We start from the raw sequence: 288,358 nt of genomic DNA on the forward strand, positions 1-288,358 counted from the left end.
ATCTCCTACAAGTCCAGATTAAAAGCCTTAGTGCTAAACCTAGTTTAGTACACCTGGGGACTGTCTATTCTAGCCAATCCCCAACAGGCGCGGAGCTGCCTCGTCTCCTTATGAGTGCAGAGACATGTCATGTGAAGAAGATGAAACAAAGCTTCGGTTTCACTATGTTAGAACTGAGGAGTACAAGGAGTTTAAGGCAACAAACACTATACTGTGTATATAATATGCCTAGTCTATATGAACTGAATAAACCAGCCCCACAGCACGACTTATAAAAGTGTGTCTATTATAATCCATAATTTAGCAAAGCCTAAGCTCTATAGGCACACCGCACATTATAGTATGGATCATAATAACATCATAGGATGTGTCAAAGACTCGTTTCTTTAAAAAGAATTAGACAGAGAACAAGGCACTGTATCCTTCCCTGAGCTGGTTCTGAAAAAAAAAAAAAAAAAAAAACATGCACAAAGAAAAGAGACAGGCAGACCAGCCTGCACACACATATACACACGTAGTATACACACAATCATACGTCTGCAAATAATCATTTAAAAGAATTCAAACTGCAAATGATGCTGCAATTAAACTATAAAAAAAAGATAAAGCATGATTTGAATTGCAGGCTGCAGTAAAACAGTAAGACTTGAAGTATCTGATTGGTATCATAATATACAGCCTCTGTTGCTTTATCCACTAGAATCTGTTAAACTAAATTAAACTGTAGATATTTTGTCTGAATTAGAAGAAAAATAAGATGACGGGCTTGTAGCTAGGAGACATATGAAGGGTAAGTACAAGCAGCCAATGGTAGACACATGCATTTTAGAAAATGTCTATGCCATATGCTGTCACTCAGAGGGGGAAAAAAAGTCTGAGCAGACAGTCGCTGTGTCTAAATGAGATGGTAGGAGGAGGAGGAGGAGGAGGAGGAGGAGGGGAGAGGAGAGAAAGGGAGGATGTCAAGGATTCATGGTCCTTCATCTTTGCAGTAGAACAAACACATCCCTCAGTATACAACAGACAGCTGCCTCCACTTTCTAATGCAGTCCAACTTAGATCACTGCGAGAATTGTCAGTGTAGAGAAAAACACGCAAAGATAACATAGCAAGCTGCCATGAGGGAAACGACAGTGATGTGGATACAAGAGAGGGAGACAGGCAGAGAAAGAGAGAATGAGAGGGAGGAACACACAGAATACTTAGATGAAAGATTGGAATTTTCTGTCCCCTTTGCTTGTCTTTGAGTCCACTGGGGACTCCTGCACTTTTTATATGAAAAACAGGAAAGCCGCCACTTAACATATTTGCTTAAAGAGACAATCCAACACTAATCTCATACAATATAGTCAAGGGGCTAAATGGGATTTCTTGTACTTGCTGACAAATAAATCCATCTCTAAAGATGAACATTTACAACAGCCCTGCAGACATCCCAGGGGGTGTTTACACACACCCAACTCAAGGTATGCCAGGAGCTGGCTTTAATTGTCATCATTACTGCACATATATAAACTGTGAGTCCTGTTGTACTTCATTTCCCTATAGTCATGTTTTAAGTACTGCTGTCAATTTTAGCGATCGCTCATATTGTTACAGACTTTGGATTATGGACAGAACGTTAAAAGCAGCTAAACTGCTTCACACAGACACATGACACTGGTGAGTCAGGGATTAGCTATGTGTCTGAGATCTTGATTAAGCACCCTAATAATGAATCAGGGATATTATATGTGTTAATAGTAATAATAGAAAACACAAACACTTTCCATTTACGTGGTGCTGTTACTCCACACAAAATAAATCTAAGCGTCTAAAGCAGCATTTTTCCAGCAAAAAAAAAAAACATGAAATTAATGAATTACTTTGGAAAATATGTTTCATTTTTGTATCGCTCTGGCTGCACTGGCTGCACTGTGAAAGTGAGACCCTTTGCTTTGTCCATTGACAGTCTAACACAACTAAATATAACAAATATATTTCCATGTGCTAGTATCACTGGGAAATAAGTAAATGCAATGTACTTCGGTTTACTTCAAGCAACTTCTTTTTGTTATTTATAGTCACTCTTAGCATGAACATGTGTGACATTTTGTAAAGAGCATGATGAAAACAGGAAGGTCAGCATCTGTTGTCAAATTCAGCTCAGAGATTCGTGTCATACAGAGTGTTATCGTAAGTGCTATCCTATCAGACATAAACAGAGCTGTCAGCTTCTTTCCATGCACACTACAGGTGTCTGGGGTTAAATAAGGATCTGCAAGAATCACCAAACACACTGCAGGAGCTCAGACATGACCTTTCCAGCGCTTGAACTCTGATAAATATCCTCAGGTAATATACTAAATAACACTTAATAATTAGGATACTTAAATTGAAAGATTTTTAAAAATAGTTTGATAATTGTGAGATGGTTTGTTTGTGCGAGTATTGTAAGTTTTCAAGATAAATCCACTACTACACCGTTCATTTAGCCTTAATAACAGAAGAGAGCATGAAAATACACGCATCTTTGTTATTTATCCTCAATGGAATAATACAGTTACAAATATGAATTAGTATTTTTAAAGAGAGTGTACGGGGTAATTAAAATTTTGAGTATATGCAGGCTGTGAATAGAAGATTTAAAATTAATTTATTGCTCCAAACAATTTATCATCATGTTCAGTATCTGAACATGAGCTGCTTCAAATCAAAATTCTTTTGTAATAAAAATACCCACCACACATGCATGGGGGCGGGGGCTTAATATGAAAAACATAAAAATCTGACCAACACATTTAATACCCACTTTACAAAAACACATTACAACCAAACACTCAAACATAATGAACGTGGTAGTAATGTACATTTTTTTTTCTCTCCACGGAGTGACAAATGCTGCAATGCTGTTATTTTTTTGAAGAGGAATGAAAACATACTTCAGCTCACTGCTGATGATGTTAATTTCCTCTCAAAGCAAAACATGCAAATGAAATGTGTGAACACAATTAAGTAAATTGTTCCATGGAGGTGAAAAAGGTTCACTTAGGACAAAGTGTTTGCAAGAGAGAGACACCACACAACTTGTTACTTCTCCTGACTTTGTGTTCATGCTCTGATCCATTTACTGGCTTGTCACAAACCATTTCCACTGGAACATGAATAACTGCTATTTCTGACTTTGCCTTTGAACTAATTTGTGAGCAAATCTAATTTAGCTTCACCACTGAATTGCCAGAGTGTGGGATCTAAATAAAAAAAAGCCCATGAAAACTTTCTAAATTAAGCTTAAAACAAGCCCACAAGCATGTGTTTTCTTATTAAGTCACTCAATATTGTTCAGGGTGTTTGACAGACTGCCTGCACAATAACAATATTGTCAACACATACTGTTATAACACAGATATCTTTGTACTAATTACTGTCTAGTCATAGAGTATAGTATAAAGCTGTAGTTTATTTATGATGCAACTAAAATCTATTGCCCAGTTTTCAGAATCACTGGAATTTCACTAAAGCTAATCAGGTTTTAACATTTACAAGAAATCCTGCATTAGAGCCCCATTATATATTTTAAAGAAAATGAAATACAATTTTTAAATAAATTTTAAAGTTAAAGTATCATCCGTAAATTAGTTTAGGGGCAAATACTTTTATGGTTCTATTTATGGTTAAATTATGACATAAGGGTGGGCTCCACAGCAAACTGTTTAGAATAAGTGGATTTATAATTTTCAGCCATTCTGGGTAAATTCTCATCTATTGCCTATTAGGTAAAATTATACACATAAGAAATTATACATGCACAAATATGAAAGCAGTGCATTTGGAAAGTTAAAATGCACATATAGAGGAAATCAAACCAAACTGGGTCAAATTCTTTAACCTTCACAAGATACTTGAACCATGTTACTGACACTAGTGTGAAATTAATCAAAAATAGGTGCCCTTATCTCTGGACTATAGTCTTTAAATTGTAATAGCCTTAATTAAATAAACTTGAAGATGAACATGCAAGCACAAAGAAAAAAAACATTACTGCGATAACAGCCTCTTTTGAAATATGACAAATGTGAAATCATAATGTAATAACAGTAAAAAATTACAAAATGAACATACCATAAATACTGGTGCTAGTGATCATGTCTTCAATCCTAAAAACAAGAGGAGAGGGAAAACAGCAGAATCGGAATTTTCACGAGGAGGAATTCCAAAGGTTGCTTCTCATTACAGCCACTTTTCTCCTCAGCTATCGGGTTTCACAACTTTAAGACGCATGGTCCCTGGTGCTTTCCTCAGGTATTCATTTAGACCGTGTAATTAGGAACAACGCAAAACCAAAGACAACGGAACATGCGAAAATTACATTTAATAATAATAATGATAATAATAATAATAATATAATAATAATGATGATAATAAAAAAAAGCCCTGGACGGTAACGCGAAAGCCACACAGGCACTGCTGGAGCCTGTCACTTCTTGCGCGAGTTGAAACAGGAGAATAGGACGCATGTGGGAGACTGGATGACATAAAACACACATTCTTCATGCCGCCCATTAGAGGAAGAGGCTAAACCAGCGTGATGCCCCCCCTCCCCTCCCTCCCTCCCTCCCTTTACTTTTAAAATAGATTACTTGCCAGCAGTTGTCCCACTAAGAGCGCAATGACAACCCATCTATTAACCTCCCGCTTGCGGTTATCGCGACAAGTTTTATTCAGGCTGACATGCAAAAACTTCTCATTGTGGGAAAGTTATTTAAAAGACTGGCTCCAGCCGTGTATGTAACCTTCTCCTCAAACCGCGTAGAGTCGAGCGTTATATTTTCCAAAGTCTATTTCATCCCGAAACTTCATAGTTAGGATTATTTTGTCTTTTCTTAAGCCACGACGCATAATTTGGCGTTGGCAAATGCAGAATGACTGGACACAGACTGCGCTGCAGTTCTGTGATGCGCGACACAGTCTCTGAGCGAGCGTTTGCGCGTACAGGGCTGCTCCGTTTCTCTTTTTAATTGTTAACATCACTGCTAGACAGGATACGACTTACCTGTGTAGGTGACAGGGCAGCGTCAGGGTTTATAATACCATCGATCCGGGAGTACGCGGATGAATGGCTCTCTGGGCTTAAGCGCGGCTGCTCGCGATTTGAAACCATTCCAAGTTAGTGAGGGGAAGACTGACCACAGCCTCTGCCATGTTGGAATTCCAAACCCTGGACAGCTGCTCCTCTGACTGAAGGCAGCACGCCTCACACTGCGCATGTTCTCTGCGGCGGGAGCCAAATTCAAAGAGGATCGACCCTAATGAGCAGCAGTTCAGGAGGATCCTAGTCTATGATGTGAACGCTGCGCTATAGGCGATGTGATGTATGAGCAATCTTAATGCACCGACTGCGCGCATCACCGTGAACTGCCTTCTTCTGCCCTGCGCACTGTATATCTGTTGTGTCTGGCACTGTCTTAGCCTCTTGTTCCTTGTATCCGAGCCATGATGTGTTATTTCAAAGATGACAATCATCTGTGTAAACTGCATATTTCACAGTTTCTAAAATATGAGCTAATTTTCACTAATCTGCAGGATTTATTTTTTTCTGAGGTAGTAAAATGTATTGGAACTATAGTTTGACATGGCTACTGCCTGAAAACAGGTTTATTTGTTTATTTTTTTCACTAAATATGAAGCCACATTCCTTAGCTGGCAACTTTAGCTTAGCATAAAGCCTGTAAACCCAGGGAAACTGGAGTCTCCACTGCCTGCCTGCTAACACGAAGTCACTGCAACCAGCCAAGAAATAGTTTATCACATAAGCCCATGTAAAACATTTGTTTATAGACCTTGGCTTTGGTACAGATTAAACAAAGGAGACCCAGTGTGCTAATTAGTGATTTGTGGGTGTGATACTAGGCAGATTTACTAGATACGTTTGGATACTTTTACTATCTTATCTTTATTTTGCTGTTTCGACATGTAGGTTACTTTTGCACGTTGTTGTCTGGCCCCTCTCCATTTTCTGCACACGGCCTTGAAATAGAGAGCGGATGTCGTCTCCTTTAGGGAGGCGCTGCAGGAAGACCCTGGTCAGACACATGATATGAGGATTGGCACCAAAAGACCCATTATGCCCTCTCATATCCATGCCCAAGGCCCGAGGAGTGATGCATTGATTCAGCCTTCACTACTCCCTTGACTGCACCATGCTAATTCCAACAGCATGAGCTCTTAGGAGAAATCCTACCCATGAGGCAGGACATGGAGCTGCTGTGGACAGCGTTTAAGTTCGATACACTCCAGTGTCAGTCAGTGATATTGCGCAGTGCACCGTCCCTGTGAGCAGATTGTTCCTTTGTTCATATCTCAATAATACCTTTCATAACAGTGTGTACATTGCTGATTTGAAACAAAAACTGTGAACACTGCCTTAGAATAATAACATGGCATTAACACAAGTCACCAAAACTTAGAGGCAAAAGATTTAGCACATTAAAAAAAAAAAGTACCTGATATTTAAACATATGAACAATAAAATAAATATAATAATAGAATCTGTGTGAATTCATGATTTTAAGTGCTGGCTGTTTGATGGGTGCAGCACTCTTTGGATCATTTTCTAACCATAGTGGAATAATGTCCTGTTAATACTCAGCTGACTCGACCAAAAGTGAGTATCCATGCTCGTAGGAACAGCCTGTGAAAATGTCTGTGTGCTGTGGAGGTCACGATGAAAACAACAGCAGTGCATTTCCAGGTGTAGCCACGTCCATTGTCTCCTTCCTCGTATGGGCATGTTCAGTCTGTGCCTTTGTCCTTGTGTCAGCAGGCAGGACATTCTAAATTATTTTGCTCAGCTGCCTCCCTGAACTCTTGCTACAGCATGTCAATACACACATCATGCAGACCCCCGCACATACAGCTACAGGGATCACAGTTCATGTCCATCACAGACTTGAATCCTCCTTGACAGAGATCAAACCTTGAGGAAAAAAAAAAGTTAAGGGGTCTGCTATAATATTTTGTCTGACAATTTCAGATGAACGTTCAGATTTTGTTAATAAATCTCCAAAAAGGTTAATAAATGTAAAATTTTATTGAAAATCAGAATAAACAACATAATCACCTTAACTGAATGAAACATATCAGTGTATTTTATAAATGAATAGCAGGTTATATATCGCTTGCAATAAGAAAACACACGCTGATAGAATAAAAACCCAATTAATAGAATATATAATACCCCCTTTACTGCCATGCATATACAGCACACACACTGAGAAACTGTTTCCTCCAGAAATTAGGTTTTTAGGGCTTTACGTGGCACATGATACATGGCTGATTTTTGACCTTCTGCTTTCAGACTCTTATGTCATGTGTGATCACTTTGGCAGCGCTGTTGGGCATTTATTGTTCGTGCTATTAATACTGAACTTAGAGAGAGGATCTTGCTGCATGGTGTTTTCTCTTTCCTCACAGGAATGCATCTTTATATTACAAAGGCCTTTTATTCCCCTCAGTGATTTTTAGAATTATTGACTCATCTTTACAGCAATTGTTATTTAACATTGTGTAATGATAGCCACACCAAGCATCAATCTTTAAATGAAATATAAATATATATTTAGTAATTCCACTGGCACTGAAAAGTAATGTTTCGCTTTTTCAAGCTGTGTTTATATTTTCTGTCATTTAACAACTTAACCAAATCCGATTAGGGGCTTTTCATGGAGTGATATTGTAAACAACATAATATGCTGAGATGCTGTTCTGTATCTCTGGGCTATCACAGGCAGTGATTCTCATCAGGAATAGTGATCTTTGAGTTGAAATAATACACATGCTAAGTCGACTCTCAGCAATGAAACACTTTTACTGCAAAAGAGCAGCAGCTATTCTAGAGTGAAAGATGTGCAAGAAGTGAAATATTACAGGCCTGATTTTCCGCATTATTCGGAGATGTGTATCCAAGTCCCTGTGTAGACTAAAGCTAAAATCCTAATAGGGACAAGCTTGAAGTGAATAGAGCCCACAGAGGATAAGCTACTAAATCTTGCAATAAAAGCAATGTGATTTACAGTAAATTCCACAAGGCTGACAGTGCCACAGCTGAGGGCATAAACACTCCTTTCAATGCTGTGCCTCAGTTCTGTCTGCTGTGAACTACAATCACACAGGCATGCTGCTCAGCAACAGTGACTTTGATAAATTACCAGGAAGTCCCACTGTTGGCTAAAAACTAGAACTTGTTCAGTTGCAATTCTGCATTTGTCCCTCTTTAATGTGTATGGAAGTGGCTTTAGCAGTAATCTGTCAGTGATTGATTAGGTGTGGCCAAATCCCCTCTCCGTTCTCCTCTACTGGCTCACTGTTCAGCCACAGCTGTGTATTTACAGAAAGATGGCTGTGTTAGGGAGGAGGCTGCCTTATTTACCTGCTACATAAACATAGTTACTTCTTCCACTTGGGTGACTATACACTCAGGATGGCCAGCAGGAAAACAAGAAACAAGAAGTGACATGTTCTTGTTGGTACTGAACTCGAGCGCCGACGGATAAACAAACAGACTTACAAACCTATGACTGAGTTGTTCTGGGAAGAAAAAAAGTCCCATCTTAAGCTGTCACCCACACTTGTAACCACAGAAATACGCACTAATATCTTAATGCAAAACAAATCGTCTTTCATTGTGTCATGTAAAAACAGAAATGTAACAGACATATATAACTATTAACACAGATTTATTTTGTATGTGACACAAGAGGTTGAAAAAGCAATTTAGACAGGGTGCTGGATATTGATCACACTTACCAGCAGATCCATTTTAATTAAATATTAAATGAGAGCGTGTGCTCCATTGATAGCAACTGAGCAGCAACTGTTTCTTGCTTTTCTTTTTCCATCATTTAAAAAAACAAAAACGAAATCTACAAGCTAAAAAAGAAGACATGCTTTAATAACACTCATGTAATTATAGTTGAAGTATGAATGCAAGGCTGGATTATAGCAAATGCATTTTGTATTCAAAGAATATTTTTGTTATTTTTAAAAGAAGGTCTGAGTATGAACATCCATGCATGAATTTTAATGGTGATACTTAAATGGTAATTATTCCACTCAGGCTCAAACGTAGGTAACAAATGGAATTCAATCAGTGTCCGTGCATAATGATGGTCATTAGGAGAAAGAAAATAATAATGACATCCTATCTGCATTAAACCTGCAGACACTTTACACAATGATCCTGCAGCCATTATTGATCTCCATGGAGATAAGCAGTTGTCACTTTTCAGCATTGTGCCTGAATGTTAAATACAGCTCATTTTGTTTTTCTGCAAACTATTTCAGCCAGAACTGAATTTTCATTTAATTTATTTCACTACTTAGAATCCTTGTTCATGTTTCACATGATTGTAATTTTGATTCATTGTCACAGCTGCCTCTCGAGTTCCCACTATTTTCTTCTTCAATTCAAGGTTTTATAAGGCTTATGTAAAATGTGGCTGTGCTGATATTGCATGAGCTATTTTTGCCTGTGGTTGATATGTAAGTATGCTGTATCTAATGCAATCCAGCCATCAAGCAATCAATGCGCACTTCGTGAGAACTGCAGCTTCCTCCTTTCTAGCACTGCATTGTGTTTTATTCACTAACACTGAAGACAACATGCCTTATGGCTGAAGCAGAACTCACAAATTCATAAATTGGTATATAAAAGCTACACAGAGAGTGAATTGTTAAGTCTTTTACCAGACATTTCGTGCATAATCCAAAGACTCTTTAAACAACACAGTTTTTATCTTTGTACAACTCATTATTAGTTGAATATTGTAACAGTTGCTTACACATATTGTACAGTAGGCAGCATGTATTGAGTCTTCTCCAAGACGACCACTTGGTTGAATAATTAAATAAGATCTCCAATCAAATGATCCATGATTTGCATGCCTTCTGTTGCCAACTAGCTCCATCTGTTTGGTTTTGAGACTCTGACACAATGGCTCGTGTGAGTGAAACAGCAATAATGTAATTGTGGATGTGACAGATACACCAGATGATGCAGGGACTGTTTGAAAGTCTGGTCCAAGGCATACTGTACAGCACGGTGTCATATGGTCTGCAAGAAAGCATGACAAAAACAGTTTTATAAAGGCTCTCCACTGTCTCTTCATCATAATTAATTTAAAGAGCCTTTGCAGTGACTTGTTCATTCATTTAAATGCACGCTCCTAACACTGGAACTGTGTAAAGCCTCTCTTGAAGCACACATCACAAAGTTACTGTATCTTAATTGAATAGCAGGTTTCAGAGCTTGGAGGGTGAAGGACAATAGTAGCAGGGCCAGCTGGGCTGGGTGCCAGTGGACGATGCGGAGCAGGCCTCAGCTCTCAGCAGCAGGCTGAGCCCACGCTGGAGCCCACATCAGGAGAGACAGCCTCTGCTGCTTTGATGGATCTGTCATAGTATAGCAGTGTCTGCCCTCAGCTGGGGTTCAGGTATTAACCACCAATAACATCCCAGGTTATTAGCCCAGGTTAGCTTCTTAGTCTATTTTCTCCCTATTTTCCCTTCACCATTGAGTTTGAAGGACAATGCCTGTGGTTTCTTTATTTTAAGGTACCTTGTCAGTTAAAAAAAAATGTGTAGTAGTTGCCATTCTGTGTCTAAGAATAACCCATGTTCCTCTACAGTCTAAGACACTTGTGTGCTGTAAGTGAATTATGATCTCCTCTAACATCATTTAAGGTGTGGTTAAAGAGCAACACATTAAAACAGCCACTAAACACCATTTTCTCCAGCTTTATGCTTGGATATACTGAAGTAAATCCACTTATTATTAAAAAGTAATGCCGAGGTCAATCAATTAATTTCACTCCTTTTTACCAGTTTCAGTAGTTCAGTAGTTCAGTGCCGCTTTGCCCGTCATACTAAAGTCCTTTGGTGCCCTAGACTGAAACCCACTATGATCACCCAATGTATTTTTTATGCTAGTTAATGAAATTGCAAAGAATTCATGAATATAATATAATAATGACAACAAAATTGAAAATAAAAATAACATATTCAATATTTATTTTATACAAACTGTGCATTATTTTAATCAACAGAAAGTTGTTTAAAATCCAGTCTTACTCCTGGGGTGACCTTAAACTTTGCACATATTAGCAGAAACCTAAACATATATATCCCCTCCCGAAGTGACAGTCTTTTAAATGCATTTAATATCAGGTTGGCTGTGGCCTTTAATGCTGTTGCTTCAGTAAAGACTATAAAAACTGATAAAAAGAGCATGTCCTGGAAAAATCATGACACAATTACATTAAAGAAGGATTGTCGGATCACGGAGGGCAGACGGCACAAAATGCCATGAGCATAAAAAAATTTAGACAGAATAATTAAAAATTCATAATAAAGCATTCAAACTGGTGAGCAACTTTACCAACATAAGCACACGGTTGTGCTTGTTACACAATGTGATCACCTTGTCAAATTCTACTATATTCAGCTTGTTGCTCCTAAATGTGAAGTATTTGCGGATCACTTCCATCATTAGGTCTACAATCTGTCATAACAGTTACAGAATAATACTGTCCAGAGGTCATGCTGGACCTGGCAGAATCCAAAATAACCAGGAAAATACTGTTAAAACTGAAGTAAAAATCATTTTCATTCAGTGTCAGGGGAAGCCCTAACAATTATTAATCACTCTGTGCAGCTGGGTTTTCACTACAGCAGAGACTGCATTTGTTCAGCTTTTTTGGAAAAAGTAATGTAGATCCATCAGCACCCAATAGCTACAAACCTCTTCAACCCTGGATTTTGAAGTAAAATAGAGAGAAACTGGTATATACAAAATTAATCAGATTTCTTAATATCAAGGGTTAAAAATGTCTTTTGTGGTAGAACTCAGTTGATGATAAATGAATAAAAGATGATGTGAGTGAAGTAAATGATGAGAAGGATCATATTTTTTGCACAGTGATCAGTCAGATATTTCAGACGTTGAGCTGGAAAATAATGGTGAGGTCATAAGCTTAATAGTCAAACAGCAGATTGCTGCACAACAATTTTATAATGATCACAAGACAATAATTGGTGATTATGATTACTATGCTGACTTTTTATTTGTTTGGTTGTGTAGGCTATTAATACTAAAACATACCTTTATAAACATGAAAGAAATAGGTAGCATCATAATCTTTTGGAAAGTGAATATTTTCTCATCTGTAAATTATAGGGAAAATGATTTGCCGATTATTATTATAACTGTCTATAAGAGAGAAAATTGCACAAGCTGAAATACAGAAATGTATGTGCCATGAAAATGTTCTCAAAGTCAGTATTAATAACCACTAATACAAATGGGAAACATCACCATACAGTGAGCTTTATTCAACATGATTGTCTTTTATTCAACAGACAATTGAGAGAAGCAGAGGCTTGTGAAACACAGTGCCTGGAGTTGGATTCATTTTGCAAGGCAATGCTTTTCCAAACAGCTCCAAGACTTCCTGATCAGCTGTAATCCCCAGCTTTCACACATAAGTCATTGAGAGCGATGGAATCCCCTCTGTTTACTCACTCCAAACCAAATGATCTTTCACAAGTAGACCACTTCAGATGTGAAATGGAATTTGCCAGGGTGTTCTATCCCAAGTCTATTTCTCTGTACGCTTTACCAATTCCCAAATAGGGTTCAGTCGCTCACAAATAATGTCTGTGAGGATTGAGCCTCGCTCCTCTGCTGTCTTAATGGCCCACGGGAAAAGGTATTCGACGGAAGTAAAGAAGTACTCTTTAGCACATACACAGTACTGGGTATTATTTTGCTTTAGTTGCTGCCATGCATTTGTTGTTGTTGTTGTTGTTGTTGTTTTGTTTTGTTTTTTGGACATTAGGGAATGTTAATAACTGTGTGTAATTCTGTACTAAAATTCACACAACTCATCAAGTTAATAAGATGGAAAAAGAGGATGGATATTTATATCACAGTGGATGGTTTTAATGTAATTTAAAACATCTTTTTTTCACTAAAACAATAGATGCTTTCTCTGTCAAATACTTAGATGTTATAGAGAAGAGCATAGCTGATTGCTTTATCTTTTCTGCGGTTGACAGTGTTACTGCTTTGGTACGTAGTTATGATAAATGGTTGTTTTAGAAGGGCTGCATTTACTTTGTAGAGTCATTATGAGAATATTATGTATGAGAAAACAGTCATTAATATTCATTATAATTGCAAACTACTGAGCTGAATGCTGATGGAGTGTGTTCAGATGCTAACGCAGGCCTGCTTTATCTAAAGCATCTCTCATTGCAGCTGTAGAGCAATAAAAGTAGGTGTTTAGGAAGATGTCTGTAACATAATCTGACTTTTACTCATTTTTTCACTCAATCAGTTGCTCATGACACCCTTGTGGGATGTAGAAATGAACAGTCATAGCATGCTCTTACAGCTCAAACATCAGTGCTGTCATGGTAAGATATAAATTCAGAAATATGACTGATGACTGTGTATTTGATTTACTTCTTGTCTGCATATGTTGCCTTATGGTCTCCAAAGAATACAATGTTCCTATTTTAGATGATAAGGGCTCCAATTTTGTTTGTGTCTGGTAATTGGAGCAATGTTGAAGTGAGGAGCACTGATACATTTCCCAGTCTATGTGTGAATAAGGCTGGCTATGGAAAGGAAAGGTCAGGCCCTGGACTTGCATTTCTCCCCCAGGGCCCTGAGCAGTAGGGGCTGAAGAACACCACAAACAATTAAACATGTTGCTTCTCGGTGTAGAGCAGCTGGACTCCTGTTGGTTAGAGAAGTTTTTACCTTAGTGGGTTGCTGCTGGTCACTCTTCAGAGCAATAATCTGCAGGTCTGAGCAATCAATACAGCCACGACAGCTTCAGCTTCCATTAGCACAGACATCTCTGGAGTGCCTGTGCATGAGCAGAAGAGCACAGAATGTGCATCAACAAACATCCAACAAACACAGTGGCACGCATACACACATACACATACAAACAGATATATTCAAGCTCATGCACAGAATCACTCATTCACACTTGTACACATATTCACATACATGGGTACTGACACTTGTACTGTACGTATAAGGATAGCTAGTATTTTTTTTAGTAATTAGGAAACTTTTAAATGAACTTATCTGCCAGGTTGTAGCATGTTTATCTGCAAAACAAAAATGAAAGTACAGCATATTTTATTTGTTTTTCTACAATGCAATATCCACTCATAGAAACTAAAACACAATTAATACCCCGCGCTTTGTGCACCCTAAACCACTTTCCAGTGACTTCCATGCGTTACTGAAGGTAATGACTTTACTAGTTTACCACTCTACATGTTCCAAGCAATATATATATATATATAAATTCTATTTGTAGTACTATAAATGTAGTGTTTAAATGTAAATTATTGTTGTGTGTCTATTATTTTTTCATTTTCCCAAATATCATTCCAAAACTGACTGCTTTTAGGAAACGGGAAGAACACTGTCATCAGCTAAATGTCCTGGAAAGTTGCAGAATTGTAGCTGCAAATGCGCAAGAAGTCAAAAGTAGAATGACAGAATCACTTTTCAATAATGTAAGGATATTGAGCAATGCCTCGCTGAGAGCTATATGGTAGTCATCTGTTGTTCCTGAATAGCAGATAATAACAATGCAGCCCTCTGGGCCTCTGAGACAGAGCTGTGTGTGCTGGGCCTAGTCCATCTGTGTGCTCTTGGTCTAAGCACAGCAATAGACTCAACAAGTGAAACAGCACTGGCATATCTCCAACAAGACATAGCCCCAAGGAAGGCAATGCTACAGTAGCTTTATAATTACGCAAACAAAGAGATACCTCACTAAATGCTTCCTAGTGGAAAATAACAAAATAGAGTAAGCTTTTTTTTTTTCAATTATTCCTTGACTTGAAAAACACTAATTGGTTCCCTTGCCAATTGTTTGTCATTACCGAAGCACTAGAATTGCATGTGTCTTACCACTCAAAGTCCTAGGCTCGAACAAGGGAAAACCTTATTACCTACCCGAACATTTACATTTTGGAGTACTTCCTGCAGGAAAGTGGTGCAAAGTAATGAACATTTAGAAAAAGCCATGTGTAGTCATGTGTTCTATTATATTTTTATATTTTCGTTCTTTCAAGAAGTACTAAGGAAGATGTGGGTAATGATTTCTTTTTTCTGTCTTTTATAGATGCAATGAGGAGAGCACTGCACATCCATGCTATCAAACAACAAAATGAATTTGCTCCCGTTTGTGAAGTCATTGCAGTGATAGCAGGAAAAATACTCAAGGTTGGTTTAAAAGATGCTTGTTTTTCTTTTACATTCTTACCATCAATACCTTTATCACTGTACTGACAATAAGGTGCTGAATAGCCCTGTGGGAAGGTGATTCATGATCTGGATACACACCATAGAATTACATGCTTTAGTACTGCAGAGCAGATTATGATTAATAAAAGGTTCTGAGTAGTTTAATCCAAACCAGAAACACTTTCCACATCTATTGTGCAGAGAAGAGGTGTGACTATAGCTTCCTGAGAAGCCAGCTTTGTATTTTATGATAATATTGTGCACTTGTCTGTCCTTTCTTTAGACAGATTGCTAATGCTAGAATCTTACAGGAAGCATGTAATAGTGTAAACTGACAATACGGTATCAAAAAAGATAGAAAAGGAGAGAATTTAAATTTAGATTTTAGTGATTGTTGTCCCTGTAATTATCTTATCTTTTCTCCCCTTTTCATCCAATTTGCGAGATATACCGGTTTTCATTTCTTTTGCACGAGGGAAGTTAATGCATTCACATTCCCCCTGCAGGTTCAGTTTCTCTTAATTGTTCAGTGACCTTTCTATATACCCTTAGCAATTAGCTGATGAGTTTGTCTGTACTGTGGGTCAGTATCATTGGGGTGTAATCAACACAAATACAAGGAAGCTTTTCAGAAGAGGGACTAGCATGGTATTCAAGCACCCTTACCTTACTGCATTTTATTCATTAAAAAACAATAATCAAATTGTGTCTGATGAAGGGGAGGTCCATACCAAATGTCAACCTACATTCAGTAACCTAGAAGTACAGCAGAGTAATCAGAAGATTTTCATTCCTGCAATTATCTACCTGTAAAGCTGTGTGTCATCAAGAATGCTGCAATACAAAATAACACATGTTTATTACACTTCCCAGAATACAGTAGAATATTCTTTCTATTTAGAGTGAAAAAAGTTGTTAAGTATAAAAGTTGTCATGTATTGAGGCTTTTTCATTTTTGTCTTGAAGAATTAGATACAGGGGCAGGACACATATTCAAACAGAAAACCCAACACTTTATAAAACATGTTAACATAACAACAAACCAACCTTATTTCCTAGAATGTTGTTTATATACTATATTGCAGCATTATTTTCCCAAATACATTTGAAAGAAATTATAATTGTTATGTGGACTATGTTTACCTGAGAACCACTATGTTCCTGTACTTTACAGAAGCTAAAGGTAAGGTGAGGGTGGGGGTTATGCATGGCAGAGAACAGCACAAGTGTCCCATATGCAGTTAGCTTAAGATTCCTAAAACACATTTGTCAAGTTTAGGGAAAGAAAGTGATGTTGGCTAAACATTACTTAAGATCAATAGTCTAACATGATGCTATTTCATGCTGAAAATTCAGTGCTGGACCAACAAACCAACATTCCCATCCATAAAGCCATGTTGCTTGCAAAGCTAGTAATTAAACACATCCTAGCTTTGAGTCAGCATCATATTATCAATTTGTTGCCTCTTTTATGTGTTTTTTTAAATTTAGTCTTCTTTTTTTAGTGTGCTTTGTCCAGCATTGGTGTGTTTTACACCTTAAGGAACAATAGACTACAACAACAGACAACAGGCTACACCTATCATTGTCTATACCAGCAATTAGGTGGTTTTACAGTGATAGTGTTGGCCAGCTTTAAAATCAAGTGTTTGACTATAGAGTGCTACTAATAATGGATTCCAGATTTCCACTTTGTGGATCTGGATATTAGCACATACTGTACACATACTGTCACCAGGCATTAGCTTAGTCCTACTTTGAGGGCAGCGTTGGTGGGGGTGGCAGCACCAAAGAACTCTGTTGTGGTCTTGGTCAGCAAATTGGGCAGTCATTATTGCGTTACCATGGAAAAGATGTGTCATAAACACAGTTTTAATGAGGGTGTACAACTCTGTAAACTGTTGGCTGAACTACTGTAACTGGGCCAGATTGCAGCAATGCTCCATATTTAACAAATTCCTTGGAAACAAAATATCACTGCCTGTCTGCAATACGCAAAAAAGTGGTTAAATGTCTTCATTATGTCTTCATATAGAGGTGATTGGTAATTAGACGTAGAAAGATGTTTATCAACATGACATACTGTGATCAAGTACACCCACTGTTCTCCCACCACCTGAGTCTGATTCCTTTAAAGCTGCAATTATCAGAAGATTAACAAGTTCATGCGGCTATGACAGGATGCTGTGAGAATGAGTTTTCGTTCCAAGAGCATTTGGCTGTTTGCCATCGCTGAAGGTGACAGAAATCTTGCAGATCTTGCATGACAGTGAAGGGGGATGGACAGAGCTGGCTGGGTGGAGCTTATGAATTTGAAAGTCATTGCTGTTTGGGCTTCCACCCTGCCCTTACTGCCCCAGTCCACCAGATCAGCTTTACTCAGCAGATTCCTCTCCAGTGGGAAACAGCAGAGAAGCGGCAGGTGGCTGAAAGCAGCCTAACCAAGCATGTGGGTAGAGCCCCCACTGTCCTGTTGCTAATTATTGATCAGATGATTAAGGCAGATGAAGAGATTTTTTCGAAAGTGAGAGGTGTGATTGTGCATCTCTGAGATGTCTAGAGAGTCCTGCCAAAAGATCAATACTTTCAATCATGCCAGAGAGCTCTTCTGTCAGTCACGCTGAGTAAGGCGATTACAATTGAGTCTTAAGACAATGAAGAACTTCGCAGGGCTTCCTCAGGCACACTCAGCCTCATCACAGGGAGTCTAATGAACTCAGACCTGCTAAACAGGCCTCCAAACCACTTCAGCTAAAGATCCTAAGAGAATGGCCCTGCTGCCAAACACAGCAGCTCTGTGAACCTGTGAGCAGTTACAGTGTGCATGCATGTAGACACAAACACATGCACAGGCATGGAGCAGCAAAACTAAGACCTTTCTTAATAAAAGACAGAGAAACAGCACTGATGACCACTGAAACCTTGCATGGACCCCTTATACAAATCATTCTTTCCTCTGTGTGAAGTTTGGAAAGGGAAACATGTGCTGGCAGGAGGTTATATGGTCAGAAACAGCAGGGAAAGCTGACAGAATGATGGCTCTTCCTGCAGTATATTTGTATCCCAGTCAATACAACCACTGCTTTTTTTTCTTTCTTTCTGACAAATGAATAAGAAGACATGGTGTGTTTTATATATACCTTTTCCAATTCATGGCTGCTGTGTTTTTGATTGTGGATGGAGAGATGGATGTTTCCAATCAGTGTTGAACTGTTAAAAAAATATCTTTGAATAAATGAAGGCAATTTTTTCCCTCTAGACATAAATGAAATGATGATGCAAGATTGACATGTTAAAGATTAAAGCTGTTAAACTACTTTCTTTTTTACTCTTTTTCTTTTATACTGATGTCCACATGTCAGAGAACAAAAGGGAGAAACTCAACTGAAAATATCAGCTCTATTTTAAGCTCTTGAGTGAGAAAAAAATCCCTGAAAAAAACTATTCTCTTTATTCAGTGTAGCCATAAATACATAATATGGTTTACCAATGGCAGAATAAATCAAAAATCCTCAGCACTATTGCAGAATTCTCTAAAAGACAAGTAGTCACCCTATACCAAATATGTGTCGTCATGCTAAAGATCATTCTAAGCGTGATTCATAAACAAACTAAGATTCACTTATTGTCTCTGTCTTTAACAGGCAGCGTGTAGCAGTGTCCATCCCTCTGTAGCTGACACCAGCCTTTCAGGGAGCAGTTGACTTGTTAGTACTCTAAGCAACAACGGGAACAGATGTGTCCCTGACAGTGGATGGATGGTCAGGGTCCATCTGGTCAGTGCAGCCCTGGACAGGAATGATGAATACAGCTTCATCAGTGAATAGCTGTCATCAATCGCGTGGCGTGGCGATGGCCAGTGACAGCCACACGCCATCCCCAGGCCCCAGGTGTGGCGAGCAGAGAGCAGGCTGGCTCTGGAATGCAGGTCAATCAGGCAAGTCCAAGCCAATGTTATATATAGCAATGTAAAGTGCATGCATTACAAAGCAGATGAAGTGTATTGCTTAGACGGGCTGCGAAGAATTTGCAGGTTCTTTGATACAGGCGCAGACTGGGTCACAGATTTATTTCAACACTGAGCCATCAAGCTAAGGACGAGTATCAGGCGTCTAGACAAGTCATGGCTCTACATTGTCTTCCCCGGCGGTCCCAAATGAAATGTGCTGCATCCTTGTCTGCTTCAGTGCATAGACATGGAGAGGTACTAAAACACTGACCTTGCTCTGGACTATTCTGAATATGTTATGGCTCCCGGTTCCCTTGAACTGTCACAACTTTAAATCGACCACTTCTAATGGTTTCATACACTGTGTGGTGATCTTTATGCAGGACAGTTCAGCTGCTTTTAGTCCTGCTTTGAAAGAATATTAGAAATCACACCATACAGCTCACTAGATGTTTTTCTTATTTTTTGTTTTAAGAAAAACAAATGACTAATGACAGCTAAGCCTATCTGTCCAAATGTCAGGCATGCTATGGTGGGTGTGTTCTAGGACCTTGGTGTTGGTGTAAACAGGTCCCTTACGTCTGTAAAGTGAGAGCTTGATCATGCACATATTTCCTTACTGGTAACTTGGAGAAGAGATAAGTATACAGAATATATTATATACTTGGAAAATGTCTTCACCGAATATTTACATAACAATGTATTGGCATGCACAGTAGGTAATCTATAATTTGAAAAACGCAAAAAGTGAAAGAGAGAAGAAATACTTACAGATTGTAGTACATTAGGAAAAATATCATGTATATTAAAAAGCCTAGAACCATACCCATCATACCAGCAGCCTGAATTGATGTTGTTGTTATCAATTACAGATTAATAGCCAGCTTTGCACAGCTGTCAAGGATCTGCCCCATGATGTAAATAGACTGGCCATGTGGGACACACAGTCAAGGAGAACCACAAATGTACATATGACCTATGAGTAAGCAGCAAAACCTAATACATATTTATTGGCACATTTCACTTCCTCTTTCACTGATCACAAGCCTCAGTCATTTCTAATTCTTAAAAATGTACTGGTATTTAAAATCAAATCATGACTCACGGGGTCCAGGTGCTGGGGTGAGGAAACATAGTGGTTGTTTTATAAAGATGCACCACATTGTAGGATGTTCCCTTTGAAAATTACCGGTATATAGTGAGAACAGTGGCATGCATGCATTGATAGTAATTAATATAAATTATATGTTCTGTTTAAAATATACAAATATTTTATAATATAATGATTTATGGTTTATGATTTATGATTTATTTGCTATTAATGATATATAATATGCTGCATTTTTTTCTAAAACCATCACATTCTGTCCAAATGTAATACACTCATTTTAAACATTTTGTTACTGGAAATCTTTAGCAAAAAAAACAAACAAAAAAAAAACTAAAGGAGAAATTAATGCATAATCAAGTGTTGATGTATTTAAGCTCAATTTATTTGCATGACAGAGAACAGGAGTTCTTATTTACGCCTGTGGTTCGATTCAGGCATTTTTACAATGAGCAGAGAGAGGTGGTGTAAGCCAGCCGAAAGCTGGTTTTGTACATTTTTGCTGCCCTGTCGTTTTCCCAGCAGGATGTCTCTTGGGAAAATCAAGGGGAGGGGAAGGCCATGGGGGGAGGGTCTGGCAGAAAACACACACAGGCACAGCATCTCCAAAACACACCGAGGTGTCGGCTGTCTGATGCTGGTTACATGTGATTAAGCCTCTGCCTCTAAACATCCTTCGTCTGACCTGCTGGTGTGTATATCCAATGCGTTGTGGTGCTAGCTCTCTCCATCTCTCTCCCTACTGTTTTTCCCTCCCTTCTGACAGATGTTGCAGATGACCATCTCAACAAGACTCCCTCTCATGTTCAAAGCTACACTTTGCTTTGTGAGGCTCCCTGAAACTGACATTAATCCACTTTTTCTTCTATAGACTGACAAGAGTGTGGCATGGAGGTGTCACATTTGCAGACAGTGGAGGGGGCAGTTGGGCTCTGACAGCACTACTAAAGCGCTGCTGCTGCCTGTAACAGTCAGACCACTGTAAATGGGAAATCCAGAGGAGATCATCTGTAAAGAACACATCCACTGGTGGTGTAGGATGCAACCAAGTCAAGGAGGGGAAATGAGAAAAAGTCAGAAAGCAAACAGTCTGCTAGAGTATACAACGATAAAAAGCATTCCTGTCATTCTAGCAGAATACACCCAAGAAATTTCCAGAGCAAAAACACCAAACAGAGATGAATTCTGTTTGTAAGTTCCCCTTGAGACATTACCAAAAGAATGTAACACAGAACAGGTAATATATTGTGTCATGTGTGGCCATTCAGCTGCTTGTCAAGAGTGTGTGGTTCACATCTTTCTGATCTTCAAACAAAAACCCTCCATCTCTCTGACATCTGCTGGGAAGTTGAGTTTTACCAGGATTCCTGAGTATTTATTAGAACATGTGGGGCAAATTGCATTACCTAAAGGAATTTGACCAGGTCATATACAAAGATTAACTACATGTATTAAAGTAATTCTTTTCATAAGGAGCATATTGGCTTCCTAGCTGGAATATCTTGTTATGAGTTCATTCAATCACTAACCAATCTCTTGGGATTTCTGAGACATTACTTTATTCTCTTACTTAGTATACAGCTTGTAGAGTTGATGAAATGATGAAAATCATTGCTTGTTCATAGCTTGTAATCATTGGTCACATTTTAGATTTGTGACTGCCATGATGCATGCAAAGTGACATAAAAAAATCGTTTTCACCATGCCCCAAATATATCATGATTTAGGATATTTGAATCAGAAAAGGTGCGATGTACAATCACAGCGGCATCTGAATTACCAGGTTTTCCGCATGAACTAGACATAACAAAAATGTGATCTTTAGCTAAGTTACATGCACAAACACAATGAGCTTAAGCTAATAACACACCCATTAAACATTCACAGGGCTGATGGAAAATGTAAGTGGATTTAATCACTGGCCAAACTTCTTTTGGCAGCAGTAACCTGAGACAAGGTTCTCCAGTTGCTGTGGGTCATACCTGCCTAATGTTCAGGAGGAATTCTGGACCATTATTCTTAACAGAACTGCTTCAGCTCAGCCATGTCTGGTGTGAACGGCTCTCCTGAGGTCATTCCACAGCATCTTAAAGGCTAGCTTTTGACTGGGCCGCTCCAAAAGGTGGACTTTCTTTGTTTGAAGTCATTCTGTAGCAGATTTACTTTAGTGTTTAGGGTCACTGTCCTGCTGCATTGCTGAAGTCGTTTTCCTCTTGATGAAGGCAAGCTGCCCAGACCCAGAGGCAGCAAAGCAGCCCCAAATCATGATGCTCTTTCACCGCTGTGATGATGTTTTCACCCTTTTTATGCCATATGTAGTGCTGCCTGTTCTTTCTAGACACTTCATTCTCAGTTTCATCAGTCCACGAAGCATTTTTTTCCAGTGGTATTTAGGTATGTCTAGATGCTCTTTCATGACTCATGAACAGATATTTGAATGATTAATTCAGTGTGGACAAATGATTTGTGTGTTATTAAGTACTATAAGTGATGTGATTGCTCTTTCTAATATTTTCTATGAAGATCTGAACATTTTTCCAGCAAATTCGTACATAGAGGTACTTTTTCTTGTCAATGTACAGTTTAATATTTTCAATTAAAACTGATTTAAAAAATTATGACAGATTTTTTATTGTAACTTTATGGCAGGAGTGTACTCTGGTTTTTGTCTCCCTTGTTTTGTAGAACACCAGCTATAGTGACAGCTTTGCTGTGTGATCTAGGCTAAAATCTTTGCTGTTGGGTAGAATCAGTTGAGTCATTTGGATGCCTTGCTTATCTCATGGTTTGGTGATGGCAGAAGCCTTCAGCCTGCATTAAGGGAGACACCAGCATACAAGAGAGAGAGAGAGTGGCCTGGGAGAGAGGACTACAGTACAAACTAACAATGGCAGCTCCGTTTTTTTTATATTTATAGTGCCCAGCAGGTGTCAGCCACAGCAGTCTCGCTGCCCCCTTTGACACCCTATGGCTGCTGCGAGCCACCATATGAAAGAATAGCAAGGGGGAGGAGGGGTGTGTGCAACTGCCACCTGGGATTAGGTACCTGAATCCAATCTTGAGGAGCAGTGAGCTCCAGTGGCGTTAAAGTGTTTTCTGGAGAATTTCTCATGTTCCCCACTAGCTGATTATTTCCAGATTTTAGTTCTGCCTCAGCGGAGATGAGCTCCACACAGTTTTGCCAGTCGTGGTTAAGATGTGGCTTGACACTTACTGGCCACACTCAGATGAGTTGTATAATCTCATTTAGAGAAGCACATCACACAGGCAAATCATATTTCCTCAAACTGATATTAGCATTTGTCAACATGTTTGGATACATTAAATGTTAACGTTGCATTTGGACCTGGTATCTTGGTTTAAACCATCAGAAACAAAGACATTTCCATTTCACTATCTCTTTGCCTTTTTCTTTCACCAGTGTCAGCACTGCTCTTACTCTTCCTCATTAACCTTGCTTGTTCTTCCACTTCATAGCCCTGTTAATATGACCCCCTAATCAACTTTTAGAAGACCGAAATCCTTTAAATAACCAAAGGGAAGCAGGTAGTTATTGCAGTGTAACAGTGTAGTGATTGGCTCCAGTAGAAACGTGAGCTCAGAACAACATCAGCCAAAACCAGGTGCAATGAAACTGGATCCCTAATTTGTTTAGCTGTAACCTGTCACTATGGAGTGATGTGAATTCTTATACATTGATTTGGTCTGACTGAGACATCAATCTAATAACATAATGCTTCAAACATCTTTTTTCACATCAAACTAGAAAAAAGCACAAATATTAAGTCTACTAATAATGCAATATATCACTGTGGCAACTTGTTCAGCATTACCCATTCATTGTGTGCATCCTTGAAAGTATCTATGTTGAGTGCATCTTCTTGCTAATCAAATATTTTATCTTTTTTTTTAATTTTTTTTTTTAATTTTTTATTTTATTTTTACATTTTACATCTTTTTTGCAGCTTCTATTCTTTGCTGTGTCTTTGCACGACCACAAGCTACAATTTCTAACATAGATGAAACATTGTGACACCTACAGAGTCAAAGATTTCCCTGTACTAGCCACACCAAGTGATTCCTAAGAAAGTGCAAAAACATCAGTGCTTAATGTGTTGGTTGCCATAGCAACTGCACAAGCTTGACTTAGGTGCTGTCATTACAATTAACCCTTTTTGTCTTTTTACATTTAAACTATCTTGGGTTGTGTAATCAGATGCAATCTTTAAACCCAGTGCCGATTTGAATTTATCATTTTGTCCTGCACGTTTTGCTCTTAGTTTTACATCTGTATGTACTTGGGATTGTTGATGAGAAATGAGACTTTTGATTGTTGATACAACCGAACCTGTTTAGACTCTTAAAACAATACGCATTCGCTTAGTGTGAGTGAACACCCATTGACCAGTAAATGTTTTATACAGCTTTCATTATACACTGAACAGCAGCATAGCTGATAGTCTGTAAATTACAGTAGGTGTAACTATTAAAATGAATTTCCATAAAAATGTACAATCCTGAAGATACTGCTGAAATCAAAATCCAAACCTGACATAGTCATAGTCACAGGCTGCTCATTGTAGAATTCTTATTTTGACAGAAACTATTTAAACTTCATTGATTCGAACTTGAACCCAAGTTGAATTAAATTATAGTACAGTAACAAACATCTCTGTGTAGTTCAATATTAACGCAGAGCACAAGTGAAAAATAAGCATGTTTTTAAAAGAATTACATTATTCACCAAAACTCATTTTTCCCCTAGCAGCCAGAAAGACTCTTCATTGTATTGTATTGTTGCAATTATATGATCTTGCCTTTTATGATTTGGAAAGAATGCAAAATATAAACCATTCAAGCAACTAAAATGATTTCAATAAAAATAGAACACTGAGTAATGAACTGAATTTGATATCAAATTTGGTAGTCAAAAACAATTTACCTTTAACTGTTTCCAAGGATAAATGTGTGAGTTTTGGCTTAAGCGATGAACATAAGAAGCAGAATCCCAACTCTAAAGAACTCTATAGAAGTGATGGAGAAAAGCTTTCGGCAGTCACTCCTGACGAACAAATGCCCCATGGACATATAAACAAAGTGAATGACGTCTCTATTAAAAGATGTTACACATGTCTTAGTCCTAATTTCCCCTTGCGTGTTACAAGCGATAATATTTTCTCACCTTGATTGCTGGTTGGAACTCTGGACAAGTGCAAGTAAAAAAAGAGCTGGAAAAGCTATGCATAATAGAGCAGCATGACTAACACTTCACTGTTTACTACAGGGTAGTTTAGATCTTGCGTGGCTGAAGGTCAGGCAAAGGTATGATAAGATGTTGTGTCTTAATTTAACAAGTGCATATGTATATATAGCTTTAAAATAACCACGTTATCCTCATAAAAAATCACTGGAACTATTCATAAGTATCAAGCAAGACTTGTGAAATGTCACATTTATGCTACGTTAACCAAGCACCAATGCACTGAAAAGACTGTTATGTTTCGAGCCATAGCTCAGCAGAATAGTCTGCTATACTTCATATTGCATGAATCTAGTGACACGCCTTTAAAAAATTACTAAAGAGAATTTTTATAATAAGGCCTGCAAAATAAATATGGTATTCTTTTTCTAGGTGCAAAGAAATTAAGATTGTTTTACTGTCAATTGTTCCATTGAATTTTTAATGTTATATGTTTGGTTTTGCTCATATTTTATTGAGCTGACTGTAATGGTGATGTATTTATAATTAAAATAATAACTGATAGTTCAAGTTCAAAAAAGATAAGCTCACTGATCACAAGCAGGTCCTTGGCTGTATGTCTAACAATATATATGCTCTGCTCTAAATGGATTCAAACTGACAGGTGCACTGCTTCTGTGAGTTTACCATACCAATACCAATACCATAAAGAAAGGCTTTATGTAGGTGTCCATGGTTATTGTCTGATAAAACACATTTTATTCTTTGAGATGTAAAGTTAAGTGTTTTGAGTAGGTGACAGTACAAAAGAATGCGATTAGTAGGTGCACGTTTAGACCCTGGAGTCCAAACGACCATGATGTGTAGGATCCTCGTGCAAGCACGCTGAGGTTTTCACTGTGGTTCACTGTGCCATCGTCTTGCAATGCATAGTGACATCAAGGATCTTTATTTCTTGGCTTTCTTACTCTTGATGCTTAAGCAAGCCAAGAAATAGAGATCCTTGATGTCACTATGCATTGCAAGATGATGGCACATCCAACACAGTAAAAACCTCAGTGTGCTTGCTAATGATGACAGAGGAGGCCAATATGGCAGCAAGATCCAAGGGAATTCAACAAATGCTCATTAAAAGGTCTAATAATTAAAATATCGATTAATTAGTCTTACATTGATTTACAGTCACACTTTATCAAAGCGTGAGACTCTAATTACCGTGCCATTATGCCACAGGCTGACCTGCTCAGTTTTTGTCACATGTAATGAAAAAGAACATTTCTTTAACTGCCTTTTAAATTTTTGACCTGTAAAATTTTAATGGGGAGTACAGTGGGTGTCGAATCTGGATTGGCAGTAAAGTCATGGGTGGCTAATATCTGTGAGTCTGGTTAAGTGGCTGTACACACCAGGAGCTGAAACACCTCTCTAGAGGGATTGGTCAGGGTTACTCTGTTTAAACAAAATTGCATTTGCCAGTCTCTTCCAAAGGCACAATGAATAATTACACAAAACTTGACTTTTCTAAGTGTTTCAGTGGACTTTACTACAAAGTATTAAAACAGCTGTGAAATACCCCCCCCAAATGTTTTTAAGAAGCATGAAAATTCAGTTATCAAAGTTCTTTGATACAAGTACTTTTTGTGGTTGGCGTTTGGAGGTTAGTTAATGAAGAGGTGTTGAACAGGAATTGAATCCTATTTTCCACTCCAAAGAGTCAGAAAATGGTACTTTATACACTCAGGAATACCAATTTCCCTCCTGAAATTGGAACTGTGTAGACATGAGAGTGAGGTGCAAATCATCAACAAAGTTTTGGCTGACCAGTGGCAGAGTGCAGCGGATTTAACTATCCACATATCTCTGTTGGTCTGTTAGTGTGATACAAATTATGCCACATGCAGTAATTTTCTATATTTGTGTAGAAAATGAAAATGTCAGTGCAGCTCCAGCTGCTACTTCACCAATTTAGCATTGCACTCCTACTGTCGGACTCAAGAGGGACGTTTTAAATCAATGTAGCAGAACCAGAGATAGTGTTTTTTTTATTCCATGTATTATTCTTCCTTGTCAAATCTCTACAACTTGACCGCCAACAGCTCGCTTGAAGATTTGGGTGTGTTGTACCAGCAAGCCAGTGGCTTCGAACAGAGATGAAGAGCGAGCTACATAGATTTGATAAGCTTGCTTCTTTCTAACTACACAGCTCCAGATTTTTATTTTTTTTTTCCCATTTCCAACTTAAGGTAGTCTTCAGTCCCAATCAGCTCAAGTGATGTCAGACTTCATGCAGCTCCCTCTGGACCTACAAAGGACTTTATTTATTTATTTATTTATTTTCAGAAGTGCACAGTAAAACCTCCAAACAAACTTTGATGTGTAAATTCACCAGAGTTCCCCTTTATGCGATACTCATCTAATGTCACTGGTAACATCTTTTCTATGATTTTCTGCTCTTTCCCAAAAAATATGTTCTTCCAGCTCACAACAGCTTCTCTCATCCAAAGTACACAAAACATTCTGTCATTGACAACACACTGACCTACAGTGAAACACTCATGACTGTTAGCACAGAGATATAAATTACTATTATCTTTGAAGTACTTTTATTAACTTATTTACATTTACGTTTGTTGTGCTTCTTTACTGTATGACTATACTGTGTATTTCTATGTCTGAATAGAGTAATTTCTTATTTTGTCATTTCAAATAACCCTCTGAGCGAGTCTTTTTATACGTCTGATCCAGGTAGTCTTCTGCCAATATGTCCACATACCCAGTGTCCACAGCATCCAAGAGGGATAACTGATCATGTGGCTGATGGTCATAAACTTTTCACCACCATGAGGAAAAGAATTCCCATTTGAGGCTGAATACAGTAATAGTTTATCAGTAGTGTGTAACTATGACAACTCCTGTATACCATCAAAAACCAGACTGCAAACCAAACATTCATCAGCTCTGCAAAAAGAGGATCCCCACTCAAGTGAGATATTCACACCTTAAAGACTTCCCACTCTAGGGCTTCCTCACAGCAAAAAAAAAAACATTTCAAAGACAGTATTCATTTCCACTGTTGTAACTTCAGTATACATCTATAGAAATTTCACAAGTAATAATAGGTTAATGTAATGCATAACACATAATGGGGCACTTTTCATAAATTGCCTTCATACAATCACTTAAAGCCTCCCACCAACCTCCCACCCGATTTCAAATGCTTTGCAGTAGCATATTAATAAGATCTGCTATTTAAAATACAAAGTAGTGGTTTTCTCACTATTCTGTATCACAGTTATTTTATTATCTCATAGATAGATAGATAGATAGATAGATAGATAGATAGACAGACAGACAGACAGACAGACAGACAGACAGACAGACAGACAGACAGACAGACAGATAGATAGATAGATAGATAGATAGATAGATAGATAGATAGATAGAGACAGACAGACAGCTACAGACATAGATAGATAGACAGACAGACAGACAGAGATAAATAGACAGATAGATCAGACTAAGGTTGCTGATAATGGTTTTAAGCATAAAATATAACAACTTTCTGTGTTTGGACGAGGGAGTAAAAAAGTAAAAACTAAAAAAAAAAGGTATTATCATCACAAAACCTCAAAATCATAGCAAGCACATTAATAAAGGTTGAAGGAACATAGCTGATGTCTTTCATATTTTAATGAGGTATGAATAGTATTACACCTCCATGATTTTGCTGCATCAGAACCTATATACACCCCACCTTTGTTTGCACCCTGTATTTGCATTTCAAAGGGAACCCCTGGGAGGCCGCTTTGCATATTTACATTTGATTAACAACTTTAAATGAACATCAAAATCAGGAAATTGTTCATGACTGACATAGAAAGGAGCACAGTGATTCTGTACCATAAGATGTAATGGAACAAAATACTGAACACAAAATGTGATTAGAATGACATGATGCTGGTTTATACTTGTACATCCTTCATGGTTGCTGCGCATTAAAACATCTCATTAATTAGAGCTTTTTCTGGGGAAAAGAAATACTTTGGAGATTGTGGTGTACCCACACAGGAGCAAATGATCAGAAGGCAATATGAGGGGAGAATAATATATTGCTTTTTTCTGGCCACATTTTCTAAAGGACAAATTTAAACCAATAACTAAACTATTTCATGTTTGGAACGGGCTTAATTGGTCTAAAAATGGCTCCAAAGCAATCCTTCACTGATATAGGTATATGTATTATTTCATGGTGTATGCTTCCAAGATAGACTCATCCAAATTTCATGACCATCCCTTAGTGGTCCTATTACTATGTTTTTTTTTACACATCTGCCCTAAATAGTAAATTAAAAGGAGGGTGAAAGAATGGTCAAGTTACCATGTCATTAAAAAATCCCAAATTCTGATGTTGGGTAGAAAAGAAAACAGAAAGTTCACAATGTTAGGGTAAAGCTTGGTTATAGTTAGGAAAAAATGGATATAAATTTCTGATGAAAGCCTTGTTCTGCTGAGCTCTCTATAAGATATAAAATATGAACTAACGATGTGATTATTAATTGGGCCCATTGTAATTTGAGGATTCTGAGCTGCATATTGTTGGCAGCTCTCCACGGGGTCTGTCTGTGCAGGAACGTGTCGAGGGGGTACCAGCCAGGATGCCTCAGCCATTTAGAGAGCAGCTTGCCACTCGCACATCGGCATACCAATGAGTGGGGTTAAAAGGCACGGCTCCTCTCAGAGACAGCCCTCCTTCTCCTGCTCAGCTCCAAAGGGTCTCCACAGACTAATTTCCAAAACCACCTCTTAATGTGGGCTTGTGTCAATCACCTGAACAGACAGCTTCATCCCCTGATATGGAGTAGTCACAGAGTAGAGCCAAGCAGACCAAAGGAAATACAATAGTGCTTTACAGTAGCAGTCATATTGAAAATAATAATAAATAAGCTTTTTAATAACTTTAATAACTAATAACTTTTTTGTTCGCATTTTTCATTAAAGCCTGGAGCAAATGGTAAATTAATATTATATAGATAAGCCAAATGTTTTTCTTCTTCAAAGTCAGCTTCTAGTTTGTTTGTTTTTTTATTAAGACTTTTTAATTCAATTTTCTTTAAAATCTTGTTCCATACCATCATTTATATACAGAAACATGTAACAGTGTGACAACAATAGATTTCAAGTTTACGGGCACAACCCCATCAAAACAGGCACATAAATATGGATTTGTAATCACTTATGAATGAAATAGATATCAACAATAATATGAACTGTGTTAATTAAAAAACATCTCAGCACATATCTACATAAATATATGAAAGTGCCATGGTAACTACCAAGTAACGTTCTGAAACAGTAATAGTAAATATTTCAGTAGGTGTTTTGACCTATTATGTAGCATTGTAAAAGAATTAATTATAGTGTGATACGTACTGTACTTGATATAGAATTACTTATAGGCAGGGTTACTGCAAAACTTGGCTAAACATTATTAAACATTTTAGTAATACAACAGATCATTTTATAATTACTAGATAACAATAGGGCAAGGTGGTTCAGAGGTTAGTTGCCCTTCCATGTGGAGTTTGCATTGGGTTTTCTCCAGGTACTCCAGTTCCCGCCCACGGTCCAAAGACATGCAGTTTGGGTTTAGGTTAATTGGTGACTCTAAATTGCACATGGGTGTGAATGTGAGTGTGTTTGTCTCTATGTGTCAGAGGATAAAGGCCAAACAGAAAATATGTGGTTTACTGTAAAGTAGCTGTGTAGCTTTAATAGAGAGAGTCATTTCTGAACTACAGACTGCACATTCCACTTAACTCCTAAACACAACTTATCTCGCACTTCTTCTGAAACCCTTTCATGCTCTAGCTTCTCTGAACACTGAAGACCTGAAAAACCATCCCTCATACTGAGTTTTGCTTTTTGTGTTGCAATCCAAGATGACATACGACACGAGAAATGATGAGAAAACTGTGGGGAGGCTTCCAGTAGATTGATTCTCCCATCGCTTCATTCTTTTCTAGTTAGTCTTTTATTGGCTACAAAGGTAGAGTCGTTCTGAAGCCGAGTGAGAGAGGAGTGAACCAGCCTGCCCTGTTTAATCCACGGGGCATTGAAGGAGGGTGATCACTTCTTAAGAGCACAAGGGCCTACAAGGAAATCAGTTCAGTCTATGAGATCCCAAAGCTGATTTAAAGGAGAGATGTCCCTGCTCAGGCTCCGGGCCTTTAACAGGAACAGGGCCATCCTGTACAATAACAATCTGAGGCTCCAGAGAAAAGCGCCATTCATGGTCAAATAAGAAGGTCTCAGGTTAGAATAGAAATCCTGCATCCCTTATAGAAATAAAAACGGTTGCTCCTTACACAAAGAAAAAGTGCTATCTGAATTATTCACTCAATGCTTCAGTGACACTACATGCCCCAGTCACAGATTGTTGTAAATCTACTGATGAAATATAGTTAGATGATGTAGAACATAATACATTTGCTCTCATGGGCAATACAGAAAAGAAGTGAAGTCTTTTTTTCTCTTTCTCTTAGAGGCAGATCATGCTTCTTTATCCAAAACTGTAATCAAAGCAGAGACGCTTTGAAAAAAAAAACAACACAGAAGATAAGGATATTATTCATCTGACTATATGTTTTACTTGATAACAAAAATACAAAACCATCAGACGTAAAAAAAAAAAAAAAAGATTAGTGATACAACAGTTGGCTGCATGGCCAGTGGCAATTTGAGGAGATAATCAGTGTTCTGGCAGCTTTGTCATCTTTATTTCAAAGGCATTGATTGCACTTATGAGCTCTTATCTACCTGATGATGTGCATTCATTCACACAATGTTAGCATTATCCCAGGCTAGTAGTTAAAGTTTATATCATTTATTGAGAATAACGTGTGGACAGAACAAGCTTTGTTGCCAAGTACAGGCTGAGAACCAGACATTTTGCACTGCCGTTCTGATTTCTAAAGACTGAGTGTAAAATTAATGAAGGGGAACTCTGACTTTTAGTCAATGTAAAAATTTCATTAATGTTATTATTCAGTCACCTCAGTGGTCCTGAATTTATATCACAGAGACCTCATGTGTTGAATCCTGATTGCATGTATTTCCATTTCTTCAACATCAGGGGACCCTGAGAGCTGAGAGAGGGACACTTGGGATACTTGGTACTCTACCCATGTAAGTCATTTACATATAACGCTCCACTGTCCAATTTTTTTTTAATATTATATTTGTTCCTTTTTTGATTTGTAATTGAATGATTGATAAGCAGAAATTTCTGATGAATTAGAAGATTTTAAAGAATCAGACCAGTCAAAATTATAAAAGTACCACTGATCATGTATTTCTTCTCTCTTACATCACATTGAAGATTAAAATGTGTTTTAAAACAGGAAAATTTATTTTTGATTTTCATGCTACAGCCATTTGTTGGCTCAGACCTGCTAAGAGAATGTATTATAACCTGGGAACAAATAGAAGGAAAAGGTTGGAAAGGATTATGCAGTAGAGTAGCATTGTATATAATCTGTCTTTGAACTCCCAGTGACTCAGTGTAAGTGTCAGATCATTGGTGTTTTTCAAACAAATCATTAATCTTCCTCCAGTATGATCACGCACAGATAGTCAGGTCCAGGCAGTATTTTATTGACAGTGGTTTTCTCAGATGGCAACCACTTCTGTGTCAATATTACAGCACATCTTACCTTGCTATGAAATCAACTCAGAAAAGACCCTTGGCCTTCAGGTTTTTTTTTTTTTTAATCCTCTAGTGACACTGCTTCAGTTTTCGAATGTTTTAAGTGCACAGGATGTACGATACTGTCTTTCTGTTGCTATCGCTGGCCCCATTAGCGGTTTGTTAAACAGCCTTAACAGTCTTTCACAGTAACACTGAAGTGGAAGGGCTTACCATGTAAAACAGCCACATGTTGAATTAAAATCAAAATAAGGATTAAACCTGCATTACAGGGTGTAACAGATGTTTACCTATTCGAATATACAGTTCAGCATTGAAAGTAGTGCATGGCAGCTTGTTGATGGAATGAAATGTTAGCCTGTAATGTTGATGTTAGTGGGAGATCAATGAGGGTCAGAGTTGGAGTTTATTTGATGTTTTTTTTAATTTTTTTTTTTATTACCATCAGTCAATTATTTTGATACAGCTCATCAAAAATAAGGATTCCAAATTATCAGATGATAATTAAAAGGATTCAAATCAGCCAGATTTTACTGTATCTCCTAAAACTTTGAGTTCACTTAGGCTATAACTTCCCTTTGTATGTTTATTAAAGAACTAAAACAAGAAAGCACTGTGGAATATATTTAAGCCGTACATGTGTTTCTCACTGAATCAAACATACCCTACTTATTTCCAGTCTTAGCATAAGTGTGGAACAGCTGAAACCATTAGTAGCAACCTGCAACTACAGCTGTACAACATCTTTTACTCATCTGGCTCTGAATATAATAATGGAAACTGCTGGTCTCTGCCTTTATTAGGCACAGCCCTGCACAACTCTGCATTACCTGATTTGGACTCTGTAGTTTAAGTGGCCATATTATAGAGGTGTGCTTTTGTGCAAGGTACAGTAAATATTGATTCTTCATTTGTTCGGTTTATAAATAAACATGTTCTACAGTTAAGCATTTTGCTGTAATATAAAATACTGTGCAAAAGTTTCAGGTACTGAAAATACACAAGGGATGTTTTAATATAAATCACATAAACAGTTTTTCATGAATCAATTAACAAAGTGCAGTAAAGGGAAGAAAACCTAAATCTCATCAGTATTTGCAGCAGCAGTTCTCTGTGGTTTGACCTGCACACAGTTTCTCCTGGTACTTTGCAGCATCTTGGAGAAGCTGCTGCAGTTCTTCTGTAGATTCAGGCTGTCCCAGTGTTTCTGTCTCTTCATGTGATCCCAGACTGACTCCGTACTGCTGAGATCAGGGCTCTGTGGGGGTCAGACCATCTGCTGTAAGAATCCTGGTTCTTCTTGCCTCTAAAAAATAGTTCTTCATGGACACTAGTGGGTTCTTTATTGGCTTGTTGTCCTGCAAAATAAACCTGGAATCAATCAGACTCCATAGTGTTGTGTGTTGAGCCTAAATCTCCTGAGCATTATTTAATATTTCATGTAGAATTTTTAATAATTCTGTGTATCCATGTGTTTTGTACAGGAAACAGCTGACAATGAAAGTGGTTAGATTAAATTTGTATGATGGATACTTCATAGGTTCTCTGTCTTTTGCCAGTACCAAGATCATGTTGATGGTAAGTAGGTAACACACATTAGAAGAACTACAATTATGCAGTATTTGGAGACAACAGTTTAATGAATACCACATTTCTTATATTGATATCTAAAGCTTTAAGTCATTTTGTGCTATAACTAAGCAATTTTAATAAAGAAGGCCTAGATTTTTGAATGTCAAGAAGATACATGCCAAATTAAACATTTCACAGTTGAAAAATCAACTCGTCAGTGCTTTATGATGAACTAACTGTTCATCACGACACTGTTTCTAAATGACCTAAAACTTAGTTTGACGTTTCTGAGATGAACTGAATTTTTTGTTACTTAATGACTGACACATACCCCAGTATTGTTATCTGCAATGCATTGGGACCTATAGCTATAGTATAAATGGAACCCTTGTTCTGAAAGAAATGTCTTAACTTTTTTATATCAGAGGAATATATGTGGCTATAAGAGGCTCTCGAGGCACTTTCTTATAGGCTTCCAAAAACTCTGACATACATTGCAACCGACTGTAAGTCTACACTGCTCTTGGAGCAGAATCATGTGATCTCTCTATAATGATGCACCACTCAACTTGCTCTTCACGCTCCATGTGGACCCTCTATAGATCCTAGATCACAATCCACTGAATTATTTGAAAATATATATGTTAATTTGTGAACCCATGCATGACCAAAGCTGTACCTGTGCAGCCTCTAGACCTATACCACACTGATACTTCTCACTTCCACTGCTGCTCAAGTTCATCGTGGAAATTTCACAAACGAACTTTCTAAACCATAAAATGTTGTTGACGTATATGGTAAAAATATTGAAAAAGTAAATCTTACATTTATAAAGTTAATTATATTATTTTCTAAGTGTAGCAAATACACTTTAGCCATGAACGCAAAAGAACATGTCAATGTGAGGTAAATTATTGATTAAGAGTAATATGCCTCTTTTCATTTCTCAGCGACTCCTAAATATTGGTGAGCAGTACATATTATATTAGTTTATATTTTCAATTAGTCGAATAGACACCTACCGACAGTAACAATATTCAGAACTGCCAGAAAATTCTGCTTAACACACTGCAAGTGAAATTCATTTTTTTTTACTTTGAGGAAGTAGCGCTCTACCAATTGTGCTGTCCTTATCTTAAATACTCCTTCACAGATATGAGTAGTAGCCTGCTTTCTGAAAAAAAGTGCAATGTCAATTCTTTGCCATTTTCAATTTCCTGTGACATGGCTATCCAATTCATGGAAAAGATGGGGACCTTGTAGATGTGCCCATGCAGTACTTAGACTAAAGAGGAAGATTGTGCAAATTTGTTATGTCTTCAACAACATGCACAAAAGTGAGCAATAAGAGTAACAGATCTCAAAAGTAAGTGTAACACTTTTAACATAAACTGAGATTACAGACTATAACTCATCTTCAGTATCAAATCATATTGAAAATGATCTCAGCCATAAATTGGCCATGCACCATGCAAGATGAAAAATTGGTCTGTACAGCGACGCCTATGAAAGCAGATATAAAGTCAGCTCTGGTTTGAGCGTGTACAGTAGGATAAGAGCAATGGCAACATAAAGAGACAGCCAGCACAGAAGAAAGAGAACAGTTTATTTATAGTATGACCAGCACAATGACATTTTGTTCTCTATGCATTTTTGTCCACTCCACCAACAGGATGAGAGCTTTAATTTAGATTTCCAGCCTTGCAGTGATGAGGGAATTCATTGTTCATTTGAAGATGGGAATGAATGTTAGGGTTGACTTCAGGTAGGGAGATAAATGTACATTCATCACATTCTCATGTGACCAGGATATAAGTTTGAAGGTGCCAGATGAAAGGCAAACTTGGACATGACACAATCTACAGCAGTTTTTAGAGCAACTGTATGGTACACTGAGCACAGCAAAGCATCATGCAGTTTTTTTTTTTTTTTTGAAGGAAAGGGTGACTTACCAGACATTAGAGTCAAGGCTATATTCAGACACAGTAGGTTATGTATCAGATTACACAATTAAATTAGATGACCACATGCCTGGTCAGCTAAAATGCTTGGCTCCTGCACAGCCACCACAGGCCGTGTCCTGGCACTCACTGTGTGTCTGTCTGTCTGTCTGTAGAGCTGGCTTAGCAGAAGAAAGGTCTTCCCTGGGATGCCTTTTATGGGCCTTTTCCTGTACTTCCTTTCTTTCCTGATGTGATTTAAATGAGGTGGGCTGTAGTTGGTCTGCTTATGGTACTGTGGAAGTTAAATCAAGTTTGTCTGACATAGCTTCTCATCCATGGCACGGAAAATTTCATCCCATCATTTTTGCTAAATATGCTATTTATCAGACTTCATGACTATTAATTATTCTCAGGTTGACTACTGTAACCTTTTTTCTCTACTGACCCATTTTATTCCCCCTGAAATAAAATAGGTACAGCCCCCCAGGACTGTACGCATTATTATTCCATAAACAACCAGTGTTGTTTAATAATAATAGTAATGATAATAGTGATAATAATGATAATAATGATAATAATAGTAATAATGGAATAATAGTTTACACAGTAGTTTCACAATTTGGGAAATGCTTATTTGCATTCTTCTTGAGAGCTACATGACCTAAGCTCCCCCAGAGAGTGTTTGTTCTGTCCTGCACTTCTCCTCCCAGATCACAGGAGTCGCTGTTTTAAAAGTGAACTCCATTGTGATTAAGTTTTTTTTTTTTTGCTGCACCTGCAATTTTCAGAGAAAGTATAAGACTATCTCTGTTATTTTGAGCAAAGTCAAAACCAAGGCATGGGAAAGTTTATCTTATCTCTAACTTTGGATTTACAAAGAAGACCAAAGATGATGATACTTGCAAAATAAACAAGGACTTCCAAGAACAGGATGATCCATGGTCACTAATGTCAGCACTCAGCCTGATGTTTGTTGCTAACACTAACTTAGCCACATTTCCTGCTGTTGGTGGAATAACTAAACTTGAGGACTCATTGCCAGACCATCATCCTCAGACACCTGTGAACAGACGGGTCTGCTCTCTGGTTAAGGTAAGATGTTTTTCTTCGCCTTCTGTGTTTAATATGTGTAAAAATTGGGTTTACTTTGTTATTGCTTAAGCACTGTTCCACTAGATTCTGTGTGTACAGCTCCTCTGTGTCCTGATTTGTGCTGCTCACTTAAATGCCTCTAAAGCATATAACGTTATATAACATAACTAAACACCACAGTCACGTTGCCAGATGTGTTTTGTTGTATGATATTGGTGGGCTGATTTGGTGTTGTTTTGCTCCACTGTGCCTAATTATTGTGTTTATTTTGTGTCCTAACGATGTTGTTGGAGGGGCTGTGCAGTGTAAGAGGCAGAGTGTGTGTGTGTGTGAATTGGACACAACAGCTGCTGGCATACAAAGTGTGTGGAAAATGAATGAGGCAGCTGTCTATAAGTTTGTATGCCAGTGTGCTCATGGTGGGGAATGCATGAAGCTTTAAAGAATAGACATGTTTGAAGTCTATGCAGTGTATCCTCTATGTGTTTGTTTCAGAGAATAACTCATCCTATAGGCTGCAACACACCCACCCCCTGCAAGAAAAGTGACAATGTAATTTGAACCCTGCTGTAAGGGGGTTAATTTTAGGTAACTGTTGAGCTACTATTTGCATTATGTTCAGTATGCACATGTGCTGATGATGCACTGACTGAACAGCAAAAATAAACTACTGTCCACCTCCATCTTTTAAACGCAGGGACACACAAACGTGCACAAAGTGACTATAGCTAGCAAATTATTATTGCCATGTTTCAGTCGTCGGAGAAATATGACAGCAATTACTTTACCACCATGTGAGTTGACAGCCTCTGCAAACCATTACACATAAATATGCTGTGTTCCCTGTGTTCAACAGTCTGTTATGGACCAAGATCCTTTTCCTTTTAGTGTGCAGTCATGTCTGAGGTCATGGCCATTTTGTCCATATCCCATTTCTTGGTGTATCTTTAGCAAGCCCAGCAAACCGTGTGCTGTAGTCCAGACTGAAGTCTCTCTCTGTTGTTGGTTTGTGTGGGTCAAAGAGGAATCTTTTGAAAACAGGAAGATAGGAACTGCCCAGCACTAAATAAAAGGGGTTTACAAAACTGGAACTATTCTCTTAAATGTCTGACCAGAGCAAACTGATATTCAGTGAAAATACTTTAAGTGCAAATATTGCTACACCTGCTCCATCACTTTTGTACCTTTCTACACACAGTAGCATCTGGAAAGCAGTACTGCAGTGAGATTCAATTAACTTATGTTATAATAAGGGGCAAAGACTGGGAGTTAGCAGTACACAACTCAGGTCCAGAGGTATGATTGACGTTAGCCTCCATTCAACCTCAGGATAAAAGGAAGCGCTAAGTAAACAAATGGCATGCTCTCAAAAACATACTCTATGTATTAAATTGTTCAAAAACTCTCATATTTTTTTGTAACATGAAATGGTGTTTGCACACGATTATATGGTACCGTTGCTGTCCATTGGATCAGTGCTGGAATGTGTATGCATTGTGGCTTGTTGATGAATTGAATAAGTCTGAGCTGTGCTGTAAATCTCTGAGTTGAAGGACAAGCTGTATCTCATACTGGCCTCTATCTGAGGCAAGAGAAAGCCTCTGGGCAATAATAGAGAAGTAGAGGGGACAGTGAAGGGACAACTGGTAATTTCAACAGTATCTTATTTTCCATATTTTGTAGCAGAATCAAAACACTACTCTTGCTATCTTTGCTTATTTATATATTTATTGTTAAATTTTTAATTATTTATATGAGAAATGGCAACAAATACTGATTGATGATGGTGAGTCATTGCACTGTACTTGTGTTTCATAGCTCTTTTGCAGATAATATGCTTCGGTGACAAATGGGTTTTTATATGTGCTGAATGAATGACAGTGTCAGATCCTGTCTGGAACCTTTTATGTTTCACTTCACTGCACATTTCACAGTATTTCTCTTTCCTTACAACAGCCACAGAATACATTAAGCTTGTTGTTCTAGTGCTTAGTCATGTTTGGGAGACGTAGTTGACTGTAAACTAAACACACACACCTAATTAAAGAGGTAAACAATGCTGGTAAGAGGCATGCGATGTTCACAGCATAATGCAAACTTTTCTAACAGGGCGTCACCTCATGGTTGAAGTAATTTAAATTTTAATTACTACTGTCATGACAGTACTGCTGTGCCAGTAGTGTAGTGAGCCAGTGTAATGGAACCACTGAAACATATGATCCTCAAACTAAACATTTAAAACATATACTTTACATCCCCATACTCTTAGCTTTAACAGTAAGCCGGGCGGTGTGGTTTGTTGTGCTGGATGTGAGTAAAGTAATGGCTAATCATTAGGGTTGCACAGTTATATGTTTGTGTTACTTTCATCATCCCTTGGGCGAGCTCCACCTCAACAAGCATTGATCAACATTTGATGGCTGATTAGTCAGCAGAGTCTCAGCACTGCAGAGTACAACCGACTGTGAGGCCTTAGTTTTATACTTTTTACAATGATTTTTATATTTGATTTTTTTATACTTGTCAAATCATCTGTTTTTTTCTGTTTCTATGTCCTTAGCATTTCTAGCTAACAGAGAAGACTAAGAACTTAAAAATCTATTGTTTGTGTGATTGAGTTAAGCTTTGTTTGAAAAAAAAAACCAAAACACTTTGATTGTGTAGGATTGCTTACATTTTAGTATATTTCATTATATAATGTGTTTCTTTTTCTTGTTTATTTTCTGTTGTTAATCTTTCAATAATTTATAATGTTTGAGATACACACAGATGTGTGTTTGCCAACAGAAAGTGACTGTTGCCCATTTGTTCTGGGGAAAAAAAAAATCTTGGTCACATTCTGCAAAATACTGAAAGTGCCCTATCTCCAAAAGAACTAGATCTATAGTGTAAAAGTGGCAGGCATAATGATTTGTAAATTCATTAGATTGTGTTTGGATGCTTTCTGCCCTCTTGTGGTAGTGCTCTGTAGCATTAGGCACATGCTGCATAATTTAAACAGTAAGCAAAATTCAATGCAATAAGTACTGTGTATAGATAAATATTGACATATATATTGTAGGTTTATGAGAATAATTAAAGGAATTAAATAAATATAAATGATAAAAATTCATTTGGATCACATAATGTATAATGTGTTTCATCTATGCAAATTATTGTCCAGTGTATGTCAGTTTTAAATGTAATGTTCTTGGCTAAATCTGTGGTTAACCACAGATTGAATAAAGACATCAAAGAAAATGTAAAAGTGGAATAGATTAACATAACTTAGAATCGAGAACATGATGGAGTAACGCAGATCCTCCCTGACTCTAAGCCACATTAGAAGGAGAGTGAATCTGTTCACAAATGCCCAGCAAAAGGTCAGCATGGTATTGAATTTTTTCAGATATTTTTCAAAATACCTCCTGGCATTGCAAATATTTTTGACCACTGCGTAATACTTTGGGGAAGGATGAATCCCCACTCTTCCATGCCCCCATCTCTCACTCTCCTTCTCTCTTACACGTACACAGAGATACCACTACACAACGCCTGCCAATCTGCACAGAAAAACAACGCTCTGGGTTATTCATCGATTGACCATTCAAATCCCAACATATGCTGTTCTGCTTCTATTCCGCCGTGTTCTAAGAAATGGACCATTTCCTAATTCTTCCACAAGGCTTCCTACCCTGTTCAGGAGTCACTCGCACACCATGTAAATGAGAGGGAAAAAGTAGGCAGGAATGTAAATTGATCCAATACGTGTGGAAATGTGCTTGTGCGTATGTACACGTGTATCTGGGTGTGCCACTGTGAACATTTTGACCTATTTTGCAGAAAAATGCAAGGAAATTATAGCATCCGAAGATCTCCTCTGTAACTTTGCAGTAAAATTCACCATGATATATGTGTGTATATATATATATATATATATATATATATATATATATATATATAATGTGTATGTATGTTATTTTTGCACGGCTACATGTACATGTTGAGCCTTGATTTGATGGTGAACACAGGAGAGGGAGAGTGTGGGTCTACTTTTATGGAGTACAATAATATTCACCCCAAGTGCTGTGAAGTCAAACATCTCAGCTTTACTTTGCTTTTCATGTTTTTCTACCTTCAGTAGTGTTCAAAATGTTTCCCTCTTCAAGACCCCCTCCTGGTTTTACCCCTGTCGTTTTCCTTTTCTTATCCATCCTTTTGATCACCTAAAACATCAGTCCATCACCACCAGAAGCTGTAGTTTATGTCTCCCTGTTGTCCATAGCTCACTGTCTGCCTTCCAGTGAGAGCTCCTCCCCGCTGAGCTGCTGCCCGTTTGCCAAACTCAAGTCTTTGTGGGAGAAGTGAGCAGGTTTTACATGGAGGACTGCCTTAATGTTGTTCAGTTGGTGGGCAGCCACACAGGGAGCTGCACTTCAGATTCACTGTTTGTTCATCTGTGCAGGGCCAAACTCATTTCTCTCTCTCTCTCTCTCTCTCTCTCCCTCTCTCCCTCTCTCTGTCTCTCTCTCCTTGCCTCACTTCTGCTCCTGTGCACACACACACTCACACACACACACAAACATCATACACCATCAGTCACAAAGAAAACGCTTCCCCATTAAATAATCGGAATGAAATGAAACTTTTTATGTCTTATATCAGGATATCGACTGATACCATGTAAGCACTTGGCCTGCTGAGATGTTACCATTTTGTCTGAGCAGTAGAGGTATGCCTTTCAACTGGGGATTAGGAGGGGACGTGGCCTCTATAGGGCTCCCTCAGAGCAAAGCCAGTCCTCCCATGTTAATTTCTCAAGGTCAAGAAGAATCTCTGCAATGTTTCAGCTTTGAAGGTGGACTGAAAATACAATAACAGGAACCCCGCTGTATAGGATAAAAAAAAAAAATAGAACACACTCATACAACACCACCACTTCTACCTGTTTGCTAAGATCAAAGAAGCCAGTTACAGAGGTGTTTCAGGCCAAGCAACAAAAGACTGCTATGTCTGCTTAATGTGATCTCATACATGACTTCATGCAGTAACTCATAAAAAAAAAAACCAGGCTGATATGCAGTATTACTGTAACAGATCATCTCTCTGCTTTTGTCCTTGTTGTCTCAGTTCCTGCAGGAATAAGCATTAATATGACCACTCATCACTCACTGTCTTAAACAGTTATTTTATAAGCTGCACTTTCTAGGTCTAATTGAGCTACTTTACATTGTAATAAGGCAACAAAATGCACTGGGTTAAAGCGAATCCTGTTCCCTTATGTATTTAAAAATAGGGCTTTGGAAAGAGCTACATTGCGTGTCTCGCCTTTTGAGATTTAATGACTATCCTGTGACTCCACAGAGAATTACTGCCAGTAATTGATTATTAAAACTTGAAATTGCAAACCACATCCATTATTTGACAAGTGCATGTGTTATCCTTGTAATTAACAAAGCTTGGCAGTTACCGTTTGCCAGTTCCAAGACCCCAAGAAAAAATATATCAGAGGTTAGAAAGGCGACTGTCTGGGCAATTATCTGAGACATAATACATGACCAAAGATGCTCAATACACCAAGAAAATCCCCTCCACACCACAACATGACCACATTCTTGGAAAAATTCTCAAGTAGTGTGTAAAAATATATGAATTATCTGAGTTGAACTGTAGCAAAAGATTTCTGTTTAGAGTACATGTGTCTTTATTGAGGTTGCTGTTGTAAGACATTTTATACATTTTACAAAGTTCAAAGTATTATCTGCATAAAAATTAAAAATAAGGCATAGAAGATTTTCAGAACAGCATATGGCCAGGAGATTTCAACCCCTGAAAACCTTACTGAGTGCAAATCAGAAAATATATCCTGAATATCATGCTGTGTCCAACTGCTCAGACTTTTTATGCATCATAAAAACCCTGATATTTCTTTTTATTGTTTCATCATTTTATGCAACAAGTAGAGACTTTTGTGGTCTTTGGCCTCTAAAGTCTTTGGGAGAGTTTTGGATTGATTGGATATGTTTAATAACTTGTAACAATTACCCTTAATGCCTGTTTGCTGCAAATAGAAAATACAAATGTAGAAATTAAAATCTCTGGACTGAAAATATCTACTATCCTTTTTTACTCACAAGTAGATATTGTAATACAAATTACACATGAAAACATGTTCATTTTAATTTGCTCTAGGTGAAGCTGTACACAGGTATATAATTGGAGTGGAGGAAAAGCACTGTCTAATGTCACTCACATTAAAACCACAGTCCACTAACTACAGTACATAAGAACTTTACATAAGTAAAGTTTGTAAATATTTAATCCGTGTTAAGTTTTGTGTTAATTGTTCTTTATGCAATTAGGAAAAACTGCAAACACATGAAAATCTTTCACATATTTAATAATATTTTCAAATCAGCCTATGATTATCTCTGCTCCAGTCCACTGTGGCCACTGTAAAGAGCTGTTGGATTTGCTTCTGGGTTTAGATACTCCTGATGGGAGAGCCCTTTGCAGAGGAACAGTTAAAGCCGCTAACCTTAACCAAAGTGCATCCCCTAAACAAACGTACTTCATTTTCTCATAGACTCATAACCAAGTCAAGATAATGCCCTTTTGTGGAGCAAGAGCAGAGAAAACAGCAAGGTCTTCACTCCATTGGAGATAATCAGTAATTGGCCGAAAACAGCAAAGCCAGATAATTGAAAACAGATTAGTGGAATACAACAAGAGGGGCATTTAAGAAGAGAGTGAAGTTGACAGCTCTCAAGTACAAAACCTGAAGTTATTGGAGTAAGAGTGCAGGCAGGAGTAAATCTAGTGCAGTGGTGTGAAGTGTTACGAACAGTGGTGGTTGTCCATGAGGGCCAAGACTGAGTGGAGAGAGGCTTTCTTTACTGTGAGAAATGTTGTATCCACAGGCCGTTTGGGCTGGATGAATTCATTAAAGGAAGCGCAGTCTCTCCCAGCTGCCATCTCTCCCCCTGCAGCCAGACTCCGATCAATGGCAGGAATACATCCAAAACAACATTTAGCACAAGACCTCGGAAGCAGGGGTGCATTTAAGACTTATTTGTGTGCGCACATCTCCCCTGGATGTGAGCACTGTTTCAAAATGTGCTACTGAAGTAGAGCAGGGGAGGTATAGGGGCAATGTGTTTGTACAACAACAGAGAGGATTGTTTAACACACACACATTGTGAAGAGAACCACAATCTGGTACAGGGTTACTCATAGTGAACGGACATTTCTTTTTAAATTCGAACAGTACTGAAAGTCAGTTGTAAATAAAAATATGATTACCTCGCCTTCATTCATTTACCCATCAGGTAACATCAGGCACACACATGGTGTCAATGGAAAAAACACTCAATTTCCCATATTATGTATTAATATCATGTTTCTTGGTGTATAATCAGATACTTCTTTGCACATCAAATGCCAGACACCCAATACCAATGAACTCTTAGTTGCACAACTTTAAAGAAAGTTAATATTAACTCAACTTGCATCTTTGATACAGTTTATTCTGTATGTATTATGTAATTTAAATTACACTAACATAAACCTAAGCAAACGCAAAATGCCTCTAGTACCATCTAGTGGTTCTAAAAGTTATTTATGTGATGGAGCCATGGAGGACACATTAAGTATATAACTGCATACTGCCCACAGAATTCAGTAAATCATGCTAGACAATGTTGGGCTAATGTCTTCCATACAGAGGGTATATAGTGTGACTAAATTTAACTATGTGCTGGATCCCATTAAAAAACCATGACTCATTGGCTGAAAATATCTTTCTGAGCACAAGAGTAGCCTGCTGTGTGCTGATGAAATGGCTCAGGTAGACAACGCATTTACTGTTATATTTCATGTACAGTGTCATGGTATTTATTTGGTTACTGTGTTTGTCCTATTTACTGAGATATATATACTACACCGACTATAATGTATAATATATACAGTGTGTGTGTGTGTGTGTGTATATATATATATATATATATATATATATATATATATATATATATATATATGCATAATAGTCTAACTTTATGATCTATTGCCTTACCAATAGTTATCTATTAAAATTACAGCATGCATGAATAACACATGGCTGCCAATATATAAACATAACTGAAAGCTTCCGTAGTTAATATAGCTATAATTTTCTAATGGGAATATTACAATTTATATAGTTTTAGGAGGCAGAAAACACTAAATGTGACAATAAATCATACATTGTAAACAGGATTTTATGTGCAGGCTTTGAGATTCCTTGTTCAATGTGTGTTTGTCCAGCTGAAAAATAAAAAAGATGGTTACTTCAACCATGTCAGTGATTTAGAACACCTTCTTTTGAAAAGCTGATGTATTATTAGTTTTTATAAAAGAATATCTGACACTGTTTACCCACAGCAGTGTTATAATCCATCCATCCATTTTCTATACCCGCTTATTCCTTAACCAGGGTCACTGGGATCTGCTGGAGCCTATCCCAGCTCTCTTTCGGGTGGAAGGCAGGGGCAGTGGTATAATATATATCAAAATACAACCAACGCAGGTATTGCAAACTATTTACCTGAATATTTTGTTAAATATGAAACCTAAATTTGAGTATACAATGAATTCAGATGTAGTATGATTAAAATCAGTCATACAATATTTCTGATTTCCTTCTAAATGCCTTATGTCTAAAATTGGTGAAATATTTCACTGCCCTTACTCTAGAGCAAGCTGACAACAAATTTCATGTAAGAAAAACATTTCAATTAATCACATACATTTAAAATGAATTTACAGTGCAGGCTACTGAGGTTGTGTTCCAGCTGTCCACCTTTACCTCTCCACTTCTCTTTTTGTTTCTACAGCAGTCTCAGTCCAGCTTACGGAGTACACACAGTGACACTTCCTGAGAGGTCATTTTAGCTCCTAAATAGAAAACAACAATCATTTTCTTAAGAAATACCTGAATCCTTAGAGATGCCACGAAACGTACAATAGCTTAGTTAATTCAAATTTAACAGGACAGAGGTGTTGTTTACTATAATCCCTAGCATGTTGTGTTGTTGGCATTTAAACATCATTAGCTTTGACAGACTGTAACCAACAGATACATATATAATTACTGTGTACATATTGCAGTAGACATGCTGTTGAATTTTTTTTTTTTTTTTTAGTGATCATTTAAGTCACTTACAGTACCAGGAAAAACAAATTTCTTTCATTTGTGTCATGATGCTGTTAAGATCACAAGCTGTCAACAGTACACATTCAGCTTTACAATATACAGCACAAGAAGTCAGGTACTGTCAGGTTTTCCACAACGGATTTACTGCCGCATACAGGCACATTACAGGGTGAAAGAACAGTGTTCATCAGGCAAAATTCATCTTCAGCACTTGTAGCCAAAAATTACAGTCTAATTTGAAATTTCGCTTTTTCTGAAAAAGAAAAATAAAGAGCGAGTATGTACCACAGTATAAATGTGGATGGTTACAGTGGTTTCAGTCAGCATGGCTGTTCAGTTAGTGTGAATATCTCGTATAAGGCACGGGAACGCTGGGAGTGTTTGTCCAGGAAGGCCCAACAGTTGATACGCATGTTTGCTTTTGGGTCCCTTGCTCAGAGGGTGATCCGGGCACAGTGGTGCTTGAGCTTGCAGGGCAGCACTCCACGGTTTAGCTGGTAAAACTCCACCAACTGGATCAAGTCAGTGAACCGTGTGTGGTCATCATCCAGACTGTAGACTAACTCCCCTTCATCATCCACCTACATGTGCAGACATGTACAGGTTACTTATTTCAAATGAAGCTCACATTTAGAGGGCAGTTTTTGGTAGATGAATGAAAAAGGACGTTTCTATCCAAACAATGGATTGTACTCACAGGTAATATCTGAAAGTGTTTGATTTTCTGCATGTGACACAGTGACAGTACAAATGTCTTAGGGTTGCTTTGGCTATCCCTCAGAAGAAACAATCTGAAAACAAAGAGAAAACAATTTATTACAGACCATTAGAGAATATTACTTTATGTTCATTATTTTTTTATTTTTATGGAGATTTGCTTACAGTATGTTAACAGACTTACATATATCAAGATATGTTCAGATGTTAACACATTAACATAATGCATTTGTAATTCAGCTTTAATGTTTCTTACGGCTCCTTAAAAGACATGGCGTATATCACAATCATTATATTTGTTACAAACCCACCATATAAGTCCACTATGCAATGTCAACTGAAAATAGACCTGATTCCACCTGTGCAAAGAATTTTAATGTAACTCACATTACGCGTAGGGAACGAACTATCATGTTTGTCCTTCATAAAAGCAGGTATGAACAAAACCCTGTGTAAGGATCATATTCTAAATGATACACAACCACTAATCAGGCGTCTTTATTGACACATTATAAACAATGAAATGTACTGTATGCTGTAGCTACTTACCCGTCAGTAAGACCCTGTTGACTGATTAGACGCTGAGCCTCATCCCGAGACAGTTTGCCGTGAAACCACGGCTGAGCCAAGTGGAGAGCTGAAGCACAAAGAGAGACAATATGTTCCAGATTAATTATTTCATTGGTGTGCATATAGAAAATCAAAATAAATAAAACTGTGTCCCACAAACCTATGTTTGGCACTGAGCTCTGGGATGTGGAGGGACTCCCATGACCACTCAAACGATGGCAGCTTTTCCTCTGAGGGAGAAATGAGTTACAGCCGCAACAATAGTTGAATTAATTATAAAGCATGGTTAATTTATTGTTTCTCTTGTCTTGTTGTCCTAGCTCATTCATGATTCTTACAGCTGTTGACCTCAAGCTTTATTTTGTTGTGTTAACCTGCTGATTGTATAATTTATTTAGTAATTTATTTGACACGGACAATGGACAGTCCATGGCTGCCCCTGAATTAGCAACAACACTAAATTTCATCTGCATTCCCTGTATAAATATACTGTAAGTGGTCTAAAAACATTATATAAATTCTAATGGCTCTTGTTACACAGGACATTAATACACTTAAAGTACATATTTCCAGTTGTTGAAGTAACAGTAATGTCACTAGTGCAAAATAAAATATCATTTAGTGATCTCTGGTTTAATGATTTTTTTGTTTTAATTTCAGAGAATCTTAATTGAAATTTTGATTCAGAGGAAAAGACTGTTTTTGATTCCTGACTTACCCTCCATGACAGACCTTCCTCTACAGCCACAGACAGAACCTCAGATGGGTTCTCAATCACACGGGTCTTCTGGCCAGAAAAGTCCATGGCCACCAGTGCGTTCTCTGAGATACTTCTCTAAAATGATAGTTATTTTATTATTTAGGATTGACTGAATAGGTTTACATATCTTATTCTTTACTCTTTGCATTATACACTAAATATGCATTATACTCTATTTTTGTTTAAGTTGGAAAAGACATGAAGTGACTTTTACTCTTTTGTGGTGTTATATTGCCATCTAGTGTCTATCTAGTGACTCCATCTTTCATCAATTCTAGATGATTCCAGACAGAAAACACCATTGAAAAGGGATTAGATTGGCTTTGGCTAGAGTGACACATGGGCACATTTTGTCCTTTAAGCAGCAATACAGTGAATGGCCCTAAATATCTGCACACACTGAAGAAATCAGGATTAACAAGAAGCTTTTAAATGACTACATCCATTCCCCCTACCACCTACTTTGCTTGCAATTTAAACAAGCGCTTAAAGCAAAGTAAGAAGCGTGTACTGTGAGGATAGAAGAACCCCATTCCATCTTATGTCCCAGTCCCAATGATGTATCAGATACACTAACCTCTTACTGTAAGTGATATTATGTTTGTATCTTGGTTTGAACGGCTTTCGTTTATTTTTCACCTCTGAAGCTGTGTTCTCAGGCTGGCTTGCACTACTGAATCTGTCATGTAGGCCACGGAAGACTCAGCAGCCTGACCCTGCTTTTGCCCGATTTTGGTACTCTTATCTTTCTAGTTAATCCTCTTGGCGAGGCCGTTGGTCACGTATGACCCTCTGACAGCAGAGAAGAGGTGATGAGTTGTTAAATCTGAGAGCAGCTGATCGTTGTGTATTTTTAGAAGCAGCGAGTTCAAGAACATATCCAAATCCCTTAAATAGACTGTGTTTACTGCTGCAAAAATACTCACTATACTCAAAAATACTTAACACACTGAAGGCAACGTATTTGCCTTACTGTATCTAATTATAATGCTACACCTCTGTTTCTGTCCACCTAATGAAGTAGCCAAACCAGACATGGAGCAACATGAATATTAATTTAAATATACCATGATTAAGTTTCAAATGAGTTCTATTACAAAAACAAAACATCTTCAGCTTACCATCAGTGAGGGTTTTTGTTTCTGGTGTGGCTGAATGAAGTTTTGGTACAGTTGCATCCCATACTGAAACGCAGAAAAATGCCACCATATGAAATTCTAGTCCCTATAACAGTTTATCACATATTAACATTAAATTACTTTCAGTAGAGCACAGTCTAGTGATGAAAACATCACAGTCTCCTGTGCTCTATTGTACATTAATTTCAGACTAGCAGAAGTGTGAATAGTGCTCTAAACTGTGTCCAGCTAATATACAGCCAATGAACACATGCTGCTACTATCAAGAGAGGGAGCGCTAATGCACCCTCATTCAATAGTTTCCCTTGACCTCCACCCAAAGCTTAATCTGATTCTAGCACTGATGCAGCATTCTTCCTCTTAGATATCACCCAGAGTTAGTGATCAGCAAGCCAACCTTTAACAAACGCATGGCTGTGATCCAGCAGGTCCTGGCCTGCTCATCATCCGCACAAAGCAGCTTCAAGTCCCGGGCTGAACTCCCCTTTGTGGACTGAAAAGAATAGATAGATAATGCTGAGAGTTCAACATACTGGGAATTTATACTCTACTTCAGTTCTTTTTGTACAGTTTTACTATTTGTAGAACATGATAGTACCTTGACACAGAAGCCATAGTCTGTAGGTGCTCCATGTAGTTTTTTGGCTGACAAGTCTGTGTAGATATCACTGTCACTAAAGTCAGCAATGAACTGGAGATGCCTTGGTTCCTGTAAAACATCGAGAGGTCATAATAATAAGACATATTGTTTCATATAGGTGTAAACTTTCATGCAATATCAAATCACAGAGCTGGGTCTAATATTCACTTCCACAAAAGGTCTATTAATCTGTTGCATTGTCATGTCTGCTTCAATTTATTGTTATTTGTGTGAGGAACACATGAATTTAAAAAAAGCAAGAGTGCACAAGAAAGTAATTTAGACAATTTGGACATTAGAAATCAAGAACACATATAGTACTGCTGTTAGAAAACAGTATGATATCCAGTCACAAAACAGTGGATAAATACCATACTGTATGTTCACTAGCTAAGCCTGCAGTCCAGTATTTTGGGCAAAAGATGCTCACTTTGGACAGAGGCAGTGGCTAGAACATTTTAAAAATGTGTAATTATCTATAAATGTATAAAATTGTTATTTAGGGTGTGGTTAACCTATAAATCTATAAATGTTATGAAAGCAATAAGGACACATTTAAACAAATTGATAGGGGCTGAAGTGAAACATTATCAAGAGCCACATTGTGCCAAAGATAAATTTCTAAGAAAAAAAAATGCAGGTTTAATATTGTTTTGCTTTCATGTGACAAACTGATCCCACTTCCTCATTTAAAATAAAGCCACAGGCCTTTAGTGTCTGTGCCTGACTGACTAGCAATGTGTTTGACCAAGACTACAGATGAATGGTAAACCTGCTACAGTTAAAGTGGGTGCCATACCAAAGCCTCACTGTATGGACAACAAAAGGTCTACTGTTGTAGGAAGTGTAGGCAGTTGGGAAGTGTTGGCATGGCTGGTGCCTGGGTATAAGCTTTACTTGTCAGCAGCATTAAGAGTACTGTTTCTGCCTGGCTGCTAAGCCAGCTGACCTAAGGAAAATCAAGCTCAACCTGTTCCACTGCCCTCTCATGACATAAGTGAGATATATACAGAGGATGAACTGGTGAACTCATGGTGCATAAAAACAACTAGGATGTATCTTCATGGCACATAAGACAAGACTTTTAATTTTTCAACTGGTGCCCATGCAATTTTATCCCACATGTGTAGGGTGTAAAATAAGGACCATGTGCATATAATTCAAGTAAGGAAATGTAAGTCAATTATGTCATAAAATAGGACTGCATGTACTTGTACGCATTAAATAATGTGATTTGCCTAAAGTTCATACATTCTGTTGATGAGTTGTTGTATTTTACTGACCTTCGAAGTTCCCTTGTTGGAGAAATAAAGCCCAGACCGTCGCAGGACAAAATAAAACTTCTTCCAAGACTTTCTGCTTTGCTCTTTGGCATGGAGGTGTCCATGGATCTCTGGACAAGTGCTGGAGTTGAGAAAGGTCTGTGTTGGATAGAGTAATATTTGTCCATCGGTGGGTGTGTTCAATAGATTTTCAAGGTAGCGCAATGTATTTGGACAAGGTTGAGAAGCTTGCATTTGGCAAACAAGGGCAACGAGAGTGCACTGTACAGAAAGAACTTGATACCTCTATAAGCTGAGAGTGATCCACAATCCCATTGGTTTCACTGGATATGGAGACCATGTGATCTGGGAAAAAGTCCTACCAATATGAAAGCAGCATGAGTTATTACAGCACTCTCTTACAGTACCTTCTCAACACCGACACTGGTGGGGAAACAGGTAACTGCTTCAAAGAGAGGATACCAAATGCAGAATTATGCATATAAAGCCATCACCATACTGTATACATGTATATTGTACATTATAAGTTCACCACAAACTCACCAGGGGTTTCCTGAAGAATTCATATTTAGCAAAATTCTTCCTAAAATACAGCCTGCTGTCTGTATCCATTGCCCAGCCTGACAGCACTTCCATAACAGACTCATGATCTTCAATGATTCTTTCTAGTGAGACCAAGAGGAAAGAAAGAAATAACAGGTTAATGTGTTTTTGCTGCTCTGCGTCTACAAGTTGAAAACCCAATAGTTAAAGACACAACTTTAAGTATTTTTAAAAGCACAGTGCAGTAATGTCTGCAAAAGATTTTGTTATATTGCTTAACTTTAAGCCACAAGGTTTGATTATTAACCTTATATTAATGTGTAACCACTGGATGAGAACATGGCTGTCAAGCCGAGCAGTACAACATAAACATTAATTATTTCCTAGAACTAAAAATGCTTGTTGAATTAATGGCTTTCTTTTTTTTCAGTCATGTGAAGCAGTTTTGAACAATGAACTATTAACAACATTAGGGCAGAGAAGTCATTAGGCAACATCAAGATATATTCTAAAATCATATATGCACTGTACATATAAACTATATAACTATGAACTGTATAAGTATTGTACAAAAGAAACTCTACAACTTAAATACTGTGAAAACTATGTATTGCAAAAAATTGTCACAATTCAGTGAGTTTCTTAATTGTTACACTACCTCGGGAATAATTATGTCAACTCATTTAATCCATTCATTTATATGGAATAGTAAAATGACAAATACATAGATCTAGTCATGTTTTTCACTGGAAATCAAATGATATGTAGTTTTGATTTAAAAAAAAAAAAAAAAACACTGACTGGAACAGAACAGATGGATGAATTATGTAATGTATGCAGTAGTGTGAAAATGCAGCTGAGAAATCTCATTCGCCCAACAGATCAGTGTTAATAACGATTGACAAAAATGTATTTTATCTGTTTTTTAGGAACTACATTTGATGTAATTTACACTCTTTGTATGTAAACATAGGTAATGTCAATTTAATTTACAACTACCGATGTTGCAGTAAATGTTTACAGCTAACAACAAATTATTTGATGATATGCATTCATTCAAAATGTCATTCGAATATCTAAACTGAGACATTTCTCAGTTAAAATTGGTGGATTGTTTTTATGGAAATCCAGCTTGATGAATAGTTGGTGGTGCTTTACATTAAAATGCCAGGGAATGTAAACTTCCTAGCAACAAGACCAAAAGCAGACAACACATGAGAGGTTAAATTTATGCAAGTGAAAGAAAATCCATATATCATAATGTAAACAGTGATGTCTTCCCTGATTAACCTCTATACTAAGACAATTCCAATGGAGGGAGAGAAATAACATTCTATGCAAGGAAGATCTATACTAAGTTGTTGAGATCTGTACCTTCCCACCAAACTATGCCAATTATGCAGAAAGCAAAATCTTACCTATTCCGAGATGGGAGAGGTGTTCAAAAAGAGTCCAGCTGTGGTCATCAATGCAGTGGTTCTTCAAGATAAACAGCTGGCATATATCCCGGGCAGTGATGTCACTGGGAACCTCAACCGCTCTGCTGGTGTTATCTTCATTATAAACTTTGATTACCTGCAACAGAAGGATCTAATTAACAACAAGACAAACTAATCTGTTTGACCCTAGCTGTTAGGTAGCCCCTATTTTCTATTGCACTAACAAAATATTCAGAAAGTCAGACTCAATGAAAACCCAACAAAGTCAGGAACAATATGCAAAGCATGTTACAGGATGTAAAAATTTCAGCTTTACCGAAAGAAGAAAAGTGTGCAGTAATCTTGCAGACATCAAACACTTCAGTTAATCCATCTGAAAGTAGAACTTACCCCCCTGTCTGCAGCCAAGCAGAGGTCTGAGTTTGGGCAAGCTCTGTAGCCTATACATGGCTGAGTACACAGCATTGCAAAAGACAGCTTTTATAAGAAACATAAAAACATGCATCAGTCAGCACAGCGAGTGTCAGCTGGAAGGCAGTGAGTCTCCTGCACTGTCTCTCTCTCTGTTTCTCTCTCCCCCTCTTCCTCTGCGCTGCAGTGGAGCTGAAAGCAGGTAATTAGACAAAACTGCCTCTTAGCACAGCTCTTTCCTGACTCCACATATCTGTGTCGCTGGGCTCAATACCAAATCACCTGCTACCTTTCCCCACAACAGAGTCAAAAAGCTAGAGATCAATCTGCTCATTCACTAGGGGGTGGAGAGAGACAAAAAGTCACAAGGCTCCAACCCCCTCTCTATTCATATTCACACACCCATACGAAGCAGAGCTCCTAGCATAATGCCCTGCAAGAGCCCAGAGAGCAATTACAAAGGTCCTAATTAAATGTAATGTTTGTTGGGTCAACTCAGTCTAAAGTTGACAGAGACTGGTATGGAAAGAGGGAGGGCAGGGAAGGAGGCACAGTAAAGGCCAAATGACTTTTCAGTTCTATTAGTAGTTGACAAGCCTCACTCCTTTTGTGAAGCTAAAGGAGGTCAGAGCTCTCAGATAGGGCTGAGGTTTGAACCCTCGAGGAGCCATTGGCAAATGGGAGCCAGCTATGACATCACCTCTCAGTATAAACCAGTTAGTGTTCAATCAGCCTGCATGGAGCCATACAAGACAAATATTTTTGTAGACGTCTATCAAAGACATAGGCCTGTATTTAACCAGACTACTCCAGTAACTAATTATATTTAATATTGCAATTACATTTTCATTATAAAATCTTTTGAGAACCAAATCGAAAACAAAGATAACTGCTGAGAACTTGGCACAGCAATGCAAAATCATACTCAATTAAAAAAACATCAAAAAAGGCATATAATTGCTAGAAATGCAGCATTGCTGTCATGACTGCCTCTAAGTCTTGTATTTAATTAAGCTGTTTTAAGGAAGTGACTTGCTGAGAATCCAGAAGCCAAATCAAATCAACCAGGCGTCACATTTCGCCAGGAACAGAGTACAGTTTGTCAGAGGGTGAGGAAGCCTTTTTTAGTGAATTACCATTGCAGATTTACTTTCTGTATGCATTACTTATTATAGACCAACTAAAAATACTAGGTGAGTTGAGTTAATTTCATGCAAAGTTTAGTTGGGATGTCAAGAAGTCACAAAGACAGTTTATACCATCTGAAGATTTAATTTTATCATAACTTAAAATAATCCAGTCACACACTTGGACTATAATCTGTAAACCTTACAACATTTTGTATGACTACTGTACTACAGGTGTACTAGATCTGTTATTAAACAACAGACTTTTATGTAACTGTATATTGTGTTACTACTGTACGGTACATATTGAAGACCTACTCAGAGTGAGATCAAGAGCTGTCTTATGGGATATGATGTATAGAAACTTTTGCCAAGATACTTTACCAGTAACCACTTAACTAGTGGCATGTGGCAAAGGTCTGCTGAGGCCAAAATATAAACCTGGGTTGCCAAAACACACCAATCCTGTGCTGTGTGGTTGCATATCTGAAAGTGAAAGTTTTTGTCAAGTATGGTGACCCATACTCAAAATTGTACTCTGCATTTACCTCACTCGAAGTGCAGTGAACACACATAGCCATTGCTGCAGCAACCAGGCAGCAGTTAGGGGGTTCAGTGCCTCAGTCATGGTATTGAAAGTGGAGAGAGCACTGACTATTCACTCCTGCCAGTCGTGAGACTTGAACCCACAACTTTGGGATTACAAGTCCAACTCCCTATTCATTAGGCCACAACTGCCAGTCAGTTAGCTACTTTGGTCCAGACAGAATAATCAAGAATTATTGGATGGATTACTATGAAATATGGTAGCAACATTGATGGTCCCAGTAGGATTAATCTTATTGATGAACATGGCAAACAGTATCCCTGCTACACATCAGTCTGGTAGCATTTAGCTTAAATCATGGCTCTGCCAAGATGCAGCCTCGCTGAACTGCTTGCATAGCTGTAGGCTCTTTTTTTTATCATCATGTTACTGTTGCTGGAGCCACACAAGCAGACCAATTTTCTGTGAATACTGTCTCCATGGTTACCATGACAGCAATTTTTTTTCTTACATTTGCATAATTATCATTATTTATTTGATGTCAATTTGTGGGTGTTTGGCCTAAGGCACCAAAATGGTATTCACATGGTTTGCTATCAAAAGCTATTTAAGGAAGAGGCACGTCATTGAGGAGAAATAAATTTTGCTCTGTGGGTTGTTTTAGATTCACCAATTAACTTGACTGAGTAATGTAAAAAGTGCCAGATGTTGTTTCCAAACCTAAAAAGTAGTACATGGTGTATCACAAAGAAAGATGTATCAAATTTTAAGTAAGATATCCAGGATTTTCCAGATGATATAATGATGCAGTTGTGAAATCTTTAACTAAATTTGTAGAAAACTAATTTAAGCATCTGTTAGACCAAAATGCTTTTATGTCCACCTATGTCATGTTAGTCATGTACAATTTTTATTTATTACAACATGAAAATATAAAGAATATTATCTGAAGTGTTACCTCTCTGACAGATTGTTTTTCACATTAAAATTACAAAAAGTAAATTGGCTTTACTTGTTTAACTAAAATTATGAGCATCTTTAGTAAAGCTTAGAGTGCAGTCATGAAAAACGAGACAGCACTGTTGAAACCATAAATAAAATAAATTTACACAGTGATGATGTTGTATTAGCAGCACCATGTTTGTTGCATGTGCTACATATATATGCAAGTAGTCCTTCAGTTAAAGAATAGTCAATAATAATTTAAGGCAAACCGCTCCCATGCTCTTTACAACAGTATGAAACTGCAAGTCACATTCAGCACACACTGATGCTAGCTAGACTTTTGATTTGTAACACTGTATCACAGAGAAGATGGGTTAAAAAAAAAAACTGTAGTCAAGGCAGAATAAATCCAGATATGGAATTCAACAAGACTATATATAGTCTTGTTGAATTCCTCTATTAGACCTCCTTATCTCAAGGACAGGACGGTGTGAGCCATTTCACCAATTAGACTACTATGGTTTAACCTTGAACTGAACTCTTGCAGCTGTAGCTCTGTCACTAAATTGTGGACAGGGGGTGTCCTGCAGCCTTGTCTATTTAAGAAAACCACTGAGAAATGTCCTTCTCCTTCCTAAATGAGGAAGTGGGATCAGTTTGTCACACGAAAGCAAAACGCCTCACTGTAAAACACTCAAAAAAACACCTGAACAGTTGCACTGTCTAATGCATTATTAGTGAGTTACACTTGGCCGCTAAATATGAACTTAGTTACCACTGCTGACTGACCTGGAGCCCATGGAAATACGAAGTCATAGACAGAATACCATTTGCTTCACAGAGCATCTGCGATGAGGGGATGAATTACAACAGTAGACATATCATGCTGATAAGCTTGCTGGATAGCCAGTTGCTACTTTACATAGTGAAAATGATAGTTGAGCTGGATACTCTTAATAAGACTGGGGTTTGATTCTCACTTGCATTACTCACAGGGCATGGAAACGATGCTTGAGGTGGCTCGATAAACATGAAAACTGCATAAATTATAGCAGTAACAAGTGACTTTTATTGTTAGCACCATAGACAGGTGAAAAGCCTCTTGTCAAAGTAAAAGTAAGAACAAAACATAACACACAATTTCAAGAAGCAGTTACGCAGAAAAAACAGAACTTACATTATGCTGTTCTTAAAGAGATGAAATGATATTAAACGTGAACTCTTAGCCTGTTTTTTATGTTTAATATACTGACTTTCAAATTACAGCTTCCATCTGTGAGCCTAGTATGAAAAAGGAAAGTGTGCGTCAACATGAAATAATACAGACAAATTCTAGTGAACAGACTAGGAAGATAAAAACTTAGCACTCAGATACTGCTCATATGAGATTTGTTCAATCTCATCCGGTACAACCAGAAAAAAGGAGCTTGTATTTGTAGCGATCAGCAATCAGAAACAGAATGCACAATGTCACTAGAAGGAAACAGCATTAATGTTTAGGAGATAAATCGGAGGAAATCCTTGTAATATTCCTACCCGGTTCTGCAGACAAAGCGGTGTGATCGCAGGCAAGGTGACTCTTCTCGCATGGAAATTCATTCTTCTGTCTTAGGTGCACAATTAGTTAGGAAGAAAAAATCCATACATAGTAACTGAAAATAAAAATATGCAAATTATGTCTGTAATGGTAATAGTTATCAATATAGTATTTAATACACAATATTTCTTTTTTTTTCCTCTGTTGGGAGTAAAGAAATCTGGCTACGATGAGATCCTTCACAATTAAAGTGTGAGAAACTAAGTCATGTTGCTTCCCCACAACACAAACTCCTCCTTTGTCCTTGAGAATGTAAAAGCTTTTTCCTTTTCTCTCCTTTAAAAGAGGCACTTCCAAAAAAGCAAACGGAAAATGAAAAAAACCTTTTCTCATGGTGAACGGAGTCAAAATATACAATCCAAGGCTGGAGAAATCTAAAAAACTTGCAATCACAGTAACAAAACCTGCTGAGTGATAATGTAAAAACCACAGCAAAGGAGCTGAAAACTTCCCAGAAAGTACACACACTCAAGTCACTTTGTAGCCAGACACCACATGACTATTTTTAGTGTATGATCATTTTTGCATTGTTTTATACTTTGAATAATAATTATATTAATAATGATAATTGCTTATTTATCTTGCACATAGCAAAATCAGCAAATACAAAGGACATTCTCACAGATATCATTAAATCATATATAAATAAAATTTATAAATAAAGATTATAAGAAGGCCTTATGGTAAAAATATGCTCTCGGAAGAGAGGCTTCAGAAGTTTGCCAGTCTGAGATTCTCAGTAGGTCATTAATAATAGTGCACTGACAGAAAGAGCTCTGTCCCCTTTAGTTCTCAGCCTTGCAATAGGAACAGCCAGGAGGTGCCTGGGTGAGGACCTCACACTGTGCACAGGTTGGTAAGAGGAGAGTCATTCAGACATATAACCTGGGGCCAGGCCACACGGATGCTTTAAAGGATAAGGCCAGTGATTTTCAACCCCAGGAAATTTCAGATTAAAAGGATCTATGTTTAAAAATTCAGAAAATCTGTCAGATCAAGTGAATGTATGAACATTAAAATCAGCAGGTAAACTAATTTGGTAACAAGTACAATAGTATTGTCAATAGGTTGCATTAAACACTAATTAAAAATGACAACTGCTCCTCCACCTGTCTGCTAAATCTAGGTGACTACAACAACACTGGAAAGGCAGCTGAACATCACAGATTTAACACTTACCAACTGAAAGTAACTATCAAGCAACTATTGAGTGTCTGTTAAAAACATAATACCAAATTCTATTAAACAAGGATGTTGGCAAAAAGTGATTATTCAGTGATCTGCAGTTTCATAACTGATAATGGAAACAAGTTGTATTCTTGCAACCAAGACCTGTTCAAACTCCATCATGCCTCATTGTTTTTCATTTATTCCTGCATTGTAGTTTTTTTTTTTTTTTTAAGCTAATGTTGAAAGACTCACCCTACAGTTGTGGTGTGAAAACTGTCTGAATGTATCGTGACTGACTTGACTTCTGCGATCAATACAAAGCTCTGTACAGTTACTATAAAAACCAGCACACTGCATTTTAAAATATGTGTAGGTCTTCAATTCTATCTCATTTACTTACAGACCATGTACACTATACTGTATGTCATTATGTTCAACTTCACAGCCCTGAGTGTAAGTTCCACTTATTGAACTCATGAGAACAGACAGGAGATGAAGAACCTCCCACAACAGGCTTCATGTTTATCTGAAAACACAGTGCACTGCCTTGTGAGAGCGCAGACAAACAGACGCTGCTAGTTATCACACAGCTAAAATGAACTGGAATTAATGGAGCCAGAATGATAACGGAGTCTCCTCACCTCTCATAACAAAGGCAGCTCCCACTCCACATTGTCCTTGACCACAGTTTAAATCAAGAGCCCCTTGCAGACTCAGAGCAGTACATATATGCAGACATACCGTGTATACCCACTTCTGAACAGAATTCATTGTATAGCCATATCTAATGGCGGTTTAGATAGATGTACCATTAGGTAATGTGTTACAGTTCCACAGCACTGAAGTTGTTTGAATAACCAATTGGAAAAATAATATATAATAATTGAGGTGTGCTGCGTCATACACGGTTAACTAAGCCAGCGGCAACTTGGTTAGTGACAAATGGATTTTCATTGAAATCTTTGATAAAACTCAAGTAAGTGAGTTTTCAGGTGTATACACACAATATTTAAAGCTGTCTGGTTCTGAACGGATCATCAGAGGGTGATTACAGCTTTTTTGTTTTCGTGGTGTGTGTGTGTGTGTGTGTGTGTGTGTGTGTGTGTGTTCGTGGGAGAGAGCGAGGGAGAGATAGCGAGCAGGTTGATGAAGTACTTGTGTTTTACAAAGATGAACACAGAATACTACCACAGCCACAGAATACTACCACAGCCATAGAATAATGTATAATTGGTAAACTGAATTATAAATTTAGCAAAAGTGGCCACTTTTAAATGTGGTACTCCTCATGTCTCCTGTACAGTTAAGGTTAAGCCAGATGATATGCAGTCAGCCACTGAGACCAAGAAACATGACTTAATGTCAGATGACTTGTCGATAGGGAGCAAGAGAGAGAGAAATAAATTAGCTGCACATGTATCTGACACCAGATGACTTCCTATTTATAACAAATACTCTCTGTTAGGCACGTGGAATGAAAGCTATGTGCAGAGATTACAAAGGATAACTCCTCTGATTCCATTGTTTAACCACTGGAATAAGTGTGTTCAGTTTGTTATTAGAAGTCAGTGACAACAATAATAATAATTGTTACAAAAGTTTTTAAAAAACTGGTCTCTGCTGCCATTTTCTAAAAATCGTGGTTGTGACTTGCTGTATTCCTGACACGAGCACTCAGCAAATGTTGACTCAAAAGTGTAAAATACAAATCATTCATCAGCACAGCTCTGTTTTGCAAATTATGAAGCAGTTGAATAAAGAGAACAGGTATTGGTGGTGTATTTATGCTACATGTGACCCTGAGGTGCCTTTAATATCTGCTGTATAGGACAGGCTGAAACTCAGAGTGACGAACACTGACATGGTGCCTGTTGCATCTAAAATAACCTCTCTAAAGGGCCGGGCATTTCCTCTGAGTCATATGGCAGAACTGAACACTCGACACCATCTGGACACAGACAATCTCTGTGTTTCTGGTTTCTGGTAAGAGTCCAAGCATGACTACCCACTATATTCCTGGAGAGTGGAGGCTATGTCAGCTACTTGGATTTCCCCAAAAACTGTTTATTTTGCCATTGTCTTCTGAAGACATACTGGTTTCTCAATCGTACAAATATTTGCAGCACTGTCGTGTTATTTGTGTGTTTGTGCCTGCAATGATGTGGTCCTGTTGCTGAGCTGACAGTCTTTGAAGATGAACCCTGCATTTCTGCCAGTGGGCGTTTTTCTTGAGGTCAAACTGAAGAGTCGAGGAGGAGGAGTCAAGGATTGTCTCATGTCATATTTGTGTCTGAAACAGCTGACTCAGTAGAGAATTTAGACATTTGTCTGAAGGCTTTTGTACTGAGAGAAAATACACATATGTCTCCTTGACCTAATTTGGCCTTTATGACTTCTTGGTTTTATTATGGAAATGGACCATGACACACTGCAAACACAAAGATAACAGGGGGCTCAGATAAACCATTTTCTCATGATTAAGACAAAGTGATGTCAAGTAAGGATTCTTGCTATAATTCAACAAAGCCATTGACATCACCTCTAGGGAAATGAAAAACACCTATAGCTATACACTGAGTTGTTTGTAATATGCCTGCCAGAGATCAGTCCCATTTTCCTTGCCTGCTCATTGTATAATCTAAGCCTGTCAAGTAAAAGACTGTTATTTTCACATAATTGTAAAAGATGGAAAATGACCACCCTACTGGGAAGCTCAGTAGACAATTTTCCTTTATAGAAAAGATTGACGTGTAGGCGAGGGATAAATGCCGCGCAGTTCGAACAATGATGTCATTGGTTCCTTGAGTGCTACTGAAAAAAGGTCATGAAGTCATGAGGACTTGGACACAAAAACAGCTGTTCAGTCTGATATACTGCCTTTGTCTTGCCAATACCACCGCTGAAAAGGGTAAGTAAGAGGCGCATGCTTAGGCCTCATCCGTGAGATACATGAGGATCACTTTAAGATTTGCTAACAAGGAAACCACATTGTTGCAGAGTGAGGTCAACCTGGGTGTCATTTTGCTCCTTCACTGAGAAACTTGAGGATTATTCTCGCACGGATCAGAGAACATGCCAAATCCATGCAAATCCCTGACCCAACAGGCTGGGGACTGAACAAGAGAATTGGCAATCACTCTGTAATTCTCTGATGTGAAACCATGAGTCGAGTGAGGACAGAAGAGAGTAGAAGGGCTCATTTGAGATTTTGTGTATCAAGTGGTGACACTCCAGTGTTGGATAATCAAGCAACCTTAGCACAATGCAAACAGAAGAACAAATACCAGTTTGATTACACTCTTATGCAAATCACAGAAACTCTATGAAGTAGAACAGGAGCTTACAACTATCTGCATTTTTCATTCTCAGGCTGAAGGCAGCACATGAGTACAGAGAGGTCTAATACTGCTGATAGTTGTTGGGAACTGCTGAGCTCTGTAATTTCAAGCTTTCCCATGAGTCATTGCTTGAGCTGCCCCCTGCTGCTACATGCAGACACAAATACACATGCACACAGAGATACTGAAAAACCCCAAATCAACTCCAGTATACATTATAGGGATCCACATCCAAGAAATATCTAGTGGTTGACAAACCAGAGCAATTTAATAGCCCTTGAAAACGTATAGATAACCATGCACTTTTGAAGCAGGCCCATAATTGGTAGCTTTCCAAAGTAATGAATGTGCTCTCTTTTTAGAATTTGACAGTGAGTTCTGTATAAATGTACAAATCAACTACAGCTCACAGGGTCAAATTAAATAATTGTCTACTGTGCGAAGTAATACATTTTCTCCTCACTTGCACTCATTGGTTAAAAAAGAGTAATAAAGTTATCATGAGTCATGAGTCATGCCCAAGAGTCAAGGGCTTGTGTTACGTCTTTCAGAATTATGAAATTATAACTCTACAACACTGTGGCAGAGCTTTTGAATTCTGGATGGAAACAAAGAGCTATTGTTTTCAAACTTACTATAAATTTCAAATGGTAAATCTGGCATTGATATTGTTAACTGGATATGTGCCATGCTACAATAGAAATTCAAACATAGTTACTATAGTATCTATGAAGGCTAGTAAACAATCAACTGATGGTCTAACGGTGACCAAAGTGGTTTTTGTGTTTATGCCATGTAAACAAAACTCAAGGTTGGAGTGAAAGTTGGAGGGGGAATCACACAAATCACACATCCTGTGCTAAAACAAAGAGTGATTACAGGGGACTGGGACAGGTCATTTCTTGGTAATCCATGAAGTTGCACATTTGAAATATATCATCTACAGACAGTGTCACACATCTAGTGAATATTTCTGTTCTTATGCATAGTGTCTTCTGTACAATATGCAGTAATAACACTGTCTGACTATTCAGACACACATTAGACATGTGACTGTGTGAGCGTGCTGATACAACACTTTTATCTCCTCCCTGCAAATAATTTCCATACTCACATAACTGGTTCTGCTATCCATTGCCCTACAGTTTCAGACAAATCAACAGCCAAGCATCATGTAACTATTCATTTATTTAAATTTAAGTATGTCCTGCAGTTGTTTTTCTGGCACTTGTTCCAATTAGACCTTGCATGACTTCGCTGCCTGCGGTAGTATATGCAAGAGGTTACAACAGAGCTCTTATTTTTTCAAATAATATGCCTCTTTGTGTCACAAACACCCTCAAGTACTGTAAATGGAAAACTCACCTGAGTTGCACCACTTTTGGTCCACGGCAGTAAACATTCAGAGACGAGTGGGGAGAGGGTTGAGGGGATAAGCTCGGGAAAAGGGTTTGGAACAGGAGAAGAGAATGACTCCTCTCCTTTATTGCTCCTGATGGACCGAAAAAAAAAACAAACAGTTAGCGTAAGAAGCAGATGCTTCATTAATGAGCCAAGTGTTGTCCAGATCTTTGGGCGATACGTAGCAAACACCACACACATTTACAATTTATTGATCCTATGGTCATTTCCATAGTGTCTTGAGGTTGAATATCACTCACCAGAAGTTTGAAAAGTTTTGATCCAAGAAGATACAGAACTTATAATATGTGATATCTATAGAGACATTTCAGTGGAAAACAGCTTTCAAAAACACAAACAACAGACTAGTTGTCTCACTCTTTTTCCTACAAAAGTCAGATTAGACGGTGATAGCGTAACGATGTATTAAACTTTACTCTAGACTTTGGAGATGAATGGAGAGTATAAATGGAGCAGGTAATAAGCAAACTGTCAGATCAGCTTGGACCTTTTATTCTCTTAACTACCAGATGACACAGCCCAATTACCAAGAGACTTCTGATAACATGGCAGACAATATGAGCAGCCACTGATCACCACCATAAAATACTGTGGTGACACGGCTTGGACTGTTGGCTGGGGGAAAGTAGGCCACAATACAGGCAAGAAATCAAATAATCAACACATAAAGGAATAATTGTATCATCATCCCACCTTTTACAATTAGCTGCCAATGGATCATTCCAGGCTGAGAGTTTATCTGCAAGGAGCAGAAAAGATCAATGATTTGTTCCTTACTTCTAAAACACATTGAACCATGCATTTATTATCTGCTCATTTTATACAGTAAATCAGTCAGAAAAACTGTATGAACAAATCACGTACAATGAAATGTTTCATTACCATTATGATAAGGTACGAAAGATGGAGATTTCAGCATAGTTTCAGATGAAAGGGCTTCAATTCATGAAAAGTGCTTTTCTCGAACTGATGCTGGCTTTACTGCTCTGTAAACACTGCAGTTACTGAGTTACTAATTATCTCTAACGAACTAACAGGTGACTGATTTGATTCCAGTCTTTAACTGCACTGTTGAAATAATACATTACACTTCATTGACAGCTGTGTTTGAGCCGCGCCAATTGTGTTTACAGGTACAAAGTCTACACTACATCTTTCAAACAGACCTATGTCTCGCGCCTGCAAACACAAAGTGTACTATTCTCGTGTAGGGTAGCCCTACTTTTGTTTGTAGTGCAATTGAATATTTTAATCCTACGAACATTCATTCATTCATTATCAATATCCTCTTCCTACCCTATGAACAGACTCGTGATATTCGCTTCAAGTTTAGAGAAAAATGAGTCTTACCTGTTCCTCTGGCAGAGCGTAGCCCTTGTCTTGTTGACATTTGGCGTAAGTAAAGGAGCTCGCAAAGGGATGAGGGCTTGGCTGGGAAAGACACTCACATTACCTTTGTCACTCTGAAAAATCTCTACTTTCTCTCTGAGGCGTCCAGAAGTGTGTATTTCGTCCAGTGTGTTATTCATATCACTCATGTGGGCTGGCTAAATCCAAGGCATCATCTGTGAGCAGAGAGAGGAGACGAGCTGTTGGACTGGAAGTGTGTGCAAAGCACAGTTAGAGCAAGCTGGCTGGCGGGGCTCCTCTGCTCACAGCTCAGCAGAGTGCACACACATACTGTACACACACACACACACACACACACACGTCTCTCTGGCTCATCTACTGCCCACAAGAGTGGCCCAGAGGGGCAAAACGATCCCTCCTACCCAAACATGATCCACCACAATAAAGATATTTTTAACACCATGACTCCCAAAACAGTCATCCGTGCTCAGACATAGCAGTGTATTAACTAATCAACTCAGTTGTTCAGTCTCCCCATGCCCCTTTTATTAATGCTGTTGCTTTAATTTCCAGTATTGTGGTACTGTTTATTGATATATTGGTAGACACCACATGGTAGACAGAAATGTGCACACAAAGCATACGTAAACAAAAGTGGGTGTCTTTAAGTAATAAGTGCACAAGGGCTGCCAGTCCTTTAAAACAAACTGTTCTTTTGTTATGGGCTTCATACAGGGATCCAAACTGCACTTTAAACTTAGTGTAGTGTAGAAGGCATGTGGTTGTACAGACTAGCCAGCAAAGAAGATTGGTTGTGTTGTGGGCTGTGTCATTCAGTGACAGGCTCCATGTGGCGGGTGGTTGGGATGATAACATCTTGGTAAAAGGTAATGTGTAACAAGAGTGTGGCCAGGGGAAGCCAGGCTACTGGTGATACAGACTAACAGGCAGCAAAGTGTTGAACAAGGCTCACAAGGATAACTTCATTACATTTTTATGTTGTCTATATGGCAAGCTGGAACTGTTTTGCTCTCAAATAGAAGAATTACAGAATAAGGAGGGCCATGACATTTTATCTTCCTGAAAACTGCTACAGTGTAACACTGTATTCTCAGTGGGCGAAGTCTGTAACTGGGAAATTTCTCACTTGTGGATGGAAATCAAACTGATCTGTATGATCTAGGTCTTGTCCGCACTCCCTGACACGTGCCTACCACTGTATTTGTCCCAGCAACAGAGATCCATGTGTCTTGGGTCAGTGCTGCTATGGGAGGTTTAGAGGTAAAACTAGATGTATAGTATTATTATTACTATTATTAGTTTATTGAGGCTGGGGAATAGAAGAATAAAAGATGGAGGTAGACAAATGGTTCAGCTGAGGTCCTACAGTGGATTGATACCAGGACAAGAAGCCACAGGCAGCATGAGAGAGCCGAAAATAACTCAGCCTGCAACACATTCTTTCAGTATCAGTCAATGCAAACGCTAATTACATTGGTGTAGGATGAAAGCCAGGTCTATTTTAAGGAGTTAATACCAGTCTCACATAATGGTAATATATAGTTAAAAAAAAACAAACAAACTATAGCACAGAGTTACTGCTAAGAAAAACTAGTTCAGAAACTCAGACCTAGATGTCCTTGTTAAACTTCTTTTACAATAGTTTGTGAACCACAACTACATAAATTCCCTCATACTGATATCGACCAATATTCTTATCCACTACGCAGCGTCTTTCCCAGTTTTAATACATGGTTTGTAGTTGTAGCCTCAGCTGAAAACTAAGGGAAAGCTGCAAATATATATGAACCATGTGAATATGTTTTGTTTGTTTTTTTTTAATTAGTTTGTACTGTACTGTATTTTAGTTTTTTCCACACTTTGTATTATTAGATCAGCGTTTGGTACAAAAAATGGTGCCAGTTATTTATCAATGTGCATTATTTTATCTATAAACAATACACATATATTTAAATAGTTTTTCCAAGGTTTTTAAATACTTAAAGTATGGACAATGAGGTGGTGAAAACTGAATCTTCCACCTCCCTACTCTTCCTGGGGTTGCTGGGTATGTCCCTATCACAGCTGTAACAACAGCCGAGACTTCTGTATCAGCTAGAACTTAGATCTGGTGTAGAAGAACAACCCTGCCTGCAATTGGTTATGTTATGGGCCATGTTGCAGCTGTTCCCCTTTGTTGTTATATTGCTCCTTGCATGACCTTAAACTAACAATTATTTTATTGATTAAGCTGATTCCACAGTATTTGATTTATTGATTTATGGTTTGATCAGAATGTTGAAAATTGGCCATCACAAATCTCATAAAGCCTAAGTGGATGATATCAACCTGCTTGTTTTGTGAAACTAATCATCCTCAACCCAAACATTCTATTTAAGAAAAGTTGCGAATATATATCCTTTGGTCTGCATTTTATATTTGAAGAAAATTAATTACTTGCCAGAATTGTCAAGATAATGTTTCTGGTCGTTTGACTTATCGATAGATCAAAACTGACTTCAGTTACTGAAAGAGGATTTCAAAAAAACATTCTCTGTTGCTCCATCAACAAATCTGAGAACTCTTTCATGCTTTACATCAAAATACAGCTGTTCAGTTCAGTTCCACAAACTCTAAACCACCTATTGCAATAAATAGCTTACTACGCCTATGCCCAGTGTGGGCTGGCTTATACGTGGAATGCATGAAGTGAGGCATAGCAGCTGCTGGAAAATAAGGAGAGGGCTGTTGGTAAACACTTGTGCTGCAGCAGCGTCTTTACAGCAGAAGCCCAGTTAGCCCAGTCATAATATGGGACACTTGGGATCATGTCATTTGTCAGCACTTGCAAGAATCACTATTTGTGTATTGTGAGTCTTGCTGCTGCTGCTACAGCAGATGCCATTTCTCACCTGAATTCAACACATATTTTAGGATACAACTGTGTTGAAGTGCTGGCAGTGTCAAAGAAAAGCTACTGTGATATAATACCTTTGTATTAATGAAAAAAATATATATAAAAGCAGAATGCATCTTCCTATTAGTTCAAATGAAATTAAACACAACACAGTAGCGCATGCGCAATTGCTGACAGCGGTAGCTGCTGTAGTAAGAAATGTTCGTACCAGAAATGACACAGTGAGCTGCTTGTTATGATTAATGGAGTAACGTGCAGTTAGACGATGGGCATTTTAAATACGCTTTAGGTCTGAACGATAAATGCTTCATAACTTGTGCGTTTCGGGAAGTCTTATTTAAGACCATACGTCCTGTGTGTTAGTAACCGGGGAAGTTACCGGGAAAACCACTGTCCCGGTGTCTCACTACGCTGGTAATGAAATTCTTAATAGTAAGCGACTAACTTCCCATCTTCAAATCAGCAAAACCTAAATGCAACCAATTCAATACGCATTAACAAAAACAATGAAAGTACACGATGCAAATAGTTTCCGTCGCACAGTCCTTCCTGCTCCGTCAGCACCAGCTCCAACTGGTTCACTAACACCGAACTGAGTCGAAATGTTCTTACCTTGTTCCGGTTCAAATAGTGTCCAGATCCTGAAACCCAGTGTTCATATCGCTGCTTAAGAGCGGGATGAAATACACTGTTTACACGTGTAGCACAGGTGCTCCACTGTACGTGCCCTGCGTCATTTTACCTGGACAGGCTGCATTCAAAAAAAAAAAAAAAAAAAAGTTTTTCTGCAACAACGGGCACTTGGAATGATAAAAGGTTTATTCATAACAACAGGAACAGGTGTACTGTGCACATCAGTGTTTTTCTGTTTAATCATAACTCTGTAATACTTAAATATAGATTTGCTGTATAACATAAAGAGTATTTATTTAAGTACCATAGGTCAGACCTGATCTGTCCTAAACATCCAGTATTAATTAGATAATAGATTTTCTGAATAAACACAATAACATTACAACTCTGGCAATTAGTCCAATAATTTATACTTAACTTCTCTCATTTAATGTCCTTGTTCACTCACAACAGTGATGCATTAAATGCAACAGTCATCACGCAAAATAAAAGAGAAGTATTAAAATATACAGGTCAGCCAGGGGAAACGTGAGAAAATAAACCAAAAATACAGCAATTATTATTTGTCTTTTTTTTTTTTATGTACACTGTTGGTGACAACTAAAAGAGGTAAAACAAAAGGCATGATCCGCTTCTGTGTTGTGGAATGAAGGATCTCGAAGCTCCTCCTGGGGGGGGGGGTGTCAGACATTAGTCCTTACATACACATATATACGATATCATGATGCAGTGCATTGGATTTGGCTTACAGTAGATATGTTGTCAGATATACTGAGGCAATGCTATGGAGTTGGTGGTTCATCCTCGACTTCCTGAAGAAGGGAGCCTCTCTCACCACCCACCTCTTCTTCACTGTCTTCACTCTCCTGTGATGTTGAAAAACAGACACAGTATAAACACTGAACACCATAAAGAGGCTAAAAGGAAATAAGCCAGCAGTTATATTGTTATATTGGTAATTTAAGAGCTAATAAAGTTCACCAAGAGTAAGCACAATATTTCGCCAGGTCATATTTACTGTAATACAAAAAAACATGATGACCATGATGACCCTAGTGTTTGGAGATGTATAGTACTTAATATAGTATCTGCACATATTATGTACAATTTTTGAGAGAAACGTTAATCATTATTATTGTTTTATTCATTTGTCAAATAGTTATGTCCTTAGATTCCTAAGCAAACTATAGAAAACTGCAGATTATCAATATAGATGCTAAGGAGATAAGTTTGATATTAAACCCTGGGCCTGATTCAAGTGAGTGGGTCAAAGGAACTATTGCCAAGTATTTTGCTGCCTGTGAGAATGGCTGAGACAGCAGCAGAAAGAAGTGCCATAGCAGTTGCAAAAGTGATTTTAATTTCCAATAAATTAAATCAGTAAGTAAAGTCTTGTCCATTCTATATAAACATGTTCTATGATCAGTGCAGAGTGATTTTCTAGCCAAGTGTTAGAATAAAAACAAAATTTGACAAATAATAGTGAAAGTGGTCTCATGAGAAGAAAATGGGCCCTGGCTGCTCTCATTTTTATTCGGATATTCAAATGTAAGAACTAACCTTAAGATTAGATAACCCTTTTGCCTCTGTGACTGATGAGTGACTTGAAATTGGGGAGAAGACTGGTGAAACAGGCGAGTGAGGGGGCTTTGGCCCATGATATAAGGACTGACTCCTCCTTACAGCAGAGGACACTGCCTGGGCAAAGCGGGATGGGGTTGAAGGCGAAAAGGGTTTAGGGGCTGCAAAGCTCCTTAATTTTTCCAAGCTTAACCCTACACTTGGCTCTTTACATGGCAAACTACTTTGTCTAGTGAGTCGCCTCATGGCTACTTCCTTGTCGTCTCCATTAGGGCTCAGCTGGGTGCTAGCGACCCCTGTCGTCCCCTCTTGATATTGCGTGGGAGGTGGAAGAGGTGGGGGTGGTAACTTTGCTCTCTCTGCATTTCCTTGAGCCTCCCTCTGGTCATATCCAGGACTGGTACAAACACTTTTCTCAGCTGCTGAGGTTACATAATACCCAGGTGTTTTTTTGTGCTGTGCCAAGCGGAAAGAACCAGGCTTAGGTTTAATTGCAGGTGGAATTTTCATCTCCTTGACCTCCACTGGTGAACTTGCTTGAGGTGTCCCATCAACTGAGGATGAGCTCTTGTCATCAGCTTTAGATAAACTTGGTGATGAGACGTGAGTAGCTTCAGGTATGCATCCATTAACAGTGTCAGTGTTAGTAGCAGTGCTAGTCAGCAAGACTTCCCTGGGTATAGTAGAGTGCAGTTCATTGTTTTCCTTTGAGGCCTCAGTCTGTCCCCTCGGTGCTGCGTTCTCCTCCAACTGAAGAGAACCAATATTAAGTCCCTCTTCTGGAGCAGCAGGAGGCGCCTCCAGTGTCAGTGCAACTTCAAAATATCTCAGTTTCTCCAGCGACTTCTGAGGCACAATAGTATACGTTGTCATCCCCACCTTGGGAATATAGTCCCTTGTCAGCTCATTGGAAGGCTTGGGCTTTGGCTCAGAGTCTGTGGCATAAATAGACCGTGCCTTTGTTGCAGCAGGACCACTTGGTGTTGAGTCTTGGCATGATGAGGTCTCTGAGGTGTGGGATAACACATGGCTGAAGTCAGGTGGGTCCAGCTCATCCGTCAAAGTGGCCATATCTTTCTTCCCTGCTGATTCTAAGGCTGTCGCGTTAACTGCAGAGGGAACTTTGGCCATGTGTTGTTGTGAAGGCACAGGCGGTGCGAAGTCTGTTTGCACTTGAGCATCATCTCCAGCAGAGCGGGACATGCTGGTGGCCACTGGACTCTCCAACCTGACAGTCTGCTCCCAGAGGGTTTCAGTGTTTGCCTGAACAGACACCTGTGCTTCTGAATTTTGCATGACAGGCTGAGGGAGGCTGCTGGGTACAGTACTGCCATCACCTTCAGCACTTTCAGTTGTAGACTTTTCACAGACTTGCTTTTGAGTTACATTTTCAACTTGACAAGGACCACTACCTATACAGGTGAAAAACAAAACAGATTTACATGAGACAGGTGTGTCAACATTCTTTGACAAGCAAATACACATTGATAAGCAACACATATGTAGAATACATACTAAAACACAAATTTCATCATCCCACAGTAAACCCACCTGTATCTGCCAGTTCAGAGGAGTCGGTGACAGCAGCTGTCCTCAAATCACTGAGAGCTGCAGAGTCATTCCCTGTGCGGTGAAGTTCACTGTAAAAATAAAACAAACAGAGAATTAAAATTGTTGTTAATGCTAATGATAAATATGGCCCAGTCTTGAGAGGTCTTAGTAGAGTTCGTACTTGCCATCTGAGGACAGATCACAAGACTGATCTTCCCCATCCATTCCCTGTACAGACACCACGCTCAGTATTTCAGTATCTGGGGACGGGGAATGCATTGAAACCTCGGCTGACATGTTGAGGCTGCTGTCCTCTCCCTGGGTATCACCAGCAGTTGCAGACATTACATGAGGAGTTGTCTCCTCCTGCTCCATGATCTCCTCCAGTGTGTTAGCAGCTGTAACTGCTGTAAAACAATATCAGAAAGGAGACTGATTAACAATTATTCACGTTTACTGTACCCAGAGAGACAAAAGTGCTGTTAAATGATCAGTGGAGCATCTGATATTGACTGTAATATGCATAAACTTTATTTTTTTATGATTCAGAAATTCTAAACTAAATTGGCAAAAATTCAAAAGTGACTGTTTTAAATTGTTTGATTTATTTTAGTTAATTTATTTTCCCACCATCAACATGAGAAGAACATATTCATTTCATTACCCTTGGTAGGGTGTGTAGGACCAACCTTTCCAATAAAAAAAAAAGGTTCTTCTTCAATTCCACTTAAATCTTTGACATGTCAGCGTGTCTGCTCCTTAATTTAGCACTTAAAGAAAGTGCATCACACAGGAGCAGAGAGCAAAAGGAATTTCAAGGCTATTTAATCAAATCCCACGCTTCTCAGCTTCTGACCTTTACATCTACTGTGCTGCACTGACTTGCGGATGCTAGGGAAACAGCAGAGGAAGTGTCTCTGTGAACTTAATGTTTGAACAATCAGTAGCAATAAGGAGGGGGTGGAAGTGGAAAAAAAAAAAAAATCAACTGGCTTTGTGTTGTAGAAAACCTGAGTTAAATATTTTTAAAATAAGCTTAGTTTTTGCTTTAAATTTCTCTGTATACAGGACGGGTGGAGTTTCCCTCAGAGAATAATACAGTGACGGTAAGATGTGGCTACACAATCACAGGAAAGTATGTCAAAGCAAGCTAATTATACTCAACTCAGGAAATTTACCAAACTATACCAAGTCAGTAGTAGATGTTATTTGAAAAATAATTCATATTAAGTAGAAATGCGGAGTTAAACATGATGGCTATTTAGATAAATAATTCGCAATCCTCTGACCACCATTCCCTCGTCATGTCTCCATACTGGGATTATACTATTTAAAATGAAGCACTGTTCAGTAACAACCACTAGGTGGTGCAGGAGTTTAAAAAACGATGTAAACTCCGGCTGCAAAAGTCCTGTTTTTGTCTATAGGGTCAAAGTACACATGTTCAACACAGCAGATAAACAATTTAAATGTTTGATACGAATTACCCCAGAAACCTACAGAGTGAATTGATCATGAAAACTCTCTCTACATACTGTAGACATGAATGTAAACAAAGACAAACCTTGCACATTTTCATCTAGAGGAACTGTTTCCTGAAGAACCGGACTGGGAGTTGTGGGGGGTGGAGGAGCCTTGCGCTTAGTTCTCCTTAGTGAAGACTCTGCTGAAGACCCACGACTTAAACGTGCAATCTACATAACAAGATTTATATAAGTCACAAAAAGTTTATGCTTGTCATTATGCTGAGATGCCAGAGCTTCTGGATTAATATTCAGTCCACTCACCTGGTCACTGTCTAGTTGAGAATTAGGTTCAGAATTGAGCCTCCGGCGAGTGCCGAGGTCCGAAGGGGAGCTCTGAGACACAAGGATTGGGGGTTGGGGTGCACGTCTCTTCTTTGGCCCATCAGTGGGGGTGGTGGGAGAGCTGAGCGGTGACGAATACGTGCTAGGTAAGGCCATGCTGAGCGGTCGAGGCTTGCTCACGAGTACTGGGGAAGCTGGGGCACTGACTGTTGTTGCCTTTAAAGAACAAATGTCCAATCAGACCATGATAAGAGGACTGTTCCCAAACAACACAGCGCAGTCGACCAATGGCAAACAAAAGTAAACACACCTCCCTCTGAACTTTTAAAGTCAGTTCTAATACAACTGCATCATTGCTTAATCTGCAAATCAGAAAAGGTTAATACCTTGTATCCAACAATGAAAGAAAACAGTTTTATTAAAGAACATCTACCTGGTCAGATTTTTTCTTGCTTTTCCTAAACAAGCTAAAAAGGCCTTTGTTTTCTTTCTCTTTCTGATTTTTATCTTTGCCTCTTGGGACCGTTGCTGAAAAAAGCAAAACAGAAAGACAACACGTTAACAGAAATGTGACAGCTCTGTTGATATTAATCATACAGTTTCAGTACAGACATACCTGAATAACTAGTTGAGGCTGAACACACAGGAGAATCAGGCGGTCCTGCAGGGCCACCAAGCATGAGATTTAGTGCAGAACAAGTGGTATTTACATCAATAAAACAGTCCACAATATCTCAGCTGATGAGGTACAGTACAACAAATAGTAGAATATGCAGGAGGATTTGATCTGTTAAAACTTAATACTTACCTTTGGTGTCTCTGGCATAAACCTCTCTTATTGCATAATCATTAAGAGAACTGGACAAGTCCAAAGGGGCCAGTGATTGGACATCTCTCAGTAGGACTGTAGTCTCCAAATCAAATTCACATTTCTCACATATTGCTGGCAGGAGTTCAGCCAGGGGAACCCGAGGACTGACCCGCAGTATAGTTTTCTGGGTCTTTTTGTAGTTTATCACCATCCGAATGGTAGCCTGGTGAATACAGAATATGCTACTTTGATTAAATCTGTTTATTCAACATGAGCAGCACATAGTATACTATATGTGTACTTAGTGTACCTCGGGCTTCTGAGGACCTGTCTTCTTATTTTTGTCCTCCCCTTTAGGTTTAAGTATAATCTTCTCTGCATCCAAAGTTCCTATGAGAGCACTGGGCTTGAGTTTGATATTATTCCTGTTGGCGGTGACCAGTTCTAAGGTGTGGCTCGAGGGATTCAGGTGATACGTTGCACAAAGCGTCACTAACAGGTCCATTAGGGGTTGGCTGAAAGGCACACGGAAAAGGAAATAAGGTGTTTGACTTTAATTTCAGGATAGTTGGAGTCCTTTCAAAATAAGACTGACTTCATAGGTTGGTACATTCATTACTGAAGGTTTTTATTGAATAAGCTGTACTAAAAGTGTAAAAACAGTGCCCACATGCTTTCCTAACTATGACAATGCAGTATATAAATGCCTTAAAGTTAATCCTTAAAGTATTAAATCAGTTGTGTGTGGGAGAGAAGTAAGTAAAGAATACTTAATCCCTTTATTTTGGATTGGTCTCATTGATTTCTCAAAAGGCCAAGGTGCAAAAGATACCTATGAAAGAGTGTCGGTAAACTTTGTGCATTATGAGAAAGATAATGATATCTTAAGTAAACTCTGCTGATGGAATGTTGGAGCTGTGTGAGTGAATGGACTCACCGAAGGACACACAGACCTTGTTCTTTAAAATGTTGACGGATGTTGATGTGATAAGGTGGTGCAGTTCTAGCTAATGTATTTAACAGCATGATTTATTTGTATCATTATTGCATGCGATCATGGGATAATTTTTGCGAACAAACTATCTATTTTTAGAAGTTGATGAAACAAAAACGAATACACACCATCTATTTTATGTGATGACTTAATGTGACATCCGTCTCATTCATGATGTAGCATTTAAATTTAATACTAAAATGTTCAACATGAGCAAAAGCAGAACTGCAAATGTATGTATGTATGTAACCCTTTTGAATTCAAACTTTACACAGCATGATTGTGAGATAGTTATTTATATCTCTCTAAATGTACCTTCCATGAACCATGGTCATCTTTTCCACTCCGCCAGGCAAAACCACAAGCAGAGAGAGGTCTTTATCAATAAGGTTCTCCTTTTGGTCCATGTTTAAATGAGAGTTTCCTGGGTACCACTGGGAGAAACCTGGGGAATCCAGTTTCTTTAGTCCTGGCGGGGATGGCGCTTTACTTTTGGTCGACACCCTGTAGTTGGACAACAAAGTGTAAATTATTCTCAGACATGCTTGAGCATTTGTAAAATGTCAGTTTGAAAAAAAAAAGTGCTTTGACTTAGCTACAAAAGTGAAGATTTTAGAGATGACTGCGAATGATTTTCTACTTATACTCATGCTAATGTGTCAGCATGCCATTAAAATGGTTTCCACTATTTCAGACAATAATGTGATTGAAAATCAAAGTGTACTAGACAGCATGAAAGGAATCCTTTCTTCCTCAGGTTTGAGAAAGCAGCAAGGCTGTTACATGAAAGAGCTCAAGTCCACTTTACAAACAGGTCACAAGACAACCAAGTGGACAGATTTACCCACTGAGTCATGAAGAAATAGCTGTGAATAGACAAAGACATGTGAGACAGACTGATTACATAAGATGAGAGATAGAGACAATCGTTTCTGTAAATGCGTACAATATGTTTTACTGTGTAGGGTGTGGTTAAAAAATGCTTTATAGTATGTTTGCATCACCCCAGGAATTAATGAAAATCACTGTGCAGCTGTGCGATAAATACATCTCAGGTTTGTCGTGTGTTTTTGAGTGCATGTCTATACTTGACATTTCTATAAAGTGTGTGTCAAAGTGTGGGACAGAGCAGCAGCAGTCACGTGACAGTTACAGGCTATGCCACACAAATACACAAAAAAATAACAGGCCATTATATATTTAACGTATTTAATGGTTATATTTAACCATCCATTTTCTGCAAATCTATTAAAGAATATTCTATTTTAGGTAATTACACCATTGCTATAATCTTCCTGCCAATTGGCAAAGAATATAATCCTGCTGTCTGTGGAAAAATATATATATATTTTTTTTTCTGATTTGATCATCATTATGTTTCAAGATTAGCTGTAAACACATTTTGTTGTGTTGAAAAGCTACTGATAAGAAACACAAGATCACATCAACCCAGCCCACTGTTGTACTGTAACACCATCAAGTCATTCAGTGGCGATGCTCAGATAAAACAGGTTACTACAGACCCAGTGTCCTGAATGACAGCCTGTATATTCTCATGTGGGGGCACCGCTTACTCAAAACAAAAGAATCTGAGAAATGCAAGGTCACAGGCTCCACTGATGCATGTCTACCAAGGGATTATTAGTCTTACCATGGGTGTAGTTGTCTCTAAACACTATGACTTATATGAAAACACACACAATAAGAAACATGCTGAGGAAACGTTTGAACAAACCTCTCCTAACTTTGTGGTGTTTAAAAAGTGCTAAGCAACCAGGCTGCACCCACACACAGACAGCTAATATTTTAGTATAGTAGACCTATTACTTCTTCTTTTCAGTCATGTTTAGGGAAGTTGACCAATTTCAGAGACAGTCACTGCTTCAAACATCAGAAAGACTTTTGCTGCAGAATTTCTTCAGTCAATTACACGGCAGGCTCTGAGATCAGCCAGCCTACAGGCAGTACAGAGCAGGATACACAATCATTTCAGAAACTGCAGGAAGAACTGATGCAGCAATAGAAAAACACTCGAGCAATAAGCAGTGGGAAGAGGATCTCACTTGTTTGTTTGTCTTTAAGCCACCAGTAGCCAATATTTCATAAAAGCAACAGTTTGTTTTTGTTCATTCAGTTGTGAAGTGTGTGACAGTAACTTTCCTGAAAAATAAGTGGAAAGAAATAAGTGCCAAGTGAATCAAGCAGGAGACTCCAGCTACAGTTTTCTCTGGGAACCCCTTGATTGGATTGTACTATACCAGCAATCTGTAAATCCAATATGGAATCAATTAGTTTAGTGTGCAAAGTCCTTCCTACCTCCTAGTTACAGCTGTACTGTGACGCTGAAATAAAAGGCCAAGCGACATATTAAACATAAGTGATAACTTTTGGTAAATGTAGGCATGACGAGTTAACTATAACTAACATTAACTAACATTAACTACTCAAGTATGCTAAGCTTAGTGAAAGTATTCGGCCATTTAGTGTAATATTATCGGCATAAGGTTTTGTAATTTGAAGTAGCTATAACATTTGTGCGAAATACAATTGAACTAATTATCATACATGTGGATGAAGTATCACGTTAGATGTTTAGATGTTCTTTAACTCTTCAGTCTAAACAAGTCATATATTAGCTCCGCAAATGTTAGTTCAGGTACTGTGGCTGCATAACAGCTACACCTGCCATTTAGTGGGTGTAGTAGCAGCTAGCCTCCTACGTGAGAAGTAGTTTGTGTGGTGTGACCTGTATGGTTGTCTATACTGGAAATGTAATCAAGTGCTCTGTTCTGTACACACATCTAGGCTCATCATGACTTGTGACATTGGGTTATATAAATAAAGAGAGATTTCACTTGAACAGAAATCACTGAAATCACGTCATTGACTGTGAGCGAAAAAACTTTTGGACAGTACTGGATGTTTGCAGCAAGTTAGAAAGTTGGAAAAGACTAACATATAGTAAAAGGAATCCTTTAAGTAAGCAATGACACGGGAGGCGTCTCAGTGTTTTGAAATAACAGCTCCACCTCATCCATTATCGTGACATCACACAGTGTATTACTTCACAAGATAAATGAACCCACTGCCAAACAGAAAGCAAACAAAGTTAGCAACCAGCTAGTGAAGACAAATGAACATGTAAGTGAGCAACTGTAAAATGTGTTTTTCTCAGGGGTTGCTCAGAATAAACTAGCATTATAAATGAATAATGAACTCTAAGAATTCAGTGTGCTTGACGCCATAATAACCTTCTAAGGTCAGGTTGTTCTAATACATGCATCCATTTTCAGCTTTGTCAACTTGTTTTGTAGTTAAAGGAAGATTTTGTTTTTAAAGCTTTTCAAGTTTGCATTTCACACATTTTACTGATCTAGATGAAAAAAAAATAAATTGCATTGTGAAATGCCTGTATCTGCCTATCATCATTTCCACTGAATAAACAAAACCTGTTCCAATGGGGTGACGTCTTGCAAAAGGCAGACACCTGAGGCAAAATAGGAAAAGGCTGCACACTCATGAGCCTGATTACTACATTCAACATTCTGGCAAATATTAAGAAATTCTGTGTTTAGGCACATATTTCCATTGATTTAAAGACTGTAGTTCAGCAAGTCTCCTTTGCCAAAAACACAACAGGATTATTAATCAACAATATTTACTCATAGACTTTTGTTAATATTTGGAGTCCAGTAACAAAATAACTGTATTTTAACCAGTTACACTATTGGTGACATTAACAAAATCTAAATGTGTTTAACCCATTTTTGACCTCTAAATTGTTTGGCTTTTAACTACAGATCGATTCAGGCCAACAGGCTTGCAGGTACAGTTGGCTAATAGCTGAGCTTCACATTTACACATATTCTTTCTTTCAAATCTGAAAATGACCTCTAAACATACCAATATGCCCATGCTCCAATCTCTGTCCATTTTGGTCATCTGATATTTGTATCTGGGTCACAGCTAACACGAGCTGTGCCTCAGATTACTTCACCTGAAGAAAATCTGCATTGCGTGTCTTGTTTGTCTTTTCTTTTGTATGCAGTTTAGCCCTCTCCAAATGTTGCTGAGCGTTTAATCTGAATGAAATCTCACAGATGGTAGTATTTCTATGATATGTGGTGTTTATGCTCATTGTCACCATTAGATGAAACATACAGGTACTGCAACCTAGCAAATTCGTAGTTCTTATGGCATTGCATGATAAAGCAGACTGATTTACATAGTATTAGCAAAGTACACATATGTTTGCCAGAGCAGCGTAGTAGTTTCACCCTGAGGTCAAACATTTAATTTTTAGTTCTCAGAGCAGTCTAAGAGCAGCAAAACTGTCGGTATGTTTGTCATTTTATCCTACATGATCGTATGGGGTGTTACTGAGATTTAAGGCATTTAATAATACTCATGTGTTGAAAAGTAGCCCAACCCTAACTAGACAGTGTGGAGGGACATAGAGAAGTACAGAAGGCTGTGTTTAGGGAATAATAATATACAGATGACACACTGTTGGTGTGAAACCATCAGTATGACCATGAACGCCACAAATTCCGTGCTCATATGTCAACAGACAGACGATCTAAAACAGACATCACACTGTGGTCTCTACTGGGTACAAAGTCCTGATTTCAATGCTCTGGCTGTTTATTTGGCAATAGGATTTTAATCCTTTTGCCCCATTTCTAAACATCATCTTTTCCACATATTTTGCAAATGTTCAAAGTCTGGTTATTGTAAACAGATTTCACTTAAGAGATGCAGCTCTTGTGTGATTTGAAATTTTAAATGGGGGAGGGGGGTAAAGGTGATACTTAACTGTGAATGCCAAAACAGAAGTAATTAAGAAAATACACATACAGGTTCAAGGTCAGCCCAGTTTATCCAGCTGTGTCAAGACACATCGAGCAGGTGACAGACACAGACACACGGGCTGGTTTGTTTTTGCCGTTCAGGCTTGTGGTTTTGTTTTTTTTGTTTTTTTTTTGAAGGATGCGTTGCTGAATGAGATGAGACATGTTGAAGCTTGACTATGCTGATGCTTCATGCACAGGGTTTCCCTAGGAGGTCTGACACTCACAAACAACCCCATTCAATGCCAGAAGGACATGCTTGACAGGAAATAACAGGCCTGTTGTCACTGTGCAATTTGTTGTTGTTTCATCATACAGCAGCATTGTCAATTTCAGTAGTGCAAACACTACTACTTATGTTTGCAACAAATAAGACTCAAGTAGGCCCTGTGATAAATTAAAAAAATGTTTTAACTGCAGCCATCTACTGATTTATGATCTGAATATGTGCAACAGGTAAAAACGATTTCTGATGTTCTGCGTCTCACCTGCTTAAAACATGTGCTGCAGTGGAAAAAGGCTGCAAATCTTCAAAAGTTTGAATCTGCTCAACTGGGTTTTAGCTAAGTCTCAACTAACAAACCTCATATTGATAAAGGAACAGCATGAATGAAAAGAGCAAAATGAAAGACGATGACAGAGAGAGAGGTGACAGAGTTTGAAGAGTGTTGGAAATACATAACTGTCCTTGGTTCTAACTAATCATTTTGATACCAGCAGGAATCAACCAGCTGAACAAAGTAATATCCAAATTCCCTACATTCCTCAGTTGCCTCTATGCATTTTTCCACAATGAAAATCCCCTCAGGAAAATCCTAAATCAAATGTAAGACTGATTAAAGTTGATTAAAGTGGTAGAGGCCGAGAGAAGAAACCAAACCAAATCTATAGTAGAAACTTCACATTCCTTTAAGGCTCTGAGAAGGTGAGGAATTTGCAAAAATTGCCTAGTGTGGTATATCAGCAGCTGCTGAGGAGCAGGGCGGCCCCTTGGGGAAAGGTGGATTGAAGTACAAAGAAACAAACAAGTTTTCAAAAAGGCCCTTCACTATCAGATAACCGCCAAATTATTTTCAGAAAGAAGAACAACTCAATGCTTCATTGACCAAAACACTCCCAGAATTCATTTAGAAGTGGTTTACAATCTAGCTGTAGCCTATAGTCTAATGCACAGACTCAAACATGCCACAGCCCAACACACCCTCCATTTAAAGTTAAAACACACAGGCAGCTCAGAGTGTGAATGAATAACACATGAACATTAAAGGTCCTTTCCAACACTTTCAGAGGACGTCTCTGACAGTGCTGTGCTATACAGATAGTACTACAGACACAACAATGAGAATCAGCAGGTATGACAATAGCAGGTGGCTTTTGCTTTTCCTCCCACTGTGCCAACAGTTCATTCCACACTCTTACCTCTCTGCCCAAGGTTGTCTCCGCTCAAATAATTTCCATTCTGCTTTGTATCTCCCATGAGGAGTGAGACAGACTAAACTATCAGTATGGCTTTAAAAGGTCCACCTCCATGCCACGCCCTAGCTGTGACATCAGAAATCTCTCTCCTTTACCTAAACCTCGTCGGGCCCCTCACTGCGTCTCTGAAAACTCAGCGTGTCAGTAGCTCTCCCCCAGGAAGGTAGGCAGCTTTGCCTCCCTGTGCAGACATGAACCTGTGGGTGGGGCCAGCAGAGCAACAGTGCATGATAGCATGTGGACTCAAAATGGTAACTTAGACAAAGACTAGAGTGCATTTGCTGAATCACCATTTTGATCATGAGTTAGTTTCAATTCTAATCATGCCAGTAGCAATGTTATTATCAGTGCAAGATACAAAAGGAGACTTTAGGGCTATTATTGTCATCTTCCAGGCTGAAAACCTCACCACTCCCTAATTTAATCAGGTAGTTCTCCTGTGTTTGCTTACCATTACTTTTGAAACCACACCTTAGTATCACAGAATAGATTCACTCCAAAAGCATGTAATATGACTAGTTGGTTGAGAGTAACAATTATAGTGATTCCAACAAAGGAAACACATAATTTCATAACATCAAGCATTTGCTCCATGAAAACACTGATGAGATCACATTTGGATTGCGGCAATTTCACTATTTTTCCTCAATTTCTTCACTTCAAGAATGCAGACAGTCCCAAGGTAAATTAAATTATGACATGATTCAGATAGCACAAATTAACCTGAAAACATCAGATTGAAAAGCAGTGATTAATATAAGCTCCTAAAGTCAGCATTCATATTCGGTAAAAGCAGTTGCGTAATATTCTTAATAAAAGTTGTCAAAAGAGGCTGTCGACACCTTGCACTTAACAGAGCCAGCCACAGAAAAGAGCCTGACGTTTCCTGATGTTCTCATTGTTAATTTAATCAACACCCTGCAACAGATTAGAGCTAAAAATAATTCAATCTTGTGTCATTATCTGATTAGTTGAGGAAAAACATGTAACTTATTCAAAATGAGGTTTTTTTATTCAAAATAATAAAATTTCGCGCTGGTGGTTTTCCTGAACCCTGCAAGGTGAATGCTGCTTTCTGCAAACTGAAGCTAGCACACTGTTTAAATGTCTGGTACGGAAGCAATAAATTTTGACTTTCCATTATGAAATAAGTGCTCACTACCAGCAGCCCTTCACTTTCACTTAACCAGATGTGTGCCATTCTGCACACACCAGCTCAAATGCCATCAGACTGATGTTAAATGTTGAACGGAGATACCAGTGTGTAGGAGAAGCCTGCAGGGGTGGGGTTAAGGATGTACACACAATGGGGGTGGTGGTGGTGGTCCCTGAGGAAAGGCAAAACACAGGGCCTGAGCCAAAGCTGGTACTTTGGGGAGAGGTCCCTCACAGTAAACACAGGATTTTTAAAAGAGGGTCTGGAAAGGCCATTACTTCATAAGCAGTGTGGGATGGAAGGAGATTAGTGAGAAAAAGAGCACTGGGACCTTATGAGAACTTCCCCACTTCCTGTGTGTATTGTTTATTTTATGCAGGCAAAACAAACATTTTTTTCCCTCACAGTGTTTTTCAGCACAGTTCTCGTTAAACTCAAACTGCCCAGGCTTCCTTAACACTATTATGTATGGATTTTAAGAAATATTTAAGGACCAATCTTGTGATATTATAATTAAATAATATAAATCTGCAAGTTATGCAGTGACATTAAAGGTTATAGTGGGTGATCTGTCAGTTCCCTATACATTGTTCCATGTCATTCCACTCTGTGAACTGTGGTCTGATATAGGGCATTACCCTCAGCTTATCTCTAAGAAGCTCAAATATTTTTGTCCTAAACACGCCACCAAAACAAACATAGTTATGCAAAGAAAAAAAAAAAGAATATGTTGTGTCTTTCAGTCTCTATTTATGCACAAACAGATTTGCTTAACTTCAATAAACCTTTCAAGAAGGTGAACTTAGAAGTTATTTGGGTTTGCAGGCATTCTTTACCAGATCCATATAATAATCTTACACAGTCTGAGCAACAAGTACAGAAAACATAACGTAATCATCCCTCTAAGTTATCATCTTATGATAACTGAACTAAAAGTGTGCTCTTTTTTTTTTTTTTTTTTTTTTTTTATAAAGTGAGATCAACATTTAGATCAAATTATTTGGTGAGAGAGAAAAATCTCCCCCTTGAGTCGTAACTAACTATCACACTGTATCCTTTCATCTGGAACAATGCAGCATTGTCTGCAGTCTTTCAAAAGGCAAACCAGCATGCTTTCATGTTTTTGCAGATCACATGGACTGAGGCTTCTAAAGTGAGTATGCACACACTGATTTTGCACTAAATCAGGCACATTGAATATCGTATTTCATTGCCAATGGTGTAAATAACAATAAGAGGTGTCACAGGCTTTGCACCTTTCCTTCAAATGAGTGACCTATTTATGACCTACATTAACGTTGAAAAAGTTTATTTCTTTTCCTCTACGCAACATTAACCAATATGAAGTTTCAACAAAAACAGCACGTCAGGGGCGTTGTACATAATGAAATACAGCTGGAATAAAAACAAAGTCACTGGATATGTAATGAAAAGTGGGTCTGCTTCTTTCACTCTAATGGTTGCTGTCACTGTGAATGTCCTCACTGAAACTGCTGTTTCTTTGTGTCATGCTGTGGTTAATTGGCTCGCTACACTCCATGTTAGGAGATGATAAGGTCCAGAATGTCTAATATTATTCAAAATTCAACACAGGAACTCATGCTACAATGCCCATATGCAAACGTCTTGGTGGTGAGAACAGCAGGAACATATGTACTGATATAGTGCCACCTAGAGAGCCATTTCAAGGTCTGCAGTTTCCAATTTTATAGCTGCCATTTGATGTCCTAATATTAGTTTAAGCTTGGTTTCATAATCTGCTATTGCTTGTATGATAGACAGCTTGTCAAGCAAACTAGACAAGCTCCTGTCACCCAAGGCCAGTCACGACGAGCCAACTCTTTCCTATACATATCTCCTGTAAACAAAACACATGCTGATAATAAAGGTCAAGTAAATCGACGCAATTCGCTTCTTTTGTCACATAAAATGTTTGAATGTTATTTGGAGATAAGTAAAAGTTTTCATTGAGAGCACACAAAGGACTAATTCATGTGAGGTCACTCTGAATGTTACACAGGCAGAGAGTGGGAGGCCTCCAACTGTTATGCCCTGGAAGAGTGCATAACAGAAACAAAGAGGGACCAAGACTAGTCTGCGTACAGGCAGGATCTCTGTAGCAGATCTGTTTCGATAGGCCGTGCAAAACCTCACTATTGTGTGAAGACTTAATCATAATGTGTACTTTAGAGATAAAAAGTAAAAACTCTTACAATCACAAACAAACGGTCTTTCATAATAATGTTCATAACTGTCCAGTGAGAATTATTCACTGGTATTTACGGTCAGTGCGTTGGCTTCAGTCTGGTAACAAAGACGACCCATTCTTCTCTTTTGTCCTTTCCCATTCTGTCTGTTTTGGCCCTGTGAGGCAGAAAACCTCCATGAGATGTAACATCCTAATATTCCAAGACTCAGCTGTCTAATGCCAGGACCACCTTGTGGGGTCTTAGTGCTTATTTTCCTCTTACTCTATAACATATAATGGGTGGATATCTGTGAATGACACCCTTTATCTTGCTTTTGACAACAGATGATCTAATTGGGTTTTCTGAGGAGACCAAATTAAATATTATGCTGAATATATACAGCTTTATTGTCTCTGAGCATACTGTCCACGTGCTCACGTTTTGATAGTATTGCAGTTTGTCCAGTCAATCTTGCCATCACTTTTTTTTTTTTTTTTTTTCCTTTTGCTATCTGTAGACTCGAATGAGCAGCTGTGCCCTTGGACTGTCTGCATGTCCAAGCAAAACAGCTGTGGGGATTCAAAATACCTTAACCACATCCACATTTCTGCCCTGAGGAAAGCCAGCCATGTGAGATCATGGTTTAAGGCGTGTCCAATTAGCATCGCTCCCAGCAGTGCACTGTTACTGCAGATAGGAATGAATGATTATGCTTCTTGAACATATATAAATTTCTACAAAAAAAGAAAGAAACCAGCAATACCAGTTGTTGTAAAGCTGTTAAGAGGATGCTAAATAATGTGTGATTCTGGCATGGTCAGTATTTGAAAAGCAAATGTGTAGCTTCAAATGGGTCAAATGAAATCTTCACATATGACCAGATTTGAAAAAGTGAGAAGCAGCAGGCCTATTGGCTAAAAAAAAATATGTATATAATTATAAGAAACCACAAATACAAGAGGGAGCATGTGTTTTCCCTCACACCCCAGCAGCTTATGGAAGAGTGGGGTTTACTTTTCCAAATAATAGTCACACCACAGACATTTAGGTACCCTGCTGCTCCCCAGTGCCAGGGAGCGTGGCTGGGCTCCCAGATGAGACAATACTGCTGAAATACAAGTCACACCAACAGGGTGATTTTTGTTTCTCAGCAAACTATATATGATTTTCCTGAATGCTATTTATACAAACGGGAAATTACAGTATGCAGGGCAGGACTGGAAACTTTGCCTAGAGATCATGGAATATGGGCTACGTTTAATTTCTCCATCTCACCTCTAATTTAAATCTCAAAAACTCAGCAGATCTTCTCTGAATGCCAAAAGACTGAGCAGTGCCTCCATTAAAACGCTCTGGAAACTCACTCCCTTTTTTTTTTTTAATGATTCCAACCGCTGTAATATAAGCGGCTGACATCATCCCTAAGTCACTGAACCAAAACTGATGGGAAATTCCATCGTGGCATATACTCACAAAACTTACTTACTATCATTTTTCTTCCGCTATATGACGTGACAGGACAGTATTTTATAGATGATCCTGCACGATTTCCACAAGAAAAGCAGCCACCAGGCTCCTCGCAGGGACACAGCAGGCAGAATGTTTGCATGTAAAATGCTTCCCATGACCTTTTACATATGGTCAAGGCAATTTCTCAGTAAAACTCTCAGAGCAGGAAATGAGGAGAGTTCAAAGGTTGAAACGTCTGCAGCCATCTGAACTGAGATGTGCCGAGCCAAAGCAATAGTTATTAGTGCTGATGCATCATTTTAAAAGGTGCCATCATGCTTATGCATAAAACAGCAGCTGTTTCTTTTTGTCTTATGCAAGTGATCACCCCACGCTGAGTGAAAGGACATCATTCTGGTGGCACTGGTTCTGTGCACAGTGAAGTAAATCAAGCAGTTCTATGCGTTTGTCTACATTGGATCTATTTGAATGATTTTATTTTCTCTAAACAATAAAGTCAAAACCACAGAGAGCTACTGAGATAAAAGTCTTCTTTGTCTTCTTTCCAGGAAAAGAAGCTACTGGACACACTACTGATCCCATTAGGAACGACAGATGTTAATCCAAACGCCAGAGCTACATACCTCAGACCAGAGCTCCGTGGATGAGACTCGGATCCATGATCGTCCGCGAATAAACTCATTGGTTTAACAAAATCCCTCGCACTAGTCAAACACAAACAAAAAGCACAATTCATTTTAGGCTTCCAGGCTCAGTGAGGTGAAGACTAAAAGTCTAACCTGCTGCTTTCAGTGATGCAAAGGCACAGATACTGAAATAGGGGCGAATCCCACGTGATGTCATCGGGTTTTCACTCAATTTTTCCATCTTTTTTACTGGAAAATGCGACTTACAGCTACAAGGGTTTACGCTTCGTGTCTTACCATGAATACGGGTTATCGAAGCAGTCACCAGCTTCCATCAGTCTTCAGAAACGTAACGTTAGTCCTAAACTGCTACGCACAGATTTTGTTGGGGAAAATAATCCATAATTGCGCTTTAGTTCCGTGTTTTGCGCATTTATTAATATTATTTTTTTACGCAAACCACTCCAGTGTAGTTTAGGATTTTCTCTCCTCTCTTTAAACTATGCACTCGGACACATCTGAGTAATTCCCTTCCTGACACCGTAAACAACTCTGCCAACTTTTCTCTGTGCGTCCAGCAAACTGCATGGCTGCACTGAGACGTAAAAAGTGGGGCGGCTCTCAGATCCAGTTTACCTTCCCTCTGGGATCCGGATGGGACATTTGGCATCGTGTCCAAGTTCACATCATCGCAAGAACACACGAAGCAACAACTCAACAAAACCGGATTTAGAAAAAAAATAATAACAACACATGTGAGTCCACCAATTTAACGTGAACTAAGATCTAATAGAAGACATCAGCCTCGTTTTTTTTTTTTTTTTTAACTTCCTTTTAATAAGCGCTTTATTTGTCTGCAGTGACATCGTGTGGCTGGACATGGGAACGAACAATCAACCATCTGTGTGACAGAAGAATCAACACAGACCATTAATGAATAATAATTAAAAACAAAACGATAAACCTTTACACGTAAAATATGTGGCCAAAAGTATGTGGACATTATCACAAGATTTGATTATTGTTAGTCAGCTGACGTTGGCCAATAAGTCTTTGCTTCACAGATAATGGCCCAGATCATTGCAGGGGTGTTCAGTGAGGTTAAAGTCAGGGCTCTGTGCAGGGTGTTCACGTTCTTCACATACATCCTCATACTTTAGTGCAAGGAGGATTGTTCTCTTTTATACAGGCGGTGCAGTGGCAGTGACATTGGCGTCTGCACAGTAGAACATCTCCGCACCGTGTGAACAGTCCTGAGGGTAGAGGCCGGTCATGGTCAAACCGGTGATTATGACAAACAAGCCAGTTATTATCAAAAGGGTGGGTATCAGGTTCTCAACCTGGAACAGGGGGCCGGAGGAAAGTTTGAGGAAGCACGCTGATGGGAGGATGAAAATCAGAGGCGTGGCGCTCAGAACACCCTGAATGGTAGATGAGAATATTGGAAAGATAAAACAAACACTGAACTAACATACACAAATGAACACAAATGTCAATACGTACAAAGTGGGTACAGTGAGTAGATGACTTACATTCAGCTCCAAAACAACCCCCAGGCAGTCATAGGCCAAGGATAATGATGTGCAGACTGCAACTATGAGCAGTGTTATGGCCACATGTTCAGCTTTTGAAAGATCCCGGCTGCATATGACATTGGCTAACACCTAAAAAGGTAAAGAAGAACATGAAAATGAATTTCTCCTAATGTGCATCTATGTAAATGAATGCATCTTCTGTTAAAACTCAACTCTAATTGGCATTGTCTTTCCAAATTAAGAAAGGGCAACACAAGCACGCCTGAAGAGGACCTACAGTGGTAACCAGCCTCTACAGTTGACACAGTTGGGCTGTTCCTCACCGAGCAGCTCTACAGGAGCAGCTGGGTGTAAAGTGCCGAGATTTATTTTTCTTCATTTCGTTTCAAAGGCACATCTGTATCTCAACCCCTCAAAATACCATTTTTCCACACATTTGTAAATGTTTAAATTCTTAGGCTGGCATATTGAAAGAGTACCACTTAACTCTCGTGTAACAAAACACTCCAGTGGAAATGTGGTTATTATGCTCAGGCCAAAACAGAAGCGACCAAATGTTGCCAGGTTATCATTTCTGCAGTAGTTCTCAAATATGTCTCCTGAAAAGTGGAAATTTGAGATCAGAAAACATGCATAATATTAAGAAGCAACAACAGCTCGGTATCTGTTTCCAGCTGTAAAGTTTGTTACCTTGTGTGTAACCGGTGAAGCTGGTATAGCCAGCAACAGCAAATGCAGCACTGATTATTAATGCAGAGCCAACTGAGACATGGGTGACTCGAGACCAGTTTGCTAGTGTAGGCTGCTCCAGGGAACCATAGATAAGAAAGCTATTGTGGTGGCATATGAAGGCTAAAGAGACAGACAAGAGTAGAACATTAACATACAGGAAAAAATTGCTTCATTTCGATTAAAACTCCTCAGTTTGAAGCGTTTCACATCTCTGTATTTCATGATGAATTGATCTTGTGCATCCCATCTGAGACTGAGAGGCTGCCAACTATCACTACCTTAGTCCAGGCAAAACAGCACTGAGAGCATCTCCATCTAAATGGTCTCCTAGCAGTAATAGCTATTACTGTCTTGATTTATACAATTTGTTTTCTACCATCGATACAAAAGTGATTTCAGCGTGTGTTTTTGTCTGTGGTACAGACTTTTCGGAAACACATAGTTTCTCTCCGGAAACATAATACTGCTTAAAAATGTCTAGGAATCTTCATCAGCATCATCAGCATCATCAGCATCGTGAAGACAAACTCACCAAAAGACATTACGCCAACTGCCTGAATTGCATTCCACTTTGCAAATGCCCATGCAGTCTCTGTAGGGAGTCTAGAGAGTGATAATCACATTCAGCCATCAGGGATCACAGTAAAAAAAAATATGTCTGCATATTATTCTTTGAGTGTATACAATAATAAAACACACAGGAACATGTAAATTATATTCAGCTATTCAATATTCAATCATACATTTGAGTTTCAAGGGTAGCTGCTCTGATGATTACGATGATGAGGATGGTAAGTGTCAGCACCATTGACAGGAAGGAGACCTGGTAATACACATGGATGATTAGCGTCAGTTCTGAAATCACTGCATGAGACCAACACCTATATAATAATCAGCCTTACCTTCCCAAGCTTCTCTATGTTTCGATAAAGTGAGAGAGGCAGCGTGAACGCAAGGGTGGACAGAAAGATAACAAAGTGACGTTCTGCAAGTATGTGATCTGGACCAACTGCAAAGACATTACGTGACAACAAACACATGGATCATTTGAAGCATTCAGAAATTGTTGAAGAGCATATATTGTACTTTAGGAACTTTGTTTATTGTACTTGTGGTTGTTGTCTGGCTTGTATCTGCGTTGGAAAAAAATATAGGCAGCATACCTCCTGGTATTCTCTGAAATACTTTGGTCAGTGTGTCACCAGTTGTGATGTTGTAGCTAATCATAGCTGTGGAAGAAAACACACTTGAATCAGGCGTAGAACAGAAATAGTAGAAAATGTAATTATATAAATAGAATTCAATTTTTTGTCAGATCACATTAAAAAGCACAAAAAAACTTTGACTCTACACTGAAATACGTATGAGCTTTAAACAACTTACCAATGAAAGGATACAGGAATTGCAGTCCAGATATAACCAGAAATCCAGGGAAGCCAAATGTGCTTTGCACCAGTGACTGGTAACTGTTTGTCCCTGATAAGTTGCCTCCTTTAATTAATAAGATGATTGAGTAGTCTGCAATGACATGCAAACAATGATATTGTTTTGTTTATTTGATAAAGTCATATTCATAATAACATCTTCAAAAGATTATATACCTACCTGTGATGAGGCCAACAGCTATCAAAAGCAAGAGGCCCAAGGGGAGTCCGGCCTGGTTCAGTGCATATGGTAGGCCTGGTTTAAAAAAAAAAAAAAAACAAGGAAAAAAGTATAGGGATTATAAATAACTTAATGAGAACAATAATCCTGGATGGCACAGTGCAGCAGTGGTTAGAACTATTGTCTCACATTTTCCAGGTACTCAGGTTTCTCCCTATACAGTCCAAAGACATGTAGGTTGGGGTTAAGTTTATTCCTGACTCTAAACTGCCTGTAGGTGTAAATGTGTGTTTGTCTGTCCAAATGTGTCAGCCCTGTGACAGACCTGACCTGTCCATGGTGTAACCCGCCTCTCACCCAGTGCCAGCTGGGACTGGCTCGAGACTCCCCCAACCCTGGATGTTTCAGGATAAGGATGGATGGATAGAAGCAATTATACAACACAAAATTAGCACAAACTCCCTTTAAAGGCAGGATGATCACTTGACATAACTGGTAGACTGAGCAAAAGGTATTTCTCATAATAATCTTTGTGTTTCAAATACCATACACCATCTATAGTTGTATAGTATAAGTTATCTGTCATGTCACCTTCCACTGCTAATGTTTCTAGCATCTCTGACAAAGTTCCTCACTGAAGAAAAAGTCACCTTTAGTTTGAATGAAGTCTGAATCACTCCAATAAGACTTTTAAACAAAACAGTCCAACTTATTAATCTTCCTTTCTAGTTGTTTTTGTGCAGTGTTGAGGCATCAGAGTTATGTTTGATTCTGCAGATTCACAAAATAATAATACTAAGAAAACTAACAGATACATCTTTTTAAATCATTTTTTTATTACAGGCACTTTCAGTTACTGTGCCTGAAGCAGTCACATGTTAGAGAAATGTGTGGAGAGAAATGGATAATGGCTGAGGGAATTTCCCAGGGTGAAAGAGTTAAAGGGGAGAATGGGGGCAACAGGCGCTGGTCATATGACAAGCAAAGGGGGGCCCACATGAAGTGAAAGATTCACTTTCTGTTACTGCAGCTGATTAATAACTCTTTCAAAGAGTCATTTCAAAATCAATAGTTTTAAATCCATAATGGTTTGTCAGTCAGATAACTGTTTAAATATAACTTTATTTTCTGTTAGTTAACATACATAAAGTGTAGGATACTTCAGTGCTGAAGTGATTTTTTTTTTACCTATTATTCCAGATCCTATGATGGAATTGATGAAGTTAAAACTTGCAGATATCATTGAACTTCTTCGCTCTCCAGCACCTTTTTGTGGAGCAACTAGTGTGATCCCTTCTTCGTTGTTTAGCTGGAAAACAGACCAAAAAAGCAATAATAAGAAAACAGCATAATTTTAAAAAAACAACACATTATTCATGTCCTAAAACCAAATCATCAGTTTAATCCTACCTGCTGATCCATTTTAAGCACCTGCCAGTAGCTGATTCAGTTCCTCTTTGTCCTTTTAGTCTTTTACTCTCACATATCTGCGGTCTGAAAGGTTGTAGGGGGAAAAAAACGGAGAGAAAGAGGGCTGCCAATTCCACTCAGCTAAAGCTGTTTCAAACATTTCAACAGCGCCCCTGCTCGGCCATGAGCCAAAGCTGAGAGAAGCCTCTTCACATTAAGGTGCGATGGAAAATCAGCTGTCTTTTCTCAAACCTGTTTCTTATAGACACTGTCAAGTAGGTCTTAAACTAAACTAACTTTGGAGCAATAGGTTGCACTTTGACGCTTGATGCCAAAACATGTATAGAAACGTGCAAAGAAATCGGGATTTAAAGGATTTATTAAAGGATTATTCCGTAAAGCTGATTTAAAAAGACTCCTTTGTTCCAGTATTAAGGGGAAAGAAGTGAGAAAAAAACGAGTTTAATTTTTTTGAAGTATACAGATTTTCAAACTTCTATTTTCTTAGTTAGAATTTGAGCCTTTTTATTATTTATTTGCGTTGTTTTATTTATTTTACAATTCAAATAATTTCCCTGTGTTTATTTATATCCCGTTTTTTTCTCTAGTGTTTCATCTTTGTCTGTATTCATTAAAACCTTTAATTAACAGCGATAAATATAGAAACACAAATATTTGTTTTCCCATTCTGGAGACCTGCTTATGAGCTGTGGAAATTGTAAATTCCTTTTATTTATCCTATTTGTAACCACCAAGTGGCAGCAGAGTTACAGTCAAGTCACTCGCGCGTTTCCAAAATATTATTAGTGATATGCAAAACATCAGAAGCTTTATCAGGGGGAGTTTGGTGTGTTTCTCACTGTGATGTAGGACTAAGTGCTGTACGGATGGAGTACTTTAATCGGCATTTGAAAAACTATAGGCTCCTAAAACTCTATCACCTCCACTGACCCCGCAACTTCCACTCATATAAACACACACAGACACGCATTAAAACTCAATCTGACTCATAGCTGTGGCTTCGGCTTGTAGTTTCTGATTATTACGCACGATGATCCACCGCAGTAGTATCTGAACGGCCATTCTGGGATCCCTGCCCTCACTTGGTACCCAGGAACATCCGGAAGGATAGCATTATAGTTCTCAGACTCAACCGCACGGAGGGGCGGATGAAAGACGCACACATATTCACACCCTCTCTCTGTCTCTCTCTCTCTCTCTCTCTGTCTCAGGGTTTTAGTGTTGAAGTCGTGGAAATAACCAGTTCCGCACAGAAAGAAGCTCCAAACATCACAAAAGGACGGACAGATTGATTTTTAAACATTTTATTGACACTTTTGCTCATCCACGACATTTTCCCGAGTATTGTTCACCTGCCAAGGATGGGAAACTGATGGTGAGCTGAACACAATCTGTTAAAGTTGTATCTAAATTTGTTGGTTTGCTTTTTCCCAATAGCACATTGAGCTGGATTTGACTGAAAGTTCGTTAGTTTCTGTGAATTATGGTGCGAAAAGTCTGTAGCTGAGGAAGAACATTTGTTCTCCTTTAGAACCTATAACCTATTATCCTCAACCTATAACCTAACTCCCTATTATTTTTCCTTTTAGCAAAATATTGAATGTAATTCCATTTAAAGAAGAGTTTCTGAGGCTGATTATCATCTTGTTAAATCTTATTTTTTATGAGAGTAACAGTGTTGGAGGGTCTTTACGGAAAAAAAAGTGATTGATCAATAGTAATGCATATGAAGTTTAGAGTGCAAATTATGGGCTACAGTGCATTGCAGAAGTTAATGGGCATGACATCAATTATTAGCCCACACTCCATCTTAGATGGCTTCCTGCTTGCATGATTGTCAACATCATTATTAGATTGCTGTCAATTAGAGAATAGCTGGTCCTGTTTGCTTTCTATCCAGACAGTAGACAAACAGTGCAGCCTGGCAGCCTGAATGTAAAAACATGAGTTTATTCCAGAGAATGTTAACAGCTCCCCATCATCAGCTATTTTGCCAACGCCCTGAATGAGCAAGATCTCACGGTGATGCTGTAGTCTGTTAGAGACAGCAGCCAGCAGTGTTTGTGAGCACTTAGGAGCTGTAAGTGTGCTGGTCCCTTAGGATCCCATACATGCTGTGAACACAGGTTCATTTAAGTCAAAAGAACCTGTTGATTGATGGATGTCATGCTGCTAATCAATAATTACCTTCTTATTGTTCTGTGGTTCAGATGTAGGCCTGCTGGGCTAGTCAACATATAAGGTGGCTGTTGCCTGACACTGAGCTATAGCACACTGAAAAAGGTATTGGTGGCTGTAATTGTTCCTCATGGCCATACTGGACCTGAAGAGATCCGTTGCTTATGTGATTCCATTGTGATAGGGGACATTGTCCTCATTATGTATAATAAAGCAGTGTTACTGAAGTTACAGATTTTCAGTATAAAAGCCTATATTTATATATTAAATGTCATTTATATTCTGTGTGTGGAAACAATGTTCAGGGAAACAAAGAGTTTTTCACAATAAAATGGTTCTAACTTTATAAGACACACACTTGAATTGAATAATAAAACAACATTTATACTCACCTTAGCCTTAGCTGAACTTCAGGAGGCTTTTTGACACAAAACAGTTTTTTTAACCATTTCTTAGATTGGGCTGTGATTTTTATTCACAGTATACTGTATATAAAAAGGAGAAATGAATACATTGCCAAAAACTTTATAAATATACAGTGGAATAAGTATACAGTACATGTGGCCATGTGCATGTTCTATTACCATAGACTTAAGACCCAAAACTCAGCAAAAATCAGCTTTTTCTGTGAGTTTACAAAGGATCTTATGTCTCATTTCTTGACGGGTGTAAACATCTGCTCGTGGTTTTTCTTATCATGTTTGTACCTCAGACTCAATTACATTGGCTCATCACTTTTAATATTTGCATAAAATTCTGATGGCAGAGAAAAAGACCTTTTTGAGATCACAGTTCAGTTTGCCTTGTTCAACACCGATGCTCCCAGTTCTCTTTAATTTTACTGTCTAAACCAGAATAAACCCTTATTAATTGTAGCCCTGAAACGGAGGAAATTATTTTAGGTTGGTCTGCCATTATTTTTTTGATTAACTGATAAGTTGTTCGGTCTACAAAAGTGAAATTATTAAAACTGTTCATCACAAATGCCTTTGCCCAACCAAGAATCCAAAACCCAAAAACAGGCAAACATTCACATTTAAGAAGCTGAAAGCAGAGAATTTGGGTATTTGTTCAAATAATGATTAAACAAACATAGTTGCCAGATAATTTCTTTTTGATTGATTAATAAACTAATTGTTGCAGATCTAATTTAATGTCAGTGGAATCGTGGCTTTTAAATATCTTTCCAAGTACTTTATTTTGCTTTTGTCAACACCTAGAGTAGCTTTACTGTGCATTGGCTCTATATGTTTTATTTTATAAGCCTGACGCAATAAACTACCATGTGTCACAAACCATTGCTTACTTCACCTACATACAAAGAAGCATTTTGAGGTCAATGAATCTTAGTATTGGAAAAGTAATGTACATTAAATATTCAAGCTAAGCTTCCCTTTGACACAGTGAGAGTGTTTAGTGTACTTGTGTGAGAATCGGGTGGCCTAAGGACAAAGTCAGTCATCGAGTGCAGCACAAGGTCATGATGCCGACAGGTTGCAGATAAATACAAGTGGGCCTCTTTGAAGCTCCAAAGTAGCAGCTCATATCTCAAGTTGTGTGTAATGAGTTGGGAACAGATTGACAGAATTATGCGTGCCTTTTTAGCAGGTGGTCACTGAAGGTTGACCTTGCTGGGTGAACATCAAATCAAGGATTATTTTGTTTTATTTCATTTATTTGATTTCAGGTAGTTATCAGACAGTTAGGAGAAAGTTTTAACTTTTACTTAAGTCTTTTTAGTGACATGTCCCTATGCATGCTCATACCGCTTTACCGCAAGGATTAGATTATTAGATAAGCTTTAATACAGATGGTGTAAATATTTGTAACCAGTGCTTTACCTAGGTTAGCTGCTCAGACATCTTCCTGTCCTGTGATGCTAAAGCACATGTGCTAACGATCATGTCTCTATCCAAAGCAAAAGGGCAAATGAAAGATTAATGCTAGTGGTTGGACGTTTCATCATTTTGACCATGCAAAATCAAATCCATGGAACGTCAGCATCTACCTGCAGTCGTTAATCTTCTTTGTCTGTATACAACTTACATTTTCCCCTGACTCTGTAAACTCACACTCTAGTAGAGAAAAAAAATGTGCATAGACATACAGATTGTTAAAACTCAAATCTTTTTTTAGAAGTTGGACATCCCTTTGTTGTTACATTACATCACAACCATGTACAACTCATCGCTGAGGGCGGTTGATTGACCAGTGTGTTTGTCATTGATTTCTTGCGTCACAGCACAACATGTGGAAGTATTCTATTACACTATTATAGCCAGATCAGGCAAAAGCTCTCAGTGACAAGGCACCCATAGAGATGCATTGCAGTCTGTAGTGCATTTATATTTAATACTGCATAGGTCTGCCTAACACATCATACTAGTCAGACCTATTAGCAGGATGGATCTTTTCCTCCCACCTCTCTGTCTCAGGCACTGAGGGAAAAGTGGCCTCTTTTCATTTTGAGGGATGGTGGAGAGGAGTAAAAATTTCACCTGGAATTGATCATTGTCACGTCAAATCTTAATTTTATCTACAGAAGAGCAGATAATTAGATCTAATTTTACCATAGCTGGCAGGAATTTATGTGTTTGACAGCCATTACTAGGCTCATTATAGCCAGACATGTCCTGAAATTAAGATCTGAACAAAAAAAAAAAAAAAAAAGGAACTGCACCCTCTCTTCTCTTCTAGAAATAAGGCATTTTAAACAGTTTGTCAGCAGAAATTTGTTACCAGAAATACTGGTGAGATTAATCTTTACACATTAATCAGTTACATTTCAACTGAAAAATATCCCATGTCAGAATAATGCTGATGTAACAGAGCACTTTACACAGATGTGATGATCCTCACAGTCTGATCTCTAATCAGGACTACTTATCTATTCTGACCCCTCAGGCCTTTCTCATGCTGGAGGTTAGCTGTTCACTCTGAAAGTGCAGGATGAAAACATGGCACAGCTGCTTGTACCACCAGGTCCAGACAGCTTCCGTCCCTTTAGTCGTGAGTCCCTCAAAGCCATCGAGGGACGGATTGCTGAGGAAAAAGCCAAGAAACCAAAGGGCGAGAAGAAAAAACGCAACGATGAAAATGAACTCAAGCCCAGCAATGACCTGGAAGCAGGCAAATCACTCCCCTTTCTGTATGGGGACATTCCTAAAGGCATGGTATCGACACCGCTGGAGGACCTGGATCCCTACTATTCTAATCAGAAAGTAGGTTTGTTTGATCTGTATCTGCTTGAGCATGAGTTTTAAAGCTTGGGGAAAAACTTAATCACAATAAAGAGAGTTACATTCACATATTTTGACTTCACCTTAAAATGGGCCTTATTAGTGTTTTACTGTCTGAAAAAATTCTTAAAAAGGCTATTGGAGGATTCTCTCAACTAGCACTGCATGCAGTTATTATAATTGTGATGATAGGCTTTGAATCTTAAATCACAGTAAGACAAAGCCTCTAAAGAGAATTTCTGAGATTCATGAACAATAGACAGTGATTTTTATACTGAAAGTTTGCTGTAAACAATAGGGCTAAATTACATTTTGATTAGTAGTTGTAAACACATGCTACTATGATTTCAAGTTCTTTTAAAGTATAATAAGATATTGCCATCTTATACAAAATACAAAATAGTACTATTTTATACATATTTCTCTTTTTGTCTCAGACTTTCATAGTATTAAACAAAGGAAAGTACATCTTCCGCTTCAACGCCGCTCCTGCCTTGTTTATCCTGAGTCCCTTCAACCCTCTTAGAAGAATATCAATTAAGATTTTGGTACACTCATATCCTTTAATCGAGATATTAATCTGAGAGTCATGAATGGTGTTGGTTTTCAGCCCACACTAAAACTGTGTTTGTCAACATAAAACAAGGGTGAGTTATTTACATTATTACATTACAATACTTCTTTGGAGGTGTCATCATTTATACAATGAAGGTGTTTATTAAAATACTTGGCTTCCTTGACAACTATCTGCAAATTGTTCAATGTGGTGATCATGTGCACTATCCTCACCAACTGTGCATTTATGACACTGGATAAGCCTCCGGACTGGTCAAAGAATGTAGAGTGAGTTTTCTATGAATTGCAGATGAAATTACATCTACATGCTTTATGCAAAATACATCATGCAATGTAGATGCCATGTAAAGTAACAGAGGTTTTTTTTTTCCACCACAGGTACACATTTACTGCAATCTATACTTTTGAATCCCTCGTTAAGATTTTAGCTCGAGGGTTCTGTATAGGAAAGTTCACATTTCTAAGAGATCCCTGGAACTGGCTGGATTTCTGTGTCATTGTTATGGCGTAAGTACTTTTAAGTGAAATATTTAAATGGCCTGAAAAACAGTTTTTCTCCAAAGGTTACACAAGCTTGTGTTTTACTCTTTCACTATGTATAGCAAAGGCAACAGCGTATATGATCTTCAACATTACCAGTAAACATATAGTTTAAAAGATATGTTAAAGAATAAGGCTGATGTTACTCTATATTTTTTTTTACAGTCAACAAATCCCAAAACAATAATGCATTAGGACATCTTTCAAAACTTTCCCTACTGAGGCACTCATCCACAAACTCATTGATTCCCACTGAAAATATGACTCTTTACACACAGCTCATAGCTATCTAGTTTTTTAAATAGGCTAAATCATTTCGTAAAACTGCAGTATGCTGTAGTTTTTAGCAAACATTTCTTAAATGCAGCAGGAAGGTGTGGTGCATATGATACTGACTCAAAGTAAACTACGGTGCCAGTGTAGTTCAAAGTGGGATCAATTCCTGCTATTAATCTAGAATATCACTAATCTTATCTATTAAATTTGTATCACATTGGACCTGGTGTATATCATATTGCTCATCCCAGTGGCCTCATTACCACTTTACTTTCTCCAGTGTGCATGCCTCAGTTCATACTGTTGCTTCACCCGCTATAGTACAATATGTAAGCCGCTGAAGTAATCATGTAGTTTATCGATCAACGGTAGATTTGTTAGTTTGAATCTGTGTTAAATGTGTTGTTCTCAGAGTCATACTAATTCTAAATTTTTCTGCAGGTATGTAACAGAGATTGTAAATCTGGGGAATTTTTCAGTTCTTCGCACATTCAGAGTGTTGAGAGCTTTCAAGGCTATTTCAGTTATCCCAGGTAAGAAATAGGAACATGTGCATGTTAATTAGGCTCTTCCAAGCTGCATCTCAAGCCCCACTCTTTACCAATTACCTTTCACTTTCCACGTAGATATGTCACATGGTGGTTTAAACAACCTGAACATCCTAAAACACAATCCTATAAACAATCTTCGGCATCCAAGATGAGAGCTAATTTAAATGGAAGTGCCCTTTCTGGATGTAGCAGTTTGATTCCCATGCACTGAAATCAGAAATTTTAAGCAGCAAAATTAAACATTTAATGTTCTTGGGTGTTTTCTTCCTAAGGATCTGCAGGGTGATAGTGCATTTAGTTTGCATAGTTACTCTGTGAGGTCTGTGTCATTTGCTTATGTCTTTTGAACAACCTACTTTTTGTTTTCTTTGCGCTGATGCTTCTAAGTGGACCTTTGTTTGACTGTCTTTTGCTCATTTTTGCTTGTGGGTAAGGAAGGGATAATGTTTTTAATGATTAATCATTTTTTTAATGAATTCATGCAATCTGTGGATACAGTATATATTTTTTATTTTCTATAGGTGATAGTGGAAAAAATTAAAGACTAAATGTGGAACTTTAAAGACAGATCTCTAAGACAGTTTTGTGTCATTTGAACATACATACTGCAGCAGGTAAAATAAGTATGGAACATGTCACCATTTTTCACATGACATTTTCACCAGATGTTGGTAACAACACATGCAATCCACACATGCAAAGAAATCAAATCATAGATGTCCATAAAATGTATAATAATGTGAAATGACACAGGGAAAAGTATTGAATGTGCTTACTGAAATTTATTTAATTCTTTGTACAAAAGCCTTTGTTGGTAATGACAGCTTCAAAATGCCTCCTGTATGGAGAAACTAGTCACAGGCATTGTTCAGGTGTAATTTTGGCCTTTTTTTCCACACAAACAGTCTTCTGATTTTGAAAGTTCCATGGCCTTGTCTATGGACTCTGATCTTCACTTCTTTCCATAGATTTTCAATTGGATATAAGTCAGGTGATTGGCTGGGCCATTCTAGCAGTTTTATTTTCTTTCTCTGAAACCAATTGAGAGTTTTCTTAGCTGTGTGTTTGGGATCATTGTCTTGCTGAAATGTCCACCCTAGTTTCATCTTCGTCATCCTGGTAGATGACAGCAGATTTTTATCATGAATGTCTTGGTACATTTTTTCATTCATCCTTCCTTCAGTGATGGATGATGATGTCAAAATACACACCATGTTTGGAGGAGAAATGGCACTGCACATCACCCCAAAAACACCATACCAAAAGTGAAGTTTGGAGGTGGGAACATCATGGTGTGGGGGCTGTTTTTCAGCATACAGCAACTCCATATAATAAAAGGAAGGATGAATGGAAAAATGTTCCAAGACATTCTTGACAAAAATCTGCTTTGTCTTGTCAGCAGTTGAAACTATTGTAATTGACTACTTGGACTAACAAATTATATCTTTCAGGCTTGAAGACCATCGTTGGTGCGTTGTTCCAGTCAGTGAAGAAGCTTTCAGATGTGATGATCCTCACCGTCTTCTGCTTGAGTGTCTTTGCCCTCATAGGGTTACAGTTGTTCATGGGCCATTTAAAGCATAAGTGCATCTTTCTGCCAGAAAATGGCACATTAAATAATGAGACCAGTGGGAATGGAACAGACAATGTGACCCTTTTCAACTGGACTGAATACTCGCTCAATGAGAGTGAGTACTTGGTTTTCTTTTGTGCTGCTCAGAGTTGGACACAAGTTGACTAAAAATCCTACTAAAAAAAAACATTAAAGGTACTATATATTTAAGATATAAATTGGCAGTTTATGATTGTGCAGTGATATTTTACTCAATCCCTATTTTGAATTCCATAATATTAGAAGAAACTGAATAGTTTTAATATTCAATTAGTCATTTAAGCCTTTTTTCAAGCAATAACTAACTAAAAATGAGGATTTGTCATTTCTTATGTGATACATGAAGTTATTCTGGGGTTATTTGAATACAACCAAGATACTAACTTGGCTTTTAATGAACTGTAACACATGTTTACAGTACTTAACTGTATTGTGTCTACCTTGTGTATTGTGTCTACCTTGTGTCTCTTAGATCCCACTTGTAATAGCCATAGTCATTACTATATTACTAAAAAGGTAATTTTCCTTCTCCCACCAGAAAATTATTATTACCTCCCAGGAAGTAAAGATCCTTTGCTTTGTGGAAATGGAAGTGAAGCTGGGTAAGTTCATTCCCCAATTTGATTATAGGTTTTGATATGAAGTATTAATATACACTGTGAATAAGCAGAAGAGTGATCATGTCAGAGCTTCACAGACTGACTCCTTGTTGCAGGCAGTGTCCAGAGGGCTACACTTGCGTCAGAGTGGGAAAGAATCCAGACTATGGCTACACCAGCTTTGACTCATTTGGTTGGGCCTTCCTTTCTCTGTTTAGACTGATGACACAGGATTACTGGGAAAAGCTTTATCAGCAGGTAGGTAGTGGCAATAGAAAGACAAAAAAAAAAAAAAAAAACTTTCAAGGCATATAATACAGTTAAACACAATTTTCAGTTTTCACCTTTTTTGATGAAGTTGTAAATATGTCAGTAACTAAATTTCTTACATAAAAATACAGTACTGAAATGATAATTCATTGACAAAACTAAACTGACGTAGAATAATTGCAGCTTTAAACTAAATATATTTCAGTAAATCCTAAACAGTATAATAATGTGCCTTGAGAAAACTGACTGCAGAAACTGGCTTTCTTACTGAAATCTGGACAGGTGAGATAGCTATGCTATGAGTTACTGTTAATGATGCACTATGAATGTACATAGGGTAGTTCCTAAGCTGCTGAATGAGTTCATGACTGGTGGAAACTATTATATTTCTTCTACTTGAAAACAAAACAAACCATTTTCAGTTTAATAGGTTTCTCCTGTGTTGGATCTTGGCGAATGATTTAAAATCAAGTCCCACTATGAGTCTCTCTTGGTTCATTGGTTCTAGTGACCCTTTAATAAGAACAGGTTTGCTGGGATGATGAAATTCTGTGAGGTATGAATTCATGTGTGGTTCAGGGTGTTGTATTTGTAGTGGCTTATTCTCTAAACACATAAAACAGGGAACGCTTGCTGCATTGAGGAGGTGCATTCTCACGTTACAACACTAGTATTAAAGTGAATATTTTGAGCATCCTGTTTAAACAAACCTATGAATCGAGCGCAGGTGCACCTTGGCCCAAAACAAGTTTAGTTCGACAATGACTCAGGTAAACACAGCATGAATGTCCCTCCTGTGGATAGGTAACAGCTGAACATTGTATTATCAGCAAATAAAGCAAACAGTAATACAACAAAGCTCCCATGAGCACAGTGTGTAATTTCATGGGTCTTTGTTATGTCAGGATTTCTTCGTATTTGTTTTTCCTTTATCTTTTTTACTTTGATAGACAATCAAAGCCAAAATTTGACAATACTAATTTTCTATAATCTAAAGACTGTTAGTAAAACACTCAACTGTATGCTGTAAACCTTCCATCTCAATTTAATAATCTGAATAAGTTGCATTCACAATCAACATTGTCCGTAGTTTTGACCTGAGGGTGACACTGGCAAGAATCCGCACATCTAACTCATTAGAAAACTGACACATTAGCCTGATGGAGTCACTACAGCAGAGCACAAGGTATTTAATTGATTCATTTATTAAATTTCATCTTGCACCTTTACTCTCAAGAATGTGCATGAGCTTATTACTGTATATCAATCTGCCCAGTATTTTTCTAAATATATTGTCACAGACAAACAAATAAAGGGTCAGGAGAAATCACTTAAAATCAGCCATACCATCATCATAATAATCAGACACTTAACACCATCCATCCATCCATCCATCTTCTATACCCGCTTTTTCCTGGCTCAGGGTCACGGGGATCTGCTGGAGCCTATCCCAGCTCTCTCTCGGGTGGAAGGCAGGGGTACACCCTGGACAGGTCACCAGTCTGTCGCAGGGACTTAACACCATATACAATTATATAAAAGCAGATATTTTACCAAAAACTGTGTTAGAATAAATTTAAAAAATGTCAAAATTAAGCATTATGTATGTGTAATAAGTATAAATGTAAACTAGCTAGCCTTTATGAGTACACATAATCTCCATCAGCCCTGTGACATCAGAACAATGTGTGTGTTTCTTCCAGACGTTGCGGGCGGCCGGGAAGCCTTACATGATCTTTTTCGTGCTGGTGATATTCCTCGGTTCCTTCTACCTGGTCAACCTGATCCTGGCTGTGGTAGCTATGGCCTATGAGGAGCAGAGCCAAGCCACCATTAAGGAGGCTAAGGAGAAAGCGGAAGAGTTTCAGGCCATGCTTGAGCAGCTGAAAAGGCAGCAAGAGGAAGCTCAGGTACTTGCAGTCCATCTCCATATACTGTAGGTCATATCTGTTAGACCATTCCACCTCATTTACCCATCTTGTTTTGCAACATCAGAAATTGTCTGGCCTTTAAAGTAATATAAAAAATAATTTTAGAAATATACTATTTTAAAACCAAGACCTAAGAAAACTGACATTATTATTATAAATAGGATTTCACCACTATCTTCTATGATTGCTAATAAGCAGTAAACAAAGTGTAGTTTGCTAAGATCAGAGAAACTTCATTTGTCTTGGTTTTTAAATAGTGTATTAATGTTTTTTATTAGTTCTTTTTTCACAGCTGAAGCCACTGAAATTCCATTTGACTCTTAAACACTTCATGCTCATTTTAGATTCCCAGCTAGCTAGAAGCCCCCTGTATAGATAGCAGCTATGTATTTAAAAATCTGGGTTATCTCAGTGTTTCTTAGTAGATTTTCCAAAACATTAATAAAAAACTTACAAAGTGTGTTCCATGTTGTGTGCAATAGTAAATATCTCGGATTGTTACGATGCAAAACTGGGTTTAAGCTTGAAACTGAACCCAAATATCTCCCTGGACACAACTATGATTTGATTGCAACTCTACCACAGTGCCACCAAAAAAATACACAACGTAAGAATAACAAAGATTTATTCAGTCCATTTCCTCCATCCTTTTACCCCATTTCTCCTGTTTTTCCTATACAGGCAGCATCAACTGCAGCTGCCGCTGAAAATGAGGAGTTCAGTGACAAGGGCGGCAATGTGGAAAGCTCCTCTGAGACCTCTAAATTCAGCTCCAAAAGTGCCAAAGAGAGACGCAACAGGCGAAAGAAACGAAAGGAGGAAGAAGGCAAAGGGACTGATGAGAAGTTTCCTAAATCTGAGTCACAGGACAGTATAAAGAAAGCTCGCTGCCGCTTCTCTGTGGATGCAAACCTGCTTAAATATGACATGAAATGCTCACCTGCACACCAGGTTAAGTACTATCTATCTGTATGAAAACAATATTAAACATTGTATCTTCCTTTATTCAATAATTTTCCTAATTTTCCTGCTAACACATTTTGTGATTATATTAATTGCTATGTAATTAAACCCAACTGAATGTTTTTTTCTATCATAATGGCAATTATTTTCTTTTTATCATCATCACCATAATCATCATCATTCTTCATCAACTTCTTATCTTTCTTGTCATTGACAGTTATCATCAGGACGCATTTTTAATTTGGCAGTTTTCCTGCTTACAGTGCTTATCATAACCATCATCTTTTTCATCTTTATCATCATCATGATGATCATCTCCATGATCATTGTCATCTTTACCATCCGCAGCCATCGCCAATATTTATTTTAATTTTATAGTTCCTTATAGTGCTCACTGGCGCCAATGTGACCATCATCATCATTGCCATCATTGCTCTCTTTTCTCATAATACCACAGAAACCGCTTCTGTTCATTTGTACATATGGCAGTCATTGTCAGCATTATTCTTTCTTCTTTACAGTCAGCATATATCAGAACTATCCACTGAAGAATATCTTTCTCTTGTAGTCATTTCTGAGTTTTCGTGGACCCCTTTTCTCATCCAGACGGAACAGCAGGACCAGCATTTTCAGTTTCCCAAGCCAAGCACAGGACATGGGCTCAGAAAATGAATTTGCCGATGATGAGAACAGCATTTTTGAGGACAACCTGAGCCGGAGGGGCTCTCTGTTTTTTCCCCGGAGAGGTGGTCAGCGCAGCAGCAGTATGAGCCAGTGCAGCTTCTTGTCGCATCTCCTGCTTCAGCCCAATGGGATCAAGCACAGCTCTGTAGACTACAATGTTGTGTCTCTAATGGGTTTTAATTCACTCCCATCATCACCTGTCGGCCTACTTCTTCCTAAAGTGACCGTTGATAGGGTCTCCACTGGAGACAATGTAAGAAGCCTGTTGAGCCCAGATGGTCCTGTTTCATATGCACATAGCTCTATTGCAGCCTCAGTTGTGTTTCTGATTTCTTTTCTTGATTTTTATTGTAATGATTTCTATGTTCCAGGCATCAGATGTGCTCTGTGTATTATAGCAGACTATGCAGTAAACAATTAGCTTTTATTTATACTATATTTACTATTAGCCCCTTTATTTATGCTATATTTAATTAGCCCCTTTATTTATGTATTTGTTTTGTGTTATTAGTTTGTCCTGATTCATTGCAAACATGGACCATTCTGAAATGTATTTGTGGTGTTGCATTCAAACAGCAACAGTGAACTTAAAAGTAATAGGCTGAGGGGAATGACATTAGTTTTGTAGGTAGTTATGATGCCACAGAGAGAGAAGTCATGGGATCATTAGTGTCGTTAGGATTTATCCTCTGGGCACTGTGGATATATGTATCTAGGTTCATAGCATTTAATCCTGTCCTTCAAACCAAAATGACTAACCAACAGTCTGATATTGAAATTGAGCAAACATTGCAAACATTCAAACATTGAGCAAATTTTCAAAAATCTTTTACAAGCTTTAAGGATTAAGTAGTTGAGATAAGTGAGAAAGGACTCTTTCAATCTGTGGTACAATTTCAGTGACACACAGGAAGTTGTGTGGTTCACAGACCTTCCCACTCCCCATGGTAAACACAAGAGACTTGATGGATGCTAAAGCTGACTTTTAACTAACTGGTAAAACTGCTTATAATCATCAGAGATGACAGACCACTTTTATTTTTTGCAGAGCTTTACCTTGTATAGAAATCTGCAAGTTTCTAATGCACAGCTTCCTTTCTTATTATTTTCTTTTGCTTTTGCAGCTTTGCAGTGATGTTAGCACAAAATACTATCATTTTTAATCATGCTTGTAGCCTGTGTATGTCCATGGTAACATGCAACATATTTTCTGTAGCACAGTTGTGTCTGTAACAACCGTTTCTCTTTCCAGGCTGACACCACTGACACAGAGTATAGACAGGCCGATGGAGGAGCAAATCAGGAGTTCATGGACTTCCTTGATAGCCGAGAGACCAGACAGAGAGCCCATAGTGTAGCTAGTGTCATAACAAGCACAGTGGAGGGTAAGTAATCTTCACAGTCACATTAGCATCCTATTTTGATTAAATCACGGATATTGAAAAGATAAATGTTACTTTTACATACAAATATTTAAATTTGTTTTGCTATACCTTTTGTTCATCAGAACTTGAAGAGTCGAGGCAGAAGTGTCCTCCTTGCTGGTACAATTTTGCTCACACCTTCCTCATCTGGGACTGTTGTTGTCCAGCATGGCTGACAATCAAGAAAGTAGTTAAGCTAATTGTGATGGACCCATTCGTGGATCTAGCCATTACCATCTGCATTGTACTCAACACACTGTTTATGGCCATGGAGCATTATCCAATGAAGAAGGGTTTCTCCAGTATGCTGACTGTAGGCAATCTGGTGAGTGGATTGTAGAGTACTATCTAGCTATATATATATATATATATATATATATATATATGCGTGCGTGTGCACGTGTGTGTGTGTGTGCAAATAATTTTTTATTAATGGTCAATATTTCTGTTTTCAAAAAGGTATTCACTGGCATCTTCACAGCTGAAATGGTCCTCAAGATCATTGCTTTAGATCCATACTATTACTTCATGAAGGGGTGGAATATTTTTGATGGAGTCATTGTCAGTTTAAGCTTGATGGAGCTTTGTTTGGAAGATGTTCCTGGGATGTCTGTTCTGAGATCATTCAGATTGGTAAGTCTAAATATATGTGTGTCACAGCCAGTATGTTCAGGTGCATTCTGAGTACAGAAATGTGAATGATCTTTTTTCTTTTCTTTTGTCTTGTTTTTTTTTTTTTTTTACAGCTGAGAGTATTCAAGTTGGCTAAATCATGGCCCACTCTGAACACATTGATCAAAATAATTGGTAATTCAGTAGGGGCTTTAGGCAATCTGACCCTGGTCCTGGCCATCATTGTCTTCATCTTTGCTGTGGTGGGCATGCAGCTGTTTGGAAAACAATACAAGGACAATGTGTGTAAAATCTCTTCGGACTCCACACTGCCCCGTTGGCACATGAACGACTTCTTCCATTCATTCCTCATCGTATTCCGAGTGCTTTGTGGAGAGTGGATAGAGACCATGTGGGACTGCATGGAGGTGGCTGATACAACCATGTGCATCATTGTCTACATGATGGTCATGGTTATTGGAAACCTTGTGGTACATTGTCATCTCTTATGGTCAATTCATGAATGCAACTCGCCACACTCTTAGATTTAGCTGATTGATGTAAAGAATAACCAGCCATAATGCAGTTTTATAGCTATTCTTTCTTCTCATCATAAAGTACAATAAATTATATTGTAATCTCACTATTACTTGATAGGTGCTGAACCTGTTCCTGGCTCTGCTGCTGAGTTCATTCAGTGCCGACAACCTGGCAGCGACAGACGATGACAGTGAGATGAACAATTTGCAGATTGCGATTGGACGGATTCACAGAGGCATTGCATTCATCAAGTCCCTGCTTCGAAGCAGCTGCAGCAGTGTCTGTCTTAGGGATAAGAAGAAAGGGAAGGGTGAGGACAAATCTCTGGACGAACTTCACAAACCTTTAGGGCCTAATGGTGTCCCCAACCACACCATCAAAGAGTTTTCTAAGAATGGCAATGGAGATGTGATCGGAGTGGACAAAAATGGAGACAAATACATAGTCAGCAGCAAGAGTGATGATTCTATAATGTCTTTCATCAACAATCCTAGTCTGACTGTCACTGTTCCTATCGCTGTGGGAGAGTCTGATTTTGAAAATCTCAACACAGAGGACTTCAGCAGTGCCTCTTCTGATGTAACAGGATGTCATGGGGTAAGAACTGGTCTAATTGGTCCATGAAGCTGCCTTAGGGCTAATGGTCATTTAAAACCAAGTCTTATCAGCCATATAACAAGCGCACTAAAGTTTATTCTGTGATGGATGATATAGGAATTCAGTGCTGGTTGTGGTTCTTCGTGAACACATTTGATGCTTAACAAATTGGCATGTTCTATTGCAGAAGTCATTTTGAAGCACTTAGTCATGGCAATAAGCATGCAATGTGGCATTTCCTCTATACCACGACCCTTTTATGAGGATAGGCCATATAGAAAGGAAAATACTGGTGTGCATATTACATTATGTGCCATTTAAGTCTGAGTGCTGGTGAGCTGAATCCTATTCTTTAGGGAGCTGTTTGCTTTATATTAGAGCAAATTTCACAGTGCTGTCTATGTACAGTGTTATTGTTGCTAATTTCCATGTTTATTTACAGAGAATTAATTTATTTAAATTTTGCATCAGCTTCAAATCATTAGCTTTCGTTTGTTAGTAATGTCATTGTTACTGCTTGTTTTCTGTCACTTTACATATGGTTTTACTTATTTATGCAATCCATAGTATTTTTCACCATCATATTTTGGCCTCACTTATTTACCTTTAGACATAAACAAAAATCCATTCTTTGTGAAATTACTTATGCAGAACTATGTTAAATTGTTCATAATTTATTTAATTTTAGTTTACCTTCCATTTCTTTTCTTGGGCTTTGACAACATTTCATTGTAATGTCAAATATATTTTGCTAGAATGATGCATTGCAAATGAGGATATTTATAATTTAAAAATAACATTCATAATAGCATAGTAACAACAATTTCTAGTGATTTTTAATTAATTTAAATGGTACATAATACTCCAAAACAAACAGAATATTTAATGTCCACAGTAGTCTTGATTTAGCTTGAATTTAACATAGCACTTGTGCTGGAAACAGAATGGATGTGGTGGTAGCACAAACACTTTGATTTTAGTACTTACAGTGTATCGCAGTAACATGCTTACATCATTCCCTGCACTACATTAGCTGGTCCCAGGACAGCACAATGCCCCTGCATTCTCCAGGAAGGCATTCGAGCTGTTCTTATCTACCAGCTATTAAGAGACACACCCTTACAGCACTACAAGGCTTCCAACCTGCAATGTTTTTTTAAATATTTCTGCCTTATTAAATTTAGTTCATTTTTAAGTTTTGTAGGAGTAGCTGCAAAATTATCTAAGCAAACGTTTGATAGAGAAGAAGGTTTTGTGTCCAAGTAGTACAGTATCCTGTTTTCTTTGTACTTGTACTATGCTTATCAAAATGAATAACAGCATCTGTATAATTTAAACCATGGTAGTGAATAGATGTTACTTTTGCCTTTGGCATTCATACATGTCCATTTATTTTATTTTAGCCATCATACCACTGATTCGAGCTTGAACTAAATGCAGCTTTGTATAAAAATAGCTTATTTTTGAAGACATATGGGGAATAAGAACAGTGTGGACAGACAGCTTCTAGGTATGTCAGGCCCTTATATTTTCCATGGTTCTGTTATATTTACTTGTGTAACACTAGTTTTATTCTGTTTAATCTTTAGCTTGTAGATGACGATGGGCAGCTCAGCTCCTCTGAGGGCAGCACAGTGGATGGTATGGCAGCTGGGGAGGGAGAAGAGTCAATAGACCTTGAGTTGGAAGAATCTATGGATCCTGATGCATGCTTTCCGGATGGTAAATACTGCTACAACCACTACTGCCACTTACCCTGCTACAGCCGTAGTGTTAATCTGATGCCGTATATATTACACAGATGAATCACATTCTCCCTTTTTTGTTCCTGCTCAGTCTGTGTGCAGAAGTTCGAGTGTTGTCAGGTAAACGTGGATGTGGGCTGGTGGAAGATGTGGTGGACATTACGAAAGACCTGTTACCGGATAGTGGAGCACAACTGGTTTGAGAGCTTTATCATCTTCATGATCCTGCTCAGCAGTGGAGCCCTGGTAAGTCTCTGTGGGAAGAAAAATGTCACACTTGTTTTTGAACACCTGTTGTGGCTGCTCCCATGTATTTACATATACAGATCTCTTGTCAGGCAGTAAATTCTCAAACTCAGTTGTTTGAAGGACATTTCATTTAATATTATTGACACAGTGTCATCTTTAATAATCTGTTGTCACTGCTATAGTTTGGTGCAAATGTGCAAAGTAAGGTCAGTATTTTGTAAATGGTTTTGTAAAAGTTTTTTTACACCTAAACTCATTTGCATTTTCTTCCCATCTAGGCATTTGAAGATGTCTACATTGAGAAGAGGAAGACCATAAAAACAGTGTTGGAGTTTGCAGATAAAATCTTCACATACATCTTCATTCTGGAGATGTTACTGAAGTGGGTGGCTTATGGATTTGCCAAGTATTTCACAAATGCCTGGTGCTGGCTGGACTTCCTCATTGTTGATGTAGGTTGAAACATCTCTGCTTACACAGAAACTAATTGTTTTCACAATGCTTCAATTTTAAATTTGATTTTACCACTTTTTCTTTCTTTCTTTTTTAAACGAGAGGCATAAAAGAATACACAGGCTATAGTCTGTGCTATAGTATCTGACAATGTGCCGAAGATCTCACCTCTCCTTATGTCATGACGCTGTGTGTATATGTGTTCCAGGTCTCACTGGTCAGTTTGGTAGCCAATGCAATGGGATATTCTGAACTCGGTGCCATCAAATCTCTGAGAACCCTCCGAGCTCTGAGGCCCCTGAGAGCCCTGTCACGGTTCGAGGGGATGAGGGTAAGTGTCACTGAATTTCCCTGTCAACTCTGAGTCATGGTGCAGTGCCCACCCCCATCTCACTGAACTGGCACAGAGCACAGATACTCAACAGGACTTTGCAAGAGTCCAAACATTTGTTGCATGTAATTTAAACATCCCTCTCCTTTCCTAATCCTCTTCTCCAGCTGTCCTTCTTGGATTGACTTAAATATTTACATGACAAAGACCTCACTGTCTTTTAAATGAACTATAATTAATGAACCAATCTAATTCTACACCAGCGATGCAGGATTTTTAGTGTTGGAATAATGTGACATTTTGGAGAATACATTTATTCACTTTCTTGCTGAGAGTTAGATGAGAAAACCGATGTTACCGTCATACAGTATCTGTCTGTTAATTTTGAAGCCAGTGCACAGTTGACTTTGTTTAGCATGAAGTGTGAAAACAGAGTAAAACAGCTGGTCTGATTCAGTTTAAAACCAATCCATCTACTGCTCATTACAATGTCAGCTGTTGAGTGTACCAGATTGAGAGTAGCTGTAAATTACTTGAAAGGTGCTGGTAGATTTTACAGTGTCAGGCTGTCACAGCAGCAAGAAAGTGAATAAGCATTTTTACCACCATTTCCTTTACGTGGCGCAAATTTCGGTTGTAATGAAAATTTTAATAATTTCATATCATTACAATATGATTCTGTGCAATGCAATCATGGTCTAAAGACAAGTTGAAAACTTATGTAACTATGGGGGAGGGTTGTTTGCAGCTAAAATCAATGTAGCATGTATTGATTAGTTGCTTTCATATTGCGGTGGTTTAGATTAACAGAACTGTTATGATGATGGTCTTTCCTCACATGGTAGCCAGTAAATTCCCTCATTTGCATGACCAGCGTCTCGTAGATCAATTGAGCTACATTGATTTTCATTAAAATTTCACTGTTTTGGATATTGTTTGTTGGGTTCTTAAACATGATTTCCTCATGTTTTATTTATGTTTCTGTTTACAGTAAGCAAAATATATGGCGTCCTCCTGCCTCTACAAGGTGTTTTGTTTCAATGTTTTTTTAAAGTTTAGCTGTACCCTATTAAAAGCACTTTTAGATATGTAGAATACTTTATTTGATCCATCTGCCGACTCCTCTCCTGATTCTTTTCCCACCTTTTCCATGCAGTTTGTCACTGCATTTGAGCTTTGGCATTAGTCTTTGCTGTGACGAGCTAATGCTGGTGTGTGTGTGGACACTGAAACATTCACTCATGTGTTTTCCTATTCTTACCATTACCAGTGCATACAATCATGTGTATAGTTCTACATTTTGGGATCTCTGCCTGTTGTACAAATGGCTTATGTTTGTGTGTTGATATGCAGGTGGTTGTCAATGCCCTGCTGGGTGCCATCCCTTCCATCTTCAATGTGCTCTTGGTATGTCTCATTTTCTGGCTCATCTTCAGCATCATGGGAGTCAATCTGTTTGCAGGGAAGTTCTACCATTGTGTCAACCAAACGTCAGCTAAGAATTTCCCTAGATCAATGGTGAAAAACAAAACAGATTGTGATAACTTGGGCGGCGATGCTCGCTGGAAGAACGTCAAAATCAACTTTGACAACGTTGGTGTGGGTTACCTCGCACTTCTGCAAGTGGTATGTAATGGGATTGTTTGAAAGCCTTAGATGTAATTGCACAATTTTCAGGTCAAACGCTTGTTCAAATATCATTTGCTGTATCAATGGCTTATTGATACAGCAAATGGGGATTTTTGATGATATTCTCAATTTCTTTACAGGCTACATTCAAAGGCTGGATGGACATAATGTATGCTGCTGTGGACTCTTATGGCAGGGTAATCCAATTTACATGTTTAGCTCATCCTCTTTGTTTTATGGTATAATGTAATAAATGTGCCTCACAGTGAGCCCAAACTTTGTTATAATCCACAAGATTTTCATGAACTGTAAATGTTTTCATATTATTTATGTCATTGTGGCTTTCAATGCCATTCAGTGTCTTTTGATACTGTAATTGTTAGCCATTTAATCTTTAATTTCTTGGTCTGTTTAAATGCCTGAATAAGATAAATCAATCAACAATTTAAAATGACATTCCATGCATTGTTATATGACAAAATACTTATCTCGTTGTCTTGTGACATAAAATTTCCATGCCACATGAAATCAATAAAATTAGATCACAATACAGAAAACAAAAGTTTTCAGGAGTAGCACCACATGTAGCAGCACATTTTAAAATGGAGCTTTTTCTTTTTTGATGTGGAGATGCATTGTCCATGCTAAATTGAAAAACAACCATCATATAACATTTTTACGTTTTTTTTATCATTTTGTGTCTAGCACAGTGTCAAAGATATATTACCCTTTTGCTAAGCATACTGAACCTGCCGGGTCACAGTAGAGGTAATTAATCAGCAAAAACACAAGATGACATACTGTGAAGCCATGACTAAGTCCTCAGAGTAACTGCTGACAGTGATTGTTTAAAATGTGTCCGCAGAACAACACAACTGTCATTTTGGTCAATTTCAGTTTTTATGGGGGCATAATGGCACAAAGAGTAGGATCCACGGTGAGCTCTTAAATAAGGAGTTGCAGATTGTGCTGCACTTTCAGCTCCTCAGCACAGTAACTAACTATTTCTCCTGTGTGCTGCATGAAATCAGGTCACAGTTATAATTATTTAATTATTACTGACTAACTTCTTTGTTGCAACGACATGGGTTTGTTTGGTTTTTCTGTAAAAAAAAAAAAAAAAAAAAAAAAAAAATCCAGAATTAGAACTAATCAATCTGCTTTTTGTCACTGTTATAGCCAGAAGAACAACCACAGTATGAGTACAACCTGAAGATGTACATGTATTTTGTGATTTTCATCATATTTGGAGCCTTCTTCACACTCAATCTTTTTATCGGTGTCATCATAGACAATTTCAATCAACAAAAGAAAAAGATAAGTATCGAGCCTGCTTTCACAACAGAATTATAACAGATATTGAAGAAGGTTCAAATGCCAGTCAACCATGGGAGCTTTCTGTACTCAGTTTGCATGTTTTCCTCATGTCTGTGTGGGATTTCCTTGAGTACTCCGGTTTCATTCACAGTCCAAAGACATGCATTAAGCTAATTGGTGACTTTAAATTCCCCATAGGTGTGAATGTTTGTCTCTATGTGTCAGTCCTGTGATAGACTGGTGATCTGTCCAGGATATACCCCACCTCTAGGCCAGTGTCAGCTGGGTTTGGCTCCAGCCCCACTGCAACCCTGGCTGTTCCAGAATAGATGATGGATGGATTGATTTCATTGGATTCTGACGAAAATGCTAAATTTAAATGAATTACGTTCTGCTTCTCTGCAAAATCTTCTCGTTACTTTTACTGAGATTTAACATGCCACACATCCCCTCTTTACTTAGGAGGTCAAGACATCTTCATGACTGAAGAACAGAAGAAATACTATAATGCCATGAAAAAGCTGGGATCAAAGAAACCACAAAAGCCTATTCCTAGACCATCAGTGTGTAACTTTAACCATAACTACATCGAATCTGCATTACAAATCTGACCTTGTTTCATAGGATCTAAAATGTATTTTTGTGTCTCTGCCTTTTGTCAATTACAGAACAAATATCAAGCATACATCTTCGATTTCACCACAAAACAAGCATTTGATATTATAATAATGGTTCTCATATGGCTAAATATGGTAGCTATGATGGTGGAAAGCGCTGACCAGTCAGAAGAAAAGAGTGCCATTCTCAACCGGATTAATATTGTGTTCATATGCATCTTCACTGGAGAATGTTTATTGAAGATGATCTCGCTTCGCCATTACTATTTCACAAATGGCTGGAATGTATTTGACTTCATTGTAGTCATTCTGTCAATCATTGGTATGAACCGCCTCTCTTTACTATGGTGTTCAAATAAACATGGCAGTATACATGTGGTGTATACAGTTTCTTTAATATGCTTTGGGCTTTTTTTTTCTTTAGGTATGTTTCTCGCAGACCTGATACAGAAGTATTTTGTTTCACCAACCTTGTTCAGAGTCATCCGATTGGCCCGGATCGGCCGTGTCCTCCGCCTTATTAAAAGTGCCAAAGGAATTCGCACACTCTTGTTTGCCTTGATGATGTCACTTCCTGCCTTGTTCAACATTGGTCTTCTGCTGTTTTTGGTGATGTTTATCTATGCGATTTTTGGCATGTCAAACTTTGCTTACGTCAAGAGGGAAGCAGGCATTGATGACCTTTTCAATTTTGAGACATTTGGCAACAGCATGATCTGTCTGTTCCAGATCACCACATCAGCAGGATGGGATGGCCTACTAGCTCCCATCCTCAACAAACATGAAGATGACTGTAAAAATACCACAGAGCATCCTGGCAGTACTTATGTTGGAGACTGTGGAAATCCTCCAGTGGGAATTGCCTTCTTTGTGAGCTACATTATCATCTGTTTCCTGATTGTGGTGAATATGTACATTGCTGTTATTCTGGAAAACTTCAGTGTGGCCACTGAAGAGAGTGCAGACCCACTAAGTGAGGATGATTTTGAAATGTTTTATGAGGTCTGGGAAAGGTTTGATCCTCATGCAACACAGTTCATGGAGTACAATAAGCTGTCAGAATTTGCAGATACTCTGGACCCACCATTGCGCATAGCCAAGCCTAACAAGCTTGAACTGATCTCTATGGATCTACCCATGGTGAGTGGTGAACGCATTCACTGCCTGGACATCCTGTTTGCATTCACAAAACGAGTTCTAGGTGAGGGTGGGGAGATGGACATCCTAAGGGGGCAGATGGAGGAGCGCTTCATGGCTTCCAATCCTTCCAAAGTGTCCTATGAACCCATCACTACCACCCTCCGCCGCAAACAGGAGGATATGTCAGCTTTTGTCATCCAGAGAGCGTTCAGACAGTACAAGAGGAAACCTGTTGTCATTAAGAGCACATTAAGAGGTGATAATATTCAAAAGGATGAATCACTTAGTGACAAAGAGGATGCTGTCACAGACAAACGCAAAAACAATTCAAGCACTGATAAAAGTGAACTGGCACCGTCAACTGCCTCTCAACCTTCGAGTAACAGTATAACATCAAACGGAAAAAACAAATATGAAAAAGACAGAAGCGAAAAGGAGGTTGTGGGCAAAGATGTCAGAGAGCAAGATATTTAAAAACAATCGTGGAGTGCAACAAAGACATTTTAATTACTGACAAAATGTTTACAACTTTTGAAAGTGAGCAAGACATCCATTGGACTCCATTCCTCAGTATGGATATCTATGCCAAACTGACCTTGCTTACATCAGTCTAAAGGGTGGTGCCTAAATAGGAAGGTGGTTCTTTCAGGGTGTAGTGGGACCATTTTGGCTGTGTTCAGGAGCCAGGATGCCTTTTCGCTGTTTGTGGGGGATGGGGAACATTTCTCAAAGTGTTCTGAAAGACACATTAGCTAATGCTTTGACTTCCATTGCAGCTAGTTCTGCTGTCCAGTGTCTTGAATTATTGTTATATCACTGACTGTTGTATTACTTTACCTACTTATTTTTCAAGCAGAAAACAGTTTTAATGTTGTTACTTTATGAATTAATAGTTTGGTTAATTGACTTTTTATACACTTTTTTTTTTTACACTTCAGAAATGGTTGTTCCTTCAGGGGTAGTCTTTACAATGAACAACATTGCATTAGGGCTAGTCTTGCTAAATGATAGAACTTAGAATACTTGAGAAATTCCAACAGACAATGTCTGAGTGGCTGCACTTAAGTAATAAAGTTGACCTGCATGAATCTTCTCCATGATTATGCATGATAGAGTGTATTTTCATCAGACTGTCTCCTTGTCAAACATGCTTAACGCTCCAGACTATACAGTCATGACATGGCTGTTTTTTACACTTCACAGAAAGACAACACCTGGCAGAAAAAAACCTTGCACATTCAATTTTATTCAGCCATCAAACACACTCATTGTGCTTCATCTTAGTTTGCTACATGGTACCTATGTGCTATTTGCAATCTTGATAATTACGGTATGTACAATTTTTATCATGAAACTGCTGAACACACCTCAAAGAGATTTTGTCTGTCAAATATGGAAATGTTTGCACACTAACTTACCCTGTTATAAGTTACCTCACTTAACCATGCACCTCTGACAGTCTCCTCTAGATGGAAAACAACTGTAATATTGTCTCTTTGTAAGACATAAAACGTTTTACTTACATATACAGGTATTAGTTTATTATTATTATTACTATTATTAATATTGGGTGATGAACCTAGTCATTTTTTCTCTAATGATTATACAATTATGGAATCTATAAAGAATTACATTTTATTGCCTGTGATATGAAGCCAGATATATTATTCATATTTGGTTTATTCAGACAGACATGGGTGTGATATATTCAGCTGTGAGGTGATCACTGCATTTAATATATTGCTGATGTTACATGAGTATGCTCTCAAAGCTCTTTTCATTCAACCTTTTACTGCTTATATTTATTTGGGAATTGTGATTGGAAAAGCGTAGATGATCTTTTCTGTTTGCGTGTGCTTCGTAAACTGTTTTTCACAGTTTACCTCTCAATCTTTATCATGATAAATATCTCAGTTGGATGAAAGATAGTTCTGATTATATTTTGAATGACTGTCTGAAGGACATGGTGTTGCACATCTCGTGTGCCCTTGGCTGTTTCCTACTTCTGTTTACATTTTGTAGTAGCCGTTGCATCACTTTTGTCATTTCTTCCCATGACATTCATCCTAATCAGTGTCACAACTACATCTGTTGTTCCATGTTATAAAAGTATAATTCCATTCATGTAAGTATGTTTTGCATGTAATTAAACAGTTCAATACTTGCACTATACTTTATGCATAATGAAAGAATGTTTTGATTACAGAGAATTTAACATCTCCCATCATTCATATGCATAATGCTTGTAGTCTACCAATAAACTGCATGTGAGGCACTGCTATAACCCATTTCACTGAAAGCCATAAGAATAAAGATTACATGTACCTCAAGTTTGCCTAAAATATTTATTTATTCATCATGCTATTTAAAATGCATTTATGCATAATTTTATGTAAGGCTGTTTCATACTTTATGAGTTATAGGTGAAAGTGGGGATAGAGGTGGTTTACTGAAAATACTATACTGCTAGAGGTAGATCTATGCAACCAAAGGGTGGCATACTGTGCTTTGCTTTCTGTTTTTACTTTTTTGTCATTTTTTTCCATCTATGTTCTGGAGAAACTGTGTACGACAATATTGCAACATCAAGCAACATTTTTTTGTCTTCTCATCTCCTATTTTAATTTTTATGATCCAAAATCAGAAGGTCAGAGCACTCCTGTCTTTAATATACAATTTAAAATTAAAAGAAACAGATTTTTCTTATGTTGACTTTCACGTTGGGATTTTTAAAAACTGAAGCGGCAATGTTAGGATTCAAGGATCAAACATTCCATTGCTGAATAAGGTTGACATATAAAAATCAGGCTCTAGCTGAGTTGAGCTCTAGTCGAGTGAGTCGATTTAATGAAAAATGAACCAAAACTGCCAAGAACATATGATTCAATGGCGCTAAGCTCTAATACACTTGATGACTGTTACAAGGCTGATTGCTACCAAACCATAATCTGCATTAGTGTCATTTCAGAACCTGTAAAATGATGATGTTATCAGTGTCCATTTCATGTACAAAATGTAATAAGCACTCAAACTGTTAATGGTTCAATGTATATTGATCGCCTGTATCTCTTGGGATATTGAAAGCATTTATAAATCTATGACATTAAGCAAATCAGCTTAAGTGATATGACAATACTCTGTATTTTAGTCATTTAACCACCCATTTTCCATGATGGGTGCTTCAGAACTGAAAAACTGTATAGTGTATGTTATATATTCAGTGTGCAGTTTGTTATAGCCAACATCTGTAGAAGAAGCAAGAATCTGGTTTCTAAGTGTGCTTTGTGGCTTCTGCAGGAAACTATTAGCATCTTAAGCGGGTGGAACATTTTATTAATTATTAATCACTGTCCAAATATTCACAGTCCATTGCTTTTACCTATTGTGGCTGCTGAATCCTGAGGGCAGTAAACAGAAGGCTGATGGCAAAGTGCTGATTATTCCTGCCATTCTGTCTCACAACAATAATGTGATTATCAGTTTGTGCTACAACCGCTCAGTAGTTTATGGCTCACATGTTTTCCTGACAAGCCAGTCAGTAGAACAAAAAAATGTTTGCTCTCAGGTCTGATTATAACAGAAACAATAATTTATATGAAAATGTAAGAAGATTCTTTTCCTGTAAATTAATCAATAAATAAAAAAAATCTTTGCTCATGATGTCATTTACCAGCTGATGTAAGAGAGCCAATATACTGTGAACTGTATGACTGAAACAAGCACACAGCCCCACCCATGGCAACAGGTGGGGTTATAGGCTGTCTATTTTAATGACCAGTAAATCAAGAGTGATTCTGCAGATTCTCTTTGCTGGTTGCTCAGCAACATGACATCAAGCTCCTCTGTTAGACTGCATTAGGGTGGAAGGTCGGATGTTGGTCTGCCGTCCCCACCCTGGAAGTCTCAGAAGCTGAGCAATAATATGTGGACATGTTATTTGTGAAAGGATGTCTGGTTGGCTTAGGATCTTGCCACTGGCATGCATGGTGGGGCATGGTGAAAAACAATTCAGAGAGAAATCTGAGAATGCTACCCATAACAGGTCTGTAATTTTATTTGCTGTAGATAGATGGGAAGAAAATCCCATTAGATTAGGTAGTGGTGAGTTCCCCCCTACCTTCCCAATGTGCTAATAGACAGAAACACAGACTGTCTCACACACACACACACTTTTCATCTCAACCACTAAATTGTACACACTCACTGCTTCAAGTGAACCACTCCCTTAGTAACTCACAACAGCACACGCAAATACAAATGCTGCAGTATGCAGACAGTATCTTATCAATCAAAAGATTTCACAACAATATAGTTTTTATAAGAAATGTAAAAGTCCTGCCCATCAATATAATACCTGTCATGTGTTACATTGGCAAATTAGCACCTACATGTCTGTGCAAAAAAGTGCAAAGCAATCAATTTTTAAGCAACTATTTTATTGCAACACATATGGAAAAAGAAAAAAAAAGAGTTCATTAGCGAGTGAGCTGCTTGTATTATTGGGCATGGCTCTTTGATCAATAATGGCCTGCACAAACCACAATGGATATAGCCATTAGAATGCTATAGCAGTATATCCCAGGGGATACATATTCCACAGTATTTCCTCTAATAGGTTTTCAGATGCATTCTTTGTAAGTGCAACAACACATGCAGTATTTATTGTTTTTTGCTAAGTACAACACCTCAATTATCTCCCATGTCACTACCCTGCAAAAATGTTTGAAAATATCATTTATTCAAAATTTGACTAATAAATTAATATGTCACTGTTTAATAACTATTATTAATTAAGTTTATTAAGTAGCATTTATCTTGTGTATTTATATGACCAAATAAATGTGAGCTAAATCAGGTGGTACAGTAGCTACACAGACATTTCCCATTGCTGCACATGCTCAGAGCTCGATACCAACCTGATTTACTCTTCCATTGATGTGTGCTGCAGAGAGTAATGATTATGTGCCACAGTCAGTGCTAAATAGTATCTGACAAGGCATGGAAAGGTCTCTCTTGGAACAGTTGCACCCATGCTGGACACTGGCTGCTCCTGCCATGGACTTAACATTGTAGGCATCAAGAGTTCATGCTTAACAGTCAATGCACCATGTTGTATAACTTTAGGCCAGCAATTACCAGTGGCTGTGTGGAAATATGTTTCCACTGCACATGGTAAACTATGTAAAGCTGTGTCAACAGGTGAGCATTGGCTCAAAACTGTTTTTTCTTTCTTGGTTTCTTGCTTGGCTGAGCTGAACAAACAACAAAATGAGACAAGCTGACATTATCTTTAAGTGTCTTTCTGAGGATGGTAAAATGTGTAGGCCTGTCAGACAAACAGAAGGCCAGAACACCAAGTCTACGACCTGCAAGTATGAGGAGTGTAATCCAAAACCACTGAGCTCCCTCAAATTATTTCCATATATTTAAAGCAGAGGAGGATAAACTTACTTTGACATGCAATATTTTGTATATGCTTCAAATGCCCTAGAAGTCAGAACATGCGATGTTAGAAAAAATCACAGCCATTGGTAAAACAGACAATGACTTAATGTCTATAAATATTAATTCTACATTTTTCATATTTTCCATAGCCTATAGGTGATTTATCCGCTGAATAGTTAGTATTATTATTAGTAGTAGTACTTTTAGTATTTGTATTTGTATTGTTGTTGTTGTTGTTGTTGTTGTTGTTGTTGTTGTAATAGTAGTGGTGGTGTCACATTTTGTAAAAGGGTGACTGCGCCACCTGGAGATACAGACGAAACTACATCCATCAGTCTAAAGATGGAGTCTATTGTTTTTGGCATTTTTCCCTGAATTTCGTCTTTCGGGCTGCGATGCGCGAAACACTTTCACAATCATCGCCAAAGAAAAAATACTTCTAAAATATCTACGAATTCTGAATGGGTATTAAATATGGTCTGGGTTGGATCTGTCAGCAACAGCAGCGGCTGCGGTATAAAAAAGCTAAGCAAGTGGTGCCTGAAAGGTAAAACCAAGGGATAAGATTTCATTGAGCTCTGCTGCTGTTACTAAGTTACCGGGCAACGCTGAAGGAGCAAGATGGCGAAAACACAGCTAACCTAACGTTAAGACTGCACTAAATATCGTCTTTGTGCTAAAATACACTGAAGAAGACAGGCTAAACCCGCAGGTATTTTCAGCTACTGTTTAAGCAGAAAGCGTCTCAGCCAAGATGGAGGATGAAGAGTCTACGTTGGTAAGCGAATATGTCTTAATGATACAGCTCCATAGGCTGTGGGAGACACTAACATTACAATTTAGCTAACTCTTAGCTGACTATATTCTCGGGGGTTGTGTCAAATAGATAAAGTTTGCCCCAGTTTACAAATGCAACCATAACAATTCATTAAAGTTAATAAACGTTAGCTAACATACCAGTGAATATATACTGAAGATAAACGCAGGGTCCTTCTTTTCATTTGGGTTTGCATGTTACGTTGTGCTGTTATGAAAATAACATTGGTTGGGAGCGTGTATTTTTGTTACTACTATGATTCTCTCTACCTGCGAACACGGTGTCTTCTGTGTGTTCTCCACAGGCTTTGATAAATTACTATTGCTATGAAAAGTATTTCAATCACGCTGTAATCGCTGCGACAGCTGCCAAAAGGAAATTCAGTCACGATCCCATCTACACTTTTTTCCATGCGTTTGGTACCTTGATGCAAGGTGAGTGTGAAACACTAAAATAAAGTAATTGCATTAGCCTTTTCTGTTCGGACTGTAGAGTCTTTGCAGTCTGGCACACATGTATTTATGTTAATATTTACTACAGATCAAATTCAAGAAGCCTCAGCAGAGTTGGACACGATAAGAGACAGCCGAGATGTTTCTCTCTGCACGTTGATGGCTCTCGTCTATGCTGAGAAAAAACAGAAGAATCCAGGTAACCCAACATTCAGTGGACCCTTTATTCCTGTCACAGTTGTTTTAAATACAGTTTAAAAGATCTGGACACACTGGTTGGTAATTTTCTGATAACTTCCTTTGAATTGACAGACAGAGAAGTCATTCAAGAACTTGATGCAAAAGTCAAAGAAGATCGTAAAAGTGCATCTCCCAAAAGTCTGTACTATGCTGGGATGTTTCTCTGGCTGATCGGACGAAATGATAAGGCAAGGGAATACATAGATAGAATGATCAAACTCTCCAATGCTCCTAGAGAGGTGAGATTTGCATTTGTTATCTGTTTGAGAAATACATCAGTTTTTGTTTTTAATATTTATGTATTCTGATCATTCACTGACTCTTTATTGATATTGTTCAGGGTATAATACTCAAAGCCTGGATAGATGTGACATCTGGTAAAGATGCTTACATCAGAAAATCTGGGAAATACTTTGATGAAGGACTGAAAGAGAAAGCAGATGTGTTCTCCCTGATGGGAAAGGTGAGATGGGAAATACGAATTCATGTTGAAAGCTGAAAATCTTACAGTTATCATTTTTCATAATTTGTGTCCCTCTTAGTATATGTATCCATTTACCGTATGAAATATCTTGCACTGTTCTTTAACAGTACCGTATTTAAATAATTCTCACCTTTTGATTGTTAATGAGAGGTTCATTACATAAACATATTTAGATTTTCTTATTTATATTCAACAGTAACAGACAGACATAGTCATGTTTTTACTGGCCTCTGCATATGAAACACTGTGAACAATGTTTGTACTGTCACAGGCACAATACTATGAATATCGTCAAAACTACTCCGGAGCATTGGAGATGGTTAACCAGGTCATTGTTGGTTTCCCTGGGTACATACCTGCTCTGATCAAGAAGATGAAACTGTTGCTCAGCCTTCAAGACTGGGAGCAAACAATAGATGCAGCACACAGGTAACTGCCAGTGCAAGCTTCTTCCTCCCCAGCCTAAAAAAAAAAAAACTCAGTTCGGTTCCTCTGGTGGGATCAGAAGGTTCAAAAAAATATTTCTAATCACCACCAGACACTTAAGAAAAATACACTGTCCAGCTTGACAAATGGCTAAGCATTGAAGTGCAAATGAAACACTAGAGTGATGCCTCAGACCAGCACATACCGACTAAGTATTGTTTGTGCTCTCTCCTCTCGCCCCTCTGGATCGTAGCCAGGCTCAGACAGCATTAAAACACCTTTGAGCCAAAGTGCAGACGTCTAACACAATTCCAAAGAGTTACCACTTCAGGTTTGCTGAAAAGGAGAAAAATGATTACTAAGTTTAGAGTCACTGTGGCCCCTCATTGAGATGTTGTGAAGTGAGAGGGTTGCAAGAGGTATACTGTATACTTTACATCCTTTGGTGGCACTCACTGTTACTTTTATTTTTAATGTTATTTGTCTCAGAGCTGAACAGAGTAGTGCAGGAGTATCAGATAGTCTATTGTTATCAATCAAAGAAATCCAAGCTTATTAAGTGTAGGAGATGGACTTCATTTACAGTACCATGTGTCATGTTTCAGGCTTTTACAGAAGGATAAAAATAACCCAGAGGCACTACGGATGCTAGCTGTACATTCTGTATGCAGAGATGGAGATATTATTGAGGTAAAGTTCCCTTTTCATATGTTCATACTTTAAAGTCATGGGGATGCAAGTGAGCAGTAATCAAAATTAAAAGCTAAATTCTGGCATTTGTGATGAGCTGAGCTGTGGTAAACTGCTGATCAGTTTACAGAAACCTTTTATATCTCTCCTGGCAGTCAGTAAGGCAGCTTTCAAACCTCATCAGCAGTTTAGAAATTCTGGAACCACACAACCCTGAGCTTTTCTACAGGATGTCTCTAGCCTTCACCCGCATTGTAAGACGATTTTCAGTATTCTTTGTAAATATTTGATGTTATAGTTTTGTTGTCAAGTCTAAAGAGCCCCATGATCTATGTGAAATTTGTTCATCTATAACTGTTCTTGTTTTTGTTTTCTTAAAGTGTGGACGAAATGAAAAGGTGATTGAGCAGACCTTCAGGATGGTGGAAAGAGCGTTCTCTGTTGCATCTGGGGACTCTGATTTTGCCACAGAGCTTGGCTACCAGATGGTGCTTCAGGGTCGAATCAAGGAGGCTATGAAGTGGTACAAGACCGCCTTAACTTTGGATGAGAGCACTTTTTCTGCTTTGACTGGTAACATGTTGCAATGTTTAATTTGCCATTTATGCAACACTTAGAGTCTATCTGAAAATATGACTTTTTTTAAAAAAATATATTTTTTTAAATTTATTTATTTATTTTTGCCCAGGCCTTATTCGTTGCCAGCTGATAGAGGGACACTTTGATGATGCAGAACATCAGCTGGAATTTCTTACAGAAATTCAACAGTCTATTGGAAAATCAGGGGTAATCTCTGTTATAAATGTCAACAGATTAATTTAAATTAATGTCTTTTAAATATCCAAGAAAATGGGGGTTATTATAGTTTAGATGTATTTATTTTACTTTAAAACATAATATGCTAAAGCACTAAGTATGGATGTTTGGCAAGATGAGTTTCAGTTGTTCCTGTGTGTCTGTTTTCCCTGTAGATATTCTTCCTGGCAGACTTTTACTTTTGTTTTTTCTCCATAATAGGAGCTCCTGTACCTGCGTGCCTTTCTGGCAGTGAAAAAGTGCCGGCCTCAGGAAGATGTGACTAACCTGCTGAACGATGCAGTGGACACACATTTCTCCACACTGCAGGGTCTGCCCTTAGGGGTGGAGTACTTTGAGAAGCTCAACCCAGACTTCCTGTTGGAGATTGTCAAAGAGTACCTTGCACTCTGTCCTGCTAAGGTACCACTGTGAGATATGTTAGTTGCAGCCAGTTATTTATTTATTTTCCTGCTATCTATTGCATTTTTTGGATTACACATTAGGGGAGAGTGTGTTACAGCTCTACATACTCCATCCTCTTGTAAAAATCTGTTGGTAAAAAAAAAAAAAAAAGAGGGACTTTGCAGCTAATTCTACTGTTCACATTTTAGCCTCCAGCCCAGGGCCAGCCTCCTCCTCCTCAGCTCCAGCACTGTGCTACATTGTTGAATACTGTGGTCAAGCTTGTACCAGGCCTTCTTCAAGGGGTCTTCTTACTAGCCAAAGTCAGATATCAGTCGGGTGAGTACTTCATTTCATATATGTTATAGTGTTTTTGCTTGTTTGCATGTTTGCTACTTGCTTCTATGTTGAACTGCATTGCTTCTGTGTTCATTCAGGTGACATTGACGCCGCTCAGAGCAGTCTACAGCATTGCTTGGAACAGTGTCCATCTCATGCAGATGCACATCTGCTAATGGCGCAGATCCATCTGCTGCAGGGTAACTTCACACTGTGTTCCCAGTCTCTTGAACTCTGCCTCAGCCATAACTTTGAGGTAAGATTACCATCAAGATGACAGAATTATTAGCTGCTAAATCTTTATGAGACAATGTACACCCAGGCTGTTATTTGACCCATGGCAAAATATGCAAATACGTTGCAGCTCTGCTACTTTCTATGTAGCAGTTGTAAACATGTCAGCTTGTCTTCAGCTAGTCACATTAATCCTGCTAATGATGATGTAAGTTAAAGGAAGAAGAAAGTGGCATTCAGTAAACATACTTTGACTCCTCAAAAAATAACTTCTAAAGGATATTGTCACCAAGTATTTACTGCTAATGTGTATTGTAAAACTGTAACATTTATATTTTCCAATTCCACTACTTCAAAAATGTTTGGATTATGTAGTAAGGTTTGGACTCATAATTTACAGTGTTTGGGTTAGTGTATAACCAGTGTAAGTGTCACTGAATGATCAGCTGTTTTAGGCTGATTAAAATTATTCACTGGCTTGAATCGAGAGCTACATCACAGATTTATAATCATATTGACAATGTTGGCTCTGGTTAACTCTAGGGATTTCGTGTTGTGGAAATTTTGAAAAACTTTAATATTCTAAGGAGAATCTGAAATGAACTGTGACCTAAATGTCTGTTAGATGTTTTATCGTCTTCGCAAAGACGTTATCGTCATGACACAGAAACAAAGGGCACAATGAGGTTTATATAGTATTATCAGGATGGATACAGAAGCTGTCAGAGCCAGTCTTTGTCCCTGACAGGGAAGATACTGATTAAATGAGTCAAGGCGTTCTAGTCAGAAATGCAAAACAAGAACAAACAGGTGCCATAACAATAATTTGTGGTAAGGACATCTTTATAAAGTTCATAAAATAGATTTTCCACTACAGTGTCCAAAGGTATTGTGATCTATTTGCCATTTTAGATTCGAGAACATCCTTTATACCACCTGATTAAGGCTCAGGCTAAGAAGAAAATGGGTGAGCTGACAGAGGCTATTCAGACATTGCAGATGGCTATGAGTCTTCCAGGTGTTCGCAGAGCTGGATCCTCGTCCAAGTCTAAGAACAAGAAGATTGAGCTTAGCACTGCTGACTGTGTCTCTGTCTTCTTGGAGTTAGCTGAGGCCCTGTGGCTCAATGGAGAACAGGTAAGGTAGTGAGTTTGCATTTGTCATTTGTGAAGGGTAGAACATGATCTTTTCGGGTTCCCCATATATGTGTGATTCACGGAAAGTACTATTTGAGCATATGAATGATTTTTAATACTTCAGCACGAAGCAGCAAAGGTGATACAAGATGCCATCAATGAGTTTTCGGGCACCCCTGAGGAGCTTCGTGTCACCATTGCCAATGCGGACCTGGCTCTGTTGCGTGGTGACACTGAGCTGGCACTGAGTATGCTCAGAAACATTACCCCTGAGCAGCCCTACTACATCCAGACCAAAGAGAAAATGGCTGAGATATATCTGAACCACAGGAAAGAGAAACGTCTCTATGCAAGCTGTTACAGGTGAGTAATAAATTTGGATCAAAATTAACAGAAACAGCACACTGAAATCTGAGAGTGATCAAGATGTAAGATAGTAGGTGAATATGTGTACACTCACTCCATTTGAGGCGGAATGCATTGTAAATATTTGACTGAATGGCATGATATCCAGTAGTGCACCAACATGTCAACCAACAAGGTTTGTAGGAGGATTTGGAAAACCAAAACATTTTTACTTTTAAACCTTTCATGCAGCTTGGAGGAAATGTGTTTTCTCCAGTTGTCTCTGGTCTTTTCTTGGTTTCCGATGCTACTTGTATTGACAGCTGATACATAGTGAAGCATGACTGAACCTCAGATCAGCAGAGATGTACATTGTGTGTACATAATGAAGTCCACCATATGTTCTGTTTTATCTCTGTTTTCTCCAGAGAAATGGTGGAGAAGCTGCCCAGCACTCACACATATCTCTTGCTAGGAGATGCTTACATGCACATTCAAGAAGTAAGTAGAACAATTATAACTTTCACATTCCTGTTATTGCTTTTCATGTAATGGAATATTGTAGCATTCTGATATTTGATATTTTCCCTTTTGATGTGCCATGATGGAGCTGTATTGAAATATTCAAGAGACTGTCGTGGAAAAAAAGTGTCTAAAAGGAATCTTCTTTCTAATCACAACCTGGATCTAAGAGCAGTATGATGAAATACAATGGTTAAGAAATGCTGTTTTTTGTAGAAGGACTCAGGATGTCCCAAACTTTTATAAATGGATAATGTGAACATCCCATCTCGTCCCCTGAATATAATGTGAGCAAATCTCGGCTTTGTTGGCTGAATAAAAATGCATTTATCTCAGTAATTTGGCTTAGAGTTAGTTTTCCATGTGCCTTGGAAAACCTGGAAAATTGCAGCTTACTTTTTAGGTTGACATGTCAAATATCAGTTGAACATCCTGGAAAACTATGTAATGAGAATGAAGAGGGAGAGTTTTAAAGTATTAAAGTCCTCCTCCAACAGCATGCAGCTGAAACTTTGTTTTGTACCACTTACATCACATGTGTTTATCCTTAGCCAGAGAACGCCATTGAGGTTTATGAGCATGCTCTTAAGAAAAACCCCAAAGATGGTGCTTTAGCTAGCAAGATTGGAAAAGCCCTGGTCAAGACTCATAACTACGTCAAGGTTAGTTTTGTACACTCATTTGAAGATAAATAAAATTCACCCACAGATAAACAGTTGACACAAGGCTGCTATTTCTCAGGCAATAAATTACTATGAAGCTGCTTTGAAAACTGAGCAACAGAATTTCCTTCGCTATGACCTGGCCGAGCTGCTGATGAAGATGAAGCAATATGAGCGTTGTGAAAGAATCCTGCATCAGGCTTTGGCCCATGAACCAGGTACTTGAGACGTCACAGTACCTTCAAACACAGATAACTCTTGACGTCAAGCACCACAATAAAAAAAGTACAGGCGAATGTGATGTTAGTTTGTGCTCAGACACAATGATGCAATTTATGCTTCAGTATAAACAATGTCATACAAAGACAGAAAGAGCATATTATCTAATATTGTTTATGCAATCTGCTTTGAGTTTGTAAACCACAACATGTCTGCTGTGTTTCAAAACAAGATTGTTTTTATTTTTTTATTTTATTAATTTTTTTTTTGTTTTGTTCACTTTTTCATTTTGGATCAACCCAGTGAATGAACTTCCCACACTCTCAGATGATTGCCGTTACTTGGTCCTGTTGGCAAAAATACAGAACAAGGTTGACAAAAATGAGGATGCTTTACTTTCCCTGCAAAAAGTAAGCAGTTTCAATTCTCAGGCTGTCCCTGCATTTGTCAGTTTTCCACATTTTGTTACAAATATTTTGTCTGATTGTTTCTGAGCCTTACTTACTGTTTGGCCTAAAAAGACAGATAGAGAGCAAAATAAAATTATGCAAACTCAGTATTCTTCTCTGAGAATGAGAATGATAACGACTATTATTACCAGTGTTGTGATTATTTCCATAATAAGGTTGTGTATTTGCTCCTTCATAGGCTCGGGATGTGCAGGCCAAGGTGCTGAAGCGGGTGCAGTTGGAGCAGCCTGACGCCATCCCCATGCAGAAGCAGCTTGCAGCCGAGATCTGTGCTGAGATCGCTAAACACTACACAAGTCAGAGGGGCTACGAGAGAGCCGTCAAATTCTACAAAGAAGCTCTTGTGTATTGTGAGACAGATCGCAAGGTCAGTGCAGCTGAATCAAAAACGTTCTGTGTACTCACTGCAGCTGTGGTTAACAAGCACTGGCATCTTTTGGCATTGCGTCCCTGTGTTTTAAAATTCTTAGTTGTAGTTTGATTTAAAAAGGCCTGACTTATCTGTCTTACATTATTCCACAAATAAACTTGTCTCATTGACTTTATTTAACTGAATGTACTCCCTGTTCCTAGGTGATGCTGGAGTTGGCACGGCTCTACCTCACGCTGGATGAGGTTGATGCGTGCCAGGAGCAATGTAGCGTCATTCTGAAGAATGACCAGTTTAATGAAGAGGCAACTCTGGTTTGTTCTGCCTGTCTGCTTCCACAGTTGTGATTATAACCTTTTTTGAGGGGCAAAAGGGGACATATATAGAGAGCAGTTTTCTTATGTATGCTTGTCTTTAGATGATGGCTGACATTATGTTCAGGAAGCAGGACTATGAACAGGCAGTTTTCCACTTTCAACAGCTCTTGGAGCGCAAACCAGGTACCAAAATTTCTGCTGAATGTAAATACAAATTGATGATTTCACCTTCCGTAAATGGAAAGCATAATAACTTACACCTGTAATCTCAGACAACTACCCAACTCTGACACGTCTCATTGACTTGTTGAGGAGGGCCGGGAAGTTGGAAGAAATCCCTAGATTTCTTGATATGGCAGAAAAACATTCTTCCAGAACTAAGTTTGACCCTGGGTTTAACTACTGCAAAGGACTATATCTTTGGTAAATTTGGAAGAGTATTTTGTCAACATTATGGTAACATCTGTTTGAAGTATAGTGCGTTTTTCTGATTAAGTTTGTGCTTGGTGCCCAGGTATACTGGAGAACCTAATGATGCTCTGCGACACTTCAATAAAGCACGGAAAGACAATGACTGGGGTCAAAATGCTGTATATAACATGATTGAAATCTACCTAAACCCTGACAATGACACCATGGGAGGAGAGGTTTTTGAGAATTTAGATGGTGATATTGGGTGAGTGGACATAGGAGTATGCTGTTCTAACTGAAACATTATACTGTATACAGTATATATATTTGTATGTTTTAAACCCACAGGCTTAGTTCTAGTGCTCACCATTGTTTCCTATCAGGAACTCCACTGAGAAGCAGGAGTCAGAGCAGCTTGCGGTGAGAACGGCCGAGAAGCTGCTGAAGGAGATAAAGCCTCAGACAGCAGGTGGACACATACAGCTCCGCATCCTGGAGAACTACTGCCTTCTGGCAACTAAACAGAAAGGCAATGTAGAGAAAGCCCTCAATGTTTTTACAGAGATTGCAAACAGTGAAGTAAGTAAACTCCATACTATGTACATGAGTTACCGCCGTCTCTCTTGTATAAATACACTCACACCAGTAGATGTTCTATTAGGTTATAAATTGCACAGTTTCAGGCAGAGTTAAAGGGATCGGTTTTGTGAATTTAATTTGTTGAACCATTTACCATAATGTAATGAATGTGCTGTACTGACATAATGTAATGTCAGTACAGTTTAGGGTGTAAACAAATGGGAGTGGGAAGGCAGAGGAGGATGTTGTCAGATTCATCCTGTCCAACCAGAATTCTTTGTTTGAATTCAGAAAGACCACATGTCAGCACTGTTGGCCATGGCGACAGCTTATATGATGCTAAAACAAACTCCCAGAGCCAGAAACCAGCTCAAACGCATAGCTAAGATGAACTGGACCATTGTTGACGCAGATGAGTTTGAGAAGAGCTGGCTACTCTTGGCTGACATCTATATCCATTCAGGGAAGTATGACATGGCCGGCGACCTCTTAAAGAGATGCCTCAATCATAACAAGGCCAGTACTGAAAATATTGTCCAAATAATAAATTGTTAACAAGGCAATTTACTCACACAAAAACCGTTTATTTTGTGACTTTCTCATAATACAGAGGCCCACTTATTTTTAGTATGTTCTGATAATAATTGCTTTTTTTTTTCCACAGTCATGCTGTAAAGCTTATGAATATCTGGGTTACATAATGGAAAAAGAGCAGGCTTTCCGTGATGCAGCACTTAACTATGAACTGGCTTGGAAATTTGGAAACCAGACCAACCCAACTATCGGTATGTTAACTAAACATCACAGGTCCAGTTCTGTTTATGAGGACAGAAGGATTGAGGAATTTCTAATACATGGTGTCTCTTTTTATTTTAGGATACAAGCTTGCTTTCAACTACTTAAAAGCAAAGAGGCATGTTGATGCCATAGATGTGTGTCATAAGGTGAGACACCTGTGGATGTTCATATTTCTAGAGCTTCAAACTGTTTATATCATGTCATTTTTTATTTTATTTTTTTGTCCATAGGTTCTGGCTGCTCATCCAAATTATCCAAAAATGAGAAAAGACATCCTGGACAAGGCTCGTGCTGCCCTGAGATCTTAGTGTTGAGTGAGTGTGTGTGTGTGTGTGTGTGTGTGTGTGTGTGCGCGCGTGTGTGTGTGCGCGCGCGCTCGTGTGTGCTCAAGCAAGAAGTGTAGATGTGTCTATATGTGAGATGTAACCACAGTTTCTGTAATAAAGAGTAACTTTGATTGAATCTATTATTATTGTTTGGCTTTTACTGTGTAGTTTGAAGGACGTGCAGTTTTTGGAAAACGCCTTAAACACTTTGAGTTAACTTTTTTTTTTTCTACTTTTTTGAGTATACAAACAATTGGGTTCTGTAACAAAAGGGCTCAAGTTGTGTCTTTAAGTTAATTTGTATGAAAATCTGATTTTTATTGTGTGCTGAATATTATATGTGTCTGCATAATATGAATAATAAAATATGAATATTATATGTGTCTGCGTATATATATATATATATATATATATATATATATATATAGCCTATTCGGAATATTGAAAAATAAAGTTATTTAGACATATGATGGTGGTTATTTGCACTTATTTTCTTTTTTCTGTAGAAGATTTCATTGATGCAGTTTGAGAAGACCATTTACAGCTTTAATCCGGACAGACAATTGCCACATCAACAAACATTTCCAAGCGTGACTGGGGGGAAAAAAATATAGGACACAGAGTGAACATTTTAATTGACACAATAAAGTGGATGCCTGCCGTGAATAGGAAGTGCCGGGGAGCGCAGTCACTACAGATGGAGTCACTGTGCGAGGCAAAGGCAGAGAGACTTCAAACTGGGCACCAGAGCTGCCTGAGGCTGGAATCCGCCTCGTTCCTCCTTCAAGCGTCCAGCTCAGGAAGATCATTCGCTCCGGGAAACCTGGGAAAGTAAAGGATTTGATAAAACTACAGAGTCCGCTGGTGAGTGTCTGCTTTTCCAACTTTCATCAGTAGGAGAGCTCAGATGTGACTAACGGTGTGGGCAGAAAAAGACGCCGTGCAGAAAAAAAAACTAACTTTCCCAAATACATGCTGGACCATGTGCGTTTTTAGATTATCCAAGGCTGCAAGTTTAAGACGTGGTGTGTTCTCAGAGAGCCTGATTGGACGCGGTGGGCTGTGTTGGGGGTATAGCGCGTTCCTCCGTTATTTGTAACCCAGCAACTGTCCCAGTGAATGACCAGTTGAACAAATCCCATTATTGGCACCATCACTGAACTAGGATCTGGGCGAGGAACAGCCTGAATTATCCATGATGTTAAAGTAAGCACTTCAGTGTAGTCTATTTATCAAGAGGTTTGTCAGGATAACTGGCTGGCTCAGCGGCAATTTGGGGAAATTATAGAGTATTTAAAAAATATTACAGGACATAAACAAAGCTATAATTAAAGCAAACTGTGGCGATGTCAGGCTTGTTTGTCCGGATGGTCTCTTGTAATGCTTTGTATTCCAGGTATGGACTGTGACACGCAGACGTCCTCTCTGCGCAAGCGCGCCTGCTCGTCTCCTCCCTCTACCTGAGAGGAGCGCACCTGGATCCAACGACACGGAAGTTTTGTGAGGACGACACACGGATTCAATCTTTTCTTGTCTACGCGAACATTGTCCTTGGAACTGAAGCGAGAAATAGAGGGTCTCCAATCAGAGCAGGATGCTATTGGTTGGATTTTTAAAGAAGAGTTTAAAAAAGCTGTAATTCAGCGCCTCATGGTACGTGGTCTGTTTTTTTCTGTGAAGGAATCTGAGCAGATCCTGTTTGCTGATCTCATGTGTCGATTTTGAATATGTGATTTGTAGATAGTAGCAGACCAGGAACTGCTGCACACGATCTGTATCTATTTGTAAATTCCAAAGACCAAAAGTTCAACAGCTCCTTCAAATATTCATATAATAATGAAATGATATGCCAATTTAGTACTTCCCTGTTTCTATTTTTTGTAAATCTTATTCTGTGATGAATAAAACAAAACCACCTTATAATCATTAATTATTGGATTGTATTTTAATACAGCTGAATCTCAGTCCATCGTCTGCCTGCTCTCCATTTAAGAAGAATGACAGCTCTCCGCAGAGTGCTCAGGAGGAGACTGCACCCAGTTAAACTAGTGATAGTGGCCCTTGTCTTTGTGACGTTTGTTTTCTTCATACAATGGGAAGTCGGGAGCCAAAGCCAACTGGAGGATCCATGGCTAAAAGAGATGGCAGTGAAGAGGGACGCCATGTTGGGCATGGTGATGGGAGCTGTCAATAACTTCAGGGATGCAATGCCAAAGATGCAGATCAGAGCCCCTGTACGTCAGCAGGACAAGCCGGACGGTCCATCCTGTCTGGCAGGTCATTACACTGCTACTGAGCTCAGGCCAGCTCTGGAGCGGCCCCTTCAGGACCCTTTTGCACCTGGAGCTGCTGGGAAACCTTTCCATACAGACTCGCTCAGCCCTGACGAGCAGAAGGAAAAGGAGAGGGGTGAAGAGAAGCACTGCTTTAACTTGTATGCCAGTGATCGCATCTCTCTGAGTAGAGACCTGGGCGCAGACACAAGACCGCCAGAGTATGTCAGCTTGTACAGTCTTTATACTTTTGATAAACCTGTACAAAGTCATTCATAAATCATATGTCAGTTCATTAAAAAAAAAGCATCATTTGGGTGTTAATACAGATTTCGTGCTGCAGGTACTTTACCTTCTACTGTAACACCATGGATTCATGTGTTGGCCCTAAAAAGTCACACGCAGGAAAAACACCCACACAGATTAGTGTTATATGGATGATAATAAGGGGTAACACAAAACTGACCACCTAACCCAAACAAATTAATCATATTTGCTTTTCGCAACTGGGGAAAACCTTGGGCAGAAACCACAGAGACGACTCTTCTGACTGGGACTTTGTTTCAGCATGTGTGCCCAGTTACTGAGGCCAGCTCAGGAAGGAGCGCTGTTATGTTTGGCTAATTACAGTACATTCAATTACATGTAAGACCAAATACATGCCAGTATATCGTCAGTACATGACACAGACCTGCAGCCTGCTCATGTACTGACCATCTTATTAGGGTGAGTTACAAAGTCTGTCCGGCTCTGACATGGCAGGTATTTCAAAGGCTGCCACACATGCAGTGTCGCAGCAGAAATGGACACCCCACAGGGGAGAGTCTGCAGATGTAATAACTAGACTATTGTGCCACTCAGGAGCTGAGCAGGACAGTCAGATCCTTGTGCTCTTTTTTTCTTCTCGCTGCAGATGTATTGAGCAAACCTTCAAGCGATGCCCCCCTTTGCCAACCACCAGCGTGATAATTGTGTTTCACAACGAAGCTTGGAGCACTCTGCTAAGGACAGTGTACAGTGTACTCCACACCTCCCCGGCCATCCTCCTCAAGGAGATCATCCTGGTGGACGACGCCAGCGTGGATGGTAAAGTTCAGTCGGGCCCTCGTGGACTGCTGTGCTCTCTTTTGGGTTTGTGGTTTAGCTGGGTGGGCAACTCTTTAGTGTGCTGTGTGCAGAGGATCTCCCTGTTCCTTCTGTGGCCTGTGAAGTGGGTTACAACAGGCAGTGAGGGGCTGCTGGTGAATACTTTCCTAAGAGGAATTAACAGTGGTTGTGCTTAGAAATGAGTCAGAGTTAACTCTTGTAAATGGGTCAAATTTAAGGAGACAAAATGCTGGAGCTGAGACGGGTTTCAGGGGTGCAGTTCATCTGAAACTCCAAACTTGGTTATTTTTTGGTAGTCAGCTACAAATTGAGGCCTGACGTTAGGAAGACGAGCTATGTCCTTTTATAACCCTCAGGTGGACAACTATGGATAATTCATATTTGGCACTTAAGCAAGTACGTGAAGTTATTCATATTAGACTGTGCAAACATTTTCTGCTTTATTATTTCATCAAATTTGAATACCTTTTCAACCTCCGTGTTTGTTTATGAACATCCCCCACTGTCAGATGTGTTGAAGGACAACCTGGACAACTACTTGAAGCAGCTGAACATTGTGCGAGTTGTCCGTCAGCGGGAAAGGAAAGGGCTCATCACTGCTCGGCTGCTGGGTGCCTCCGTGGCCACGGGTGACACACTCACCTTTCTGGATGCCCACTGTGAGTCAGTACCTCTGACATTACTCACACAGCAAAACCAGTTGTCACACCCTTAGTTTACATGCCCACAGCTCAACAATGCAATGTTTGAGCATCTAAGAAGTCATGGCCGACATGTGTAACGTTCTAAACTTAGCAATGTAGTAGTTATTAAGACAGATGGTGTGTTGCATTGTCTGATCAGTGTGTGTGTTTGTTTGTTTGTAACAGGTGAATGCTTTAATGGATGGCTGGAGCCGCTGCTAGCCAGGATAGCAGAAAACTACACTGCAGTAGTCAGCCCAGATATAACCACTATTGATCTCAATACTTTTGAGTTTACGAAACCATCCCCATATGGCCAAAACCACAACCGGGGCAACTTTGACTGGGGCCTGTCTTTTGGCTGGGAGAGTCTCCCAGATCAAGAGAAGCAAAGGAGAAAAGACGAAACATACCCTATCAAGTAAGCAAAAACCTTGCATGAGTATAGAGCATCAGCTTAAAAAAAAAAAGAAAACAATTGTTTCTTTTTGGATTTATTTATTTTTTTCTTTTGAAGAATTACATTTTACATTTTAATTCAAACTTTTCCCACAGGACTCCCACATTTGCTGGTGGGCTCTTCTCAATCTCAAAAGAATATTTCTACTATATTGGAAGCTATGATGAAGAAATGGAAATCTGGGGTGGGGAGAATATTGAAATGTCATTTAGGGTAAGTAAAACAACACTACACTGTCATTCTGGATGTGCAGCAATCTTGTAATTTATCACTGAGCCTTTTCAGCCCATAAATCCTTGGTGTGTCTAACTGCATGTCAGTAAACATCTCTTTGTGCTCTCTCTCTCATTAACCGGTAGGTGTGGCAGTGTGGCGGGCAGCTGGAGATCATCCCCTGCTCCATTGTTGGTCATGTTTTCCGCACTAAGAGCCCCCACACCTTCCCCAAGGGCACACAAGTGATTGCTCGCAACCAGGTACGTCTGGCCGAGGTCTGGATGGATGACTACAAGGAGATCTTCTACCGCCGTAACCAGCAAGCTGCGCAGATGGCAAAAGATGTACGTACCGCTTCTAATTTTCCCCTGAAACGTGTGTGTGTGTGTCTATCCCGTGATCCTTTCAGATGTTGAATTCACTGATACTGAAGGAGCAGAAAATTGCTCTTCAGCATTATCATCTATTTCTCGTGGTTATAGGCAAGTGGGTTTTTTTTTTTTTTTTTTTTAAGACCACTCATTATCCTCTCCCCTTAGGACAAGTTTGAGCAAATCCATCTCTTGCCTGTGAATCACATACAAGCAGCATTAAGTCTTATCATGACTTAGTTACATCCTCAGAGGGAGAAAGGGTAGAATTACAGCTACCAGGAGAAACATAGCATTTCACCATTGCAATCCCTATTGCATTAATTCTGCAGAAATGAAACATGGAGAAGTATGAAAATGGAGGGAAGTACATTAGCTATCAGGGTTTGAAAGCTGTTAACCAACAGGAAAAAAGACCCAAAAGAAGTCCACTCTGGTAAATGACACAAGCTCTCAGCATTTCCCAACATGTAGTCCCATAGGACAAACATTTCCCTCAGGGCTACGCTTCACAGAGCGGGTCAGCCCGCTCCCACTGGCTTCAAACAGACATAGCGTGTTAAACAGCTTCAAGGAATCCACTGTAGTAGGTATCAGAGTGCACTACTGTGAGCAGCATCCTCATCAGTATAATAAGTGCTCTCATTATTCAAGAGCACGAGTTTCCTGCAGATCCTTTTAAATGTGCTGTTATGATTTGTTTAAGAAAAAAAAAAAAAAAGAACAGTGATGCTTGTCTGCGGTTAATTTGCTTGACAAAGGACTCATTAAAACACAGTTCTTGACTTTAGGTAAGTAAAATAATGATGATATCCAAAGGGGAATTTAAAAGAAATACAAAATGGTTACTTATTTTTCATTTTGGTTATGTGTATGTTTTCTGTGTTGTGCTTATCTGTTCAGAGTTTGGCTTTGTGGATGTGGTGGGTCATTTGATTCACTACATCTCATCAACTACTGGATGAACTATCATGAATATTTAGTGCAGATCCCGAGAGGAGGTTTCCTAATTACTTTGGTGAACCCCTTATATTTCCTCTTGTGCCATTAAAAGTTGATGGAATAACTTTTCTGGATGCCTGAACTAGATATTTCACTTTGTCCAATATTTTAGTTTGATTAAATACCTGGACAACTAATTCCCATCAGCCTCCACTGTACTTTTAGTGCTACTTATTGCTAATTAGCAGGGTAACACACTAAAGTAGAATGTGAATGTTATACTGTACCTGCTAAACATCAGCATTGTGAGTTGCTGTTTAACATTTAGCTCGCAGCACAACAACTGTGCCTACGTGCCATCTCAGAAAGGCGCCACGAGGGCTGACTTGATTTTATTTGCTTGTGTTTTCCTACATTCGTCACGCCTTTTAGTGTGCATGACCAACTTTTACAGAAAAGTTTACAATAGCAGCCATGGTTGTGTTCAGAAACTGTTCACAGCCTCTTCTTTCACCTTATTCTCCAACTTTCAGTTTTAGCCAGACTTCTCAAGAACAAATAAAAAGAGCGTATCTGGAAAAAGTCAAGTCACAAAATCTTTTTTGTCACTCAACTGTGCAAAATTAGCCCTGTTAGGATCCATGCCTGCAGTATGAGTTACTGAACAGTATAAAAGAACTGTTTTGTCTTCCTGTCTGTCATTATTTTAACAGGGGACCTTTGGCAATATATCCAAACGTGTTGATCTCCGTACACGGCTGCAGTGCAAAAATTTCTCCTGGTATCTGAAGAACATTTATCCAGAAGTCTTCTTGCCTGATCTCAACCCACTTCGCTTTGGCTCGGTAAGATCACACCCCACGCCCTTTCCAAACCTCAAAGCTGTCTAGCCACTGTGGGTTTCCACTTAGGATCTCCAGAGGGTACTGAGCAGTTCCAATTTGACACCACTGAAAGCACTCCAGAGACTAAGGTTGTTTGCACAGCTGGCACGGGATGTTAGTTTTTATGTTGTTTCCCCTCACTGCTTTCCCCTTTTTCTTCTCTTTCTCTGTAGGTGAAGAATTTGGCCAAAGATTTGTGTCTGGATGCTGGAGAGAACAATGAGGGCGGGAAAGAATTAATCATGTACCCATGTCATGGACTAGGAGGAAACCAGGTCAGTTAGAAAATGTATCTTCTGTTGGTGATTGAGAAGAAATAGGATTCACTTGATTCACAGTGGTTGATGATATTGCTTTTCTGTTTACTGTGCTGTAGTATTTTGAGTACTCTACACGTCACGAGATTAGACATAATGTTCCGAAGGAGCTGTGTTTGCATGGGGTAAACGGGGCTGTGAAGCTGGAGGAATGCCATTATAAAGGCAGGAACACGTTTGTAGCAGCGGAGCAAAAATGGGAACTGAAGGATGTAAGCTTGATCCTTTTCTGTTTGTAATTTCAAATACCTGTTATCATTTCCTTTTCACAAAGTAATAACTTCTGTCTTCTCTTCATACAGAACCAGTTATTCTACATCCCAGGACTGAAATTGTGTCTGAGTGCACGTCATGAACATCCCTTTCTGGCCACCTGCAACCCCTCAGACAGATTCCAGCTCTGGTCCTTTGTCTGACTCTGCAAACTACTGCTTTACAAATAGCTACTCTGTATGCACAGGCATACTAGGGCCATGAGTTTACTATTACTGTATGCAGTTAACATGCAGGTTCTTTTAGATTAACGACATTGAGTTTTAATTTATTTTTATATGTAGAAAAACTAACTTAAAATGCAGTGTGTCATTGCTGGAAGGCAGCATTGAAACAATGCTCCCAATCAAACTTGTTCTAGTCTTGGAACAATGAAAATGTGTTAAGTGCCTCCTTTGGTTTGTACACAGTATTCGGTATGTAAAGTCAATCCTGAATATTTTCCTATCTGAATCGAAAATGAAATCTTACAAAATGGAGTAGATTTTATGACGTATGTAATAAAGCAGAGGTCAGAGTTGGTCACAAAAAAATCTGTTTGCACCAAAGAGACTGAAAGCTGCATCTGAAACACATGTGCTTTGTTCCTTTTCAAATGGTCTTTTCTTCTTGTTTTTTAGACTACAAACCCTCTTATTTGGTATTGTTCAGTGCCTTGGATTTAATTCTTTTCTGGGTGCTTGGGAGATGGTCGCAGAATGGGTGGTGGTGGGGTGAAGTTGATACAGAACACTTTAACAGTGTCGTGATGAAAAAGAGTCATCACGTCAGCATATGTTTAATAAATGAAACGATACATTAATTTATTTTCTGAGAAATTATGAGGGACGAACGATCACTTGTGTACCAGTTTCCATTGTGTATTAACCTGACAGGAAAGTGAGTTGGACCTTGAACGTAAGTTAATTTCCAGTCTATTTTGTCTTTTTATATTTCCGCGAGGATGCAGGACAGGTGAGCAGTCACACTCGAGTCAACTGCTGGAATTGAACTCACTTCCATGTGGGTCAGGATTGTGTTTTTGCACATGGAGTCCAGGCTGTAACCACTCACCTATCAGAACACTCTTTCAAGCATTGTCTGGTGCGGGCACTAGTGTTTAGATGGATGTGAAATGTTTTGAAACTTGTTTGTCATTGAGTAAATGTGAATGCTATGCTGAAAGGGAAACTTTATTGTGTTGGTATTAAGATGTGTTGTTCTGAGCTCAATAAATTCAGTTGTGTAGTACATTTCTTCCTATGGTCTGCAGAGGGCGCTTTGTATTAAGAAATCACTGAAGGTGGTGGATCAGTGGCGAACAGAGCAGTAGCACTCTTAGAAAATGACTATTAAAAAAGGTTACATCATCAACGGAGTAAGTTTAATTAAATTTATTTTAAAATCATGTTAAAAATGAAACAACTAAAAATGGAGTTGGCTTTATCTACAGTTGGAAAACCAAACACATTAAAAAAAAAAAAAATTGACCATTTTGTGCAAAATGTATGCATTTCACAGAGTACGAAATAGAATGAAATAAATCAGGCACGTGAAGCTTTACAACTCACAACCAGCATGAAACCAAAGACAACTTTAAGATAGTGAAGCAATTTACTCAATACAGACTTTTAGTAAACCACAATAAATACACATTTCAATATATCATTCATAATAAATACTGGAAAATAAAATCAAAACACAGGATACTTGACTGAATGCAATGTACAGTATCTAGCCTTCTCACACTGTTATGCTTTGGCACAATTCATTTGTACTACAGGCCATGTTGATGCCACTGATTGCCTGACAGCAGTCTGCATGGTTCTTCTGCACCAGTGAAGTGGCATGACAGGTCCCAGCTACTCAACAGTTGCACACAGAACCACCAAAACACCAGTACTGCTCTTTGTGATCATAAAGAATGGGACGAATATTTGCAAGCCCAGAAGAGGGACAAATATCTGTGGTCACACAGGAGCAAAGAGCTTAAGGTGAACAACTTCAGCTACATATTACATTAGAATTATCTGGTGAATTATTGCCATCTCCAGATAGTTGAGTAGCCACTTCAACTACCTTTACAGCAGAAATTTTATAAAGACATGTTACACGTTTATTTACAGATTAAGGGGTGAATAGTTGTTTTGTTTTTTTTTTACATTATCTGGCTGTTAAGAAATTTCTGATGGCTGTTAGGATTCATGAGTCATAGTGTGAAGCTGTTTATTACTGATGTGAATCATGTTTGATAATAAGGTTTGATTGTCAACCTTGAACATTTGTTTCCTGCATTTATTAAATCTGTGGCTCATTTTTAATAAAACCAGCCGTATTAAGTACCTTCATTTAAAAGTAATCTCATTCCACTTTAGTGAGGATTTTCTCTAAGAGAATTAAAAATACTCAAACTATTGCACTTAATACTTCAATAGAACAAATCAACATCATTGTTGGATCCACATAAACATCTTTATTGTTAGACAAGTGGAATGTAGCTTATACAGCAATCAAAAGTAGAATAACTAGTTAATGTAAGAAATACTAGCACATTTTTTCATGTGTTAATATTTTTGTTTGGTTACTGTTGCTTTTTAAATTAAACCTTTTTATGCTGATTTAATGATAAAGTCAGTGTTTTGTTGTCTATGAGCTTCTCATACTGTTGAAGATATGTCAAAGTGCTATTTTATTAATATCCCTGCATCGAAGGAAATGCTTCAAAGAATAAATCTTCTTTTGTTGTGACACCTGCAAATCACATTTTTCTATGAGTGAGTAGTTGGGACTAAAACCAAAACCGTGAGGGGCCGTAATTTTCCACCGTTCAAGTATTTATCAGGTAAAATCAACTGCATGCCACTAGACCCCCACACATAAGTGCAAAAGGCTGTGAATTGATTTTGACATGTCTGACATTATGCTATTGATATTGTATTTTAAACATACAAATAAGAATTCAGGCTTTTTCATGCTTTTCCAAAACCATAGAAAAGCATATAATAGTGACGTAAAAGAAATGTAACGTATATCTTGTATACAACACAATTTTTATAGAAAACAATGGCATTTTTTTCCCTAAATGTCACCAAGTTTCCCAAAACAGCATGCGTATTATCAAAAATGTACAATATATAAGTATACACATAATTCAGAACTAATAAATAAACTGACAATAAACCTTTTTTGCACATTTGACACATACAGTAGACATAGAAAAGTTCCATCTACAGTACAATATCTGCTTAAAACTAGAATTTTACATCTGAAATTACAAGATACATTGCACAGAATGACTTAACTGATGTGTTTTTGATCTTTCCATTCTGCCGCTCACTGTAGTGGATAAACCTTCAGCAATGAATAATTCCTCAAAACTGCTTCCATCATGAACCTATGGCTTTAAAGTTACAGATGGAAATGTGCTATGGTGCCGCAAATTGCTTTGAAATGTAAGATCAGATGATGCAAAAAGGCCATGATAACTGTATTTTCTTTTAAAATACCATCCAGGCTCAAGTAAAGAAGCAATAATGAAAGAACACTTAAGAAAGCTGAGGCCCATTAAATGGCTGTGACCTCGGGACAATGGTCTGGTAAAGGGAGGCTCTTAGTATTGTTCGCTAGTAAGGTCAGGTCAGAATGTCCGTTAACACCGGACTCGTCCTGTGGCTGTTCAGCTGTCATACACGAGCTGTGACTGCTGAAGGAACCTTGGCTGTTATTGTTCAGGTAGTTTTGAAACTGTGCCTGGTTCTGGTTGTCAGGTTGCTCCACAAATGCCACTTTGGTCAAAACCTTCTTCTCCTCATCGGGTGTGTAGCAGGTGAGTGGTGCAGCTGCAGCACCATTGGTCAGAGTGAAATGGTGACTAGGTGTATATTGTTCTTCATTCTGATTAGAGTAATCTGTGTACTGCTCAGCAGTCATGTTGAATGGTCCTGGAACTACGTTGCCATTGGTCGTGTTGACTGGATCTTGGAATGCTAACGCTTCCCCGTAGGGTTCACCTGTCTGGCAGCTTTGGCCATTGGAGATGGCACTGGAGCGCCCCAGCTGATAGTAGTCCGCTGAAGAAGAGTTCATTAAATAAGTGTTTCCATTTATGTGGTTATCATGCGCCACAGAGCCATCGCTGTAACACAGCACAGAGGACAAGGGGACCACCTCAGTATGAGACACTGGTGGAGACGTCATGTTGTCCTCAAAGGTCTCAGACTTCTCATCATCCTCATCCTCCTCCTCCTCATCCTCAGAGTCGCTGTTAGCCAAACTCTGGGTGCTGGAGTCAGACAGCCCACTACAAACACTGCTACTATCCTCCTCATCTTCCTCATCCTCATCTTCATTCTCCTCTTCTTCGTCATCGTCATCTTCTTCGTCTTCTTCTTCCTCTTCGTCATCCAGTGGCTCCTCCATCTCGGCGCCAGCCTGCATCAGACTGGCTGTCTGTGGAACAGCATCTGTCAGACTGTACTCCAGCCTGTGCTGCGACTGAACAAGAGAGCTTCCATTTCCCAGGTCGTTAGTTTCACTCTGGTATCCGTTGGTGGGAGACTCCTGTTGTTGCTCACGACTCTTCTCCAGTTCAAGCTTCATTATGGTGTGCAAGAAATGGGTCCGAACACGGATGGGATTAAACTCCACTCTTCCAGTGGAATTGCTGCAGCCCTCTTTTGTGCAGCCACATGGAAATGACATACGGTCCACCTAAGGAAAACATAACATTTACTGTGCTTATTTTATTTTTTTTATTTTAAGCAGCTAATGTGTAGCATGATAAAGACATAATTTATCTTTCAATGCCTATTGATCCCTGCACATTTTCTTATGCATGTATGTTTGCTGTTTGCAAATAAAACAAAACACTGGAAATATGCAGGTTTTGGGATTTACCTGACACTTGATTCCTGCGATGCTGCAGGCACAGGTCTCTGGGTCACAGAAGACGCTGCAGTCACAGCCACAGTCCTCTCTAGACATCCGGATAGCTCGCAACTCATGTTTTTCTTCCACGTCAATCTTCTTTACCCCAGAAGAGCGCAGCAGTGCCCGCCGCTTTTTAGTGGTAAGAGGCTGCAGGAAGAAGTACTCATCTACCTCTGTGTTGTCCAGATTGATGTCATCATCAGAAATGTCCTCTGCTGTGAGCGTGCTGGCCTCTTCAGAGTCCACTGTGCCATTCTTAGTCAGCTAAAAACATGACAAAATCACTTTTATAACAGTAAGAGAACAAAAAAAATAAGCTTGATGACCTAGAGGTTTTCAAAAAGTGAAAATAGGAAATGTGTTGCATAATTTATACAGGAATATTAATTAGATAGTATGATTTTCTTCAGATACAGATTTCAAAACATTTACCTTGAGTTTGAGTGAGTTAAGTTTCTCCTCCTTCAGGTGGTCTCTGAGCATGTCTCTGTGGATCCTCTCCTGCTCCAGGGCAAATTCACCCAGGGAGTACTGCCTGACCCAGCTGTGTCTGTTGGACATGCCCAGCGTGCTGCCCCCCTGGCTGGGCACGCTGGTGAAACCCTGCCGCCGACTGAAGTAGTACACCGTCACATTCTCAAAATGTACCCTCCTCGTCCTCAGGCGCTTCTCTCTCTTTAACACAGAGTCTGCTGTAAAGGGGACACACATACTTTCACGATGGAGTACAGGAGACAGTTATTTGGTCTCGTCAAGCCCGTTAAGGTAAGTGGCATTTTTATGCTAAAATGTGGTGCAGATTTTGTGAGCGCATTCTCCTTAAATGCACAAAATATGAGGAATTCTTTCTTTACAGCAAGCTTCCACATGTGCTCAACTTAGAAATCCTTAGTGAAGGATTTCATGACATCTCTGCGCATCCATTTGGCATTCGAGTCCTAAGTGTGTCCTTTTTGAGGAGAGCTCTACAAAAGGGAGTGTGGGGGGAGGGGAGGGGGGCATAAATAATCCCCTGCCTGGCCTAAAGATGAAGAGCGCTGTTCCCAGAAGCAGTGTTCCCAGCACTCACCCCTTATCAGGCAGACAGGACAAATAGAAACCATCTGGTTCCAACAGCTCTTCACCCCACACAAGATGGACAATACATTTCATTACAGATGTAGAACTGTCACACTGAGGGGTACAGAGCAAAGCCGAGTTACATTATCTGCAAAGCCAAATGCAAAACAGCTTGTTTTAGATGTCAGAGCAGGTATTTTGAGCTATAATCAGCAGGTGTTCCTTTACCCTATAAAGCAAAGTAACACGTATTTATATATCACATTTCAACACAACAAAAACACAAACATACAGTATATAAACTGTGCAGATGTAAAACGTATAAATAATTGTAGTAAATCAATTTGACAGTTAAATCAAATCCACAGTGAAACTGTTTCCAGGCTGCTTTTAAGAACTGCTAGTTTCGGAGCACATCTGGCAAAGAGCTACAGGAACTGTGACCACACAAACCAAAGCCTGCTTCCCCTGTTTTTTGTTCTAACTCTTGGAATGATTAGAAGGCTTGAATCTGAAGACTTGAATAGGGAGATCAGAGAGGTACCTGGGAGCAAGGTCCGTTAAGGTTTTACAGACAAGGAGTCAAATTCTCTAGTCAATTCTGAAACTAATTGGTAGCTGGTGCAGGGACCTGAGAACAGGTGTGATGTAGTGAAATTAGATTTTTCTCTTCATGATTCTGGCAGCAGCTTTTTGGATTAGCTGTAGAGTGCCCAGAGTCTTTTTAGACCACTGAGGACAGCAGTGCAATAGTCCAGCAGACAAGAAATGAATGCATGTAAAAGTTGTTCTGCATCTGCCTGAGACAGAAATACATCTACTGCTATAGATGTATTATTGAAATGATTTTAAAAAATAGTTTTGTGATGTTGTCAATGTGGTGCTGAAACGTTAGGTCTGAATCAATGCTGACACCCAGACTTCTGACCTGTGCAGTCACAGAGGGTTAGCACCAACTATAAGGATTTCCAACATGTCTTGATCTTAAACACTTTAGACCGTGACCTCATAAAAAAAAAAAAAAATCCCAGATGCACAACAGATGTTTTCCTTCCTCTTCCTGACACTGTTTGGAATGGGATGTATGGGATGTAGAGTAAAACCACCCAGGACTCCATTGCTTCATCTCACCGCCAAGACAGTCAATCACCGTACATGGTCATGTCACTTCAGAGGAGATCAGTCCTCATAGTGCACAACTTGTTAGTTGACCTTCTTAAGGCCAGCTGTTTCTGACACACAGGCCAGGCTCAGAGCCTTAAGGGACATAGCACCCTACTTACACCCCTGTAGTGAACTCTTGCATCATAAAAATCATATTTTGTTTTGCTTTGATATTTCTTTTAATTAAATTATGCCGCTCTTGTGTTCTTTAAGATTTCCACTATTAAGGTTTTTCTATATCTGAATACTTTCAAACCCCAAAAGATCACTTAATTGCAACTGCATAATCAGGTTCACTCCCATTCTGTCAAATCTCTTAAACATTAAGATTCAAGAATTACTGTGTGATTTCTCAGTGGCACATCACTTTTCAAATATTTACATATTAAAAAGCAAAATTGATAAACTGTCTTATCATACTATGCAAAAACCTTCTTTTTGAAACTTGTTTTGCAGACCTGCAAATCTATTTGTCCTTCACTGTAGCTGCAGAAAAATGTACCTAATAATCAATTTATTATCATTTTGAAGCAAAGCGCATTTGATGGTTTTAATTCTAATGCTATTTGCTGCTTTTCTCGGTTTGACATTATTTTAAACTGAAGATTTTTTTTTTTTTAATATATTTGATATTTTGTCCAGGGTGTACCCCTGCCTTTGACCCAAAGAGAGCTGGGGATAAGCTCCAGCAGATGCCCATGACCCTAAATAGGAATAAGCAGGCACTGATAATGGATGGATGGATATTTTGAGGCCTATTGTTTGGGATAAATTTATCAGTGATAATGATTCCTAATCGCAGCCATAGTCTTTATCCACGATGCATCAATTTTATGGGTGCATGTGGTGTGTGTATGTTTACTGCACAACTCTCACCCTCAGCTCCTTTTCGTCAAAATATTATTGATATAAGCAGATGCTTAATTAAGATGATACTTTTGTGTTTAGATGCTGCTCTGTTCTTAGAGAGTGGTTCATTAACATGTACAGTACCAACAGTGTAGCAAACACACACGCACACAGCTTGAAACTACATCAGTTCATTCAGCCAGATGAATGATTCTGTGCACGATGCTGTTTCTAATAAGGAAGGCTGCCTGTGTACCCTTCTCCTTTATTATAATGCTGGACTCTTAGCATCACTCACCCTCCTTCCTTTCATATCCCACTCCCTTATCAACAGACATGCAGATATGTTTTCTTTGACCTGCACCCTGCATAGAGCTACTAGATCAGGCCGCCTCTGAGTGTCATTCCCATCTTCATTAAAAATTCCTTTCAGTACTTTGTTTTTCTTTAGATGAAATGATGACATTAATCTTACTGTCAACTGCACACACTAAGCACAATGCGTGAATTTAAAAGACATATAGGCACTCACGGGTGAAAGAGCCTGAGGCAGAGGGGTTGACACTGTCACTGCTATCCCCACTCTCACTGCAGGAGACCTCATCATCAGACTCCCGCAAGGAAGAGCAAGGGGAGGAGGAGGCTTCCACCTCCTCAAATTTCCTCTTCAGTATTCCACTCATGGCCTGCCGCATCTGCACCTGAAACCAAAAGACAGCAGAGGGGCCACATGTTATTTAATTTTAGTTTAGGGCTTTCATAATCCTCGGTACACTCAATTAGCACTGAGACCCACACGCGCACGCACAATCTCTCCTGTCGCTATCCCAGCTCCCAGGCGTTCCCTGAGCGATTGATCACCTTGGCACAAAGGAGCCGAGATGGAAGCAGAAAGCTGCTAATTACATAGTACGCTGCCTTACAGGAAGTTCATTCTACTGTCTTTAATTGAGAGGCTGCAGAAAATAAAAGAGACTGGACCAACCTGTCTTGCACAGCAGAATGAAATTATGTACAATATGTATGTATTATATACAATATTATGAGATTGCATATAACTGCTGCTACATATAGAAAGCGCAGACAGGATTCAAAATAGCCACTGGCACTAAAATTTATTATACATCATCTTTTCCACTCCATTTACATAAATGAGGCTAGGCTAAACAACAAAGCTCACTGTACGAAGCGGTTCAGTTCTAAACCTCCAAAAAGCTACAGCCCCCCCCCAAAAAAAAAAATCACCATAGAGCCGAATTAAAAACTCTCTAAATCAGGTTCAGAACAACTCAACATTATCAGCTTCATCAAGGGAGGACTTAATGCAGGATTGCATTTATTTTAGCTCGGTATCTAATAAATTATCCAGCTGGGTGTAAATGTAACGTCATATATATGCAGAGCTAGATGAGGAATAGGTAAAGCTGTCACCCTGTATGTCTGTAAAGAGCTTCTGTTAGGTCAGACGCCTCCTTAAAAAAAAGGGAAATGCAGCTAGACACCACAAAGCAGGGCAAAAAATCTATATGGCACCACCATTGGGACAGATTATAGTTCACCTTGTAATTTGCAAGAAGTCAATAATTACATATCAGAAAGTAATAGATAAAACAAACCAAGACAAGATACAAACCTGCTGCAGACCTTTTATTATTTCTAAACATTTCAGGTGGCATAATCAGGTGGCCGTGTATCTGTGTAGGTAGAGCTAAATATCTGTGATTCCAGCACTTCATGCAGAGGCTGTAAGAGAAGTGTGACAGACCACTTCAATGTCAATTGAGAGCGGTCATTAACTCCCTCTGACTGATGATGCAATTAGACAAATAAAGAAGGACAAGCTCATCAGTCAAATACACTAAAACGAATCACTATTACACTGGAACTGGATCTAATAATTCCTGCAATGAGACTGTCAAGTAGTATATTATTTTTCCCATTTAATATTTTACTGTCATCATTCTAAATGGCTGCCAATATTGTCTCATTTAATTTATTGTTAATCATCATTATAATATCATTAATGAATATGCAGTGCTTCAATGTATTTAATTGTACAGCCTTGTGCTCCTTGTTTTAACAGCAGCATCATGTCACATTTTGAAATAAAACCAATAACACAACAGTGTTGCTGTAGCACAGGAAGGATCAGTGTGACTGGCAGCTTTTCCCTCACTACTTTCTCTCTTGGAAACTGGAATCAGTAAAGACAGCGTGCATCTTCACCCGGTCCCACTCCGTCTATCTGCCAGAGCAGCTTGTGGGGGAGTTCCATTCACAGACAGCCTCCGTGTTTCATCTGGGCTCTGCTGTCGAGTCATTACAGATGCAAATGCTGCCTGAGAGAAAAAGGTGCAACCCAGGGAGGACTAGCACTGCCAGCAAGGGAGCCATTGTTCCCAGGAGGCCGTGCTTGTTCAGTGCAATGACACGGCACCACCAGGATTTGGAGAAACTCCAGAGTCAACAACTCTAAATACCACTAAGGAATGTGAGGCATCCTCCATCTAGGAGAAAGTGGAGGAAAGTGAAGTCAGTTGGGGTAACCTTACTGAAAAGATCTCTCTTCCAAAAGAACAGATATTAATTTGAAAGTGAAATCTGTCCAAAACCAGCTTTTCGGTTCTGTGAAGCTTGAAATGGCTCACGAGCTATGGTTGAAACACTTCTCTTCTATACGAGTACACCAAGACATAAAAACATTAAATAATGAGTTAGTACTGCAATATATTAAATGAACACTGTGAGATTTTACATGATCACCAACAGAAGACTCTAATCTAACATCAGAAGATTAAAGAACAGATTTATTTCACAGTCCATTTTATTTGCTCCCACAAGAGTGGAAATTTCCACCAGAAACAGCCTGTGCAATTTTAGTCCATTTCCTAGCAAGGGTCCTAATTAGATACCATTGTTGGAAACCTATTCGTATGCTCAGCCCTCAGCTGATGCTGCACTAGGTTTTGATACCAAAAGTGGTTTCCATGGAGATTCTAATGTACTCTCACAACCAGTGCTTTCCCATATGACAGTGTTTCCAGTGTTATATATTGTGTACTGTATGAGGGCTCCTCACAATAAAGCAATGAGCAAATTAGGTTAATATCCAAGAAAATGATGTTTACACAATTTCTTTCTCATATTAAATAATACTAGTACATAAAAAACTTAAGGTCTGCAGGACATTATCCACAGAGCTGTGAGCAATCTAGAATGAACCTCTTTTATTATGTCAAAGCAAAATACAGAGATTGTTGCAGCTATGTCTTTGTCTTCACTACTGACTTACCACTAATCACCAACATTATAGTAAGAAGGAGAAAATCCCAGAGAAAATAATGCAGCAAAAGCCAGCTTGGAAAGCCCCTCCCTGTGTATACACACACACACACACATCAACTGTGGAAACCAACTCTTGTCCTTAAACAGTGCCGCCAGCAGTGTAGTTCGCTTGCACTCTTAATACAACCCCAACCCCCCACCTGTCATTCACAAGGTTTCCAGTGTCAAAATAAAATGATGTGACAATATAAGGCTCAAAACACTCATCCCAAGTGATGACAACAAGCCTATGGCTCCGGGACCAAGTCATGACACATCAGTCCTGTGTGTGTGTGTGTGTGTGTGTGTTGGCCCTCACAGGAACAACTGACCTGTATCCACCGGCAGACTGTGACTCCTTTCACCTCTTCTCACTGCAACATAGCCATATAGCCATAAATGTGGTAATTCAAAAAAAAGTGAAACATAATAAATAAAGAGATTCCCATTTTGTTTCAGTCCACTGACTTGCAGCGACCCCTGAGCTCCACAGGCATGACAAAAAAAAAAAAAAAAAAAGAGTGAAGGAGTATGAGAGAGACTGTAATTTTCCAGCTCTGGCTGCAATATCAGAACCATATGGTTTATTGTTGCAGAACGACAGTCTTTCTCACTTTAGCTCTCTCTCTGTCACCGAGTTCCTCTACCCTTCTTTTCCTCTCTGTCTCTCTTTCTCTCTTTGACCACACAAAGGCTCATTAGCTGCAGCCAGCTGAAAGGCAGGAGCCTGACTGGAACAGAGTGGAGCAGAGGCAGCCTGTGAGATCACATGGGTGTGATGTCTGAGAGGGAGAGAGAGAAAGTCAGGCGTGCCTCTGCTCCTGCTGTCTGCAGATATTTTTACCAACATGAGCTGGGGAAGGGAGGTGGAGGAAGAGGCAGGGGTATGGGGGTGAAATGGAAAGGGGGGGGGTAACAGAGATGCAGTGAGAGGGGGATTCAGAGGGGAACAGCAAAGGGGAGGGGAAGAATGGGGAAAAGGTCGAGTGAGAGAGAGTAGGGAGGTGGGAAAGGAAAGAAAATGGGGCAAAGAAAAGGAAAATGGGAAACATCTGATGCCAAGAACAATACAAAAGCACCATGAGCATGAAACTATAAAATAAAAGCCTAAATGACTTATATAGACTGAATAAATCAAATTCATCCTGGACAGATGAAGATTTAACAACTCACTGCTCACATAAAAACATCAGAAAGCTGTAAAGTAGCTGTGCAGAGAAACATTGCTAAAGGAATTTCAGCATATAGAGGAGGTTGCCAAGAAAATATCAACAAATACTACCTCATCCACAGCATATAAGATTTGTCAGCATTGTAGTAAATGTGCACCCAACACTTCCCAGGCCAGGCAGGACGTTCTGACTCAGAGGTACAGTAGACTAGTGGAGTCTTGGCTTTTGCAGTCATAATATTATTCTTAAATATTCACCTTTGAACCTGGGCCTTTCTACAATCAGCACAGTGTATCAGGTTATGAGCACCAACACAGCATAGTGGTATTTTATAATTTGGAAACATGCTTCTAAATCAGGGCACATATGCATGATGGATACTAGTCAGTGTCACTGCTACAAAACATTCACTCAAAACCTTATATTTGTATTTTATATGAGTCTTAATAAAATCAAAAACAGTTTTAGGTTAGCAAGGTATTATGTTGTACAATGGCTGTTTAAAATTTTATTAACAATTTAATGCAAAAAAAAAAAAATGTTGCTCCTTCAGTCCAACTTTAAGAAAATAAATGTCATTTGTCCCTGCAATGTTCTGCATCCTCAACAACAGTGTCCTCACTGAACCTTCACAGCACTGAACTCCTCCTCCATCCCTGTCGTCTCTTCCCAGCACTGCTCACACCGCCTCTGTTGTACACTAGATAACATCATCGAACCACAGTAAGCTATATTAGAAAGCAGCAATAACTTCAGTTGGCAGTTTAGCAGGGAAAATGTTCTGTTCTCCATTATTTCATCACGGTTTTATCACAGTTACAGGAAACCTGAGCTGCATTTCTACAGAGTATGCAATACTGATAAACTATACTAATAGTAGTTGTGGGGGATATTGTAATATTTAGAGGTTAATGTGTTTTAGGAGTGACTGTAGCCACTGAGATGGCTCCTAACAAACATGTGGTTTGCACACAGGAAGCCAGTGGAAACAAAGAGACTGTACACCGACAGACTGTGCAGTGGTTTCTTATATGGCTGAATCAGGACCAGTGAACAAGCAAGTTTAATAACACAACTGCAGCAGCAAAAAGATACAGGTACTATACCCACAGGGGGTACATGATAACAGAGGCACATGTGGAGTACAACACGATTTGGAAGGTTAGCAATCTAAAAAGAACTACAATCCCTGTAATTTGTTTTGTTGCCCGTGTATATATTTATGACAGTCTCAAGCAAACTAGACTTACATATTTTTGGGGGAAATGAAAACACTACTGTAGAGCTACTTAACTACTTTGATCATTACCAAAGAAGTTACATAGTGAAAATACTAACTATGAGGAGAGTGTACTATGCATTCCTTCAAGGATTCATCCAGTAGCGTCACATATATGCATAAAAATACAAAACATAAGCTTGCGAGCGTTTGTGCCAGTGATGATGACCTATATTTGCTCTGACTTTAAAGAGGCTTTCTTATTTCAAAGAAGGAAATTGACTGCAGGTAAGCAAACAAAAAAAAAGAAAAGGTTTAGAATTAATCTAACATAAATTTTATAGCTGTACTGTAGATGAGGTCTTACGCAAACGACCTGTCCCAATTCCAACTGTAATAGATGAAAGGTACATTTTCAATATATGTTTCTTAATGACATCTCCAACACAATACTACTAAACAAGAAAATAGATGGAGTACTTCTTCTTAACCTAATTCTCAGCTGACTGTAAACATTCAAAAATGTATATGTATATATATTCACACAATGAATGAGAATGCATTAATGACAATGAATGGGTTTCTTCATCAGGCACCAGCTCAAACAGCTTGTGTGATTAGAAAGTCTGAGTCATGTTAAAGCAAATATGCCTCTCATCTACATAATGTCTAACAGGCTCCCAGGTATTAGTGAAAGTGGTACAATGACTACATTAGGATTGATTAGGTCATCTAAGGTTTGCTTCAGCTGATTTGTATAAGCAAAGTTTATTTTGTTGCAGTACAACTGTTAGATTCCTATTAGGAAAACCAGCTGCAACTGTATAGTTAAGTCATGTAAAACCATGGCCAGACCAACCTTCTCGAGCAAACAGCCATAGGCCATGGATGACAATTTAAAAAAATAAAATAATGCTCCATTCATTCCTACATTCACAGGGCATATAAGCCAAAAACCTTCTCAGGCTTTGGTGGACTTCCACTTTTTTGGACCCACAGATCATGTGCACTAGAGGTTCTAAAGCCAAGCCAGTTTAAACTAAACCAAGTTGCTGTGATGCTCAGACAAATGTGTTTATCATTTTACAGCCAGTCTTTTCATAATGATTCTGGATGGGGAAAGTCTTTATGGGCCAGCGTACAAGATCGAGTTTGGCCACTATGCCAAAATTACAGCTCCACACTGTACCTGCAGACAAGACAGATGTATGCTACCTGCCTTGCAGAAGACAGGAGAGAACCAAAGTAAACATGTTGCCAGAGAGAAAAGTCAATTGGCAATCCAAAGACCCACATGTTTGTCCACAAATTAGTGGAGACCAAAAAAAAAAAAAAAAAGTAGGTTTTACTCAGGTGACCATAAACAAAGACTTCAGTGAGATGCCCATTGTGTATTTGGTTGTGCAAATATTTACTAACACATTAGTGTAACCACTATAGTTTGTAATATTTGTGCTTCTGATTTTGCCTTGTCATGTTTCTTTCCCCTTGATGATCAAAAACTGTTTATTGCAGCTTTAAATGTCACAAAACTGCAGCACTGACATCCAGTGTGGTCAAAGTCAGTTTCACAGTCAAATGTCCTGCACATGCTTATCTTCCCTGTGCTACTGTATATTAATATTTCATCTGCTTTGGTATGAAATGAATATGAATATAAATCACTAATAAACTGAATATGTATGCACTGATTATTTGCATATAAACATAATTTTTTAGGAGACACACTTCCTTCTGGAGCGCCATCAGATTGACCACTGAACAACGTGTACGTGCGGGGGGAAAGGGAATTTCATATAGGTTGCAGGCAAATTTGCTTCCTTGCTCTGAATGCATCTGCCACATGCCGATGCCATTCAATATGGCTGGCTGCATCGCAGACTACTAGTGTTTCCACAGCGATGAAGAACACATTTATACAGCCCAGATGGCTTGGCAGATCTTTTTTTATTAATTCTTTCTTTTTATTTCTAGTTTTTTATATGAGAAGTAGACTGTCTCTGTCTGAGGGTGCATTCCAGAGGGCCGACTGATGGGATTACTGTACTGAGCAAAGAGAAAAACACTAAAACCCTAGAAGATCCCAGGTCATGCAGTCAGTCTGATGTTGTGTTCAAACCCATCCATCACTAGTGTCACTCTCAGCCATAAGCGGGAACCTTGAAGGGAAAGGGGAAAAGCTACACAGGGAGAGATAGTAGATAGGGGGAGAGAGAGCAAGACTAGGTCTCAGCTGGACTCCCCTGAGGAGAGGCTGTGGCCTGGTTGATTATACAGCTACAGATGATGTCATCTGAGGATCCCTGCGATCGAGAGAAGATGAACACACAGCCCACATATTCCCTGACACTGTTTGATAGAAATGGCAGGACAGATCTCTAAATTGTACGCGAATAAGTCACAGCAGAACACCCTTCGTGAGAGGTAAGGGGCATCTGCCTTAAGCTGCAAGTGCTACCATCATTTTCAGGAATAATACAATAAACAGTCATTTGCATCCTTTCCCTGGAGAACATGCACTGTAGAGGCCCACAGAAAATATAAAACAAGGTAATGGTTTGTCAAAAACAAAGGATAACAGATGGTTTAAAAAAAAAAAAAAAAAAAAAAGTAAAAATTAAATGCAGCAACAGAAATCTCTCATGTGGTCAATTTACAAATAAATAAATAAATAAATAAATAAAAAAATCGATGCACTTCTTTTCCTTTCGGCTGCTCCCTTCAGGCCACAGCGAATCATCTGCCTCCATTTAACCCTATCCTCTGTATCCTCCTCACCCACACCAACTATCCTCATGTCCTCCTTCACTACACCCAAGAACCTCCTCTTTGGTCTTCCTCTAGGCCTCCTTCCTGGCAGCTCTAACCTCAGCATCCTTTTACCAATGTATTCACTGTCCCTCCTCTGAACATGTCCAAACCATCTCAATCTGGCTTCCCTGGCTTTTTCTCCAAAACATCTAACATGAGCTGTCCCTCTGATGTCCTCATTCCTGATCCTATCCATCCTCGTCACTCCCAGAGAGAACCTCAACATCTTCAGCTCTGCTACCTCCAGCTCTGCCTCCTGTCTTTTTCTCAGTGCCACTGTCTCTAAACCAGACAACACTGCTGGTCTCACCACTGTCTTGTCCACCTTTCCTTTCATTCTTGCTGACACTCTTTTGTCACACATCACACCTGACACTTTCCTCCACCTGTTCCAACCTGCTTGCACACGTCTCTTCACTTGTTTTCCACACTCTCCGTTGCTCTAGATACTTAAAATCCTCCACCTTCTTCACCTCTACTCCCTGTAACCTCACCGTTACAGGGAGTCCCTCTCATTTACACACAAGTACTCTGTTTTACTGCAGCTAACCTTCATTCCTCTCCTTTCCAGAGCAAACCTCCACCTCTCTAGATTTTCCTCCACCTGCTCCCTGCTCTCACTACAGATGACAGTGTCATCTGCAAACATCATGGTCCACAGAGATTCCTGTCTAACCTCATCTGTCAGACTGTCCATCACCACAGCAAACAAGAAGGGGCTCAAAGCCGATCCTTGGTGCAGTCCCACCTCCCCCTTGAACTCCTCTGTCACCCCTACAGCACACCTCACCAATGTCTTACAGCTCTCATACATGTCCTGCACCACTCAAACATACTTCTCTGCCACTCCAGACTTCCTCATTCAAAACCACAGCTCCTCTCTCGGCACCCTGTCATACGCTTTTTCCAAATCTACAAAGACACAATGCAGCTCCTTCTGGTCTTCTCTGCACTTCTCCATCAGCATTCTCAAAGCAAATATGGCATCTGTGGTTCTCTTTCTTGGCATGAAACCATACTGCTGCTCACAAATGCTCACTTCTGACCTCAGCCTAGCCTCCACTACTTTTTCCCATAACTTCATTGTGTGACTCATCAGCTTTATTCCTCTGTAGTTTCCACAACTCTGCACGTCTCCCTTGTTCTTAAAGATGGACACCAGTACATTTCTCCTCCATTCCTCAGGTATCCTCTCACTCTCCAAGATCTGATCTCAGGACCAACTGCCTTTCCACTCTTTATCCTTACTGATCTTTGCTACTTCCTGCTCCACAACAGTCACCTCTAACATTTTCCTCAGTCATCAACTCTTCAAAGTATTCCTTCTATCTTTCCATCACACTTGTGGCACCTGTCAACACATTTCCATCCCTGTCCTTGATCACCCTAACCTGCTGCACATCCTTCCCTTCTCTGTCTCTCTGCCTCACCAACCTGTACAAATCCACCTCTCCCTCCTTAGTGTCCAACCTATCATACAAATCCTCATACGCCCTTTGTTTGACCTTTGCCACCACTACCTTCACCCTACGCTGCATCTCCCTGTACTCCTGTCTGTTCTCTTCTGTCCTCTCAGTGTCCCACTTCTTCTTAGCTAACCTTTTCCTCTTAACACACTCCTGAACTTCCTCATTCCACCACCAAGTCTCCTTATCTGCTTTCCTCTTTCCAGATGACACACCAAGTACCCTCCTACCTGTCTCCTGATCACTTTAGCTGTAGCTGTCCAGTCATCTGGAAGAACCTCCTGACCTCCCAGAGCCTGTTTCAGCTCCTCCCTTAAAGCCACACAACACTCTTCCTTTTTCAACTTCCACCACGTGGTCCTGTGCTCTGCCCTTGTCCTCTTCATCTTCCTCACCACTAGAGTCATCCTACACACCACCATCCAATGCTGTCAGTCTACACTCTCCTCAACCACTACTTTGCAGTCACTGATCTCTTTCAGGTTGAAACAGTAGTCCAATTTCCACTGGCACCCTGTAGGTCAACAGCACCAGTGGCAGTCGTTGTTAACCTGGGCTGCAACCGATCCAGTATGGAAGTCATATTTGTGATTCGCATGTTTGATTTGGCTTAAATTTTACGTTGGATGCCCTTCCTGACACAACCCTCTGCATTTACCCAGACTTGGGACCGGCACATGAAGACACTGGATTGTGCCTCCCTGTGGTTGCATTTGCAGCACAAATGCTGCAATTAAGCCACAGTATCTTGCACTTAAAACTCATTTACCAATGCAACATTTCTTTTTAAATTTGCAAATGGCCTGTTATTACTCATTTTAGGTTTAGAGCTTTGAAAAACACACCTGACTATTTGTTCAGTGAAAACAAACCTGCTCAGGCTGATTTTTCCACTGTGCTGCACTAAAGGTCAGATGGACAAATTATGCATATAAATAATATTAATTGTCAAAGGCAGCCATTTTCATAGTCCAGCAGCTTTGAACGAATTACATGATCACAAGAAACAAAAAAAAACATTCTCCAATTAAACACAAAGCAATCCATTTAAGGAAATGTAGTGACATCTACAGATTTATGCAAATGAGACTTCACATGCGCTCTGTACATTTGTTAACTTGCACTTGCCTGAGGCTGCAGACAGATCTGCTCCACACACATGAAAGAGGAGGAGTAGGAGAAAGAACGGGGGGGGGGGGGGGGTGTAGCCCACTGTTCAGCACTCAGTACACGGAGGAGCTGCAGCGTGGTGATGCCTGCTGCAGCCTCCATCCTGCAGCTACAGTACAGTCAAGCGCTGAGAAGCATTGATCTGTTCGTCCACCTCACAGAACAATAGAGGAAGCATGGCTCCTCATGAACCACATGGGCCCAATGCAAAGGGTGACCACTACTACAAAACTACATATCGAGCTGCACTCATTCTATTGTAATATTTTAAAGCATAAAGAGAGGCAGACATTTGTAGTAAAGCGCTACAGTATTATAGCAAGAACCTGTTAAGACTCATTTGACTCCTGACATGATTTGGTTTTTGTTTTTTTTAATCTTTTACACCAAATGGCACAGCCACATGCTTAATTTGGAGCACAATCTTTCAGAAGACATTTCATCCAACATCTCAACCATCTTTGTTGTTACAAGCAGTGATCAAAATGCAGCCTAGCAGACAAGTATGAACGAACAAGATGCACATTCAGACTAATGTTTTGATTTGCTGTAATTCCAGTCACACAGTTCGAAGGCATAATCATTTGCTCTCACCCTCGTGTCAATAACAATACCTACCCAAATTATTCATGGCTCTATATTTTATTTATGACTTTGTTTTCCCATGCCACCTGAAAGTTCGCAAAAGCTGGTTTGCTGGCAGAAACAGAGCTGCCGAAGCATTTCATAGAGACAAGGCTGCTTTCATCTCTCACAAGCTGGGAAAGCTGTGGGATGTGGGGTTCATATTCTGCAGACAAGCCTTATCATTTATATATAGCCAGAATCATGTTGAGATCATTTTATATGCAAAACATTTGCGCTGTTATCTGAGGAAATTCGTGAAGTAGGGCAGCACTGCATGTGATTACAGCATATAGTGAATTGGAATGATAGAAAAAACAAAGTGACACAAAATACTTCCTGAGAAAAATCAATGCAAATGTTATCAAGGGTAAGAGGTGTTATTCAAGGTGTTACTGTGATTAGAATTCTTTTAAAATGATTTTTCTATGATTGTGAAGTCCTGAGACAATTAATCAAGATTGGAAATCAAAACCTTTGACGTATATTGTAATAATGTACAAAAAAGTTAAAATTTCACCTAAATAACATATATTCTTGAAGAGCAGGTATGTCTCCAACTTAAATTTGATCATTTATAAATTACCCTGTCTGATTATAACACTGATTATATTTACATGTACATTTGTAAGCCAGTTTTGACTCCTATTCTGCTTTTGATCATATTTGGAATATGGTGTTTAGATGGTACATTAGGAACCAGTTTAATTATACCTTGGTAAACATGATCACAACAGCATCCAGCATTCTGAGCATCTGTGTGCAGTTGCACCTTCATTTCTTACTATCTCAACTTCTACGTTCTTTACCAACAAAAAATGTCCAGAAACCAGGATGGGTGTTTACAAGTACAACATCCTGGCCTCTATTGGAGCGCTCCATGTGGCGTATGCAGGATTTTCAAAATCTGTAATCTGTATCTGTACCATAACCTGGTTTCTAAAATTATATATATTCACATGTAAAATATGACCTTAACATAACCAAGGCTCTCCAAAAATTCAAACATAAGCAGGATACTAGTTTGCATGTAAATACTAGTTTTTGTTTCTAATTTAGAATTCTGTCATGATGTTGCAAACTTATTTTGGGAGCTATTTGTGTTTTAATTACCTTTTGAAGAATGATCAGTGCTTTGTTTTAGGTTGATTTTGTTGATTAGATGGTTGGTTAAACTGTGCTGAAATTAAAAAAAAAAAACACATAAGTAAATATCTCCATGTCTATCTCAAATGTGCAAATGACATCAGCATTTGGTCCAACCTTCATCAGAGAATAAGACATGGCAAATTTTGCATAACTTGTTTTTAAATCACTGAATGCAAACAGACAATTCAATTTTAAAGACATTTTTAAACCCCTGCAACATTAAATAGTCATGATAATAAGCAATAATAGTGCTAAGGCATTAGTCTTCCATTGCCTTTAAAGGAAAAGTCTCTAATCCAAATTTAAATCCAACTATTTATACATATACCCCAAACATACTTCATTTATTTACTTATCAAGCAGATCTGCAACTTAATAATGTACTGCATGTTCAGATATAGTACGTCATCTCTTTTACACAAGAGAACTGCATAATAGTCAACACATAAACTTATTAGATATACATAGCACGATAAAATAGGACCTAAGAAGAAAGAGCTAGCTTGACTATTTAAAATAACTGCATTCCTCATTAACACTTTATGACTGTGGTCCTGAATGCCTCCTATAAAGGCAATGCTTCCATAAATTAAAATTATTAGAAAACCAGCCAATGAAAACAAATGGACTTAACTTAGCTTTTTTTAAGGATTCTTAGTTTTAATTAACAACACAGGTCTTTAGTTTAAACTACATATTATTTGTGTATGAGTGATTCATAATTTTAATTGTGAAATTAAATATTAAATGCACAATCTGTAAATCTGATTGGAGAATATATGGAGAATAAAACCAGTTTTGATGGGTGTACACACATTGGCTGTATGAAATATTTATGTAGTGGTAAAGACGAATAAAACTCAAGGCGAAAAAAAGAAAAGAAAATATGTCTATTTTTTTCATAACAGTTAATTAGATGGCAACAGACAAAAGATTGCAAATAGGTGTCATGGCAACAACTCAAGAGAGCACAATCCTGAACCGTGAAAGCCCAGAGCTCAGCCAGAAAGGAGCCAAAGATACAAAAAGAGTCACATCAAAAGCGTCTAAATTGGAACCATGAACCCTGCTGAGACGCACAAAGCTGCTCTCTAATATAAAAGGTTGATATGAGTTTACACTGCAATCCGACTGTATACTCCTTTAATGCTGTGATTCTAATTCGGTGTTTGGTAACAGAAATGTCAACATGGAGTGACAGTTCATGAAGAATGCATTTAATTTGGAAAATAGCTTTATCGAGAATGCCGATTGTCGTTTTACAAAAGGTTAATTACCTATGACTGATCAAGAAAGCGGAACTTGACTCTTCACAAAAAAAAAAAAAAATCAACACTGGTGCCTTTACCTGTCTGTAGCCTGTTGTATGATCATAATTAATGGGCAAAATAAAAAAAAACCCTTCAAGATATTGGTTTCATCTAAAACTAGAGAAAACAAATGTGCCATCAGAGGAAAAGCTGCTAATTTGGACACTTTTCATATTGTATTTCTCCATGGTAACTGGGGGAAAGGAGGAATGACTAATAGTACCCTTAAATGTGAATGAGCTGTATAAACATATGAGTATGAGTAATTCCCTAGTTTTGTATAGTTTAACTACTTTGGTTTATTATTTCACGTTTTATGTGGATTGTGGCTTTCAGAAAAGGCAGAAATATTCAGCACACTATACTGACTTTTTCTGGTATTTTGTGATACAAACTTATAACAGTAAACATAAAAGGGAGAATTACCCATATATTTAAAAAAAACAAAAACAATCACCACTCTTGCAGATTGGCTTATGCCTTGCTAGACATGCCCATAATGTAAAGCACAGAGCAGCTAGTCCTCCCCATATCAACTTACAATCTGACCTTTAGCCTGACTTATTAAATCAGCCTGAACCTCCAGGTCAAGCTTAAAGCCATAAATTCATGTTGTTCCCACATAAAAGGAAACTGGATTAGTTTAGCCATGCATGTGAACCTTTGTGTGCAGCCAATTCACCCACACCAGCCTCCTGCAGAGAGACTCTCCTTAGTGCTGTTAAGCCATAACACCTTTCCTGCGAATCTTTAATGGACTACACTTACTGGTATCAGGCTTCTGCCATCTGTGCTACAGTATATAATAGCACCAGGGCTGAATCACTTATTCAAATAAGCCAGCTTAATGATGGAGCTTTTCACAAGTAAATACATCTACTTAATGTTTCAATGTCCTTTAACTCGGTGCCACATGTACTAATTAAATTCTGCTCCTCTGAGGACTGGATGCTGATAGACTTAGGAAACAGATGGATTGAGGAGGAAAAATACAAACTCATAAGAAGAGAATGCCCATTCCCTAAACACACACACACACACACACACACACACACACACACACACACACACACACACACACACACACACACACACACACACACACACACACACACACACACACACACAGCTCACCCCCTCACCTTTCAATTTCATTAGCAAAGATGGAAATGGTTGTGAGGTTGTGCGTGCCTGGCCGCATGTTTGAGTACATGCTTGTGCACAGCAATGAACTGTTGGTACTGCCTTTTTTTTTTTTTCCTGACAAAAGAGGCAACAATGAAGGAGACAAGGAACGATGATGGTTGCCATATTCGAACCTAAATGGATAGTGCACACAGGAATATTGCTGATTGTTTTGATGACATTAACATAACCCTAACACATGCACATGCCTTCATACAGACCAACAAAACAAAAACTCTTGCCTGTACTGCCTTTGAATATATACCATGAGGCCTGTGATCTCTGTGGCACCAATGGATGATTTACAGACAAAAAAAAAAAAAAAAGAATATCAAGCATATATAATATACAACACACTAGAAAGAATATGTTTGCTTTTCATCATTGTCATATCAGAGGCTTCTCTTTAGTATAATCCAGAGAGAATAGCACAGCTGTTTGTATTGACTAAACACTGTTGTCTGCATCAACATCACATCATATCTAGTCATCAGGGGGTCTTTTGTGGCAGCATAGCAACAGTTGTGCGAGCTTCAAACACCATCTATCTCACAGCCATTAATTCAGTATGTTAATGTGTTGAGGAGATTGGTAGTATGAGATCTCAGAGTGAAAGGAGACGACGTGGTCTTACCTTTTAGATAAATATACTACACTGCAGTGACCCAGTTCTGTTCTGTGAATGACAGAGAAATATGAATATTTAGTTTTACAGCAAATCATATAGTAACAACAAAAGAGATCATGCAAAAACGCACACAAAGTCATTATTTTTGAAATGCATATTGTTATCACAACAGCAGCACATAGGTTTCAGGGAAACTTTGCAATATCAGCAAGACGGACAGAGCTCCAGCTACGTCTCATTTGAGCCCCTCTTTCCTTACATATGTGGGGTGTGGAGGGGAGGCGGTGGGGGTGTCCCCAGTGGAGGGGAACAGACCCTGCGTCTCCTCTGCCTGTTCTACAGCAGGCTCTGCAGGGAAGCACACTCTCTTCCCCTCAGCAGATGTACGAGAGGTTCTCAGCCATTTGGCCATAAACCAGCAATCTGTCTTCTAAATTGTGTCTGTGACACTTTTGCCCTCAGAATAATACCAGAAAAAACATTAAACTTCTAATATGCACATATGCACAGTACCTTTGTCTCTTGGGCTATTTCATAACACACAGAGCAGTGAACCTCCAGTGTTTGAGTAACAAAATGGTCAGAAATGGTTTAGTTTAGGTAAAGCAAAAAAAAAAAAAAAAAAAAACATTTTAATGATCATATATTTGTAGCAGAGTGACTCCTGAGGTCTGATACCCAGAAGAGTTGGACAAATGCAGCATTCAGGGTTGGGTCCCAGGTAACAAAAGAGCAGGGAAACATATGTCCAAGTAGTTTATGTAATAGAGGAAAGGAGTGAGAAACAAAGAGAGGATTCCCACACTCTCCATCTAATCAATGTGCATGTATTCAAATTCAGGCCTATCACCTAAGATTAGTCATACTCACCATTCATTTCGTTACTGTGACCAGGATCCAGCCAGTCAATGACGCCCCTCTCTCAATGGACTTCCCAATTTTTCACCTAAAACCATGTCACGGTTTCACCTCTGCGGAAATCCTGCACCAATGAGAAACCATTAAAAAAAAACCGGTACCGGATTCCCGAACGGTACTGGACTCGCCGGCACAGCTGTGGTGCGTAAGTGTTTTAAGCAGCACTCCTTCCGGCTGCTCGGGGAACAATGGTGCAGCAGCAGACTGACAGCTCCACGGACAACGTGACTGCCTCTGTCCAATCATGGTTTTATGAAGCAGCAACGAGCCGCAGAGCGCTGCCGCCTCTGCTGTGCTCCCGACATAAAGTCTACTGTACCTTCATGTGCACTTAATGCGGCCAAAGAAAACACCTTTAACCACCAGTCAGAAAAGATTTCAACCTTTAGTCGTATCGTTGAAATCGGAAAACATTAACAAAAAATAATTATTTTATTTCTTGGAGTGAAAATGTCTAATGAGTCACAGAAGCAAAATAAAGTTTAAATAGAAAAAAAAAACAACTATTTGTCTTTGACTTCTACTTATGTTTATTTTAACATATGTTAATATTTTTGTCTTCAATAGGCTATGAGTTATTTTAGAAACTTATCTTCTGACAAAAGTAGCCATTACTATGGTCCCTGGAATAATTACGGCTTTCAAACATGTCACACATTTAAATGAAACAGATTCATTTAAGACGCTTATAAAAAGAAACAGCTGCCTTGGCGAACACCCATAGTCCTGCTGTACAAATGAAATGTAATTAGTCCCTTCTGGGTGATGTAGGCCCAAGTTTCATCAGCCAAATGTAAAAAGACCTGTGATGGGGCAGAGTGGAAGCAGCGAGGGAAGCTTTGTTTGCTTTTCCTTGTCCGTTTAGAAGAAATAAAATATTCAACATCAAGTGTTCCACATACAGCATGACTTCTCAGGGTCAAGACTTGAAATGAATCATTAAGGCATACTGCCATCTTGTGGCTATGGTGTCAAACTGTACATGTTCTGGAGGCCCAGACCAATTCAGGTCTCTCTCATCATCTTCATTTCCAAACAGAGTGGGTGGGTACGGCTGGCTCTGAGTCTGCTGAGATCAAGACCAGAGTGAATTATGCCTCATGTCTAATGAAATTTATTAAGCACAAAGGGGAAAGTGAATGTTACATTAGGAATATTTCAGAATATAATTAATTATAGTTCCTGTTTGATTTTTTTTTTTTTTTTTCAAACCTTTATTTAGACATTTCACAGGTCATACTGGGGCAAGCACTAGTCACTTCTCCAAATCTGTGCTGTTTTATATCTCTGCAACTATCTGAATCACTTTATTGAACACTGGCATGATTTAACAGGATCAGACAGCGTGTCCGTGCTTCTCAAAAAGAACAGTAGATGATGCTGAAGAGCCTGTTCTGAGAAACATGTAGGCACCGTCCTGAAACAGTTCTCTAAGCAGAAACACACAAAGACAAGGTAAACAGGGACTGCTCTGCGTCTGATGTGGACAAAGGTTTCCGTTTCACATCATATTTACACAGAGGCGTGGCTGTTTACACAACTAATTTAAAGAAGTACATTTCATGTTTACACAGATGCCACTGTTATAAAGGTGGGGTTCAAGCACAACCTCACCTCCATGATAAACAGAAGCATTCTGGGAAAAGGAAGCACATATTGTTTCAGTGGCCTCCTTTATTATTTAACAAATGTACAAAAAGCATAGAGGTTTTAGAAATCCTGTACCTCTAGAAAGAATACTGCCACTAAAACCCAAAGGCAAGTGAAGAATTTACATCTAACTCCTAATTTGTAATTATTACTGAGACTATTCTATTAGTTTGGGGACACTGGTTTAGTCAGGGGCTTATCATCATGTGATTACTGGTTCATTTCTTTGTTTTCTTCAGTGTCTAGTGTCTGTTGTCAAATGAAAGCATTATTCTAATTATGAGAAATAATTTAAGAGGGGAAAGAAAATAAACTGAGGGATCAGACATAAAATACTGTGTCAGAGCTCCACCAAAGCTCAGCAATTATTGCTGAAGTACTAGCTTTTGTTGCCTTACAAAACAAAAGTAATCACAGTCAGTAAATAGGATTGAGAGATTTGACAGTACATCAAGTGTGCTGACTTTAAGTGCCATTATTTCACGAGTTCAATCAATTTTAAATGCGTTTATTCGCCTAAATGCTGATTCATTTGAGCATAATTGTGTTTTGACATCCTTATTAGCACTAAAGGAAATATATTAGCATTTAGCATAGGAAAATAACACTTTATAGTGTATATACTTTCACATGAGGTCAGTTTCAGAAAAAAAAAAAATCTGTCACACAACATTGCTGTAACTTGATGTATGTGAATGGATAAAGAACCAGGTCACATGTGACACTCTGCTCTGCCTGAATTATGCATTCCTCTCAGATTAACTGAGGATATCCAGTGTCCTTCATTCAGCACATCACAGTGGACACATCTATCATGAATAATTATTTCTATTTGTTTTTTTAACATCCAACAGCTACACAACAAGAAGCCTTTGGGACTGTTGGTAAGAAAAAGGCAAGAGATTCATCTGGCTTTCTATCCAGTCTATGTTATTCTAAAATGAATATGTGTGTAAATGTGCATACATGTGTTTGCTTTTTAGCATATTGCTGTGTGTGAAAGCCCTCTGTAATGCATTGAAGCAGAATTACTGTGTGTCTCTCTCTTTGGTGAGCTCTAGACAAGCTTTTATGCACTGCCTGTCAATCCTCTGCCACACACACACACACACACACGCACGCACACACACACGCACGCACGCACGCGCACACACACACACACACACACACACACACACACATATCCCGGCAGCAGAGAAAGTGGAAGCCTATCGAGTGCAGTGACCTGTGTCCTGTCCCTCCCCTAGTCAGAGTACCAGGTGATACAATTGCACCACAATGGAAATTTCAATCAAGTGATGGACCAGAGTGAGAAGCCAGTGCTCTCATGTCCCCCCCCTCCAGCTCGTCTGCTAATCAATTAATTAATCTAAAGAGGAGCTTTAAACACATCTGTATTAAGGATATTTCAGTAGTGTATGGTGGATTGGAGAGAGGATAACCAACTTCAGTGTCACCAGCTGTGAGTATGTTTATTGTTCTCTTTATTTCGCTGCATGTGTGTGTGTGTGACTGTGTGAAACTGATAATGATGTCAGGTCATTTTACGGGAGATGTATGGTAATTATCACCTCCAGTCAAAGTTTTTATAGTAACACATAACCAATACCATGCTCTCATTAAGTGTTGGGTCAAGTGAAAAATGACATTGCTATATGTTGTTTATTGGTGGGTTTGTTGCAAAGGCATAACTAACACCATCAGGGCTGTTGGCCAGAGAAATCAATAACCTTGACAGACTTTGTTTTACTATGTTGCAACATCAGAAAAAAATCCATCTGGAGAAAAAAGCCTATCCAAATGTTATTTTAGTGGTAGATGAAAGAGAGGGACTAGTAAGAAACTGCACCTCAGAATTGGGTAGGGAAACTTAAGAGGTCCCCTCTTGCCTCCCTGTGGCACATTACATAGTGGATTTTGCCTATAGCATGTAAGGAGCATAGTGACACCATATCTCTTTTCTTATTTTTGACACAACCAGAGCTTGAGTTTGACAAATATGATTCTGCCACCATGAATTTGAAAATCAGCATTTCATTGCACACTATTGTTCCCACTAATTTTACACTGTGAGATGAACAATGACTGTAATCGGTCCAACATGAACATTTTTTAGAGGAAGGCAGTCTGGCAGAATGCAGAAATGCATGATTAACAGTGTGTGCAAGATAGGCATGTCATATTCCAACAATGTGAGCTGCTGATGAAGTTGAATGAGAGTAACCATGACAACTATAAAAAAAAAATGAATGCATACAGAATAGTAAATCCTCATTTTGTCTAAATGAACCAGTATCTATCTCAAATGGGGCATGTAGCATCTTCTTGAAATGACGTTTTGTTTTTTTTTGGTTTTTTTTGTTTTTTTTTTCAGATTTCAGATTTCAGCTCATCTGACAGTAACCAGCATTTCTTTTACAGAAATATTGAAATCAGTAGTACTGGATGAACAATACACTTTGTGAGACTACTTACTGTCAGAACAGGACTTACTGTTCTAGCAGACTAGCTGGTTTTATTCATGTGGCTCATTTGCATTCAAACTCTACTGTAACAGCAACAGGCATGAGGTATTACAGATGATATATCTGCAGACTTCTAACCCTGGAACTGAAAACATTTTTTCATTTAGCTTGAAACCTGCAACTTGATGTGTGGTTGATATTGAATGATGAACATTAACTAAAGAGTGTTCAGTAGGATAAGTCACTAGCACTTCAGAGCAAGAACGAGGAGATATCCTGTCTCTCTGTTATTTTTCTTACACACTTTTGAACGCAGCTTACTCTCTTTCCAACCCTGTATGATCCTGAAAGGGATTAAGCTGATAGGGGAAATGAATGAATGCCTTGCCTTCATGTAACCCAAATTAAAGTTGTAGTACTCGTATTTTACCACATGATGGCTGATACGTCCAGACATAAACCATGAGACGCTGCTTTAGCTTGACAAAGATGTTTTCTTGACTGGCTTTTTGAAGTTCCTCCTGCGAGGGTGGACTGATTCTGCAGGCAAAACAGAATAAATTATACTTTAATTAGCGAAACAGAACTAACTGCCAGCAACAACAACCATTTATGCTTGAAAATCTGTCCCTCAAGTTATTTTTATAATCTATGTAAAATACTATAAAGATACATCTGATCCCCTTCCACTACTGATTGTGCTTAATTCACTTTTTGCCCAAAGCTTTTTAAAATATTAAGTTGTTATATACTTTATACAGGGGCTCTGCATTAAATGGGTGAATGAAAAAAAATGAATGACTGATATGTGTGAAATCCTAATGAACATGTTTTGCTTCTAAAACGACATGAATAAAACATTCAGTAGGACTCCACTGCAAATATTCCGACTCTAATATTAATCGCTCATGAGCCGAAAACCAACACAACAGCACTACATTTCTACTTTGGTTCAAACTAATGTGACATATGATTTAATATGCTTACTCCTCAAGACACTCTCACTGCAGCAAAGACTAATTAAGCTAGATATATTTTTGCATAATGGGCACTTGTGTTTAGTAAACAGTTTCAGTTTGCATAAATCACTATGGGCAGTCTGGTAGTTGATGTAAGGAGAAAATCAGAGTCTACTGGACACGGCAGCTCCACATTTATTACGGGTCTGTGTTCTTGCTCACTTGAATAATACACAGTTTAATGCTACATTAGAGTGTCTCATGACTGTGCTATTAATTAATGTGAACTGATGTCTAATAATATAACATGCATATATGAAACTGAACTTCATAACCACAATCCTAAATTTGATGATGACGGTGGCCTATTTCATTTCATACTGTGCTGCCCAGCTTCGTGCTTGAAATTGGTTGGAGTATAATTTTGATTGTTTTGTCAGTGCTTCGTGTTTATCTTGCATGTTATGTGATTCAAAAATTATGTTTCATTTTTTGCTGCATCCAAAATTAAAACTGAATTACTCTATCTTAAAGATATATATTTTTTAATATATGTAGATTTAGTAGAAACCAACCAGGTCATCTAGGTCCCCTCATACAGTGGGTAACTGGGCTTTAGCAGAAGGATGGATCAGCACGCTGAGTCAGGGCATGACTAAAAAAATAGGCTTCATCCTGATGCTGAAATCCAGCCATCCATTATCTATACAACTTCTCCTCTAAAAAGTCAGGGAGAAAACCCACCCAGACACAGGGAGAATCTAGAAACTTCCACACAAAAAAAGCCCTGGTTTGCTAGGGGCTCAAGCTCAGAATCTTCTTGCTGTGGGGTGACAGTGGTTCAACTGAATACACTGGACAAAACATGCTGCTTGGCTTTGGAGGAGTTTGTTGCACAGAAATGACCAGAATGAAATGCAACAATACTGTGTAAATAGATTTTTGAATAATGAGGGTGAAAGACTTGACAAGTGCAGAAAGACAGGACTCACAGAAGATAAATAGACAGCGGCATGAACAAAGAAAGCTCTGTGTTTACATAATCCATCCATCCATCCATTCAGCCCCTTGGTTGTAAGGGGCTGAAGCCAATCCCAGCTGACATTGGTTGAGAGGCAGGGTACACCCTGGACAGGTTGCCAGTCTATCTCAGGGCTGATTCATAGAGACAGACAAACACTCACCCATGCCAATTTAGAGTCACCAGTTAACCTAATCCAAACCCTCATGTCTTTGGAATGTGGGAGCAATCTCAGAAAAAACCCACACAGGCACAGGGAGAACATTCAAACTCCACACAGAAAGGCCCCAGGATTCAAACCCAGAACCTTCTCTCTCTGAGATGATAGTGCTAACCCCCGCACCACCGCCCCGCCTTGTTTATGTGATTGCATTATTAATTTTTTAAAAATGGAAAAAACGTGGCTTGAGTATGAGTGATGCCGGAAGTCGAAGGCCACTCTTGTCCCAACCCTTGTCCATTTCTTTTTAACTAAACTAACCAAAAGATCTGCTGCATAGAGCTATTTATTCCGACTCATTAGGATGCATTTGACCTGACTGAACATTTTATTGATAGTAATGTAGGTCACCCTTCTTTGAGTCATGTCGCTTAGTCTTTTGTCACTTGAGACGGTTATTTTTAGGTTCTTTTTGAGTTTCTGTCATGGCTTTTGGTGCCGCGATTGGGTGTCAGGAATGACTATGTCATAGGACGAGCAGAGACTAAATATACGCCCTGTTGCTATGAATGTTGATGATGGTGTGTGTTTGTGTGTGTATGTATTGTTTTTTTAACAAATTGATTGTGTCATTGCCACAGCAGTTTATTTCACACAAAGTAATGACAGGCGTCTGAACATTTCGAAATGAAAGGACTAGAATGGGATTTTAAGACTATTCTTCACCTCTTTCCAGCTGTCACCTCTCTGCTTTAACATTTATAGTTATTCAGTTCAGGCAGTGAAAATCAACCATTGCCTTTGTGTTTTCCTTCTTTTCTTTAGTTTGTTGGTTACACAGAGGTGCCCTCACATGTTAAGAAAGTCTTTTGAGATCAGGTTAAAAGTGTTGGGTGATTATTTTACAGGAACCTGACACCCTAATTGACGGACAGCAGTGGGTGGAGGCAGTTAGGAGCCGTGTGCGGTATCTGTATCCGCAATCCCCCATGATGATCATAGGAAATACATACATAGCTGCTATTCCATTTTAACGATTGCAAGAATGACCCAGTTTCAAGGAAGCAGCAATATTTGTTTCTGCAGTTTTTTATTTCCTCAATAAAAGCAAAATTGATCAAATTGTTGTGTGATGTATGTAGCAGAACAGCACGTGGGGAAAAAAAAAAATCTCTCTTTAGGGCTGCTCTAAAGTGTAAAGTAATGTAGCATCATTTTAATCATTCTAAAGTGTGATCCTGCAAAAAAAAAAAAAAAAAGCAGGTCACTTAAGTGTTATTGCTATATAATCCTTCTTTGGGGACCACGGATGTAATTAAGGTGCGAATTGGCTTGTACGTTACTTAGCTCTCCACCATTTGTTTGCTCTGATCTGGTGTCAGTCATGCAGAGAGATGGGTTGAGGGAATATTAAATCTATGCTGTACGGATGAATAGAAGAATAAGATTTGTCTGTAAAGTCTGTTATTTGTTAAATTAGTTTTTTTTAACTATATTGAAAATAACTATATTTCAGAGAAAAAGGAAAAGTGGTAAGTACCAGTGGTTATTTTCTGGGGGTTTTTTTAGGTTTGTGGATAGGGGTCACTGCACTGCAATCCCATTGGCCCAATTCAGCAAACTTGATGAAATATTAAAAATGCCTTGATGCATTCCAGTCACATGTTAACCTTCAGCAGGAGGGAGGGCCAAACACACCAGCTTTCACCACAAGGATGATGTATTATGTGTGCAAATTTCTTTCTTTTTTTAACAGCTTACACCTTAATTGAAAGTTGACACATGATCAAGGTTTTCTCAAAGTAGTGTCTAGTAGGGTTGACATGGCAACGCAATGGTATCTGAATGTGAGGTAATCACAGCAGTTCTGAAAGAATGAGTAAGAAATATGACAGCCGACCATCAGAGATTTGTTACATTCATTTCATGCTCACTGCATGAGAAAATAATGCCCTTTTAATTTTAATGTTAATGTTAATGTAGACATTGCTCTTGCTATGTAACTGAGTGATTCTTTTGGACTCTATTTAGTGGTATGTGACTTACTTCTTTACCAAGGTTGTGTCATATTCATTGGCAGGCACGCAGAAGGCCCAGTACTGAACTCCATGTGGTGGTCCCTAAAGTAAACCCAAGTAGTGTATTTTCTGCATTGCCTGTGCCTCAGTCCAGTCAGAAGGAGGGACTAGCCATTCAGCTTTACTAGCATACATCCATCTATCACACACAAACACCTATGGGTGTAAAACACAAGGATGCACACAAAAGGTGTGTAGTGAGCAAACGCTAGCCCCACCCCACCGAGCATCAGAAACAAAGTGCTGCCTGCTTTTTGTTCTCAGTGGTGGCAGCTCTGAAAGCTGCCTAGAGGCTTAAAAGCATAAAGTAACTGTACGTGTGTGTGTGTGTGTGTGTGTGTGTGTGTGGGGGTAGGCAGTGCCGGGAAGCATTGACTGTTTGCTCCAGAGGACACTTGCCTCTATGCATCAAAGACCTCGGTCTAATATAACGTGTCTGTTTATTTTACAGATGCGCCAGTGCTTTCAGTGTTTTTAATGAATTTGTCAATTCCTCCAGTGTCACATTTGGACATCCACTATTTGGAGGAAGTGAAAGCTGCCTTATGTACTATAGTGTGATATGGTGACTTTGGTGTGTTTCTTCCTTAGCAGCCACCTAAGGTATATTATACCTGTGAGCATATAGTACATAATATATATAGTACTATATGCCTCCTTAATTAAAAATTTAGAAATGTACTGGATACACTCACAATACTATATTGCACATTTTTAAAAAGAATTTTTCAGCAACCTGACAGTGACTTTGTTGATATGTTTGAACATTGTTGTAATCATTAGGGAGAGTGATAGTTGATTTCATAAAATAAATTTTATTTAATTTTGGGCAGTGACATAGACATTAAAAGGAAAACAGACAGCTGAATACACCAAAACACATAAAAAAGCCCATTATGCATAAAGTGAAGAGTGCATAAAAGACAAGACAGAGCTGCAAAATAAATCAGACACTCCTCTCCAAGACATTCACACATGAGCTCCTTCCATTCTGTCCATCAGCATTCTCCAATGAGGCATTTCCTAAAGGCCAGCTTTGGACAGCTGGGAGGGAGAGATTTGAGAATTCACAGAAATCCCTCAGTCTCTAGTGTGTTTTGAGGCGCAAATAGTCAGAGCTCAGTCTGGCTCTGTGATATACTGTAAGCAATAACAGCTGAAAGTCTGTAGGGACAAACCTCTAAATTCTTGAAGCATTATGTTCCTTATGTGAGAGTATATTGAAATGTTTACCTGTTAGGAAAATTGCGAATTGAAAGTTTAAAAGGAATTTTAGGGAAAACAATTATATGAGTTATTTCTGAGGGTTAGAGGACATACCACTGTAATGTCTGTGCATTAAGTACCAATTTGAATCACTGAGGTGATTAGCATAAAACCTTGAAACAGGGGTACAGACTTTGTGCAAAATCCAAAAATACATTCACCTGCTCCTCAGAAGTAACAGAGTGTCTTATTTTGAGATGCTGGTAGACAGAGATTAGAGATGCTCATAAACATACTTTTCCAAGCTCCATAGTTTACGTAGAGACATATGAAAGAACAGATCCATCTTTTACAGGATAAGGCTGAGTTTTCAGTTTTATTTTCCATAAATCCTATACAGAGAAGAAAACAGCAATGAATTTTGTGTACTCACCGTAACACACGGAACTTGTTTCAGTTTGTCTGTGCCCTAGACCTCCATCGTTGTCCGAAAACTATCCAAAACAGCCAGAGTTCAATGCAGATAAATAACAGCCTGTGCAAATACTGTGTAAAATGACAATTTACGTGTTTTGGTAGCAAGATTTCATTTTCAGTGACACCTGCCCTGATCCCTACCACTATTCATAACCATCTCCCACAGAGGCATAACTGAAACAAGTTAGGTATATGTATAGCACATCAGAATGTCAACAACTATTTAATAGACTGGCACAATTTGTATAGGTATTCATGGTTCCTAGATGATACCTCTGACATATGAGCACCACAGAATTTTAATTTATCCATCACTTTATGACTAAAAACTGTAAAACTAATAAAGTTTCCACTTGCTTTAGCTGCAGTTTAGTTGTGTTTAGTGCATATTAGGAAAAGATGCCTTGTTACAACTAAAGCCCTATTCTGGTAAAAAAATAAAATTAAACCACTTCACAAAAACCCACAATTATAACTGTTCCCTCCGTAGAACGGTTTACCTCTGAGCAACTATAAACTGTGACAAAGGGGTGTAGGGCATTGCTGTATTTTAAGAAGCTTTAGGGAAAACAGGCTGACAATCTCGACATTACAGAAGTGCTTCTTGGTGACATGACATGAATTGGTTTAATTACCTTGCCTTAACATTGTCATTTCACTGCTTTTAATGTCTGTGAGTGTCATGTTTTGCAGTCAGCTTTCATTTTTGACTGTGTGTGTGTGTGTGTGTGTGTGTGTGTGTGTGTGTGTGTGTGTGTGTTGTTAGTATTCAGTGATTCAATGATCATGGTGGAAATAGCCAGTGACCCAACACCACACTACACTAAATATATCAGGGACAAACTTAGAGTCTGCGAAGCTTTAACTGCCTTAACTACCTTAGGTCTAAAATGAATTTGTGCACAGCCACACTGAAATGTCAAAAATAGGCACGTTGGCATAACGGTTTGCAAAGATTTTCAGTATTGACGCCTGAAGCAACAACACCTGCATTATTTTGTGTGCGTGGTAGTGGGAGTGATATGAGATCACAGTGCAATTTGGAAATGAGCACAGATATTTCAAAGGCACTTAGGAAAGACACGTTTGATTCCAGTGGAGGAAGTCCCCCCCCACCCCTGTGATTTCAGTCTTGTGTCTTGTCTCTCAGATGCCTGTGTAGCTTTCCCTCTCTTACGAGAATTTAAATTCATCCTGTAAAGTGTTTTTATACGAAGCTGAGTTTAGTGTGAGTAGCTTTCTTTTTGCTAAGCAGAAAGGTATCACTCAGACTAGTTCTACCAACCTTTCCACACAAGCAGTAGGAGAAACACCTTCAGGGGGTTATTTCATTTGCAAACAATATGTAAACTCAAGGTAAAGCATTTCCACTGGCCTTGATGTTGATCTTGATGTTGATTTTGATGTTGATGTTGATGTTGATGTTGAAGTTGATGTTGAGAGCATTTACATCTATAAAAAACTAAGTCTGTTATTAACTGTGATACTGTATCATTACTGTGTGCATGGCAGTTTGCAGACCCTGCTCTTTCCAGTGCTTTCTTTCTGTTTGTTAGAGAAATGCACATACCCCAACTTAACATAACCAAAGTAGATATAAAAGATTCCTTTCCAAACACCAGGGCCAGTTTCATTGAGTGCCAATGAGCAAATGTTAGCCTGCTAACACGTTAAATGAAAACAGCGAATGTAGTAAATCGTCAGCATGTTAGCACGCTGACAATTTAGTGTGTTAACTATAGCACTGTGTCTAAATACAGCCACATAACTAGCATGACTCTAGACTGTTTGCTGATTTTTGGTTTGCTGAAGACAACAAAGATGAAACTTATTAGAAATTAAAATTTAGTTTGAGGTTGGTTGTTTTTGGCTGTCCATATACACATTCTGTTGTATCTCTAAGAACAAACAGAAGGGACTCATCACGAGGCTGTGAAGTCTGTGGGCGTAGGCCACTGTGTATCTGCCTGGTATAAATTAGGTCTTGCGATCCTCAGCCTGTTTTTCGTGGACCACAGGAGACCTAGCTTGTCAAAGATAATGGCCTTGCTGATAATGAACAAGTAGCTCCCTCTCATATTCGGCTTTCTCGCTCTGCAGTAATAGCGTTAGTACCAATCAACAAGTGTCACACACCGTTACACTAGTTTAGCCTTGCTGTGATTTAAATTTGCACCCTTTTCATTCAATTTACTTGACACTGGAATTTACCAATTGAAAACAAGATTATTCTCTCTCTCCATTTCATCAAATAAACCCCCAAACAGAAACTGATCATTTCATTTGTTTTTGTTGCTTTGTTTTGTTTTGCTGGTAAACGTGCATATTTCTAATAGGTTGGACAAATGTGTGGCTTCCTTCAGTACAAGCAGGTGTCCTGTGATCACAGCGTGATACTCTGTGCATGTGGCAGGAATCACCACACACAGAGCAGCGGCATGATGCCACAGTGTACAGACACTTTGAAGCTGCTTCATAGCACTTCCTAAAATACAGCATATCACTGGCCCCTGACACCTGACATCATCTATTAGGACTGTTGGGCTTCAGATCCACATTTTTCATTTCATTTCATACATAAACTATACCCCTCTACATAAGATGACCAAAAGCCAAAATAATCATAATTCAGTAAATCTCTGAGGGAAAGAATCAAAAGAGTAGACTGTACTGTTGACTTGTGTACATTTAGCTGCAATATCTGCAATTCCTCATTTTGAGTTTTGTAGAAAACACCATTCATCACTGTAAATGAGACTCTAGTTAAAAATAGAAAAGGTCAAAATCTTCCTCAAAATAATCTATCAGCTTTATATACAGAACGAAAAGCTTTTCTTTGCAAGTGTGTGAATACAAGCGTCCTTGTGATTCATAGCCTCACTTCTAATGGCATCTGGTGGAGATGTAGCTCATTGTCATGCACCCCATGGTGCTATCTGCCTGTGGTCCGCATGCAGTGCTCACTGATGTGAGCTGCACCGAGCCTCTGCTGGGGAGAGGCTCAAAATGAAAACACCATTGGCAATAATTCAAAAGTATTTACAAAAACTGTAAAATATTTGACATCCAAGTCACCGAAGTTATGGATGTAAGCAAACGGTACGGCTGAAAGGCAGATAAAATTTCTTTACGTATCTAAGGTGATAAAACAGGACACATCCAAAAACCGCCACCGTTCATCGTTACTGCCTATTTAATGAGAACTGTTGTTAATTAGCAGCTTCTAATTTTTGCGCATTTTGAATATGATTGATGCACTTTATAGACATTTGTATTGCAAATGTCATGGAAATGAATATTAGCATTTAATTTTAAAAAGTTGTTACTTCTTTACATCCATTAAACAAATGCAGGTTTAAATTATTGGTTAATTAGGGAAATATTATAAACATTAACAGTTACACAGGAAATTGCTGCTTGATGCAGATTTTCTTGCATTTATTACAGATACACCTGCTAAAATTTAAAATTATGCTCCATTACCCAAAGCAGAAATTAGATTAGACATCGTTTTATTGTAATCCTCTCATGGCCTCTAACATCAAAGCCATATTTGTCTTTGGTATTGCCAGCTCAAAGTATATCAGGGAGAAATCTCTGTCAGCTTTTCTGCAAGTGACATTTCCTTTGTTTCTTCAGAAATCTAATTAAATTTTGTAATGTAAATAGTTCAAAGCCTTCCCCTTTGGGTGTCTCTCTTATTTAATCAGGCGATGTCAAAAAGAGCTCACAGATATTTACAGCAACAGCCTGGGCAAGTAGTTGCAAGAAAAGCAAGGTTTATAAATTCACACTTTAAGGCTCTCCACAAACACTGCTGGTTGCTGGTCGGCAGTAAGCCATTTCTCAGTAGGAGCAGCAGCCAAGGGTTTAGTGCCTTGCTTGAGGGCATGCTGACAGAAGTTATTGAAAAAAAAAAAAACAAAAGAGAATCTCCTTAACCAGCCTGTCTTCACACATTATAAATTACTGTTTTTGTCACATCGCTGAGAAACGGCCAGGAATTTCTCATTGATCAACTCCATTCCACTTTTCCAAGTGGCCAGAAAACATCTGTATATTTACAGCCAGTATTGAACAAAGCTAAACGTGATGCTCAGTTGCAGTCATACATTGGTCAAGTAATGTCACATTTCTTACTTTGGCTCTGTACCCCAGCACATTGGATGAAAACATTAAACAATGACTACAAGGTTTCAGTGCCAGCTTTTGGATTTAATTTGATGGCACTTTGACGTGTAAACTGTGTGGGAATTGTATACCTGTTGTTCTCCTGCTTTATGGTGGAAATGGTGGCCAACAGTACACTGCAAAAAAATGGCACTGATTCCTACACTACCCTTCACCAAATACAGCAGAAAGAAAGTGTTTTCAGATAATAGACATTGTTTTGAGTTAATCCCAAAACTATGCATATTGCAATGATCAACATTGTGTGATATGTCATTCCACATACAAGCTTTATCATTTATCCAGATTTTTTTTTTTGTTTGTCTGTTTTGAACACTATTTCTTGCTGCTACTGGCTATCTAAACCTTCACTTTAATAACTGTAGTCCACATACTTAAACCAGATATACAATCTAAGGATCTGCTATAGAGCAAAACCTTTAACTTTCTCCTTCCTTTATGCAAATGTTCATCTACTTCTATATAAAAGGCTTAAATATCTGATGGAAATCACTTCTTATGACCTGTGCAGGCAGAGCGCCTCATCTTTCTGTGTTAGTGAGAGAGCGAGAAAATGAGAGACACAGAGATATAATAATATATCTTTCCTTCCCAAACCCCCTCACTGCATGACTTAACTCTGCTGTGGATCACAGAGGACCAGCTTAAAGCTTAATAAAGTAGGGTCATCATGAAAAGAACATGAGGTCTTGAAACATTCACTAATTTGTTTTATAATCCTTTCCTGCTCTTGTTAATATTTGACAGAAAACTGATTGTCACTTCCTTTAAGATTAGTCAAAGTATTTAAAACATTAAACTCTCCAGAGTAAATCCAGGACCTTAGAAATATATTATTTTATTAATATATTAATATATCGTATTATGAGAACAGGATCTTCTATGTGGTTTGGCAGGAATCCCAGAGTGTTTCTTCAAAACAGGTGGACTTAGGAAATGCAGGTATGAGTTACACATGCCGCAGATGAACGGGGTTTGTGCAGATGCCTGCCAGACATGTCTGGTCTCCAAACACTGGCCCAGCTTCCATGAGATACCAGAGTCAGGCTGGCGCCACCCTGTCTATCTAGGCCAAATGAGATGAGGTGGCTAGCTCTTCCACATTAGAGGTGTCTCTTGTCATATTTACAGCCCCCTTAAACCTCCTCTCCTCAACAAATAGCATTACATCACTGACCTCATTTCAGACCAAACGCAAAACACAGAGCATGGCCAACACTTTTCACCACCATTTGCTGTCATTTGATTTTGCACCTGCCCAACATCCACTTTACGCTGCAGAGTATTTGCCGTGAATTTGTATGTGCATATTTTGGCATATCATGACAGGCGGTAACAGCTGCTGGGGTATGCAGCGTGCCCTGACAGAAGTCATGATGATGAAACCAGGGTGACCAGTTTATCAGTAGACAAGCGTCTCCACAGGAGTCACAGGAAGCATTTCTATATGAATTTTCTGGAGACCCGACATGGGAGGCATGAAAGCCTCGCTCTCTAAAAAAACTCACCCCAGGCCCATCTTTTGCAAGGGGGCGGAGGGTCTGAAATAAAATCAGCTGTCACTGCCTGCCCGTTGGACAGAGGTGAACACATAGTACTGGAGCTGGTCTCCACCACTCACTGGGATTTGCTTTTGGCTTGGAAAGACCCTGCAGGCCAGGGGTGCAGTGGCCTTGGTGTGGGATTCTACCTGCTGAGCTCATATTGTTAATATTCACTGTATCATCTTTACCTGGTAGGTAATGAATATGTGAATTATTTCTATTTTTGTAAATGATAGTTTTATGCAAATGATTCTGCATGCAAAGAAAATGATAATGCATCATAAAGTCTCCTTTTGACAACTGCAGAGAAAAACATGACAGACTGGCAGTGAATTCTTAATTGTACTCGAAAATTCATTAACATTTCGTCATGCTGAGTGCACTTCCACTCAAAAAAACAGAGCCAAAATATAAATCTTATCTCTGACCTGCAGAAAAATAAACTGTGACTAAAATACTAAATTAAATGAAGTTTTAGCTTGAGAGGAGATTAGATTAATTCAGTTAACCAACTTCAAATAGACTGCTGAGCTGTGCCAAGTCTAGTACTCTACTTCAGCGTCGCCAGGAAAGCCATGAAGTGCAAAATACTGAAGAGTAATTACAAAGAAAGGCACAACTACAAGGTTATCAATCTTATCGAAGAGCTTTCGGAAAGGAAAGCTTTGACCTCCCAGCTTTCCACTATATTTCACTGAGACACCTGACCCTGCATGGTTATGTTTAAAATAGGCTTGGTTTATTTTTTGAAGGTTCATGGCGCCTAGATTACTTCACTTTCTTGTTATTCGAGCTTGCAGCCCATCCTGACTTGTCATGGGATAGCCTCATGCTGTTGACAGATTTTTTTGGCTACAAATTTTAGGACCTACCACAATAATTTACTGCCCTTAAAACCTGGAATATGCTGCAGTGCAGAGTTTTCCACTGGTAAAGTTTCACTGCTGAAATTAAGAAGCAAACTACAGGCTGTAATTAACCAAAGCTGTGTAATAGTCCGAGCTGTGTAGTTGTCTTAATAGACAGACTGCTTTACACAAACATAGCCACCAAACCTCCAAGGCTAAAACAGAATATCCTGGTGAGATATCAATCAAGCAGGAGAACTACAGAAATATACCAGAGAAAATCAGCAATAGAGCAGTTGGTGTTGCATGTTTTTTGCATTCATAGCTTACGACAACAAGAGGTTTAAAAACCCACTATTCTGTTTAATTTTGAACAGTTTATCCCCTTTGAGCTAATCTGTAAAACAATTGGGCTGTTCTGATGTGGTGCTTTATTGACACAGTACTTTATTGAATTCTAAATACTGTGAAAAATGATATGAGGTGATTAAATCTGTCCCTTTGCTGCCAGAAATAATATTACAGATGTGAAATATCCTCACGCAGCGGCGGCCTGGCAGCATTTGCTGGCATTATTCTTGATATTTTATGAGTTAAATATATAAATGGATTTAAATAGTGTTAATTCACTACATGGCAGAGCAGAGATGCTGAAGCTGTTAGTCTTCAGAGTAATGAATAGGCTTACGAAGATTCTGACACTGTATATTTTTTAAATATAAAAACAGTCTAGATTTATATTTCAGTGTTATTTCGCTCGGTTACATCAGCACATTTACATGGATAACTGAGGTGTGAATACTTTAAATTCAGAAACCCAGATAAAAATATGTCAGCAACTGTCCAGATATGATGTCAAGGAGTTGGAAGAGCTTATTATCTCACTGACTGGTTTTGTAGCACATACATTACAGGAACACAAGGACAAAAACTCAGTGCGCTTTAAGGGAGTAAATTAGCATGCCTGTTTAAAGTAAATCCTGCACATCCTGTGAGCGACTGAACGTCAGGAGAAGACAGGTGTGTGATTGATTTAAATAATGTCCTTGTACAGCATTTTAAAAGTCATATTCAAAAAAAAAAAAAAAAAAAAAAAAAAGCACCACCTGCGCTATGTTAACCACTTAAAAGCATTGCTGTGGCTCCAGCTCTGTTGTCTTTGTGAATATATCACAAACTGAACAAATATGAATACCAAAATAAATAAATAAATAAATAAATCATAATAATAATAATAATAACAGACTGGAGCTTTTGTGTGTGTTCATTTTTAAATACTTGATTCACGCACAAATGTAATCACCACATGAGCCATGCTATCTGCAAAATAACAGAGCATCTTAAACAAAACAAAATGAAACCTCCAAAATACAGAGCTCTGACATCCTGATTTGTGCTTTAATTGCAGTGTTTACAACACTAATTACTGTATTCTACCGCTTATTATGACACCTAATACCACAACTAAAGGACTATTTTCTGTAACATTGTATTGGCTATTTGTGCCTTAGCTGCTGGCAGCGCAGGGCTAACCAGGGCAGAACTTCCTGAAAGAGATTTAAACCAGAGGAACCGGATTCGCTCTGTGGGCTCAGAGGTCATCACACTAACCAGCTGTGAGGCCATGTACCAGGCAGCTGTCTCCGAGCAAGCAGACAACGCCATCCCCAGCGGGGTACTTTAACTTGTGCATGGGCATGTATTGTTTCATTTACAGTGCGTGGCTTCAGTACCTGTCAGAGTTGCCTGCACTGAAAAGAACCTTTGTGTAACTAGTAACCAACTTTTAAATGCAACTTTTTAAAAGCTGTTATTTTCCTGTACCTATGATTTGTATTTTAGTTTCTAGCTGGGCATCCAGGATTGCACAAAAGCTGAGCCGAGTTCATTTTGTCACCATTGTTAGTGGTGGTTTCATACGGTATTAGTGGATGTGGTCACAGTTTTGAAGCTGGAATAAGGGGGTCAGTCAGTCTTGCATAGACACATATAAATAAATAGGAAAAACGATGCCTACCCTCACAGGGCATAACACATGCAGTAGATAATATAGAGTACCCTGTGCAAGAGTGAAAAGGCAAAGTGCACCAAGTATTAGCTGATCCATGTTTGACAGCAGCATGTACTAGACAGGACAGCCCCATTAAGCATCTGTTTGATTTTAGGTCATGTAGAAATGGAAGCAGCTAATGATATTTCCTGCTTCATTAGGTCATGGAGGAGTCAGAGGTCTGTTCCCTGCCTGGGGGATTTGCCAGTGTGCGGAAACAATTTGAGACCCAGGAAACGGCATCATCACACAGTATAACCCAGTTCCATGTTCATCACAGATCTGTGCAGGTACACATGTGCATTCAGAAGGCTCATGCTTTAGTAAAAGCATGGAAGAGATGGCTGTGGTTACATGACAATAATGTTTCCTATGGCCTGAGCTGGTTTTGTCCTTAGCTGGTTCCTATTTGCACCCTACATTTAGTTAGTTAGTTATTTAACTGCATTGGGAGCTTTGCAAGTAAAAACCCTACATTTTAGCATAGGCAGTTATTGTTACATTTTACTGCAATACCAGAGCAATAAGTGAGTTTTAGTTAGTTTTACCGACAGACATTACTTGACATTTCTAAGAGCTTTCATGAAAACCTCCAGGGGGCTTTCATAACACTTGTATTGAAGCTCCATTCAGTAGAAACCTAAAGTAATGGGAAAAAATTTCCAATTTTGCTATGATACAGTGAATAGCTTGGCACATTCTTTTTCATCTCACATCCATCTGTGATTAGTCATTTCAAACTGCAGTGAGCAATCTGCTCTAGCATCTTCTCTGCATGGTATTCTGTTATGTACTATTAAGCTTTGGCTGGTGGAGTAAATTGGAGTGGAGTAAACTCACATCTGTGGCTATGACAAGGGAGGGCAATGTGATGAGATGAGACAGAGTGAGTCATCTGTGCAAGTGAGGATTTGTGTGGCAGACACATATTTTGTCAGTGTTTGACAACCACCGTCTTCATCTTCACAGCAAATGTCATCGGAGGTGGCAGTGTCAAGTGGCAGCAGGCAGGTCACCCCAGGCAGTCAGCAGCTAAATTCCAACCAAGACACAATGGTACTGAACATTACTCTCATTGTGCTCCTGCAGGCAGCCAAAAATTTTGATTCCCTTGTTGAGTATAATCTGTAACCTGTTGTAATCAGTTTTGCTCAATTTATATTTGTTTAGAAATCTTTGATGGTATTACATTAAAATATTTTACTTTCTATATTTGTCTATACAACTTTTCATTATTTTTGTTTGTTAAATACATACAGGCAGCATACAGCAACAGGGACTTTGCATCCAGTTATGAAAACCACCAGAATGAAACAGGTAGGCTGTTGTGTAGATATTTTTGTTCTTTGCCTCGTACACTGCCTAACAAATTTAAGCCCTTCCTTTGTGCTGACTTTCAGAAGAAGAGTTTCCCAGATACACTACAAAAGAACTGAGAGATCACTTTGAAAGAACGATCGAGGAGGCTGCTCCACACAAAACAGTTATAGTAAGTATTTCCATTTCAGTTATTTTATTTTGATTATTTAGGGTTGTATTCACAGGAATGAAAAACACTTAACATATATTCAATAAAGTCATAAGCCATAAGATTTTAGTGATCTGGTCACATGTGGTTGCTACAGAAGGTGCCATTTAATACAACAGCAGCTTCCTCTTTAGAAATGCAACAGAACAGCAACTGGCATATTTGTTTACAGTGCAGTCATGTTGTTTTAATAAATAAGTCAATCAAAGATAATTGAAATCATGACCTGATTTCATGCTGGAGGTAGTGGTTTTCCACCCAATGGTAAGGCACAATAACATTTGTTACCTTGCGGAGTTGGAAGTGTTCAGCCTCTCGCCTGTGGCCCTTCATCTAATAGCTCATTGTGGATACTCATTATTGTTCTATTACTTCCTGCAGCATTTAAAACTGATCCACGTCTTGTTTTGTAGATGCATTTTTAATGAACAATGAGTGTCGTTGTTCATTTAAGTGACAGATACACTGCATTTGACATGACTACTTATAATATAAAGCCACCCTCTATTTTGCCAGTTGAATGCTTTTGAGTTGCAGAATGAAATAATCAATTTTAATTAGAAATAACGCAATACTACTCTGTGGTAGAATGAAAAGTAAACGTTGATGCATGTACAAATATATGGTTTCCTCTTTTGTGGGTATGAAGGCAAATTAATATCTAGTGTATGAGTAGTGGGAATATAAAGGTTATTGCTGCAACTCTCATATCACATGGTTTGTTTTCATGAAATTCTTAAGGGTTATTGCTTTAATTTATTCCTGTGATATATTTGTTTGTGGCTGCAAAGAACATAATATGACATCGAAATGTTTCACGCAGTACTATTCACCTTGGGCTGACAGGTGTCTTGCTATGCAAGATAATTCATGTTTCATGGTCATTTTTTTCCACTTGAGCTGCTGGGGTTCCAAAATAGATAATATGTTATGTTTATATAATGCTGTCAAAAAGTAATGCCATAGATTTTATCATTATTTATGCACAAATATTATTTTTGTTCCTTAAAAAGATTGGACGTGACATCAATCGATCTAAGTGGTCTTCAAATGTCACACAAAACAACACAGTGACTAGTGTGGTGTGTGAGGTATCTGCTACTGAAGCAACCAAAGACACAACAGCTGCAGTGACAGATTATGAGGACTTTCCACCCCCACTGGCTGAAGAATCTGACTATCTTCCACCCCCGCCCCCAGACTTACTACAAATGCCCCCTGAAAGCCAAAATATTCCAGTGTGCCATTACTCACCTGAGCCTCCAGAACCAGCAAACTCCTCCAAATACCCACTGAACAAAGAAGCTTACTCCAAACAGAGAAGTATGTATGAGCTTAAACGTCTCTACAAGCACATTCACCCGGAGGTTCGTAAGAATATTGAGAAAGAGTACTACAATGACTACAGTGAAAGTGACAACAACCAGCCAGAGAACCAAGAGCGCATGTATGATGATGATGGTTATAGTCCTGATGACATGAATGATGAAGAATATGTGGACTGGGAGGAGATTCTCCCAGGGGAAGTGCAGGCAATGCGTTGGATGTTTGAGAATAGGCCACTGGACACGATCAGAGATGACACAGTTGACGATGGCAACAAGAAAATAAGTCAGCAGGAAATAATTGTGGGAAAAGACGTGAGACACACAGCTTGGATGTTTGAGACCAAGCCAATAGATGAGCTTGGTTCACAAAAAACCAACTCAACAGAATTTAAAAATAAATTCAACAGATTTGACAAAGGAGATGTCCGTGCTGCAGCATGGTTATTTGAAACCCAAACAATGGACACACTAAATAAAATGCAAGATTTAACAAAAGAGGTTGTGTTTACGGAGGAAGATGAAAATGCTACTATTTACATGATTGACAATAAGTACATGGAAAGCCTTGGGCACACTGAAACCATTGATGAGAGCCACCTGCTGAGTCTTAGGTCAGTGTTAGAGGAGATTCATGAAGAAGTGAAAACTGTAACAAGCACTTTTGACACTCAGTTTAAATGCATCATTATGGGACAATCGAACCAGATGCTGGAGATTAAATCTGTGCGCAAAATTGAAACTGAGTTAGAGAACTCCATTGCTTCACGTTGGCTTTTCGATACACAACCACTGGACATGGCCAAGAACGAATCCACCTCTTTGAAACTTGTGTGTAGCCTTTCAATGGAAGACAGCAATAAGGGAGACTTTGGCAGGTGGCTGTTTGAGATAAAGACATTAAATTCTCTCAATGAGTTGGAAAGCTCTCAAATGGAAAAGAAAGAGATCGTCGGAGCTGATGTGCGCAAGCACTGCTTAGTGTTTGAAACTCAGCCAATGGATTCGCTGAAGGATGATTCCAATGCCAGACCTCAATGTACTGAAGAAATTATTGGGGGCAATGTTAAATCTGCAAGGCACTTTTTTGAAAGCAGCCCTCAAGCAGGCAGGAAAACCGGCCCTGAGGTCGGAAAACTTAAAAAGGCAACGGTGAATGAAGAAATCAAAGGGGATGTGAGACACCAAAAGTGGCGTTTTGAGAGTCAACCTCTAGAGCACATAAGAGAGGAGAAGAAGGAGGTTACACGAACTGTGAATATTGAGGATGACCTCACACAGGAGGACGGCACAAGCTGCAGGGCAGATGTTCGCAAGAACTGCTGGGTATTTGAAACACAGCCAATGGATACTCTAAAAGATGATTCAAATGCTCGACCCATGACAAGAGAGGAAATTATTGCAGGTAATGTAAAATCAGCCAGAAATTATTTTGAAACAATTCCAACTGATGAGCTGAAGGAGCTTGCAGAGGTGGGCAAATTGAAAAGAACTGTAGCAATTAATGAGGAAAAGGGTGATGTTAGACATCAGAAATGGAGGTTTGAAAGCCAACCCCTGGAACACATTAGAGAGGAAAAGAAGGAAATCATCCGAACAATTGACCTAGAAGAAATTGATAAAGTAGATGTCTCCAACTACAAGCAAATCTTTGAGAGCACTGATTTAAACAGAAGCAATGAATCCCAAAAGATTCTCATAGAGGGAGTGAAATCTGGCTCTGTGAAATCAAACAAAGACCTATTTGAGTCAACTCAATTGTATGCCATGCAAGACAGCTCAGGTCACTTCCATGAGGTGAGAACAGTGCGGCGTGAGGAGGTTGTAAAAGGAGACGTAACAACCTGTAGGTGGATGTTTGAAACACGACCAATCGACCAATTTGATGAAAGCATTAATAAATACCAAATTATTAAAGGAATATCCAAACAAGAAATAGAGTCTGGTGATGTTAAAACTGCAAAGTGGTTGTTTGAAACACAGCCTCTTGATGCCATTAAGTATTTCAGCAATATTGAAGATGAAGAGACCGTGGGGACAAGTAAAAATCTTGATGTCATAAAGGGTGATGTGAAAACATGTAAGTGGCTATTTGAAACAAAACCAATGGACATCTTGTATGACAAAGTGGAGTTAAAGGGTGAAAATGAATCTGAAGAAATACGTAAGGGAGATGTCAAAACCTGCACGTGGCTTTTTGAGACGCAAGCACTCGATTCTATCCACGATGAGACAGAGACTATTCTGAAAACATGCACAGTGAATCAAGAGGACATTAGAGGAAAGGATGTAAGAATGGCTTGTTTTCTCTTTGAGACAGAGAAACTGGAGAACCTCAGTGAGGAGGTGTCAGGCTCTTTTAAGCGTGTCACAGAGATAGACATTGCATCTGGGGACGTGTCAAGGATGAAGTACATTTTTGAAAATCAAACATCTGATATCATGACTTCTACGTCCGAAGAAGTGATGCAAAGACTGAAGAAGGTTCAGACTGAGGACATACAAAAAGGAAACGTAGTGAGCTGTAAATGGCTCTTTGAAAACCAACCCATAGATTCAATACACGATAGTCAAGAAGAAACTATGAGCAGCCGCACAGTGAATGATATACAAGGAGGAGATGTAGATAAGGGTCGTTTCATTTTTGAGACCTACTCTCTGGATAAAATCCGTGAGGTGTCTTCTGAGACAGACACAGAACTGATGAAAATGTGTAAAATCGCTCGAGATGAAGACGAGAAGGGAGATGTGAGAAATTACACCATGATGTTTGAAACTCAGCCCCTTTATGCTATTCAGGACAGGGAAGGTCACTACCACGAGGTCACCACTGTAACAAGTGAGGAGGTGACACATGGCGATGTAGTGGGAACCCGGTGGTTGTTTGAAACCAAGCCCCTTGATGCTATCAAGGACACAGATGAGGTTTATATAATCAAATCTGTCACACAACATGATGTTCAAAAAGGAGATGTCACATCTGCCAAGTGGAAATTCGAGACACAACCGCTTGACAGGATTGCTGAAGAAAATAAGGCTTTAATAAAAACTGTCGACGATATTCAGGGAGGCAACGTTAAGCTGAATAAACATCGTTTTGAGTCTGACGCCCTGTCACAGGAGTGTGTCAGAACAGTTAATGTGAGTGAAATACAAAAAGGTGATGTCAGGACTGCAAAATGGAAATTTGAAACCCAGTCTATTGATAAAATAAGAAGTATGAGTTCAGAAAATCTAATTGAAACTGTTAAAAAGGAGGAGGTTGCAAAGGGAGATGTTAAACATTCAGTCTGGCTCTTCGAGAAAAATCCTCTGGACCACATTAAAGAAGCAGATGAGGATGAAGATACAACCGTCACTCAAGAGGAGATTCCCAAAGCAGATGTAAAGACAACAACATGGCTTTTTGAAACTACACCATTTGATGACTTCAATGAGACAAAAATGGAGAAGACTGAAATCCTGGGGAAGAGCATTAAGGGAACGCTGGAGGAGCTTTTTAGTCAGAAAATGGTAACATCGAGGGGAATACTCATTGAAGCTGATGAAATTGGCGATGTTAGGATGGCAAAATACCAGCTACTGAATAAGGAGGCTCCAGAGATTCAACGGGAAGAAGTCATTAGCGGCGATCTGAAGACTATTATGATGAACCTACTGAACAAACAGGAAAGAAATGAGAGACAGATAGTAATTGATTCAAATGAGAAAGGTAATATCAGTTCAACAGTGCAGCAACTGTTCAACCAAGACAGACAGAGTCCCGTTAAAAAAGAAGAAATATTACGAGGTGACATACAAGAAGCGATAAACAACCTTTTAGATGAGGGTGGGTCAGTAAAACATGGAATACTAATCCAAGAGGATGAAAAAGGAGATGTACAAATGACCTTATATTCCCTTCTCAATAAACAAGAGAATGTTAATGTTGAAAAAGAAGAAGTTGTAAGAGGAGATATAAAGAGTGCTCTTCAAAGATTTTCCAGTCCAGATAAGCCAGATCAGAACGTGAAGATAAAGGTGGATGACACCGAAAAAGGGAATGTTCACTTTTACTCCACATGTATCGAATCTGGAGCTCTGGAATATCTTAAACAGCTTCATTTAGCACCTGATGAGACCCCACCAGACAGCACAGCAGAAAAAGAGAAGATCATTGGAGGCGACATCAAGGGTACAAAACTCATCCTCGGCCGTAATCAGACGCAAATTGAGCGGACAGTAGAGGATGTTATACCTGGTGACGTTCAGAACACAGTGAAGGTTTTCATGACAGAGCCAACTGTCTCACTGGAGAAACTCCAAAAGGAAGAGATAGTCAAGGGTGATTTAAGAGCTGCTTTGAATTCGTTGTCTGAATCAGTGAATCAGACAGTTGTTGTGGAGAAAGAGGAGGTGGTGAAAGGCAACATACCGAAAACTTTGCGTTGTCTGGCGAGAGCTCAAAAGCACCACAAGGAGGTGGAGAAACCAGACATCATACCAGGAAATATCAAAGGGGCTCTGAGGTCTCTTGAGAAATCAGCAACATCTAAATATGAAGTTGTTGTTGAGGATTTAGTTGCTGGAGATGTAAAGGCCACACTAAAATCTCTGGAGCTGGCAAAACAAGTGGTGAGGGAAGTTGAAAAGGAGGAAATAGTGAGGGGTGACATTCACACAGCAATGCAAAGCCTACAAGATGCCTCCAGTGAGAAGAAAACATACCAGCAGGAAATAGATGTTCAGGGAGATGTCAAAGGTACAATTCAGCTCCTAATGGAGCCCCCATCTTCACCGAGGATGCAAAGGAGTCCAAGCCTTGAGGGTGACGTAAAGGGTGATGTCAAGCTGTCAATAAAGTCACTGTATGAGACACAGGAGCAAACCCAGCTGGAGAAAGAAGAAGTGATAAAGGGTGATGTCAAAGGTACTATTAAATCACTGCTGGAAACAGCACAACGTGAAACTCCTCAAGTCAGGCATGGAGCTCACAGAAGAGTGAGAGTCAAGAAAAGCCCTCCAGTTAAAAACCTAAGTACAGATGCACAGAGGAACATACAAAAGATAAAAACAGCTAATTTAGCTGAAACATCAAAAGAAACCCACTCTCTCTCCAACGAAACTAAAACTGTTATTATGAAGCAGTCGGCTCAGGAGTCAACAACTCTGATGGAGCATAAAACTATTACCCAAAACCACGGCATCAAAACATTAAAGACAGAGTTTCGTAATCTTAAACCTAGCTTAAAGGGAATGATAAAAGTAGATAAAACCAAAGTGAAAACTAATGTTTACATCTTAAAACCAGAAGCACCAGAACCTGATCTGCCTCTCCCACCTCCTCCACCTCCAGTAGTAGATGCTGACCTTCCTCCTCCTCCTCCCACTCCTCCTCCTCCCTCTGTTGATTCTTACATTGATCACCTTCCTCCTCCTCCACCACCACTCTCGAGTGAGCAGGACTTCCTCCCACCCCCTCCATCTCAACAAGAACTGGAAAGCATGCCAGCACAGGCAATTCATTCTTCACCAGCAAAAGCGAAAAAGATGACTGTCAAAAAAGTAAAAGCTCCAACTTTACACCCAGTACCAAAACTGGAGCCTAAAATTGAGCTGAATAAAACACAAAAGGTGGAGGTAACATCACAGAAAATAGTTGAAATGAGCCAGAACCAATCGCAAACAATGCATACATCAAAAACAGTTTCATGTGAAATCTCTCCAATGCCTGAGTCACCACAGCCACTGAAGAAGGTTTATATCTCGCCTGTGAAATTCACCCCTCCACCCTCTCCTCCTCCCTTCATGAGAGGGAAAATGAGTAAATTTAACACTCCGTTGATAAAAGCAGAGGAAAGGTATCGGAAGCTGAAGGAGGAAAACACACCCCCAACCACTCCACCTCCCTATTACATACATGACTCAGTTACCGCTGCTCTTGAAATGCTTTCCAACAAAGACACGGAGCAGTCAAATAACAATGCATCAGAAATCACAGAGCTGAGGGCTGTGTGTGTTCATTCAGATTCTTTACCATGTGACTTAACCAAGCGTGTTTCCGATGCCACACAAAGCAATGTAAGCACCAGTCATGAGAAAATGCTCACAGACTCTACATTTACATCCACTGCTAAACAGCAAATTGTCTCTAATGAGACTTCTAAGATTGTCTCTGTTCAAAAGGCTACATCTGTATCAGCTGTTAGACAACAGATGAATACAACACAGAAAACAGTTTCTGTTTCTTCCAAACAGTCTATTCAGTCTGTCATGCATCACAAAGTCCAGAGCTCAATCAGCGATGTTGCAAAAACAGAAAATATTACTGCTGACAGAAAGAAAGAGTCTCTACATCAGAAAACAAAGAGCTCGAACAAATCTGAGCATAAAAAGGAAGGCGAAACCCCTGTTCAAACAGTAAAACCTGAAAGCACCGTCACTATTCAGGATGTAAAATCAAGCAAATCACCACCTGAGAAGCAGACAGAAGACACTACAGCTGCAGAATTACCCAGTAATCTTTGCAATCAGACATCCAAAAATGTAAAGGAGTCTAAATCACCACAACCTGATAACCAGAAGAAAAGTGATCATTCCCCCACCAAGAACCAACAAAAGGTTTCTGATCAGCCAATTCAAACAGAAAGGGCAGCTGCCCATTCAAATGGAAAAACGGGCAAACCAAACCAAAAGGTGAAAAAGAGCAATAAACAAGAAAAGCAAGTGGAGATGAAAATGTTCAATGAGAACGAGAAACTGAGTGTTTCACAAGATTTGAAGGTGGAAATGAGGGAAACTACTGAGGTGAAAGAGATCAGTGAACCTAAAGAGGAAAAGACACAGTTAAAGCAGGAGATTAAGAAACTTACTTCCTCTCTTGCTCCTGCCTTAGCTCCTGCTCTAACTGTGAGCATAATTGACAACCAACCAGAAACTCCAACTCCAGCAAAGAAGAAAAAGAAGTCCAAAAAGTCTAAAGGGGGTGTACTGCCAGGACAAGGTAAAGAAATCTCCACAGAATCAAAAACCGAAACATCTGAAAAATCCCTCCAAACTCAGGAAACAGTTCCAGTTGCCCAACTTCAGGAAAGTATAAAAGAAGAGCGCATTCAAGTCAACAGTGAAGTTGTTACTACAGAAAGTAAAAACGATCAGAATTCCCAGCAACAAAAACCAGTTCAACAGCATGTTAAGGCATCTCAGAAGAAGAAAGGAGTGACAGTTATTCAGCAGAGCACAGAGAAACCACCAGAAAGAAGTAGGGACGTCCCAATTACAGTGACAGTTGAGTCAGAACAAAATGAACTGGTGAAGTCCCCAACAGTGAAAACAAAAGAATATCAGATGCAAAAGATTCAAGCATTACCCTCTCATGTCACTGAGATACAAAGAGTTTCACAAAAGACCGACTCTAAATCTATGACTCTGCTCAGTACAGTCCCCGATTGGCTTATGAGTCCAGAAAAAAAATGTGAACTGGAGGGATCTGTAGTGGAAAGTGATTCAAATAAAAATGAAGACATTCTCTCATATGTGAGGAAACAAGCACAGACTAAACTAATAAACCTAGAAGCTACTGAGACAATAGAGAAGCACGAATGTGAGCCAGTTTCCGAGAAAGGCATTTCTGGTGGGGCAACACCAAGAATATCCAAGATCAGTATTGGTTCTGCCAAAATTGAGAACCAAAGAAAGAACGAAACCTCTCAAGAAAAGAAGGAAGAGGTGAGTCAGTGCAAGTCTGTTGACCTTCGGGCTCCCTCACCATCACTGAGGATGCGTTCTCCCTCGCCGACGTTTATCACCATCGAATCAACACGGAGAACTGACTCACCCCAGAGAGTAACTCCGTCACCCACCCTGCTGCACAGGCCACCTACACCTCCCACACCACCACCACGCAGGTGTGATACTCCAACATCACGCCTCACTAGAATCACACCTTCTCCGACTTTCGACAGAGCAGAAAATTTGCCTCGACTCAAAGACACAACAGCGAAGCTTTCACGTGGTGTCACCCCACCGCCACTTCTTTCTCCCCAGCAGATCCCAGAGAAGAAATCAGAAATTGTGGAATCGCCTGCATCCTTCCATCGACAAATCAAAATCGAGTCTCAGGTTGTGGATGTTTTAGGGACGTTGCTTGCTACAGAAAAATCTAAAAAGAGTTTGCTTGAGGAGGCTCAGCAGGCTGATGTAAATTCTGAACATGCAGGTGAAAATCAAGCTAATCTTTCAGAGAGTTTAAATGCATATGAAATACAAAATAAGCCTGAGACCCACCCGGCATTGGGCCGAAATGACCCTGATCTTGCTGAAGAATCAGATATATCAGAGCCATCATGTGCATCTGTCAAAGAAAAGAGAGAGTTTTTTGAAGAGGCTCAAAAAGCTGAAATTAATAAAACCTATGTGCGAAAAAAGCCCATTGAGATCCCTGAACGACTGGGCCCAGACATGGAGGAGTGTGAGACGGAAAACAAGAACAAAGAAAAGGATGAGGTTCCTAGGGCGGACATGTCTAGTCTTGTAAACAAATTTGAATCACCAGAAGAGAATTTATATATCAGAAAAGAGCTTATCCCACTGGCACAGCGGCTTCACGGTGATGCTGAAAGCACAGCTTGTGACATAGAGATATTAGACATCCTGGAACAGGAAATGCCAACTTTTGACATCCAGGCTATTAAAAATGTTTTTGAACTGGGTGAGCAAAGTTTCTCTTTCAAAGAGGAGAAAGAGGATCAGGAGGAGCCTGTGTCAAGTCTGAGTGAAACAACAGCAGACACTTCAAAGCAAGAAAGTCCTCAAGAGACAAAGGGAAGCTCACGGCAGAGCACCCCCATCCCTCTACAGAAACATGAGTTAGGAACTGTGCCAGCAGACCCGTCAGCTTTCTCTGAAACCAAATCAATCACAGAACATTTCTCAAATGTTGATCAGTTTGGTAACAAGGTCACAGGAACGAGGACAGCTGTCACGGAGCACTCTGAGAGCGTGACAACTCAACGGCCTCCTTTTTCCTACGCTGATGCAGTTAAAAGAAAAGCTGCACCAGTGCGGAGAACAGAGATCTGCGATGAAGATGCCACTGAGAGGTTGCTGAGGAACTTCCAGAAAACGTGGACGGAGAGCGAGACGGTTTTCAAAAGTCTGGGCTACACTGTTTCTGAAGAGACGACATCACAAGTAGCATCACGTCAGACAAACACCGTCTCTTCTGGTAAACACCTGACACGCATGTAAAAACATGGCATGGACTGTTGAAGCAGCATTTTCCATTATACGGCCTGCGTATGTTATTCTATAAAATAAATGGTGCTGGTACCAAAGTTGAGCCACACTAGAGGCTCCGTGGTGCAAAGCAGTGGTTCGAGCCAAATGTTAACAACAGCATGCTAACAAGCTTACATTAACAACACTAACATGCTAATATTGAGAAGGTATAATGTTTATCATACTACCATAGTAACATTTGCTAATTAGTGCTAAACACAAAGCACCGCTGAGCCTGATGGGAATGATATTACTTTAGCAGAAAATAAACAGAAGAAAACTAAATATTTTATCTTAACACAGGTGCTAGAGGAACTATTGAGCCGAACAAAATTAATACAATTAATCTTCTGGGGACCACGAATGTAGTTTTTGAGCCTTTTCAGTCTGGACCTAATAACATTGCCACCCATTTGGACATGGGTGCATACATGTGTGACTAAAGCAAAATCCTAAGGAACCATCTTTGACTGTCACGACCATTGTAAATGTTTTATTTAAACAAATAAATGAACATTTTAAATGCAAACATAATCTATTGTACTGCAACATTAACCTCAATAAAAACTGAGCTAAAAGTTGTAGCTCATTATTGCACTGTGAGCTCAGAGGAAACTTTTTAAAATCGAGGACTAATTATTTGCATTTGTTTTTCAGGTTCGAGTTCCGAAGTCGGAGTTCTGCACAGTCTGTCGGAGAAGAGCTTATCCGATGGATGCTCTGATAATGGACAAAAAAAAGTACCATAAATCCTGTTTCTGTTGTGAACACTGCAAAAATAAATTAAGGTAAATGCGGCACTCATTCAAATAAATGCCCACTGGGGAGTCTTTGACCATTGCAATATTAAATATCATGGTTTTTATATTATGGTCAATTGAAAAATTATCTTTTCTTGTAGCCTGGGAAATTACGTCTCTCTTCACGGACACTTCTATTGTCTACCCCATTACAAACAACTCCTCAACTCTAAAGGGAACTACAATAATGGACTTGGACAGAAACCTCCCACAGGAAGGGGTGTGACTTTCCCCACAGATGAGAAACTTCAGAGGAGATATTCCATGAGCACCATAGCTTTAGAGGACAAAACACACAGCGGTGAAATGGAAAAGGCAAAAACATTTGATGGAAGCAAAACACCGTGCAAAAAAATTTCTGTAATTTGGCCCCCACAGGCCGCTCCTCCTAAGAAAACATTTAAAATAGAGGATGATATTCAGCTAACTAAACCACAGTGGCCGCCTCCAGAAAACTCCCCCATGTCTCCCAAACACCAACACAGAAAGGCTGTTCCCAGAAGTGTCCTTTGAAATAAAGTCGCTCTAGTACACAATAAAGTCAAATAATCCAAAGAAGCACACATGAATGAATGGTACAATAAAATACTAGCAAGGAACTGTCCTGTAGGTACGATTAAGGAAGTATTTGGTCGAAGGTCATGCAGTTAAGTGATTTAAAAGGGAACATGACATGTAGGAATATGAAAGGAAACTGTATATATTTGTATATGATGTGGAAAAGCAGGTCGTAATAGTAAGTATTAGAGAGATAGGTCTGGACAGAGTGTGGAGTATGGATGTAGACATGAAGCGTTGTGTGCCTTTAATTGACAGGCTTATCAGATGTATAATTTTTCACTTACTGCATTTTCATTTTTTATATATCCGGTTTAAGTATTTGACACAAATATATAAAATTTGACAAAAACAGCAGGAACTTTTAATGTCTGATACTTTAACTGCTATAACTGTCATTAGTGTTGCAAAACTAAATTTAGCCAGTGAAAGGCACATGGCTTTGACACAAATAAAAATTCACATTTAGCCTGAAATAAACACAGGACTAATAATATATCTTACTGCTGAATTTAATCTACAGGTTTGGCTGGAATAAAGTGACAGGTGTAAACATTTTTCAACTGAAGGTCTAAGTCATACAACTCCCACAGCACTTGAACACAGCATAGTAAAATGATTCATGAAAGGCATTTTCAAATTAAATTTGGCCCAGTTTCTTTTTCACCCCTTCAAACATTAATTACTTTTTTTTTTTTTTTTTGTTACTGCATGCTGGTTCATGGAAAAACTTTCAGCCTGTGGACTCTGCTGATGTATTATTTTGTCAGGGCTTTTATCTTTCAACATAACATTTTTTGCATTTGCCTTTTTTAGCACCTGGTGTGCAGATTACTAAAAGCATTTTGGAATGATTTTATTTATAATATTGAAAGTATATAATATAAACAAGTGAATTGGTGGTAATCATGTTTTTGGACATTTGTATCCTATTTTGAACAACAAATATTTTGCAATGAAGAACTGTATTTTTTAGATTAGAGAGATATACCTTGCTTTGTACAAGACAATTCCTGATTCAGTCATGCTGTCAGGCTGGTTCACTTACTTTACAGATGAGCTATGAGCAATAAAATGTTGAATTTCATTGCTTCATTCGCCTCTTTGACTTACTTTAGATCTAGGGTCAATGTAGTTTATGTGAGAAGTGTATCGACTGCTGCATCTCTGGAGTTCATCCACATCAAACACAAGAGGGAAGTACTGTCACAGAGCTCGTCAGGTGCGTATCTGTTGGAAGTCGCCTACAGCAGACAGGACCAGGTCAGCGGATCCCTTTCACTTCATTGGTATAATCTCCTTTACAACCTATCCCCAACATGGAGGGGATTTTACAGTTCAAACTGCAGGTGTGCCCACAGTAGACTATGTTATGCATTTTCATGTGGGGAAAACTGGAAATTGAGCATTAAAAAAGGCAGAGGGACAGTTTGAACACATGTAATGTGATACAGCAGCAAAGGAAAGCTAGTCTTAAGTGAATTTTACAGTCTAGACTAAAATAAGCTTATATCCAACCATGGCTATTCATCCTGTTACTGTTCAGTTGACATTTAGTGTACTGAGAGTAAAATGAGGCTCTGAATAATTTAGATACTTCGAGCAGGGACATCAGGTTACTCCTTATGTACTTGCTTTATATGATTATTTTTCTATATACAGAAAACTACACAGCCCATTGTTATCTTTCATCCTTTATATTTCTTTCTTCAGATCTGCTCTTAACTGCAAACCAGCCTTTTTAGCAAATCTCAGAATTTCACTGCACACACAATACTGAATATGTGACAGCCAAAACCTCAGTATCAATGGTAATGATGTTTGAGAGACTCTAAATTTGTTCAAGTTAACTTGAATTTAAAAAAAACAAACATCAAACCACCTCTGATTGGCTCGGTTAGTTATTTAGTTAGTTAAAAATATATTAGTTATATTAGAAATTCTCTCACAGCACCAACCTACCTTGCTATTTCTGTCTGTAAGCCACACCCCGGCCCCCTCCCACAGCTGTCTCCCTTTGAGCGGATTGGTAAAGGACCCATCGGACTGCAACCTGATTGGTCGGCTCTGCTTCGTCAGCCTTACATCAGCTGTGTTGCACGACCATCAGCGTCCCCGCACCGTCGAATAACAGTGCTTTGGGATGCTGGAGCAAAGCAGTAGCGCATCATCAGGACCACAAGTCTGAGTGGGATGGAGACAGTGAGCGAGGTAGGAAAGAAAGCGATGCTTTTTCTCTTTCCAGCCCGACAGTGCGAGTGAAAATGCGGGTTAAGCTTCATTGATCTGGCGGAAGGTTCTACTTTTGTGTGATTGTTAATAGATTGACCTATCCGATAACAGTCTGTCCTTCCTAATGTCCGTGCGCTCATCCGCAGGGTTTCGGGTGTCCCTGCTACTGCGGGGCTTTGGTCTGTGCTGTAGTAAGGTTGGACTGTGCCCGCCCGGGTCTGTAATGATGCAGCTACTTTGGCTCACTCGCTGATCTCCGTCCTCTTTGGCCCTTGCGGGTAGAAATGCGTCGGTTCTCTAGGACGCATGACGGCCAAGTTTACCTATAGTCGATCAAACTTTAAATAGATGTGTATTTATTCATTTTAACGTGTTCTCTCTCGCAGAAGTCCTCATAGTACATTTAATATGTAGCGGGTTATTTGTCCTCACATCAACAGCAAAATAAGATTTACAGAATAATTCGACTTTTTTAAGCCTGTAAAAGTTTGTATCTTTATTCTAAATATTATTTATTAGTCAATAATGATTAATGAATGAAGCTCAGTGACTCAGATGTTCAGCTGCTACATTAGTCTGCTAAAATAGTAAAAACACTCCAGCATCTGAAAAACGTCAGAAGGGTCAAGAAATCTCTAGTGATGTTTTGTGTAGTCAAATGAAGTTTAGAGGAGCCTGAAACTTTTTAGCTTCAATATTCAGTGAGTGGCCCAAAAAGACTTTTTCTGTCAGGGGAGAAAAGTTACCTCATTGTAATGAGGTCTCAAAGAGACGCAAGCCCATTTTAAAACATACAAATCCTGGAAATCTCCCTAAAATGAGATGTGCAGTTAAAAACAGATGTCAGTTTTTACTGTTAAAACTCATGTGAGTGAAATGATCTTAAAAGCTGCTTTTAAAAACACATAACACCAGTTTCTCAATTTTACTTTGCTCCCCTTCAGGATCAACACCTTTATCTTATTCTCAGTTTGTAACTACAGCCGTGGCATTAAAGCCTTTCAAACCCAGGAGTGAGCCACCTCTCTCGAGGAACAGTATTTATTCATGGTGCCATTACTGGGACATTTTGGATCACTATCTGGATCAAACACTAATCCTGTCGCTCCTTCGTCTACATGATGGTTTCATTGCTCCATGTCCATCTCCCAGTACACGAAGTGAAATGCATCTGTACCAGTGTGTTTGGATTTAATCTTTTTGTTTGCTGCTGAGCTTGTGCTCATAACATAACTGCATGTCTGTGTCTGTGCCCTTCCTACTGTGGCTGCTCTCACTAATCACATTCCTCAAGGTGTCCAGGATGTCTAAAGCCTTAATCCCTGGTTTATATGCACTGTATTGCTTAGTCAGAGTTGATTCCCTTATTACACTGGGCTTATGATCAGCATCTCTGTAGATGTCAGTGTATCTGTGTGTTAAGCATTTGTTTTAAAACCATCAACATTAACTAGTACATAGATCTGTGTGAAGCAAGTGAAACACAAAAATGTTCATTTTGACTTAATGAAATTTTATAGATCTGAGAGGAAACGAATTAATAGACATTGTTTAGTTACCAGGTCTACTCGTGAAGGTAGATGTCTAAACGTACAGTATATAGCCAGAAATACAGTCAGCCTGCAAAACATTTGGTTCCTGGATTATTACACAATTCATAATGGCTATTGTCTGGAGGCAATAGCGCAGTATTTACTTGTCCAAAAACAGGCTGGGCATAAGCTTTCTAATAATAGGCTGACATGTGCACAGCTTTTTTTTTTTTTTTCTTGTAAAAAAAAAAAAAACACAGCTTGACATATTAGTTACTAAAAATGTATAACATCTCATGACCTCTAGTAAAATGGCAAAAAGCCAGTACAAACGGCAGCAGCTTCAGTAAAAACCTATCCTCTCCACCCTCACTCACATACAACACAGCTTTTCCATAATGGTCTTTCAATGAATAATTAGAACAAGGACAGAGGTTCTGGGGTAATATGGGCTGTCAAGAGCACTACTAGTTATAGGGTGGACACTAACGCATACATATACAGCCTAGATAAGGAAAGGCATGTATTTTCAACATTGTCTTGATGAAAAATGCTGCACTCTGTGGATCAAATGAAAACAATTTGGACTTGTACGTATACACATGTACAGTGCTTATTTAAATCTCTTTTCAGGTTGGACCGAGCAGTAAATAAATCAACTGTAAAGAATCACAAAACTGCTCTTTGGGCAACTCTTAGCAGCCACAACAAAACAACATAAGAAAGTGAGGGCGATCAATCAAGCACAGTCTGTACAAGGCTCTGTAGTCCTGAGAGAATGGGCCTAATCAGCCAGAATAACAGAAAATTCCTGTGTGGTTGCACAGAACTTGTACCTTTAATCATTCATCATTGAAACAGCAGATTGAAACATAGTCTTTAGACAAGATATTATTTTGCATTGATTACTTGAGTGGAGTTCCTCACTGGCATTCTTCAGAAAATGAATAATTTTGTGCAAATTTTAATGTATTTTTAACATGTTACACTATTCATTTCCTGTGTGTATTTTCCTAGACCTGAAATATAAGTGTTAGCTTATGATCGAGCCCTGGTTATTGAGTGGAAACACACAAATTCAGTTAATTAAATGCATATAGCAATCACAAGACAACGATGGATACTTGCTTCTCTATCAGTGATTTTGGTATAATATTCTGTGACTGATCCGCTGTTATGCTATTTAATGCATCACTCTTTCCTTCCTTTTGTCTGCTTGTTTTACTGTTATGTTAGTTTAGGTTTATTTTTCTCAATTTCAAGCAGTGATGACCCAGTGTATGATAGTTAAAAAGGCTTTAGACTCTACACATTTTTCATCTCACTGGCGTATAAAAATCGTAAAAAGTAAAAACATTCAATAGCTACAGCACCACCCCTCCTTTGCCTTTTCAGCAGTACACACCAATATCATGATGTTTTGTATATGCAACATATGGCAGCATTGTCCAGATTGTCCTCTTGTATCCTATTATTGCCTGCCCCAGTGTGCCCTAATGTGAGCAGTGTATACAGTACATTAAGAATATGCTCTGCTGGTGGCAGTAGTACTGTTATGATTTTGTTTGGCAAAGGTCATTTATGGTTTTATTGTCATAACCTGCTGCATTGTCATTGTACAGTACCAGCTCCGTATCTACACTAAAGCAGATGTAAGGAGCACCTTGTGGTGGCACCATTATCTTGTATCAGAAACAAGGATTTAATGATTGTTTTACTGCCTGATAATACAGATACAGAACTGAACAATGTGCCGCACAATGATTCAATATAGGTTTGTCTAATTTTGCAGTATCTTAAAGGATAAATATAAGATCAAATTTCAGTTACAAGGACAATGTCTCTAGTCCCAAATAGTACATGAATATAGAAATGAGGAGAGAGGTATGCAAAGGACTGAGGGAGGAGGGAGGAGGTGAAAGGAGAAATGAGGGGACACGTGGGTGTGAAGAGCGATGAGTAAAAGGGGGACAGTGTGCAGCAAAGGGTATGGGAAGAAAACGGAGACAAACAGGAGATGATGGGTTATCCAAGTATAACTAATGCGTGATAATAAATGTGGTAAACTTAGAGGACAAAGTAAAAGGCAAACATATATACACATATACGCACCAAGCACTTTATTAAGTACACCTCCACAAATAGCGTAATGCCCTGCCAACAACTTTGCAAGGACACCTATTGTTATGAAGCGCATAATGTTACAGTATTTGTTAAAACTGTCAGAAATATATCACTTTAATTACAGTGTATGGTTATTATTGAGATCACAGTTGGTAAAGTGGTTTTATACTGTTACTGTATTATATTTACAGGTAAATGGGGAGGATGAAAAAGCGACACCTCTGAATATAATGCAATCCATTACAACGCCACCTTTACTGACCTCAGAGACCGCACAGATGTAACTAAGAAAGTGCCTTGTATATTTGCAGTTTTTTTTAATATAATCTGCTGTAGATGAAGCTGTTTCTTTGCACATTGTTCACTACAAGCTTCACTACAGGAAAAAAAATATTTGTGTATTTTCCTCCTGGGAAACTGCTCAGAAGTGACAATTAGACTTTTTTTTTTTGGTTCAAATTCTCAGTTGGCATTAAAACTGCTATTGGTTTTGAAGCGGCCCAGGCGATTATAGCCTCCATCCCATTTAAACATGCTTTCCAGCAGTAAAATATTTTTATTTTAGTTGCTCACATTGCTGATTTGCTGACAGCTATGTTGACTTAGCTCTTTTAAGATTCCCTTAATCACAAATTTATAACATTACACTATTATACATATGAATTAATGTCCACTAACATCCAAATTATATGTCCACATCCACTAACTACATAATTATATTAAAAAATGTTGCAACAACAAATCTATCTTTCTTTTGAAAGATAGATTTGAGTAGAGTATATTGGAAATACAGCTGAGCAGCATTTAGAATAAAGCTGCTTTGGACATTGAAGGTACCAGCTTCTTGAAAATGAAAAAGTGCTCCAAATATAAAAAAATAGACAGTAAAATGTGAACATGTTCTTGGTCCTTTGACCGATTAACTTTCACCGTTGCAATTTCATCTCTTTTATTAATTTTGGGACAATGATTCACCTGTAACAATCACCTTTGTTTTCAGTGTCTTGTTAGTGTGTGTCAGCATCCATATACACCCCCAGCTTTAATCATTATGATCCTCCTACACACGTACTGTAATTACTTTTTGCATTCAATTTTGTAATGAGACTGTGGAGCAGCCTCCCAGCTGCAGTTTTTTTTAAACCTTCTCATTAATAAGATTATTCTTTCTAATGAAAATGTGTAAAAACAATTCCAAATGTAATTCTGTATACAGTGTATTCAGTATTTCATCTTTACTGGCCTTGGCCTGGAGCTACCTTTACTGTGTAGTCTTACTAAAATCATGTTTACACAACATAGAGATATCATGTTTTTGCTCTTTAGTGAATATCATCAGTTTGGTATGGACCTAATATGAATACTGATTCTTACTTGAAAATATGGTGCAGTTTGAAGTAAGTAGGGTGAAATATTGGTTTGTCTAATACTGGGAATTGCCTTTTTTTTTTTTAATTTTACCCATATTAGTGCATGCAGTATTTTGTCTTGTTAAGCCTACCACCAAATATTAGCAGATTCATTCATGACCTGACATGAAAAGCGTTGCAATCATGCGCAGGTGGGGCTAGTTTTTGTTCCATATGTTTCATGGGTACAAATGAGACACTGAAGAAATGCAACGTACTAGGAGACATTGAGGAACAATTTCAGTCCTTGAGTGGTTTCGAGCTACCTTATTAGAGGAATGAGTCTGAACTGAGGCCTGTTGAAGTTTGACTTGATTTCCCCGGTGACCAGCAGACCAAACCATTTTTATTGCAGTGACAAAAAAGGGCCCTGGACAAGCTCTGCAGAAGCCATGACCCTCAAAGGGCAAAGAAGAAAAGTTTGAAGAGCAGCTTTAAGACTGTTGCTGCTCCTGACTTAAGCCGACATCTTGACTCATTATTTAAATTGAGGCACAGAGCGAGCATTGGTTGTTCTACACGAAAAGCAGAGGAAGAGGAACATGGACAATGGCTTCAAGATAACAGAAGATAAATGAAGGCTTAGCTCCAAACTTGTGCTATGTTGGACTCATGGAACAGTCTGTTACTTTTGTCTTTAAAATGCAGTGTAGATAGACTTAACTGTCTGAATTTATCTGCTGGCAGCATGTAAGCTGTCACCGCTGATATAGTCATTCTCTTTTATTAAGACAGAATGCAATTAGATCCCAATTGAATTAAACATACATTTTCCGAGTAATAGAAAATAAAATAATAATACACGTTATTACTAATGCGAATTCTGAAACCACTATTATTAAAAATAACATTTTCAGAGTGGGTAGTCATTCAGTCAGTGTTAATGATTTTCCCTCTATGTCTGCAGCTATTCTTGGCTCACAGAATTTGCTTCTGGATGTTTCCAATAGAACTGGCACAGTAGTCTGTGCTGTAATCCTTTAACATATATGCTCTCTGAATGGCAGTCTGTTTCAGTCATACGAGTAACTGCATAGACTTTAGTCCCCAAGCTCAGTTCAAATCTGATTTATTTTTCTCACACTCCTAAAAATGTGAATGCCTCAAAAATCAACTTCTACATTCAGAGGTAACAAATTGTTCTCTAGGGGGAAAAATGGGCCAATGCAAAAGTCTATGCAGAAGTAGCAAATCCTTTTTCCCTCCACAAACAAACAGTTCAAAATGGCCCTTAAAGGGACCAAAGTCTAACTAGAACCATTGAATGAATTTAATATGACACACAGCTTTGTTTTATTTTTCTAGAGATAGTGCTGTCATATTTAAACATCCTGCCAGTTCCTACGCCTAAGAATTATGTTCGTATTAGACAAACCATATATATTTTCACTATACCGTCAGTCATTTTGAGGGCATTTAGAGCCAAAGCAGAAGGTAACCTGCCCTATATTTGGAAAATGTAATGCAGGGGACCTGAGTTTGCATAAAATTATTGTTTAATAACCATAACCAGTCTTTCTCTGACCATAACCAAAGCCTAACTATAGTTGTGTTACCACAGTCTTCTTCAATAATCCATCATGGTTTAATATTCAACTAAAGTGCACAAGCCTGAGAAGAGGACTTTCTGTTCTGTCAGCTATAATTGTCTCCTACTCCATATTTCAGGAGTAAGTAGAAGAGACAATTATCATTTAATTCTCTTTTTTTAATTCTGTAAGGGAGTTACTGTTTAATCTGACTTCTGAAATTAGCAAGTGCAAGGTACAGATTATATAATCGAACAGCAACATTTAAGTCCCTCATTAAAATAAATTAGCAAAAGGTGAATCTTCCTGTTTTGCACAGGGTCAACGCAGAATGTTTAAAAATTATCTTTTTGTAATTACAGGAGTCTTATTTTAGTTTGGAGAGCTATGAAGCCAAACTATTATGTGATCCAGCATGTGATTTGTTAAGTCATGGGGTAAATTAGCTTCTGTTTGCCAGCAGGAACTAGTCCCTCTGGAGTTATGTCCCCTCATTTAAACTCTCATTGACGTTCCAATGCTACAGACCTACTCAGTACTCACAGAAGGCCTAGCTAAATGTGTACTATGGTGCACTTGATCGAAATCAGCCAGTTAAGTATTTTCACTCATTACATCGACCGCTGTGAGGATCATCTCTAGAGTGCCTTCCAATCTCACTAGGTTTGATTTAAACTAATTCATTTTACAGTGAGGAACAACAGCAGAGCTGAGTGCATATCAAATGTGCTATTTACTGGAACAATTAGTTGATTAATTGACTAAATAATTGCATTTGTCAAACAATGGCGACAACCTGCTCCACAGACGTGAGGATTAGGTAATCTTCTCTTTGATTGGTTTTTTGACTATTTTCTGGTATTTTCTAAACTCATTTTATCATCACAAATCAACAGCCAATGGCCTGTCATGTGTTTTTACCAAATAAATCAGTGCAACATTATGACTTATACAGAACATATACGCAGGCTGTTCTGTTCATACACAGTAACGCTGTTAACCTAATACGATTCTAATAGTGTGACCTGCTGAATTTCATTTTATTCTCTGTTGCTGTTTTCTAGAACAAAAAGCACATTGGCCTGTGCTGCTGCCGTGTGGTCGTTTTACACTAGAAACTACAGTTAAGACAACAGATACATTATTTATTTGTCACTGTATTTAGCTATCTAACCAACTTGTACAGAAAGTATGTTTTTGAAATGCTGTTATTTTTGAGTTACAGTTCCTACTTCAGGTACTTGAGCCTAGTTTCCATCTAGATGCTCCACATGAGACAAAAAGAAAAAATTTACCTGTCAGCATTTGGTTGAATACAAGATTGGCCATCTGTGTAGACAAAAAGTGTTAACAACTAAAGCGTGAACGTCGCAGGTGTTTCTCTTGTATATGTTCCAATTATAAAACAGGTGGATTTTAACTTGGTTGATCAGCAGTGAGACATAACAAAACGGCAAAATGCACAATGCAGAAATGACACAAGGCAAAATGTAGCAGGACCTCATGCATCATGTAGACGCAACATTAATATTAAAAATGGTACACAAATCCAGCTGGGTAAAAGCCGAAGTGTAGCTGAGCATGCATAAATACTGGTTTAATAGTGAGCAGGTTCAAATAATCTACCAGGCACTGTCAGTGTAGTTGGGTTCTTTTTTTCTTGACCTCAAACCAAGAGCATATGTGCGTTAAAAACGTGTATTAGCTTCGTAAAAGGAGCTGGTGCTTTGCTACATCAATATTTATACCTCTGTCATCTAGGGCCCAGTGCTGTCAAAACGGCAAGCAGACAAAACAAAGCTGCTCAATGACAGATGTTTTCTGATCGCAGTAAAATGTGGATTTATTTCCTTTGTAAGTGTGGCACTATGCTGTGTATTTGAGTTCCTATAATGACGTCTTTGTCAACTTTATTAAACCTAGACTCTTTGCTGTTCACTGCACTATGACCAGTGTAGTCAATATTTTAATCCCTTTCACTTGATCCAGGGCGGTTAGCACAGAAAACATGAAGCGATGCCTTTGATCCCAGCGCTCTACCTCCCTCTCAGAGGTAAAGAGCAATGGGATAGCCTCTGAAGGTGACACTATACCAGCACCTTGCACAGAAGCAATGCACTGCCTGCCTGAAATTGATATTCTTCAAAATCCCCAGCCAATTACTGAACTGGAGTCTTGGTGGTGACTGCAGAAACTGTATGAAGCACTGCTCTGGAGGATGACAACTCTGGAGGATGACAACTACTTCATTCCCGCCACATACAGTATGACATGCTTTAAGTGCAACATTATTTTGGACTTTTTTGTACAATTTCATACAAGTAGATGAGTGTCCTAAATCTATATATCCTCAAGCAGCAGAGCTGTCATTGCAGTGACTGCTTGAAAAAAAAAAGAGCTTTTGGAGTTAAAAAGAAGAGAAAGGAATCAAGCAAAACCCAACGATTCAATCATTCCCTAAAGCATTCTTTAAGCATTTTTCCACTTGGTATTCCAGCGTGACTGTGAAGAGCTGCAGGGAAGTTCGTATTGAATTTCGTTCACTTTTGCTTTAGAGAAACTTTTTCACCTTATCAGCTCAGTAATTTTAGATGATGTATATTTCAACAGTGTAATGACACTCAGATTTTGTGTTACAGTACGACTTATTCAGCAGGTACTTTACTCTCAGAGGAGTGAAAAGGTCAACTCTGCATCGTGGTCAGCTACATCTGTTCACCTCAGTGGTTTGCAAAGAGGGTCGGTTTTGACCTTCTAATGGGGGGAAAAAAAAAAAGGAAAGGTCTCTATTTAACACTTAATGAGATACTGTGAATGAATTCAGCTGAGATTGGGGATGCTATTGATTTTTTGGGGAGATACAGAATTATGTCTGAGGAAATATATGTCTCCTTCTCTGCCTCCTGAAACAATATAGAGGAGGAAAAAGAAGAAAAAAAAAACCAGCAAGTTTAACTAAATTAGACTTGCTGATGGAAGCAGTATCTTGCTTATTTGCTTCTTGGTGGTGTAGTCACCAGTCAGCCAATAATTGTATCAATTCATTATGATAACGAAACACAAAAGCACTGAACAAAATATAATAAGGAATGATGGAGTCATTTGATGCAGGACGATTAATAGACATTGTTTCACTGGTCCATTTGAACTAATATCAGCAGAAGATTGAAGACCTTGTCTGGGAGGCAAGTGAAAGCTGAACTGTGGTAAAATTAGGCTGTTTTAACTTATAGTTTATAGAAACTCTATCCAAAAAAAATGTCCTTTGTAAACAGTCATTTTTCAGTTAAATCCAGCTTTGCAGCTAATGTGGGGCGTGATTGCCTCACCACACTAGGGTGCTGAAAAACTATTTCCTACCAGTGAAACCAGTCACTTACTAAATGCATCAGAAAAACAGCTTTCACACAACCATTAGCATGTTCAGCACATTAAAATTTAACAGAGCATGCATAAGTCTAAGGTCATTTGGGAAAATTATGTTAAAAGCTATTTGACAGGAAAAACAAAAACAGCAGCCAAAGTCACAACCACCTAAGCTGCTGTATCCTGTTTTCTGCAGCCCAAGAAAATTTACTACAAGAAAAATGACAGGACTATAGATAAATGCAAACATTTAAAATATGTAACAGAGTCTGTGACATTATTTCTAAAATACACTATTCACACGAAGAAGACAGCTTCACACAAGTGATGACAGTGAGCAACAATAATAAAAAGAACTGCAGGACAGTGCAAGTTGTTGGATGCTGTTACTGGCTTAAATAATGAGAGAGCTATTTTCTAACTATTTGACACAGCACATGTTAGTTCTTGACATGAGGCTAGCTGTTTATTTTCTGTTTTCAGTAAGAAATAATCATTACTTGGACCAATCTGCACTGAGCACACTGAGGTAAATCCAATCTAACTTACATTAAAAATCAGATAATGTAATGCAAAGCAGGTGCGGTAAAGCACAACTTACAGTTTACTACATCTCTGTTTGTACAGATAGTTTGAGAAATATTATTCCTGTTTGTTAAGAATAGTATGTCAGGCCAGTGTTGTCACTAGAGTAGGAACAAGTCAAGATGAATTATTCCGGTGAGATGAGTGATGTGATTCCTAACGGTAGGGAAGCCATTATTCCATGTTACGTCCCTGTGCAATGCTGCATTTCGTTATCCCAAACAGTTTCCTATGTGATCTTAAAAATATTCAGTATAGCTCTATGATACACTGGGTAGTTTTTCTCCATTATTTTGTTTACATTTGGATCTGCACCGCACACTAAATCACCCACTATCCATTTGGTGGTGTCTATAGAGGATAGCAGTTCAACTTATTTGACCTTATTTGAGTGTATTCCCATTTTCAGTCCACAACAAACTACAAATGACCTTTTGTACATAACAATGACATTTTTTTTTTCGTGAATTGTATCAAAGCCCAGGTAATTTTACAAATTCTCTCATTTCCAGTTTTTAGTAAAGAGCCTGTTTCTTTCAGTGTTTCATGATAAGTCAAGCAAGACACCAGTTTCCTGTTAGATATTACAAATACTCCCCTTTGCCATGTCAGCCTCTATTTCCTCAGTTAACTCAAATATATATTAAAAAAAAAAAAAAAGATTTTCTTCCTGTAAGGCTCTTGGTCTGTGGCATTCTTGCCTGTCCAACCTGCTGTTGCTTTGTGTGCTTTTGAGAAGCAGCTGTGGTGAAAGATTTGAATGAAAATTGGTTTTCAGTAAATGGGAAATGTCACCTAATGCATGGTTGCCATGTAGATGCTTACATGGAGGTCGATTTTAGCAAATCATTACAATAGTCTATTACTGTGGCCGGAAAATTGAGATCTACAGGAGGTGCAGGACACTTAAATCAGAGCTCTTTGTTGCAAGTCCTGGCTGTCACTGTATAACACATTTCCATTAGTATTTCAAATATTATAGTGATTGTGTTGTGTGTCTGCCTGCACATGTTGCATGTTCACAGTGCCATCTTTTAATAACTGCACTGATTAAGCTGTTACAGTAGTGATAAACAATAAAACACTCCGTATTTGGTCTAACCTAGAGGCCAATTTGGGAACTGTTTGCCCAGTTCACGTATAATGAGAACAGCTCCAGGGTGTTGTGGAAAGAAAGCTGCATCCACCTGCTGCAGTGTCCTCATTAGCATGACCCTGACTGCTCATCCGGTTATGGAGTCATATCGTGTCACGACATGATCTCCTTAAGGCCTCAATGAACTGAGCTTTCAGGTAACAGAGGAAAAGCAGTGAGGAATTTAAAGCTCAACCTTGGCTGGCAATTAAAAATATCAAAAACTATTAATAAAACACGCTAAATACCAAAGGAGAGACTTCCTTACAGTAAACTGAGTTATCAATCCTGGTCGTCAAGGAGCCCTGCCCTACTCACCGCCGATTACCTTGATCAGGTGTGTTCAGCCAATCAGAAGTGGGAAGGTCAGAGATAGTTGGAAAACAAGCAGGACAGGGGTCCTTGAGAACCAGGACTGAGAACCACTGGTCTAGAGAATCATTGATACAAAATGTAAGAATTCAATTTAATTACAGTGCATTAACTCGACTTTATTTATTTGGAGCAGCAACATTCATCGCTACATTTCTTAATATGTTTTGATTGAGTGTCATAGTTTGTTAAAATGATGTCAGAAAATGAAAAGGATGTACAATCGCTGAGTTCCTACTCCTTTCATGCCATCTTTTCTTAAGAGTGTCCTCTAATGATGTCTGGCAGACACAGGTTGAAAGATAAAGGTTAATCACTCTGTGTCCAAGTGCTCAAAGACCCAAATCCTTCCTGCAGCGGCACCCTTTGTATTCTAAGGACTACCTGCAGCTCTTCGTTTCCCCTGTCATTGCTTTGTGGAAGGGCAATGTTTCAGGACAAAGTGTAGATAAAAGATATTTTGTGTTTGTAATGGCCTCATCGTTAAAAGCGTTTGCTCACAGGAATGCCAAATAATTTCTCCTTTCATTCAATAATTTCCTTAACTAGGGGTGTGACTAACTGACTTATCCTTTTATTTATTAGCTATACCCACTTTACCTTCAAGGGTCACGGTCGGGGTGGGTAATGATGGAACAGCATATGCTTAAATAGAGTGAAGCAAACAATACACACGTGTCTGTTTGCTAAATGGAGGGAAAATCTCAGGTATCAGGGAGAAGCTAAAATTAAGCAACTGGTCCTTATGCTGGTCACTTCTGTTGTTGGGAGGGCTATTATAATAAATACTTTAACTGCAGTCCATCATACACATCACACAGTGCTCCAAATGTTTATGAGATTCTTGGCTTTATTCTGTTTTGTTTTGTTGAGCATATTCTGAAATTTAGAATCTTTTTCTGATACATTAGTTACTTGAGTAACCTGGGTGTAAAGACCACCAGTCAGCCACATTATTAATGTGCATTTGCAGTTTGGCTGCACAGAATTAAAGCGTCGTCGCTCAATTTGGCCTGTACGTCACAGCCTCACTGTGTAATGTATAATACCACTGTGCCACCTGTGAAAACAAGATGAAACAGCCTAGACTGTTCCCCATTTGCCATTTAGAAGCTTTGTTACATTTATCAACTTGGTTAGACCGGAGCTGTTGTTGATGTTTGTTCCTGTAACAGTGTTTTGTTTTTTGTTATTATTAATTCATGCAGAGGTTTCCTTCCTTTCTAACTGAGGGTTAGACTGTTAAGTCTATTGAGACAATCTTGTCATTTAAGGGAATTTAAACAAAACTGATTGAATGTGATTTGCTACAACACCTTATTTGTACAAATCAAACAAGGTCAACAAAACTGGAGATCCACGTAGAGAAGAACAGTGTGTGTTCTGTGCTCAGGGTATATTCTCACAGGTTTGTTTTTTAGGCTGCTTTTGTTCTAATTACAGTTTGGCCTTGAAGAAAGACAGAAAAACACTGCTCTTCACTTTGGTATACTTTTGTTCTGTTTTGCACCCCGGCTACGCTATTTAGAATAACACATTATGTGAGATGAAAAGGAAGATTTAGTGAAGGCGTTTCATAGTACAACCTAGAGAGCTGACTGCTGCGAGCAAACCTGCCAGCCATCAGTCTGCTTCTGATACTGAAAAGTGCCAGAAAAGATTATTATGAATCTTGATTTCAAACACTGCAGCGTTCACAAAGAAGCCTGTAGCTAAATTTCCTGTTTTTCACACTACATATGAAAATCTACCCACAGGATAACACTTCACTAGATGAGTATGCATTTAGATTTTGCATGGTTTTTTTTTTTTTTTGTTGTTTTGTTTTTGCAGATTTTCTGCAACCTCTCATAAAGTACATCCTCTACTCACCAATCTGTCTCATCACCAAATTACAGTAGAACTGCCAAAACATAATTACACACAGTAACTATGATAAATCTACTTCAGTAATTACTCTGCAGTTCTATTTCACTCATCATTGACTGTCAGAAGCAGTTATTATCTGCATACTGCAATACGTCATTCAACAATATAGAGCTGAACCTCAGAGGAATCGCATATGCTTGACTGTATAATCGGATTACTGAGGAGATATTTTATCAATTTATGTTTCTCCTGCCTTAAATAGGAGGAGAAATCCAAAACAAATGTCTTAATGTTAGTGATTTCATGTGGGTTATATTGTTAAATGCATTTCTTTACAGTCTTACAGTTAGGATAATATACTGTCATTTACTGAAACAGGATATCATCTGTCTGACCAGAACAAATTGCTGTGAGATTCATTGTAAAGACACTGTCTTTGACGGCTTCATCTGCCTTTAGTGATCGCTCTTGGCTCATTTAATAAAGCTCTGAACACAGCAAACCTCCCCATTGGCAGGGAGCAGATTCAGGGAAAGTAAATTTAACAACGTGTGACAATTTGTAATTTTGGCAGACTTCGTTAGAGTAAAACATGAATGTTTGCTACTTCAGTCTGGGAGTTACTGCTTGTCCTTTCAGTGAAAATGTGTAACAGTGTGTTATGTTTTGTCTGTATTTTGCATTCATTCACGTACCTACCCACCTACCTGTCTCGCTCTCTCTCAGGTTTAAAGAGAAACAAAACATTTGGGGAAATTGCTTATTTGTTTTCTTTCCTAGAGTCTGATGAGAAGATTTATACCTTTCTTATAATATGAAGCTGAAATCAGTTAGCTTAGCAAACTTTGGAAGTTTGGCCCTGCCCAAAGGTTAAAAAAAAAAAAAAATCCTCCTACGAGTGCATCTAAAGCTTAGGAATTAACACATTATATGTGTTTTGTCAAATCCATACAAAAACATGAGTGTAAAATGGCAACTTATGGTTATACAAAGGGTTGCGTGCTGAGCTATTTCTTGGAAGGCAACCAGCTGAGACTGCAGGAAGTCACTTCACCCAGCCAAGAAATAGTCACACACATAACCCCCGATAAAAACAAAGTTTTTACACATCTGCCTCTTAGCAAGAAAGTGAATGAGCATATTATTATCTCCACTTGCATGCTGGTAATGTTCTCCTGTAGGCTTTCTAATGAAGGGGGAGAAAAAGTGGTCCCCCCCAGACCACTGACCAGGGAGACATATCAGCTACAAACCTTGAAAGAGTTTAAGATTTGGTTTCCCAGACTGTATTTGTCTCTGTCTTTTGAGTATTCCCTGCAGGTGTAGAAGAAGGACCTTTTATTTTTAGGCACAGCACCAACTGTAGATGATGGATATTAGATGGGGGTAGGATTCTTTTAGGTTTAGTTCTACCTTTATCAGCAGAGAGGCCATGTTTCTTTTCACAGTAATGATCAAACACCAGTAGAACCTCAGGTGGTCAGAGGGAGACAATGCCCAGGGGCGTTGTGGCTTCATTTTGAGGACACTGACCCTTCCTGTCACCTGCCATGTTACAACGTGGTTTGCTACAATCTGTCTCTCTCTCACACACACACACACACACACACACACACTTTGATCTGGCTGCAGGAAGAGCTGTTGGGACAGCTGAGCTCTTTGTCCTTGATTCTTGGAGTCAGTACAGTTTGTTGGGAAAGGTGAGCACTGAAATGTCTTCATGGTTAAGAGAAACCAAATTTGACTACTGCAAAGAGAAAACGGTATATGAGTGTCCATCATGTTCTACATTCAAACAAGCTCAGAAGGAACACTTCCTACCACAACATAATTCCAACACAAAATTAAACTGACAAAATCCTAAAGTAAATGTAAAACCTAATTAGCCAGAACAGACAGTACATGATAGCAGGTTGTCAGGTCACTGTGAATGGCCCTGACCTGGGAAATATCCCAGCTCAGTGAACACAGTCTGAAAGAGGACAGACTGTAACCGACTGACTCAAAGAAAATTGGAAACTCAGCCGCACGTCTTTCTCTGTTGCATACAATCAAAATAAACATAAGCAGCAGTTAGAACAGCTACATAAACCCACTGTTCTCAGGAGCAGGAGTTGTTTCTGCTTTGATTGTGACACTGAAAAATATGCATGAAATTGTGATTGTTATTCCTTATTTAGTCACATATAGTCATGTTGTTCTTTGGCAACAAACATAACTTTACCTGAATTTCCCCTTGGGGATTAATAAAGTTTATCTTATCTTATTATTGTGTTTCACACAGTTCACGCAGCCTAAAACCCAGGCTTTTAGATTCATAAGCAGCATTTCTGAGAGTAAAGATTTTGGTTCATCTGCAGAGCTGTCCAGTTTTGAAGCCAGTTTTTCAATTATCAGATAAATACATTGATGTACCATATGCTGGGTCTCAGGGGCACAGTGTCGCTAGAAGATCTTAAATTCTCTGGGCTCAGTAGAAGTACATTTTAGCTGTTCCTGTGAGTGAGATCAGATGTGCAGCCAAACTGCCAAATGAAAACAAACAGTAATGTGTATTTTAAAATACAAAGAATGTTTCACTTCTACTGGACAAGCAGCAGAGATGCAAAAGGTGGCCATGCAGCCTGTTTAAAAGGAATAGAAGGTAATAATTATTAATTTTATTTGGAAACATGAATACCTTTCACAGGGTTAACATTCTGGGTCTCAGTTTTTTGCACAGTGATGTGCCAATTATTTGCTCTTTCTTTAAACCGCACAAACCAGCAGCGCTGTCTCTCATTTTTTGACCTAAAACTGCATTTTTCTGAAGCTCAAACGTTGGCATTTGATAAATGGCAGTCTGTTGTTGTGTTCTGCATGCTACTCCTTTTGGCAGTAGTTCTGCAGCCTCTCCCTTTTGAAAAGTATGAGGCTTTCTTTGCCTTGCTGCAATGGATATAGATTTTCTCTGTTGAGTCAGAAGTATCACACCCAGATTTTGGAACATTTTACATGTAAAAAAAAAAAAAAAAAAAAAGATTTAGTTTTTTTTTTTTTTATGAAGTAAAGTGTGCATAAGGGTTTGTCCAAAAGTTTAAAAAGAGTTTATAGTTAGGATATACTTTAGTCTAAATGCTAATGCATGTTAAAAAAAGATGAGATTTAAGATGATTCCAATAAAATGTTGTAATTTGCACTCAAATAAGCTATAGCTTATGAGATATTGGAAGATATTACAATTTAAACTGAGGGAGATGTCAGTATGTGTGCCAAATTTCATGGCCATCCAATAGTTATTAAGACATTTCACTTAAAACCACGACTGTGAAGCTTGTGGTGGCACTAGAGGAAAAGTCAGAGGATCAGCAAAATCAATAAGGCTAACACTCCAGGCCTTACAGCAGTTCCTCATAACCTGTCCACTGATCAGTTGTTGAGATGTTTCTGTGTAAATCAAAGGAGCAATGGTGATCGTGTGTATAAAAATCTGTAAGTGAGAAATAATTTGCGAGTTTTCGAGCTGCTGGTGGGCTGAGCTAGGCCGTTTCCCTTCCTACCCAGTCCTTAGCCTCAACCCTTACATTGATCAGTAGGCATTAGAATGGTATCCGACTCTCAAACCTTTACATACTGAATTAATGAAATATTACATCAGGTTAGTGATAGTTAAACTTTTACAGTTACTTGACATGCTTATACTGAGTGAAGGTTTCTGTGAACAAATATCCCTGTAAATTGCACACTAACCAGCCTTTGCTTCTTGCTGCAGTATTGGGTTAAAGCATGTAGTTATAAAGGACAGCCATAGGTCATGTCCTTGGAGACCTTTCCCTTGACGCGTTGTGGTTAGAATTAGAGAACAGCTCGTGGCTCAATGCATGAGCATTTTTATTTTTTGCTTACTATGGTAATCAACTTTCTGCATTTGCACACCACTTAGCAGACTGAGGCTCTTGGCCAAAATGGCTTAGTTGAAACATATGTTATTATTATTATTATTATTATTGTGTATGCTCGTTTGACTTAAGGGATAACGACAACAATTCCTAATAGCTTAAAGCCTCGAATATCAGCACTGACAAGGCTGAAAATAAAACTAAGGCGCACAAGAATCGCTGAGATCTATTCATGGCTTCTGTCACTTTCAATTTGAGCGGAAGGCTTTGCACTCATTTACACCTTGATATTACAGGTGAAAGAAAATAGAATATAACACATGGATTTGGTGCAACATTTACCATGTCTTCTTCCACTTTTCTTTTCATTCATCATTGGAGGCTACTGTGCCCGCTGAGCTGAATACATCGCCTTGAACAACACCTCAGATGGTGCAAGCTTTTTCTCTGATGATGTGGACATAAATCACTTTGTCGTTGCATCACAGAGAATGAAGATAGTATTGATTTTACTTGCTGTTTCTTTTCATGATTGAGGCAACATTCTGTATTTCACTGATACACAGAAATCTAAAATCTGTTTTATGACAGCGAATATGCCGTTTGTCCTTGTGAACTGGCTAAATGTAGAGGGCCATTATGTTCTTGTCTCTGCAGGGGAGCTCTGTGGACACATGACCAACTGCTTGAAGTACATGTAGTTGTGGGACTTGAATTAGCATCTCTGCCTCAGTGGTTGAAGCCATCTGCTTGCAAAAGAAAAAGAAATGGAATAATAAAAAATGGAATAATTAATAGCTTCTGAGCAGCATTATTAATAAGGTTTTTAAGTATAATTATTAAGTTCTGCCTAGCAATTTAATTGTATTCATAAATAGTGAATTTTGTTTTGTGGATGGGTACTTTTTAAAGTTTTTCACCGCACTGTAGAGTAAGAAGAGTTCCACCTCTGCTCTTATACACCGATTCATTCAGAATCCAGTTACTTTTCAAATTCACTGAGTTTCATATTAATCGTCTTCATCCTGTGTAGCAGTGGCATGCTGTGTCAGAACGGGCAAAACCTTTTTGGACAGAGTTTTTGACACGTCCTCGGTGTGCTTTCTATATCCTGTAGCTATTATTGGAGACCTAGAGCTGCACATTTCCTACTATCCATCCCTGTGCTCTGCTTTCAGTCCTGCTGACTCTCTGAAACAGCTCTGCCGACTCTCTGACATGTTTGCACAAACACATGATCAGGTTGCATGATTCATCAGTTCAAAGATACATAAAATACAGTACATGGACAGAATAAAATCCCCCATTTTATGATTTTATGATACAGTAAATGAAATTTATGCATTCGGTGCCGGCAGGATCCTGATTCAGTAAGAGATTGCATTTTCAGAAAAAGTAACAAGGAAAGCTGACACTAACCATTAAAGTGTCTCATTTTTCATTCTTTATTTGATGATCGATGGATATAAAAGGTCTGAGCCTGTGACAGAGGGACTCATGGTGGCCAGCTGTAATTGTGTTTGCCTCACAGCTTTAACTTGTATTATAAATTAACCAGAGCAGTACACTGATGAAAAGGGACTAGAAGCTAGAAGCTAGAAGAAGCAGGTTTCACCACTGAGACAGGCAGAGGAAATGGGCTATTCCTCGGTTCTGTGTGTTGACTCTGGATCCCAACATATTGAATGTGAATGCATATTTCATGACACAGCTGTGGGAGTGAGGGAGCGGGATGGGCAGTGAATCGAAGAGAACCTGTGCTTTTTGAGGGGGTACGCACAGAGACACAGCCGTGTTGTCGAAAAAGAAACTCACATTTTACATGCTGTGTCTCTGTGTGTGTGTGTGTGTGTGTGTGTGTGTGAGTGGGTGCAGATGGTAATAAAAACACTTCTGCATGGCCTGTATGTGTGCATGTGGGTGTACGGTGTGATATCAAGCTCTGTGTTCACAATCCATTTCTTTATTCTGTTGTTTAACATGAAGTGCAGTGCATTACAGGTGGACAGGTGGTCAACAACATGTCACGGTGAAGTGCTTTATAAGACTGTGGTGATCCACTTCACACTGCCATAGGGCTGAAGGAGCGAACAGGGATAATAGGATTCAGACAGAGGTGTCTTTGGGGTTAACAAGAGAGCTGCAACCTGTCAGATAATGAGACAAAAGTGCCAGATTCCTCTGCATAATGAATCATCATTAATGCTGATGTTACCATAAAAGGAAAAGGCAGCAGTGACAGAAGGGTTGTGCTCAGCTATTTACATTAACTGCGACCGTGCATTAGGGGCACACCAGAGGAAAATCTTTGGCGCGATAATGGTCTGCAGAGATGAGCAACTGTGTGTAATGGAAGCTTAATTACTTCCTGTCACATGTGCAGCTCCCACAGCTGCTTTTAGTCCGTCGATAGATCAATGCCTGACTTCATAACCACACATTTACAGACGGGGAGATGAGAGCCCCATTAGGAACATGTTTGGTATATTAACTCAATTACCATTTGCTTTTACTATTCCCCGTGAAGAGTGCATAAACAATTTACAACAAGCCGAGCAACGTACAGCATCTTTGATAATGGCCACAATAATTATCAATGTTTTACATTAAAAGATGAGAACCAACCTGTATACTGTAAATGGCCACTATTGTCAGTATATTGATCTACTGTTACATTAAAATCACTGGATCTTTCACAACAGTTGTGTACCAGATGTTTATTAACTGGACAGCCTGGGTTCATGCTCCATGTCAGCAAGCATATGCCGAGTGAAAGTGTGTTTGAAGAAGACACTGCCAACTCCAAGGGTGATGATCTGTAGCCGATTATCCCATACGGCCACTGGGGTTATGGGTATCTTTTTCACGCACAATGGAAAAGCCACTTTGCCACCTGAGCTGAGATGATATGGGTTGTTCAGCCTTTCATTGGCCATCTGGACAAATAACCCACCAACTCTGACAAGTACATGTATTAATGTCATATTGGGCAGTTAGCCTCCAGTTGTAATTACTTAAATATGAAAACCATATGTTAGAAAGCTGAGATTCTTTAAGGTCATGCCAAACTTAAATCATTTCATCGTGACAGCACTATGGGGAAGATTAAAGCTTCATCTTCTATATTCCCTCATCTCCTGGGCAAAAGTTTTAGAGGATTAAGGAGAAATGCAGTGGAGCATAGCATTAGGTCAGGCAAAGAACTTGTCACGCTTGTATTAAACAATAAGATTTTTTTTTTTTTTTTTTTTTTTACGGCTGACAATTTGGCACTTTGGACAATTATGCAGTGATGGTGGTTGGACAGCTGAGATGATGAAGTTCCCTAACAAGCCAATTGCCTGTCACTATAGCTTAACCTGAGCAAATACAATACAGGGATAAGGCTGTTTCATACCACCAACCACTGTATCTGGATGATATTAAAGAGGGGTCAGAGAGAGGTCATTTTCTGGTATTACTGCTCAGTTGAACTACTGAGCAGGCTGTGACATTGATAGGCAGTGGGTTAGCTACATTTATATAACATACAGTAGATATGGGTCTGGGTCAAGCAGCCAAGTATTCACTGTTTGGTTAGAAGAAGCTAAAATAAGCTTTAACCCATGTTAGGTCTGATTAAAGGTACTGTAGGCTCAACAGATTTATGACTGCACGGCGTGACACCCACTGAGATTAGTGAAAAAAAAAAAAAAAAAAATTCACTGAACATGAATGCTGGGCTTTCACAGGATTTCTCACCCAATGTTTGGCATTTAAATCTGTACTGATAACTGTCGGATGACTTGTCACTGCAGAAAATACACAGATGAAACTAATTTCATCGCTGATGGCTCAGTTCCATCAAGTGACCCAGTCAGCCATGACAGTGAGTTTGTATTTACAGTAGCAGGAAACTGGAACTAACTCACCTTAAAAGATCAGGCTTGTGACTGTCTGTGTTATTTTCCACAAATCCCAAACACCGACAACAACCATCCATGACTTTAATGCACTCACCATAATGTCTGTGAATCCAGAACCTGGTTTAGCTTATCCATCTATGACAGTGGATCATTTGATTAGACACTGTGAACTGCTGTTGTTACCTTCCCTATGCTCACAAATTCTGGTTTAGTCGACTTCACTATGATTAAATGTGTTTGTTAGTGAGGGAGTAGTTCTCTCAGCAAACCAGACACATCTGTGTCACCATTGCTCCAGTGTAAACATCAGTACCTCCCCATACATGCATCTCTGAAGAAAATCTCATCTTATAATACTGCACTGTGATGATGTGATATGGTTGTGGCATCGCAGGTGACAATAATCTGCTGTTGTTTTAGTTTGGTTGATTAATGTGCAGTAGTTTCATAATGATTGGTGACATTATGAAGCCTCACAGTACTTTAGACAGGTACAGACCATGCTCCTTATACAAAATTATATGACCTTGACTCAAACAATTAGACGATCCAGATAAGTTTGGCATTTATTTATTCTACATATTCAACTCCTGTCATGCCACCACAACACTTGCACCAGATGTGATTTTTCAAGTTAACTACATCCCCCCCAGTCTCCTTCAGCATTAGCATTCAGGTGTGGTTTCAGAAGATTTCCGCAGTTATGTGTCAATGTTCATCCAGTGTTCTGGATCTGAGGATTTGTTTTGGTGGGATTTTGAGCTTAGGGACAGCCTGCATCTCACTAAGATTTACTGTATTTCAGCCCATCACATGAGCAGAGCCACACCGACAACAACGATACAACAATAAAGTTCAGTTAGCCATTTGCTGTACAACATCACGTTTTGCCAATAATGAGCAGACATTTTCTTCTCAAACATCTTCTATTTTTAATTTCTTTTGCGTGTATAGTCATTAAAAGATAAATGCTGCATAGTTCAAGAAATATTTATTATATTACTGTCAATTATTATATTATAGTAATGTCATGTTTGGCTCAATACCTCTATGGAAAACTATTCAGAAAAGATGCTACACATTGCAGAGTTGGAAGAGCTCATTCATTCAGCTCACATTTTATCATGTGAATGCAGACTATGCACAGAGACATTATGTTTGCAGGCCCTGACCTTAGTGCACCAAACTCTGCAGAGAAACATCACTAATGCCGCTGCAGAATATACTGAAACTGTACTCTAGAGTCTACTAAACCAATTGGAAACTTTCTCAAACCGCAAACTTGGGAGAAATCTAACAGAATGAACTGATCTAAGAAACATGCTCTTTTTGATCACCAGCATGCATGAATCAAGGTGACAGCACTATAATATAGATACTCATCAACAGAAAGAAATCCACAAAATAACTATTCTGTGTTGCAGCAGAACACATGGGAATATAAGCAGCCAGCAGAGGGCAAGACACCTCACCAGATCAGCCTCAATGCAATAAAACATCGAGCAGCACTGATGGTACCGGATCTTACTGATTTACGTTGCACAAACACTAACATGAACACCAAGACAGTTCTTTAACTAACAATAATTAAGTTCTGTGAAGTTGTGTCATTACAGAAGAGCTGTTGGCCCAACATGTTGGCTTGTTAAAGAAGCTGCAGCTAGTTTTACACTACTGAAACTAAAGTAACACTACTTTAAAAATAGGAATCTAGTTACTGTACTGGAGCTACAGTCCACACATCACAGAAGTGGTTAAGCTAAACGCTAAAGTTCAGGACAATGGTTATTTTGTTAACGTTAATTTTGTTATTTCACGTCAAGAAAATATCTAAAATGCACTTCATTTTGTGGCAGTAAAATAAAATATTTGCTTACTATTTTAAACATGTCATGGTAAAGAAAAAAGATTAAAAATCTACGGTGCTCAAAGACAACGGGAACTGCATCTTAAATGCACTGTGGTGCAAAGGGCACATTGTGGTGGGTGAGTATGTTAGCCCACTCGAACAGTCGGTTTCCAGTAGCTCAGGGGCTTCACTACATTTATATAAATGTAGGCTCATTTGAAAGATTACAAATTGATTTTGCTTTGTTTTGTGCTTTCAAAAAGTTATTTCTCGTACTTGTAACAAGATCAATTCCTCTTCAAGGAATTGTAGAAGAACACAGACAAAGAGCTAAATATTTTTTTTCTGTATTGCCAGTGTTGCAGAAAGAAAATCATCTGTGAGGTTAGTTGGTTTTGAGCTTCACAAAAATTCTCCAAAATAAAGAATAGAGAACTCCCTATATATATATATATATATATATTAAAGTTTACACACAAAGTACATGTTGAAACAACATCATCCATGTCTAATTTGGATGTTTGTCAAGCACTGCAAGACCTTGTTTTCCCTCCTCGCAAGATGTTGTTTATTTTGCAGTTTTGTAGCTGACAGTGAAAATTACAGATTCCGTCATTCAGTTTTTTCACCATCTGCGAAGACCACGGCTTTAAGAGAAAGGCTCCTCCGCACCTTTTGCTCAGCCCTTTGATACCAGACATGCAGTGACAGTCACCATAGAAGTGACCATAATTGATCGCTCCTCCATCTAGCCTTCATTATTCCTGCCATGGCTGCTGCATCCATCTCATCCTGTTCTAAAATGTTGCAGGATGAAACTCGGTAGGCGTTCTGCAATTTGAAATTCCTGTTTTTTTTTTTTTCCACTGCATGCTGTGTCATTTCTATTGCAAGTGGAAGAAAAAAAAAATATGTGGCTTCATATGTAAATTCAGAACATCAGAGACGTCATACAGACATTGCTGGCATGTGGTTGTTTGATACTTTCTCTACATGTTAAATCAGGTTGGTGAAGACACAGTAGGGATCTCTACAAAGTAGCTGCTCAGATAGTGAAGCAGCCTTCTCCCCTTTTCTCTACCTTTCGTATTTCACTCAACACATCCATTTTTGTTGCACAGGGGAACATAAAAATCATCTTTAATTTCTCAGTCAATCCAGCTCATACATTTTCATTTTCCATGTAATCCATCCCATGTTTTCACTGCTGATGATTATTGTGCAAAAGCAGGATTTAATGATAGCAAAATGACAGGTGGTTATAGGGCTTCACGTAATAAGAGGACGTTTCACACTTTTTTAGTCATGAGCCCCTTAGAGTCTCCCAGACATCAAAGCTGCAATAGGCCTCCTGCAGATTACTGGAGTGTACTTTGCATTACTGTCTTTCTTCGAGCCACACTATTTCATACATTGCTCGCGACTTCTGAGGAGAAGCATGATGAGGAAAAACACCTTCAAATAGGTCAGCAGAGAGACCAATCAGCCGCAGCACCATCTGTCCCTCTAATGACTACCTGGCTGTTTTGTGATGTGACACGGTTGGCTGGAGAGGCTCCACAGCAAACATCCTCTCATTAAATGTCCACATTTTTACCCAACTCTGCACGACTAATGACACATGATCAGGCCTGTCTCTTTTTAACACACATAAATATACTCCTCTCATGCCGCTTTGTCAACAGGGGAAAAGGAGGTAATGAAGTAAAAAAAAGGGAACAGTGTCTTCCTTTGTTCTCGCTCAGTTAGAATACAGTCCTGCACAATAGTTTCATAACCCTCACCTCAAAATATTAGCAGCGCAGTAGAGTAATGATCTTTTTTTTTAGGATTTTTATAATCCTGTTCTGGGGCTGTGTTGCTCACGGCATTATTAGATAAACTGGATAGAGAAGAAATTCCCTTCAATTAAGTTTCAAACGATTATCACTCAAACTCTTCTGTAGCTTTAAAATGTGCTCTATATTAAAGTTGACTCTGTTATTGCTATATTACTATTCAAGTGAAACTTTAGTTAAAGAGGCTCTCCAAATGATTCCTTTTTATGATTTACACTTTACTAGACTAGTTAGAGACTTAATATATATTCTATTGCCAAGTGATACCTACTCTCAGTGATAAAATGGGATGGACAAAATATTAGAAACATCTCTTAGTACGATGGTCAAATTCAGAAGACACACTTCGTCACAAGGCCTAATAAATAAGGTGTAACCTGCTGACAGAGGTCGGATTGTTTATTGAAATAACTCATGGCTTTGTACATGTAGGTGGTAGTAGGAGTTTGTAAGTGGCAATAAAAGTTTATGTAATGTACTGTAGTAGTGCTTTGAAGTAAAACTTTTAGAGTTAAAAGTTAACTGATTGCAGTAAACTTTTCAATAAAAGGTAAATAGTTTCTTGACAATATTACCTCAGAGACCTAATTTACTTTAACCATCAATGTGTATATATATATATATATATATATATATATATATATGTACAGTAACAGAATATCAGATGCACTTTAAAGGCAAATGCCCTGTGCAGTGAGGACTAATTTACCTCAGCTGCATGACTGCTGGTGTCAGGGCTGACACAATACACACAGTGAGTGGTTAGTAGGACTGTCACTATCTTAAAGCAATAAAAAATATATATATATACATTTGTGTTGATTTTAATTACCAACATGAAAACAATAGAGTTTTGTTTCCAGAGTAAAAAACTGTGTGAGAATAACTTTGCTGCTGATGCTGATGTCATGTGTTAGCTGAGCCTGATGTCTGGGAGACTGTGTGCTGGGGCTGATGCCTGGGTAGCCCCGATCCAATTTACCGTCTGGCTGTGAGCTAAAGCCAAAAATCCAGGGCACTCTCTGTAACACTGAGCACATCAGTCAAGGTTGTGCTTGCTTGACATTTGAGAACTGAATCTTATATGTGCAGCTGGCACCCGGTGTAAGATAATCTCCTGCATAATAACTTCTAGCTGGAAGTTCTGAATATCCTCACCTGTTTCATTATTTTAATTATTTAGAGCATGGAGTAAAATACTTAAATCAGGCTTGTTTGGAATAAATGACAAGGCCTGCAAGATATCTGCAGTAGATAAACAATAATGGTGCCATTATGGTATTTTTCTTATTGCCAACAAATTCAACCGCTCGACCGAAACCAATGATGTAATGTCTGTCTCTCAGTACTTTCAGACTTCCTCAGTATGTTTGTCGCATAGATTACATTTTCTAGAGGCCAAGTAATTTCCTAAAACATGCAGGGACTGTATCTTTTAGTGCACAAACAGGTTTAAATAGCACTTTAAATAGCATCGGGGCCTTTTTTTATGGCAGCAGGGCAGTATAGGAAGGATTGAATGAAAATAAGCTATAGTGTTAATAGTAATGAAGAAACATGTCAACCCCTGCAATGGCTTGGCTCACTGATTTGTTTTGATCATTACCAGACAACAGTAAAAGTCTCTGGCACCAGAAGAGGAATAAGCTACATCAGGCTTCAGATACACAGGGAACACTCGTCAGTAGGGTTTATTGTTGTATGTGGGTTAGGTATGCAATAAAAATATCATTTAATTGGTAAAATGCTAACTACTGAGAATTGAGACAGTAAAGTACAGGATAGATGACCTGCAAATTAGTTTAATGTCCTCTGCAGTTATGAAAATAACCTCAAGGATATTGATATTGATATGCATATCAACACTTCAGCTCTTCACTTAATGCTGAAGTCTGAGTAGAGAAGTTTAAATCTATCGAATGTGTTTTCCTGCCTCTGTTTAAGGAGGGGGTATCTGCTAAAAATATCTATGGATGCAAATCTTTAATCACAACTGTGCACATAATATTTAAAGAAAGACGATTTACTCATCAGTTCTAAGTCTTTCTGTTGTAGTCAAACTTCTTGTCACTGGGCTTTAAAGAGGTTTCAGATGTTTAGTAGACATTTTTGTGTCCTGGCCTCAGTGATGACGACCCTTCACATGGTTTTACAGGCAGGAACACAGAAAAGCATTCTAAAGGCCACGATCCACAGGACGTAGGAGCCACTACCTCAGTGGCAGTGTTTTCTTTAGTGGATGGGACTCACTAATGACATACACCTCTGGTAATTATTAGCACACTTGGATCAACAATCAGACCCCTCTGAACATGAGACCCAAAGAGTTTATAAAATATACAGCATTCACTACATTTATGAAATAAGCCTTGAGAGTAAACTGCAACAGCTGAGATGTTCAAACCCCCAAACAACAAAATCAAAGAAAAACCAATCAGGCCTATAATAAGAAAAACATCATTTTCATACATGATGAACTCATAAAATACATAAAATACACATGCACAGTATATAGATAAAGTATTGCACACTACATCTATGTGCAAAAACACTGGCAAATTACAACTATAAGTAATAATGTCTTAAAATAAGGTTTAACATTTTTTCATCTAGTATTTGATTTTTGTTTTTAGTGTCATCATCATAATCATCATCATTATTATTATTATTATTATTATTATTATTATCATGACATCACTAAGGCGCAGTAAAGTCTCATTTAATCATATTTAATGTCGCATTTTATCTTACCATGGGCGGTTTGGAAGTCAATAATCCGGTAAATCAGCAGTTCTCGGTCCACTGACGGTGAGTTCAGGTTGTAAAGTCATTTGTGAACGAAAAGGCGATTTAATCCCGGCGTTTGGAGAAAACAACCCTGTGGCGTCGTATCGTCATTAAATTCAGGCAAATCCTCAGTAGGTGCTTTGCCTTCTTCCTCCTGCTCCACCTGCGGTTCCTTTGCTAAGCCATTTACGCACACGGACGTGAGACCTAATAACTAACTAACTTCAGCTCAGACAAACTTTGATTTCACCGGAAAATGGGATTATTTCCTGCGGTTAGGGTTAGACACGGACTGGGAAATTGATTCCGGGGCGAAGTGAAGTGAAATTCCTCCTGACTTTAATCTCAACCTAACTTTGATTGTGTTTCGATACTTATTATGACCTCAACCTTGCCCTAACCCTGCCCAGGTACCTCTCCTACCCTGAGCTGTGGGGGCGCGCACTGTGCACACAAACTTTCTAAAGGTCAACCCCGCCCACACTGATATTGAGCACTTTTAATTGGCTTAACAACTCCAAGAAACATATCACGTTTTCTTTATCTATCTATCTATCTATCCATCCATCCATCCATCCATCTATCTATCTATCTATCTATCTATCTATCTATCTATCCATCTATCCATCTATCTATCTATCTATCTATCTATCTATCTATCTATCCATCTATCCATCCATCCATCTATCTATCCATCTATCTATCTATCTATCTATCCATCTATCTATCCATCTATCTATCTATCCATCCATCCATCCATCTATCCATCCATCCATCCATCTATCCATCCATCCATCCATCCATCTATCTATCTATCTATCTATCTATCTATCTATCCATCTATCCATCTATCTATCTATCCCTGACTGAAACATGTATAGTGTTGTGTATAGTCTAATTAACATCATGTAATAAATTGTACAGTCCATTTTATGTTCTTCAGACTGTTGAACTGAGACAGGTATTAGTTGATTTTGTCACTAGGCAGCCAGTTGCTATTTAATGCTGCTAATGAATAGGAAGCTTTATTTTATTTTATTTTTTCTGCACCACTTTTCAGCGCTGTGGCATTAAGTACCCATCAAGCCAGCTGTGTGTAACAACAGCACAACTGTGGGGTACTTTACAGACTTCAAACGGAGCCCTGAATTTACAAAATTTCAAAGCAGCTCTCTGTAAATCCTCACTGTTTACACTTCAGAAATTGTGGAGGTTGTTTATGGCTTTAATCTGGCAAGAAGTTGGATTTTTATTTATTTATTTTACTACAGTGTGTCCTTTGGTGGCATTAAGGTGTGCAACACCAGACAGCTCTGGGAAAGGGAGCAAATACTAGCGGGCACTGGGCAGCATCTGTTCAGGTTCTTAAAAAATGCTGTAATCTTCCCAGCAGAAGCCAGTTTTCTGTTCCAGTCTCATCAGATACAGTACGTACAATATAGTCCCTCGGAAGTGGATGTTTCCCAAGGGGCAATACCATGAACACAAACAATGAAATGCAATTATAGCAAACTTTCTAGCACACTTGTGGAGGAATACTGCATCCCTGAAATTACAATACTCCACCCATCCTTTCATCAAGATGTACCTGCAGGTCCTTGATCATCATGGGGCTGGATCCAATCCCAGCTGACACTGGGTGAGGGACAGGGTATGCCCTGGATGGATCACCAGTTTATCACACTGACACAAACACTCACATTAACACCTAAAGGCTGCCACTTCACCTACCCTACATGGGTCTGGACTGTGGGAAGATGCTGGTGCTGCCCAGTAACAGTTAGAACTGTGATAAATTTAGAAATGAGGATTAGTACATTTGTTCACTAGTCAGACAGTTGCTATTTAATGCCACACTGCTCTACATTGCTCTGTTTATTGTTTTAATATTTAATGTCGTCAGGCTCATTTATTGTACCAGTTTATAATGAAATGGGTGGGCAGATGGCAAACAAAATGCACGACTGAGGCTCATTAAGTTACGTTTAGGTAGCACAGTGACACCGGTCAAACTTTTTGGTTTAACAGTAATTAACTATACACATCCTGTCTTGTGCTTTAAGTCACTTTTATATTTTTAACAAGGACTAAATCTCTTTTCCCTAAACTTGGCCAAGCGGTTCAATCTGTGTACCTTCTGTTCAGTCTAAATCTGTTTTTAAATGGGAAACTTTGTGATGCTTCCAACTGGCTTGTGTTAAATGAGAATCCTCTCAAATGGGTAAATATGCACATGATGGTTACATTCATGATATTGTCACATAAAGACAAGCAAAGCAAACATTCAGCATCCTGACAAACTGATGGTCCATGTTGAAGACATTTAACTCTAAAGGAATAAACCACATTCTGGTATTGCATTGCTGAGCTAGTTAAACCTATACTGTAGTAGTATAAATATAAGTTTATATATATATATATTTGTGTGATAATGAAACCTGAATGACCACTCAATAACAACCCCTGTGTAGAATGATTTCACCCTTCAGTTCAGCATACATATGCATGATAAACAAGAATTGTTGCTGCAGTTTCCCCATTATACAGTAAAACCAATCCTACGTTGTATTAGTACTGTGTATACAGTAGAAAGCAGACCTCCATCAGACCATATCTCTGACATACAGTCAGTTAGTGTATCAATATTTATTAACGGATATGAATTTTTTTTTTAGGACATGCTTTCAGCGCTCCTTATGGAGTAACAGTGACGCCAGTTTTATGGTTTTAAATCTATCAAAGGTTTTCATTCAGCTTAACGTAGTGTAGTTTAATTGCCTCTATAGATTTTCCTCCAGTGTTTGTCAGAAAACCATTTAGATTAAACTCTAAGCATTAAATATACGTAAATTACAATTATATCCTAATATTTTAGTCACACAGCAATAAAAAAGACTGGAGTCTGTGAAAAACAGAAAAGCTGTTTCTTTTGTTAATCTGTATTCTACATTCTCTCCTTTGAATGTATAATGCTTATGTAGTTACATGCTAAACTTTGTTAAACTCGGCATGTTAACCTCAGTTTGGCATTTCAAATGGACTTTTCAGTAAAGCAGTTACAACGAAATGCAATGAAAGCCTAGAAGCAGATGTAATTTTAAGAAATTAATTGAGCTTTTTGTGTATAAACCATATGAGACCTAGAGTAGTAAAAGAAGTAAAGGTTTTTTTTTTAATTTCAAAACGTCTGTTTCTTTAGTCTGAATTAGTATAGATTCGGTCAGTGGCACAGTAAAATAAAACCAAGCTTTGTGTGTGGCCTGAGATTTAAGTCATTTCCCATTTTTAATTAGAAATATTATGATGATAATATATTTTATGCTATGCTTGTATTTACTTATTTATTTTACATATTATTCTATGGGTCACCATAGCAACTTGAGGAATGAGACTTAGAGTGATAAAGAGTAATAGGCCCAGCTCAGAAAAACATAAAAACATGATATACAGTAAATGTGTCTATGATACACCTAATACATGAATTATCTGCAGGGTTATCACTGAAAGAGATGCCACATTTCTTATAAGACGTGTGCAAGTTTCCTCAGATGATATACTGTGGTATCAGAACAACAGATCTTACAGTGTACAACAGTCTTTCTGGAGTCGACCGTTTATTCAGACAGAATGATGAAAAAGTTAAAAACGCTTATTCACGTTTAAAGGATCTACCGACATTGTTGAATCGTTGTCTTTTCAACTTGTTTTTTTTTTTTTGTTTATGTTTTATAGGAGAGTTCCAGCAAACGTGGTTCATCAAATGTATAGAGCTTCAAGGGAATGCTGTGAAAACCATCTCTTAATAGCTCTGAAATATGTGTGCGGTCACTGAGCTTTGTTTTCCAAGGTCAATGGAATCTCAGCTATAAGCTTACAGATGTGGATTTCATCAACAAAACGCTGGGCAGGAAGATTTAAGACTTTACCACTTTCATATCATTTTTCACAGATCTCTGCTCCATTAGGTGGTCCTGTCATGAGTATCGTCAAATTATTTCCTACTGGTGAAAGAAAAGCTACATATAATCTAAGCTTGTTGCATGCTTTATTTGTAATCCTTTAAAATAAAAAAAAATTAAAAATCAGAGGACAGACGACAACCTGAGCATGAATCCAACCTTCACATATTACTAAACACTAAATGCTCGGTGGAGACGCAACGGATTCTTCGTGAGTGATATTAAAATGCAAAGCATGTGTTTATAAAGTCATTATTGTTATCTGTAAAGTTTTGCAATTAGCATGTTGTGTGATCAAAAGCATAACAAGCGATACTGTGTTGAACGAACGCCAAGGTAATCAATTCATTTTTTGTATTTGAAAAATATTGCTCCTGTTTGTATGAACCAGTTAATTCAATCTGGCTATCTATTAGCTCAGAGACATTGTTATTGGAAAAACACTTTAGAGAGCTGTCTATAGATGGTCATGGGGCCATGAATCAAAACATTTTCTTGTGTGCAGAGGAGAACGTAATAACCTTTTTGAGAAACCAGTCTGCCAAACAGTCAACCCAGAGGCTCAGAGAAAGAAATGTCATGTTTTGATGAATTGCTGTCCTTGTGTTGTGCTCCCCATATAAGTTTACCTCTTGCTATATAATAAACCATGATAAATTGGGTCTCTGTTTGTAGTATAGGCTAATTATTTCCCCGTTTCATTCCCTCCCCCTGTTGTGGTTTTGTCGTGTGTTTTAGATCCTGAAGGTCTCGTGTTCAGAGGTGCGACCACGTGCACCTGTTCCTCCCTGTCTGACCTATTTTATTTTACTATCCTTTCTGCTGGTCACCAGCCCAATCTGGTCACACAGAGCAGGAGATTTTTTAAAAAAAAATTTTTTTTTTTTTTTTTTTTTTTTACTGACTCTGAGTGTGACATCCAGTATTATAGAGACTGATTGGAATAATAGCTCTGCAAAGATCTGGCAGCCTGCCTGCAGGCTCTGCTCCCTGCTACAGGAATTTAAAGGCAACCTAGAGCAACCACATCTAGATTTCCACACACGCAGTCGCAGACAATCAGAAACTGACCCTGAACGCCCCCTGCAACTAGATAGAGCTGTGATAAAAAAAAAAATTTAAAAAACTAGGGCTGCATTCACAACAGATCTTATCCTAACACTACAAGTGGCACTAAATGCAGCTATATTCAGCAATTAACTGGAGAGCAATGAAGAACGTAGATAGATAGATAGATAGATAGATAGATAGATAGATAGATAGATAGATAGATAGATAGATAGATAGATAGATAGATAGATAGATAGATAGATAGATAGATAGATAGATAGATAGATAGATAGATATCAGTTCCTATTTGCTTTGATAACAACTAATTCTACCGGTGCAATTACATTTACAAACCACTTACACTTCTTTTTATTGAAACACACTGTTTTATCGTGAGATAGTTCCAAAAATCACCCTGGGCATTTTTCTGTAAAAAATCTTTATGACACTACTTGATGTATTTGAGGTCTGATGTCTGCTCAGTGAGTGCAGCAAAGACGAAAGGTGTTATTGTGCAAGCTCTCATAAGATCCTTAAGACCAGAGCGTTACACACTATTCATCCTAAAGATAATCAGGATCTGACAACCTGCCCTGTTCTCTCCTATATGCCCTTCTCCCCCACCGCTCTCTACTATCATTTCCACATATCTTGCTGTTTTCTGGCTGTATTGTACTGTATCTCCCTGACTCACGCAAAAAGATAAAACACATATCTGATGTTGAACACGAAGTAATGCACCGAAGGACCCACAGCCACACAGATCGGAGCGTGTCACTAATTTAGAGCCTCTTTTTGTCTGAGTGATTTCTCTTTCATAGACACAGTGGCAACAAGACATTATGTAAATTTTTCCTCACACTCCAGTTTTGCTTGAACATAGAACATCTCCTTCACTGTGAAGTAATTAACGACAGACATTCAGCAGCAGCAGAATGCACTTTCTTCTGTATCGATCAGAAGCAGGGACAAATTGAGTAGACTACTTAATCAAGCAGCACATATGCACATCAGAGCTCCAGACCAGCTGAGAAATGTCTGCTCTGAAAAGCCACCGCAGGTTATGTTTTGCAGATTGGCAGCCAAATGAAATGTCACATAAGCATTTGCTTCAGTTCTGTCTCTTATAGTAAATATTGTCTTTTCATTTTTTTTCAGTCTGGAAAGTGAGATTTCAAAGTGTTGAAGAGGGATAGGGCGACTGTGTGCTACCAGCTGGCCCTGGTTATTGTGTGTTTGAGCATGTCTATATGTACATACAGAATGTGCTTTGTTTTTGAAAGGGTTTTGTTTTGTTTTGTTTTTCACTGTTATTAACCTCAGCACAAACAGCCCATTGCTTGGTCTGCCGTTATTACATTCTGTATTCACTCTACTTCACCCTCCTCCCTTTGCTGGTAGGAGAAAATATTGGCATCTGTGTATTTCGGATGTCTGAGTAAACTATTGCTAATAAGAATGATTCTCTGCTTTTTTAAACCCTATGAGGTCTCAGTGAAATTTCACAAGAGGAAGAGAACTGATGTTACTTATTATTAGCACAAGGGAAAGAGGTTTAATATAAAATTACCTGAGAATGAGAAAGATGGTCTCAAGCTGATAATCTGCTGAGAGACAACAAAATAAATACTACAGATGTAGACAGATGTGGTCAAAATGCCAGATAATAAGATACACATCACATAGACTACATACAAGAAGTCCAGCACTGATTCATGCCATTTTCTTTCTGCAAAGAAAAGCCTTTGTTTTCACAATACGTGAGCATCTGTGCCGTGTCTTTCATTCTAACAGAGTACCTCTGTATACAGTATGAGTGTGGGCTGCAGGTAATTCCACTCTACCGTCAAATCAGGTCATCAGGGCTACATTTGTCTGCTCAGACTGCGTTCTGCTACTCTCCACCTTTGTAGATGGAAATGTTTCAGTTTTATTAATGGCATTAAGGCCATTCTCCTGCAAAGTGTGTCGGTCTGATCTCCCTCCCCCAGAATAAAAAGTCACAGAGGGCTTCAAAAGCCAGGAAAACATGAGCAACATGATAACATACTGTATAAAGTAGGTGATCAGCCATCGCAGTGTCCACACCACTAAATAATTTTAGGAAATAGGAATTTCAAATGTCTGTCAGCAGGCGGTATAACATTGGAGCAGTGAACCTCAACTAACTGATGGGGGGAAAAACATCCCAGCAGAGAAGCTTATTATGGCACTGAGTACCCTTTGCGGCACTATAGCACGCTGTCACTGCAGAATGCTGCCAACCCCACGGTGCCTTTGAGCCACAGAACAACAGAGCTTGTACTGTAAACTAATTTTTGGAGGGGGTCGGGGGTAGAGGGTTGGTTTGAGTTTAAAAGGGCATTTTGCAGCTCTAGTGAAATGTCGACTTGTGCTGTAAGACCAAGCAATCAGCGGCGAAATGATATGCGCAAGTTCTGATGCAAAATCTACAACTCATTTATATAATTTGAGAGTAAAATAAACATGAAATCACATTCACATCCACAGGCAATTTAGAGCCACCAATGAACCCTAACCTCAACCTGCATGTGTTTGGGCTGTGGGAGGAAGCTGGAGAAAACCCACACAGACTGAGGGAGAACATGCAGACTCCACACAGAAATGCCCCAGGGTCAGACAGGATTCAAACCCAGGATTTTCGTGCTAACCACCGCACCGCCCCCATATGAAAATCATCAATTATCACAGTGTACATTTGGCCTACTCCAAACCAAGAATGTAACACCGTGTGCAAAAAAATATTCACATCACAGTGGTTGCTTCCAATGAACACAATCTTTCAACAATGAATAATATAAATGTGTCTGATGTTGAGTCACTTTTGCTAGACAGCTGATGGCACCACAGTTTTCCCTATAGTGTAATTTAGACCATATTGATTTCTGCTGAGTCCTTTCCTTTCTTTCTCAGGCTACATTTACTCCGAGGAAACAAAGCCATTTTAGAAATTGTGCTGTGATGATTTTTGACTATAAACACCCAAATGATTAGTTTCTTTGCAGTGTTTTTCCACAGTATTTGTTATTTATTTTCTAAATATAATATGATATTCCAGCAAATTTCCTCATTTGTTTGACTTACAGCTGTGGTTGCTGATAGCACAGGTTACAATCTGGCTTTTATTCATATCTGAGTCGCCTCTACTGACTTTAAGTTTGTTTTTTTTAATGCAATAGGTCTCTCATGATTTATTCAAAAATATACTTTTATAGTCTGTATAATATAAATATATATATATATATATATATTTAAAAATGTTACATTCATCTCTCTGTCTCTCTTTCAGACATAAATGGAGAAGAAGCAGTGCCACCAAGACGTCCATGCAATTTTAAAGTGCTTTGCAAACAGCATCTTCTCTCTCTCTCTCTTACTTCTCTCTAAAGTAATCCATTACTGTTAATTAATGTCAAGCAGCACGCTGGAGCAGCTTAATGCTGCCTCGCTGGGTCAAACATTGCTAATGGAAAAAAAGCCTTATAAAATCCCGCTCATCAAAATACACCTAAATGCAGCATAATGCCTTCAAAAGTCTCATGTTTATACCTGTTGACAGTAGTGTGCTGGGCGAGCGCTCTGTGGTACCTGAGTATATCCCGTCCGACGTCTACCTACGTCGGCCACATGTCTGTGCCTATACGGAAGACTGCGAAAACCCACAAAAACATCACCTTCACCAACATCCGCACCCGCCCCCTCAACCCACACACCTTTGAGTTTGTCATCAATGAGCCGAAGAAGTGCGAAGGTGTCGCCCCCTTCCTGGTCATCCTCATCAGCACCACGCACAAGGAGTTTGATGCGCGTCAGGCCATCCGGGAGACCTGGGGGGATGAGAGCACCTTCAGTGACATCCGCATCCTCACCATCTTTCTGCTGGGCAGGAACACAGACGCCGTCCTGAACCAGATGGTGGAGCAGGAGAGTCAGATCTTTCACGACATTGTGGTGGAGAACTTCATCGATTCCTATCACAATCTCACACTGAAGACCATGATGGGCATGCGCTGGGTGGCCACCTTCTGCCCCAAGGCCCAGTACATCATGAAGACAGACAGCGACATCTTTGTCAACATGGACAATCTGATCTTCAAGCTCCTGAAGCCAAACACCAAACCAAGAAGAAGGTATTTTACCGGCTACGTGATAAATGGAGGTCCCATCAGGGACATGCGCAGTAAGTGGTACATGCCCAGGGACTTGTACCCTGACAGCAAGTACCCACCTTTCTGCTCGGGCACTGGCTACGTGTTCTCAGCAGATGTAGCTGAGCTGATCTACAAGACTTCATTACACACAAGACTTTTACACCTGGAGGATGTGTACGTGGGACTGTGCTTGCGTAAGCTGGGTATACACCCTTATCAGAACAGTGGTTTTAATCACTGGAAAATGGCCTACAGTCTGTGCAGGTACAGGCGGGTTATCACCGTCCACCAGATCTCCCCGGAGGAGATGCACCGCATTTGGAATGACATGTCCAGCAAGAAGCACCTGAGATGTTAGGACACATGAGAACCACTGAACAAAACCTCCAATGGTTTTTTTTTGTTTGTTTTTGTTTTTTTCCTCCTTTTTGCCTTTTACAAACTTTATCAGTTACAAGCTGGTTAATGTAAAAACAAGTCTCTATGATTTCATAACAGATTATCAACATCCATCTCTGTCTGTTCCTGCTGATTACACCCAATGATTGTTAATGAATGCATGAGGCCTGTAAAGTGTGTATCCTCATGCAGACTTGAAATGTGATGTAATTTTTTTTTTTCATATATTCCAGGCCCAGCTTCAGCAGACTGTTCTCTTTATAAGCATTAAGTCGATCAGCATTGAGCATTCATCAAGTCTAGTTTAGTGTGTGGGTGTAGGTGTTTTAGCTACCACCCCTTTCTCTTGCTAAAGTGTCCTTGAGCAACTCACTGCATCTCTGCCTGCTCTGTGGCTGCTGACTCAGCACCCTGACCTTCCTGCACAGTGCAGGCCAAAAAGAGGATTTCTGTGCAGGAATCAATACAGTCTGAAATGATTCCAGTACACCCGTGATAAAACATTTTAAAGGTATTTGAAATAAAAATGTTAAATCTTAGCCAACAACAAACTAGGCTGTCTGAAAACTACTCCCGGTCCTCTCCCTGTTTTTCCAAAATAATTGGCATCTTTCTGTAGTTTTGATAATAATGAAACCACACAGCTGAAGTCACCGGATGCTCTTTTATTATGAACATGCCTGTTGTTTTTGTTTACATATTATGATAATTTCACTGCCTCTTCTCTCTGAAAATGTATATTGTATATTTTGGGTTGTTTTTTTAGGTGCATTTTGTTGTTTGCCGACTTTGAAATTCTCATACTTGAGGTAATTGTGAGTCTCAGCTATCAGCTCCTCATTACCGCAGCTGCTGCTCTTGGTTATATACGCTGTGCATCAACAGCTATTTCAGCTCATCAGCTCCACCACACCTCAAGATAAACACAACATCATGTAGTGTGAGTATGAGTTCAACTGTATCTAAGACCATTACAGACTGGATGTATTATCATACTGTATGTATCTGGCATATCGGGGATTGCTATGGACATCATGAAAAATGTCTGTGTTTCTCAGAAAATGTGGTTTTCATGGCCAACCTTTTTTTTTTTTCCAAAAGTTTTGTAGTATTATAAGCTAATGTAACATTTACTGTGAAAGCATCTATCTCGGAAGGGGTTGTTGTTATAAAGTGTATGTTTTTTATATTAAAAAACAAATACTTGAATAATTAAAGTTATACCACTGCTTTTACTTGTTGCCTTCCCATTCCCTTAGATTTGGATTTGTGGAGGTTTAGTTCAGGTTTCGGCAGCGATGTTTGTTTTCTTTTATGTTATGCAGGCTATTTTATACTGCTTCCTCAAAGAATTATTTAAAATGATTATTTAAAACATATAGAAGCAACTACCTCGAGATCAGACAGGTTAAATATAACAGACAAATCTAGTTAGAATCAAGTATATTTCATCAGCTTGTATTAAATACTCTGCACCCTTTCTAAATAACAGCAATTCTTTATTTGTTGCTCCTCATCAGAAATTTGACATCGGCTGATTACAGAGAGGGAACAAGGGTAATGTGCTGAAATGGTACACATACTGTACATAGAAAACACAATAAATTACTTCATAAAATAAACAAATTTAGTAGAAGTCAATATATACCACCTCAATACTTAAAAATTATTTAGAGCTACTGGACTCGCTTTGACAAACAAATGACTCATCACCCTTTCAAAGAATGTCTTTTGATTTCATCCTCAGATGACTTATAGTACGGTACACTTTAGTAACTACTAGATTTTGGGGACCAAAAAAAAAAGAAAAAAAAAGAAAAAAAAAAAATCAGTAGTGAAGCAGGACAGAGCAAGAAAATTCAGCTGTTATGGTTTTAGGTATTAGCCTGGCATATGAAAAAAACCATCAACCAGAGTAGATGACATGAGTACAGGTTCTATTATGTTTTATGTGTCCAGTGATGAAAGCGCACTAGTTAACTTTGTCTCCAGGGGGCTAAGCATCTGCTTGTCGGGTGCACACCCTCAGCCCAAAAGTGCATTGGAGCTTTTCTCATTTACATACTTCACTTGAATTGTATCATTGCTGGAGTAACATTTGTGAGATGAAAATCAGCAGGTTTTGCTCTTTGTGTCGTCTCACTCATTGACTACTTTTCTTAGGCACAGAAAAATGAACAAGGCACCTCTAGCATTTTGAAGCATTAACACTGTCGAAAGCAGCAAATTATACACAGTAGCATCCAGGTCTCACTTTTTTTTCCTTGCACACTCAAACAAATGGTTCCCTTCTTGTCAATGTAAAAACAGGTCTTGACACAGAAATACAATTAATACTCTTCAGACATTCATAGTATCATGAAAATGTGCTTTTTCCCCATGAACCAACTAAATCTTACATTCTGACATAGACCTCAGATAAACATCACGAGTGGGTTTGTGAGTTACGAGTCAAAGCAAACGGTTTTGACTGTTTTGACTAACAAAACGGTGAGAGAAAAAAAAAAGTACTTTCTCATCTCAATAAATAACGGGAGCTTTGCTGAACGAAGAGGTAACGTGATGTAAAACAAAACTGAGTAAAAGAAAAAATAAATAAAACTTTCAAAGCTACATCTGAATCACCTTCCTTCACCACCTGAGTACATCTTTAGGTTCCTGGGTTGTCTCCTCAGCCCGGTCTGAGTGCTAGATGGTGGAATGTCAGGGTTAAAGGTTGAGGGGGCAGGGAGCAGGACAGTCTGCTAAGGAGGAGAAGGTGGGTGGTGGCACAGCTCGGACTCAGTGAAGGCGAAAAGGGGTGCAGGTGGAGATAGGATGAGTTTCCAGGGAAAGTGCTGGGAAAGTTGTTATAGGAAGAGGTGATGTATTCCTCAGTCTGTCTGCCCTGATCTGGCTCCCATCTCACCTGCTTCAGGCATGAAGGGAGCATCAGCTAACGCTTAGCTGCGCAAAGCCGATCAGCTTCACCTCGTCCGGGATCTCTGTGTCGTCACAGCTTGAAGCCTGAGCGAGGAGGAAGACATCAAGAGGGTCAGCGAGGCTTGACTGCATCCTAACACACCCATCTCCCTCACCAAAACTAATCCTGCAAAATCTCTAAAACAGCTGTGGAGTAACAAGTGTTGGTTGGTTAATGTCAAAAACTGACAGGATACACTAGATCTTTTTCTTTTTCAGTTCAAAATCTACATAGATCATGAAGTTGTGATTACACATTACTTCTAAAAAACCTACCTGGCACTTATTGTTATAATCATAACATTGATATGTTATCTGTTACCTTTTAAGTTGATGTGTCTATCTTGCTAGTAAAGATACTAATTACTAGTTACTAATTTATTTATCCAGTAGACACAAAATCAGTTTGTCAGTCCAATTTTCGCTAGCTTTTTACCTCAGTTTTTGGTCTTCACCAACTACTAAAAATGTGTGAAAGTCCCCATGAAGCTCATTAGAGCTGACAGGAAACAGTGATCCTTTTTTAATTTCACCTGGTCATGTGAAAAATTATTTTCTATTTTTACATTATTTGATAATGTAAAAAATATTGATGGTAGGTCTGTGCAAATGTTAATTAAATCTGAAAATGTAAATGAAATGTTCATTAAAATTCTATAATGACAGTGAATAAGAAGAATTAATGGCCTAATCTTTTTTTTTTTTTTTTTTTAAGAGGCTCTGTATCCGTGCCAGTGCTGCTGCAGTTTGTCAGTTCAGTATGTCAATAGAATGCAATAGGAACAAATAAAAACAAAACAAAAAGATGTAATCACCTAAATTAATGGGCACAATATATCAAAGTATGTGGATACATAACCCTGTCCAAATTCTTTCATTTACCTTTTGTATGGGGCTGTTTGGGGTTTGTGCAAGTGCAATTTGCAGAAAAGGGTCTGTCTTTTAACCCCATGGAAAACTGAAAAGCTTGCAAGCCAGGCCTTATTGACCATCATCAATGGTTGACCTCACTAATGCTCTTGTGAATGAATGGGAGCAAATCCCTGGGCAGGGCTTAGAAATCTGATTACTAGCTTTCCCAGAAAAGTGCAGGCTATAAGAGTAGCATGTAAATGGCCATAGATTTGAAATGAGATGTTCAATAATCACATATAAATGTAATATTAAGCCTCCCACATACTTTGTTTGGGTGTCTACATAGTTTTGTACAGTTCAGGTACCACATTGTACAGTTCCTAAGCTGAACAGCTCCCAGTGACAAAGTACAACGTTTATTTTTCTGGATGTTCTATCCTTGCAGCGCCTCATTTCACCCCAATTTTTAGGCTGCTCAGATACTATTCACAAAGGTCATGTGAATGTTTCGATTTGTCAGCATTCACCGAAAACCAAGGAATTTTTTCTTTTTCATTCAGTTATTCTCAAGACGAGCCACAGTGTGAATGGGTGACCTAACCTGCCAGCCTCCAGCAATTCACACTTTGATTAGGGAGAGAGACACTCCATCTCCCAGGGGATCTGCAGCTGTCTGATCAACATGGAGGGACTGCTTTTAAAACAGGTCAGTTTCTGTGGGCGCACAGAGTCTATAGTGAGCTCTTCTTCAGTGAAGTCCCAAAGTTGCTCTAGTGTCACACACACACTATAAATTGTTCACAAAGTGTTATGAATTGTTCCCCTAGTGAGGGTAATTATTCCCACTCCCTGAATTTTGTGACACTACACTTGCAATTTTTCATTTAAGAAGGAATGATTGAGCAACAATGAGGATTTTACAGTGCCTGCAGTGGAGCCGACTTAACATATGGAAATACAAGCATCTCCATGTTGTGCCCAGCTAAGCCCTCAGACTCACTCTGCAGAGAATCATCCACCTGCAACACTCAGTAGCTGCTGATAAGTAGAACCAAATTTTATAGAGCAGTATGACCTGAAGCACAGACATTATTTACTCACAACTGAAGAAAGGTCAATAAAACAGAATTTACATGTCTTTTGTCAAACTGAGGACGACTTACATTACTAGTTTCATGGTTCTTTCCCACAAATGTCACAGTTTCTCTAATAACCCTATAAAGGTGACGACTTGCATATGCAACGTGCAATTAGTCTTGGTTTATTCTCTCATCTACAACAAGTAACAAAGTGACCTAACAGGACCTCATAATATTTGTTATACCCAAAATTAGTCACCCTTAGGTGAACAAGGTCAACTGTGGAGCAAAACACTACTATTAAACAGCATTCATGTCATTATTATCAGCAGTGACTACACAAATTCTATCTGCTAATAAAAATTGCATATGTTCAAAAGAGAAACTGTTCTGTGGGTTGTGAGTGTTTCCTTAGCTACACTTGTATGTACAGTACATGTTGCATGTAACAGAGTTTGGCTCATGCTGAAGCTATTTGGTTTGTTGTGGCCTCTGTAATAATGTCAGCTCTCCCATTCCTCACTGAACCTTTCATCAACAAGCTGTTTATGGCCTGACACAGTCAGGCATGACAAACCCGGGAGGTGACTGTCAACCATCAATCATCTGGAAACTCACCAGCTTAAAGGTCAATACTTTGTAGGTAGTTGGGTCATCTACAATCTTCTGAAGGTTGGCAGCAACTGAAACAGAGGGTGAAAAATGGCATAAAATAAGAACAAGCAGGCTTCATAGTATGCACATTAAATTTGAGGACCAGAAGAACCAGGTCGATTTCACATTTTTCACACTAAGCCTACTGAAACATTCAATGATAATAGCACTTCCTGTAACAGCTAAGTGACGTTCTAAGGTAAATGTGCTTAAGTATATATTCAGACAACATAATTTACAAGAATAAAGAAGTGTAACAGTACCAACAACAACATCATGCCCGTTGACCAGACCAGCTGAGAACAGTTCCTGGGAAACTCCATCAGCTGTGTCTTGTGAAGAAAAAAAAACATGACAAAGATTTGGCTCCACTTCTCATAAAATTATTTTAGATATTAAATGAGATGCTCTCATTAGCACTCTATCCACAAATACTGCCATTAGCCACCCCCCCACAAACACACACAATTTATTTTTAGATATTATTTAGATAATTATTATAAAGAACAGCACATTCACATCCATGTAGGCTGAGCTCTTACCTCGTCCAGGAGTAAATTCAAAACGGATGTCATTCAGCTCCTTTCTAGAATTTCTGAAAGGAGAAACAAGTATGCTTGATTGCACAAGTTGTATCAGAAATATCAGATTTAAATATGTTTCTGGCTACTTTATAATGGAGCAGTGGTATTACTGAGCTGCAGAACATTAGGAAACAAGCAGGACTATGTGAGGAAATTGAGAATCATGGGACTCAACCAAAACAGTAAAGGAGCAAACAAAAAATCCAGAACAATGAACTGAAAGAATCATTTTGCTTTGACTGAAACATTAATCATCTTTACCTAACTAGCTAAAACAATATGTAGGTAAAATGGTTGTCATAAAAAATAATGGACATTATATTGTATAAAATTTTATCTTGCTTTGAAAAGATGTTTTGAAAGACAATGCATTTCACAAACTGAGCTCAAATTTACCATAAAAGGATAGTACCCATAACTAAAAAAATACATGCGTATGCAAAGAAGACATGTCACAATGGTTTTCCCCAGAAGGTAACAGCTCCATCCATTAAAACTTACTAAAAGACTAGATGCTGTGTTTAAAGACTGCAGTAAAATGTGAAAAAAGAAGATTTTTGATTGCATTAATAAAATGTCCCCTTTGGACTGCAGCATCATTTTGCAGCCATTCATTTGCATCACGTGCATTAGAATTCAGTCTTTAAAATTTGTGTGTGACATGGGAGTAGTTGGTTTGTGGTAAAGGCAGAACTTATTACTGCTCATCCCACAAGACCTGTGGGAGAAGATTAATTTAGTTTGTAGTCTAGTTAAATAACTCACACGGCAATCTTAGAACCCTTATTTCAAATGAGATTAAGCCAATAAGGCAACACACACACACACACACACAAAACAAAAGACACAGCTGCAATGAGTTTGTTAGCAAGACTATACAAAATAGTAAGACTGAGAATTTACAAACACTTAGCTTTCAGTCAACTTGACTTTTAGGTAAGAAAAATGCAGAAATGTTTCTGTAAACTTGATACACTATGAAGGCCAATGCTAACAATCAGATGTCCTACTGTGTTTGAACTACAGAGGTTGAGACAACATTTTAGGCATTTTATGTCACACTCTCCAGTAGGCCTTATTTTTTTCAATCATTTTCAGGATGCTATTAAAGATTGGGTCCATGTTTAACAAAGAAAACAAAAATATATAGTACTAAATAAAATATTTGTGAATGGGTCACAAGTAAACCTTCAAATGCATTATTAAATGTTTTTTCTTATTTATGTAATGTTATTGCTGGCCGTCAGCTAAACATTCAAAAATGTGAAAAAAATATACAATCATAAAAAAAAGTTGAAATGCAGTTACTTAATTGGGTTAAACTGATTTACCTCCAACGAAAGTTATAGAGTTTTAAGGAAACTTCTTCGAATTTTTTTTAATTAGGCATTACCTAATTGTATTATAATTTTTTGCATATTTTGTCAGTTATTTCATTATTCACCTAGTCTACACAGATTTCAGCTAAAAGTCTGTCACAGTTTCCCAGAGCCCAAGGTGACATCCTCAGCTGCCTTGTTTTGTCCAAAGGGGCCAAAGTGAGAGAGTTTGTGATAGTGTAATGACACCTATGGACTGGTTGAAATGCCTTTGCAGAGGTGGATGGGATCTGCCAAACCTTTCATTTATTTGGCTCCCAACAACTGTCCAGATGGAGGCAAGCAATAGACCCAACTTCATGCTTCAAAGCATTGCTTTATGAATGTATGGGTGACAGAAACATTATATTGAGGATTCTCTAACATTTATCACAAAGATACTGCAAAGGCTACAATGACATTTGTCTAGTTCAAATTACCCTTTGAAAAAAAAACACACATAGTAACAATGGCTCAATGAAATCAATTTTCATCTTTGCTATTTTAAGGTATTTAAGCTCCACTGACATTGACATTGCAGTGAACTTATGCAAATCTAAACTTCCCTGTTAAATGCTGACAGTGCTATTCTTAGGATTCCTGAGAGCTTGTAATAAGAACACATTGAGTAAGTTCCAAATGCTGACAAAAATCCAATCATGCTGCTACTGTTACTCCATCACTGAGGGGATAATATTACCATAAACTCATGGTATTCAGCTGCAACGCCCTCATTAGTTGACAAAGATGAGCAATTAGCTGTTTATGTTGTTCTCTCAAATGCAATTTAATTCAGTAATTTCCGGCACACTGCACCCACAGGTTAGCATAATATTTTACCTGACAACTGACAACAAGACCTAGGTTAAAAAAAGATTTTACATTAACACCTTGCAAAAACAACTTGTTTGGGTTATAGAAAAACAATTAAATAACCTGCCTCTTATGTATACTTGGATTACTTGTGAAGGACATAAATATGTCTTGCAGCTCCCCCAAAATACAGCCCCAAGAAAATCCCAAAATATAAATACAGTCTCTCATCTTATAATACCTTCTCTGCTGATTCACTTTAAAAATACCAGTCAAATCCTTCTCAAAAGCAAAATGCTCAAAAAATCACTGATATTAAGTCAGCATAACATCTGCTATTATTGTATAGCATTTGTACACAAAGAATAGCTTGATGTTTTCATTCTTTCAAAAGTTTCATATATCTTTTTCTTTATTTAATTCAACCAGGTAAAATCCCACTTAGGATAGCAACCTCTTTTCCAAGGGAGACCTGTCCAAGAGGGCAGTATCATAATTTCATATAGGACAATACAGTAAGAAAACAATAGCACCAGACAACATGCATGAAGGCTAGGAAAAAGCCAAGAACAGAGTGGTTTACAAAGACAATGTCAAAACACATAAAGCTAAATAGAAAGAGTAGAAAAAAATCATTCACTAAATGGCCTTAAATTCAATCTGTGATAACAGGTTTGTTAATTTAATTTCCCTCTGCAAACTGTTCAAGTGGTTAGAGCGGAAATCATGAAAGCTTTTCTTCCCATTAGGGACAGACAGTAGATGTGTGTCCTGTGATCCAAGATTAGAATTAGAAGATGAACTCTGTTAAATAAGTGTGCAGAGATATAAGGGACATTTATATAGAAGAGTTTTCTAAATAAAACCATACCAAATAGAGATGAACAGCCACCTCTAAACTACAGAGCACAGCGATGAAACAAATCTTAATGCACTGTGATGGAGTCTTGCTGCTACATTAAATATAATGTAATGTGTCTAATATATATATTTATATTGTTTTTACTGTTTAGGTGATATAAAAATAATACAAAAATCCCATGGTTAGCACATTCCCCATATATAGGACAGCATGTCAAAGAAAATGGTACAATGAAGGGTACTGGTAATCTACCAGAGCAAAGCATTTAAAACATTTACATTTCCATGACAGAAAATGCCTTCAATCCCTAAGACTTACATCTGAGAAGGTATCCATCATGTCTGTATCTCTAATATGCAATATTCAAGCTGACAAATGAGACAGACGACCTGACAGCCTCATACTGCAATCATATTAAAAATAGTCAATACATTTCTCTGCAGAGAAAATTAATTAACTTGATGCACAACTCCGCTTTGACAAATTTTTACAAGCTTATTATGAAGTAATAGGATAACAGTTTTTTCCAATAAGAACGGTAACAAAAGCTTATATATTTGTGGTTCTGATAAGCAAATTGAACCTGTTTTTTGAGCCTGCACTAGAAAATAAACAGCTTGAACAAACTGGTTCCTGTGTCATCCAGACCACCATTTTATTAGTAGGCACAGAATAAGAAGGCTTTGTGTGCTATGATGGACCCCTGGGGAGGGACCTTCAGATGTCTGTTCAACCAAGAGTACGCACTGCAACCAATTCCTCAGGGACTTACAGGCAGACTTTCACCTGTCCAAACATGCACCACTGACTGTCTGTTGCTGCATCCCGTAAAATGTCTTCTGTCTTTCTATTTCTCCAAGTTTATACACTGAGTAAAGAAGGAAGCTACGCAGAAATCATGTACCTGTAATTGAAACACTGGCCTTGTATTCTGTGACAATATACAATATTAAAGAAAAAAAAAAGAGAAAGAGTGCTAATGTAGTTGTTTTCAAACAGGAAGCATCTACATCGTAATTTTCAGGCTGAATCACAAGCTTTGTCATTGAAAAGATGTTCATAAACAGCAATATCCAGAATAATGCAGCAGTCTATGAGAAAAAGCAGACTGTGGAGCATAGCCAGAGAACCAATGGAGTGTAACACACTCCTCCCTGCAACACGGCCGATGAGACAAAATGAAAAGGGGAGTCAAGACAATGCCAGATCCCCTCTGCAGCAGGCAGGAATCACTATATCTATTGGTAGCCTGCATGTTCAGCATAAAATGAAGTGATGATGAATACAGAAATGCAGCAGTAATTTGTGAATCTGCTCGGAATTTACTCAACAGAAACATAAAAAAACCATGAGGGATCCAGGTCAGTGATTTTCCTAAAGGTTGCCTTGTGTGTCATATATGATATTATATGATATGAATTATCTGAAATAAGCATCTATCTCACCTTAGCCGTAGTACCATGTTCACAGCACCTTGAATGTAGGGTGTATTCTCAAATGGTTCAACCTGCATTACAAAAAAAAAAAAAAACACTACATAAAAAAAAAACCTACATGATTTATTTTTTTTCTGAAAAATGTCTTTGATTACTCACAAGTGCAAGAAAAGTTGTACAGAAAAAGACCAAGGATAAGATTTATTGTGTAAGGCTACATCAGTGGTATCAATATCATGGCACATATGGGATTTTTGTACAGCAATAATGGTTATTAGGGGTAAAAAATGACTGCTGAGTAGATGTCAGAGTTAATTCTTGACAGGAGCACTAGAGTACACCTCAAACTGCTTTGGCTCATTTTCAAAATGACAATAGCCTTAGAAAATGGGTTACAATGGCAGAGTCTTTAGATGAGATACGCCCAGGCACTGAGCTGGCACTGTCAGACAGACAACCATTTACTGTGAGTTATTACTGCTGAGAGCATCCCTCCAGGAGACTGACATTCACAAATGTGACACACACACTCACTTGCTAGCCCACCAACATATGTGCACAGATGGACACACACATGTATAGATGTACACAAACACACACTGACAATCATCAAGGTCATTGAATCATGACAAATGAACACTGCTCCTGAATCCCTCACCTGGGGATGCTGAATAGGCAACCCCTCAATAGGGACATTGTTGGCATTCTCCTCATTCTAGGGGGAATAAAATGAAAGGCATTAATTGTGCAAATGCTATTACATCCTGGGTAAATATCAAATCTGAGCTCATCTTAGACAAGACATCAAGACAACACAGGAAAGTCAAATCAAAAACAATCAAGGAGGAGGAACTTCCTGGCTTCATCAGACAGTTTAAAACAGATGTTTGACTGTTTTGATTAAACTGCATAGAAATGTATATAGCGAAATAAACATTCATAATTGAGTTCATGATTCTTACACAAGCTTCAGTTCAAGTAGACTAGTTAGTTGCATTTCCAAAAATGGCCATCTGCCAAATTATCAAATTGCACAGCAGCAGAGAGGATGAAACATGTGTCTATGACAACTTGTCTCTTTACCATAATACAAAATTATATTTATGACTTTAATTACCTTTTAAAATTACTGTATGAGAGAAAACGGTAACTTACATCTTTGGCTTCATCTTTGATTCTTCGTGACTGGTGGAAAAAAAATAAACATTTATATTTTTAAATTCTTAAATATTCTGTAACAATTTATATTTATTTCCACTACTTCGAGTTTCAAAACAACAAGATTTTATTAACATGTATCCCCGTCCATCCATCTGTCCATACCTATTTTTTCCTTTTATGAAAAAACAACTGCTGAAAAATAGTCTGACTACTGAAAAGAAACTCAAAACACATCCATGTAAAAATACAAGCACAGACAACTTAATCATTAAATTATTCCTTTTCGTAACATTTTATTTATTACATCATACATTAAAGCGAAGTCTTTATCAAAGGGCACTTTGATCATAGCTGTCTACTACCGCCTGCCTTAAATCCTTGCAGCTATATTCCAGCTCATTACAGCGACCTCATGACAGGCTCTCTCAGAGATATACCATCTGCTATCCAAAAAATGTATTTATCAGGGATGCAAGGAACAAACAGGGTTAAAGACAGAGAGAAAGTTACATAATGTAACAATAATGACAACTTAATAACTCTAAATTCTGAATTGAGTTTTTTCACATTGCTGTGTTATAAGAAATAATCGTAAAGACATGCTGATTTTGGTGCTGTCCTTTGTGGAGTTTCACCTACCCTGCCCTGATTCACTGCTGCCTTGCCCTCCTCACTGCTCTCGTCCAGCTCATCATCACTCCACTCCCAGTCTCCATCCTCTGTCTTGTGCAGGTGGCCACTCGAGCCTGGGACTCTCCTCACCTGGATCAAGACAAGCCAGGACATAAATTATAGCTTTTTTTAAAAAAATTGTACATGTACAGTACATCATACTTTACCTTTAGGCTTTACAAGTCTGTGATTTAAAGCAGTAGTTCTTGAAGTTTATAGATTACTGGACTATTTTTGATGAGCCAACAAACCTTGACTGGACACATCTAACATGAAAAGTACACAAAACCACATTCAAGTCACAAAGGCGGTTGAACACATCTACATTGCTCTCACTATGACAAAAAACATGCTTAGTTTTAAAGTCCTTTTCTGTTAAGATATCTTCCATAGTTTTTAAAATAAGATAAAGTTCAAAAGAGGCCATAGCCTACATCAATAAAATCAGATGTTGTTATAACGAGAAACATTTCTTGTGAAATAATTTGGTAAGAACAAAAAACACAGTGAAAAATATCTTGCACAGGAAAGGGTACTTTTTCCCTAGACTGTTAACTAATAAGACATTGTTTGATTGCTTGTTGATGACGTTATTGCCTGATCATCCAAGTTACATTGGTCTATGTTTGAATTTAATCAGTAAAAACCAGCACATAAACAAATTTATACAAAAATCTTTATCATGTATCTGGTGCATTCAATAAATCGCTCCAGGTTGTTGGTATGAATAAGCAAAAAAAGGTGAGCAGCATGTATACCCAATCCCAGCTGGGTACAGGTACATGACTAAAAGCTGGCAAGTCATTTTTTCCTGGCAAATGAATTATTGTTGGACAAATAAAACTTGAGAGCTTGGAAACTTTAGTGAACTTGTCTATCATCACATTTCTGGTGATACGGTGTGGTCTGGCTTACAGAACTGCTCAGTACTCCAACAGAAACAGTAAGGTTGCTTCTATCAAATCAGTTCAGTAGGCACAACCTGGGTACAGTACAATGATTCAAGAACAGTACAGGGGTAACTGTAAATCGCGTAGAAAGACAAAAAGAGCCAGTATGATTTAATCTTGGTTAAACACCAGTAGTAATATAACCACTTTAACAAAGATGATAAGTATGGCAGAGTCATACATAAAGCCTGTAATAAAATGCAGTTTTTCAGTGTGAAAGAGCATGTAAGACAAGCAGCATGTGACTAGTTTAGCAGTGTGAAGTAAGATATGAGAGTATCACAGTGTTACAGGAGAGACAGCACAGAAAACTGTAAGCCACTACCACCATGGCCAAATACACTCCCCAGCTCTAGATACAGTCAGGTTTTAAAAAGCACTACCCTTCTGCTGGTGTCAGGCTTATTTTCCAAACCTGACAGAGAACCAAGGCTCCCCCAGTTCTGCTCAGGGTCCTTGAGCAAAACAGACACAGATCAATGCACTCAGCAGCCATGATCACCAGAATAACATTAACACACATAGATAACATCAGCATGTGAAAGTGTGCATCATTCTTGTTTGAAGGGATAAAAGTGCTGCACGTTCAGGTAAAATGCTCTGTATTTTGAGGGAAAGCATCCATGCAAAACTCAATTCCATCATAATTTGTGCATTGGACCATACATTTGAACGCAATATCAATCATTTCCTATTTTCCCATTTCTATTTAGACTATGTAACAAATCAATAAAACCAATCGACTACCTTGGTTGTAATACACTAATATCTAATCTTCAAAAAAATAAATCCTCCACTTTTCTCATTTAGAAGGTCTTTGTGGGTGTCAGGGTGCCCTCTGCTGGTTACTCATCTTACATGTTACACTACCTATTGCTCATGTTGAATGATTCTGCATCTGATCATTTTTTACATTCATATGTTAAATATAACAAAAGCATTCTGAGGTCTGTAAGAAGAAACATCCTCTATTATTTTCTCCATTAGTTTTTCAAGAAAGCCTTCCTACGTTTCTCCCTGCATTCATTAGATAAAATGTTCATTGAAATTTACTTTATCGGTGACAGCTGACCACAGGATGTCATCTCCTTTGCACTGACTCGTATATTTTCAAGGGGAAAACAGACCCTTTTTAAAGCCCAGTAAAAAAGTGCTGTTTTTTACATGCTGTCTGGGTTTAAATGCTTGTCTCCTCGGAGTAGAATCACATGTACCTACTGCTTACCCTGACTACAGAAGAACACACAAGACATAAAATACGGAACAATAACACCAAGGAACAGAGGTGCAAAAGTTTAGTGGGAAACTTTTGACATTCATAGAGGTCAAGAGATGTGAGGTGGTTGTGTATAGAGAAGACTAACAAGGAAGAATACCTGGGCAGAATTTTAGGAGAGCAAGGCCCCTGTGGTCTTTATAAAAAGAGGTCACAACATCCCGAGATCACAGTGCTTTTGATATTGCTCGTCTCTGAAAGCTTTGGGTAAGGTCAGCTGAGTGTATAATGTAGATGACTTTGTAGGTCAAACCAGCAAAAAATATTGGCCAGGCTGTGTCTGTTGCTCATACATCCACTTAAAGTATCAAGAGTTTCAGACATGACCTGGGTGTATTTAATATGCATTCACTTTAAACAGGAATCCACATATAAAAACAAAGTTTATTCATCACAGTTAGTATTCCAATTTTTGGACAAAATGGCAGCATAATGGTTATAGCAACATTTGTTTAAGATTTTATTCATCATTTGGAAACGGTCTTGCTCTAGCAATATTTGTGCAGTGTAATTAGAGGCTAAATTGGAAATAAAATGGTTGTGCCACACTATACTTACATAGCTAAATACAGAAAGTCTATATATCTACTGTATTTACCAATAGGTTCTCGTAGATTCATATCTGTGACTGATAAAGATGCTTCTTGTTACCACATGATGCATCAACACAAATCAACATCAACATGCAACTCCCTCCATATGCCTCCCTCTTTATTGACAACCTGCCCTGTTTGCATAATGTTAATGTCATATACAGTAACAGCCCTGCTATCCACTATGCCCTCTATTTACTCCCAACCATGTCAATGAATTTCCACCCCTCTGCTAAGCCCCCTTGCCTCCCGGCAATGGACCTCTGTGTCCAATTTTATCCTGGCCATGCAAGCAAAGTGGTATGTGAAGCCAATGTAGCCTGTGCCTGAAAACTGCACTTCCTCTTAATAAAATGTGCTACTTTCTGTTAGCTAATGCTATCAAATTCATTTAATCTTGTTTGTCACATGAGCTGCACTGACACACAAATTCAGCACACCATTACTGTTTGACTCTGTAGTGGTCTAAATTTTTTTACATAAGGGTTTAAGCATAAAGTACCATAGTTGAGGTACTAAGGGACAGACGACACAGCTTGTGCTGGCTGTAAATTATACAATCTGGTAAATAGTAATAACTTTAGTCAATTTCAATCTGCTGCTGTAATTTGTTGAAATATTTCTTCAATAAATGAGTTGGACAGTAAATGATTGTGTAAACATACCTTCTTTGCTCTCTGGGAAATCTTTGGTGCACGACACAAAAGTTTTTCAACCAGATGTTCTTTGTTCTGCAAGATCAAAATTAAACAAATAATGTTTCATGAAAATCTCAATTATTTGGTTTTTAAATGGTAGACCTCAGAAATCAGCTGGGTTGATTGAACTTGTAAAGGTTAAGTTAGCTTTACAGAATGTTCAATGTTAGACCAATGACTAAACCATAACCTGTTCAGTTTTTCTTTTTTAATAAATTTGCAAAAATTTCTACATTTCTGTTTTTTTCTGTCAAGATGGGGTGCTGAGTGTACATTAATGAGAAATAAAATGAACTTTTTTGATTTTGGCAAATGGCTGCAATGACACAAAGAGTGAAAAATTTAAAGGGGTCTGAACACTTCCCGTACCCACTGTATATTTATAGTGTTCCTTCATAAATGGTTTCAGTTCGGTTTAATAAAAGAGTACAGCCTTAAATATCAATGTGGAATTTCCCTTTTTTGTTTCTAATATTTCTGCAATAGAAATAATGCAAACAATTTTAATCACAATTAGGATAAATACAGTATTACTATGAACCTTTACACTGTATGTTGTTGTATGTAGTATGAATAACATTAAATTGAATGAACATACATGGTATCACATAAGCATAATATTAAAAGCAAAACCAAACAAAGAAGGCAAGTCAAATATTTGAGATAAAAGAAATACCTTGGCCTTTTGGAAGAATTTGCACTTCAAAAGCTCTGCAGCTGTAGGCCTAGAGTTAAAGAGAAGTACAACACTTAGAAAATCCATTGCAGCAGAGTACACATTGACTGTGAATGAGCTGCTTTTTATTGATCACAAATTGCATCAGTTCTCTTTACTGAACTATTTGGTTGATATATGGAATGTGGAGCAAACCTTTTGGCAGGATCCTTCTGAAGGCACATAGTTATTAGCTTTCTAAACGATTTGCCATATTTCTTTAGTATTTCCTTGTCTTCTACACCAGTCTCTAGTGTGGGTGGATCATTCTGTAGGGTAAGCATTAAAACCTGAAAAGACAGGAAAAATTGTCAAACCAACTACACACTTCAGCAATATATATATGGTAGATGAGGAAAAGAAACTCAAAGCAGGAAACTGTCTGTGGAACACACTGTGGAAAGTAAAAGCAATGGCTAACCTTACATAAAGTGTTATATACTATTAATAGTTTGGTTTTCTAATTACAGAAAAAGCAGCAAGTTAAAATTGCTTGCTAATCACCAAACTTTAGAGAAATACATTGGTTTAGCGGAAAGTTCAGTAAGCCACGAGTTTAATGCCACTGCTTTTAGTTTTTCTTTGCCAGCGCTTGTGAAAGCTTTAAGTATCAGACACAACACTCACTCACCTTCATGGGAGGGTAGCGGTGATAGGGTGCAGAGCCTGTTGCTAACTCTATAGCAGTTATTCCAAAACTCCATATATCTGCTTTGAAATCATAGCCTCGAACCTGTCAGTACAAAATTAACTTATAATACAACATCTATAATATCAAGTGGACTGAATGGTGCATTTGATATTACAGTAGTTTCTATTGTGAAATAAGTGATTAACATGTCAATTATATATTACATAAACAAATGAATTAGCACTAAGCACAACAGAAGGAAACTAAGTCAACTTAGTTATAGTGAACTTTAAATAAACAGCAGATGCCTTCTTTTTTTGCATAAAGGTAGACTCACCTGTTCCATCACCTCTGGCGCCATCCAGCATGGCGTGCCAACAAAGGTCTTTCGTACTTTGTTTCTAGTCATATCCCCCCCTGTAGCTAGGAATGCACTTACTCCAAAATCTAAAAATTTAGGTAAATAAAAAAATATAGCTTAAAGTGTTAAGAGTTACAGAAATTTCTGGTAAGTCAGTGTCCCCTCATTAATTTCATATAATAATGAATTTCTCCTTAGGGGCCAATAAACTTTATATTATCTTAAAATGCATACTTTCAAAGAATGATACTCTAAAATCTAATGACAATGTCTATTCCATCATATTTAAGTATTAATTTATTGTACAGAGTCAGAAATGAGAGGATGACAACATATCATAATATTCTGGTTACTAGCTAACAAACCTTCCAAAACAGGCAACATATCAAAATAATTTATGTATTTATAATTTAGGCTAACCTAGGCTATTTAAATTGAGTGTTTACATTGCTGTAAGTGCAAAATGAGCAAGCATGCACAATGCCATGACTCAGCCACTGTACATTTTATAATCTACACCTGTGCTTTACTTGCTGTTGTATGTCATTTGTTATCGTATATCACTTTAAACATACCTCTAGCTCAGGGGTGGCCAATCCTGATCATCGAGAGCCACGGCCCTGCTTGTTTTCCAACCAACGCTCCCCGTCCAGCTTCTGATTGGCTGAACACAGCTGGTCCAGGTAATCAGCAGTGACTAGGGTAGGGATAGTGGGAAAACAAGCAGGGCAGTGGCTCTTGAGGACCAGGGTTGGCCACCCCTGCTCTAGCTATATAGCCGATGGATTTAGTTTAATTTATTTTTCCACTGAATTTGTTAATTAATCAATTAAATACGAATTATTTTCTTAAATACGGTAAGCACTACATTAAACTGATATATCAACCTGCTTTAAAAAGTTGCCAGCTTCAACGTAGTGACGAAAGAAACAAACTTATTCAGAATTATTTAGGATGTATAATCAAGCTAGCTTGATTTATGATTACAAAAAATGTAAATATATGTTACCATTTGTCTTAATTTTTACAATCTGTTAAATCAATTATGCAATCTCAGCAAATGTCTGCTTTCAGTTTTAAACTTTTAAAAGAAACATTTAAAAGAATATAACAGGATACATTAGTTGTTCAACACACCTGCAATCTGAACAGATCCATCTTCTCCCAGTAGTATGTTCCCAGCTTTCACATCCCTGAAGTCAACAAAGAACAGAGGAAAACATCAAAGTCATGTGGAGCAGCACTGATTCTTCCATTCCTGTGAGTCGCACAGCCCACCCTCGTCTGCCCAAGGGGCTGATGGTAGTTTAAGTGTGGATCTGTGACCTTGAAATTCGGAACGCAATAACTACACTGAAGGTCAAAAAATACATTTACATAAATGGCTTTAATATTCTGTTTTGTTATCCGTTTAACCATTTGCTTAACTGTCTTATCCAGAGCAACTTAAAAAGAAGTGTCATTGGCATTCTAACTACCGTAGAAAATTTGTAATTCCTACAGTAAATTAAACTCAAGTTAAAAACAAAACAGCAAACTTCATAAAAAATAATGCATTACCTATGAATCTGTCCATTTCTGTGTAGATAATCCAGGCCTTCTAGCACTTCCTTCAATATAGTGGCAATAATAGGCTCATCTAGAGCTCGATTTTTGTCCTCTTCTTTGCTTATGTGCTTAATTATATCCAGCATAGATCCTAAAAGGTGATACCAGAGAAAACCAAGAACAATTTGTTCATTTTGCACACATTACAACATAGCAAAAATCAGCTATCCAGTCTTCCACTAGTCAGTCCAGTCACTACATGATCAATATCTATAACTAGGCTGTTTATTTATGATTATTATGTCTGATAATTGTTTGTTGTTCCTATATAGTGAGTAACATCACTGCTGCTACAAGCGTCAGTCATAAGGATGTGCAAAGGATCTAATAAGATGTTATTTACTATATCATGCAACCAAGAGTGTGCTACCACTTCTATGTAACTATAATAAAGCCACCCTAAAATATTCTGCTAAAAAAGCAGTTGTTGGTAATTCATATCTAACAGTTTATATAATACATAATATAAAATCATGCAAAAATCCCTATAAAATTGCTCAGTTCAAGAATCTGATTTAGTTTATTCTGTGTGACTATACTATTTTCAATTGGGTTTTAACCTACGTAGGTGTTACCTAGTTGTCTGCAGATCAAAGCACATAAAATAAGCCATTTACAGCATAGCATCGTCACATTCTCTAAGTGCTCATATATTATTAACCAGCAGTATTTAGCTCCATGTAGCTTAGGACGTGAAGCTTACCTCCACTCAGAAGCTTCATGACTAACCAAAGTTCATCCTTCACAACAAAGGAGGTATAGTAGGTGACAACATTGGCATGGTTGCACTGGCTCATTGCTTGAATTTCTTTCTATTGTGAGAGAGAAATTACAGGATATTTCACACATAACATTTCACTTTTAATTCTAACTTGCGTTTAACAATAACACCTCAGTAAGAGTTTTCAGCAAATGATCCAATATTATGCTCTGGAAAATAATAATGCTATGGATTAGCAGAAAATTACCATTAGAGAGAGGTAAAAAAAAAGCACTGTGCGCACACGCAGAAAAAATAGTCTCTATTTATTGTACTCACCAACAGCTCATCCATGCTAGTCTGGCATTTTTCCAGGTTGATTCTTTTTATGGCCACACGTTCCTGTCTGGGGGTACAGAGGGCTGCCTGCACCACAGCTGTGGCCCCACTGCCTGGAATCACAGCCACAACAGAGCAATGACAAAGTAAACAGGAGCAAAGAGGGACACAAAGCAAAAGCACACACAGCTAGAATCCACCTCTTAAATTCATCGTCACTCTGTAGTTTTATAGCATTCCTCTGGCCAACTGTTCCTCATGTTTTTGTATTTATGTTATATTATTCATCTTTCGTGTATGCTGGCAAGCAATATTAGATAAACAGAATGGCTTACGATAACTTTAAGTACCACACTTCTTCCAACATGATGGGTTATTTACTTAGTTCATTACAAATCAGGCCAAGCTGGAGTAGTGAGAAGCTGTGATACATGGCATATTGCTTGCCAAGTGTTAGTAGTAAATAAGAAGTAGAGAACACATGATAACTTAACAGCTTACTATTTGATTATGAGAACAGAGAGGGGTTCTAATTAGTTCATCAGTCAGCAGCACACAGTTGTGGTGCTTTTTTTTTTTAATTAGTAATGAGTTGTGAACTCGTGCACAGTACATGCATTTACCAAAAATATTCAAGCAACTTCCTTTTTCCCCTTTTCAGTAGATTTGAGATTTCCTGTGTTGTTTTATTTAGAAAAATAACTGTTCTACTATATATACATTTTAGTATGTAACTTATGCAGGAAAATACAAAATCTGAAAGCTAAAAAAGTTAAAGTTTTTAGATGCCCTGGCAAGTCAGAAGAAAAAAAGTTCATCTCATTGATCTACTACAAGCATATCCTGTCTACACAGGAAATGTGCAAGAAACACACATCAACAGGCCTAACCATAATAACAATATGTGTAATACATGCACAGTCTATATGTTATCCTTTTTCCTTTATTCTAGTTATATCCATTTTAAAGAGAGTAAGTGTATGTTTACTGCTTTTGACCCATGACTACTGCAGGTGTTACTGATGAAAAGTTTTCTGACTTTTAACTAAATGATGACTAAATGAAATATGGAAAAAACATTTTTTTGCTGTAGTCAATAATGGAAATTATTGTTAAGTCAAGCCCTAGTGGAAATAAAGTCAGTTCAATGAATTCTACGACTCAAAAAGGCCTACCTTACAACTATTACTATATGAATCACTAATATAAATGTAAGATGTACGGTTGTCGTGGTATTTATGGTTAGCACATGCTATATTTGTGAACGTGTTCATATTTCTACTAGAACACACTGTGGTCTTCACAGCCATAGCAATAGTGATTTCAATAATGGCTAATAAACTGGACACGTGACATAAACTGGTATCGCTGGAGTTGTCTCTCTGATGTGAACCACTGAAACCGCACTTAGCATAACATGTTCAACCTGCTGGAGGAGCCTGCGTTTCAAACGACTCGGCTTTCCCTGAGTTACAAATACAAATACTTCAGACCGATACTGTTCAAATGTCCCTAGTAACATCCGCATTGCAAAGCATCACAGGACGCTACAGCACATGAAAAAGCCGGTAGGCCGTCGTCGTCATTCACAGCTGATAAGCCACTGCGACACGCATTTCCATAATATACAGCTTTCACCACATCTTCGGGCACTAACCTATCACTTCCTGCAGTTCGTACGACTCCCTGGTAATTGGCCAGCTTGTTGTCAGCGCTGCTTGCGGGAGGTGGACAGGAGTCGGAGATTCGCCTTGATCCGCCATGATGATGATGATGCTGCGCTAGTTAGCAGCTTCACTCATAGACAGAACACAGAGAGAGAGAGCTCGAGAGAGGGAGACAGTCAAATTTGACCTCACCTCCTCGGTACAAGTGTCAGCTGGCAGATGCCATAGATATATAAACGCAGATGCCACATCCGGCTTGTCAGATGCGTCTCTGCAGCCGCCATATTGCAGCGGAGCCCTGGACAGTTCAATGAGTATAGGCGAAGACTTTGTGCTGCTTTTGGATGTTATAATGAAAGAAATGCCCAAACCAGGCTAAAGGTCACATTTCACAGCTGCTAAGTTATTTTACAATACTTACTTTACTGCTTCAAACCTGTGAACTGTACACTGCCAACAAGTAATAATTCTTTTAAGATATCAAACGTTACGTTATAAATTATATATAAAATAATGCTTAAGAGTAAACAAACTTATTCCATTGAAATGGAATTAAGCTTGTCAAATGCAAATGCAGTTAAGCTTTCAAAATGAGTACTTGTTGTAATTACTCCTTTTATAACTTGCAACTGTATTAATTTCCAAAATCATTACCACAATTATATAATGGCAGCAATTTTACAATGCACTAGGCTAAGACAAAATATACTTACTAACTATTCATAAACTAATTATGAAGGGTATGCTCTTCGTGTATGAAATATTGAATGTCTAGCGTAATCAAGCATCCTGCACAATAAATACACATTATTTGTAATAAACCAAACTGAATGCTCCGTTATTTTAATTGTGGATAGGCCTCCGATTTTCATAAACATACATGCATAAAGGCTGCTTCCCCGTACCAGTATGGCGTCTGCTTTGACACATCGCCAATGAATGAACAGCAGTGGCCTATAGTGTATCTACATGTCTATATCTAGCTGCAGCAGAACAAGGATGAGCGAGCGCTAGTGACGCGCACAACCCGGAAAATAACGGGCCACACACACACACACACACACACACGTGGTTCAATAAACACAGGAAGACCGTCATTTATATAACTATAAAGTAAACCATAACTGCCAGGCGGTTACAGAGATTGTAATTCAGATCGTAAATTAAGTATGTATTTCAGTTAATGTACCACACTACGAATAAAACACTATCCTGAAGTTGATTTATTATCCGATCAAACAACTTGGTAGCTGTTTTTGTGTGACACGTAGGTCTGACGTTTTACTGTCACTTTGTTAACATTAGTCAGTAGATGGCGCCATCACCTCTTTATACTGTCCAGTGAATGATGACTGAAGGACAAGGCACACTAGTTGGCAACATAGCCTACTGCAGATTTCAACACAAAATAATTTATTAAAGATTGTTCAACTGGATGTGGCTATTTTCTGGGTTCCTTTGGATTATTTGATAGTTTGTAGAAAATCTTTTGGTTTAGGTACGACGATAGATGTCATTTTGGAAGCTGCAGTTTCAGTTTAATTATGTTTCACTGATGCAAATGCGTTGGACAAAATATTACAATCACTTGTTAGTATAGTGCAAAGCTGTTCAGGAGCACCATCCACATTACATTTAATGCATGTACATAAATATTTTAAGGATGCCCCATCCTACTCACTCCCTTTGTACAGACAGAAGCTTTGGTTTTCTTCCACTTAGGAAAATATAACATAATATGTCATACACATGGGTCATTTACCACTTTTAATTCATAAACTGTTACAAGGTCAAATCTACATTTATAAACTGTCAGTAGGTGGCATAGTTTACCAAGCATCGTGTAGTATTGACAGCTATTACTGCACTATTACCACATTATTTGCGCTTACATTCCTTATTTTTACCAAAAATATTAACAGTTTATCAGTTTGTGTTTGGCCGTAAAAATCTGACACCTCCTATTGTGGGATTCATAATATATAACAGTAACAGATATGTAAAACAAATGCAATAAACGAAGCATACAGCATTTCTGTCTTAAATCGTCCATTTGTAGGGGAATTTCATTACACTAGTAATCTGAGTGTTACTCCAAAGTGCAATACAAAAGATGGTTCACCTTGATTAAGCCGTGGCATAGCCGGCATAGCGTCCACTGACTGTACTGCATGACATTTCAACGCACCAATCAGTTGCAGAGGAGCTGATTGAGTCGACTTCCCCACAGTGGAAAAACTGAGGGGAAAACGGACGGACGGACTGACGGCGAGCTCATACGTTTATCTCATCATCAGCCGACTGCACAGTCAGATCGTCTGTGAGAGACCTCCGAGATACAGCGACCCATCGATTTCTCTTTCGACCCGGTCAGACTGTGTGCTGCAGGGAGATGGCCGGTATTTTGGCGTGGTTTTGGAACGAGAGGTTCTGGCTCCCCCACAATGTAACCTGGGCTGACTTAAAAAACACAGAAGAGGCAACATTCCCGCAAGCCGAGGATCTCTATCTGGCGTGTCCTTTAGCATTCTGCATCTTTATGATACGGCTGGTTTTCGAAAGGTGGGTCTAAGCACATGCGTTGTAGCCGGGCGACTGTGATAAGGTTTGTTATGTCGATGAAATGTTTCGGTGAGTGATGCAGCACACTCCGGTGCCCATGTTTGTCAGTGTGTTACTTAAACAATGGCATCGTACCTTGTAAGCCCACAAACCACCAGGGCTGATCATCCTTCTTTCTGTAGGCCTGCATTTACGCATTACGCGCTGTCTGCATCTGATGCATCTGTGAGTGCAGACTGTGTATCCAAGTTGCCATACCTGCCCAGTTGCAGCCCCTTCAGCCCAAACCAAAATTTCAGTAAAGCACTGTGATGAGAACAAACTCCTTTGACTTTTTATCTATTGCATTTTGCATCAACATACTTCTATCACTGTGCAACCATCTACACACTTATATATATATATATATATATATAGTAAGGCAGACATCATGGCTATAGCAAGGTTGTCATGCATATGTGGGTCAGGAATCTCTTTAGCGAGTCAGGCCTTACATTTCCATACTAAAATCTTCACTTTAGAAATCTTCACTTTTAGAAAAAGTCAGCATCACGGGAAACAGATAATGCAACAGCCTTGATGTTTGACCTGTATGTGGTAGTATACAGTATAAGCCATGAATGAATCCATTACATAAAAATTATTTACATAGTCTTTTGTGACCTTAGGTAGATATTTGCCTACCCCATCAGTGCTCACGGGAACAATAGGTCTGACGTGGTATGTGGTTGGAAATTTGCAAACTTTAAGAATGCTTTGTATCTCCATCCCTTTATCTCCATCGCAATGCACTAATAATAGACTTTAACTTCTGTTTTGATGTTGATAGAATGGCGTTGTGATCTTATAAATGCAGGTTTATTGCAAGACCATGCGCCATGGGCCTGAAGATCCAGGCGAACGGGCCACAAAAAGCACAACCTAATGCTATCCTCGAGAAGGTTTTCACTGCCATAACCAAGGTAGTGCATGTGTTCCCCTCGTTCTTGATGTGTTCTGTTTTGCCTTTATAATTTGTAGTAGAATAAAAGCTATATCTGAAATATATTTTGTCTTGCTAGCACCCAGATGAGAAAAGACTGGAAGGCCTGTCCAAGCAGCTCGACTGGGATGTTCGGACCATCCAGCGCTGGTTCAGACAAAGGCGCAACCAGGAGAAACCCAGCACTCTCGCTCGATTCTGTGAAAGCATGTAAGGCTAACTGCATTTAACACAACATATACACCACGTAGCTGTGGGCGTTGTCCTCCCCATGTGTTAAGATCTGAGAAAATAAACTTGTACAGACTTGCCCAAAGTAGGCTGGTAATCCATCACAACAATCGCTGTATCTCCTTTACTGCTGTCATGTGTATTATGACTTTGTCATGGTTTGGTAATACAGTTGTAAGTGAAGATTTAAATATATTGGACTGCATCACCACTCATCAATAACACAACGCTGAGAGTTTCATGTGTCTGCACATTCATTTTCATACTGTATGGAAATGAAGGGAAACTGTGTCTCGCTTATAAGCACACAATCACAAAAACATTTTACTTATAAAGTAAAATGGTAAATGTTGGCAGCAATTTGAGGGTTATTTTTAGGCCAATAAATTATTAATTTATTTTAATTATCAATAATAACTGATTATTCTCTTGACTAAATGACAAGGTAACGTCTGCATTGCTTGATAAACATTACTGATAAACAATGTAAAAGCCCCAAATATTTCATTTACATTGATATAAAATAGAAAAGAAGCAAATTTTCACACTTGGGAAACTGGAACCAGTGAAAAGGATTTTTGTTTGAAAGATGACTGAAACAGTTCATCTTGATTAGTTCATGATTACTTTTCTCTTTAATAATTAATCGATTAAACAGCCAATTGTTTAAGCTCTAGTTATTTTTTTATAAGTGAACAAGCAGATATGCTGGTATGGTCCTTTAAAGAGCAATTATGTAGCTACTTCAGTTTTGGCTAAGTGTTACTGTGTCTTGTACAGTACATGGTGGTACTGTTGTGGCGTAACAGTCAAATGTGTCCCAGTGCGAACCAACAAACCGACGTGGGCTGTAATAGAGAACTGGCTAATCTGCTGCAGAGCGTTTGCCATCAGGGAGATTGTAGTTCTTTAGAAGTGTGATGTTAAAGGCCAATAAGCGAGTGTGGCTGTCAGAGCAGAGTAATGTCTGACACCAGAAAAGCCAATCTGGCAGTTTGAAACACAGGGAGCCTCACATCTTCTGATGTGCCTGAGGCTTGTGTTCACTCAAGAGGACAATGTTGGCTGATTACACCACCGGACTCCTATTACAACCTCAAAGAGGAATCCGAAAAATCAAAACTGCTTTCACAGACACAATAACAGACCGGTTTTGTGATCCTATGGTACATGCATGGGCTTTTGGGACATGTTTAACTGGCACCTATACTGTTAAAGCAACAATTCTACCAAAGCTGTTATCTGTGTACAACAAAATTAACTGCCCACAACACTGGACTTTTCAGTACCTTGGCGAGGTTGTGTGTCTCAGCTGCTTATGGTGCAGTTCTCCAAACAGGGCTGGCTTTACTCCTTCTAGCAGCGACTGTGCTCTAATTAAGCCGTCATGCACAGCTGCTGTAGACTGATAGCATTCTTTGTCTCTTACTTGTCAGGATGGCTGATCTGTTGTCTATTATTTTCATTATACAAACAGAGTATATAGCAGACATGTTTAGTCTGGAAATAATAAAGAGTGGTCCATGGAGTGGACCAGCATTTATTACTGCCTGTCTTTTTCCCAAATATATAGAAGAAAACCTTCCAGTAAGTTTAGATGTGATTGTTTTTTTAGCAAGTAACTTCCAGGAACCTCAGAAACTCCAGTCTTTCCAAAGTTTCATATAAGCAGGGTTTTACACTTGTGTCAAGAAAGATTACTAGAAGCACAGGGAAGTAGATTTCATACAAATAGTGGCCGAAGTTACATGTGTTTAACTTAAGACCAATAGTTTTTGCAACAGTTTTACCTGAAACCCGCTCCTCTCTCCAGTTTTCCTTGGCTAGGACAGGCTAAGGCTAGATCAGGCTGGTGATGTCCTCAATAGCCCCAGTTGTCTGCTCACATCTTACTCTGTCCTTTCTCGTCTCTGCTTTCCCTAGGAACAAAAAAATGATTATAAGCAAAATAATGCAATTCACAGCTTACTAAATATAGTCATTTTTACTTTTAACTTTTTATTATCTTTGACTTCAGTAAATATTTCATGTATGCAAAAATGAAATGGTATTGAATTAGTTTTTATATAATGCAACCTGAACAATGGAACTTTAAAGTAATTGCTTTACATTTTGGGAAATATACATAATCCCTTTCTTGTCAGAATTTAAAGAAGACTGATCACTCTTATGTCTGTACAATGAATTTGAAGTTGCTGCTAGCAGCCAGTTAGCTGAGCACAAAGACAAAGAAAAGGGGGGAAACAACTAGGTTAGCTGAGGTTGTCCTCATTATTGCTCTTCCTCTAATCTGTATGTATGTAGGTGTATAATTTACATACCTTCCAAGTAGCCAAATAGGACCACACCTATTTTTCCTTAAAATCAGTTGCAGTCTTCTGTGACCATTTTAAAATAATTGGCTATTAACAGTATTTTTCATGTGTGAAAACATGCCTAGTAATCAAACCAAATTTTACAAATACACAAAGGTGAAAGGGACAGCTATTTTTGCCTAAAGAGTAATAGAGGTGTCACTGCTGAGTTAACAAGCAGGGAATATATCAATGCTTTCTCACAACTGAATTTTGATCAGAGCTACAGCCTCATGACTAATTGTTATGCTGAACCACCTGAAAGCAGACAGTTACAGTCAGCAGCTGGTGGTTGGACTTCCCACCTGGAGAAGTGACAAAGTTGAATTAAATCATCTGATTTTTTTTTTTTTTTAATTCGCGACCTAAGCAGTTCTCTATGTTTGATAACACATTAAAGCTAAATTTTTGTTTATGGAATCATTTAATCAGAACATGTAAATCTAATTCTGTTAACCACAGTCACTAAACAGCATTAATTAAAAGAAAGTGTAATTGGCTGGTTGCCGCTACATCGTGTGCGACATATAAACAGTGGCCCTTGGATAATTAAATGCAAAACTTGGATGATTCCTCTAAACAATGTATCTGAAAAAATATAGCTCATAATGATAAAAAAAATACCTGCTGACCACATTGCCTGACCACAGAAAAAAAATCTATTCACAGGAAAGTGTTGTGAGTCATTCTGATTATACATATATAGTAGCGCTTCAACAGCACTTGAAGAATACTCTTGCAGGCTTGATGGACCAGTTGCCACGCAACAGTCTTTACTGCGTGCCAGGTAGACTTGTCCAGTTAATTTGGTTTACAATACTGTTGATACAGCACAAAAGCAGTTAATGATGGCTTCCACAGACCATGTGTCAACATGCTAACAGCTCATCTTATTTATGAAGTGTTACAACTAAATAGCATGAACACATCCACATAAGACTTGCTTTGCTCTGTATGCCTGAACTGAAAACCTGAAACTGGACTTACCCTTTTCTCTTTTTGAGTGTTCATGTCATGTTGTGTTTTGAGGCAGTGGCTGTCAAAATGTCTTTGATATGAGGTCAGCTGGACTAACTGCACAGCACGCTCTTTAAAGTATGCAAAACTGTCTCTTATGTGACATGCTACATGTCAACAGTGGATGCCTTCTTCCATGTCACAGAAATCTGGCTTTGTTTTTTCCTCTTCTACATTTTTCAGTTCCTAAAGTCATCACACAGTATTCAGAAGTGCATGCTGTGTTATAGGGTTCACTGGGAAACTCATTTAATCTAATGGGTAACAAATTTATCAAATTCTGTGACAGTTTAATATCACATAACAGGGGGGTCTCATTCAAGTATTGAAGTTACATTTTCTTAATTTTCATATGCATAAACACGTATTGTTTTCTCTGATACAACTTCTATAGTTGTGTAAAACAGGGACTTGGTAGTTGGCCAGGTTTAAATCTTTCCTATCATGATCTGTTACGATTTGGGTGTACAGTTTGTTCACATTTCTATACTTGACAAGGCTTTGATCACTGCAATGTCAACTGAAGCAGTTTCTTCACTGCCTTTTAGCTCAGACATCATGATTACTTCCCATACCATTGTCTAGCTTTGGTTACTGTAAATTATGTGCAGGGTTATATAAAGCACAGAGCAGGCTGGGCTGCGGCTGAACAATGTGAGTGTCTTGTCTTTCCATCCTGACCTCACCAATGTGAAGTCAGTGTTGTCCTGTTTTTAGTGATTCAGCCTAAACTGCAGATTAAACAAAGTAGAAAAATCTCACACTAGTTCATAATGTTAATATTATTCAATGTATCTGTATCGTTTGATTTGATGATATGATGCAGTTGCATTACTGTCAAGTTATTAGTCCGATTCTGTAATTCTTTTTTTAAAACTATTATGTTTCTCTCTATTTCTTTCAGGTGGAGATTTACTTTCTATCTATACATATTTACCTATGGAGTGCGTTTCCTTAAAAAGGTAAGTTTTACTTAGAAACAAAGGAGAACCACCCTTCTGTTTTGACTGTTAGTATGAGTCACTGAGGTCTGAGGACTTTTTCGACAGAACATGTATTGTTGAGGCTCATGGGCATGGAAATGTTGTGGTTTCTAAATTGGTTGCTGCCTAGTCATTAGACTGTTAGGTAAAATAGATGCCCTGGTGTAAGAGACTATTTTTATAAAGCAAATATGTAATAAAGCCAAGTAGAAAAGGTGTTCATTACTGTTTTTAGAAAAAGCAATCAAAAGCTCACTTAAGTGGTATAAGGCATCCAGTCATGTTAGCTCTGATGTATAGTTTTATAGTGGACCATTAGGCGGGTGCACTCAATGTGGTATTGTTATTTGAATTAGCGAAAATTAGCTAAAGTTAACGTTAGCTCGCAGTAACGTTAACGCTAACGTTACATCTGAAAGTTTGTCTATGCATTTCATATATAACTATTGAGATAAGACACAACGAGAGTACTAGCTATGCGGTTTAACATTTTAACGTATTTTTGTCTCTACAATGCCGACCAATAAACAGCAAAAACGTATAACTTATCTAACAGCTAATTTGCTAACGTGGCTAATGCTAACGTTAGCGTTGGGGATTATTTTATATGGCTAACGTTAGCTACAGTCTAATGAAATATTTTAAAAACTCTACATTAATACTAAGCAGTTTCCATACTGAAACCAGATACCACTTTTACCTTTCAAATTCAGCCGAGAGTTTACTCAGTGTGTGAAAGTTGATTATGTTAGCTACGTGCAATGCCTTACCGTGCCTACTTCAAGGTAACTAGGACATTAGAGTGTTCTCGAACTAACACTACCTCGTATAAAAAAAGTTACTGGAAAACCGTGAAAATCTGAAATCCTAGCAGCTCTTTAAACTACTGGGTGGTGAGTGACACATTTGTGAAATCATATTCATTTTATCCAACGAACCAGACAAATATTACTTAACTCTAAATTACATTGGATGTAATGGCTATGTGATTGCTGCATGCATAAAGTGGCTGAGAGGGATTAATAGACTTCATACATATATTCATCAAAATGCATAAATTAATATAATCACCATTGCAAGAGTGGAGATAGCACAAAAGGGGAAATCTCTCAAATGAAGTTGCATGACAAAGCTTCTTCTTTTCCTTTCGGCTGCTCCCTTCAGGCCACAGCGAATCATCTGCCTCCATTTAACCCTATCCTCTGTATCCTCCTCACCCACACCAACTATCCTCATGTCCTCTTTCACTACATCCAAGAACCTCCTCTTTGGTCTTCCTCTAGGCCTCCTTCCTGGCAGCTCTAACCTCAGCATCCTTTTACCAATGTATTCACTGTCCCTCCTCTGAACATGTCCAAACCATCTCAATCTGGCTTCCCTGGCTTTTTCTCCAAAACATCTAACATGAGCTGTCCCTCTGATGTCCTCATTCCTGATCCTGTCCATCCTTGTCACTCCCAGAGAGAACCTCAACATCTTCAGCTCTGCTACCTCCAGCTCTGCCTCCTGTCTTTTTCTCACTGCCACTGTCTCTAAACCAGACAACATTGCTGGTCTCACCACTGTCTTGTCCACCTTTCCTTTCATTCTTGCTGACACTCTTTTGTCAGCACTCATCAGCTTTATTCCTCTGTAGTTTCCACAACTCTGCACGTCTCCCTTGTTCTTAAAGATGGGACCAGTACACTTCTCCTCCATTCCTCAGGAATCCTCTCACTCTACAAGATCTTGTTAAGTAGCCCAGTCAAAAACTCTACTGCCACCTGTCCTAAACACTTCCATACCGCCACAGGTATGTCGACAGGACCAACTGCCTTTCCACTCGTCATCCTCTACAACGCCTTCCTCACTTCATCCTTACTGATCTTTGCTACTTCCTGCTCCACAACAGTCACCTCTTCTACTCTGTGCTCTCTAACATTTTCCTCAGTCATCAACTCTTCAAAGTATTCCTTCCATCTTTCCATCACACTTGTGGCACCTGTCAACACATTTCCATCCCTGTCCTTGATCACCCTAACCTGCTGCACATCCTTCCCATCTCTGTCTCTTTGCCTCGCCAACCTGTACAAATCCACCTCTCTCTCCTTAGTGTCCAACCTATAATACAAATCCTCATACGCCCTTTGTTTGACCTTTGCCACCTCGACCTTGACCCTACGCTGCATCTCCCTGTACTCCTGTCTGTTCTCTTCTGTCCTCTCAGTGTCCCACTTCTTCTTAGCTAACCTTTTCCTCTTAACATACTCCTGAACTTCCTCATTCCACCACCAAGTCTCCTTATCTGCTTTCCTCTTTCCAGATGACACACCAAGTACCCTCCTACCTGTCTCCTGATCACTTTAGCTGTAGCTGTCCAGTCATCTGGAAGAACCTCCTGACCTCCCAGAGCCTGTTTCAGCTCCTCCCTTAAAGCCACACAACACTCTTCCTTTTTCAACTTCCACCACTTGGTCCTGTGCTCTGCCCTTGTCCTCTTCATCTTCCTCACCACCAGAGTCATCCTACACACCACCATCCTATGCTGTCTGGCTACACTCTCCCCAGCCACTACTTTGCAGTCACTGATCTCTTTCAGGTTGAAACATCTGCACAAGATGTAATCAGCTTGTGTGCTCCTGCCTCCACTCTTATATATCACCCTATGCTCCTCCCTGTTCTGGAAAAATGTGTTCACTACAGCCTTCTCCATCCTTTTTGCGAAGTCTACCACCATCTGTCCTTCTGCATTCCTGTCCTGCATACCAACCTTACCCATCACTTCCTCGTCACCTCTGTTTCCCTCACTAACATGTCCGTTGAAGTCTGCCCCAATCACCACTCTCTCCCTCCAGAATTTCTCCTTCTCTTCTAACTCACATCCTACCTGTGGGGCATAACCACTGACAACATTCAACATCACACCTTCAACTTCCAGCTTCAGACTCATCAACCTATCTGACACTATCCTGACAAAATCCTCCTTTAGGATAACTCCTACTCCATTCCTCTTTCCATCCACACCACGATAAAACAGCTTGAACCCTGCTCCTAATCTATAGGCCTTGCTACCTTTCCACCTGGTCTCCTGAACATACAAGATATCCAACTTTCTTCTCTCCATCATATCAGCCAACTCTCTAATTTTCCCTGACAAAGTCCCTACATTCAAAGTCCCTACTCTAAGTCCTACACTCCTGCCCTTCCTCTTCTCTCTTTGCCTACGAACACGCCTTCCTCCTCTCCTTCTTCAACCAACAGTAGTCCAATTTCCACTGGCACCCTGTAGGTCAACAGCACCAGTGGCAGTCGTTGTTAACCTGGTCTGCAACCGATCCAGTATGGAAGTCATATTTGTGATTCGCATGTTTGATTTGGCTTAAATTTTACGTCGGATGCCCTTCCTGACACAACCCTCTGCATTTACCCAGACTTGGGACCGGCACATGAAGACACTGGATTGTGCCCCCCTGTGGTTGCATTTTGCATGACAAAGCACTTTGTGAAAATAGTTTATTCCTTGGCAATCCCTGCTGCAGACTCTAGTCTCTGTGGGATTTATTAATAAAGCAGGTCTGGACAGATTGCCAGTCCATCACACATAGAAACAAACATTCAAAATTAGCTTAACCCCAAACTGCATATCTTTGGACTATGGGGGAAAAGCAGGTTTGATTAGGGTTCAAACCCAGAACCTTCATGCTGTGGGATGACTGTGCTAACCACTACACTACCAGGCCTCCCTCATTCAGAATCTATTCATCCATTATCTATGCCCGCTTATTCCTAGGGTCACAGGGATCTGCTGGAGCCTCATTCAGAATCAATCAAAGCAATTATTCAGCCCACAGTGATATGCTTGTGTTAGATGTTAAATTGTAAAAAGAATATTAAACTCCATCTGTATGTGTGGGAACACTGCATTGACATTATAGTGAATGGAGTTTATTCCTTCAAGGTTTTATTGGACTTTTCTTTCTTTTTTTTTCTTGAAAATACAATCTGTGAGACACTTTGTCAGGAATGTAATGCACAGTATTGAATTTGTTTCATAAAAGTTAAAATATGTCACTGTTTTTATTTTTTACAGACTCCGTGGTTATGGAACACTAAAGAATGCTGGTACAACTACCCTTACCAGGTAAGTGTCCTTTAATTTAATAGAAGTTGTCCATCATCCTCACTAATAATCATACAGCAAGATGATTTACATTACCAAAAATGTATCACCAGATCTCACTCACTCACTTTATTTTATCCCTGTTGCTTTGTGTGTTTATGCAGCCACTGACTGTGGACATCCATTATTACTATATACTGGAGTTGTCTTTCTACCTGTCCTTACTCCTTTCCCAATTCACAGACATCAGGAGGAAGGTAAGAATAGAGTGAGACATACAACAAGCATCTCTAATAACTTGGCTCATTTGACTGTTTTTAGTAACTTTTTGTGTTGAATCCAGACAAATATGCTCTGATTATACCACTGGAAAGCACTGTCACAGAAAGTAGTTCATTATCTGTGTAACTATCCATCTTGTTTTATTCACTGTCACCATAACTCGATAATGTTTACACTATTTGCTTGTGAACATTTGCTTTCTGCCTTTGCGTATTTTCACTGATGTGTGAAATAACAAAAGATTGCAAGGCTGAAAAGGATTAACAGTTTTTCAAACATTTAGAAATTGGATTCACTGTCAAACTTCATTAAAACTTTTCTCAAGCTTTCCCCAACTGATGGTTGGTGTAAAGTATGTTTTCTAATTGTGATTTAAAGCTTTTGTATAATCCACTCTGCAAATTACAGTTCTTTTACAATGGTGCTGTCCTACAAGGATTATATAGGATTTCAAAAATCAAATTGACTAAAATAACTGATTACAATGTAAGGATGTAAATCTGTCATTTAAATAAATCATTAATGATAATTTGTAGTGGTGGAAACAGGAATACACAAAGCTCTGTTTTATTTCCTAGTCATAGTTAATACTGCAGAAATATAATGAAACAATCCATGACTGATACACACACTTAGTAATTATTATAACAACTGTTATTTCCTTCCTGCTTGTATTAACTAGTTAGATGTAATTATAGTAAAAGTGTCATAGATAGTTTATAGTACGTTTTTTAAGAAGCAGATCATAAGTTTATACTGAGTTTATATTATAAACATTATACTGTAAATGAGATTTCAATGGTCCAGCTTGGCTAGTGTTTGTAAGAACTGAAATTCACTTTCAGTTTGTTCAAACATTAATAATGGGAAGCCAAATTCAGCCCACTTCCATCATCATTTTTTGTTATGAATTATTTTTCCTTCATTAACTATCAATTTGCATGCCTACAAGCCATGACCTTACTCACTAAGCCGTTCATCTTCAGCTCTGCCCTCTTCACAACACTCTACCCAGCGCACGCACAGCAGCACACAATGTCATGCTGTGTATGCCTTCACTCTGTCATCTCTTTGTTGACTGTTGGCATGTTGTCTGTTTTTGTTTCTCCTTTCAGTTTTTTCATGTACAGTACTACACTGAGGAGGTCCTCTGCACCCCCAATTCCAGTATGTCCTTCCCGCACACTCTTGCCTTGCTTTCATTTTGTACCTTGCATTGTTGCTCTTCCTTCTCATCCTCCTTCTCATTTTCTCTGTCTCACATTTCAGTAGCTAAAGGTTTGCTAGAGGAATGCTTCCCCATGCCATCTGTCTGCATCCTTAGTCACCTGGAGCGTCATTCAGGACAATCCGACACCTAACTGTTCATACCAAGATGGGACCAAAGCTAAACAATCATTTAGTTTCACATTTGTGGCTACATTTACTCTAACTACAATACTGTTTTTATTCATACTGAGGTTACATGATTCTCCTTTGTGCTTGATTTGGATTTCCTGGATAGGAACTGTTTTTCACTCACTGTCAAATAGTGGTGGAATGTAACTGAGTACATTTGTTCAAATTCTGAGCACAAGTATAAATGTGTACTTTACTTAAGTATTCCCATGTCATGCCACTTTATATATTTATTTAATCATTCAAATTTTTGCCAAATATATGAGGAGCTTATAAAATATGATGCATTGTTATAGACCCCCAACAGTATAGAAAGAACAGTAATCAAAAAATTCCACCTGAATCAGCTACAACAGTAAACCACTGCTTACTCATTTTTGAGTCACCATAATCATCTATGGCTATAACAGTATAACAGTCACGGCGCCAGTTTTCGGCATTGAGGACTTCAAGTACATTTTGGATAAGAAGGATCTTCCTCCACCATCTGCTTTTAAAAATATTTTGAGATGAAATTGTTGTTTGACACAATGACAGCATCAGAGTTAATTATAACCAACACATTCAATAAATAACCACATACTGTGTTTCAGTAACACAACCTCAACAGCACAGAGTGTCCATGAATACTCGGACACTGAAGGCGTGTAGTGCTATTTTTGACTGTATAAGTGGTGATTAATCAGTGTCTTGCCATAACTTTTTATATCTTTTGAATAGCAGTGCCAATCATGGTGGCATATGACGAACATGTCTCACCAAAATAGAGGTTTTATTTAAGGACTTTGATGCACACTATAATCACATGTGCGGCTACTAACTTGGGCAAAGCCACATTTCAAGGTCACGAAGGCACAAAGCATTTAGTGCTCTTCTGCTAGTTTTGAAAATAGGCCCCATTGTGTTGCACAGTGGTTCCACAGTTTATATTAGTCAGCAGTAAGGGCCTCGTCATTTTTAAAATTAGTGTAAAGATTGAAGATTGAAGATCATTGTGTGCACACAGTAGTCATGTCTCTTTCACTTCTGTATTGTACTAGATGCTTGGAGTATGTTCTGCATGCAGCGACTCCAGCATCCATGAAGTAGTTTTTAAAGTATTTAAAAAGGTAGTTTTGTACCTGTGTGACCTTGTACTTGATATCTGTGTCCCCAGGATTTCCTGATCATGTTCCTGCATCATGTCGCAACAATCTCCCTCATCACTTTTTCCTATGTGAACAACATGGCACGAGTTGGAACTCTAGTCATGTGTCTCCATGATGCAGCTGACGTGCTGATAGAGGTGAGGATGGGTGAAAGAAGTGAATGCTGTAGATGGACAGATGGGCACACAGAGGAAAAGATGGCTCAGTGTGTGGGTGGAGTGTTTGGACCTTATGTCTTTTAATTTAAATACAGCTATGATATGATGAGCAGTATGTCATGTTGTATCATGCAGGTAGAATGTTTTTACATGATCAATCAAATAAATAATTGTTGTTTTTCTCCCTAGGCTGCCAAGATGGCCAACTATGCCAAATGTCAGATACTGTGCAACCTTCTGTTTGCAATGTTTGCAATTCTATTCATAAGCTCCAGGTTGGGAGTTTACCCTCTCTGGTATGTGTTCTTGATTATCTACAGTACAGTGCACTCAAGCAGTCAGAAGATTAAAAGATTTGCACAGCACAGTTCTGTACATTTTTGCAGACCATCCCTGAAAAAGCATGTCAGAGCCACAAAGATCTCAGGCCTTTTTTACTACTTTCTCCAGTGTGCAGTTCAGACACATCTCTGTGAATGTTGTTGCTAAGTAATAGTTACTATGGATACAGCAGTTTCAACTTCTCAAAAAAATCCAAACAAATCAACAAAGAAAAGCAGATCATGGTGGTTATTGCTTTATCATTCAAAACAATGTCTAGAGTTTCACTGGATATAAAATCGATAAGGGTGGATCTATTACATTGCATTTAGTCAGCATTTTAAATTGTGGCAAATCCATCCAGCTGCTCTACCAGAGAGGTTTAAACATTTGATCTAATTTCTTGTAGCTTTGTTTCTCCCAGTCATTTGAAAGTCTAATTACAGTAGATGTTGAATGACAATTATAACGGACCATGCCGATGGTAGTTGCAGAGTTACCACAAATCATCTTGCAGTCTTCAGCAGTAGTGTAGCATTTTGTTTTTTTTTAAAGGTTTTAGCCAACAGCCCTCAGTTCTCTGCCTTTGTTTCTACACTGTAATATGATGACAATCCTACATTACATTATAGTCAGCCCCCATCACAGCAATAGTAAAGTTGTCATTGCTGTAAAGCTGTTGCCATGGCTTCAGTATCTGGTGTATGATTCACAGACAGCCAACTGCAAGAATTAGCCCAAGGATAAATATAACACAGAGACAGAGAAATTTTGATCATATGTCATAATGCCAGGAATTACATTGCCTTTTCTATTCATTACACACCACTAAAGGCCAGGTGCTTTATGAAAGACAAAGAGTGGGAGAGGAGCCCACCTCAATACTTTCCCCTGGCTTTTGTTTGGCTTTGTCTACCTACTCTTCAGGACACATAGACATTCCCTCCACAAAGAGAGAGTGCTTTTAATCCTTGTGTTTTTCTAATGAAACATTAATTATCTCCCTCTCCCTCTGTTGCTGTGGAAGGATTTTAAATACCACTTTGTTCGAGAGTTGGGAGATTGTAGGGCCCTACCCATCTTGGTGGGTCTTCAACCTGCTTCTGATACTGCTGCAGCTTCTTCACTCCTTCTGGTCCTACCTCATAGTGAAGACAGCATGCCGAGCCATTTCCAAAGGAAAGGTGGATGACTCTTCCACACCGCTCCTCTTTTCAGTCTTTCTGCACAGTTCCACTATTTATACTCATTCTTGCACAATAAGGTGTTCTGAAGCTTGTACATTTATAAATACTGTGCAGCATGTTTAATAGGCACTTCTGACTTTCCTTTTCTATTCTCTATGCTAAACTGTGACCTTCAAGGTGGGGAAATGGAATCCCTTACATGTAAGTAGCGAAACAGCACTTTTATTATGGTGTATTTTACATGTAGTTTGATCTCATATTAGGGGCTATGTAATCATTTGCATACACCATAGTCATAATCAGACCTAACCTTAATTATAAAATTTCCAGTGCTAATAAATTGAAAATTAAATGCCAACATCTTCCTAATTACTCGTTTATCAGGCCAGAAATATTCTCAAATATTCTGGGATTTTGCTGCTCAACCTTTGGGTAAATACAATTGCACATTACAAAAATAACCGAGACATCAGTGAGTAAAAAAATAATCACAAGCTGCCACACAATAATGCTAGTTTAGATGTCTCCATATTTTGACTTTGCAGAAAGGTTGTTTGGCTTTTACAGCTTATTGGTTGATTGTAAGTGGCAGAACACCTCCCTGTTTGTCATGCAAAGCCCATTTGTAATACTGTCATGCATGGCTGCCACAGATAATGACAAAGACAAGATTTTTAATGAGAAAATTTTATCTCAACCATCTTTCTTACTTATGCAGGTGTCTAAAGATGACCGCAGTGACATCGAGTCTAGCTCTGATGAGGAGGACAGTCCACCTCCCAGTCAGAAGCACCACAGCAGCACCACCAATGGGACCAATAAAAATCATGGGACAAACGGCTACCTGACGGGAGCCCCGTATCCTGATGAACACTGACTAAGCTGATATCACTGGAGCCACGCTACAGGCACCATTCATCAATACCTGTGTGTGTGTGGGTGTGTGCACGTGTGTATTTGAGTATGTGGCAGAGACATGAACAACATCGCCTGTCTGGATGGTCATACAAGTTTTACGTGAATGCAGTTTTATTATCAGTTTTATTTTTTACTAATTTCCTTGCACAGTTTATCCTCTTCATCTATATATTTGCATCAATCTGCACTCAGTGAGCTATCAAAGTACTCCTAATGGTACAACACACTCTCTGTTTAGCCAATAAATAACGTTTCACTTTATGGTGTAAGCATGCTACTTTAACATACAGTAGTCTGGCATATGGGGGGTGGGGCGGTTCTCATGTTTGTCTTTCTATGTTATTTATTTTTTATAAATATGTTTCCAGATGCTAGTCAGACATCTGATCCGCTTTGATGTCATTGTTAAAGAGAAAATAATCTACAGTTGGTTTTTCACAACGCACATCATGATCACGAGTATTAGCAAAATGCTGAACACCTGGGTTTACTTTTAACACTGCGCCCCAAGAGATTTGCCAAAACGATGATTGAGCTTGTCTTTACTCACAAATGGATTGGAATGTGACTTTTACTCCCAATTTAAATTACTTTTAAATTACATCAAACTGTATATGAGATGTCAATAACAGTATTACTGTATGCTTGGCCATCAGATATGGCTAGATGCTGTATTCCCTATCAAAGCATTTTGTTAAGTATTCTGGTACATTTCTGGTAAACATTTCATTAAAGGCCATTTCTCTCTCTTATGAGGCAGACATGAGTTGTTTGAATTATTCAATAAAAAATTAAGATTTCAACTACATGCGTAAGAGCAAGTATATGTGTAAGGCAACGGATTCTAATTTTAGTAATTAATTTTGGTGCCATTAGTGCTATATTAACATTAATTGATAAACACCTTTATCGACAAAAACGTGGTGACAAAAGCGGAAGTTTAAATAATAAAATAAACAGCTGAATCCAAAGCCATTATTTATGTTAGTAATAACTTTTTCTAACTGACAGGTCTGCAGTTGAAAAGCAAATTGAGATACAGGATCAGAATCATCTGCCTTGTTCTCAGTGACACTTTGATAACAACATTACACTTTGATATAAACACATGGGACAGTTACTAAATTCCTAACTGTACTATACTGTATAATGAATAATCCTATAGTTTGGGTGGTGACAAATCATCTACTATAAATTACCTGTTTTTGCATTACATTACAGCATTAGTGGTACCACTTAATAGGGAACCTTTTATACATAATTTATTAGCTATAATAAATAAATAAGTTATAGTAGTTCTCCTGAACAATAAACAACTGACTGATGGATGAAAGAAGTTATAAATAGAACCTTTGAGGTGCCATGTTGCAAAAAAGAAAGCCCTTATTGGTTGGACTGTTAACCTGTACTGTACATGATCTGCTCAACACATATCAGACAGGCACAGTCATCGACTAGCTGGTGAATATAGTGCCAAATAGTTGTAGTAGGTGTTTCCAAAAAAAAAAAAAAAGTAATTATTTAATTATTTAAATCCCAAGTGGACAAAAAATAATTTAATTCAAGTATAACTAAAGATGCCAGAGATGATCAGTATTCATCATGAAATTATTGACAAATATAACATGACAACTCAAAAGTTTCATACACATAATCATACAATAATTCAGTTCACATTATTAAACTCTATTAAATGTATAACCAAACCAGTCTCTAGATAATTTGATTTATTCATGATTTTATTATATATTTTGCATAGTTCACTTGACACTGGCCTCTGCATCATGCAGAAGTTGTGTCTTTTTTGCATTCTTGTCAATCCCTCAGCAAGTGCAGCAAATGAAATGCTTTGTAACTTTGTAGCTAACTAAAAGCCAGTCAGCTCTTGGATTTCTGTTTCAATACCACAGTTTTGTCTGTTAAGTTCCTCTATTTCCACCTTTATAGCAGCACACAACACCTCTAAATCTTTTTCTTTGCTCTGTCTTTTTTTAAGCTTCTGAAGTTCGTTTCTAAGCTTGTCGTTCTGCTGTCTCAAGGAATTTTTCTTTGCTTTCAGAGACTCATACAGGACATCCAGAGCTTTACGATCTAGGATGCTGCTGTTGAGCGTATCAATCTGGATCTGCAGGGCACTATTCTCTATGCTGAGGGATTCAATCTCTTTACTTATTTTATCATTTTTATCCTTCCACACTCTTTTCTTTGAAATCTCTTTTTCTAATTCCTGAAGCTCTTTATGCAGAGTGTTCTTTCTGTTCATGAGGTCCTTTTTTTCTGTCTTTAATAATTTATATTGGTCCTCATGATTTCTCAAATTGTTTAGGTTGTTTTTAGACATCTGAATTTCTTGAATCAATTTGTCATTTTTTTTTGCTTCAGGGCATGTGTCTGCTCCTTCAGCTTGTTGTATTCGTAAATTTGGTCTTCTTCATTTCCAAAGATACAAGTGGATACTTTAGTCACATTGGGGCAGACAGACACTCATGGCGAAGACAGACCATCCATCCATTATCTATACTCACTTATTACTTAACCAGGGTCACAGGGATCAGCTGGAGCCTATCCCAGCTCTCTTTGGGTGAAAGGCAGGGGTACACCCTGGACAGGTCACCAGTCCATCACAGGGCCACATAGAGACAAACAACCTCACACACTCACACTCACTCCTATGGGCAATTTAGAGTCACCAATCAACCTGACATACATGTTTTTGGACTGTGGGAGGAAACCAGAGTACCTGGAGAAAACCCACACAAGCACAGGGAGAACATGCAAACTCCACAGAGAAACCCTGAACCTTCTTGCTGTGAGGCAACGGAGCTAACCACTCAACCACCGTGCTGCCCAATGACAGACCAGTTTGTCACTTCTCCAGGACGTTGAATAAACATCAGCTTTACTATTCTGTGGCTGAGAAGGAAACACTGGCTCTTGTGTGGCCTTTAAGCCATTCCCATGTTATTTAGGGTCAGGTTTGCCTTTTGAGGTGTTTACCAACCACTATCCATTGTCCTCTCTAAACACACTGAAGTGACCAAATCAGAGGTTGACCAGATGGTGTCTCTTTTTGCAGTCATACTGTTTGGTCATGAATCATATTAATAGAGCTGGTGACGTAATGGTGCCCCTGTCTGAGAGGCATTTTTGTTAAGTGTGTACATACTTTGACTTTGTTCCTGGCATGACGTGGGCTGGATCTGAGTGAGCTACTATGGCTTGCAACTGGCAAGTAGTAGTAAATGAATTACTAACCATAATAAAGCCATTAGTTACAACTAATAAATCCTTTATAAAAGGTGACTAATCACAATTCAGATGGTGTATTTCTTTACAACATAAATTAATAAACAATTGATTAACAGCATGAATGGTTGCTCATCTTGTGTTTATCTTTCCCTTTCTTCATGCTGGTGACAGACTCACTTGCCATCCAGCTATTTTATACATCTGGTTTCTTTTTTCTCCCCCTCGCTGGAATTTTCCTTTGCATGGTGCACTGAGAAAAAAGCTCAGGTGATTTCCGCATGCATGACTTTGGGAGGAGGGTGGTCAAAGTTCCAGGTACAAAGTCAACAAACAGTCACAGTCTTAAGATGAAGGACCTTATCGGCACGTGCGCTGTGAGTAGCTCTTTAAAGGTTCAGCTTGATGTAGCAAAAAAGAATGTTTTTACATGCGTTTCATTGTAACAGACAGGTTTTCATAGCTCTCACTATCATCTCTATCATTGTATTGGTTTGAACTCAGTTGATTCAGGGTGTCATTGCTCCATAGCAACTTTCTCCTAGAGCCTTATTCTGTCTTTCAGTATAACCAACTCTATCAAAATGTGAAGCAATTTTCAAAAACTGGGGAGTATTTCTGCAAAGAGCTTATGACAGTTTTTCAGCAAAGGTAGGTTCAAAATACATTTATGGCCTTCAGATAAAATCTGAATATCTACATGAATTATTGTTTGACTCCGTTTTTGCTGAAACCTCTTCCTGTTTCAGAGCTGATCTGGAATTTACTTATGCTAAAGGGCTACAAAAACTTGCTGGCAAACTCATCAGGGTCTCCAAGGGAATGTCAAGCAAGTAAGCGACACAGTGCAACCTTTTTAATTGGCTCTGTCTTTTGTCTGTTTTGTGTTCAACATGGCCTCTACCTGGGGACTAACTGCCATGTGGCGTACAGAAATAATGGTGTCATGGGAAAAACAAGCACCTTGCCAGTGATCAAAACACAGGCAGGTGTCAGGCTAATTAGCCCACAGCTCTAACCTTTTCATGCTGGCTCTCTCTACTCAGCTCCACCTACAACGCCTGGTGTCATGTGTCAGATGAGATGTATTCAAGAGCAGATGCCCACAGGTAGTTTTCAGCCTGAATTCACCCCATAACTGCTCTTGTCCACTGATTTAAACAAGCACACAGGTGATTCGGATTAATAATGGTGTGTTGTTCTCATTCCAGATCATTAGGAAATGCATTCCAACAAGAAGCAATTGTGGAAATACGACAAGTCTTAGATGAACATAATAAGAGAAAGAGACCTGTATGCAATTTATTCTTTTCAGTTAATCTGCGTTCTACCTTCCAGTCATAATGTTTCCATGTTTCCATGTTTTTATAGCTTGACGGTGCCATTGAAAGAAGTGGAAAGCTTGTTACTGCTAATTGTAATGAGCAACTCAAGGTAAAGGATCTCCTGAAAAGAAAAAGAAACTTGTTGTCAATGTTGCTGAAATAAGAATCAGCTGTGATCGAGCTGCTACTTAGGCCCTTCATATTTTAAGCTCGTCTTTAGAAACTTTGTGTGTATGTAAACTGTTATTGTGCAGTTCTTATAATACTCAAAATGCATTACAAACTATTCATAATGCATTATAAGAAATGTTATAGGCTTGAATAATGCATTATGTAAAGCAATTATAACAAGTAGGACTGCAATACTTCACAAGGTCAAGGATTTCAATAGTGTATAATCACTCTATCCATTTTTGCCTGACAGGTTATAAAGTTTTATAAACATCCTGATGCTGTCATGAAGCCACATTTTCTGTTTATTATGGTGACAAAAGCACCATAATGCTCACATGACATTATGAGTTTCCATGCAAAATGGCTAGACTGATTGTTTGATTGTTTGACTGAACTATTTTGAACATACTTAAAAATATTTTTGGTTGTTTCAGTGAAAATGAGACCGTTTTTTTTTTTTTAAATAACTAAGAAAATGTACTGTCCGGTTCCTTTAAAAATACCACAACTTGACTTAAAAATACACATAAAACATAGGTCACCAGTAATTACAAAAAAACTAAATAATAAACTGTTCTATCATCATTCATACAGTATATTACTGTAGAATAGTAGTAGCATTGAATGCGATACTTACCTATATAATTTTATTATGCTGTAATTTAGTCTTTAATGCTTTATTGTGTTTCCTTCTTTCTAAAACAGATAAAAAAGAAACTGGTTGGACTAACAAGAGAACATGAGGCTTTGTTCAACTTTGTTGAGAACAACAAGCACATCTGCACAGAAAAGGAAAAACAAAAGGTACAGTACAGGATTGCCACACTTTTTGACGTTACATATGTTTTCACAACGTGAGAGAATTCCTGCTTGAAAAATGGCGGCTAAAGATTTTTTTTCTGTTACAGATGGTTAACAGGCTGACTAAGTCGGCAGAGATGCAAGTGCGGGTGGATGAGGAATACTTTAATATCAACATGGAGGGTCATCAGTTGCGACTGAAGTGGGAAAACACACTGAAAAACTGCCACCAGGTATGGGGAAAATGAATTCATATTTTTAATTTTGTGCACATTTATCAGTTCTTTTTCTGCAAAGTGACATCTCGTGAGTGATAAATAGGAAGTTTTGATGCCTTGCCTGTAAGTGTCAGTTCAGTCAAGTTCTCTGTTTGGAGTACCAAATTATGCAGACACTATATGCAGACAACTGCAATGCATTATCTGAAATACACACACTTTCTTAGTATGCAGTGACGAAGGGCAAAAATGGGAAAATGCAGTAGCTTTGTTCAAGGACATTTGAGCAGGACACAAGGCTGTTAGTTATTGTACAATCTTTCTAGTTGCTATGACCTTGTTCTCACATGCATCAAAAAGCAAATGACTAGGCCAGAGGTCTAGATGGGAATTGAAAGTGCTGTACTGAAAGCTACTTTCTGCTTTTTCAGATCATACAGGAGCTGGAGAAACAGAGAATTGAAGTTCTCTGCAACATTTTGAACAGATACAACCTCCACATGACCACTTTTGGTCAGACTCTAAAACATGTAAGATATCTTGATATCTGTCCTCCTTGCTAAATCCCATGATGGATATTGTAACTTACTATAACACGTTTCTACCTCCTTCAGGGCCAAAGACAAATAGAGCAGCTAGTCCAGAGGGTGGACATTGATAAAGACATACAAATTCTGATGGCAGAAAACAGTGTCACAGCTGAAGATAACAAAGCTGAGTTCTTGATGACTGATTATTTTGTAAGTCTGCAATATTTTTGCTCTAAGAATGTGTTGTACTTTGAAGTTTCTCCTGCAGGCCAGATAATGATTCAGTGACTCACATAAAAGCACAGCCATCCCTGCGGGGGGGTGTCTTTCTGATGGGAATGTGCAAATGGCAGATACAAACACACTTGTCATTTACGACATATGACAGGATTTTGTGTGCTCTAATGTATTTTTTTACAGTTTTGACATTTAGATTTCATTGTTATACATCTTAATGTAGTCAAATAGTAGTGCTACTCTAAAGTGAATTACCTGATGTAATACTGGATTACATACTCTATATGAAAATGCAGTGCAATAGTGACAATAACATGTTTATTCAATATCTAGGCAATACTCCACCAGTCAATATTACACCATACAGTAACTGTCAATAGTTACTCATATCATTCAATAAATCCATGTTATTCTGTTCTGGTATATCAGGAGGAGGACAGCAAATCACTGATGGACAAAGACCGAAGAAGAGAGGCCATCAAACTCAAACTGCAACGCTTGGAGGACAGTATTAAAAGAACAAAGAAAGACTGTGAAGGTTAGTTGAATTCAATAATTTGTTTCAAATACACAATATCTTCTGAAGGTGGAAAATTTGTCTTTCAGTATTAACTCTGTGGTGCATAATAGACACTGTAGAGAAAAATCATTCAATTTGTTTCTAAGTCACCTTCAATGTTCTATTCATTGCAGGAATTGAAAATCTGATGAAAATGTACTCCAAAAATCCATCATTTTCAAACCAAAAAAACTTTGAGGAAACCGAACAGCAGTTTGACGAGGTATATGCTTTACAGTGTGTGTAGGCAGACTGTTGAGTGGATCTGTGGCATATACAGATAGATGTTTACTTTACCATTGTTGTTGTTCACTAACATCATCTTGTTACCTGTAGTGTACTCTAAAACTGGATCTCCTCGAGGCAAATCACTACAAACTCTCTGTGACACTGTCTGAATTAGAAGGGAGACCCAAGTCCTCTCACCGATTTAGTGACAGCATTGTGAAATGGAAAGATAAGGTAAGACTAATGTTTCTGGTGTGAGTCTCCAAACTAATGAGAAAAGTCTTCATGGCAAATAAGAGAATAGCTGTCCCTCAGGATAATGGCTGCATAATGTTCAGTCACCTTTCAGCAAACATTTAAATTACAGTGGGTTATAGTTTACTGGTTGTATTGGACAAATCGTATCTGGACTAAAAGGAATAATGTATACAATATTAATTGTAGTACTTATGGTGTAATTTTTGGGTCTCTGAAATTAGAGAACTGCTCTTCCCATCTGTTTTTGTATTTACCAACACATTAGTTAGATAATTTGCTTTATTCATTGTGAGCTAATCCCATTGCTTTTCATGATTAAACATCTTATCACTTTACTTAAAGTAAAATAAAATATCCAAAAATTAAAAAAATGTCATTTAGCATTTACTTAAACCCAAGGCAACATCTTAAAATAGCTTGTCTGACAAACACTCCATACCCCAAAGCAATCAATCATATTTGATATTTGGAGCTGGTAATGTTTAATATTCATACTTAAAAAATCATTTGAACAATTAATGTATTATTAATATAGACAAGCAATTAAATTTCAGTTAATCAGTTATCCTTAATTATTAACTACTTCAGGAAGTAAAATTAGCAAAGCATGTGATATTATTGATGTTGCAACTGACTCAGGTTGGTTCTGTGCAATAAGCCTACAATTGCTAGTTCTTACCACATGTAGTGATACTTAAATGTTTTAGTCAACTTTTCTAAAGACAAACCATACAGATCAAACATAACCAAACCCGCTGTTCTTTTAAGGACTGTGAGCACAGTGTCGTCCAACTGACCCGTCCAGTCAAACTCAGGAGGACACCGTTAAGATCCCAACAGTCACTGAGAGCTTCCATGATTTACAGAGGACCAGTTCAGTTTGTGACACAACAGTCTGCAGAGCTGTCACCCTGTGTCAATGACACTACCACCTCCACAACTTCAACACATGAATCTCAAGCAGGAGAGGTTGGCATCACTGTTAATGGAGCTCCGTCACACACAGATGATGAGAGACAAGGTAACCTCTAGAACGCTAATGCTGAGGGATTTATTTCTAATACCCACATTTGGAAATTTACCATACAACTACATCAATGAATAAATATTAATTTTACAGGTCAAACAACATCAGAGTTTTGCAGTGTAGGAAAATGCACGGCTCTATACAATTTCACATCTGAACAGGATGATGCTCTGACTTTGAAAGAAGGTAATTTGCAAATCAGCTGCAGATTACACAACAGTGCAGATTTATAGCTGTAATAATACGATTTCTGTCTGTGCTTCATAGGAGATCTCCTAGACATTTACACAAAAAAAGACAATGGTTGGTGGTTTGGTGAACTTAATGGACAAACAGGCTATTTCCCATCAGCATATGTTGAAGAGCTGTCTGTGTCAAGCAGTGCAAAACTGACTGATGCTTGACTGACACAATGAGAAATTTAAAGTCACAAGGAAATAAAGTGGTTAACGCCTGCAGTGCCAAAAAAACAGAAATGTCAGAAAATGCAAATCAAAGTAAAGACCATGTATTGACTATACAGATTATAAGCCATGTTTTAAGAACAGTTAATAAAAACAATAGCTCACCACTCATCCCTTTTAAAATGGGTAATGACATAAAAAATAAATGAAAACTTTTTACCCCATTGTATGGATGCTCATTTTATTCATATATATATTTACTTCTAAAACAATATCAGCCACAAGGCTGTCAATGATGAACTGTGCTGCTATCTTTCCATCCTTCTGATCTTAGCAACGTGCCAGAGAGATAAACTCCTTCTTGCAGTTTGCGAGGAATGCTGCTAGGTTATTGGTCTCCTGAAGCCGGCTTTCCAAGGCTGGCAAACACTCAAGCATAGGGTCACTTGACACAACTGTGGAAATTGAAGACCAGTAAATCTTACAGTAGTCATCTGCAGCACTTACAGGGCTGTAAGGCTGGTGAAATTTGTCAAAAAAAATCTCTTGATAAGACCAACATCAGGATAGCATCACACTGGTGTCAATGCTTAACTTGGCCTGTCTGTTGCAATCATTCCCACACCAATACGTACTACTAAAAAACACACTACTTACTCTGGTAGGATCCATCTTCTTTAATCCCCATCGTGATGATGTAGGGACTGTCCTCATCTGATTGGTTGATATTCCGGAAAATAAACTGCAACTTTTCACCTTTACAGGACACACACACAAAAAAAAAAAAACCTCAGTAAATTTTGAAGTAATTTATACTTTTAACTGTCAAGAGAGCCAAGACTTTAGGAGAAGATGCAATTACTGTCATGTGTTTCAAAAAGACCTGACTGTTGATGATGTTTTCTCATTTTTCCTTCCCAGTCTGGTATAGTCATAGCCAATTCTCCTGAACAGCAGTCATGTGTGACAACCTCTTTATAAGTATATGTTGTGAAACTCCCATTGTAAAATTGTCATTTATTTTCTTGATTTTGGGGTTATCTGTGGGTGTACCCAATATGACAAAACAGCTAGAGATTAGTTCTACACATGTAAATCTCCACTTTAATTGCTATTAGTTTTAATAAACAGTAATGAGGAATGGAAACAGAGCTTAAGAAACATACTGAACATAGAAAT

General features: G+C 38.6%; 14 protein-coding genes across 22 annotated transcripts in view; 7 read left to right on the top strand and 7 right to left on the bottom strand.

The window, feature by feature from the left end:
- fign (fidgetin) overlaps positions 1–5,166 on the bottom strand; it is a 23,208-nt gene extending 18,042 nt beyond the window's left edge. Inside the window, exons 1-2 of one of the 3 annotated variants that reach the window (XM_026294526.1) lie at positions 5,033–5,160; positions 4,102–4,136 (exon numbers count right to left, since the gene is read on the bottom strand). In XM_026294526.1, coding sequence (XP_026150311.1) covers positions 4,102–4,126 — 25 coding nt within the window. In that variant the 5' untranslated portion in view covers positions 4,127–4,136; positions 5,033–5,160. Of the gene's footprint in view, positions 1–4,101; positions 4,226–5,032 lie in introns of those variants that run through there. The other 2 variants (XM_026294527.1, XM_026294525.1) reach the window with 2 other exon arrangements.
- Positions 5,167–46,608: 41,442 nt separating this feature from the next.
- grb14 (growth factor receptor-bound protein 14) lies at positions 46,609–69,715 on the bottom strand. Of its 4 annotated transcripts, none has more exons than XM_026296034.1 (15): positions 69,579–69,715; positions 66,050–66,264; positions 64,643–64,769; positions 54,122–54,278; positions 52,704–52,825; positions 52,444–52,518; positions 52,161–52,298; positions 50,836–50,946; positions 50,635–50,730; positions 50,220–50,282; positions 49,057–49,173; positions 48,499–48,568; positions 48,318–48,405; positions 47,749–47,842; positions 46,609–47,632 (listed from the first exon to the last, which is right to left on the bottom strand). In XM_026296034.1, the coding sequence occupies exons 2-15, from the start codon at positions 66,235–66,237 to the stop codon at positions 47,486–47,488; spliced, it is 1,593 nt and encodes a 530-aa protein (XP_026151819.1). In that variant the 5' UTR covers positions 66,238–66,264; positions 69,579–69,715; the 3' UTR covers positions 46,609–47,485. The 4 variants fall into 4 exon arrangements, with proteins under 4 accessions (XP_026151819.1, XP_026151820.1, XP_026151822.1 ...); XM_026296035.2 differs by lacking the exon at positions 69,579–69,715 and adding an exon at positions 65,393–65,438 and having other exon boundaries at positions 66,050–66,241; XM_026296037.1 differs by lacking the exons at positions 64,643–64,769; positions 66,050–66,264; positions 69,579–69,715 and adding an exon at positions 58,709–59,144.
- Positions 69,716–69,762: 47 nt separating this feature from the next.
- Positions 69,763–88,910, bottom strand: cobll1b (cordon-bleu WH2 repeat protein-like 1b). Of its 4 annotated transcripts, XM_026296233.1 has the most exons (14): positions 88,409–88,712; positions 88,109–88,189; positions 76,660–76,848; positions 75,661–75,865; positions 75,348–75,573; positions 75,156–75,200; positions 74,973–75,067; positions 74,519–74,755; positions 74,296–74,425; positions 72,913–73,138; positions 72,732–72,820; positions 71,160–72,592; positions 70,349–70,465; positions 69,763–70,267 (listed from the first exon to the last, which is right to left on the bottom strand). In XM_026296233.1, the coding sequence occupies exons 1-13, from the start codon at positions 88,444–88,446 to the stop codon at positions 70,382–70,384; spliced, it is 3,078 nt and encodes a 1,025-aa protein (XP_026152018.1). In that variant the 5' UTR covers positions 88,447–88,712; the 3' UTR covers positions 69,763–70,267; positions 70,349–70,381. The 4 variants fall into 4 exon arrangements, with proteins under 4 accessions (XP_026152018.1, XP_026152022.1, XP_026152019.1 ...); XM_026296237.1 differs by lacking the exons at positions 88,109–88,189; positions 88,409–88,712 and adding an exon at positions 88,748–88,910; XM_026296234.1 differs by lacking the exon at positions 88,109–88,189.
- A 79-nt stretch (positions 88,911–88,989) lies between these two features.
- Positions 88,990–93,493, bottom strand: slc38a11 (solute carrier family 38 member 11). The gene is made up of 12 exons (XM_026295917.1): positions 93,394–93,493; positions 93,172–93,292; positions 91,984–92,058; positions 91,762–91,896; positions 91,542–91,607; positions 91,281–91,387; positions 91,122–91,201; positions 90,911–90,981; positions 90,337–90,498; positions 90,126–90,245; positions 89,644–89,768; positions 88,990–89,532 (listed from the first exon to the last, which is right to left on the bottom strand). Exons 1-12 carry the CDS (start codon positions 93,403–93,405, stop codon positions 89,293–89,295), a joined length of 1,314 nt encoding a protein of 437 aa, XP_026151702.1. The 5' UTR covers positions 93,406–93,493; the 3' UTR covers positions 88,990–89,292.
- A 5,056-nt stretch (positions 93,494–98,549) lies between these two features.
- On the top strand, positions 98,550–117,961 carry scn1laa (sodium channel, voltage-gated, type I-like, alpha). Its single transcript, XM_026294633.1, has 26 exons — positions 98,550–98,813; positions 99,269–99,387; positions 99,585–99,674; positions 99,786–99,914; positions 100,665–100,756; positions 102,226–102,462; positions 102,925–102,988; positions 103,102–103,243; positions 104,959–105,165; positions 105,868–106,137; positions 106,718–107,086; positions 108,086–108,218; positions 108,341–108,582; positions 108,717–108,890; positions 109,004–109,360; positions 109,527–110,006; positions 111,596–111,728; positions 111,843–111,997; positions 112,279–112,452; positions 112,662–112,784; positions 114,138–114,410; positions 114,554–114,610; positions 115,593–115,734; positions 116,193–116,293; positions 116,399–116,669; positions 116,772–117,961. The coding sequence occupies exons 1-26, from the start codon at positions 98,550–98,552 to the stop codon at positions 117,959–117,961; spliced, it is 5,988 nt and encodes a 1,995-aa protein (XP_026150418.1).
- A 5,578-nt stretch (positions 117,962–123,539) lies between these two features.
- On the top strand, positions 123,540–134,105 carry ttc21b (tetratricopeptide repeat domain 21B). The gene is made up of 30 exons (XM_033324998.1): positions 123,540–123,710; positions 124,054–124,183; positions 124,290–124,400; positions 124,514–124,680; positions 124,782–124,904; positions 125,197–125,354; positions 125,957–126,041; positions 126,197–126,295; positions 126,422–126,614; positions 126,730–126,827; positions 127,059–127,259; positions 127,451–127,580; positions 127,679–127,836; positions 128,727–128,951; positions 129,075–129,313; positions 129,724–129,796; positions 130,369–130,479; positions 130,559–130,697; positions 131,002–131,108; positions 131,347–131,535; positions 131,742–131,852; positions 131,957–132,038; positions 132,128–132,278; positions 132,370–132,531; positions 132,650–132,845; positions 133,137–133,361; positions 133,510–133,630; positions 133,722–133,789; positions 133,874–133,978; positions 134,029–134,105. Exons 1-29 carry the CDS (start codon positions 123,687–123,689, stop codon positions 133,949–133,951), a joined length of 3,954 nt encoding a protein of 1,317 aa, XP_033180889.1. The 5' UTR covers positions 123,540–123,686; the 3' UTR covers positions 133,952–133,978; positions 134,029–134,105.
- A 666-nt stretch (positions 134,106–134,771) lies between these two features.
- On the top strand, positions 134,772–142,653 carry galnt3 (UDP-N-acetyl-alpha-D-galactosamine:polypeptide N-acetylgalactosaminyltransferase 3 (GalNAc-T3)). The gene is made up of 12 exons (XM_026296564.1): positions 134,772–134,833; positions 135,366–135,622; positions 135,924–136,463; positions 137,156–137,328; positions 137,859–138,008; positions 138,219–138,453; positions 138,588–138,705; positions 138,852–139,052; positions 140,735–140,866; positions 141,079–141,180; positions 141,282–141,434; positions 141,525–142,653. Exons 3-12 carry the CDS (start codon positions 135,967–135,969, stop codon positions 141,636–141,638), a joined length of 1,875 nt encoding a protein of 624 aa, XP_026152349.1. The 5' UTR covers positions 134,772–134,833; positions 135,366–135,622; positions 135,924–135,966; the 3' UTR covers positions 141,639–142,653.
- Positions 142,654–143,594: 941 nt separating this feature from the next.
- Positions 143,595–166,587, bottom strand: csrnp3 (cysteine-serine-rich nuclear protein 3). The gene is made up of 6 exons (XM_026295679.1): positions 166,404–166,587; positions 165,540–165,581; positions 150,008–150,176; positions 146,836–147,095; positions 146,371–146,667; positions 143,595–146,184 (listed from the first exon to the last, which is right to left on the bottom strand). Exons 3-6 carry the CDS (start codon positions 150,168–150,170, stop codon positions 145,039–145,041), a joined length of 1,866 nt encoding a protein of 621 aa, XP_026151464.1. The 5' UTR covers positions 150,171–150,176; positions 165,540–165,581; positions 166,404–166,587; the 3' UTR covers positions 143,595–145,038.
- Positions 166,588–182,246: 15,659 nt separating this feature from the next.
- On the top strand, positions 182,247–199,656 carry xirp2b (xin actin binding repeat containing 2b). Its single transcript, XM_026295265.1, has 9 exons — positions 182,247–182,393; positions 184,562–184,725; positions 185,262–185,390; positions 186,070–186,156; positions 186,360–186,417; positions 186,501–186,589; positions 187,642–197,158; positions 197,869–197,999; positions 198,113–199,656. Exons 2-8 carry the CDS (start codon positions 184,675–184,677, stop codon positions 197,958–197,960), a joined length of 10,023 nt encoding a protein of 3,340 aa, XP_026151050.1. The 5' UTR covers positions 182,247–182,393; positions 184,562–184,674; the 3' UTR covers positions 197,961–197,999; positions 198,113–199,656.
- A 37,875-nt stretch (positions 199,657–237,531) lies between these two features.
- b3galt1b (UDP-Gal:betaGlcNAc beta 1,3-galactosyltransferase, polypeptide 1b) lies at positions 237,532–238,518 on the top strand. The gene has a single exon (XM_026295959.1). The coding sequence runs from the start codon at positions 237,532–237,534 to the stop codon at positions 238,516–238,518; it is 987 nt and encodes a 328-aa protein (XP_026151744.1).
- A 686-nt stretch (positions 238,519–239,204) lies between these two features.
- stk39 (serine threonine kinase 39) lies at positions 239,205–260,732 on the bottom strand. Its single transcript, XM_026295680.2, has 18 exons — positions 260,523–260,732; positions 258,866–258,978; positions 258,530–258,638; positions 257,779–257,917; positions 257,356–257,411; positions 256,195–256,304; positions 255,858–255,959; positions 255,383–255,516; positions 255,188–255,236; positions 254,479–254,544; positions 250,962–251,084; positions 250,317–250,346; positions 249,820–249,876; positions 249,171–249,232; positions 244,651–244,703; positions 244,372–244,440; positions 244,073–244,137; positions 239,205–241,565 (listed from the first exon to the last, which is right to left on the bottom strand). Exons 1-18 carry the CDS (start codon positions 260,626–260,628, stop codon positions 241,491–241,493), a joined length of 1,518 nt encoding a protein of 505 aa, XP_026151465.1. The 5' UTR covers positions 260,629–260,732; the 3' UTR covers positions 239,205–241,490.
- A 2,010-nt stretch (positions 260,733–262,742) lies between these two features.
- On the top strand, positions 262,743–278,433 carry cers6 (ceramide synthase 6). The gene is made up of 11 exons (XM_026295549.2): positions 262,743–263,094; positions 263,951–264,056; positions 264,156–264,286; positions 268,583–268,640; positions 272,731–272,781; positions 272,925–273,017; positions 275,597–275,725; positions 275,936–276,042; positions 277,095–277,251; positions 277,432–277,455; positions 277,973–278,433. Exons 1-11 carry the CDS (start codon positions 262,925–262,927, stop codon positions 278,129–278,131), a joined length of 1,185 nt encoding a protein of 394 aa, XP_026151334.1. The 5' UTR covers positions 262,743–262,924; the 3' UTR covers positions 278,132–278,433.
- Positions 278,434–281,699: 3,266 nt separating this feature from the next.
- Positions 281,700–287,327, top strand: nostrin (nitric oxide synthase trafficking). The gene is made up of 16 exons (XM_026296408.1): positions 281,700–281,795; positions 281,984–282,069; positions 282,168–282,251; positions 282,465–282,527; positions 282,630–282,711; positions 282,790–282,852; positions 283,623–283,721; positions 283,826–283,951; positions 284,368–284,466; positions 284,551–284,676; positions 285,133–285,241; positions 285,397–285,485; positions 285,599–285,724; positions 286,517–286,769; positions 286,869–286,961; positions 287,043–287,327. The coding sequence occupies exons 1-16, from the start codon at positions 281,700–281,702 to the stop codon at positions 287,177–287,179; spliced, it is 1,731 nt and encodes a 576-aa protein (XP_026152193.1). The 3' UTR covers positions 287,180–287,327.
- Positions 286,014–288,358, bottom strand: part of spc25 (SPC25 component of NDC80 kinetochore complex) — a 4,113-nt gene continuing 1,768 nt past the window's right edge. The window contains exons 6-7 of the mRNA XM_026296409.2: positions 287,837–287,935; positions 286,014–287,634 (exon numbers count right to left, since the gene is read on the bottom strand). Of these exons, the coding sequence (XP_026152194.1) occupies positions 287,510–287,634; positions 287,837–287,935 (224 nt within the window). The 3' untranslated portion in view covers positions 286,014–287,509. The remainder of the gene's footprint in view (positions 287,635–287,836; positions 287,936–288,358) is intronic.

This window comes from Mastacembelus armatus, chromosome 21 (assembly GCF_900324485.2).
Source record: "Mastacembelus armatus chromosome 21, fMasArm1.2, whole genome shotgun sequence".
Lineage (NCBI taxonomy): Eukaryota > Metazoa > Chordata > Actinopteri > Synbranchiformes > Mastacembelidae > Mastacembelus > Mastacembelus armatus.

Coding starts and splice junctions, on each gene's coding strand:
- grb14 (XM_026296034.1), bottom strand. CDS start 66,237: ATGAGTGATATGAATAACACACTGGACGAAATACACACTTCTGGACGC. Junction 64,770..66,049: donor ACGCTCTGCCAGAGGAACAG/GTAAGACTCATT, acceptor TCGGTCCATCAG/GAGCAATAAAGGAGAGGAGT. Junction 50,283..50,634: donor CAGCCATGCGTTTGTTAAAG/GTTGGCTTGCTG, acceptor TCTGCGTTTCAG/TATGGGATGCAACTGTACCA.
- cobll1b (XM_026296233.1), bottom strand. CDS start 88,446: ATGGAAGCTGGTGACTGCTTCGATAACCCGTATTCATG. Junction 76,849..88,108: donor CCACGGAGCTCTGGTCTGAG/GTATGTAGCTCT, acceptor GTCCAACTACAG/GGTGTCGACCAAAAGTAAAG. Junction 73,139..74,295: donor TCTAGATGAAAATGTGCAAG/GTTTGTCTTTGT, acceptor ATTGTTTTACAG/CAGTTACAGCTGCTAACACA.
- slc38a11 (XM_026295917.1), bottom strand. Junction 92,059..93,171: donor CATAGGATCTGGAATAATAG/GTAAAAAAAAAA, acceptor TTTTTAAACCAG/GCCTACCATATGCACTGAAC. Junction 91,202..91,280: donor ACATAGAGAAGCTTGGGAAG/GTAAGGCTGATT, acceptor GTGTATTACCAG/GTCTCCTTCCTGTCAATGGT.
- scn1laa (XM_026294633.1), top strand. CDS start 98,550: ATGGCACAGCTGCTTGTACCACCAGGTCCAGACAGCTTCCGTCCCTTT. Junction 108,219..108,340: donor CATAACAAGCACAGTGGAGG/GTAAGTAATCTT, acceptor TTTGTTCATCAG/AACTTGAAGAGTCGAGGCAG. Junction 108,583..108,716: donor TGCTGACTGTAGGCAATCTG/GTGAGTGGATTG, acceptor GTTTTCAAAAAG/GTATTCACTGGCATCTTCAC.
- ttc21b (XM_033324998.1), top strand. CDS start 123,687: ATGGAGGATGAAGAGTCTACGTTG. Junction 132,039..132,127: donor GCTCTTGGAGCGCAAACCAG/GTACCAAAATTT, acceptor CTGTAATCTCAG/ACAACTACCCAACTCTGACA. Junction 133,631..133,721: donor CCAGACCAACCCAACTATCG/GTATGTTAACTA, acceptor TTTTTATTTTAG/GATACAAGCTTGCTTTCAAC.
- galnt3 (XM_026296564.1), top strand. CDS start 135,967: ATGACAGCTCTCCGCAGAGTGCTCAGGAGGAGACTGCACCCAGTTAAA. Junction 137,329..137,858: donor GGACGACGCCAGCGTGGATG/GTAAAGTTCAGT, acceptor CCCCACTGTCAG/ATGTGTTGAAGGACAACCTG. Junction 141,181..141,281: donor ATGGACTAGGAGGAAACCAG/GTCAGTTAGAAA, acceptor ACTGTGCTGTAG/TATTTTGAGTACTCTACACG.
- csrnp3 (XM_026295679.1), bottom strand. CDS start 150,170: ATGCGGCAGGCCATGAGTGGAATACTGAAGAGGAAATTTGAGGAGGTG. Junction 146,668..146,835: donor TTAACTCACTCAAACTCAAG/GTAAATGTTTTG, acceptor TCATGTTTTTAG/CTGACTAAGAATGGCACAGT. Junction 146,185..146,370: donor TCGCAGGAATCAAGTGTCAG/GTAAATCCCAAA, acceptor TGTTTTCCTTAG/GTGGACCGTATGTCATTTCC.
- xirp2b (XM_026295265.1), top strand. CDS start 184,675: ATGTACCAGGCAGCTGTCTCCGAGCAAGCAGACAACGCCATCCCCAGC. Junction 184,726..185,261: donor ACAACGCCATCCCCAGCGGG/GTACTTTAACTT, acceptor CTGCTTCATTAG/GTCATGGAGGAGTCAGAGGT. Junction 185,391..186,069: donor TTCATCACAGATCTGTGCAG/GTACACATGTGC, acceptor TCATCTTCACAG/CAAATGTCATCGGAGGTGGC.
- b3galt1b (XM_026295959.1), top strand. CDS start 237,532: ATGCCTTCAAAAGTCTCATGTTTATACCTGTTGACAGTAGTGTGCTGG.
- stk39 (XM_026295680.2), bottom strand. CDS start 260,628: ATGGCGGATCAAGGCGAATCTCCGACTCCTGTCCACCTCCCGCAAGCA. Junction 250,347..250,961: donor CAGCAGTGAATCAGGGCAGG/GTAGGTGAAACT, acceptor TTTTTCCACCAG/TCACGAAGAATCAAAGATGA. Junction 244,441..244,650: donor TGAATTTACTCCTGGACGAG/GTAAGAGCTCAG, acceptor TTTCTTCACAAG/ACACAGCTGATGGAGTTTCC.
- cers6 (XM_026295549.2), top strand. CDS start 262,925: ATGGCCGGTATTTTGGCGTGGTTTTGGAACGAGAGGTTCTGGCTCCCC. Junction 264,057..264,155: donor TTTTCACTGCCATAACCAAG/GTAGTGCATGTG, acceptor TTGTCTTGCTAG/CACCCAGATGAGAAAAGACT. Junction 276,043..277,094: donor TTGGGAGTTTACCCTCTCTG/GTATGTGTTCTT, acceptor TTGCTGTGGAAG/GATTTTAAATACCACTTTGT.
- nostrin (XM_026296408.1), top strand. CDS start 281,700: ATGCATGACTTTGGGAGGAGGGTGGTCAAAGTTCCAGGTACAAAGTCA. Junction 283,722..283,825: donor CAGAAAAGGAAAAACAAAAG/GTACAGTACAGG, acceptor TTTCTGTTACAG/ATGGTTAACAGGCTGACTAA. Junction 286,962..287,042: donor TGCTCTGACTTTGAAAGAAG/GTAATTTGCAAA, acceptor TGTGCTTCATAG/GAGATCTCCTAGACATTTAC.